The following is a 288,358-nucleotide window of genomic DNA, read 5'->3' on the forward strand; positions in this document are numbered from 1 at the left end:
CTGACGGTTTTCCTCCCCTGCTATTCTCTTTCCTCCCTCCCATTCAGTGTTGTTTCACGTTAGACCTTATTTACTTTTCCATGCTGCTGTCTTTGGATTCACTAAGAACAGCTTTGGTGAAATAGCAGATCTCAGTTTTCAAAAGTACAAGCTCTTATTTGTTTAATCTTTAAATTACCATGATAAAATGCTATACAAAATAATAGCAAGACACTGCAGCACTGTTAACGTATAGGTTGTTCTCCTCACATTTTAAGTTTTGGTGATAATTGTCTTCATATTTAAAGTGCTATTTAGATTTATTAAGTCCCATATTTACTTACTATTTTATCTACTATGTTTCACTTTAATAATGCCAACCACGACCGGGTAAGAATAGAATTATTAGAACACAGATTTGGTTTTGCACCAGCTGTACCTAAATCACTAATCCCATTGTACACAAAAGCATGCTGCCTAAGTATTACTAGTGGATGTGAGGTATTTTCCCCATCTAAAAATTTTATGTTCTTCTCAGAAACAAAAATTAAACTGATGCATTTGGAACATGCCCAGAACATCCACAAGACAGAGGATCAAAGGAAATGTGAGGAATGAACAGTTATTTTCCGTTATATTCCAGAGGAGTCAAATGCTGTATTTCAGAACAGCTTTTTTTTTTTTTGTTTGTTTTTTTCTGTACGCGGGCCTCTCACTGTTGTGGCCTCTCCTGTTGCAGAGCACAGGCTCCGGACGCGCAGGCTCAGCGGCCATGGCTCACGGGCCCAGCGCGGCATGTGGGATCTTCCCGGACTGGGGCACGAACCCGTGTCCCCTGCATCGGCAGGCGGACTCTCAACCACTGCGCCACCAGGGAAGCCCCAGAACAGCTTTTGATATTGATATGATTTCCTATTTGACCTTTTCCATGTTCCTCTTGATATCCAAAACACTTCAATTATTTAAGTGGATTTCTCCATTTTTAATACATAGTTTTATAAATTATTAGGAGAAAAAGACCTTGATGATTAAAAAAACATTGGCTCATTAAGTAAACATGTAGTTTTTTAAAGATCCTTTTTCCTAGTAGTGTCAATTCCTGAAGTAATCCTCACTCTAAGAAATTGTATAAGATAGTGTTTATTGTTTTAAGGTGTTAGGTTTGGTGTAACTTGTTATGTCACAATGGATAACATGTCACAATGGATAACTAATACATTTGTTAAGATTGAAGGGAAAAAGAAACATTTAGGGTTTTTTGAAGCCTTCAGTATTTTAAACCTATTACTGATATGCATCAGCATGTTTTCTGTTTTAAACTAAAATTGTAGGACGGTATTGAGGCTTATTATGCTGATTCCTATTCCTAAATACATAAGGAGCTTCCTTCTTTTCAAACAGGTTTTTTTTTTTAAGTCAGTTAATGTCCAAAAGCACAAGATGAATTTTACTTATATATTTATTGGATTATATAGTATTTTTTAGGAAAAGTATCTGCCACAAAAATGTCTATTTCAAAAGGGTGCACTGCTGGCGTGGATCACTGCTGCCAGTGCCCTGCTTTCCCTTGTAGAAGGTCATGTTTCGTACATTGTGAGGTTTGTATCAGGGCTATGTGGATATTCTATCAGGTGAGAGATGATTTGACTTCAAAGATGTTCTTTGTTTCACTAAGTTGTATAATGTCAAGAGATTCTGCTGTTACTAAAAGAGAACGTGTTTGATGCCAGATTGACGGCGTAATTTCATCAATATGACTTTCTGGTTTCCTAACTCCAGAAGATCTCCAATAAGATGGTGACTTCACTATCATTTCATCAGCAATGCTTCTCTAAGAATATCTAGTGGAGTCTTGGGGAGCCAGGCTAGCTGGATATTCTTACTAGGTAAACATTTTGTTCAAGGTTCAATTAATGGTGAAAAATCAAGGTGGAGGGAGGGTGTTGGAATATGTATAAGTTTGCTAGGGCTGCCATAATAAAGCACCACAGACAGGCTTAAACAACAGAAATTTATTTTCTCATTCTGGAGGCTAGAAGTGTCAGCATGATTGGTTTCTTCTGAGGGCCTCTCTCCTTGGCTTGTAGATAGCCATCTTCCTCTGTGTCTTCACATGGTCTCCCCTCTGTGCATGTCTGTGCCCTAATCTGCTTTTCTTATAAGAACACCAGTCATATTGGATGAGGGCCCACCCTAATGACCTCATTTTACTTCTTTAAAACCCTATCTCCAAATACAGTCATGTTCTCAGGTATGGAGTTAGGACTTCAATGTATGAATTTCAGGGACACATAATTCAGCTCATAAGAGAACTGAAATGTATTGTTTAGGAAAATAACTAACATATTACATAAATAAAATTGTTGGGAGTCTTAAGCAGAACAGAGTAAAAGATACGTGTTATAATAAAAGTGGTAATGAGTTCAGACTTATTGTAGGTGATAAGGCTCAGAAATTGTATAAGAAATAAGAGCAGAAGAGTTAATCATGGAGAATCTCTCCATGGAGACTGGAGGTGAGGATCATTGGGGGCATCTTGGAATGGGCTGCCACAGTGAGACAGAGAGAGAGAGAGAGAGAGAGAGAGAAAGTGTGTGTGTGTGTGAGTGTGTGTGTGTTACATCATCATGAAGTTGATAGCGTAAATTATATCATTAAATGAGGAAGGGTCAAAAGTTTCTCTCTGGACCATTTACATTCGTCAAGGTATAAATAGATAGATTATTTTTTTTAAGTATATTTGAGCATTGGTCTTTCTTAGAATTGCGTTGTTTGTATCAAAAGAGCATCACAAATATTTTATGCAGATGAAAGAAAAATTACAGTTAAAAAGCACATCAAAACTATGATTAAGGGCTTCCCTGGTGGCTCAGTGGTTGAGAGTCCACCTGCCGATGCATGGGACACGGGTTCGTGCCCCGGTCCGGGAGGATCCCACATGCCGCGGAGCGGCTGGGTCCGTGAGCCATAGCCACTGAGCCTGCGCGTCCGGAGCCTGTGCTCCGCAACGGGAGAAGCCACAACAGTGAGAGGCTCGCGTACCGCAAAAAAAAAAAAACCCAAAAAACTATGATTAAAAACATATATGCATGAAAGAAATCCAGAGTGAAAAAGTAATCAGAGCTAGGTATGGATGTAGTAAATAACATTTTTTAAAGTGAATTCACTGCTGCAATGTTAAACTTTAAGAAAAATCATTCTAAGACAAGTAAGCAAAGTTGTCACAGAGAAAAATATCAGATAGTATATTAATATAAGTAGTTCTTAGTTGATCTCCAGGAAAAATTTGAAAATAAAAACTAACAATTTCTTTCAAAAATTTTAGAACATACCAATGCAACAAAAGACTATGATGTGGTACCTTATTATGATTAGATATTAATCATGTTTATAAAAATTATATTCACTTGTTTGGGGTATTAGCCTAATAGGCATATTTGGTCATAAATTATTAAAGGTAATCCTTTTGTGGTGTTAATACAACAGAAAGCAAATTGAAATGTTTTATTTCTCCTTGGGTGGAAGAATTATAAGAAAGACACTCAAGGACTATTTGCCTATTGATTTGTATTAAAGGTTTTCAATACTATAATCCATTGTTATTTAATACTTTAGAGCAGGGGACAGCAATGTTTTCCTGTAAATGTAGTAAATATTTTCACCCTTTTTAGCCATGTGGTCTCTATCACATCTACTCCATTCCACAATTGTAGCATGAAAACAACCATCAAAAATACTAAACAAATAAACATGACTGTGTTCAATAAAACTTTAGGTGTGGAGACTGAATTTTGAATTTCAAATAATTCTCATGTGTCACAAAATGTCCTCTTTTTATTTTCTTTTTCAAGCCTTTATAAACATAAAAACCTTTCTTAGCTCATGCAAAAACAGAGTAACAGGCCAGATTTGATAAATGTCTATTTTAGAGCCATGCTGTTAGCTTGCTCACAGATTGACAAGATAGGCAAAGCACTAAATAAGCAGGAAAGCACCACTGAAAAGCACATAAAAAACATTAAGGCTCTCGAGCAGATTCCTAGATGGAAGCCCAGCTGCCTTCTGGGATACCTTAGTGCCAGATATCAAGCCACACCCAACTGGCTGATGTTGAGTTCATTGATTTTCTAACTGAAATATGCAGAGTGGCTGAACTGTTGGAAAATATATGTACTTTGTACACTCAGAGGTGATATAATTTTAGCAATAAATACATCACAGTTGGTTTTTCTGTGATAGTCCTATATCATTGTAATAGCTAACATATATAGAGTGCTTTCCACGAGAGGGAACTTGTCTAAGTACTTTAACTGCAGTCACATTTAATTCTCACCAAAAAAAACCTAACAGGTGGGTATAATTGTTGTTCTCATTTTACAGATTTTACCTTTCAAAATTCTTTCACTATTTATCTGGCTTATATTGTCATGTGTGTGTGTGTGTGTGTGTGTGTGTGTGTGTGTGTGTGTGTGTGTGTATTTGTCTAAACAAAAGAAAAAGCGTATTAGTAATTCACTGATATGATAGACCATGACCACTATTATCAAAATCCCAGACCCATTCTTCTTCTCACATCCACTTAAATGATCTGAAGTAAAAGAGAGAAAATGTAAATATTCTACCAACCTAATGAGTACACAATAGGTATGACAACTATGAGCATTACTCTCAGTGCCTGTGCCATGAGGTCTCAGAAAGCATCTGGTGCACTATCCTTCTCATATAACCTTCCAAACAGAGTTACTGTCAAGATAGGTCCAGACAGTGGCTTCCGGCTGCACAAGCGTCCGTCACTTGACACCTATTTAAAACACAGGGAAGTTGACTGAGAATAACTTTCAGTTATACAACCTCACAACATACTCTTAAAATTCAGTACAACTGGATGAAGAAACAGTAGAAATAATGGCCAGATTCTATTCCATCTGAAATATGTGAAATTGTACAGAGTATAAGAAAAATTGGAGCTATGGAATTGGCACTGATCCATTTATTATTGAAATGCCCATAATCTATATCTTATAATTTACTCTGAGAGAGCATCTGATGAGTTAATAAACATAAAACAATGGATCTGAGAATAAATAAGAGAGAAATCTTGTTCTCTCCGACAAGAAAAAGACTCCTCCGAAGGGTCAGGCAGGCTTGACTAAGGGGGTTATGGGCTGAGCCTCTATCATCCCTGACACTCACTCACCACCGCCTCCCTACCTGCCTATTGTCCGCAACTCCCCACAGCAACTGTTTGGAAGAGGAGAGGGGAATGAGAGCGGGACCTGCAGGAAAAGTCAGTAGGAGAATGTGGCTGGACAGAGCACTTGCACAGTAATAAATTATTTCTTGCATATTAACAGAAAAAAAAGGTTTTGCTTTCTTGCCAATTCAGCGACTGTCCAATTCTCTCTAAGCTTTTCCTTCTTTCCTTTTCTCTGATGGTCACACGGTGCCCTAGGCCATCCCTCCCCAGTGACACAAAGAGGCTTCCTCTGGTGGGACTGGTCCTGAAACTCTTCTTGAGTCTTCTTTCTACTTGACCGACCTCAAACCCCAGCCCACTCCCTGAAGTCCCCACAATAAGATATATTTCTTTATTCTCAAGAACGTGCTCATTTTTCTCTAAGGGAAATTTAGACAAGAGATCCCATGTCCTCAGTGTCCTTGGTGAGCCCTAAGGACAATTCTACCCTTTCCAAATGAAGGTTTTCATGATATCTGTAAGCACTTGGGCAGGTTTTCTACTCAAAAGATGCTTCTTCTTACATAAAATGAGTTGGCAATATTAAGCAAAAAATCGTACCTGAAATTCTCCAGGTGCAAGCTGAATTCCACTCAGCAACACCTCAGGAAAGACATACTGGGTTTCAAAAGTGCCACTGAGGGAGAACATTTCAAACCTGGTGGAAGCAGTTTCAACTGAATCACCACAAGTGTGTAAGTCCATTGTTTTACACTTCAACAGAGTACAAATCTAGGAACGTAAAAACAAAACAATAAGTCTTAGGAAAGCCAGTTGAACCATTCTCTTGACCTAGAAAAAAGTGCCTATGCCCCTTTGTTTATAATGTTTGTTATAGTATTACTTCCTCATTAGATTAATCTGGTTCGCTGCTGAATACTATTGCAACTAGTAATAAAAATAAAGGACTTCAGAACTACAGTGCTTTCTGTAGTTCACTGTAAACAGATTAAACCACGTAAAGAAATAATCAGATCCTTGGTCTACAGTCATGAACAATTATACCCTAATTGTTTTCAAGTTAGCCATGTTTTTAATAATCAAAAGTGTTTGATTATTTTTAAAAAGTTTAGACACTAGTTTAATTTCTACCTTAGTGCCTATTTCTAACAATGAAGGAAATTTAAATCTGTACTGAGTCCTAGAATTGATCTAGAGACAACTCTTGTGATCTGGAAAAGTCATATACCTTATACCTGAGCAGGATAATGATAACACCTCTTGTTATCCTACATAGTTATACTATACTACACAATACATAGCTATTTGCATGTAAATTTAAGTGTATGAATCACCTCACCATGCAGATGCAAAGTCCCCAAAAGGAAGATCCATCTTCATTTAACTCCATCTGTACTGCATCTTCAAAACTTTACTCCAAGCCACCTTTATTTCTTGCCTGACTAAAGCAATAGCCCTTAACTGGTCTCCCTGCTTCCACTTTTGAAGTTGGAGAGCAAGCGTTTTAGGGCAAGTGTGTCAAGATGGGAGACAAATAACTTTCAGATAAAGGTAGAATGAACACATGCTTCAGTTTTGTTCCCTTGCAATCCTACTAAATCCAACTTTATTATTATTTTTGGAAGATCTAAACCCACAAGGTTAGGAGAACAGGAGGATAGATTATGGCACAAGTTTAGAAGTTGGGGTGTTGATGCAAAAATGGTAACTGAGGAAGCAGCCCAAGTGCCCATCAACAGACTATTGGATTAAGAAGATGAGGTACAGGGCTTCCCTCGTGGTGCAGTGGTTGAGAATCTGCCTGCCAATGCAGAGGACATGGGTTCGAGCCCTGGTCTGGGAAGATCCCACATGCTGCGGAGCAACTAGGCCCATGAGCCACAACTACTGAGCCTGCGCGTCTGGAGCCTGTGCTCCGCAAAAAGAGAGGTCACGATAGTGAGAGGGCTGCATACCGCGATGAAGAGTGGCCCCCGCTTGCCACAACTAGAGAAAGCCCTCGCACAGAAATGAAGACCCAACACAGCCAAAAATAAATAAATTTAAAAAGAAAAAAAAAGATGAGGTACATATATACAATGGAATGTTACTAAGCCATAAAAAAGAATGAAATATTACCATTTGCAGCAACGTGGATGGACCTAGAGAATATTATACTTAGTGAAATAAGTCAGACAGAGAATGTGGAATCTAAAAAATGATACAGGGCTTCCCTGGTGGCGCAGTGGTTGAGAGTCCGCCTGCCGATGCAGGGGACACGGGAGGATCCCACATGCCGCAGAGCAGCTAGGCCCGTGAGCCATGGCCACTGAGCCTGCACGTCTGGAGCCTGTGCTCCGCAATGGGAGATGCCACAACAGTGAGAGGCCCGCATACCACACACACACAAAAAAAAAATGATACAAATGAATGTGTAAAAAAAAAAAAAACTGAAACAGACTCATAGATATAGAAAACAAACTTGTGGTTACCAAAGGGAAGAAGGACGGTTTGAGGGACAAATTAGGTTATGGGATTAACAGATACACGTTACTATACATAAAATAGATAAGCAACAAAGGTATACTGTATAGCACAGGGAATTACACCTATTATCTTGTAACAACCTATAATGGAATTTAATCTGCAAACATACTGAATCACTACGTCGTACATCTGAAACTAACACTATATTATAAATCAACTAAAGTTCAATTTAAAAAATGGTAACTGATTTAACAGACCTAAGAAAGCCAAGTTCTGAACTAGCTGTGGGGAAAGCTAAGAATCAACCTATCTAAACTTTTGAGACTACTCAAAAGTTTCCATCTCTGGAAGCACTAGGTACCTCAGGAGCTGGGAGTGAATTGGGTTGCTTGAAGAAAGGAAAATTTGTGGGAAGTTGTTAAGAATGCCTCAGTACTGAGTCCCCACCCATGGATGGGCAGCTACCCTTTCCCTGTTCCAGTAAAAGATGGAATACTTATTTCCAGAGAGGGTAAAGCAGACGATGTTTAGATGGAGGTTTTGAAAGACATATTTGAAGGGGATTCCTTGAATGAATCAAACTGAATGGCAAAACCATCTCCCTCCACCCTGCAAGGTCATTTCCCTCACTTGACTCTCTAAATGCTGTCAAAAAAGGCATTTATCCTTCAGGAATAGGGTTGCCAGATAAATTACAGGACAGGAGTCCCAGTTAAATCTGAAGTTCAGATAAACTAAAAAAACTAAACCCAGTTTTTAGTATAAATATGTCCCAACTATTGCATGGACATACTTATTTTTTTTTAAGTTGCTGTTTATCTGAACTCTGAATTTACCTGGGCATCCTGTGTTTTTATTTGTTAAATTATTCAGGAAGGGAAATAGAAGAATTTTTTTTTTTGCGGTACGCGGGCCTCTCACTGCTGTGGCCCCTCCCACCGCAGAGCACAGGCTCCGGACGCGCAGGCCCAGCAGCCATGGCTCACGGGCCCAGCTGCTCCACGGCACGTGGGATTCTACCGGTCCGGGACACGAACCCGTGTTCCCTGCATCGGCAGGCGTACTCTCAACCACTGCGCCACCAGGGAAGCCGGGAAATAGAAGAATTTTGAAACCTGGAAAACGTAATCATCACAAAGGGAAGTCTTTAAAGACACTTACCTCAGGGATTCCCCTAATCAAAAGCCCAGCTAGACCGTCCCTCTGTGAAGCTTAAAATTGGCAAGTATCACCCACAGGCTCAGAGCTTTTAGTCAGTTTTGGTAACCCTAAAAAGTCATCATATCCATGAAGAAAGCTTCTAAATTTAGAATTTTAAATTCGAAAACCTGTCTGGCACCAGTCGCTTAGCTAGGGGATCACTGTCCAGCAATAATAACAGAGGACTTCGTTTCACTTGACAGCACTAACCAACCTCCCAACACCAAGAAGAGACCTACCACCGATCCCCTCAAGTGGAACCAAGACTCTGGGGCAGGCAGAGAAGCAGACAAGACTGAGAGGGAAGGATGGAAAAGAGGGAGGAAGAGCTGAGAGACTGCTGTCTTGTGTTTTAACCAGCTTTTTAAACTTAAAACTAGATCACAAAATAATAAAAGAAAATAATCACAATTTTTTAATTTTAAAAATATATATTTTATATATAAAAATATATAATACCATATATATACCACGTATATAATGCAATATATGTCAATATGCTGCATAATATATGATAATATTTATATGGCAATAAATATTCTTCTACAACATAATTTTTTAAACTAATTTCCAATCATTGGACATTTTCTACCTGTGTTTTTTATACCATTTTTTTCACCTTTCTTCTAGCACCTCAGAGCACTGATAAGAAATATTGATTCCGCCGATATTTTCATCCTTTCCTTTCTTGTTGCTCTTTCCCTTAGGCCTATAAAGATAATCATGTTTCTCTCATCGATTGGGAGAACACAAAACAAAAAAAGCATGGGCCTCTCTGTCTAGCTTCTACCTTGTTTCCTTTCTTCCTGTATCAGACAAGACTTTCGCAGAAGAAATATTGACTCACTCTTTCAATATCTCACTTCCCTTTGACTTTTCAACCCACTGTAATCTGTCTTTCACTCTATCATTATGAGCCCAGGAGATTCCACCAAATTTATACTCATTCATTCAATAATGGTAAACATATTGCACAAATACACTTCAAAATTTCCTCCCTCTGAGAGTCTGCTTCCTTTCCTTCCATGAGAGTACTCTCTAAGTTCTCCTTTATTTCTCAAACATATTTACATGTTCCTATTCTTCTGTTTACTTCCTGCCCAAACACAGGAGTTTCAAAAGCTTCCACCTTTACCTCTTTGTTCACTGTTTTAGTCAGCTTTTGCAATTCACTCTTGTGGGTTTACCACCACCTTTTTCCTGCTGGTTTTCAAAACAATATTTCTAAATCTCATATCTCCCTAAAGTATCAGACCCATATATTCAACAGCCTATTGGATGGCTCCAACTGAATGTCCCCAAAGTAATTAAAAACCAGCACATCCAAAGCTGAATTGAACATCTTCCCCACTCCCATCCAATTTGCTCCTCCTCTTGAATCCTGATCTGTCAAAGCGTCACATTTCATCCAGCCACTCTTGCCAGAAACCTGGTACATTCTAGATCCTTCTTTCTGCTTTCCTGTTCCATGTCAAATTAGTTACTAAGTTTAGTTTTCTAAATATTTCTTGACTCCATACCCTGCTTTTATTGCTATGAACATAATCTTGGTTCAGGTCCTAATAGGACTATTTTCATAATCTAACTAGTCATTTTGTCCTATGTTCCATGATCCGTAGGGCAACCAGAACAATCTACTCAAAAACAGATGTGATCACATCATTCCCCTGCTGAACACCTTCCAACAGAAACCATCACTGATGGAATGAAGTCCACATCTTAGAAATGAGAGGTAAGATCCTGCAGGATGTGATCCTGCCTCTATGCTCATCTTCCACCCATCCTTGCTTCTTATGCTACATTTCAGTGACAGTCAGCTGCTTGCTTGTCCCAGCATACCCTGCTTTTTGACATACCCACCCCCCTGCTCAGGCTCTTAACCCCACCTAGAATTCCCTCCCACTTTTTTTCACCTGGATAAAATAGCATAAGTTCAAGCAGCATGTCTTCAGAAACTTCCCTGGATCCCCAAATTAGGCTAAGTGAAGCTCCTTAGTATTTCTATAGCAAAATATGCCTTTGTTCTATCACATGCCAACCTGTACTGAAATTATGTTCATCTGTCTTTCTTCCCTACTAAATTCCTCAAGAGGAGGGTCCATACTTATTCATCTTCATCACATTAGCACCAAATATAGGCCTGATATGTATTTGGCACTCGATAAATGTTTGCCAAAATGAACAAGCTTTGGTAGAGGTGCTTATCATACAGCAAACAAAATGCTACACAGTGGGCATGGTTTCAGCACTCAAAAGGCTTTCAGTCTCAAACAAGTATGTACATAATTTGACATGATATGTCTTTGAAAAAGTTAACCATAGGATATTTGGGAGTATATAAAGGAGTTACCTAACCCAGCTTGGGGAGTGAGAGTGTCAGAGAAGCCACCTTGGAGAAGATAACACCTGTAAAGCACTATGAGTGTTGAGTAGCTGGGGGCCATCCAAAAAACAACAACAAAAAAAATTGTTCAAACATCCGGAGGTTCTACAGATGCTGACACACTGTAGATGGGAAATGTCTCAATATGATAGAAGCCCAGGGTACATGGGGGTAGAAGTGACAGATGAGGACAGAGAGTAGGAAAAAGCACATGTTAAGACTTCCTGAGTCTTTTATGTTAAGGAATTTGATTTGCCAAGTAGAAAACAGTGAGGAATTTTAAGCAAGTGAGGGAAATAATCAGAAATGGTGTTCCATGATTTTTGTAATTATAGTGTAAAGAATGAACTGGATGGAACTGAAACTATCAATGGGAAGCCCTCTTAGGAGGATACTGCAATAATCTGGGTGAGATAGGATGGAGGCCAGATCAAGGGAAAGAAGAGCAGAATGAGAGAAACATGGAAGCAGCTTGTTCTTAAGGGTTCCACCTCAACTGGCTATAATAGCTCCCCCTTTATGTTGAGGGCTGTGAGATGTCTGAATCTTTGCAGCTGTTCTACTGTACATCACAGAGGTCAGCTCTATATGTCTCCGGGACATACTCAGTCTGAAGCTTCTTATAAAACAAGATAGGCATTAGTGACCGTAAATGGGAAATGCCTTGATAAGTTCAGGCAGGAAATATTAGACGTTAATTATTCATTAAAATTATCTGTAATTTGATTAATATATCATTTTAAACACTGGGACTGCAAGTGAATGTTCTGCCTTTTCCCAACCAGTTTAAAATTGGACTGACATCTAAGACTGCAAGTTTTAGCAAGTAAAAGTTCAGGATACCCAATAAATTGGAATTTCAAATAAACAACCAATTTTCAGTATATACATGTCCCCCAAAGTGGGACATACTTATAATAAAATTAATTCATTGTTTATCTGAAATTCAAATTTAACTGAGTGTCCTGTTTTATCCAGTAATTCCCCTGCCACCAAAAGAATCATTACCTGTAAATAATAGCTCCCTTCCACAGTATGTAGTCCATCAAATGCCCCTAGTACATAAACTTCATCTGATCTCTTCTCAGACATCTTGTAACTTAGATGACAGCAGAGATCTTTCTGACAAACTGTGTAATTTCCTGTGACTCCTTTGAGCTCCAAGAAGGTGAACTCGTCAAAAAAGATGATGCCCTTAAATTCCTGGTTTCCCTTTGAGGGGGCTTCTATACCACTTGCATAAGAAGTCCAATTCACTACTGCTGTGGGGTGTGGGTGGGAGGCCAGTTGTGAGAGGAGGAGTTTTCCCTCCTCTGTCTTCATATCATAATGAAATGCTCTTGGAGAATCAGGTGCGTAGATGCCACTTCCTGGAAATTGGAAATGACATTTAAAACAGTAAAGCAAAAAGGGGTTGCATAGTTGTTATTGTTATTCTAAACTCATGTTAACATTTTACTTTCTCTAAGCTATATATTTCATTAATTTCAGTAAAATATGTTGATAAGGACAGATAGGTGAGATGAAACCCAACAGAGTATGTCACCAAGAAGCCAAGAAGAGAGAGTTTCATGTAAGAAGTCGTAAATTTTGAAAAAAACAAAAAGAGTGTACATTCAAGTTGAATAAAACTAAATCAATTTATGAAACAATTTAGGTTGAGATTGATTCTACAGCGTGTCACCAGCTAGATGTGCAACCACTAAGAGTTGGAAAACATTGTATTGAGGAGTACATGTTAGCTAGAAAGAACATGATTTTTTTTTTCGTTTTTTGATTACACCAAAATCTTAAAGATGACACGTTACCTGTCATTTTCTTTGAGCGGTAATGTAAATTGGATGCAAGGAAGTTGACTCCCATGCCCATAGCCCAAGCTGAGTGGAATTCAATAGCTGACAAATGTGGCAAAACATTCATCCAAGCTGTTGGGAAGAGTATGGTGTCCACATGGAAATCTTTCACCAGAGTCACAGCAGGATCATGGAAGAGAATATCAAAGCACGTGAAAATGCCAAACTTTCCAAACGTGGTGTTGAAAGTCACGACCTCAGGTTCCTTGGGTGCATTGAACTGATCTTCACCCAAGAAAAGATTTTGCTGCAATAAACAGAAGATGATGGGGGGGAAATCTCTTTTAAGAAGTTGGCCTGGATATCACTGCATCTAAAAGAGTGCAAGCTCACATCTACTAAACAGTGCCAATCTCATCTACCACCACTGTCTCTGCAGGGAAAGAGTGTTAGAAAATCAAAGATCACTATGCTGATAGGATTACTATGCCTTTGGTTTAATTTCCACATCTGATAGATCTGTAGAAGGGAATCCTTATCTATTAAGACCTTCTCGAATATTAGAGACATAGGAGTGAAACAGATAACTTCTATTTGCCAAGAACACATAACAATTTTCTGCGGACAAAGAACTTTCTTTCCTCCTTTCTCTTTAAAACCAAGTCTCTCTGGTAAGGAGTTTTTCATTTTAGCTTTGACCCTTTGTCAGGGCATGTCATTAAAAGGACAAAGTCCAAAAGGCAACATTTTATTTCAAAACAGGTAGCTTCTACTGATTATCACATACTCCTAATGACACGTTCCTGTGTTCTTAAATGAACAGGACACCTCCCTTTTCTAGTACCTTACCACAAATAATCATTACTTTCTATGCTTTGTCTCTCCTCTGCTTTTAAAGTAAGCTTGTTATTATCAACAATGGTGATTTTTTCCCCTTCTTGTCCACTTTATTTTGGTAAGCAATTCAGTAGTTGAATTATCTGCAAATGAATTCTACCTTATGGTAGCGGGCCACCAATTTCCCCTCAGAATCAAACACCACATCAGTGTTGTATTGGTAACGACCATCAGGGGGACAGTGAGGGTCACTGGCATTGCATGGCTTCTTGTCTCCAATGTTTGCCACGACGTAGATGGAGTTGTCCTTGGCCAGACAGCTGAGCCTTTCTTGCACTGGGGTGCGACCAAATCTGATACGTGTTCATTGGAAGAGGAAAAAAAATCAAACTTAGCGTTTAATTAAATTCAGAATGATAGTTGCCTGCACTTACGTGATATATACAAAAATAAATTCTACATAGCATAGATAGAAGGGAAGGATTAAAACAAGAAGAAACTTCAGAGGAAGTCCATGCTTGTGGGAATTTGGTTCTAGGAAACTATTCTAGGATAAGACTCCAGGCCATGTATATTCTTATGACATTTATCATCATCTGTAATCATATATTCATTTATGTGCTCATCTTGTATGTCACATCTTATAGATATTTGGGGGCAAAGACACACATCTCCTGTTCACCGAACACATGTCTGAAAGAAAAGAGGTATTAAAAAATATTTTGAATGAAAGAACAACATTTTGGAAGTAGGATGATTGTGGAAAGATGGCAGAGTAGGAAGCGCCAGGAATCCATCTCTCTACCTAGATAAAACTTGCCCTACAGGAATATAGCTGACATAATTATTTTGGAAATCTGGAGTCTATTAAAAGACATGAAACTTCCAGGGAAATGCTTGGAAGATAAATTGCAGTCAGGTTGAGTCAATTTAAGCTCTTAGCTCAGCAGGGACTATCCATGCCCCAGCCCCTGCAACCCACCCCATTGCAGGCAGCCATGCAGGTGTTCTTGGAGCAGTTTGTAGGAGCAGGGTGGGCCATAAGGATCCTGTCTTCCAGATACCAAGGGTCTGGTTCTGATCACTGCTAACTGCTCTGTTCATGGAGGTACACACACAGAGACAGGCCATTATTACATATACTGTTGCAAGTACTTCCCCCACTGGCTGAAACGACTTCTAGGGGATTTAAAGCACCAGTACCTTCTTTTTTACCCCTTTTTGGAGCCAGGCATTAAAGGACTAGGACATGGAAAAGCAACAACTATACAGAATTCAGAAAATCACTGCATATGTCCAGGGAAAGTCACAGACTAAGAAAAGACCTGAGAAGACATTAAGCTTACTCCCAGCCCGGAGACAGCCTACAACAATCAAAACAAACAAACAAAAGACATAAAACCCTGGAAAAGGGGGAGAATTTGATTTCCAGAGTTATCACATTATAAGATTCAGATGCCCACTTATCAAGAAAAAATCGTAAGGCATACAAACAGGAAAATATGACCCATTCAAAGGGAAAAAATAAACCAATAAAAACTATCCTGGAGAAAGACCATATGGCATACCTGCTGGACAAAGACTTTAAGACAACTGTCTTAACGATGTTCAAAGAACTAAAGAAAGACATGGAGAAAGTCAAGATAATGATGTATGAACAAAATGGAAATATCAATAAAGAGATAGAAAACCCGCCCCCCACCCCAAATTCTGGGGCTGAAAATGACAGTAACTGAAACAGAAAATTTACAAAAGAGATTCAAAGACAGACTCAAACAGGCAATGATCTCTAAAAAGGATGAACTCAAAGAGACCCATATTAAGACACATTATAGTCAAACTTTCAAAAGACAAAGACAAAATCATAATTTTGAAAGGAGCAAGAGAGAAGTGATTTATAATGTACAAGGGATCTCCACTAAGATTATCAGCAGTTTTTAATCAGACAATTTGGAGACCAGGAAGCAATGGGCTGATATATTTAAAGTGTTGAAAGAATAGTGCAGTTACTAAAAACCTTGTCTCTGGTAAAACCATCCTTCAAAAGTGAGGGAGAAATTAAGATATTCTATGTTAATATTAGACCAGATAGACTTTAAATCAAAAAAAGTTATGAGAAACAAAGGACATTATATATTAATATCCAGAATACAAAGGGAACTCTTAAAAATCAACAACAGCAACACAAACCTGATTCAAAAATGGGCAAAAGACACAAAATAAAATTAATTAATTAATTAAAAAAAAGAAAAAGGGACTTCTCTGGTAGTCCAGTGGTAAAGAATCTGCCTTTCAATGCAGGGGATACAGGATCAATCCCTGGTTACCGCAACTAAGACCCAACGCAGCCAAAAAAATTAAATAAATAGGCAAAAGACTTGAACAAAATTTTCTCCAAAGAAGATACACAAATGGCCAATAAGCACATGAAAATATGCTCAACTTCATTAATTATAGGGAAATTCTAATCAAAACCATGACAAGATACCTCAAACCCATTAAGATAGCAACGATTAAAAAAAATAGAAGAATAGCTGCTGGTGAGGATTTGAAGAAACTGGAACACTTGAGCACTGTTGATGAGAATGTAAATGGTGCAGCCACTGTGGAACCTAGTCTAGCAGTTCCTCAAAAAATTAAAAATAGAACTACCATATGATCCAGCAATTACATGTTTGTGTATATATCCAAAAAGTTGAAAGCAGGGTCTCAAAGACATGTTTGTACACTCCCGTTTATAGCAGCATTATTCACAATAGCTAAAAGGTAGAAGAAACCCAAATATCCATTGATGGATAAATGGACAAGCAAAATGTTGTACTATATACATAAAATAGAGTATTATTCATACTCATATTCATACTTTCCTTAAAAGGAAAGGAAGTTCTGAACATGCTACATTGTAGATGAACCTTAAGAGCATTATGCTAAGTGAAATAAGCCAATCACAAAACGATAAATAAGGTACAATTCCACCTATATGAAGTAGCTAGAGTGGTTAATTATAGAGAAAGAAAGTCGAATGATGGCTGCCAAGGGCTGAAGGGAGGGGGAAGTCAGGAGTTATTGTGTTTTTTCCCCAGTTGCATTGAGATAGAAGTGGTATATAACACTGTATAAGTTTAAGACATAAAATGTGATGATTTGATACATGTATATATTGATAAGTGCTTACCACAATGTGATTATCCTTCACCTCACAGAATTACAATTTTATTGTTGTTATGGTGAGAACATTTAAAATCTACTCCCAAAGCAACTTTCAAATATACAATACGGTATTGTTAACTATAGTCACCATGCTGTACATTAGATCTGAGAACTTACTATAAGAAAATTCGGTGTCATCTGCTGGCAATCTAAGAAAAACCATAGCAATCATACACAAAACGTATCACTGAAAAAGACCAACAAGGATAGGAAACTGCATCTTAACAAATTATTATCTCAGTGCATTTATGTAAAAAAATGACCATTTGATAGTTTTGCCCCCTTGTGTGCTTCAAGTCATATCTGAAATGCAGATATAAATACAATACATTGGACCACTTGAAGTATATTTATCCCATGTCTTTTCAAATCACCTGAAGTGGTAGAATAGATACATGAAATAGAAGCTTACTGTTCTGGATTTCTAAAACAGTCCCGATTACATATTTTCCTCCTGTCTATATTAATCTTGAAAGTGCATCATGTATTTTAATACATTTCGATTTAAACTACATTTTTCAGACTGTTTGCTATACCCAGAAAAGTTCCAAAATTCTTTGTTAGATTTGGAGTTTAAAAAATGCGTTTTGCTTATGTGAGCCTGAAATCTGCTTCTCACTTAATCCTTAATATTTGCTGAGCCCTTAAGGTATGCAGAGCTCTGTCCTAGGGCTACTGGGAACAGAAAAAGGAGGTGAAACAGAAGAATTAAAATATATTTTCTAAGACTGCTTTCAAAGTGTTCAATCTCAAAATATAATACAAGCCATCAATTATTGAAGAAGACATTTATTAACCTTAAAAATGTTATGAAATATTCAAAAAATATTTGTTGGGTCCCAGCACTACACAAAGCACCATGTTAGATATGTAGGCATCTGGGGAAAGGACATTCTGGGCAGAGCTGTCCAAGTGCACAGTGTGGGAGATACAGTGTAAAATATGGCTGGTGCACTTCAAAATCCTCTAATCTTACTGGAGAAAATGTGTATGCACACAAAACCCTGAAACAACAGTACAAAATAATATGCAGTCAAGTATCAAAATGCTTTTTCATTCAAACTAGCTAATTAGGCAAGTTTTTTTTTAACTTATTGAACTAATGACTGACTCTTTAATCTGCAGGCCACATCACCTTTATCAGAGGTGCAGACATCCGCTGTATTAAAGGATGTCCCTTGTTCAAGAATTCCTACTCATTCTCACAGTGGAGTACCCAGTACATAGGAAATAGTCAAGGAAAAGAAAACTGAATAAGTAAATTCATCTTTGAGTTAGGCTCCTAGACACAGTTTGTCTCTCAAGAAATCTACAAGGTTTCCTCTGTGAGGCAATGAAAGCTTGTAAGTCATATTCTTCCTCTCAGCCTCCCAGGAACTCTCAGAACTGTATTGTATGTTCAACTGTAATTGTCAGCCCACTGCCATGCTGCCTTGTAACCACTACTTCCTCTACTTTATTCAGGTAGCTTCTACTTTGTTTTTACATCTAAACTGTTGTGTTTTTTAATTATATAAGATTTTGTAAGAAGCCTCAGATCTTTCTGGAAGCATGTGAAGTATAAATGCTAAATAAATAAATAAAATTAAAAAGAGAAATAACGAGGGTCTGTTCCCATAACACCCAGGCTAAGTGGTGATGCAGACCCCCTCCTCCAAAAGGTTGGTGACTTTGAGAAAAGAAAGTAATCAACTCTGGATATGTCAAACATACTCAACAAGGCATGATATCTGGTTTTATGCGAGGGGTAAAGGAGCTGGACTCCTCTCTTCATTTCTCATCCTACATTCAATCTTTGAGCAGAACCTGTCAGAGCTACCTTCAGACTTTATTCGGAATCTGGTCATTTCTTAATATCCAAACTTCTACCATCTTCATCCAAACACCATAATCCCTCTGCCTAGATTATCGCCATAGCTTTTTTTTTTTTTTTTTTTTTTTTTGTTATACGTGGGCTTCTCACTGTCATGGCCTCTCCCGTTGCGGTACACAGGCTCCGGATGCACAGGCTCAACGGACATGGCTCACGGGCCCAGCCACTCTGCGGCATGTGGGATCTTCCCCAACCGGGGCACGAACCCGCGTCCCCTGCCTCGGCAGGCGGACTCTCAACCACTGCGCCACCAGGTAAGCCCCAGGTGGATTCTTAACCACTGCACCACCAGGGAAGCCCCAATAGTGCTACTTTTATCAGACTTCATATTTCTTATTCTAGACTTGATGTAAAACACTTACACAGTTCTGCTATATCACCTCCTAGGTTATCACCTTAAGCTTTAAGAATTTCATATATTAAACTCATATATTATATATTAAACTCATCCAGCTACCTTATTAATGTGAAAGGAAAAATTTTAATCTTAAACTGACATGTGACTCTGTTTCACTATTTTCTCACTTAATTTTAAAAGTACAGACCTACATAGGGAAACAATTTTCTGTTCACTGGCAAGGAGTCAGAAGAGGTGAGTTTGGATATGGTTCTTCCTCTAGCCAACCACCCTGTGGCCCTAAGTAATGCTATCATCTCCAGATCATTCCCCCAGTGGAAATTCACATTGAATTTGATCATTTCTATGTTACGTTACAGCACTGACTTTTGTGATATCGTAATTCATATTCATTTTCCTAATACACATGTCTGTAGGAGATGAAAAATTATAAAACTATCTTGAAACTTAGAGTCAATAGTAAATCTTATACAGTGATCTTCTACAAAGGTTTCCCAGGTAAAGTAAGTTCATGTTCATGATTAAATTTTCCACAATATGTTTCTTTACCTGTCGGGATTATTACAAGGGATCCAGTTCACTTGAGGGTCTGGGATATCCTCCAAGTATGGGTAGATAGATTCCCTGTTGAAGTTAAAGCCGTAAATACCATCTTCTGGAGTCACAATAATATGTGCACCCTGTCAAAAATGGAGCTGAATCAAAATATTTCTCAAATAAGCAAACAGTCAAAAATGGGGCCTGCAAGAGGACCTGAGTGGCTGAAGAACAAACATTCAGGCTTTTTTTTTCCACCTTATTCTTTTGCTTTCTATATTTTTATAATTTATTTTCTTTGCTCAACCACTTTCATTTTCTAATCCCACAGTAATCATTTCTATGTAAATTTTTCATCCTTTCATGGCTGTTAATATTTTTCCAGGCTATTCTCAGGCTCAACCATTCACTGTGGTTGTTAACTATAAACCTAACTCTTCCCTGGATAAACCCTCTCCCTGACCTTTGGCCAATTATTTTGCCTGAGTGTGTCAGGATTGATTTATCACTCTCTCCTCCACCCAGCCTTTCCTGCCTCATACCCTGCAAATGTGATTCCTGCTTCTCAGAAGGGAGCTCTGACACAGTTACCTGAAGGGTGCCAGGCCTAGAGGTACAACGTGAGCTCCCCTGGGCACCTTCAGTAGGAGGACCATCCTGGAAGCTGCTGTGTGGCCTTTAAGGAAATAGTTGGACTAAGGTGAAAAAGAACCTCAGAATTCTTAATAACCTTCTAATTAATTAATTTATTTATTTGGTTGCGCTTGGTCTTAGTTGCGGCAGGCAGGCTCCTTAGCTGCAGCTTACCGGCTCCTTAGTTGTGGCATTCGAACTGTTATTTGCGGCATGCATGTGGGATCTAGTTCCCTGACCAGGGATTGAACCCAGATCCCTGCATTGGGAGCTCAGAGTCTTAACCACTGCACTACCAGGGAAGTCCCCTTAATAACCTTTTTAAATCTTTGCATGTAGAAGAATGTATGTTGATAGATATATGTCATATGTATATATCCATGACTTTCATCAGACTTTATATATCCCTTGTTTACCTGATCTACAAATAGCTTATTTCAACTATATTCGTCCAAACCACACACTTAAACTTAACCCTTCATTCAACTCAAGGACTTACTATGCATTAACATATGTACTTTTGTTGTCTTGTAATTAGAATGAAGTATATAATACACACTGTATATAATACACAATGCAATTTACTTTTAATTGTCTTGGTGTTATGAACTAACCTAAAAACCTACAAACTCTTAAGAGCACAAAAGTACACCAAGGCCACAAACACTCTAAGAATAGCAACTGATCCCTCCCCCATCTGTCCTTCACCCTCCATCTGTAGCAGAAATTCAAAATTGTTGAACAACAATTCAAAATTGTTGAATTTACAGCAAGTTCCTCAAAAGTTTGTTGCCACTTAATAACCAGCCGTTCTTTTCAAAATGTTGCTCTCACTACAAGGGAAGCATGTAATAGTGTCTTTGTTCTAATAACTAGGAGCAGGGAGGACTCCGTAAAAGAAGGACTTGGCTACCCTGACACATATGTCATTCAAAAGTGTAATTCACCCTGACAGTGATTCTGTCTCCTAAGACCCCACCCTTTTCTCTACATAGAAGCCAGCACACTTGAGAAATGGTACCTGCTTTGATGCTGATGCGATTGCTTCCTCCAAAAGATCCAGATTTTGGTTCATTAATAGCAAGGCCTCTTCATAGGACACCGGTATCAGGGTGGCATTAGGCAATATCACTGCATGCTCATATACAGCTGCAGTAAACGTATCCAGAGAGCTGGCTGTTAAGACACAGAGAAAGAAAATTGCCGCATAATCCAGCAACTGAGACATAGTCATGCTGGAGTCCAACGATTGCTGAAAAGCAGAGCAAGCCCTGATATTTACAGGGAGAAATCACGTGGTTCCCAGAACTTAGTGCTTTAAAAATAAATTACAAAAGCTAAGTTTAAGAAAGCCTTCTGGTTTTACATCATAGATGTAGATGTAATCAGGTTTTATGTAACAAATGACCTTTTTTTTGCAAGAGTTTTTGAGGATCAAATAAGAAAATGCGTATGTGTTTTCCTTCGCTAGGGTTGTCATAACAAAGTACCACACACTGGGTGGCTTAAACAACAGAAATGTATTCTCTGTCATTTCTGGAGGCTAGACATTTCAGAGGAAGGGGGTCAGCAGAATTGGTTCCTCCTGAGGGCTGTGAGGGAAAGATCTGTTCACGCCTCTTTCCCGTGTTTTGCTGTCTTCTCCCTGTGTGTCTTCACCCGGTATCCTCCCTGTGTGCATACCTGAGTCCCAGTTTCCTCTCTTTACAAGGACACGTGTTAATGGATTTAGTGCCCACCCTACTCCAGTAAGATGTCATCTTAACGAATTACATCTGATATGATATTATTTCCAAATAAGGTCACTTTCTGGGGTACAGCGTGTTAAGACTTAAACACATGGATTTTTGGAATTCATACATTTGAGAACTTCAGCACCTAGTAGTCTATGTAAATAATTTGAAAAACAACTTTTCAATTTTGAAATTATTATTAATATCATCATGTGAATATTTGAGCTTCATACTTTGTTCACTTTAGTTTGCACAAAATGGCAAAGAGTCAGAACAAAGGGGAATATAAAAGGGCTATTCATTGTCCATTCCTATGTAAGAGATCACCCTCCAAAAGTAGTGGCTTCTAACAGCAAGCATGTGTGATCTCACATTTTCTGTGGGTCAGGAATCCTGGGGCAGCTTGGCTGGGCTCCTCTGGCCCAGGGTCTCTTTCACAAGTCTGCAAAAGCTGCAGTTACCTCAAAACTTGACTGGGGAAAGATTCACTTCTCAGCTCCAGGCTCACACAGCTGATGGCAGGCATTGGGTCCTCACTGGTTATGGCCCAATAAGTTCTTTGCCACAAAGGCCTCAGGCCACACTAAAAGAACACTCACATTATGGCATGTAGGTTCCTTCAAAGCCAGAGAGCAAGAGAGCCCACCACCCAAGACAGAAGTCACAGTCTTTAGTATTGTCATCTGGGAAGTGACAGCCCATCATTTTTGTTGTATTGTATTCATTAAAAGCAAGTCAGTACACTTGTTGGGAGGGGACTACACAAGGGCATGAATGAGGCAGGGATCATTGGGGACCATCTTAGAGGCTGCATACCATACGAGTCATAGAGAGGGGAGTATAAAGAATGAGAGGGAGAATAAGAGGGAGACAGAGAGAGAGAGAAGAGAGGAAAATAATAGAAAATAGAAAAAGAGCTTATAGATTTTAGTATGGAATAAGTAGGCAAATTTTTTTTTTTTTTTTTTTTTTTTTTTTTTTTTTTTTGCGGTATGCGGGCCTCTCACTGTTGTGGCCTCTCCCGTTGCGGAGCACAGGCTCCAGATGCGCAGGCTCAGCGGCCATGGCTCACGGGCCCAGCCGCTTTGCAGCATGTGGGACCTTCCCGGACCGGGGCACGAACCAGCAACCCCTGCATCAACAGGCGGACTCTCAACCACTGCGCCACCAGGGAAGCCCGCAAATTTTGTTTTACTTGTGAATTAAGTATAACATTTTATATTTACAGAATTAGTGTTTGTTTGTTTTGTTTTTAGATTTCACTTTGGATGGTGTTTTTATAGTTCAATTTGCAGATGGGTATGTATTTTTTTTTTTTTTTTTTTACTTCAGTACTACAGTAAATTTATTCTTTGGCTGCCAAAGTAGCCAGGAGGCTGTGTTTGCCCGGTCTTCCTAAGTCTATAGCAAATACCAGCTCCCTCTGCTTGCTGACCTCCTTTGGGCTTTCCCTTCCCAGGTGGGTGGGTTACACAGACTTCACAAGGATGTTGACCCAAAACAGACTACCATATATTTCTCCAGCAAAGATGGGTTTATCCGGGATCTGCAGAGAACTACAACTCAGGATCTGCCACCACGGTGAGCCCCCGCACGGCAAGGGAAGGAGAATGCTTACATAGAGAGAAAAAAGAAGTTGAGAGGGCTAGAGTAATCAAAGAGTCCATGGCTTTTCCTTGGCTGAGTCCCTGCCAGGAAGAAGAGAAGTGGTCTTCTTCCTGTTTGGCTCTGCTATTGTCACGGGGCACGAGAACGCCCCCTCTGGTCTTCCAGCTCTACTTAATTGAGGTTTCTGTTTATTAATTTTTTACAAGGAGATTCAGTCATTCCATAAGAATTTATAAAGGAAGCTCTGAAATAAAAGTTAAAACTGGAATGAGTTACCAAGAGATTAAAAAAATTACTTCTTTGATCTTATTAGAATAAAATTATTAAATAAGAAGCTCCCATTGTGTTTCTAGTCTGATATAGAAAGAGCTTGCAAGTCATCTCTACCGTTTTCTCAGTAAGAAAAAGCTGAACAACTGAAAAGCAGCAACTTTTTTAGGTACATTAGAGAAGTGGACTCACAGGACAAATCACTGCCCCCAGAGTTAGAGAGACAGGCTTGCCCTAGCAGAAGTCCACTGCTGGAGCCAGTCCTGGTATGGTCACTCCAACTGTCTTTGACGCATGGCCAGAGGTTCAGCGTGGGCAGGCTCGAGAGATACAAATGGGGGATGAAGGTGGAGGAGGTTTCAGTGTTGGGGGGCCCTCACGCTTCTGTGACTTTCACTCCAGAAGCCCAACCAGGTTCTCTGGGCAAATAACAAGGAAATAAAACACCTTGTGCTTCTTCTAGGAGGAGGAAAAATACACCTACTTTGAAGTAATTCCGGAGCATTCTGTTCTCTTAACCAAAGCCTGCCTTCCATGGAAACAATTTACTAGAGCCTAACCTTCCTGGGGGACAGGGAAACCCCATCTCTAAACCCCCTCTAGCTTGCCTGTCCCAACTAAGGGGAAAGGAAACAGCTAAGAAATACTTGTGAAGGTCACAGCCCAGGAACACAAGCCCACTACAAGACAGAGATTTAATCACTGGGCTATAGAACCCTTCCCCTCCCCTGACATTTACTACCACATCAAGCTGGCATTTCTGGCCTACCTTGGCACATACCAGCTGGGAGAAGCCTTTAGGTGGACAATTGTGGTTCTTGCAGTAGAATGCCATCCATCAGCTTAAATTAGAACTGGTGGGACACCAAATAGCCTCCGCTATGATGCCTGAGCTGAATCTCCTGACCCCTAATGTTACCCCCAAACTGGGTTTGCCTCTTGCTGGGCCAAAAGATATAATCAAGCCAAAGAGCAGAAGGAAGGATTTTTTTACTTCCAACAATTAAGAAGAACACCGGGGATATTTCCCAATGCAGTGTCTCCCGAACAGCAAAATTGGGGAAGTTTTAAGCTGAGGGTACATTCATAGTCATGAAGGGGAAGAAGGTCACATCCTGCACAAGCGGAGGAGTCTAGGGCATAGGTAGCATCCTATCATCGAGTGTTGTAGCCCCTGGAGAGAGATTCCAGGTAAAATGGAAACAGAGAGACAAAGGGCATTTTCTGCTGCCCAGAATGTCTCTAGCTTCCTGGAACTGGATTGAATTAAACCGAGTAGAAATGAACACCTGAGAAAAGATTAGGAAAGCAGTTGTCATATCTTTTTTTTTTTTAATCTTTTTTTTTTTTTTTTTTGCAGTACGCGGGCCTCTCACTGTTGTGGCCTCTCCCGTTGTGGAGCACAGGCTCCGGACGTGCAGGCTCAGCGGCCATGGCTCACGGGCCCAGCCGCTCCACGGCATGTGGGATCTTCCCAGACCGGGGCACGAACCCGTGTCCCCCGCATCGGCAGGCGGACTCTCAACCACTGCGCCACCAGGGAAGCCCAGTTGTCATATCTTTTATGGGAAGGGAAAGGTGTCCCCAAACTCAGAGTCATCCTCAACCTCTCCCACACATCCTAGAGAGCACTGCTATTCTCATGTGTGTCTCTTCCCAGAGTTAATAAGTGACAAACCAGGGAAAGGACTCAGGGCGCCAGGGTCAAGGGAACAAAGGTAACTGGGAGAAAGGTAACAGGGTAGCCTTGTCTGAGGAAGTTCCTGTCTGGCACAGGCTGCAACAAATCCATGAGTATGAGGGGCTTTAACCAGGATTGGGTAAATTTTAGGAAGGAATAATTTCAGAAGGAAACAGCGTGTGGTCTGAAGGAGATCATTTATTCATTTATCTCTTTTTAAATTTCCCTTCACAAGTATCTAATTTCCATACAAATATTCCATAAAGGTAGAATAAAGAGATAATGGAACAATTTTAATTTGTTATAAAAGTCATTCATAATTACTTTAAAAGATACCCTTGTTTTTTAACTTCCTGTATCCTAAAGACTAGGACCAAATACCCTCTGCATTTTCAATGCTTACCCTGTGCATCTACAAATGAGAGACACAATATTTGCATACGTTAGAGAAGTTACCACAAAAGGACTCTTCTAGTCTCCCCTCCCATAAATACATGTTGCACTATACATAGCCATACTGACACATACTTAAGTGCACCCACACAGAAGATGCATGCAGCTCCCAGAAATGAATATGTAAAACGTGCACACACATCCAATCGCTTTTTAAATCTTCTTAAGTTTGTTGTTTCCGCAAAGTGATGACATCTCTTCTAAACAGACACTAAAGACTCTCTCTTTTCCCTCTCTCTTTGCCAGGCTAATCCTGAAAGGATGGCGGTGAAGGAGATCATGGCAGTTGCCCAGTTCCCTGCCCTAAGCGCAGAGGGTCCCTCTCAAACACTCTTCCATACAGGGCCAGAACCAAGAAAGGCAAAGGGGCTCCACCTCGGCTCTGCAGACGTCCATCTCCTGAAACCCGATCAAGGAAAGCAAAGGATTAACTTCAATGCAGAGTTGGTTCCAGCCCAGAAGCCTTCTCTGACAACATCACTCTAAAAGCAACATGAAATAGTCAAAAGCACACAAAATTTGGAGTCAGAAGACCCCTGTTTCAGCTCTACATGTCTAATAGTATCAGAGGGACTTTGGATGAACGTGTAGCAAATAAATCTATTGCCCTGGGGATTAAGTAAGATAATGTATAAAAACGAGGATTTTTTTTTTAATTCATGAAACACTATACAAGGTATCAATTATTACTATCATTATTATAACTATGTAGAATAATGCACCCATGAAATAAGTTATAGATGCATTATTTAATGTATTCAACTTGGACCTTCTCCACTATGCAAAAAAGGAAAACATTAGTTGCCGGCTATCATTGGCAATCAATATTTTTATTTTAATTTTTCCATAATCTCCTTGTTCCCTTGGATCTCAAAATCACATTTATGTAGAAAAATAAACCCCAAATTCTCCACCACAGCCTAAGGACAAGTCTAGAACCACAACTTGTCTTCCATATCATAGCTTTTTGTATAAGTTGCTTGAATAAGGTGAACGACAATGTTGCCATGTTGTCTCATTATTTCAACGAGTTTCATTATGCCAGTCTACTGCATCTGTTCAAAGGAATTTATCCCCCTGAAAATCTCCTACCTCATAATGTCTTTCAGGGGCAAGCTGACTCTCACTAAGAATGATCTGTGGGAAAACATAACTCGTTCCAAATGTGCCACTGAGGGAGAATTCTTCAAACTTGGTAAAAGCTGACCCCACAGCCTCTCCACAAGTTCTCAGGTCAGTGGTTTGACACTTCAGTAATGTGCATACCTGTGTAGGAAAAGAAAAGTGGTTGGAAATCTTGGAAATATTTTCTCAGCTAAAAATCCAATTTCAAAGAATAGAAGAATATTTGTTAGGCTGCCTCTTAAGTAGTTTTTTTTTCAATTGCAGCTCATAATCTATTAGTAAATCCTAAAATTAATTTAGTGAGTCAAGATTAGCCCTTTTTTCAATGAAGCAAAATGGAGTAGACTAGAATTTTCAAAATTAGAGTATGTTGGTTATAATTATAGCTATTTCTAATTCTGATTTGAATTATTATTATTATTTTTGTTTGTTTGTTTCGGTTCACGGGCCTCCTCTCACTGTTGTGGCCTCTCCCGTTGCAGAGCACAGGCTCCGGACGCGCAGGCCCAGCAGCCATGGCTCACGGGCCCAGCCACTCCGTGACATGTGGGATCTTCCCTGACCGGGGCACGAACCCGTGTCCCCTGCATCGGCAGCGGACTCTCAACCACTGCGCCACCAGGGAAGCTCTGATTTGAATTATTTTATAAAATGTTTGTTTCAATTAAATATCTCTTTTAACGCAGTCATACATCTTGACTGTACTTGTTTATGATGTGAAATGGACTTCTTGCTCTGGACTCTAGATGAAGACAGTTTGCAAAACACAGCTCTAACATAACCTGACAGAAAAAGAGAGTATATGCGGGTTGTAGCTTTTTAAACTTGAACCCAGTCTGCTGAGAACTAATCAATCTACTTCATGTTTTTACCTTGCAGCTCTAATTCTGTTCTCACTAAGACTGAACAAATAATGTGTTCTAGGGAGAAAAGTTCAGTGACAAATGTAACACCATTCCAATTAACTGAATCCAGCACAATTCTTAAAGAAATGCAATGATGACCTAGAAGACAAATCAGTAGAAGAGCCATTCTAACATATTTGAGTGTTTCTACCTGTAAGTAATACTGGCCTTCTACCATGTGCAGGTTGTCAAAGGCACCTAGTGCGTACACCTCACTGTTTCATTTCTCAGACATCTTGTAAGTTAAGTGACAACACAGGTCTTTCTGACAAACTGTGTAATTTCCTGTGTTTCTCTTAAGCTTGGTGAAGGTGAACGCATCAAAATAAATCATCCCTGGAAAATTCAACCGTTCAGATGAGAATGGCTTGACACCTCTGGCATAAGCACTCCAGTGAACAGCTGCAGAGTAACTGGGTTCTCTTCAAGGCCGGGACTTCAATTCTGAGAGCCTCAGCTGGCCACTCTCTGTTTCCATTTCATAGTAATACACCTTGACAGCCTCCGGTGAGCAGATTCCACTTTCTACGGGTGACATAAAGAAACACAAATATTGGTTTCAAATTTTGCATGGTGACAAACTAATAGAATGACTTCCATAAGAACTGAAATATAAAGTTATGAAAGCACAAGCATTTTCAGGATAAGGAGGGAGAGAGCTTTACATTGACCTAAATTCCAATTTGACTCTGAGTCCTCCGTATGGGACTGCTTACACTGAAACTATATGACTTAGATAGCTTTTTTTGGTTTTAACTTAAACTCCCCTTTCTTTAGTCAATTTAACAGTAAACCAGAAAATCTCTCAAACATGAAGAACAATTTTAGCTCTCCACTAACCTATCTAATTTATGTGTTTGAGATTCTTCACCTGGATCAATGAAGAACAAAGCTGCTTTACCTTGAAAGTGGAGGGGAGGCTGCTTTACCTTGAAAGTGGATACTATAAAGGATAAACTCTAAAAACCTGATTAAGTCTAAAGTGATTTTATCACCTCAACAGCAAGATTTATTTCAATATTACTCGTGGATGTTAGCTGCAGCGTTCTTTAGCTCTGGCTTTGCTTTTTTTTTGTAACTTGAATTCTAACTCTAATTTCCCCTCGCGTGAAACTGAGAATATAATGTTTGCCTCCTTCTTTACTCCCAGGAATAATGTTCCTTAAATAATGTTGGTATAGAAGCCCATGCTCTTATTAATTTTGGGACGTTGGAGTTGATAGAAGAATCTTTAAAGAAAAGCGTGGCTTGAAAATGAATGAAGGCTTCCCAAGACTGTGGCTGCCTGTTGGGGCAGAACCAGGGTGAGGTACGTGTCATGTGCATGCTCGTGTTGTGGGTATTGGTAGCAAGCAGGTTGACTCCCAGGGCTCGGGCTCATGCCGAGTGGAAGGGGACCGCCGAGAGGAGGGGCAGCGTGTTGTACCAGGCCGTGGGGTAGAGAATGCTGTCAACCTGAAACTCTTCCACCACCATCACAGCTGGGTCATGAGAAAAAATGTCAAAGCAAGTGAAAATGCCAAACTTCCCAAAGGGAGAGTCAAAAGGCACAAGTTCTGAGTCCTTGGGGAAATCAAATTGAATTTCAGGTGCAAAATGATTGTACTGTTAAGCGAAATGCAAAGAAGGGGAAGATTAGTAAGAAAACTGTCAAATAGAAGTGATCAGTATCTTCAAAATCTTTTCTCGCGCACATGTTGGTGTGCATACTTAAAACTGTTACACATAAATTAGTGTAAATTATACCCAGTATACCACTGTCTGTGAGTTTTCTCACTGTGACATTCATCAGAACACTTCATTTTCCCACAGCCTATGAATCAACCAATGAGTTCATATCTACAAATGATATTTATTTATTTATAATTAATTAATTAATTTATGGCTTCGTTGGGTCTTTGTTGCTGTGCACGGGCTTTCTCTAGTTGTGGCGAGCTGGGGCTACTCTCCGTTGCTGTGCGTGGGCTTCTTATTGAGGTGGCTTCTCTTGGTGCGGAGCACGGGCTCTAGGCGTGCGGGCTTCAGTAGTTGTGGCACGTGGGCTCAGTAGTTGTGGCTTGCGGGCTCAGTAGTTGTGGCTCGCAGGCTCTAGAGCGCAGGCTCAGTAGTTGTGGTGCATGGGCTTAGCTGCTCCGTGGTATGTAGGATCTTCCCGGACCAGGGATTGAACACGTGTCCCCTACATTGGCAGGCGGATGCTTAACCACTGTGGCACCAGGGAAGCCCCTACAAATGACATTTAAAAGGTGAATATTTGTCTTAAAATCACTTGAAATTTTGAACCTCACAAATTTCTGATGGTTTTCCACTCTATTCTTTAAATACCAACAGCACTGTCCATGTGAAGTCTAACACGGTAATAAAATAAACTTTGTCATGTCTCCCCATGGTACTGCTAGGTCTATATAAGTGAGGTGACGTAGATTGGAACTTAATTTAGACAATGTAATAGCTAAACCTTGTTAATTAGTAAACCATTAGAATTTTTTTTCCAGCCTGATTATTGCTACCAAACTCCAACTACCTTGGGCTCAGAACAGCCTTATGTTCTGCTCACGTTTCTATTTGGCCTGATGTGTGCATATGTGCTCAGGCAACACCCCACCCCCACCTGACCAGTGAGCATCCCAAGCTCCTCGGCCCTCGGCTCAGGGGGTAGCCCATCCTTCATCCCCAGGTGATCGACTTGAAGGCGGCATGTGGCTGATTTGGAGTCAAGGAAGGCTAAGGTTTTTGCAGGGTTTCTAGGAAAGAGGAATGCAGTCTTCCTCTGGATTTTGTTGCTATTAGGATATGTACTTTGTGATGAGCAGCCATGTGGCTTCTGAAAGGACAGTCATCCTGGGAAAAAGTTGTAACAAAGGAATAAGAGAGCTAGAGGGATGGATGACATCTTCTGGGCCTCTGAGGGACAGACTGCATCGGAAACTAGACCTACCCTTTCTATGATTTATATTTTCTCAGGTACCTAAGCAAGGAAATTCTGTGCTGTTGTTGTTTTTTTAAGCCAATTTCAGTTGGGGGAGTTTTCTATCATTGCAATCAAAAAAGTCCCAATGAAATGAATGACTACAGCTTAATACCAAGTGTTACAAAATTGGGTCAAAAAACTAACTCTAGTACTAAATCTTGTGATGAAACTGAGCATTTCTCCTTTCTCAGTGAATATTAAAATCCTCGTGCAGCTATCAGAACATCTGCTTTAATAGTCTGATAGATTTGGGCTTCCCTGGTGGCGCAGTGGTTGAGAATCTGCCTGCTAATGCAGGGGACACGGGTTCGAGCCCTGGTCTGGGAAGATCCCACATGCCGCGGAGCTACTAGGCCCGTGCACCACAGCTACTGAGCCTGCGCGTCTGGAGCCCGTGCTCCGCAACAAGAGAGGCCGCGATAGTGAAGAGGCATGCGCACCGCGTTGAAGAGTGACCCCGCTCTCCACAACTGGAGAAAGCCCTCGCACAGAAACGAAGACCCAACACAGCCAAAAATAAAATATATAAAAATAAATAAATAAATAGTCTGGTAGATTCTATTTTATGACTAATTCAAATTCAGAACGCTTATACGAAATCAAAGTAAGTTAAATCCCTTTTTCAACTAAAGGTAATAATTCAGAAACGCATTCACAACAGTTCCCTCACCAGCATTGACAGACAAATATACCTAGATATCACAAACAAAAGAAGTAAATCGAGGGGCTTCTCTGGTGGCGCAGTGGTTGAGTCCTCCTGCCGATGCAGGGGACACAGGTTCGTGCCCCGGTCCGGGAAAATCCCACGTGCCACGGAGCGGCTGGGCCCGTGAGCCATGGCCGCTGAGCCTGCACGTCCGGAACCTGTGCTCCGCAACGGGAGAGGCCACAACAGTGAGAGGCCCCGTACCGCAAAAAAAAAAAAGACAGAAGTAAATCGAGCTTAGCTAAGGCACAAGTAATTCTCGCCTTGTGGTAGGGCGCCACCAGCCTACCCTCAGAATCAAACACCACATCAGTGTTGTATTGGTAACGACCATCAGGGGGACACTGAGGGTCACTGGCATTTCATGGCTTCTCATCCCCAATATTTGCCACAATGTAGATAGAGTTGTCCTTGGCCAGACAGCTGAGCCTTTCTTGCACTGGGCTGCGGCCAAACCTAATTCAATAGATACTGCCTTGAACTCACTGTGTGTTAGTGATTTTGGAACTTCCAAAGTGATACTTCATTTGCCCGTTACCTATAACACACAACAGCTCTAGGTTAAGAATCAACAGTAAAGATTTAAAAACTCACATGTAATACAATCTTCTTCTTTATGAAAACTAACCTATTTTTTAACTGACAGATTCAGGATGGCAGTGCAAGACTGAAGCACAGAGAAAACTGAGGGGGAAGACGAGAAAGAAGAGAAGCAACACATTTTCTTATGATGTTCTTCTAGGAGCACAAATGAAGGGCTTGAAATTTAACACTTTTCTAATGGGGAGGACCTTTTCCATAATCCAAGCCACAGTCCTACTAGGAGGCAGTATAGAGTTGGGCCCAGGCAGATCATCTTCTACAGAGAACAAATGCAGCATTGGGTACCAGAAATATTTTTAAAAAGAAAAGAAAAGAAAAGGAAAAAAGAATTTCACTATGCAGCCTCAGTGTCCCCATTTGTCAATGCAACACAATAGCTTCCCTTCTATCTTAGAGGGCCCTTGAGTGAAACCCTGGGATAAATACAGACTATGAAATTGCTTTTCGGAGTAATGCCCAAACCACCCACCTTGGGGATATTTACCCTAGAAATAAGAAGGGAGTGAGGTGAGGAAATAGCTGGGATTATAGCTGGCTTCAAATAATTGAAAGATTCTAATTTGAAGAAGATGAGTCACGTATCTTAATATACGATAGGCGCAGTATGAACACCAAAGGAAGTTATAGATAGATGATTTCAGTGGAAAATAAGATTAAAATTTCTAGCAACCAGAACATGCTAAGAAGTGGATTCACTAGTCACTGGAAATTTCAAGTATAAGATGGTGCTTCCAGGCACTCAGAAGTCCATTCCGTTAGTGTGGCTCAGTGGAAATGGCTGTGCTTGAATTCCAGCCAGGCTAATTACCAATTGTGAAACCTTAAGCTCCCTTCTTTTCTTTTCTTTTTTTTTTTTTTTGGTGGTACACGGGCATCTCACTGTAGTGGCCTCTCCCGTTGCGGAGCACAGGCTCCAAACACACAGGCTCAGCAGCCATGGCTCACGGGCCCAGCCGCTCCGTGGCACGTGGGATCTTCCCAGACCGGGGCACGAACCCGTGTCCCCTGCATCGGCAGACGGACTCTCAACCACTGCGCCACCAGGGAAGCCCTTCCTTCTTTTCTTCATATTTAAAATGGGAATAGGGACTTCCCTGGTGGCGCAATGGTTAAGAATCCACCTACCAATCCAGGTTACACGGGTTCGAGTCCTGGTCCGGGAAGATCCCACATGCTGCAGAACAACTAAGCACGTGTGCCACAACTACTGAGCCAGCACCGGAGTGCTGGCTCAGGAGTTTCTGTTCTGTTTGGTAACATAACAGCATGCTCATACACTGCAGCGATAAGAGTGTCCAGTGCACCAACACTCAGGACAAAGACAGCTAAAATGGTACCACATTTTGGAAAATATCATATAATCATAGCTAAAACTTAGTGCGCTTAGATAGACTCAGATTCTTGTACTTTGTATCTCTGGAAAAACTTTTATGTTAAAGACCTTCCTGTCTGCTACCACCTATCTGTACTTTCTCGTGAATAGATTACACAGCACGGGGTTGAGAAAGAATATTGTGAAAGAAGTACATCATCAGATTGACTCAAGTGTGCGATGCTGTTGTTGGCATCGTTCAGAGGTCAACCCAACTCTAAAAGTGAAGTTAATGAGCCAGACAGATTAGTCCACCCCATTCCAAAACACACTGGCTGTTAAACTCTTTTCTTTTAATAAAATATATTTTCCTGGTAGTTCAATACTTCGATTAATAGGGCCAATATGGGATCACTGTAGTAAGAGCTATCGTAGCAACAATTTGTGAAAATGTACATATTTAGCTGTAGGAGACAGAACAGAGTGTTAGGCAAGCCCTGGTTTTAACAGAGCTCACAAAATGGCTCACAAAATATACATGCAAATGACTGAACTCAATGTTCATGACCAGTGACCATAAATGCTTGCATTTATAAGAAGCTATCAGCAGAAAACACAGGAAAGACTGCCTAATAATCTGAGATATTAGAACTTTACCTGAACACTGTGCAAAGCATAGATAGATGATAGTGTGGTCAATGATGGCAAGTGCCCAACAGGTTAAAACTCCGGACCTCTTGGGAACCCAGCTAATGCTGTGGAGTTCATGTGCAGAAAACATAACTCCAGGGAGCTAGGCTCTGGGATCATACAATTTCTTCATCTTTATAGAATATGCTCATTTTTCAAGTGAACCCCTTTTCCCTAAATACTTATACTAGCACATCGCTCAAAATCTAATTTTCAAGAGGTTGTTTCCTTATGCCTCGCCTGATGTAGGGAAACCGGTAGGTTTGGGATATTTGTGCCTTTGGTTGCTTCAGTTCTATAATTTTAAGCCCTTTAATTCTTTTTTTTTTTTTTTTTTTTTTTTGCGGTACGCGGGCCTCTCATTGTTGTGGCCTCTCCCGTTGCAGAGCACAGACTCCGGACGCGCAGGCTCAGCGATCTCGGCTCACGGGCCCAGCCGCTCCGCGGCACGTGGGATCCTCCCGGACCGGGGCACGAACCCGCATCCCCTGCATCGGCAGGCGGACTCTCAACCACTGCGCCACCAGGGAAGCCCTTAAGCCCTTTAATTCTAATAACTTTTTTTCATTATCTGAATATGCCTTTATTCTCCCAGACCCCCTGGTGAGTTTCCATGTGTCCTTATGAAATAATGTCCATCAGACACAAATTCATTTCAGAAAAAATTATTCGAGGACAAGATGAGACCTGTGTAAGACAGATAAATTGCTTTAGAATGAGAAGGAACTTATTTTCATATGTCAAGTTGAAATTCTACCTGTTGCTTCAGTTGACCTGACTTTCTGAATAGAAGCAAAAAGAAACAAAGGAATTTCCCTTCACTGTCCCTAATATAAGGAAGTATACCAACTTTTTATTATGTTGAAATCAATAGAAACTTGCATTAACTATTTCGATAGCAAGTGTCGTTAGTAATGCCTTTGCCTCATTTGTATATAAGGAATAGGGATTGTGGATGCAAATTATTTAAACGAGGTTTGAACATAAACATTCAAGTACATAATTTGAATGACAATTCAAAATTATTGTGGGATTAGGAAGTTTAGAGTCTAAAGTTTTGTATTAAAATAAATATAATTCTGCCTTTAAATATGTAAGGGACAAATTTTAAATGAGAGAAGGGCCCATAGAATAAAATCTCTAAGTTTGTTGGCTCTCCCCAGGTCGTTAGTTCCAATATCCATTATAAAACCTGCTTTCTATTTTTACCATCAGAGTCCTGACTCTGTGGCCAAGAGTTACTCTTACAGGCCCTCCATCAGCCCTTGTGATCTCACTCCTCCCAACCTAATCTTCAATCAATACTTCAAACTATTGAGTTCCCTTAACCCTTGCTCTCATTAAGTGAAATGCTTCCCATGTGTATATGAAATCAAGGCAGATAATCAGAGCCTTCTCCCACTCAGTCCCATTTTATCTTTCCTGTTCTTAGCTAAGACCACCCTTCTTATTATATTTTAATACACTTACTACTGCTCTGATCCTGGGCTGATTCCTCGCTAAATCCTGACCTTCCAACTCAAGTTTCTCACCTCTCACCTCTGTTGCTGTTCACTTCTCTGAACTCTGAATGCACTTATGGTCAGTAGCCACATTATTCATTACTTTTCGTTCTGTATTCTACCGTCTTGCCCCCATAGCAGATCCTTTTCTATCTCATACCTTTAACTACCCTCTATGAACTGAAAACTACTGTCTCTATCTTTAGCTCAAACTTCTCTCCTGAACTCCAGGATTGTTTATGCAACTAAATAGACTTCCACGAGCTCCTACAAAGCATCAGTCCACTTGGCAGCATCCATACCTATGAAGTCCACCTCCCCTCCTCTCAGTGTCAATGACTGCTCATGCCTCTCTATATGTCCTTTCCCTATCCTTGTCCACCAGATCCCAAAGACATTTGCTTTAGAAATTCTCTCTCTTCCTCCTTATCATCAATTTTTCTTTCTCTATTGGGTTAATTCCATCAGCATACAGACAGGATAACTGAGGAAAGCAACTCTTATAACTGATACCACTCCTTAAACACGTGAACAAAGGGAAGAGGACAGTGCGGGAGCTAGACGCTTTCCAGGGGGCCCTGTGGAGCTGAGGCTCAGAGCCCTAGGGAGAGGGTGCTCTTCAGCTGCTGCTGATAAGCCAGCACCTCAGAGGAGGGCCTCCACAGAGCTGGGACTCATCCCTTGAGGAGACACTGGTTGGTGCTGGTATTTTTTTTTTTTTTTTGCGGTACGCGGGCCTCTCACTGTTGTGGCCTCTCTCGTTGTGGAGCACAGGCTCCGGACGCGCATGCTCAGCGGCCATGGCTCAGGCGCCCAGCCGCTCCGCGGCAAGTGGGATCTTCCCGGACCGGGGCACGAACCCGCATCCCCTGCATCGGCAGGCGGACTCTCAACCATTGCGCCACCAGGGAAGCCCCGGTGCCGGTATTTTTGAGGGAGGGTAATGACGCTGGTTCTGAAAGTCTGGAAAAAACTGAAAACTAGAACCAAGTGCTACTGGAACAAACTACTGCTGTCAGGTACGGTACTGATGATGGGACGACACTGATAGGTGAGCAAACAGAAGTCTCTCCACTCCTCGTCCAATCTTCTGTTTCCCTCTAGCGTCCTCTATTGGCAGAACCTAACAGGGAGCCAGGTGACAAAGGAGAAATATGTTTGCCTAGTCCCAGCCTCATCATCACAAAGAAGAATACAGAAAGGTGGGTTTGGAGCTGAGAGACAATAGCTGAATAACTGGCACACTAAGGCAACTGTACAACGTACACTGTGAAAATGCATGAGGTAGGTTGATGCTTGTTTGCATAGATAAAGCTCAAAGTTTCTCTTGTAAAAATAAGAAATATGCAGAATGATATGTATAATTTGATGCCACGTATACAAAATCTTAAAAAATGCGAAATAGTACTAAGGTATTTATGTACATATGTAATAAACTACCAAGAAGTCATGGGAATGATCTAAAATAACCTTAGGATAATGACTTCCTCTAATAAAAGCAAACAGGGAAAGGAGAAGAATGCAATTGGAAGGAAATACAAAAGGAGCCCATTCTATTCATAACACCTTATTCCATAAACGGAGCAGAGGGTACATATTCTTTCATTTAATTTCTTGTACTATCACTTTATCATCTTTTCTAGTATATTTGGATTCCTTTCAAATTAGTTAGATGTTTAATCGATGAATAGGTTCCTAGCCATGAGGCGTGAGTTAGGACTTAATAGTAAGGCACATATTTGCCCTCCAACTACATACTTCGTACTTCTATTTTCATGTAGTCAAGAGCATGTTTATACTAGATGTCTCCCAGCAGGAATAAATTATAAGCAATTGCTTTTCCGTCATGTCCAAATGACAGTGCTCTCACAATTCACTGATATGTTCTATGAATTGCTAAGATACTTAAATCTAAATTCATATATGGTCATATTGGAAGCGTGATCTGGTCAGTGAAAGATTTATATCTTGTACAGTAGGATCTACAGAACCATCATGTCCTAAATACAAACAGACACCCATTCTGGGCACCCATTCTCTCTGTTCTTAGTAATTTTTTTTAGTTCATTCAGCAGCTTTGTTTCAGGCACTATGCCATACATTAGAAATACATCATGGTGAGTAAGCATGATTTCTGTCCCTGAGAAGTTCATTTCAGTGGTAAATATATCAAATGTGATGCTTTTTATAACATGAAGTGTTACTAGTACTTACCAATGCCATGAGGGTTGTAAGAATTTAAAATGGATGTAAAGTCTTGTAGGAATAATTTATTTTAGGCCTCACATTCTTTGCTTTAAAATCTACCATTTCTTATATTTTTAAATAAGTCTTAGATTTCTTTAGCTCTGGCTTTTCAATTCTAGCACATGGAACCTTACCTGTAATCTTGAAGTTGCTATGGTGGACCTCCTAATTACAGATAAGAGAAGGGCAGGCTAAATGCAGGTGGGTGGGGAATGAAAGTCAAACAAAAAAGCCACCTGAAGTGTCTGTGTAAGGTCTGATGCCCAAAACATTAAATTCCTGTCCTATCACTGGTAACCACATGAATGTCCTTGTAAAGTTGTCTATGAAAACCCCCATTTTAGCCTTCTGGAATTCAAATATTTTATATGTCTGCTATACCCGCTCTTCATTTATAAAGCCCTTCTGGCTCATTAGTCATCCTGGGTAACTGCATTTAAGTTTGCACTTCTGATTCTAGAAGATATATAAACGGCCATTTTTCTTTATCATAAAAAATGAGTATTGACCCTTTTTGCCTCTTTTCTCTTTGTTCATAAAAATCAGACTCTCTTAGGAAACTCATCTTCAAACAGTATAATGAAAAACTCAATATTAGCAATCTCCTAAAACATTTTCATTCTTTATTATTTATTTTATTAAAAAGATTGAAATTATAGTGTAAAATGACCTTAGCATAAGAATTCCTGAGTCTCCAGCTAATGGACTGAATTTTGAGAGTTCAACAGGAAGAAGTGAAGGGTAGCGTATCTTTCTAAAAATTAACATCTGGGATAAAAAGAAAAATGAAAAGTACATAAGAGGAGCAGGGAAACAAGGGCTCACAACTCTTATAACTGATCAAAGCTATCATCAGGGTTGTTCGATCCATATTTATATGAGGTGTCACAAGATATTTGAGGACAGGTAAATTAATATCATGCAGTTCACCCGTATTATTTTTCTCCTTTGACTTATCATCAAGTGACCTGGAAATTCTCTAGGAGATTGTTAAAATATCTTCTTTCCTCCTCCAAGTACTACTTCATGTCTCCACGTCCAGTAACTCAAGAAATCCTCTTCCCAGTTGTTACTGTTTTTATTCAGTACATCCAAATATCTTTTTAAGAATGCCTTTGTTAGAGGTATCTGTGTGTGGCTAAGTGCTTGAGTGTGTGTGTGTGTGTGTGTGTGTGTGTGTGTGTGTTATGACCATATTTACTTAAGCAGGCATCAGCCCTAAGATATTTTTAGAACATTATCATCTATGAGATACCTAAGAGAGATGGTCAGAATGGAGTTAAAGAATGTGAATGGAATTTAAGAGAGGTCAAAACTGAGAAAAAAATGCCACTGGAAATCACTTATGTAGATGAATATGCTAACACCATGTGGATGTGTCAAAATGCAAAGAAGGAATAAAAAAGTAGAAAGTAGAGGTAGTGATCCTTGTAGAGTAGGCTGCGAATATATCACAGAAATTACTGGACTAGATATGACAGGGGCAGTGTCACAGAATGAATGGTAAAAAGATCAAAGAGAATGCATAGACCATGTCCCAGTACCTAGTGCCTGGAACATAGTATGAAATCAACAAATGCTATGTGAATGAAAGAACAAAAGACAGAGAGTGAGCCCTGAGGGAAGGAAGCTGAAGGAGCAGCTTTGCAGTACAGGTGCCCGCAACTGGGAAGCTGTGACAGCGCATTTTCGGAAGAATCCTGGTGAAATTCAGGATAGGTGGAAACCAGCACCTTGTTTATTCCCTCCAGAACCACAGGACACTAGAGAACTAACAAATTTTAAGGTGAGACAGAAAGACGCTTATCACAGAAACTGGACTCTAACATCAGATTCGTTAGAAACTAAAGAGCTACTCCCTCAGGTGTATTTCCCTAAATCAATGCCAAATGAAACTACTTGAGTTGTTTGATAAAACACAGTGGGTGTGTGAAAACCACTGATGAGATATGGGTTAAAACATTGTGATGCAATTTTGCAATTAAGTACTCTTTATTTTCCTTGGGACTTGTGCAATTTTTTGTTTTGTTTTGTTTTTATTTTTAATGAGTTGAAGTACAGCTGACAGCTCTAAGTGTGAATGAAGGGAAGAACTGTCCCTTAGAATCTGTGAGGATATCCTTGCTTGTATCTTTCTCAAACCTGTGGGTTTAGTTTCAGCAGTCGACTGGAAGTGAAATACTGTTGCCCAAGAGTCACAGAACACATTGCAAAACCATTGCATAATGTCTAACTTCCTCAAGCGAAACCTGGCAAATCTGAAATGTTCTATATTTTATGAAGAGATAAAAGAACACACAATTTTGATGATTATATGATTTTGGACTATTTACATACATATACGTTCATCATCACTAAAAAAGCAGATACTCAATGTTGAAAATAGTGTTACCATTAACAGTCATGGTGGGGCTTCCCTGGTGGCACAGTGGTTAAGAATCCACCTGCCAATGCAGGGGACATGGGTTCGAGCCCAGATCCATGAAGATCCCACATGCTGCGGAGCAACTAAACCCGTATGCCACAACTACTGAGCCTGTGCTCTAGAGCCCGCGAACCACAACTACTGAGCCTGCAAGCCACAACTACTGAAGTCTTGTGCTCCGCAACAAGAGAAGCCACCGCAATGAGGAGCCCACGCGCCGCAGCAAAGAGTAACCGTCGCTCGCCACAGCTAGAGAAAGGCCGTGCGCAGCAACAAAGACTCAACACAGCCAAAAATAAATAAATAAATTAAATTAAAAACAAAAAACAAAAAACAGTCATGGTCTTTGTGTTATGGGATTTGTGCCTGTTAGATTACACCACAGCCTTTAGGCAGGACTGTTTGGAGCTATGAATACCCATTAACCTGGACTAGCTATTATTTCTTCTAGAACATCTCAAAACAACTTTCATTGTTAAGATAAACATCAACGTTGGAGTTTATGTTTCCAGTGAAACTCCAATGAGTTTATATTTCCATCTGATTAGAAAGCAAATCCTCCCCAGTCATTAGCACAGAAAACTAGATGAGTTCAAACTGTCTTTAATGTCAAAGGGAATTCAGTCATAAACGTCTCAATTCCCATCATTACTGTTCTCTCCCAAGGCTACCACTATATTTACAATGTCCCTGAAGCTCTTCACTCTGCTTATGCTCACACACACAGCTAATAGGGCTGGAGCCAGGATTAATCCTCATTTACATGACCCAAACCTCAATTATACCATTATACCATACTGTATTATTTCAGTGTAGCCAAAAAAGAGGCAAAATTACCATAACACTTAAATATAATCCTTGATGAGAAAAAATATATATTTGGAAATCCTTGGTCTATACTGGGGAGTGAGCCATTCGAAGTTTCTTAGTAAACTTGGGATGCAACAATGAATATGATAAAGCGATGTCCTACACCATCACAATATTTTGCAAAGCTATGATCATTAATAATGTGGATATTATCAGGTAAGTTGTTGCTGAGTTGCTGGTCCCGCCTGAGATGGAACGTACGTCTTTAGTGTACCATCTGCCAAACAGTGACACTGTTAGGATAGGCTCAGATGATCCATTCTTGTTTACCAAACGCCCATCTTTTAGTACCTAAAGAAAAAGTGGGAAAAGTATAGTCAACTTGATTAGAATATACATTACAAGCAGACTCATGATTTTGAAACCATCCTAGATATCTTGGAAGGTAAGGGGGCTAGGGCTGGGGTTGGGGGTTGGGGAACAGATGGGAAAGATAGGAAACAGCTATTTTATATGTAAGGAAGACTAGAGCCATTCTAGAGGGTTCAATAATTGAGTTTAAACAATCAGATGTAACCCTTAATGAAAAGTCAGAAATCATCAGTAGCAAAAATTTATTGAGTCCAATTATATGCAAGATAACCGGGAACCAGAGGAACACAAATAACACCCTTCCCTCAAGAAGCTTAAAAGTTAATGGTGAAACTGAGAAGATCCCACATATAAAGAGAGAAATCAGTATATTAGTATATTGCACAGAGAAACAGGTATGTGCTTAGGAGGTCTGAGAAGGAATAGCTGAACTGCTCTGCTTCCCAAGGTGGGATACAGTCTGCTACAAGGAGCAGTTAGGAATTTCTCCCTGGGGCTGTATGATGGAAGACTTTGTGCCAAGTGGAAATCAAGCAGCAAAGGCTCATTCTGAGACAGGAATGTATGTGACAGATCTAGGCAATGTGCTTTCTCACTCCAATATGGTTAGAACAAGTTGTGTGCTGGAGCCAGTGGTGTGTAAGCTCACAACAACAGACTGTTAAATCTCCAGGAACTTTGACAGCTGGTTGTTAAACATGGCTGTTCTTGAAATTGATGGTGGTGAGAATATTTACATCATGATAACTGGCAAATGCCACAAATCTGAACTTTTCTTTTTCTTCCTCAGAGAGTGGCTTGTTACAATTTACAGCACATCACTAGCTGGAGTTGAAGATTATTGAAGAGGAGACTAAGCCATATGGTCAAAGAGAACTGTAGGGATCGGATTTGTGAAAGCCATGAATGATCAGATCTATATCCTGAAGGCAAGAGGCTTCTCTGTAAGGGAGTAATGTATGCAAAGTAATGGAACAAGAATAGAAAAAAACACAAATAGACAACAGATAGAACAAGAATTAAAGAAAATGAGTTCATCATCAGTTGTGAGAAGGACAGTTTGGATGGGGAAGAGCTTAGAAGGTGAGAAATTAGATACTTTATAACTAGAAGTAGAAAATAACTAAATATCCTCAAAGATGATTATTGTGGTGACACATACACACAAATACATAGCTCACTGACAAGTCGTCAAACACACAACCTGTTGGTAATTAAATGAACAAATATAAAATGTTAAATGTTCATTGTTTATTGTGTTCATTGTTTCTAAATAGTCCCTTGTTTATTAAATTGTTCCTTAAAGAACAAAAATGAAATAACAGAGGTATATTTCAAATTACATTTGGGTGAAAGTTTGAAACAAGTTAAACACAAATATTTAGTTTTCTTGTGACTTTTCATCAATATAGTAAAATTGTGTCTATTTTGACCTTCTTGGAATTAATTGTTCCACATCGGTGATTGTCCCTTGGGTTCTAGTTAGAACTTAGCTTTTTACTGTTTTCTTGTTACAAATTTTCCTATACTATATAATAGTATAATAGTATACTATATAGCTGGCCTTCTAAGTTACACACTCAAGATAATTTGACCTTTTTGACTATTCCCTTAAACTGGTAGTTTTTACCCACCAAAATCACCTGTAGGACTATGAAAAATATAGGTCTCATCCTCAGAGATTCTGATTTACTGTATCTACAGTGGAACCTGGCCTCCTACTCCCCCACTCTGTCTGCACATTGATGTGTACTTCCATGATGTTCAGTACACATGGCCTAATTCTGGCAAGCTTTTCCTCCAGTTGTTGATGAACTTGGTTAACTAGGTAAACCTTTTGAGGTAAGTACCTAAAAATACATCCTGATGCTTGTATAATGCTTCACTGTTCACAAAGTGCTTTCACATGCATTACCAAATCAGTGAGGAAGATATTCTCCCCATTTTACAGGCAGGAAATACAGAGGTTAACTGACTTGCACAAACTTACATAACTAGTTAGTTGCAGAGGCCACACTTCTGATAATATACCAGAGTTAACCTACAATGTTAAAGCAAGATGTTTCCCACAGTTGTGGTGATGGTCAGTAACACTTCATGCTCTTAGCGTAGAACTAAGGATGGGGAAAAGATAGGCAATGAATATGTTGGAATCTCTGCAGAAGTGATCCTCAAAGATAACGTGTAAATATGTGTTGATGGAGAGTCCATTAGTCAAGGAAACTGGGGAAATACTCAGGAAGACATGGTCAGTGTGACTCATGTAAAAATCTTGTCATCTATGGCAGGGGTCCCCAACCCCCGGGCCACGGACTGGTACCAGTACCAGTCCGTGGCCTGTTAGGAACCGGGCGACACAGCAGGAGGTGAGTGGAGGGCAAGTGAGCGAAGCTTCATCTGTATTTACAGCCGCTCCCCATCACTCGTGTTACCGCCTGAGCTCCGCCTCCTCTGAGAATCTAATGCCGCCGCTGATCTATTTTTTAAAATCATACTCAGAAAATTAGATTGTGTGCTAAATGTAAATGGCAGGGCTTACAAGATATAGTGCACCCATACCTAAGCTTACCTGGGTGAACCGTACTTTCCCATCTCTGACTTCCTTGAATTGGCCCCTGAAACTTTCAGTTCATTTACACATATTTGTGCCACTCTAGCCAACTTTCAACTACTGGATTTGAGTTCCAGACCCCTTACTTCAGATCTGATCAAGATTTTCTGTAGTTGGCATTTAAGCTTTTATTCCAGCCTCAATTTGCTGATGAGATTCTGCCTAACTGGGTTCTATGGCAGCCAAGGATTCCCATTCTCTGGGTTTCCCAGCCTTAAGGCTGCACTGTATGTTGAACTGTTGGTATCACAGAATTAAATATTTTTATAAATATGACCAATTCCAATCTGATAAAACAGGCAGACACAGATATATGACCATAAGCAATCTGCAATTTTAAAGATTTCCTTGCTTGATGTTTTGGATTAATTAACTTACATCCTATTTTTTCTTTTATAAAAAAAAATGCAGTGATTTCACTTTAGGTTCTGAAACTCTGCCACTGTTTGTCACAGTTCAGTGAAGACATTAAGGGCCAAACTTGTAGAGTATGTGTATGTACATGTGTATATGTGCCATGTACTGACTAGAAGCTACAAACCTACAGAATCTTAATTTTAATTTGAGACTAGCTTAATTTGTGGATTAATTGGCTATGGTCACTATGGTTTATGAAATAAATATTTGATTTTCTGTTTGTCTCCACATGTGACAAAAAGAAACTAAAAATCTGTAAGTAAATATTCTGCAATGAATGTTGCCTCAGGCTCATAGGGTCTAGGTATCTTATGGTGTTATTCCAACAATGTGTCATCACTTTAGAATTAGTTGCTGTATGTTGCAAAAATGGTCACAAAAATTTCCCCTCCTTTATCCATACCCTTTGCAGTATGATTTTACAGCTCTTCCCATTGAGAGTTCTGCAGTATTTATTTCTCCACCCTTTGAATCTACCTTGGTCACGTGACTTGCTTTGGTAGATGAGATATTTGCAAACATGTTGCAAGTAGAGACTTGAAAAGAACTGGCCTATTGTGTTTTTCCCTATTTATGCTCTCGGATTCCTTAATCTAACGTGTGAACAAGACAAGGCTTTCTGGAAGATGAAGGACCACAGAGGGAGAGTGGCCCCAATCATCTCACCTCTCCAAGACTATGCCATCACAAATCAGCCAGCCCCAAACAACCCTCCTGCTAGCGGCAGATGCATGAATGAGCCCAACCAAGATCAACCGAGCCTCTTCTAGTCCAGAAGAACAGCCTAGCTACACCCAGTTCACATCACCAACCACAAAATCAGGGCTAAAGAAATAGTTATTGTGTAAAGCCATGAAACTTTGAGGAGTCTCTTACACAGCAAAAGTTAACAGATACAGTTGTCATAGACTGTTTTATTTGACTTCAGAAAACAGATAAAATGAAGACACTCTTAAAGTTATCCTACCTCAAATTTTCCAGGTGCCAGATTGATTTTAGTAAGTAGCACTTCAGGAAAAACATACTCCGTTCTAAATGTGCCACTTAGGGAGAACATTTCAAATCTTGTCAGAGCAGTGTCTACTGGCTGTCCACAAGTTGCCAGATTAGTAGATTTACATTTCACCATTGTGCATACCTGTGTAGAAAAGACACAAATAAAATGCAATGTCTTGCATCTAAGTTACTTGTACTAGAACTGTTGACTCAGTTTACAAACGTAGCAAAGTAAATATTTTCACCATTTGATAAAGGGATTTGGATCATATAATTACCTGCTTTATTGAAAATGGCAAATGATTAAGAACCAATTCCCACTTCCTGGGTAACTAGTGGGATTGAAAGAAAGAAGCCAGTTTAAAACTAGATTTGTAATAGGAAAGAACAAATCCACTCCATATTGGATCTGTTTCTTTTTATTTAAACCTTTGTAGTCTACTGCTTTTGCTACAAGTTAATCACTAAAGGCATGCTGCCTATAAGCTTTAAATTATACATAATGAACCATCTCTGAGAATCCTGCCTTTCATGTAATGAGCTAAAATACCTTTGTTTAGCTCACAGGAAACTTCCAGACCAGGCATACCTATGAATGGCTGCAGGAAGGAAAAAATAAACACATCCCCTCCAGAGTCTGAATGGAACTAGGATTTTACGCCCTCCCCATTTAGTGTAAAAGAAGCCTGAATTCTACCTCAGGGAAGATGGTTCTTTGGGACACTAGTCCACCATCTTCTCAGTCTGCTGGCTTTCCAAATAAAGTCACTATTCCTTGTCCCAACAACTCATCTTTCAATGTATTGGTCTGTCATACAGCAAGCAGTACAAGCTTGGACTTGGTAACAGATATAAACCATTAGTCTGGCATGTCAGATGATGGCATTTGGTCCAAGAAAGTAGAGGTATTTGGGAAACAGGAGTACAAAAGCCAAAAGGATGATTAAAACTTTGACCATCTCTCTTTTTTTTCATATCTTTTTCCTTAGGAGAAGGCAGTGAGGCACAGAGTAAAATAAGAAAAAACAAATGCATAGCCAACATTATATAAAAAGTTTAAAAAATTTGTCACTGGAAGGGCATTAAATGATCAGGACATTTGGTTACAAGAGAAGTTAAAATAAAAGTGGTATCCCTACTTATTGTTGGTTTTAAAAGTTAAAACAAGACTTTATATTCAGATGTGTCAGCAAAGCTACTTAGAGAAGCCTTCTTGAAGTTCATTTCAATATGTAAACTGGCTTCATTAGTCAAATAGAAAATCAGCATTGTCAGGCTAATGTATTCTTTTAATGTGCTCAAAGCAAACAATCAATGATACTTAGCCCCCCTGCAAATGTCACATGATTAATCCCAAAGTGTGTGTGTGTGTGTGTGTGTGTGTGTGTGTGTGTGACACTGGCAATGCATGCAGTCATGCCAAGGAAAAGCATTTGGTTCCCTGGGACAAATATGAAAACTTAACCCTGGAATTTACTGACATCTAAACATTCCCTTTCTCTTGAACTGAGATTACCTGCCAATACTCTCTTCTCCTTCTGCCATGAAGTCCAGCAAAAGCTCCTAGAACATACACTTCATTCTCTTTTCCTAACATTCTGTAGCTTAAATGACAGCACAGCTCTTTTTGACAGACTGTAAGGTTTCCTGCATTTTCAAAGAGTTCTGTGAAGTTGAACTCATCCCGGGAAATAAAGCCCCTAAAGGGATTTTTCTGTCCTGGGAATGGTTTGATGGTGGTGGCGTAGGCACTCCAATTCACAGCTGGTGGGTAGGTTGGAGAGTTTCGGGGATACGAATCCACCTCTGCAAAGAGGATCTTTCCCAACTCTGTTTCCATATCATAATGGTATGCTTTGGGAGAGTGTGGTGCATAGATACCACTGCCTGTGAATGGAAGACAAGTCTTTTAAAAACAAAAAGCAAACCCAACACCACCAGTTTCCCCATCAGAATTGAGCATGTGGTCATGTCACAATATCAGTCACCATGAGAAAGCACAAGGCACTGAACACCTAAGTATAATACTTCTCCTATTCTCTACTGGAGGAGATTAAACTACATGATCAGTGGTCTCATTTCAAATAAACTTTGAATATAATTTACTAGCATTATAGAAAATTAAGCCAAATATTAAAATCGTTGTACTCAGGCGTACCTGAGAGGTAGGGAAGTTAATGCAAAATTCCCTCCTGTTCTCCATTGTGGTGGTTTTCAAATATGTTCCAAAATTCTTCAACACTCCTTTCTCCAATGGGTGCATCTAATTCCCTTCACTTTGAGTGTGGGCTTGCCTTAGTGACATACTCCTAATCAACAGAACATGGTAGAAATGATGGTTTGTGACTAGTCATTAATGGCAATGCAGCTTTCCTCTTTCTCTCTCTCTCTCTCTCTCTCTCTCTCTCTCTCTTTATCTCCCTCTCTCTCTCCCTCTTTCTCCCATTACTTGTTCTGGAGGAAGCCAGCTGCTATGTCATAAGGATACATCACACAGCCCTATGGAGAGGCCCATGTGCAAGAAATGAAGGTCTCCTCTCAACACCCACTGAGAAAGAGAGGAACCCTACCAATAGCCATATGAGTGAGCCATCCTGGAAGCAGACCTGCCAGCCCCAATCAAGGCTTCAGATGACTTTTAGTCCAGCCAACAGTTTAATGTAGCCTGAAGAGATGGCCTGAGCCAGGACCACCCAGTTAAGCTACTCCCAAATTCCTGACCAACACAAAGTGTAAGATAATAAATGTTTATTGTTTTTAAGCCACTTTCACTTTTTACTTTTAAAGCAACTTGTTATACAGCAACACGTCAATAATACACTACTCTGCCTTGCCAGTTATAGAGCATATCTTGTTTAGTTCCCTGCTTTGCCCCCTACTATCTCGTGGCCTTTGGCAAGTTACTTGCATCTTTGTGTGTCTCAGTTTTCTAATCTGCAAAATTGGAATGCTAGTACTCAGTGCATACATAGAGTTGTTGTGAGGATAGATGAAATAATACATATAAAAGTCTTAACACAGCCATAGCTGTTATAATCAAGCAGTAGCTTTTGTTTTCTTCTTCCTTTTTTTTTTTTTAATAAAAGGATACAAACATAGTGAGAAGTCTCAACAAAGAACCAAAAAATTACAACAGGTCATATCTGAGGCACAAATTTCTCTGCATTTAGAAATATAATCAGCAAACCACATGTGGTCATGAATTACCTGTCATTTTTAGGCGGACATTATGTGTGTTGGCCACAAGAAGATTAACTCTCATTCCCATTGCCCAAGCTGAATGAAACTCAATAGCTGTCAAAAAGGGCAAAACATTCATCCAAGCTGTGGGAAACAATATAGTGTCCACGTGGAAATCTTTCACCAGGGTCACAGCAGGATCATGGAAGAGGATATCAAAGCATGTGAAAATGCCAAACTTCCCAAAGGAGGTGTTGAAAGTCACCAGCTCCGGCTTTTCGGGGACATCAAACTGAAGCTCAGAGTAGAGGTTGTACTATAACAAACACACAGGATGAAACCAGGAAAGGCTTTTTTATTGAAAAGGTGACACATGAAAACTCTCCAAGTTAGTAATTTTGAGATTTGGCAATGCTCAAGAGCAGGAAATCTATAGAAGGTGAATGACTCTGGTGAGTGGAAGTTAGTTTCCAAAGAAAAATACGAAGAAATATAGTCTCTCTCCCTCCCTCTCTCTCCTTATCTTCCTCCCTCTCTCAATGAGGAGCCAAATACCTCCCCATAAATCCTAAACACTATGTGCTTCATAAAAGCTGAAGACATACATCATTTTTCTTTGAGTCCCTGATAACTAGAAACATAATAGATGCACAATAAATATCTATTAATCAGATGAGGGAGGACCTCTCCCTCTTTACAGTGTCCCATCCAAAGTAATTTCAGGGACTCTTACCCAGCTTTCAAAATTGTTGTTAAAAATAAATATTTTATTTCATTCTCTCTGATTCCTTCCAAGTAAACTTGAGAAATGAACCTAGTCTAACTTAATAATCAGGGTCAACAGCTTAATAAAATGATTTGCAAAGTAGAAAAGACTGAGGGTTGGGAGCCAGACTATTAAAACTTCTCTCTAAATTTATTTTCTACCTAAAAAAAATTTTTAATTGAAATTTACTAGCATTTTAAGAATTGATTGAAAAAAGTACTCTTATCAGATCCATATGTCAGAGAGCGTGGGTCACAAACTGTTCCAAGGTACCCTGATGGAAGAGTGAGAGCTTCTCACTTTAGGATGACCCAGGTCCTCATTAGCTGTCCACATCCAGTGCTCTGTGCCATCCTGCCGTTTACTGGGCCTGGATAAATGGATTGACCAACTATGCTACCAGTTTAACTAGGTCAACACTTACAGAATGGAAGAGTAGCTGCAAAGAAAGAGCCTTTAAAAATGATACTCACAATGCAAACACAGTCTCTGAAACAAGGAAAATGGAAGTACTGACATTTCTATTTCCAGTCTGAGACACATTTTTGAGAACACAGAAGTTTAATTACATATAAAAACAAGTTGGGAAACCCACAAGTTTATGAAGAAAACTTTTTGAAAGTTTTGTGTTTTATTTATAAATATACAAATAAACACACAAGTAAACATAAATATATTTTATTTTGAGGACTCACGTTAAAATTTTTTTCCATATAGAGGTATATGATCAAAAACATTTGAAAGTCATTGGCTCAATATCACTCTTCTTGAGTAATTTTTATTTTTCACTAGGAGTTCCAGGAGATAATTTCTCCAGTCAGAAGATTTTGAAGCCACAATTAAGATGCTTAGAAAACATATGGGAGAGGAAAAGGAACATTCACACTGACCTGCACATCCCATAACCATTTAAAAGGTCAGCCTCTCTCCCGGTCCAATTTAGTACAAAATTATGACTTCAGGTTATTTTACTCTTTCAATTCAGATTTTAAAGTAAAAATCTTATGATTTGACCTTAAATCAACAAGAGGATAATTAAGTTAACTGGTATAGAAACTAAAAGAGAAAGATCATTTTTGTGACTTGATAGAAAGCAGGGAAATTAATTTCCATGTAACTGAGTCATACAATGTGGAAACATCTTTTATCATTTCAAAATTAAATGGTATCCAGACTACAGTCATCTCAGTATCTTTTATATCAATATTAAAATTACTTGTTTTATATATGCAAAAACTTTACCTCAATCCTGGACTATTACCAAACCTTTCTTAGAGGTCTCTGCCTACAATTTTTTCCGCGTTTCTAAAGTGTCATTTTCTTTATTGCTCGCTTTAAAAAAATCTTGGTAACATTGTGTTATAAGAGAATGAAGCTCTAACTCTTAAACACAGCATCCACCCCCTCATAGCAGGCTCCATATTACACACCCACCCCCTCTTACCTTATGGTAACGTGCCACCAGCTTTCCATTTGCATCATACACCACGTTGGTGTTGTATTGATAATGGCCATTAGGAGGACACGCGGAGTCACGGGAATGACATGGCTTTTTGTCCCCGATATTTGCCACGACATAGATAGAGTTGTCCTTGGCCAGGCAGCTGAGTCTTGCTTGTACTGGTGTATGACCAAATCTAAATCCAGTTTGAATTAAGACATTTCGGTAAGTCAGAGAGAGAAAGACAAATACTGTCTGATATAACTTATATGTGGAATTTTTAAAAGTCAAACTTGGAGAAACAGAAGATAGAATGGTGGTTACTATGGGCTGGATTGTGGGGAACTGGGGAGATGACGTTTAAGGGTACAAACTTGCAACGAATAGATAAATAAGTCCTGGAGACTGAATGTATAACATAGCACTTATAGTCAACAATCCTGCATGATAAACTTCAAAGTTGCTGTGAAACTGGATCTTAATTGTTCTCATACAAAAAAGAAATGATAATTATGTGATATGATAGAGATTATATGTAGAAGTCACAAATTGTGCCTAAACTTGATGAATTTTTTTCCACATTGTATCTATTGCTCCAGCAATTTATTATTCACTCTCCTGCACCAACGGTTGTCATCTCTCTACTAGTTCATTCCACCAGCATGCAAATATGCTCTAGTACCTCTCTTCTTTAATCAAAATAAAATAAAAAACCTCTCTTGACCCCCATGCCCCTCTACTTTATGCTCCATACCTTAGGTCCATCTTACAACAAAACTCCCTGGAAGAGCTGGACATTTTGCAATCCTCAGCCCATCTTCTCCTGTTCTCTTTAGAAGCGCTCAGATCAGCTTCCATCGCTATCATCCCACCCGACAACTCTCACTAATACTGAGGATGACATCCACATGATGTCATCTTCATGTGACATCTTGTGATCTTGTGCTACTTACCTGCAGCAGTTGACACAGTTACTTACACCCTCCTCCCGGAAACACTTCACCTTGCTCATTGGACCCCACGCTCTCATTCTCCTACTCACTGGGTGCTTGTCTCCATCTCCTTTTCTGGTTCCTCCTCATCTGCACTGAGTCTAAACACTGTAGTTTCTTATAGCACAAGCATTAGATCTCTTCTGTAACTCACTCCACAGGTGAACTCATCACGGTGTTAAAAATTGTTTTCTCCCTCTTAGCGGTAAGTTTCTTTTCTTTTTATAAAGGAAGTTTATTCTTTTATTATTTCCAAAAATAATCCAGCTCCTAAAGTCTTGAAGTTTAAGATGTATTTGGGAATTTGTTTCTTGGTAGTTAGGGAATAGCCAAATGAGCTTTCCTTCTGGTGTGAGGGCAGAGGTAGTGGTCTCAGTGTGTTAGTTGTGGTAATCCGAAATGCAGACGTATTACCTGGGTAGTGCAGGAATGGAACACCACTGGAACTCCCCTAGAAATGGTAGTGCTGTGAGCCATTAGACCAAGGCCAGCTCTGAGTGCCCTGAACTTTGGAAGCCCATACTCTGAAGATACCAAGATAACTGACAAATAAATAGCAGACTACAAGAGAAGGGACATTATTCTTACCTTTGTGACTTTCTTTTTAGCTGTAACTCTGTGGCCTTATGTTATGCAAAGCGGTCTATAATTCTTATCTTTGGAGATGAAAGGAGTACGAACAGAAATGTTTGCAGGTCTTATAGAAAATTTGACTACTGTGTCTTTACAATGAATTGAATAACTTTATATGATGAAACTAACTTTCCTACTATAGAAATACTTTTAAAAAGTTTATGTTTAAGGACATAAAAATGTGCTTGACAGTGAGTGCCTAGAACTGTGACCCTAAAGAAGGGAAATCCTATCTAAGAAGGTACATTTCTGTACCAGAGCTGTGTCGTAACCATCCTTTGGGCCCTCTGCTGGAAAAGTAGAATCAAGTCTCAAATAATATCTTTTTAATTATATCCTATAGCATTACAGATGTAGGACAGTACTGTATCATACCTCTGTGAATGTAAAACATCTTGTACTGCTTTATGATACATAGTAGTGACCATGCTTTATCAGATCTATTTATAATGATGTTATTCTAGAATGTCTTCTTTCCAGATGATGATTGAGAAGCTAATAAAGAAAATGGTGCCAGGTACCACAACAGTAACAGAACTTTGCTGTTTTCTGAGGTTTTGTTTTTTTACCTTTTTTTCTTGAATGGAGTGCGCTATATGTCTCTATAATTTTGTTCAGATGCCTGCAGAACCTGGAAACGCTGTTGCTGCTAGTGACGTATAAAATACTGCTCTTGGTCTTTGAATATAAATAAATATATATATATATATATATACACACATATATATGTATATACATAAAATTGGAATTTTTGGAAACTTTAGCTGTGCTGTCAACTTTGGAAAAAGTATCCCAGTTGTACTGTGTTGGGTTGGCACTGTACAGAAATTAACAGCTATATTGGTCTAGAAACGTTAACACATAATTTTTTCCATTTGTACAGGGGTAACACACTGTATTCAATATGTAAGGTCTCATCTACATGGGTTTGATTACAAAAACTAACAAAGTAATCTCTAAATAAAAATAAAAATTAAAATGTGCTTGAAAGGTCTCTATTTTTACCCTGAATAAAGAATATGTAGAGTGTTTTTTTATTTTTGTGGTTTCATCTGTGAATAGGTAACTCTTTGAGACATTTCTGCTTCCACTGAGGACCAAGATTCTTTGCTCTTTGACATTACTGACCAACGTGGAGGTGGCAATATACTTATTGATAAGTTATTAACCTTACTTGAGAATAGTCACACTACATGTGAAAGGAACAGAGTGAGGGCCATGTTAGGGTATCTTTTTAAAACTAAATATGATTATCAATATTTAAAAATGCAACTTTATTATTCTTGCATAGATGATAGATATTGTGTTTTATTTCCTAAAGCTTAATAGGTTTGAACATGGAGTTTATTTATAGAAGGCAAACAAGAGGAAATTTATAAACGTGAGTGTCTGAATAGAATGATGATAAACTTATCCATCCTATAAACTACATTATTACATTAGTTTCATTTTTAAGAGCAATGTGATTTGAAAAAAAGGCCTGTATTGGGCTTCCCTGGTGGCACAGTGGTTAGGAATCCGCCTGCCAATGTAAGGGCATGGGTTCGAGCCCTGGTCCGGGAAGATCCCACATGCCGCTGAGCAACTAAGCCCGTGTGCCACAACTACTGAGCCCGGGTGCCACAACTACTGAAGCCTGTGCACCTAGAGCCCGTGCTCCGCAGCAAGAGAAGCCACCGCAGTGAGAAGCCCGCGCACAGCAACGAAGAATAGCCCCCGCTCGCCGCAACCAGAGAAAGCCCACGTGCAGCAACAAAGACCCAACAGAACCAAAAATAAATAAATTTAAATAGATAAATTGATATTAAAAAAAAAGACCTGTATGTGAGAAGATTACTGTGGACCTAGATTTACTTAGGAGATATTTATAGATGATTCCTCATTTGAGCTGCCACTGCTAAAGCACATCCCCGACCTCACCAATGAGAATCTAGTAAGGTTCACCTTTGATTTTTACAGCACAATTATGTGTTTTGGAGCTTGCATTTAACAGGCAATCTGAATTCAAACCTCAGACGCTTCTTTATCATGACTGCACCTCCTGCTTCCTTACTGCAGCTCTTTATACATTTGCTGGTTACATGGGTTAATGCGTGAATGAATGCATGAAAAGGGATGGATTGATAGTTACTCTTATCCAGGTTAGTAAATCTGATTTAAAAATTTTTTCTCCCTGACTTTCTCCCTCCAACACTGACCTTGCCAGACTCTTTCATGCCAGACTCGAATATGCAACTGCCAGGGTTACATCTCCAGTTGGATATCTATTAAATCACAGCTCAAACTTCAGATGCACAAAACTGATTTCCTGAGTTCCATCCCAGACTTTCTATTCCTTCAGTGCTCCTGTAACCGAGAGGACCCTATGGGACCTTCCCAGGACAGACTCCCCCCAACCTCCATGCCCTCTACCTGCCTCTTTTTTTGTGGAAAAGCTTTAGTCTTCCAGGCCTCCCCTGAGTCACAAAAAACTGGCTCAAGAATTAATGATTGGAAGGATGTAAACACATAGTAAAAAAAAAAAAAGCAGTTGGGCGGGGAGAACTGGTAACAATTTAAATAATAGATTAGCTATACAGCAGAGTCACAGAATCTTTAGTTCCTCCCCAAAGAACATAAATAACAGAGTCTGACACACATTCCTCAATCGTTTTGCAGATACTAAAATCCCCACCAGATGGAAGAAGCTAATTGCATGATGACCATGAGCACATAACCCCCAGACTGGCTGGAGCCTGAGGATAGATGATGTTAACCCCTGTGACATCACCCTGTTACCTCACCATCAACCAATCAGAGAACTGCAAGAGCTGATCACACACCCTGCCACTATCTCCCTCACCTTGCCTTTAAAAACCCTTCCCTAAAATCCATCGGGCAGTTTCGGTCTTTTCAGCATGAGCTGCCTGTATGCCTTGCTTGGCCCTGCACTTTCCTTCACCACAACCCAGTGTCAGTAGATAGGCTTTGCTGTGCCTGGGCAAGTGGACCCAAGTTTCGTTCAGTAACACTCCCTATGTCTGTAAATGGCAATTCCACGCCTCCAACTGCTCAGGCCAAACACTTGGGAGTCCCTCTTTGTTTGTTTGTTTGTTTTCTTTTGTTTTCTGGTCGTGCCGAGTGGCCTATGGGATCTTGGTTCCCCGACCAGGGATTGAACCTGCCGCCCCTTCAGTGGAAGCATGGAGTCCTAACCACTGGACCGCCGGGGACGTCTCATTAGCAGTAATCTTTTGATGTTGGGCTACCTTGTCTGTTTTTTCCTTTGGGGGGGTTGTAAAAACTCCTATATATCTTGGCTCCTACCTTACCTCTTTGGAACTGTCCGAAGAGGTATCTGAGGGGCTGTATCCCAGGCTAAAGTCCTTGGTAAAGCCCCAAAGAAAACATAATTGTCAACTATTAGGTTGTGCTTTTTTTTTTCAGTCAGCATCCCTATTCTTATCTCCAAATGACATTCTATATAATAAATGTTTTTGTTTACATTTATCTTCTCCCACTAGAATATTCATAAGCCACAGGGAGGGCAAAGACTTTGTTTTAATAAGTGCTATATCTCCTATTCTTAATAGGATAACTCAAATACCTGTGTGGGTCTTGACATGGAATCCAATTCACCAGAGGATCTGGAATATCCTCCAGATAAGGGAAAATGGCTTCCCTGGTAAATTTCCATCCGTAAATTGCATCTTCCGGAGTCACAATGATCTGAGCACCCTGTTCAAAACAAGTTAAATCAAAATTATTTCCCTATGTATGTAGACAATTCAACACTCCAATCTTCACCAGCTCTCATGCCCCTCATAAATTATGATTAGCAGAAATAAAAGAATACCTGTTCAGCAGCCTGCTTAATTGCTCTCTCCAGAATATCTATATTCCTGTTCATGAGGAGCAAGGCATAATCCTGAGAAACGGGTGTTTCTGTGTCATTTGGCAATATGACAGCATGTTCATATACTGCAGCTTTGAAAGTAGCCAAAGCACTGACATGCAGAATAATTAGCGCAAAAACTGCCACGGAGGTTTGAAAAGAGGAAATGATCATGGTCAAGGTCTAGTGAGTTCTGCAAGTGAAAGTAACATTCATGTAGTATTTATAAAGGAAGGAACATTTAGGTAACATGACTGCCAGCTCTTATTTTACAATCTCATGAATATTATGCCTGATCATTTTGGAGGAAAAACATTTCAGTTCCCTGAATACAATCAAAAAGTATTACAAGGGGCTTCCCTGGTGGCGCAGTGGTTGAGAATCCGCCTGCCGATGCAGGGGACACGGGTTCGTGCCCCGGTCTGGGAAGATCCCACATGCCGCGGAGCGGCTGGGCCCGTGAGCCATGGCCGCTGAGTCTGCGCGTCCGGAGCCTGTGCTCCACACGGGAGAGGCCACAACAGTGGGAGGCCCGCGTACCGCAAAAAAAAAAAAAAAAAAAAAAAAAAAAGTATTACAAGGATTGTACATGTACTATTGATAAGATTTAATGTCAAATTTCAAAAAGACAAAATTCAAATGTAGTACAATTGTACCCTTTTATTAATAGAAAGAAAATAGTAACTAAATTAACTCTCATGTGAAAAACCGTAATACAATAAATCTCATTTATTAAATTACAAAAACTAGATAATAATTTTTTCTGTTCTGTTGACAGATCTACATCATGTTTATTTTTAGAAGAGAAGAAAAAATTTAAAAATATTTGCTACTAGGAAAATGCAATACAGGGCAATATTGGGAAGAAAATTCACCCAAGTCAACACTCTGACTTACCTAGTAAAGACTCTGAACTTGCACTCCATAAAAACAAGATTTTGTGTCCGGTTTGCTCACTGCTGCATCCTTAGTACCCAAAGAACTGATCCTCCGGGTGCTGGTCCCTGGTGTTTGGCCAGAGGAGAAATCAAGTACTTCTGCTAAGGGGGCCCTAGCCCTCCGGGGACTAAGCCTCCTTCCTCTCCCACTCCTTTCCGCCCCATCCCTCTCTCCTTCCTTCTTTCCTTTCTTCCCTCCTTCCCCCCTTCCTTCCTTTCTTTGGAGATAGATGGAAGGGAAGGGAAGCATCTCATTCCGGTTGGTGATTATAAAGATCATCTCTATTATAACCCAGATAAAATGTAATTTTCATTTTTGTTAGAGGCAAATAACCACATAAATGAACTTAAAAAAAAAAAACGCATATGTTATGTGACCTCTGATAACCTCCTAGGACATCCATATTCTCCCTTCCCCAGTCCCAATCCTATCACACAAGAGTTTAGTGGGGTTTTTCTGTTTTTGATTTTGTTTTTTAATCTGAGTCTCTTCATTCAAATGCTTTTAGACGGCATAGAAGAGTAGAAAGAAAGGAATAAAATTCTTTTATATTTTCTCTCATACTGAGATAAAAGTCTTGATATAGGTGAGATCTAAGGGCTATAAACGAGGTCTGCTCAAACTTTCTGCTTTGAATAGAAATTCTTAGTAAAGAAATAACTTCTTACCTCTATAGAATAGAAAACTGAAAATAATTTTTAGAAAAATGGTCAAGGCTTTTAGTGGATAGTGTGAAGGGAAAGAGATTCTTATAATCTAGTTTTATATAGTAGATTATGAGTGCCTTTAGAGTCTACAGAGCATGTAACGCAAATACCCACACTTTACAGGACAGGAACCTGAGGCATAGAGAGGCAGAGTGACTTAGAGCAGGGCGTAGGACTTTTCACTCCTGATTCCAGAATCTTCCCCGATACCCAAGACATCATGCGCGAGTCTGTACTCTGCTTTAATGTCTGCATCCAAGTGTCTGGACACTCACTTGCATCTTTTTTTTTTAATTTATTTTTTGCTGCATTGGGTCTTCGTTGCTGCACACTGGCTTTCTCTAGTTGTGGAGAAGGGGAGCTACTCTTCGTTGCGGTGTGCGGGCTTCTCATTGTGGTGACTTCTCTTGTTGTGGTTCGCGGGCTCTCGGGCACAGGCTCGGTAGTTGTGGTGCACGGGCTTAGTTGCTCCGCGGCATGTGGGATCTTCCCGGACCAGGGGTCGAACCTGCGTTCCCTGCACTGGCAGGAGGATTCTTAACCACTGCGCCACCAAGGAAGTCCCTCACTTGTATCTTTTAAGGAACCCCATTCAAAATGACCACCTTAGGAAGACCACAGATAAATCTAAATACTGAGTGAGTACTTGATGCAATTGAGAACTGTAAGCTCTTTCATTTCTACAAGTATCAATATAATTTGGATCATGATCTACTTCTTTGTGATTTAATCTCACCAATTAGTAATACTTCATTATCTCTTTTGCTCGTAAATAGTTAAGTAAGCTGGTGAAGATAAGCTAACATCTTTACTTTTGCAGGGTAAGAACAGAAACAATCATATATGTCTCTCGTATCTCAGTGTCCCCAAATTTCCTGGACATTTTTCTCTCTTTGTGGCTATAAACAAGAGAAATAGTGTCATGTTTATTCAGGTTTTTTGGCTGGAGGGCGAAAGGGGAAATGGTTTCTGATGCGAAGGCAAGATGATTAAGCTCTTTTTTTTCTCTGCAGCGTTTCGAAATTGTCATAAAAACTGAGAATCTGAGTAACAAAGACAATGGCATGGCAGAGTCAGAAGCTAGTAAATGAAACAATAATTTAAATATGGAAAAATCCATAAGACATAAGGAAAAAAGTGAATTTTTTTACATACATTTGTCATAGAAGCAGTTGATATTGTTTTAAATCTTCAGAGGTAAAAGACTAAATTCAGGACATAGAACTTTAAGAGTTTACATTTTTATGCTCATAAAGGTGGTTGATTAAGTAAGGCTTAATTAACTTCTTTAACTCTGTTATAAAATAATGTTACCTGGCCACAGGGTACATTGATTAAGTATTAGTCACTGCTAATAGGACCTATTTACTAATTTACCAATTTGTGATTAATGGACTTGATTACAAGGGTGAAAATTCCAATCAATTCAAAATTATATGGTCAAAGGGCCACTATAAAAAAAATAGACATAGTTCAAATATTTGTTTCTAACTGGGAATCTGATCATCTCTTAAAATAGTATTCAACTGGACTTCGTTTTCTAGCTGTAATAAGTAAGAAGAGTAGAAGTGTAGTTTCTGCTTTGCACTCCACTTCTCTGAAACCCTATTTCTCACCTAAAAGTTCAGGTAATCATACCTGCTCCATCACCTTCACAAAGTTATTCTGAGAGTCAAAGACATATGAAAGTCCTCTGCAAGATTATGATGGGATGACAATAATTAACAAAAAGGGGAGACAATTTAGTAATGTAATGATCCTGACTCCATAATTCATCGTTAGGTCCACAGAGCTACTATTGTTCAGCTGGACAAATCTGGTCTATCTGCGGCACTGTGCTGAGGATGGGATGGGGAACACAGCCCCTGGGCACTTACTCCTGGACCACGCCCAGCTGGGCCTGGCAGACGTACATCCTTGGCATGGCGAAGGCATCGTAAGAGCACCAAGGCCCCAGCAAGACACGGGGTGGCTCCCGGCTCTGATTCAGGCCTCAGGACTTCCTGGTCTGGCCCCTCTCCCAGGTGTGAAATGACATTAACAAAGAGTTGGAAATAGCATGTACAGTCACTGATGGCGTTTCCTCATAAGCAGTAAAGATGGCATCAAAAAATAAGTAAGCAAAAGAGAAAATCCAGGCCCTACATTTTTTTTTTTTTTTTTGCGGTACGCGGGCCTCTCACTGTTCTGGCCTCTCCTGTTGCGGAGCACAGGCTCCGGACGTGCAGGCCCAGCGGCCATGGTTCACGGGCCCAGCTGCTCCACAGCATGTGGGATCTTCCCGGACCGGGGCACGAACCCGTGTCCCCTGAATCGGCAGGCGGACTCTCAACCACTGCGCCACCAGGGAAGCCCCAGGCCCTACTTTTAAAACTATTTTCTCTTGATACTGTATACCAACTACAGGATGATACTGTACCCCTCTCCCCCCACAAAAGTACTTGGTGGTAAAGAACAATATTTCTGTCCCTGTCTGCATCGGAGACTTGCATTGGTCTTTAGCAAGCCTGTCTGAGTTAGCGTTTGAGAAAGGAAATGGCTGCTTGAGCAGAACCAGCCTGAGCTTTAACCATCTTTTGGGGCCACATCCCAGCCCAGGTGAGGTGCTCCTCCAGCTCTGGACTTGGATTGGTGTTCAGCTCTTCAGACAGTTGATGCAACTCAAACCAAGAGAGAATCTGAGAGTAATGATTCATCACAGACTGCTGCTCCCAAAACGGATGGAAAGGTTTGTGCCACAGGAAGTTGCTAATCGCCACCTGTTTTGGACCTGCGGCAACAGTGATTTCATGTGGTTCAAACTACCCTTCTACTTTCTGCTGTTAGAAGTTTAGGATCGTGGTTTGCCGGGCTGCAGAAGCCCCTTTGAACTGGCAGTGTGCTCCCCCATTGTCTGAAGGTCCCCACTTCCTCAAAAGAAAAATAGGAACAAGCTCTCTTCCTGATGATTTCACTTGCAAATCCTTTATTTTGTTCGGATCCAACTCTGCCAAAGTTCATTGACTTCACCAACAGGAACTTCTGAAATGCCTGTTAGTTGGTGTCATAAACTGACCGTTTGCGTCCACCCCCCCAACAAATTCATATAATGAAATCACATCCCCCGTGTGATGGTGTTAGCAGGTGAAGCCCTTGAGAGGTGATTAGATCCTCAGGGTGAAGCCCTCCTGAATGCGATTCCTGCCCGTAGAGAGAAGACCCCAGAGAGCCACCTGCCCCTTCCACCATGTGAGGACACAGGACCACCATCTATGAACCAGGAACTGGGTCCTACCAGATCTGAATCTGCGAACACCTTGTTCTTGGACTTCTCAACCTCCAGAACTGTGAGAAAGAAACTTCTGTGGTTTTTAAGCCACCCAGTTGATGGTATTCGGTTGTAGCAGCCTGAACTAAGATGATATTGGGTGATGGTTAGGGCTATGGACCCTGTAGCCAGAATGCCTGGGTTTGAAACACTTCCTATCTGTGTGGCCATGAGCAAGTTATATGTCCTCTCAGGGCTGCAGTTTCCCTCACCTGCAAAATGGTGCTAAAATGTGCTGGATAGTTTTGGCTGGTGTTATCATCTCACGCCCGCAAGGTGGAGGCCCTATTGTGAGGGCAACGCCCAGTGCAGTGCTGACCCACGTCTTTAAATCTCTCTGGTCAGATGCTCACCTGTTCTTGGCCACTAACTCACTAAAAGAATGTCAATTCGTTCACATTCTCTATTTTCTCATTGTTCTGTCGCTTTCCGCAAAGTCCTTCATGTTTCCTGTCTACTATGTCAATCTGACCTGAATGGCTTCTCCAGGGATTATCAACTTAAAGTCCATTTCTACGAGCTCATCTGGATGGCTTTTCCTCCAGCAGTCCCACAGGTTCGCCCTCTGATCAACAGCTCTCCCTATTTCACACATCATTCTATTTTTTTAAACCTCACACACACACACACCACACACACACACACACACACACACACACACACACACACACACACACACCACACACACACACACAAAATTTACCAAGAAACTGGGTTACTTCTGCGTTGCTGTTGGGAAGATTGTGAAATGATACAGCCACTCTGGAAACCAGCTTGGGAATTTCTATATGAGCTACTTCTTCAGGTTCTTATAAGCTGGGCCATTAACCAAAGTGACTATATTCAAAGACAGAGAAGAAAAGCCAAAGTCTGCGTTTGTCTGCTTTGACCACCCAGAATCCAAACCTTATGCTTTGCTAAATGGAATTTGTTCATATGGAAGATCAATTAATGTGCAGCATCTGTTTGGGACTTTTTTTTTTTTTTTTTTTTTTTTTTGCGGTACGCGGGCCTCTCACTGCTGTGGCCTCTCCCGTTGAGGAGCACAGGCTCCGGACGCACAGGCTCAGCGGCCATGGCTCACGGGCCCAGCCGCTCCGCGGCATGTGGGATCTTCCCGGACCGGGGCACGAACCCGTGTCCCCTGCATCGGCAGGCGGTCTCCCAACCACTGCGCCACCAGGGAAGCCCTGTTTGGGATTTCTTGCTCTTCTGAATCAACTAACCAAAGTCCTGAGAGCTGCATTAAGACACATTCACCAGGTACAGGAATGGAAAAGTGTGGGCAGATCTTCCTTTCTTATGCAGTTTTTCTTTCCAATTAATAATGCTGTTTCACCTCAAGAATATTTGCTCTTTCAGAGAGTTTTCAGTGACACGCATGAAATTAAATCCTGCAGCTTCCTTACTACCAGACGGCAGTGCCACTTAATGCACATCCCTCTCCTCACACTATTCGTGTTTCAGATCTAGAGGTTGGACCCAGCTCTTAGGAATGGACACATCGACAACCAGGAAACTCTGATCTTTATCAGATAAGTAAATAAAACAGGCAAAAGCAAACCAGTAACAGCAAGAGAAAAAAACAGAGGAAATGAATATAGCCATTCATTTCACTTAAGTTCTGAAAGTGAAAAGTATTAGTGTGATGTTTGCAAAAAATTAATAAACAGAAATCTCAATAAAGTTGGGAGACCAGAGAGGAAGCTCTCACACCCTGCGAGGATAGCAGAGCCCAACAGGGAAAAGAAAAATTCATCTTCTTTCCTGGCACGAACTCAACCAACGAAACACCATGGGCTGTTTTTTTGTTTTGTTTTTTGTTTTTTGTTTTTTACGTGGGCCTCTCACTGTTGTGCCCTCTCCCTTTGCGGAGCACAGGCTCCGGACGCGCAGGCTCAGCGGCCATGGCTCACCGGCCCAGCCGCTCCGCGGCACGTGGGATCCCCCCGGACCGGGGCACAAACCCGCGTCCCCTGCATCGGCAGGCGGACTCCCAACCACTGCGCCACCAGGGAAGCCCCATGGGCTGTTTTTTTTACCAGAGCCCTCCCAACTTCCTTTTTCCATCTATAAAAGTGTTCTCCTTCCCTTGCTGTGTGTGGGCACTTGTACAAACCCTGAATTGCAATTCTCTATTGATTCTAAATAAACCCATCTTTGTTGAAGAAATATCTGGCTGTCTATTTGTTTCAGGTCAATATGTTCAAATGAAATATATACCTACACTGGTTTTAATTCTCAAAAGAAAAAACCCTATTCATATTCATCCAACAACTGATTTCATGGCTGTCATTTTTTTTTTTTTTTTTAGCCTCAATGGTCAGCATGTGGGATCTTAGTTCCCCGACCAGGGATCGAACTGGTGCCCCTGCAGTGGAAGCGCAGAGTCTTAACCACTGGACAGCCAGGAAAGTCCCTCATGGCTGTCATTTCTGAAACATATAATAACATGACTTAACTGATTTGGTATTCAAATTTATCTTAAATGACAAAAACGTAAAAAATGATAATAATATACTGCTTTTTGTACTTGTGCTACTGTTGACCATGATCAACCAGAAATGCATTTGGCTTATTTTAGTACTGTTGATGCAATTGCACTAAACTATAAACCAGAAGTTATTACTGAACATCATGCTTTCTCAGATTGTCACCTATAAATAAACTGGGATTCGAAGTGGAGCTGCGGATTTTCTGAAAGAAACTAGTGCAAGTATTTTAAGAGTTGCTAGTTGTTCCTAATGAAAAACTGAATAAGTAGGCTTTTATTTCATTTGTTAGTACTTTGGATAACATTTTATTTTTTCTGTCTTAAGTATGTTGTTTCTTACTCTCCTGCGTGTTTATTTCACAAGTTGAGGACATATGACAGTGAGACCAAAGGAAAGCTAACTATCATAGTCTTTGGATCATTCCCTTTTGCTATGATCGTATATAAATAAAAGATATCGGTTTTACTTCTCACTTATTAATTGTACTTAATGAAAATTAGTTGGCTATGTCAGTATTTATTACCCACCTCTTTTGCCAGCTAGATATGAGAAGGTATGTTTAACATATTTAAATCTTGATAACTTAATAAACAATAGAATATTGCATTGATGTATGATATTTAATATTTATTGTCCAAATCAAATTTCCCTTGTAAAATATATGGGTTATTTGGGGAAAAAAACTAATCATGCAATTACGACACAACTCAGCAGTTGTATTCCTGGGCATTTATCCCAGAGAAATGAAGACATCTTCACACAAAAACCTGTACATGAATGTTCATAGCATCTTAATTTGTTTTACCCACAAACTGAAAACAATCCAGATGCACTTCAATGGATGAATAACCAAGCCGTGGAATACTACTCAGTAAGAAATGAACTATGGACACATGCAACAATGTGGGTGGATTTCAAGAGCATTCTGCTGAATGAAAAAGGCAATCCCCCAAAATAACATACAATAGATTCCATTCACGCAGGATTCTTGAAATGACAAAATTACAGAAATGGAGAACAGATTAGTGATGGCCAGAGAGTAAGGAGGGAGTGAGGGTGAGAGAAAAGTATGGGCATGGGCAACTGAAGACTGGGAATCTTTCTTTATCTCGACTCTACCAATATATCCTAGTTATAATATTGTACTGTTAAGTGTTGCAAGATGTTACCATTGGGGGAACCTGGGTAAAGAGGACAGATGATCTCTGGGTATTATTTCTTACAACTGCATGTGAATCAACAATTACCTCAAACATTTTTTAAAAGTTTTAATTGAAAAAACGATTTGTGATTTAAAAAAATTTGTCCTTTTTATTTTTCCTTGGGATTAGTCTGTATGTCATATATGTATAGGTTGCAACGTGACCTTAACATAAAAGATACTTTTTAATTTATTATATTCTACATTCAGTCTCATTTTTTTAAAAGTGCTTTTAAATTGGGCACTTTGTTACATTTAGATGAATATAAATATATATAAATATAAACACATACACAGGTTTCCTTTGATAATTTTGACCTACCTTTTGGTTTCAAAAGGTTCAAAGTTCTGCTATTGTTTCTCATATTTTTAACTTTTTTTTGTCATTTATCTTAATACTTCAAAATCATAAAATGAGGAAGGGGCAAAGTTGTTTTTGTACAAAGCGGCTTTAAATACACTGGTATCTACAGTAGGTACTGACAGCGGCATGTTGGGAGGGGGAACAAAAAGTTCTCTAGCCAGTAAGCCTGGAATCTTTGCGTTGACCTTGAACTAGTCTCAACAGTCAACAGCGCTGGTAACGGTAATAGGCTGACAGCCCTGAGTGACGCCGGGACGCCGGGTGGGAACGGTGCGAGCTCGGGCGCCGCGGCCCGGCTTTGAGCTGCGGGATCCCTGCGGTGCTTTAATAGCGGCCCCACGTGGTACAAATGGGAACTACAGGCACTCGGCGGCATCCTCGGCCACTGGGCGGACGAGGGGCGGCCCCGCATTAGCCTGCATCCTGCGCCCAAGGAAGGAAAGCCCTGGAGAGGGGCCAGGACGATTTAACCCGGGAGATCGAGGCCTGGCCCTTTCCGCAGTGCACACGAGTGCAGGGGGCTGGGGTCACACTCGTCCTGGTGCCGCTCCGGTAAGCGGGTGACAGGCCACTTGTGCTTGGCAGGCAAGGGACCAGCCTCTGGAGTTCTCAGGGCGAAGGGACTTGCGGGGAGGAGGAGAGTGAAGAGTTCATGGGAACTGTGAATATTCAGTTTGGGGAATTAATGCCAAACAGTCTTCCGAAACAGTCCGTGGTCCAGTTGCTGTCCATCTTCTCCAACCTGGGTATTGTGATCCTTTAAATTTTATTTATTTTTTCCTTATGGTGGTGTGAAAGGGCATGGTTTAATGTGCCTCTTCCAGATCTGTTTCTCTCCCATTCTTCCCCATTTCACTAAGAGGCACCAGTTGACCACCCATGCCCTCAAGCCAAATCCTAGGAGTCTTCCTGAATTTCTCTCCCCTTCTCTGTCCATTATCAGCAAACCCTGTTGGTTCTACTTCCAAACACATCCTTTTCTCTACTTCAGCACCACCTTCCTGATCCAAACCATTAATGTCTCTCTCAAAGCTTCCAAAGATTTCCCTCCACCCCTGGTAATCCGCATCCCCACTCACTTTGGCCCTGCAAACACAATGACCTTCCTGAAATATGAATCAAATTCTAGAATCCTCCATTCAAAAGCCGGCTCCTCTCCCCCGCCCAAATTCCTCTGTTTACTAGACTCCAGCCATGTGGGCCACGGCCTTCTCTTTGACCATGTCAAGCCGTTTTGCACATGCTAGGGAGGGCTCTCCCCTCAGAATGGCTGCCTCATTCTCATCCTTCAGAGCTCAGTTCAAGGCCTTACCTAAATGAGGATCCTCACACCTAATCAGCTCCAGCCAATTACTCTTTCATATCACCAGGTTTTTGTTTTTCATCATAGCATCTCTGCAAGATAACTAGAGATTCTGGTATTTATTTCTTGCTTGTCCCTTCCACTGGAATATTAGTTCCATAAAGACTAGACTCTGTTTATCTTGATCACAACTAAATCTGTAAAATCAAGTGCAATGTCAATTCAGAGAAGGCATTCAATAAATATTTTTGAATTAATAAACAGATAAAAAACATTTCTTTTACTAAAAAGGGGTGGGTGGGTAAATGGGGCTACTACAGCATGAAAATGGACCAGGAGGTATGAGAGTTGCACAGCAGAGATTCACTCACTTCAAACGACAGCATGGATTTTACCTGAAGTCAGAGGAACCCCTTCCCTAACATAGAACAAGCATTCCTGGGGGCTCACTTGCTCTGGGAATGGGATACAACTATTGGGAGTACTTTTTTTTTTTTAAATGATAGAACTAAAACAGAGACATTAAGGGAAATGAATAATATTATACAAAGCATTATTTATAAATCCAGATCCTAATTCACAGCATGTTACAAAATTGGAAGTGTTACGTAATATTATTCTTGTATCTTTCACACAAACAATAGTTTTAGAAGAGCTGATGGCCAGGGTATGCAATAGAGTTTTTCCATGGTAGGCTGGAATTTTGCCTTTTGAACAAAAACAAAAAAATCTTAGGACACAGAGAAAGCAAATATTTTAAAAACTGATTTCACAGTAATTATGATGTATATTTTGAGTTATCTTTATATTATTTTTAAGCATATCAAATCAATTCATTTCTTTCCCTGTTAATAAAAAGGGTACAGTCACAGAATCAGTGCCCTCAGAATAAAAAGTAAACAGAGGAAACAGGACACCTAGAGTCAGTAACATCCTCAGGGCCAAATCTGGTCACTCAAAACCAAAAACTTTTGTTGATTTTCAACAACTCTTTGCATACTTAAGGTTTCAAATACGGCTGGTTCAGCAGGCCCGCTCTTCAGGACAACAGTATGTGCAGCCCAACACAGGATCATCCAAAACTATGTTAACAATTTCAGGATGCTGGTGTGGAGTCCATGGAGTTTTGTGTGTAAAAATTAGGAAAATCCTTCCAGCGATGAAGTTCAAGGCCAGGAGCATCCATCTCCCAGCCCCGTATCAGTAGGGATCCCTAAGGTAAGGCTACGTTTCATCAGGCAAGAGAGCAGTCCGTTCCTCCTCTGTGCCGAGGCTATTTTGAAGTTTAGATCTACGTTGAAGGAAAGAAGAGGCCAACCTCAATATTTCTCACCTTAAAAAAAAAACTCAGTACCTACATCTCTATCCAACTATTTCTGTAAATGTGTCTATCAAGTGATGAGGCTCAGAGTGCCCAGAAATCTCCAGAGTGGAAGAATGGATGTAAAATGGTGCCTTTTTTCCACTCCCACAAGCCAACTTTTAAAGGGAGGAAAAAAACTCAAGAATTGACCATACCTCCTTCTTCTCCTTGAATGCTCCAATAGATAAAACAAGCCCATCACTAGTCCCTTGAACACAATGAAAGGTACTGGTTAATGTCAATTATCCAAGTCACATTTCTCCATAAACATAAGGAAAATGAAAGTAAAAGACTAATTACTCACACTTGTCAGAGCCCAGAGACCCTGCAGAGCAGCTGCCCATTCAAAACCAATTTTCTCATACAGAAATCCTCCCAGCGTTGGTCCTACAAAAGCACTAACAATGAAAAGAAGAAAGAGGATTATAGTGCGAAAAAAAAGTTACTCCTTATAGGCTGCATGACTGCTTCAATTCATTATATTGAAACTATAAACACTAACGAAAAAAGCCAATTCCTGGACAGAGCATTAGGTGTAAGAAAATAATTCTACCTGATAGTGATGATGTTTAAAATTTTTAAACAATCCTAAAATTATAACTGCTTCTGAAAAGTTGGTGCCTTATATGAAAATTTTTAAAAGATGATATGCATTCAAAAGAACCTTTATATTATTCTCTCTACTCTTCTAGCTATTTGTATTTAAAACAACTCAGTACATACTTAGTGATGATAGCTACATGGCCAGCATACAGTTATCCCTCTGGTATAATAGAGAGTTAAAAATAAATACACAAATGAATGAATACATTTTCAAAACTGAGACAGGATCCTGTTAAAGGAACTTTAAAATATCACTTAAATAAGACAAAGTATATGAGACCATTTTGATTATGTATTAAAACTGCTGGTATAACCATTGATCTTGAAGTCAGACAGCTGGATAAGAACTGTAGCTCTGCCCTAAATGAATTACGTGCCTTCTGGCAACTCATCTGACCTCTCGGTGTCTCAATTTCTTCATCTGTAAAATGGGGATAGCATTTTCCAACTTGCAGGTGTGAATGAAATTCAATAGCTACTCACCCAACTGACCACAGTGCACCAAAGAGACCTGACACAAGTCCCAAGGTACTTAATCCTTCTTCAAATCCATTTTCACTGCAAAGAGAAACGAGTGTGTCTGTGGTTAAAAGGGAAACCTGAGTGAAACAAAAGAATAGTGTATGGTATAAAAATAAACCAGGGATAATCTGGATAAACCCAACAGCAAGAATACTCCATTTCTAAAATAAAAAGCTAATCTCACTTGAAGATATTACTCTAGTAATATTTCCTCCAGGGTTTTCTAAAAATACTTCTACTGCATATATAGGATACAATATTAAGAATCGTGACCCACTTGCATTAAATGTTTATTAAAGTATATAATTAACTAAGAAATTCTTCAAATGAGATGAACAGGTAGAGAGAACGATGGGCAACCTTTAGAAAATACAGAGGCAGCTCCGCATTGCTTTGAGGCTTGTTGAACTGACAACAGCAGAGCCATCAGGGTTCTCCCTGCTCAAGTTCACTTTGTGTGCTTCATCTTTATGCCTATTAAACAAAAGACTGATGGCCAAGTGACAAAGATACATTTGGCCTTCTTCCCCATTTCTGGCACACAGCTCCTAAAACCCGTGGAATTTCTTAAGTGATGAAAGCCATAAAAAAAAATGTCTTTTGTTATGTCAACGAGATGACTTTGGGACTAGCACCCACGTTGCCTGGAGAACCAACATATGATTAGAGGGCTGGAACTTCAAGGCCCACACATCCCTCCCCCATAAAGAGAGGGGGTGGGGGTTGAATCAACCGCCAATGGCCAATGATTTAATCAGCCATGCATATGTAGTGATGCTTCCATAAAACCCCAAAAGGACTGAGTTCAGAAAGCTTCCAGCTTGGGAAGCCAGAATGCTTCCATGTGCCATTGTGCTGGGCCCTAAACTCCACAAGGACAGAGGCTCTGCTGCTTGGGACCTTATCGCCCTGTATATCTTGTCATCTGGCTGCTGGTCTGTATCCTTTAATATCCTTTGCAGTAAGCCAGTAGCTAGTGAGTGAACTGGGTTCCTGAGATCTATGAGCTGCTCTAGCAAATGAAGAGAACCCACGGCGGGGGTCGTTGGAACCTCTGGTTTACAGCCAGTCGGTCAGAAACATAGGTAACAACCTGCATTTGAAACTGGCATCTGAAGCAGAGGCACTCTTGTGGGACTGAGCCCTTAACCTGTGGGATCTGGTGTTATCTCCCGGTAAATAGTGTCAGAATTAGTTGAATTGCAGGACACCCAGCTTGGTGGTGTGAGGGAGGAAAAACCCACACATTGGAATTGCTACTAGAATCCATTTACCTGGTCACTCTGTGCCCTTGTGTGGACCTCCTCTATGAGAGGGAAATGATGCTGAGGGCTTCCCACTGTGCTTTGCCTTTATTTTTTTAATTTATTGAAGTATAGTTGATTTACAATGCTGTGCTAATTTCTACTGTACGGCAAAGTGCTTCAGTTATACATATATGTGCTCTGGCTTTTCAGAAGTATACCTATACCGAGGTATAAACTAAGCCAAGCCTCTAGCCACAACCCATTTTACCTATCATTGTATTAACATTACTATATATTATCATTTATATTATTGTACTTTTGCTCATACTATTTATATCACAATATTGCATGACACGAAATCATGAAGATTTAGTATTGTAAAAAAATATCCAACATCCTACAACATTGAGAAAGTCAAGGAAGCTTGTGATGTTTATTGCCAATCACGATACAGTTCTTCAAGCCATGGAAGTAACTTACTGTGCACAGCTGAGAATCTCTGGAAAAGTTGAAATTAAACTCATTCCAGCAGAGATACCATTTATGACTAATATCAGCACCAACAACCAGAGCTGACTGCAAGAGAGTTTGGGAGAAAAATTAACATTTAAAGAGACAGCAAAGCTTCACACCAAGGAGGGCGGGCAGGATCTCAGACAAGTTCGCTTCACGGATGACATGACTAGTCTGGTCCTTACCCCCATCTGATCCCATTTTGTTCAGTGAAAGCACCTTTTAACTCCTTACGTTTTTGAGGGGGGCCAACGATCAATTTCTCCTGCTATCCCAATATCTTTGGTCACACATGTCACATGCCCAGAGTCGACCTGCTTTCTTATCACCAGGTAAAAGCCTTTCAAAGTTGGTTAAAATGTCAATGTTGCTCCTTCAAGCACTTGGCTTTGAAATTCCACTGACTGAAAAATGGCAGAGACGGAAAATGGTAAAGGAAGTGACAGGAACCTGCTACGTGTTCCATGTCGGGCCCTACGTCAGTTACTTCATATCCATTATTCTACTGAATGCTTGCAGCAACCCTGCCATGTAAGTCTGTTAAAAATGATTAAGGAAGACAATCTAGGTGATACAAACAAACTTTATTTAACACTTCATGAAGTGGATGGTCTCATTTTGGAGAACTGAAAAATGGGATAGAAGGCAGGAAGCTTTGACAGGATAAGGAAAAAAAAAACAAGGAAGAGGGGCTTCCCTGGCGGCGCAGTGGTTGAGAGTCCGCCTGCCGATGCAGGGGACACGGGTTCGTGCCCCAGTCTGGGAAGATCCCACATGCCGCGGAGTGGCTGGGCCCGTGAGCCATGGCCGCTGAGCCTGCGCGTCCGGAGCCTGTGCTCCGCAACGGGGAGAGTCCACAACAGTGAGAGGCCCGTGTACCACACACACACAAAAAAAAAAACAAGGAAGAGAAAAACAGGTAATATCTGATTGTCTGGGGCTACGCAGTCCATCTTGTTTGGGGTGAGCGGCCCACAGTTGGTGGCTTGGCGTTTGGGGGTGACTGGGTGACGGGATAGGCTGCTTTTCTGGTCAAGAGGAGCATTTACAGGGACATGAAAGTTTTCTAAGTTTTGGTTTGCTGACATGGCACCCTGGGCTGCAGTCACTCTGTCTTGAGCCTAGAAAATTATTTCAACAGTACTATTATTGGCTTTTTTGGTGGATAAGAAAACTGAGGCTCTTGGAAGTTAAATTATTTGCTCAAGTTCACATACCAAGGAAGGGGCAAAGCCCAAATACAAACCCAAATCTGAAAGACTCTGAAATCATTCCTTTATCCATATCATGTTTTGTCCCAGAGGTACCTAAAAAGCTCTAAGTAGCTCATTTTATTTTAGAAAATAAATGATAATAAACAAGCTTGAGCTTCCCTGGTGGCGCAGTGGTTGAGAATCTGCCTGCTAATGCAGGGGACACGGGTTCGAGCCCTGGTCTGGGAAGATCCCACATGCCGTGGAGCAGCTAGGCCCGTGTGCCACAACGACTGAGGCTGTGCGTCTGGAGCCTGTGCTCCGCAACAAGAGAGGCCATGATAGTGAGAGGCCCGCGCACTGCGATAAAGAGTGGCCCTCGCTTGCCACAACTAGAGGAAGCCCTCACACAGAAACGAAGACCCAACACAGCAAAAATAAATTAATTAATTAATAAACTCCTACCCCCAACATCTTCGTTAAAAAAAATAAAAAATAAACAAGCTTTATTAAGTAGCTACCATATGCTAAGGATGATACAGAAACAAAAATGATCTAGTTCCCTCCTCAAGGGGCAAGAAGGAATAGAAAAAACAAAAGTATATTCTAAGAACTATCAGCTAAAGGTAGATAACAAATGCTACTTTTAAAATAAAGTACAGGACTTCCCTGGTGGAGCAGTGGGTAAGAATCCGCCTGCCAATGCAGGGGACACGGATTCGAGCCCTGGTCCAGGAAGATCCCACATGACGTGGAGAAACTAAGCCCGTGCGCCACAACTACTGAGGCTGAGCTCTAGAGCCCACGAGCCACAACTACTGAGCCCGTGTGCCACAACTACTGAAGCCCGTGCGTCTAGAGCCTGTGCTCCGCAACAAGAGAAGCCACCGCAAGGAGAAGCCCACACACCACAACAGAGAGTAGCCCATGCTCGCCACAACTAGAGAAAGCCCGCGTGCAGCAACAAAGACCCAACGCAGCCAAAAATAAATAATAAATTTTAAAAAAATTAACTAAAATAAAGTACAAATGTGCAATTGAAATACAAAGGGAGAATAAGCATTTTTATCATTTGATTCAGATTTTATGCATTCCTGTTTGCCTAGATCACTGCTAGCATCCAGTAATACTGTCAGTAAAACAAACAATTCAATATAGTCCTAAATCTGGTAATTATTTAAATAAGATTCAAAGATACTAAGCATATCAGTGTTACACCAAAAATTTTTAAAATAATTCCTAATGTTATTTTGCCACAAATTCAAAAGAAGAAAAAAAATTACCTCTTAATGTGCAAGAATGGGGCAGGTCCTAAGAGCATGTAGCACCCTGCTGTGATTAAGTTTCCAAAAACGAGAAGCCATTTCCTTAGATGCTGATAAAGAAAGACCACAGAAACTCTTAGAGGTAAAGATCTTCCATAGTTCAGGAAAATAACGAAATCATTGAAGAACACAAGTCATGATATTAAAAAATCCAAATACATTGGAGAAAACAAAATTTTACATGTAAGAGAAAACAGGTAGATGGTAAACACAAAAGCAAGTGCAATATACCCCAAGACAGGGGTTGAGCAAAGGACAAGTATTCCTTGGAAAGGGATTGTATTGTAGATTTTGCACATGATAAACTGTTCCAAATATAACAATTTAAAAAGCAGTCACCACAAGGAATGACCAAGTAGATGCACTATCTAGAAAATTCACATTATTAAAAAGTTCCAAATAAAATGTTTCCTTATAAACTACTCAAACACAGGCTAACAGTTATAGAGGTACGGTATCTGTTCAGTTATATTAGGCTATGCCTTAACACTAAGTTACAAACACTGTTTAAGACGCTTGTTTTTTTCCACCTGGATTACCAAGTAACCTCCATGTGATAAGTCTTCATAAGTATATACCCACATCTAATTAAGAGGGGAAACACAAAAATAAGCACTAAAGTCATAGAAGCTTGAGACCTGGCTAACAGTACTAGCTCTGTATACTAGTCATCTGGACTGAATGGTTTAGACCTAGTTAAAGGAGACTAGAAAGGATTTTCTGTCAGGATGGCTATGGGATAACTGAGGCATATTTACACGACCAATCCTTTCACTCCCACAGAAAAACTGAATTCTATCCTCTCAACTTGGTCAAGTCCTAACTACTTTTGGGGCTCTGCCCTACTTATTAAGGTCAAACCACTTTTTTGCATCAAGGGAACTTTTTCCTTTAGAAAGTCTAATCCAAGAGTTTTTCAACAGTTCTAGCATAAGACTCGTCCTCTTTTCCCAGATTAAGCAATTAAAAAGTGAACCTGTTCAGGGTGATGGCAGGTTGGCACATACTGAGACCTCACACTGAAACCTCTCCATCAGCTTAAAAAATTGAATATATTAAAATTTAAATGTTCTCACTGCTCTCCACCCCCCCCAAAAAAGGTAACTGTGGTGATGGATATGTTAATTAACCAGGTGGAGGGAATCCTTTCTCAGGGTGTATGTATACCAAATCACCATGATGTATACTTTAAATATCTTACAATTTTATTTGTCAACTATACCTCAATAAAGATAAAATTTTTTAAAAACTGAATATTTTAATTCTAATCAGTGGACCTCTAGAGTTCAGGAAGTACAGTTGGACAACCACCAGTCTAGACATACAAAAGTAACTCTTAAATATCGCTAAAGCATACATACTGGCATTTTATCACTGAGTAGGCCCACCAGTGGTGAAGAAATGGCGTAGGATAGTGCCAAACCCAGGAATACCAGTCCCACATATCCAGCTGGTAAATTAAACTGTAAAAGAAATCCTGTGTTAAAGTTACATGGTTAAGTCATTTTTTCAATAAATATCTATCTTTTCCTTCTACCATTTCTTCAGCTCTTACTATCTGCCATGAGGCTACTACTAACAGTCAGCAACCTTCCTAATTTTTGTCTTACTCTTTTTTTTTTTGCGGTACGCGGGCCTCTCACTGCTGTGGCCTCTCCCGCTGCGGAGCACAGGCCCCGGACGCGCAGGCTCAGCGGCCATGGCTCACGGGCCCAGCCGCTCCGCGGCAAGTGGGATCCTCCTGGACCGGGGCATGAACCCGCGTCCCCTGCATCGGCAGGTGGACTCCCAACCACTGCGCCACCAGGGAAGCCCTGTCTTACTCTTATAAACGGATTACATTTTTTCTATAGGGGAAAAAACCTAACCACAGGTCAGAAGTCCTGGATGTTTTTGATTTGTAGCATTTGACATTAAATATAGTATAATTATCCTTCTATGAATCATAGCATTTTTACATGTCAATCAGTGCTTTGCAAACGTTAGTATGCACAAAAAATTACCTAGAGAACTTGTGGGTTTTTTAAAAAATAAATTTATTTATTTATTTTTGGCTGCATTGGGTCTTCGTTGCTGTGCCCGAGCTTTCTCTAGTTGCTGCGAGCGGGGGCTACTCTTCCTTGAGGTGCGTGGGCTTCTCATTGTGGTGGCTTCTCTTGTTGTGGATCACAGGCTCTAGGTGTGTGGGCTTCAGTAGTTGTGGCACACGGGCTCAGTAGTTGTGGCTCGTAGGCTCTAGAGCACAGGCTCAGTAGTTGTGGCGCACGGGCTTAGTTGCTCCGAGGCATGTGGGATCTTCCCGGACTAGGGCTCAAACCCGTGTCCCCTGCATTGGCAGGCAGATGCTTAACCACTGCACCACAAGAGAAGTCCGGAGAACTTGTTATAAGAGGTTCTTGGACGCCAGCCCTAGAATTTCTGATTCAAAAAGTCTGGGATGAGGCCTGCGGATGTGCATTTCTAACAAAAATCCCAGGTGATGCTCACTGCCCACAGACTGAAGTGCACTGGTGTAAAAAACACTGACAAGAATATCTATTCTATCCATCTCAAAGAGATATAAATTTCTAATTAAAGAATTAGATGGTACGACACATTTTAAAAAGCTTCTAAAGTAGTAAGCTACCTCATAACTCTGCTACTGTTACTGTTACCAACATGATATAAATGCCTTTCCTGGTTATCTGAGTTGTTCTCATTTTCCTTAATTTCCTTAACTAATCCTTAATTAAGCCCATGAGATCTATTTATACATCAGTATATGTTTGAATAATTTTAATGACATAACTCAAGCTAAAAATCAGCCCTTTAAAGACAGTAGCAAGATACAAAAGTCAGAAATGTCCTTTTCTGATTTTACAACGGGGGAGACAGGGTGGAACCCTCCTTCCCTAAAAGGCTGAGCGACTGGACAGCAAACAGCCAATACAAAAAACTGTTAAGAAGGCAGAAGAAGGGCAACAGGAACAAAAATGTGATAGAAAAACCAGAAAGTACATTTCTAAGGATTTTTTAATAAGTTAGACACGAGCAACTTGGGTTTATGAGAGATTGGTTACAAATTTTTTTTTCATTGTTTGGACACACTTCTTAAAAGAACAGAAAAATGACTTAAAGAAACACGTTGTTGGGCTTCCCTGGTTGTTCAGTGCCTGCCAGTGCAGGGGACACAGGTTCAAGCCTTGGTCCAGGAAGATCCCACATATTGCAGAGCAACTAAGCCTGTGTGCCACAACTACTGAGCCTGTGCTCTAGAGCCCACGAGCCACAACTACTGAGCCCATGTGCCACAATTACTGAAGCCCACACAGCTAGAGCCTGAGCTCCGCAACAAGAGAAGCCACCGCAATGAGAAGCCCGCGCACCGCAATGAAGAGTAGCCCCCGCTCTCTGCAACTAGAGAAAGCTGCGTGCAGCAATGAACCCAATGCAGCCAAAAATAAATAAAAAAATAAATTTATATTAAAAAAAAAAGAGACACGTTGTTGATAATGTGAATGGAATGTGTCACCATAAATACAAAGTATTTTTCTTATGCATTACCTCATAGATGCTTACTTCTTAAGTGTGATATTATATTATTTTCCAAAACTTGGGTCCGGCACTAAAATAACAGTCCCCAAGTTTACCTGTGAAATACCCAAAACTGTCTTTACTGACTTGAAGGGGTTGTGTTTCTGGTAACAGTGCTTTTTTCATTCTAGGGCCTCAAATAAAGTGAGTATGGACTGCAGCTAGTAGATTTCTGTCTTTATAAACACAGATTAATTCTCCAGGATAATTAACTATCAGACTTAGTAATTTATTGCATTATTTATTAATAATCTTTTTTCAAAAATATCTAAGAACAAATTGCTATAACATCAAACTTTAAAATTCAGTATATAATTTTCAGCATTAAAAAGATGGAGGGCTTCCCTGGTGGCGCAGTGGTTGAGAGTCCACCTGCCGATGCAGGGGACGCGGGTTCGTGGCCCGGTCCAGGAGGACCCCACATGCCGCGGAGCAGCTGAGCCCGTGAGCCATGGCCGCTGAGCCTGCGCGTCCGGAGCCTGTGCTCCGCAGCGGGAGAGGCCACAACGGTGAGAGGCCCGCATACCAAAAAAAAAAAAAAGATGGAGAGAGATTCTTGGTTCCTTTCTCTCATCTCAGATTAATATAGCCCACAGTCTTTTGAATATGTATGCAATAGACTAAAAAGTAAATGGACCCAGAGGGGATCTGTTAGAAAAGAAGGGACACCTCACATTAAATGAGCCACTAAGTATCCCAAATGCCTCACTGGAATCAAAACAGAGGAAAGTATCCTTATTAAGCAGCCAGGATGTTGCCCAAGCCAGACCTATGATGACTCGAGCAAGGCCTTGGAAAAAGGAGACCAGATGAAAGGCTTCTTTCATTTACACCAAATCAGACCCCTAGTTATAGGGACATCACAGAGGGAAGGTACAGGCTGTCTTGGTGAGTAGCTGTCATTCTGCCTCCTTCTTGAAGCCACTCCTAGGATTTTCCATCAAGCAGGGCCCAAGAGCAAGCAATTATGTCCACCCGCTACAATGGGGAGGTCTGCATCACCAGCATACTCACCTTCTCCAAAACAAAGAGGGACAGCGTAGGATCAAGGAAGCCAAAACCTGAGCTGAGTGAGGTAATGACGAAGGATATAAAGGCAACCTTGGGTAAAATGATGAGTTTCCAGAATGAGTGTTTCCCTGGATCAGACTCTGTGGGGTAAAAATAAAAAAAGAAATTAAAGAAAATTGCTTAACTTTATCTTTCAATCTATTTTGAAAAGTAAAATTGGTAAGGTCACCTTTATCCAGTAATCAAAATAACCACACTTTTGAGTTTGCCTAAAATTTGCATATAAGTTATTCAAACCTAGAGGCCATTTCAGTGTTCTTAAAAATAATTTCTCTAATTCAAAAAGAATCAACTGGAATCAGAGTGTGAGAAGAAGCAGTCTTGGTTACGGGTCATAACCTAGAAGTCAGTGAGGCCTTCCCAGATGGGGTAGAGAATATGTAAAGTTTGATTTGGTGCATAGGAAAAGCCAGACGTTTTATCAGGGAACAATGTGTGTGTGCTGAGGAGGAATCTGAGTTAATCAAAAATACAAAACAACTTTTTTCTGCTCGTGAAAAAAAACACTGGATTGAAAGGGATGCTCGGGACTTCCTTGGCAGTCCAGTGGTTAGGACTCCCTGCTTCCACTGCAGGGGGCATGGGTTCGATCCCTGGTCAGGGAACTAAGATCCTGCATGCCGTGTGGTATGGCCAAAAAAAAATGAGATGCTACTGAATCATGTGTACATTCCATTTGGCAGTAAAGGTCAGTTGAACAGCAACCTCAAGTCCTGCCATTCCAACAGCAACACAACTTCTGCACCATCCCAAGCACCAGGTATGGTGTTCCCAAGCCGCCAATCATATCCTACAACTCCCTTCTTTTTCCCCTGCTAATTTTTCAAGTTCTATTCACTCTGTAAAGTCTGGCTGTGACCCTAATTACCCCACAAATTTTACTTCTGTTTCCTACTGCACTTCTAATCTATACCATGTAATTTAGCACTTAAACTGTATTTCATTTTACGTGGTTTACTACTGTTTGATGACTTTCCTATCTTCCAACTAATTTACTGAACAAAATCTATGCTGAGTCAGATACCATGCAAAATGCTGGGCAGACAAAGGCAAAGGAGACAAACCCAGACCCTGACCTCACAGAGAAGATACAGTAAGGTGTGGAGAGAGCTAGGATGGAGCTAGGAGGGTATGGATTGGAGCATATGAGAGGGTTGCCTTAAAAAAACAGGGAAAGCTGTTTAGGAAACTTTTCCAAAAGTAGTACTATCTAAGTTGCTGCCTAAAAGATGAGCTTGAGAGGAACAAGCAAAGAAGGAGGAAAGAATAATCCAGGCATATTATCCAGGAATGGCTCATTCCAAGACTCAGAAGTGAGGGAAAACTATTCTGTTTGAGGAAATGAAAGAGCAGAAGCAAAGGTGGAGGATGGAAATTGGAGGGTAGGGAAGAGAGATCACATTGGAGAAGGATGTAGTGATAAGATTATGCAGCACTTGTAAAATAGGCTAAGAAGCCCGGGAAATCACTAGACACTGCAAACAAAGACTGAGAATCAGATTTGTGGTTTAAAGAGACCCCTCTGTGGTCTCCTGGGAAATGCAGACAGGGGGACGAGTTAGGAGACTGTGCACTGAGCCAGGCCAGGAAGCTCTCTGAGGGCCAAATCAGCACTGACATATCCTCATTTCTCCAAAAGCACCCACCACAGTTCATTCCTCAATAAATTCTTGGTGAATAATGATCCAGTAGGGAGCAAAGTACCAGAAAAGCATAAAGTGTGGTTCAACTATTTTAAGTACTACACTTGGACTTTGTCAGGAGATGAGGGATAAAGTTAAACTGTGGTGTTAGTTTCTTAACTATTAGCCAAATATTCAATGATGAACCAATTGTGAGCCCAGCCTAGGATGTTTAACTACAGATTTGACTTAGAACAGGGATAGGCACCACCATGTGGCTCAGTGTGGCCGTGCCAGCAGGGAGACTTCATTGGGTATGGATTTTGGACTGTATATTACAGATGTTTATTAGTCACCTTTAAAATATAAATGATAAAAGATCAACTGTAATCAATTACATTTATTATGCATATAGAAGGTATTATGGATGTATGGTATAAGACAAATTATTATGGCATAAATGGTCCCTTTCTCTAAATCCAGTGGGAAAGGGGATTATCGCAATAAGAACATACAGGAACATACATGAAAATGAACACATAATGAGTTTAACTAAGCTGCTGATGAAGCCCAAGCAATGAAAACTTATGGTGATACCTACTTCCAGAGGCACGTGACAAAATCACCTGGGAAGCTTTTCCAAGCTACTCAGGTATTCTCTCTGCTTCCTCCAATTCTGATACATTCTTCTTGGAGGGACAGAACTCCATGGTTGACAATGCCTGCCACAGGAAACTGCTCTTAGAGATGAGGAAGTGGTGTGGCCCTCAGGTGTGAAGGGGCAGGAAAAATGCAGAGCACTGTGGCACTAGTGACTTAGCATTTAGATCATTGATTGAGAAGGTTCAGAAAAACTTCCCAGAAGAGATCATACAAATTAAGTTTTGAAGGATGAGTAGGAGTTAGGTAGAGTAGAAGTGGGAGATAGTTCAACTCACGTGACTCCCCTGCTGACACCTAACAACAGCTCCTAGTGGCTTTCAGGATAAAGCTCTCATTTCATGGATTTAGGGATTTTTATTAAGAGGATTGTCATGTACTTGACTGTGTTTTAAAAATATTTCTTTAGTGCAGTATGGAAGAGGTGACTTGGCGAGCAGATATAAAGGATGAGAGAGAGGGAGGGACCGAAGTTGACTCTTAGACACCCAAACCTAAAGCTACATTGTTCATGGGTCTAGAAGCAGTTAAATGAGTGAGGTGGAACCTATAGAACAAAATTCTGCCAATATCATCAAAATAAAAGGAAATTTAATTTTCTAGCTTCTATCTATAAGCTTTCCTAAAACATTAATATTTAAAGGTACTCAATGGGAACCCCTAAATCAATATTTATACCCTTAACATTATCAATTTTTGAGATTTAAAAAAAATACCAGATTTTTCCATTCAATCTAAAGAGAAGATCCTTCTTTAGATAAACAGAAAGTTTGCCAAACCATTTTAAATGGGCAAAAGACCTAAATAGACATTTCTCCAAAGAAGATATACAGATTGCCAACAAACACATGAAAGAATGCTCAACATCACTAATCATTAGAGAAATGCAAATCAAAACCACAGTGAGGAATTACCTCACACCAGTCAGAATAGGCATCATCAGAAAATCTACAAACAACAAATGCTAGAGAGGGTGTGGAGAAAAGGGAATCCTCTTGCACTACTGATGGGAATGTAAATAGATACAGCCACTATGGAGAACAGTATGGAGGTTCCTTAAAAAACTAAAAACAGAATTACCATATGACCCAGCAATCCCACTCCTGGGCATATACCCTGAGAAAACCATAATTCAAAATGAGTCATGTACCACAATGTTCATTGCAGCTCTATTTGCAATATCCAGGTCATGGAAGCAACCTAAGTGTCCATAGACAGGTGAATGGATAAAGAAGATGTGGTACATATATACAATGGAATATTACTCGGCCATAAAAAGGAAAGAAATTGGGTCATTTGTAGTGAGGTGGATGAACCTAGAGTCTGTCATACAGAGTGAAGTGAGTTAGAAAGAGAAAATACTGTATGCTAACACATATATATGGAATCTAAAAAAAAAAAAATGGTTCTGATGAACCTAGTGGCAGGACAGGAATAAAGATGCAGACGTAGAGAATGGACTTGAGGACACAGGGTGTGGGGAAGGGGAAGCTGGGACAAAGTGAGAGAGTGGCATGGACATATATACACTACCAAACGTAAAATAGATAGCTAGTGGGAAGCAGCCGCATAGCACAGGGAGATCAGCTCGGTGATTTGTGACCACCTGGAGGGGTGGGATAGGGAGGATGGGAGGGAAAGGCAAGAGGGAGGAGATATTGGTCTCCTACAAAAGCATAAAAATACTTAAATTTAAGGTTCTTAAAGTGAGTAATATATGAGGCCTTACCATAATTAGGTAAAATACACATGTTGAGGGGAACCATCAGCAGAACTATGCATCCCAGAAGAATGAAAGGCACCTCATAGCCAAAGGATTGATACAATAAGCCACCCAAAGGAGGCCCTAGTACTAGACCCAGTCCAGAAAAAGACTCAACACTTCCCTACAAATGGGAAAACGAAAGAAAATTGAGTTAATATGTTTTGTTTGAAAAATGAACAAAGATTTAATGGGCAGGATCTGAAAAAAATTCTATCCACTTTACAATTTATACACATACCACACACACACCCAAGATGGACCAAAAATTTAAACATACATATTAAAATCATATAAGTACTAGAAAAATTAAAAATGAGAGTTTTTTGTTTTCTAATCCTTATGGTGAGGTAAATTTTCTAATTATGACATAAAAACTTAGAAGACACAAAAGAAAAGACTGATAAATCTGATTACATGAAAGTATGAAAAACTATGAATGGCAAAAAAAAATCAAAAGACAAATGAAGAATGGGGAAAAAATATTGACAAAGAACTAATTTCCCAAATGCATCACAAGAGCAACTACTAATCAATGAGAAAAATCAACAATCCTATGGGAGGAACTTCCCTGGTGGTGCAGTGGTTAAGAATCTGCCTGCCAGGCTTCCCTGGTGGCACAGTGGTTGAGAGTCCGCCTGCCAATGCAGGGGACACGGGACATGCCCCGGTCCGGGAAGATCCCATGTGCCGTGGAGTGGCTGGGCCCGTGAGCCATGGCCGCTGAGCCTGCGCGTCCGGAGCCTGTGCTCCGCAGCGGGAGAGGCCACAGCAGTGAGAGGCCCGCGCACCGCAAAAAAAAAAAAAAAAAAAAAAAGAATCTGCCTGCCAATGCTGGGGACACGGATTGGATCCCTGGTCCGGGAAGATCCCACATGCCGTGGAGGAACTAAGCCCATACGCCACAACTACTGAGCCCACGAGCCACAACTACTGAGCCCGCATGCCACAACTACTGAAGCCCACGCACCTAGAGCCCATGCTCCGCAACAAGAGAAGCCACTGCAATGAGAAGCCCGTGTACCACAACAAGCAGTAGCCATTGCTTGCCGCAACTAGAGAAAGCCTGCGTGCAGCAACGAAGACCCAATGCAGCCAAATAAATAAATAAACATATTTTAAAAAATTTAGAGAAAAGAAAAAACACAATCCTATGGGAAAATGGGAAAATGTTGTAAATAGACTGTTGACACATAAAATGAAATACAACTAGCTCTAATGTGAACTGGCCATCTCTAAGTTGCAGGACAGCAAAGGCACACTCCAAACATGTTTAGCCACAAAACCTTGTCTTACAGAGCATGTCAATGGATTAGCATCCTTCTGAACCCTTCTTGAGAAATGTAAAGAGTACACCTGTTACAGTGGCCACCATTGCATGGCAAATGACTACAGAACCTAAAGTGAATCTATACAGATATATATACATACATATATATATATATACTTACATGGGTGTATAAATATATGTGTACATATATTTAATAAAAGTGTGAAGATTTATATTTATACAGCAAACAGTTTACCTGAGTGTCAAAACTTTCAAACTGCAGTATTAATATGGGTAAATGGGAGAATCCTTGGTACTGAGCTGATTAGACCCTGAGGTCTCTGAGGGTGGTGCCTGCTCTGTGATGCAAACCAGGAGTCCTTCGGGGATGTCTGGGTCCAGAGGAGTGAGCTATGGGAAAGGCTAGTTGGGATCAGGGAGACAGCAGCCAAGAGCTAGGACAGGAACCTGGTATGTCTCTAATACCTGGTGTCGAGGCGCGGAGGCAATATATGAGAATGTACGCCAATACGATGCTACCAGGCTCTGGATTTTTTTGGTAAAATAAGAGGGCGCTCCTCAGACTGACTGCACAGAAGCAGTTATGGACTTCAGAATGATCTCTAAGGTCCTTTCCGTGAACCTGGGAAAAGTGGAGGAAGGACTCTAGTATAAATCTGCTTCAGGCGGCCTAGCTACAATCTAGGCTATAGAGAGACAACAAAATACTATTAGAGAGGGTTTTTCATTTTTTAAGGGGTAAAAAGAACATTTGGTTTTGCCCATTCAGGGGCTTCTAAGCCCAGGAAGAGCACCTAAGTAGACTAAGGGTATATTTATTGACAGCTTGCTGCTACAGGCAGAAATTGGGGTAAAAGGTAACAAAAACAGAAAGTAGAAAAAAGGCAGGTCTAGAAGAATGGGCCCCAGGTTTAACTTGAAAGGCCAAATAAATATTTTAGCCTACACTAAAAGGAAAATAGGAAAAGTGTATAAAATACCTACCATTACTGTAGCCACGTTATTTGGAAAAGCCTTTGCAAGGATAGAAGAAGATGCGGTTATTGCTGCAGCAAAACTGATTGCGTCAATTATTCTCACTAGAAAACACATAGCAATAAACACGGGTCCTTCTGGAACTTGGTCCAATACACTAAAAAAAGAATAAGATGACTCTCAAGTGCCAAATTGATTTTGATTTTTTTTTTAACTGTACTCACTGAAAACAGTAGTACCTCAACCACAGTTATTAAAATAAATCTCTTCAGAATACAAATTTTTTAAGAGTTTCTTTGTTATATTTTTAGTAGGAAGAATCTGAGTCATAATGACAGCCTCATTGCGCTTTTTTACTGATATATTTGATGCCCTAAATAATAATCCTAAGTAGGCCTTTTGAAAAATGTAGAGCCACTCTGATAAGAACATACGTAGAAAGCCTTCTTAGTTTTAGGTCTCCCCCCAAACATAAAAAAAACACAGGAAGAGGAAAGCAAAACCAGGAACCTGAGAAAGATTTCTGATGACATTATCTTAACATTTGTATCCTTATGTTCTTCAGCTGATTCTTTAGGTAAGAAATTCACCTTTCTGCTTAAGCCAAAAAGTTTTTGTGACTCAGAAAAGGGAGTTAAGTTTCTGTCTCTCACGATCACAGGAGTCCTAAAGAACAGATTCAGCAGCCGGCTTAATGGTGATCCCCTAGAGGACTCCTTTCTTAAGATCAATGTCATTCATTCCATTCACTGTATCATTCAACTCCCTTCAACATTAGTCACATGGTATTGACTGATTTACATAAACCATTAACATTTTAAACTGAAGATAAATTATGAAATCTCTTCAAGATCCCAAACATATCAGAACATGACTTACCCAAAGAGAACTGTAACTCCTCCTGAGACAGACATTCCTGCTACAAACATAAATTTTGCTCCAATATGTACAAGCTATAATAAATGTCAAAGAAAAGTGTAAATTGATGACTGCTACAAGTCTATAGTGACATAAACAAATCCACTGTATCAGGAAACAAAAGATTTGGGGAAGATATGTACAGTTAACAAAACATTATAAGTCTTTAATGGAATGACAACATGCATTGCTTACAAACATGGAAGAAGTTAAAAATCAATCAACTTTAAGAATGGAACTGTCAACTGAAGCATGATTCATAAAATATAATGGTGGTTATTTCTGTATCAGTGGAAGTTCTAGACTAGTAAATTAGAATAACTCATTACACAATTTTAAAAAATTAATACTTACATATTTTCCAAATACCAAAGATGCCAGCAAGTTAAACAAAGCATAACATCCAAAGATCATACCAATAACTGTATTGCTGGCTCCCTTCTTTTCAGCCTTTAAAGAAACAGAAAAGAAAACAAAGTTTGAAAGGCAAATTAGCACCAATATAGAAAAATGGAGCTATTAGATCAGAGCATCATCTTCTTGTAACCTTTACCTGTAGAGTAATTTCAAAGATTATTATTTTAAAATAAACAGGGTGAGGAAGGAAAGGACACTATTAAACCTAGTCTCTGACATGAAAGTAATTCACTCACCAAGCCTATAAAAAATTGTTAGCTTTACGATCTTGAGAGAAAAAAGAACAAAGCTGGAGGAATCACACTTTTTGATTTCAAAAATAAGTTACAAAGGTACAGTAATTAAAACAGTGTGTTACTGGCATAAAGACAGACATATAGACCAATGGAACAAAATAGAAAGCTCAGAAATAAACCCACATAAATATGGTCAATTGATCTTCCACAAGTGTGCCAAGGACACACAATGGGGAAGAGATATTCTCTTCGACAAATGGTGTTGGGAAAACTGGATACCCACATGCAAAAGAATGAAATTGGACTCCTATCTTACACCACTCACAAAATAATCTCAAAGCAAATTAAACATATAATCTGAAACTGTTACACTTCTGGAAGAAAACAGGGGGTGAGGGCTTCTTGACATCGATCTTGGCAATGATTTCTTGGATTTGACACCAAAATCTTAGGCAACAAAACAAATCAGACAAATGGAACTACATCAAACTAAAAATCTTCACAGCAAAGGAAACAATCAACAGACTGAAAAGGCAACCTACAGAATGGAAGAAAGTATTTGTAAACCACCTCTATATAAGGGGTTAATATCCAAAATATGTAAGAATCTCCTACAACTCAATAGTCCAAAACACCACCACAAAGAACCTGATTTAAAAATGAGCAAAGAAGGTGAACAGACATTTCTATAAAAGAGATACAAATGGCCACCAGATATATGAAAAGCTGCTCAAGATCGCTAATCGTCAGGGAAATGCAGATTAAAATCATAATGAGATATCATCTCGAACCAGTTAGGATGACAACTATTGAAAAAAACAAAAGATAACAAGTGTTGATGAGGATGTGGAGAAATTGGAACCTTATACACTGTTGGTGGGAATGCAGAATAGTGCAGCCACTATGGAAAACAATATGGAGGATCCTGAAAACATTAAAAATAGAACTACCATATAATTCAGCAATCCCTCTTCTGAGTATATATCCAGAAGAATTGAAAGCAGGGTCTCAGATATATCTGCACCTCCCATGTTCACTGCAGTATTATTCGAAATAGCCAAGATGATATAGAAACAACACAAATGTCCATTGATTGATGAATAGATAAAGAAAATGTGGTATACACATAAAATGGAATATTATTCAGCCTCAAAAAGAAGGAAATTTTGGCATTTGCAACAACATGGATGAACCTTGAGGAAATTATGCTAAGCGGAGTAAGCCAGTCATAGAAGAACAAACGCTACATGATTCCATTTATATGAAGTATCTTGGGGCTTCCCTGGTGGCGCAGTGGTTGAGAATCTGCCTGCTAATGCAGGGGACACGGGTTCGAGCCCTGGTCTGGGATGATCCCACATGCCGTGGAGCAACTGGGCCCGTGAGCCACAACTACTGAGCCCGCGCGTCTGGAGCCTGTGCTCCGCAACAAGAGAGGCCGCGATAGTGAGAGGCCCGCGCACTGCGATGAAGAGTGGCCCCCGCTTGCCACAACTAGAGAAAGCCCTCACATAGAAACGAAGACCCAACACAGCAAAAATAAATAAATTAATAAACTCCTACCCCCAACATCTTCTAAAAAAAAAAAATGGGCAGAAGACCTAAATAGACATTTTTCCAAAGAAGACATACTGATGGCCAAGAAGCACATGAAAAGCTGCTCAACATCACTAATTATTAGAGAAAATGCAAATCAAAACTACAGTGAGGTATCACCTCACACCAGTTAGAATGGGCATCATTAGAAAATCTACAAACAACAAATGCTGGAGAGGGTGTGGAGAAAAGGGAACCCTCTTGCACTGTTGGTGGAAATGTAAATTGATTCAGCCACTATGGAGAACAGTATGGAGGTTCCTTAACTAAAACAGAATTATCGTATGATCCAGCAATCCCACTACTGGGCATATACCCAGAAAAAACGATAGTTCAAAAACACACATGCACCCCAATGTTCATTGCAGCAGTATTTACAATAGCCAGGTCATGAAAGCAACCTAAATGCCCACTGACAGATGAATATATAAAGCCATAAAATGGGATGAAATCAGCTCATTTGTAGAGATGTGGATGGACCTAGAGACTGTCATACAGAGAGAAGTAAGTCAGAAAGAGAAAAACAAATATCGTATATTAATGCATATATGTGGAATCTAGAAAAATGGTACAGATGAACCAGTTTGCAAGGCAGAAATAGAGACACAGATGTAGAGAACAAACGTATGGACACCAAGGGGGGAAAGTGGACGGGGGCATGAACTGTGAGATTGGGATTGACATATATACACTAATATGTATAAAATAGATAACTAATAAGAACCTGCTGTATAATAAATAAATAAAATTAAATTTTTTTAAAAAAGGAGAAACACACAGGAGGAAGGTTTGAGTGCAAATAAATTAAAAAATCACTTTGCTGGTCAAAAAAACTCAAGAACAGGAAGCTCCTTAAGCTGGCACATGAGTCATCCCAAAGACTGTTCAGTGTGGTTCTGTTTCTAACACCCACTCTCAACCACCTGACAGTTCAGAGAAGATGAAGTTTCCTTTCCTGACATCAATAACACAGATGAAAGAAGCTCCCCCAGCTCCCGACATTCTCTCTGTTCTCCTGAAACATTTGGAGTAGTTTATTGCCCATCAATGATCCCTATTAATATTTGTAGCCTATTCTATCAGTGAGCTCCTAAATTTGCTACAGATGATATAGTATTTATTCTAAATCTACTTCTTTTGAACTTCAAATGCTACTATTAGTTGTGATGTACAAATGAATAGACAAAAGGTTTGAAAACCTTTTTAAAACCCTGGAACTATGGTAGATCCTTAGATCAGGTTCTAGCTATAACCATGTAAGGGGTTAAAATATGAGTTTAATTTCTTAAAGATAAGATTGGCAACTTGGCATACCATGAAGCACTAAGCCTGAAACACACATCTGTCCTCTCAGGCAGTCAGGAATCATTTACCGAGCACCTTCTATGCATCACGCGTGGTACCCAGGAGCCAGCAGTGAATAGCTATGGTCAGAAGATCCGACTTAGATTCATCCTTCTGCCAGAGCTTCAGCTCTTCCACAAATCACTTTACTCTGAATACAGAAATGCATGTGCATACACACACTCCCTTTAAAATCCGTCCTCGACAACAGCCATAATTCTATTTCTTTACCTTTTCTCCCTAACTACAATTTTAAGATAAAAATTTACTTTATTGCTTCCCATATGAAGTTATGATCATCATTCAAACCTTGTCTTTTAAAGAAAATGTTCTTCTTATGTTATTATGTCTCTAAATAAACCCTACAGTTCTCAAAGCAGCATACCACAGGAAATCAGATAGGTGAACCCTACTTTTCATGGCTAAACTATAGGCAGGAAAGGTCCCCTCACTCTAGGAAGCACCCCCTACCCCTGAAGTGTGGTCCCTAAGTGCCTGGTGGTGGGAGACAGTGGAGAAGTTGAACCCAGAGCATTGTAGAAACTGCTTGGGCAGGATTTCAGCCCATAATTCTATGAGACTCAGGATTAGCCATTCCCCTTCCATTACTAATCATCACACGAGATAATGGTGTGGAGAAAAGAGAGATCTCACTATGAACGATGCCTTCATTGGTATCCTAGCAAAAGGTTACACTGTGTGTAGACAGGAACACAGAGTCCACATTTCTACTACACAAAGGTCAGGTGGTGTTACGGGGTTCATTGTGTCCCTCAAACTTCTTATGTTGATGTCCTAACTCTCAGTACCTCAGAACGTAACCTTATTTGGAGATATAGTTTTTGCAGGGGTAATCAGTTTAAATGAGGTCGTTAAGGGTGGAGTCTAATCCAATATTACTCATATCTTTGTAAAAAGGGGAAATTTCTTCACAGAGACACGTGTAGAGGGAAGATGGTATGAAAGGACACACGGAGAAGTTGGCCATCTACAAGCCAGAGAGAGAGGTCTGGGACAGATCTTCCCCTCACGGCCCTCAGAAGGAACCAGCCTTGCCAATGACACCTTGATTTTGGACTTCTAGCCACCAGAACTGTGAGACCATAAATTTCTGTTGTCCCCAGTCTGTGGTACTTTGTTACAACAGCCCTAGTAACATAAAACAGGTACCTTGAAGGGAAGGTATCAACAAAGGGGTGAATTAAGATGTACAAAGAACATTCATTGGTCAAGTCACATCCATGTTCTTTGCTTAATAGCTCTGAAAGGTATTTAATTCTAGAGCCTGGCAGAAAATATACAATAGTCACAGCAACTAACATTTATTGAACCCTCACTATGAGCCACGCTGTTCTATATGGTTTCTAACAACAATTAAATAAGGGATGTATTTTTAGCTGGCCCCATTTTACAGATGAGAACACAGACTTGCAAAAGTTACTTGTGTCATGGTCCCAGCAGTCATGTCAGCTTCCATCTTGCACGGGTTCCCACATTCTCTGTGGAAGCAGGATGGTGACTTAGGATGTCCTAGAATCACATACCACAGCAGTAACTGAATACCACTTTTGGCATGCGGATCCTGCTTCACATTAGGACAGCAAGAACAGCTATTAAAAGCAACTTCTAGTTCACTTATAATCCTCTGCCAAAGAAGGAGGGGGCCACAAAAAGGATGAGTAGAAATAAGAATCCTGTGCCAGAAATTAAGAAGAAGGGCCTTGGGCTTCCCTGGTGGCGCAGTGGTTGAGAGTCCGCCTGCCGATGCAGGGGACATGGGTTCGTGCCCCGGTCCGGGAAGATCCCACATGCCGTGGAGTGGCTGGGCCCGTGAGCCATGGCCGCTGAGCCTGTGCGTCCGGAGCCTGTGCTCCGCAACGGGTGAGGCCACAACAGTGAGAGGCCCGCGTACCGCAAAAAAAAAAAAAAAGAAGAAGGGCCTTGCTCTCCCTTGATCTAGTTGGCTCTAGCTAATAGGAAGGTTAACAGAATACGAAGGAGAAAGAGCAAGTTTTGACAGTGCATTTGTCAACCCTAAGGCTGTTATTAAAAATGAAAAAGAGCCCACTCTTCAAATCTACACCTATTAAAGTTAGAATGCTCTCTCCCCTGCCTCTTGGACGCAATAAACTAAATCAAAAACTTTGAGAAAGAAAAAACAAAAAAGGCACACAGCAACAGCCTCCTTTTCCTTTGTCTGTACTCCACTAAGAGGAATCTAACACTAGGTGCCCTTGCTGAGTTCCAGCTGAACAGGGAAATACCCTTCTAACTTGATGGCCCACTTACTCCCGTTCTTCTCCATCGTAATTCTACAGGCTCCATCCATCACTATTTTTTTCCAAAACCGGTATCTACTCAGTCTACTTACTCTGTCTTGCCCAAGCACCTCTGATGACTTCTTACTGACTACATCTTTGGCCTACATGGAAGGACCCTTGCATTCGAGCACCAACCTGCCTTCTCAGATCCTCTGCTCCCATCGGACCTAACTGAACCCCAGGCCTAAGCCCCACCTTCGTCCGTGCTTCCCTAAGAACACGCTATTTACTTTGCTAATCTCGTGACTATCCCCTGCGGGTTTCTAACCTAGAACACCTCTTTGACTCATCTTAGGGTTATGCCGCCAAGCCCCTTTCAGTATTACTCCTTCTCTCCCTCCCTTCCACACCAGCCAGCCTCTCCCGTGGCAAAATTAACCATTCCCTTCCCTAGAGTCTCCTAACATTTTGGACATCCTCTTCAAGGAGATCCAAATACTCTGCAACTTTTTTTTTTTTTTTGCGGTATGCGGGCCTCTCACTGTTGTGGCCTCTCCCGTTGCGGAGCACAGGCTCCGGACGCGCAGGCTCAGCGGTCATGGCTCACCGGCCCAGCCGCCCCGCAGCACGTGGGATCCTCCCGGACCAGGGCACGAACCCGTGTCCCCTGCATCAGCAGGCGGACTCTCAACCACTGCGCCACCTGGAAAGCCCCTCTGCAACTTTTTGTTGTCATACTTTTTCACTCCCAATGGACAGACGAGAGAGGGACATTTTCCTCATCTTTTTTCCAGCCCTAACACATCCAACGCCTAGCACACTCTAGGGTGGGAAGTCGTTAAATCTCCCATTCCCGTTCAGTAAACGGAATTGAACTGGGCCAGTCACTTAACCTCGGAATCTGTTTCTTCATTTGCAACATTATGAGATTCTGGCTATTCTGCCTATCTTATGGAGTTGCTATGGAAACCAAATGGGATAATGTGTGGGAAAGTACACTGAAAACTAAAAAGCACTTATGGCTACAGAGCTGTACTGCTCCTTTAGCAGAGAAGCCATGTTTCTCATCTTTTGTAGCACACAGAAGGAAGGACCACATGTTATCAAAGAAGTCAGAGGACTGGGAGGGGACCGTGCATCATGAGGCTTTGGCAAAGAGCATGAAGCAAAACACATGGGCAGGTTATCTCCACTCAGCCAAGTCAGTACCATTCCTTCCATACTATACCTCACCAACCTCCAGATTCCAGGTGGATTCTCTAGGGGTTATTCCTTCGAGTCTGTGCCATTATCCATAGACCCTAACACCACATAAAACACTATGATTAGAAGGACCTAATCAATACTAATCAGAATTCCTCCTTGGCACAAACACTGCCACTACATTCCATATGAAATTCAAGTCAGAAAAGGGCATTTAGTGGACCATGCCTTCCTAATTCCAAAATATTAATAAACCCAAACTCCAGGAAACACTGTCTTCACGTAGATCTTTTGCAATAACGTTAAAATCTCAGTTATTCAGTGCACTTCCTTTTTTTTTTTTTTTCAGTTGCAGAAACCAAACACATGAATCAGACTACATGGTAAGCAAAGTAATCCTCAGAAGGTCAATTATACTTAGGTGAATTACTTCCCAAGATGATGTTATTTTTACTGAATTTTTTTTTTCTGGTATCAAATATTCTCTAAGAAGTCTTCTGTTGGCTGAAGTTCTATACATCGTCTTTGCCATATGCAGATTTTTACATCCCCCAAATGAAATATTTCAAAGGCTTTTTAAAAGCACTAATAGTTCATAAGGATATAAAAATGTCTTACCTCTTTGGGGAAAAAAGGTCCAAGGATAGAATAGCACATCATGGAACCTAAGTTAATGGAAGCTGCTGATATCAGTACAAAAATCTGTTCTCTTGAAAGCTGCCTGGATGTCTCCCTTGCACCTCCTGGAGGGCCATCACCTTGAAGGCAAACATGCTGTAATTACAGACATGTAATTGGGGCTACTGATCAAAGTACAGAAATGTCACTTCTGTGCACAGAAATGCACTCAAGATAACATTTGCTGAGCTAAGGGCTATTTTGAATACAGCACATTTGATCAAATGTAACACAATCCCTGTATATCACTGCAATTTTCAAAATATATCACTTTCATTTACATACTATTCCCTATTAGGATTTCAGTGCACAATTTATCAAACCATCTGCTTTGTTTTGCCTTCACCATAAGGTCTATTTCTTTCACCTTTAATAGATTCCTTCAAGAAGGATGAGGCCACAGGGTGCTCTCCAGAGTACTGTTCTCTGAAGTATAGTGTGCTTTCTCAAGTTACTAGCTTCATATGCTACATGGACTCAATCACATTTTGAGCATGTCATGTTAGCGGTTTATTAAGAGGGTACTATTGAAGTCAAGTGAAGTGTAAGTAGGAGAAAATAAGCTAAATCATTCAACTGGAGAATTAATACTTACAATGGCAGCTCCTGGAAAGACAAGTGCCATGAATCTGTAAATCAGTGTTTTACAATAATTACAGGTCTTCTGCATCAATTAATTTAATACTTATTCCCAGGGCTAAATTTCCATTTAATTTAAAGACACGAGGTCATTTACTCAGTTCCAAACATCCAGTAAATCTATTTGCTATTTTTAAATTAAATGGTTTTGAGATAAAAGAAATTTAAGTAAGAAAAGTATATTTGAATTGCTCTGTTTTTTCAGAGGTTGCCATTGTTGTCTAGAAAAAGAAATCTGTGCAACAGGAGGAAGTCTTAAGACTTAAAAATTTTGGTAGTGGATGAGGAAGGGAACTGAGAGAAAGTTAAAGGGGCGAGAGGGACAACAGTGGGGCTCGTTTTCGTTTGTCGAACAGGCACACTTATTTGAATGCATTCTTAAACACATAGTACTTAAACGTAGAGCTACAGAGAGAAAGTCATTAGAGGCCACATCCGCACCACCCCAGTGCGCAAACTTTAACCCTTTCCAGAGAGAAAAAACACGCTGACCCGAGCCCCACTGCCAGGCCCCTCCTTTTCGAATCTCTCGCAAACAAAGCACGCTAAAGCTAATTGAATTGCTGTTAAAGAGACACGACCCAAGCCACAGAGGTACATCCGGCCTCGCTGCTCTCTGTAACCTCCTGGGGGGCGTGGGCCTTCGGGGTCCCCCGACGAGTCCATGGGCAGTGCGCGGACTCCTGCGCCGCAGCTCCCGGGTCCAAGCCCGCACCCTCGGACTCGACCTTGAACGAGCGGAAAGGCGGGCGGCGATTGCTCAGCCGGGCCCAGGCATCCCAGATTCCCTACGGGAAGCGCCCCCGGGAGTTCCACGCGGCCCTAGAGGATAGGGAGGTGCTCCGGGAGGGGGGGCGAGGGCGGGCGGAGGGCGGAGCAAGGAATTTTTTTTTAAGGCATAGGCTGTTTATGTCCACCACTTAGGATGTGCTGTACTTTTTCTCTCTGTATGAGAGGAAAAAAAAAAAAAAAAAAGGATGAGTCTATATTTCATATAGTTGAACCCCCTACCTTAAAATGAGTAAAATTTAGGAATACTAAGAGTAAGAAAGGAAGCTAGGTAGACACAGAAAAGATAGGGAACACCTAAACTTAAAAACACAAATGTGAATTAGAAAATTAGGTTCATAACGACCCCTTTTTTTTTTTTAAGTGAAAGCAAGTTTATTTAGAGAGATACACATTCCATAGGCAGAATGCAGTCCGTCTCAGAAGGCAAGAGCAGCCCAGATTTTTTATTTAAAGTGTGTTATTTTTCGTAGTGGGTAAACGATGTGGTGTTTGTAATCACTGAAGCCAGACATTAGTAACATGGCAATGAATTAACTGATGTGAAGTACCCGGATTAGAAAAATATTTGCAGGAATGCTGAAGACGCATGGCGGAGTGGCTGGGAGTATCCCCCCTGAGGCAGAGGCTCAGTTCAAGGCACTAGTCGGCCCTCTGTATCCTGCTTCTGCATTTCTCGAATTCAACCAAGGAGGGAGGGGACTGAAAATATATTTTTTAATTTTTTTGGAAATTTCCAAAAAACAAAATTTGAATTTGCCAAGCAGTAGCAACGATTTACATATCATTTAAATTCTGTTTACAACTATTTATACATCGTTTACACTGTATTGGGTATTATAAGTAATCTAGAAATGATTTAAAGCAAATGGAAGGGTGTGCTGTAAGATATATGCAAATTCTATGCCATTTTGTATAAGGGACTTGAGCATATGCACTGGGGAACCGATACCCTCTGATACCAAGGGATGACTGTACTAGCTGTATGTGACTTTGGACCACAGGTCAGTTTCTCCATCTGTGTGACTGGGATTATAATGCCTATCTTGTAAGATGGCTGTGAGCACTGGTGATAAACTATGTGAAGGGCTTGGCACTCGAACATGACGGCTGCTATGTTACTCTCACCCTCACAATTTTCTGGCACAAAAAAATAAGAGGCTTCACTTATCTTCAACTTATTTACTATTTGGGAAGGGTTAATGTTTGAAGACTGGGAAATTCTTAACTTGGGGCCAAGGTGAAATAAAGTAACTCAAGACCATTGAGTTACTACCTAGTGCCAAGCATTGCAAGTTCAAAGATAAGTGAGCCCCATCCAGCCTCTGCCCCTAAGCATACATACCTCCTTCTAGCAGATAAAACAGACACTGATTAACAATTTATTATAATGCAATGAGTTCTATAAGAGAAACATATTGGAAGAACTGTTTACTTTGGCTAAATGAGTCCAGGCTGGCTTCCTGAGGAAGTGATGTTACAGTGGGTCTTGAAGATTATGTAAAAATTCCTGGGTGAGCAGGCAGGTTAGAAGAGGTTTTAGAGCCATTCTAAACAGGATTAGCTCTAGCAAAGTTTCCTTGAAGCAGCCTCCAGAATCTTTATGATCTAATCCCTGCCTGTTTCCCCAATCTTATTTTATTCTGCATTCTCGCTCCAGTCTAACATCAAGTTATAGAGGAGAATTTTTTTGAATTACTTCTTTGATGACTACACCCCCCTTTTTTTTCTCTCTCTTTCTGGATTGCTCTTTATGTAGCTATTGGGTCGCTAGACTATTGGGTCCTCTTACTTATTACTCTTTTTCTCTTCTACTTTTCATCTCTTTCTCTCTTTGCTTCATCTTATTGGAAGTTTCCTTAACTTTATGTTCCAATCCTTCAACTGAATTTTTCATTTCTGTTGTCATGTATTTCCCTCTATCCTCATTCCCATTCCCTCCCCATCAGCAATCCTTCTTGCATGTTTAATACAAATTTTTTGTTTTTATATATTTTAATAAAATGCATGTTCTTGTTTTGCATCCATCTACTTTTTTTTTTTTTTTTTTTTTTTTTTTTTGCGGTATGCGGGCCTCTCACTGCTGTGGCCCCTCCCGTTGCGGAGCACAGGCTCCGGACGCGCATGCTCAGCGGCCGTGGCTCACGGGCCCAGCCGCTCCGTGGCATGTGGGATCCTCCTGGACCGGGGCACGAACCCGCATCCCCTGCATCGGCAGACGGACTCTCAACCACTGCGCCACCAGGAAAGCCCACATCCATCTACTTTTAATTTACAATAAGATTTTGTGGTACACATATTCATACTCCTATCTTCCTCTCACATCTAACCTCTCTTCCCATCCTCCTTCCAGATCCTTAGTGTTACGGTCGAAAATATTATCTCATTCGTCTTCTGTGGCTGCTATAACAAATAACCACAAATTTGGAGCTTAAAATAAGCTGCAGTTCTGCAAGCCAGCAGTTCAACATCAATTTCACTGAGCCAAAATCCAAAATGATCTCTTCATCTCAAGATCTTTAACTTAATCACCCTTTTTTCCAAATAAGGTAACATTTATAACTTGCAGGGATTAGGATACGGACATATCTTTGGGATCAATTATCAGCCTACCACAATCACCTATTCATATTTTTATATGTTCATGTAGACATATATACACATGTGAAACATTTTTTCTTTACAAACTAAAATGGAATAATATCGTCTCTGTTTAAATGTCACTTCCTCAGAGTTCATTCTTACCCCATATCAAAACACAGACCCATAACCTTTTTTTTAACATCTTTATTATAGTATAATTGCTTTACAATGTGTGTTAGTTTCTGCCATATAACAAAGTGAATCAGCTATTCATATACATACATATATCCCCATATCCCCTCCCCCTTGTGTCTCCCTCCCACCCTCCCAATCCCACCCTTCATTTTCTGCTTAAATGAGCAAAAGTTGTTTCTTTTAATAGCAACATAACCCTTTGTCCCTTAATCCTTCTTTATTTTTCTTCCTAGCATTTGTAGCAATCAGGGTTCCCTGTTGCTATTAAAAGAAACAACTTTTGCTCATTTAAGCAGACACTGAATGTATCACAGGTTATTAGGTAAGGCACAGGGTTATCAGGAGGATTATGCACACCACTTAGAGGCTACGTGCCTAAAATCACAGCACAGGAGCGGCCCAGTACCCAGACTGCGTCAGCACTGCTGGAGGTAGGCACCAGACACTACAGTCAGAATCTCATCCCTACTCCCCTGGAATGCTGCCCTCCCTGCACCGGGGGGATTTCAGGTGAGGCCATCTGCTTCCACTTACTTGCTTCCATCACGTGTCAAAATCTGGTATGTTTGAAGTCAGGGAGTGAAAATTCTCCAACTTTGCTCTTTTTCAAGAGCAGTCTAAATATTCTGGGTCCTTTGAATTTCAATAGAAATGTTAGAATCAGCTCTCAATTTCTCCAAAAAAACCTGGGGGGGATTCTTATTGGGATTTTGTTGACTCTATAGATCAATTTAGAGAGAACTGACATCCAATTAATATTGTTTTTTTATTCATGAACGTGATATATCTCTCCACTGACATCAATCTTCTTTAATTTCTTTCAGAAATGTTTTGCAGTTGTCATTGTAGAGGTATCTATGACATGCCTCACGTCAAGTTATTCCTAAATATTTTGGTTTTAGAAGTTATTAAAATGGATTGTTTTACATTAACTTTTCCAATCACTTGTTGATTATATATAAAAGTAAATTAATTTTTATATTAATTTTGTATCCTGCTAAATTTCCTCATTAGTTCAAACAGTTGTTTTATAGATTCTTTTAGATTTTCTGTATAATCATGTCATATATGAATGAGTTTTACTTCTTCCTTTCTGAAGTGTATGCTTTCATTTTTCACTTACTTTATTGCACTGACTAGGATTACCAGGAAAATGTTGAATAGAAGGGTTGAGAATGGAGATACTCACTTTGTTCCCAATCTTAGGAAGAAAACACTAGGTCTTCTACCATTAAGTATGAGGCTAGCTGTCGATTTTTCATATGTACATTTTATCAGATTGAGGAAATTCTCATATTTCTAATGTATTGAGGGACATTAACATGAATTGGTGTTGGATTTTTATCAGAAGTGTCTTTTGAATTTATTGTAAATAATTTTTCTTATTTATTTTTCTGATATGATAAACTGATCAATTTTCTACTGTTAATCCAACCTTGCATTCTTGGGATAAACCCAATTTAGGACATACAGTATTATCTTTTTTATATAAGGTGGGTTCAATTTGCTAAATTGGATAAGGATTTTTTACCTATGCTTATGAGTAATGTTGTCTTGTAATTTTCTTTTCTTTTGTCAGGTTTTGGTATCATGGTAATCCTGGACTTGTAAAACAAGATGGAAGTTTTGCCTACTCCCAATATTTTCTGGATGAGTTTGTATGAGATTAGTGTTATTTTTTCCTTAAATGTCTGATAGAATTCACCAGCGAAACCACTGCTTTCACTTTCTTTTGACTTATTTTGCCCTTATTTTTTATACTTTAGAAACATATCATTGATGTTAGCCCTTTCTTCTTTTCTAATATTAGCACAAAAGGTTTTAAATTTCTCTCTATGCACTACATCCTGCAAATTATCATATAATTTGAAATATTTTCTAATTTTCCTTATTTATTTATTTTTCCCATGGATTAATAAGAAGTGTGTTTCTAATTTTCAATTATTGGGGGATTTTCCAGATATCTTTATATTATTGATTTCTGATTTAATTTTATTGTGGAATATTTCTATCCTGGAAATTTCAATCTCTTAAAATTTATTGAAAGTTGTCTTATAGCATGGCATGCATCCATCTTTGTAAACCGTATCATGTGCACTTAAAAATAATAATATTCTACTGTTGTTGGATGTAGTATTTTATAAAAGTTATTAGGTCAGAGTGATAGATTTTTTCATACTTTCTATGATCTTACTTATTTTGTCTAATTTTTCTGTCAATTGCTAAGAGGGAGATGTTCAAATCTCCAACCATAATTTTGAGTTTGTTTCTCATACCATTTAATTTCTGCATATATATATATATATATATATATATATATATATTTGTTATGTCTCCCCAGTGAACTTGCTCATTTGTCATTTCTGATTGTGAAATACCTCTATCATTAGTAATAGTTTGGAAGTATATTTTATCTGATATTAACATAGTCACTACAGCCTTTTTGTTTATTGGTTGCATGGTATATCTTTTCTCATCCTTTTATTCTTAAACTATTTAAAAATGCATCTCTTCCAGTTTCAAGATTGGTTCAAGATGGCTGAATAGAAGGACATGTGCTCACTCCGTCTTGTGAGAGCACCGGAACCACAACTAACTGCTGAACAATCAACAACAGGAAGACACTGGAACTCACCAAAAAAGATACCCCACATCCAAAGACAAAGGAGAAGCCACAGTGAGACGGTAGGAGGAGTGCAATCACAATAAAATAAAATCCTATAACTGCTGGGTGGGTGACTTACAAACTGGAGAACACTTATACCACAGAAGTCTACCCACTGGAGTGAAGGTTCTGAGCCCCACATCTGGTTTCCCAACCTGGGGGTCCGGCAACGGGAGGAGGAATTCCTAGAGAATCAGATTTTGAAGTCTAGTGGGATTTCATTGCAGGACTTTGACAGGACTTGGGGAAACAGAGACTCCACTCTTGGAGGGCACACACAAAGTAGTGTGTGCATCGGGACCCAGGGGAAGGAGCAGTGACCCCGGGGGAGACTGAACCAGACCTACCTGCTAGTGTTGGAGGGTCTCCTGCAGAGGCGGGGGGTGGCTGTGGCTCACTGTGAGGACAAGGACATTGACAGCAGAAGCTCTGGGAAGTACACCTTGGCGTGAGCCCTCTCAGAGCCCACCATTAGCCCCACCAAAGAGCTGGGTAGGCTCCAGTGTTGGGTCGCCTCAGGCCAAACAACCAACAGGGAGGGAACCCAGCCCCACCCATCGGCTGACAAGTGGATTAAAGTTTTACTGAGCTCTGCCCACCAGATCAACACACAGCTCTACCCACCACCAGTCCTGCCCATCAGGAAGCTTGCACAAGCCTCTGAGATAGCCTCATCCACCAGAGGGCAGACAGCAAAAGCAAGAAGAACTATAATTCTGCAGCCTGTGGATCAAAAACCACATTCACAGGAAGACAGACAAGATGAAAAGGCAGAGGACTTTGTATCAGATGAAGGAACAAGATAAAAACCCAGAAAAACAACTAAATGAAGTGGAGATACGCAATCTTCCAGAAAAAGAATTCAGAATAATGATAGTGAAGATGATCCAGGACCTCGGAAAAAGAATGGAGGCAAAGATCGAGAAGATGCAAAAAATGTTTAACAAAGACCTAGAAGAATTAAAGAACAAACAAACAGAGATGAACAATACAATAACTGAAATGAAAAATACACTAGAAAGAATCAATAGCAGAATAACTGAGGCAGAAGAATGGATAAGTGATCTGGAAGACAGAACGGTGGAATTCACTGCTGCGGAACAGAATAAAGAAAAAAGAATGAAAAGAAATGAAGACAGCCTAAGAGACCTCTGGGACAACATTAAAGCAACAAGATTTGCATTAGAGGGGTCCCAGAAGGAGAAGAGAGAGAGAAAGGACCCGAGAAAATATTTGAAGAGATTATAGTGAAAAACTTCCCTAACATGGGAAAGGAAATAGCCACCCAAGTCCAGGAAGTGCAGAGAGTCCCTGGCAGGATAAACCCAAGGATAAACATGCCGAGACACATAGTAATCAAATTGACAAAAATTAAAGACAAAGAAAAAGTATTAAAAGCAACAAGGGACAAATGACAAATAACATACAAGGGAACTCCCATAGGGTTAACAGCTGATTTCTCAGCAGAAACTCTACAAGCCAGAAGGGAGTGGCACAATATACTTAAGGTGATGAAAGGGAAGAACCTACAACCAAGATTACTCTACCCGGCAAGGATCTCATTCAGATTCGATGGAGAAATCAAAAGCTTTACACAGAAGCAAAAGCTAAGAGAATTCTGCACCACCAAACCACCTCTACAACAAATGCTAAAGGAACTTCTCTAAGTGAGAAACACAAGAGAAGAAAAGGACCTGCAAAACAAACCTATAATTATTAAGAAAATGGTTATAGAAACATACATATTGATAATTACCTTAAATGTGAATGGATTAAATGCTCCAACCAAAAGACAGGCTCATTGAAAGGATACAAAAACAAGACCCATATATATGCTGTCTACAAGAGACCCACTTCAGACCTAGGGACACATACAGACTGAAAGTGAGAGGATGGAAAAAGATATTCCATGCAAATGGAAATCAAAAGAAAGCTGGAGTAGCAATAGTCATATCAGATAAAATAGACTTTAAAATAAAAAAGGTTACAGTTATAAATATATATGCACCCAACATAGGAGCACCTCAATACACAAGGCAAATGATAACAGCTATAAAAGAGGAAATCGACAGTAACACAATAATAGTGGGGGACTTTAACACCTCACTTACACCAATGGACAGATCATCCAGACAGAAAATTAATAAGGAAACACAAGCTTTAAATGACACAATAGACCAGATAGATTTAATTGATATTTATAGGACATTCCATCCAAAACCAGCAGATTACACTTTCTTTTCAAGTGCACACGGAACATTCTCCAGGATAGAACACATCTTGGGTCACAAACAAAGCCTCAGTAAATTTAGGAAAATTGAAATCATATCAAGCATCTGTTCTGACCACAACGCTATGAGATTAGAAATCAATTACAGGGAAAAAAGTGTAAAAAACACAAACATATGGAGGCTAAACAATATGTTACTAAATATCCAAGAGATCACTGAAGAAATCAAAAAGTAAATAAAAAAATACCTAGAGACAAATGACAAAGAAAACATGACAATCCAAACCTATGGGATGGAGCAAAAGCAGTTCTAAGAGGGAAGTTTATAGCAATACAGGCCTACCTCAAGAAACAAGAAAAATCTGAAATAAACAATCTAACCTTACACCTAAAGGAACTAGAGAAAGAAGAACAAACAAAACCCAAAGTTAGCAGAAGGAAAGAAATCATAAAGATCAGAGCAGACATAAATGAAATAGAAACAAAGAAAACAATAGCAAAGATCAATAAAACTAAAAGCTGGTTCTTTGAGAAGACAAACAAAATTGATAAACCTTTAGCCAGACTCAACAAGAAAAAGAGAGAAAGGACTCAAATCAGTAAGATTAGAAGTGAAAAAGGAGAAGTTACTGCGGACACCGCAGAAATACAAAGCATCCAAAGAGACTACTACAAGCAATTCTATGCCAATAAAATGGACAACCTGGAAGAAATGGACAAATTCTTAGAAAGATATAACCTTCCAAGACTGAACAAGGAAGAAATAGGGAATATGAACAGACCAATCACAAGTAATGAAATTGAAACTGTGATTAAAAATCTTCCAACAAACAAACACCCAGGACCAGATGGCTTCATAGGCGAATTCCATCAAACATGTAGAGAAGAGCTAACATCGATCCTTCTCAAACTCTTCCAAAAAACTGCAGAGGAAGGAACACTCCCAAACTCATTCTATGAGGTCACCATCACCCTGATACCAAAACATGATAAGGATACTACAAAAAAAAAGAAAATTACAAACGAATATCACTGAGGAGTATAGATGTAAAAATCCTCAACAAAATACTAGCAGACAGAATCCAACAACACACTAAAAGGATCATACACCATGATCAAGTAGGATTTATCCCAGGGATGCAAGGATTCTTCAATATACGCAAATCAATCAATGTGATACACCATATTAACAAATTGAAGGATAAAAACTATTTGATAATCTCAATAGATGCAGAGAAGTTTTTGAAAAAATTCCACACCCATTTATGATAAAAGCTCTCCAGAAAGTAGGCATAGAGGGAACCTACCTCAATATAATAAAGGCCATATATGACAAATCCACAGCCAACATCATTCTCAATGGAGAAAACCTGAAACCATTTCCACTAAGATCAGGAACAAGATAAGGTTGCCCACTCTCACCACTATTATTCAACATAGTTTTGGAAGGTTTAGACACAGCAATCAGAGAAGAAAAAGAAATAAAAGGAATCCAAATCAGAAAAGAAGAAGTACAGCTCTCACTGTTTGCAGATAACATGATACTATACACAGAGAATCCTAAAGAAGCCAGAAAACTACCAGAGCTAATCAATGAATTTGGTAAAGTTGCAGGATACAAAATTAATGCACAGATATCTCTTGCATTCCTATACACTAATAATAAAAAATCTGAAAGAGAAATTAAGGAAACACTCCCATTTACCATTGCAACAAAAAGAATAAAATACCTAGGAATAAACCTACCTAGGGAGACAAAAGACCTGTATGCAGAAAACTATAAGACACTGATGAAAGAAATTAAAGATGATACCAGCAGATGGAGAGATATACCGTGTTCTTGGATTGGAAGAATCAATATTGTGAAAATGACTATACTACCCAAAGCAATCTACAGAGTCAATGCAATCCCTATCAAATTACCAATGGCATTTTTTACAGAACTAGAACAAAATATCTTAACATTTGTATAGAGGCACAAAAGACCCCGAATAGCCAAAGCAGTCTTGAGGGAAAAAAATGGAGCTAGAGGAATCAGACTCCCTGACTTCAGACTATACTACAAAGCTACAGTAATCATGACAATATGGTACTGGCACAAAACCAGAAATATAGATCAATGGAACAGGATAGAAAGCCCAGAGATAAACCCACGCACCTATGGTCAAGTAATCTATGACAAAAGAGGCAAGGATATACAATGGAGAAAAGACAGTCTCTTCAATAAGTGGTGCTGGGAAAACTGGACAGCTACATGTAAAAGAATGAAATTAGAACATTCCCTAACACCATACACAAAAATAAACTCAAAGTAGATTAGAGACCTAAATGTAAGACCGGACACTATGAAACTCTTAGAGGAAACCATAGGAAAAACATTCTTTGACATAAATCACAGCAAGATCTTTTTTGATCTACCTCCTAGAGCAATGGAAATAAAAACAAAAATAAACAAATGGGACCTAATGAAACTTAAAAGCTTTTGCAAAGCAAAGGAAATTACAAACAAGGTGAAAAGAGAACCCTCAGAATGGGAGAAAATATTTGCAAACGAATCAACGGACAAAGGATTAATCTCCAAAATATATAAACAGTTCATGCAGCTCAATATTAAAGAAACAAACAACCCAATCCAAAAATGGGCAGAAGACCTAAATAGACATTTCTCCAAAGAAAACATACAGATGGCCAAGAAGCACATGAAAAGCTGCTCAACATCACTAATTATTAGAGAAATTCAAATCAAAACTACAATGAGGTATCACCTCACACCAGTTAGAATGGGCATCATCAGAAAATCTACAAACAACAAATGCTGGAGAGGGTGTGGAGAAAAGGGAACCCTCTTGCACTGTTGGTGGGAATGTAAATTGATACAGTCACTATGGAGAACAGTATGGAGGTTCCTTAGAAAACTAAAAACAGAATTACCATATGACCCAGGAATCCCACTCCTGGGCATATACCCTGAGAAAACCATAATTCAAAAAGACACATGCACCCCAATGTTCACTGCAGCACTACTCACAATAGCCAGGTCATGGAAGCAACCTAAATGTCCATCGACAGACGAATGGATAAAGAAGATGTGGTACATATATACAATGGAATATTACTCAGCCATAAAATGGAACAAAATTGTCATTTGTAGAGACGTGGATGGATCTAGAGACTGTCATACAGAATGAAGTAAGTCAGCAAGAGAAAAACAAATATCGTACAAATATTCCACACGTATATGTGGAATGTAGAAAAATGGTACAGATGAACTGGTTTGCAGCACAGAAATAGAGACACAGATGTAGAGAACAAACGTATGGACACCAAGGAGGGAAAGTGGTAGGATGAATTGGGAGATTGGGATTGACATACATATATATATACATACATATATACACTAATATGTATAAAATAGGTAACTAATAAGAACCTGCTGTATAAAAAAATTAAATTAAATTTTAAAAAATTGCATCTCTTCCAAAAGAAAAAAGGGAAAGTCCTGGCCATCTGCTTTCACTGCAAGGGCATGGGTTCAATCTTCAGTCCCTAGTCGGGGAACTTAGATCTCACAAGACTTGCGGCCAAATAAATAAATATGCATCTCTTATAGACAGAATATAGTTGATGTTTTAAAAATCCATTCTAATGATCTCTGTCTTTTAATTTGAGCAGATAGTCTATTTACATTTAAGATGAGTATTGACATGGTTGGATTTAAGTCTACTGTTTTATATCTCCCCATCTGTTATTTTTATTAATTTCTTCTTTCTTTTCTTTTTATTTAATTGAAAACAAGTTTTGGAATTACATTTTAATTTATCTGTTGTGTTTTTAGGTATGTCTCTTTGAATTATATTTTAGTGTTTGCTTAGGGTTTACAAAACACATTTCTAACGTTTCTGATCTATTTTGAGTTAATATTGTAGCACTTCATGCAAAACATAAGAACCTTACCCCCATATAGGTCCACTTATGCTGTGCCAGCTTCTAATCATTTATATTCTAGTTTTCATAAGCATTATATCTAGAAATGATATAAGTCCATAATAAAATGTTATAATTTTTGCTTTAAATGTTTACATGTATTTTTTAATTAATAAGAAAAATAATGTATCATGAATGATACATTGCAGAGACTCTGGATTCTCTTTTATTCTTTCAAAGAATATTGATTTTTTTTTTCTTTTTAAATTTCAGCAGAGGTAATCCACCTTGACTCAAACTTTATAATCTGTTTCTCCAGTGATGGGAAGTAGCTGAAATCTCTGTGTATTTTCTTTAGCTTTAATTGTGCTGCTTTGAGTTTACCCCATGCATGTGTAGCTTGGGGCCAGTCAGAGATTTAGCTGGGTCTATACACAGAATATCGGTCTGCCCCTCTCTGGCTCTCTCCTTTCTGGGATTTCCCCCCTGCCCTCCATTTTCAGCAGCTGCGATTGCTCTAAACTCTGTCCTCTGGTTTTCAGGGCAGTAAAACTGAGGACCTCTGACTATTAGTTGTTCCATGTGGCACTGGGGGCTCCCCTCATACTAAAAGCCATAAAAATGGGAATTCAGCCAGTGCCATTCCTTTTCCCCGCCCTCCAGTTCTGTCTGCTTTTGGTCACTCTCCAGTATCTTCAGGAAGTTGTTTCTAAAATGTTTAGGCTTACATTTATTATCTGCAAGAGGGTTAGTCTTGCAGAACCACTAGTAATTAATATTTATTGTATTTTATTAAATTATCTGTTACGGACTGGGTGAAAAATCTTCATTTAGTCAAACAGTTAGTCAGATAGTTTGAGAAGCACTAACTTAAGAGACTTTGTAAAAGTTCCTGTAACCAAGATCCCTGGAACTATCCTGTTTCTACCACTCCCTGAACCTGATTGCTCAGCAAACCCTTTTATTTCCTGAGCCACTTTTTTGTTTGTTTAATGTTGACCATAAGTTATTCTGTTCCATACATAAGGACTATAATTCATACAATATTGAAAATACAAGTTTTCTATAATGAACATGCTTACTTGTCCTAATATAAAAAAGCAACAGCTGGGACTTCCCTGGTGTCCAGTGGTTAAGACTCTGCCCTTCCACTGCAGGCGGTGCAGGTTCAATTCCTGGTCAGGGAACTAAGATCCCCATGATGCGCTCACAGCCAAAAAAAAAAAAGGAACAGCTGTACTTACAAATAAAGAAATCACCTATAACCTGGAGACACAGGAGGGAAGCTGGCATCAGCTACAGCTCAGTGTCTTGTGGCTGAAGTCATATGATATCAGAAAATGACTATGGCAGACCACACAGATGTTCAACATTTACTAAAAGTTAAAATTATTGTTTCAGGGCTTCCCTGGTGGCGCAGTAGTTGAGAATATGCCGCCAATGCAGGGGACACGGGTTCGAGCCCTGGTCTGGGATCCCACATGCCACGTAGCAACTAGGCCTGTGAGCCACAACTGCTGAGCCTGCGCGTCTGGAGCCCGTGCTCCGCAACAAGAGAGACTGAGATAGTGAGAGGCCTGCGCACCGCGATGAAAAGTGGCCCCCGCTCGCCGCAACTAGAGAAAGCCCACGCACAGAAACGAAGACCCAACACAGCCAAAAATAAATATATAAATTAATTAATTAAAAAGTTATTGTTTCAAAGTGGTGACACAGAATATCCAAACCAAAAGAGTGTTTAAAAGCATCTCATTCAATTCTCTACTTCATTTTACAGATGAAGCACTTGAGAGGCAGAGACTAGAAGTGTTTTGACCAGAACTACAGAGTCAGAAAACGGTAGAGGAGTGATTATGGAACTAGGACTTTTTTTTTTTCTTTAATATAGCTCTAGTTTTAAGCACAGCAGTGGTCCTGGCTTCATTTCAATGATTCTGCAATAAGAACTGCAATTGTCAAACACATGTTAGATCATAAGGACCCATTTTTCAAAAAAAAGTTACACAGATAACAGCAGAGCTGGTCTACAGGAAGTAGCATTGGGATCCGGAGTCCTGCACACCCAGGTTCTCCTTGTACCCCAAGTGAATAAATTTAATGTTAATTTAGGGTTTGCTCTATTAGCCACTATTTACTTCATTTATAAATTGCTTGTGTTGTTGGTTTATAATTAGTTTATTCATAAACTTTAAGTATTGCCTCTAATTATCTTCCTCGGTACGTTTTGTTCCTACACGTCCCGAATCAGCCCTGTAGTGAGCAGCCATGGTGCCCAGAGAGCTCTGCGTAGCATCCGGTAGCAAGAAAAACAAGGGCTGAGGAAACAATGTTAGTAATACTTAAGAACACTTAGGTGAGAATTACACAAAAACCTCAAAATATATAGGCTTCATACTTGGCAATACAATAAATTAGCCCCACTGTCCCGCACAACCTTTTTTTTTTCCTTTAATAAACTGGGTTTTCAATGGAAGGCTTTAAATAGTAATTTTCCAAACTACTACTTACAGCCTTTATTAATCTATTCCACTCTTATGCGTCTACTTTATTTATTTTTTATTCTCTTCCCTCTCACCAACTTTCTCCTTTTCCTTTGATTCATCTCTTGATATAATAGGATTCTTTTTTCTTTGGCCCAAACCTTTTTTCAGCTACAACTATTTTTCTTCACTATGTTTAAAACCATATGCTACATAAGCCAAGGCTAGACCTATATGTTCTGGAGCTGCAGCAGGATAATATTTTTGAGTTTTCTCATGTTTCTTAACTTCCATTTCCATCCATTATATTTATTTCTACCCCCAAAGGTAGGAACATTTTAAAAGTTTTCAAATGAAAAGTGGTTTTCTGGGATGCCCAAAGCCTCCAGCTAACTCACAACAGGCACTCATTTATGACAACAGTTGCCAACATGGTTTTATTGTTGGTGTGCCGACTACACAGATGCTTAATCTTATTTCATTCCATGAATTCATTCAGTACATGTTGGTTTAATGACTCCAATATGTAAGTCACTGTACTAAATGCTAGATGCTTTAGGACAGGAGGAAGGTAATATTAAGAATCTTTCCATATATTCTCATGTGAAGTTCTTTATAAGGTAAGTAACTACTTAACAGGCACAGTGGCAAACACTTTCAACAACTATCTCTTTTTACTCTTCACGATATTCTAGTATTATCACCACTTTACTGACTCGGAAAAATAAGTCATTTGCCAAAGGCCACAGAGAGGGCTGGAATTGGAACTCAGCTCAACTGGACCCCACCACCCCATGATATAAAATCTTTCGTGTGTACTGGTTTAGCTTCTGTTACCAGTGCTGGTCTTTCTTTCTTTCTTTTTTTTTTTAAGTTAGCTTTTATTGGAGTATAGTTGCTTTACAATGTTGTGTTAGTTTCAACTGTACAGCAAAATGAATCAGCTGTACATATACATCTATCCCCTCTTTTTTGGATTTCCTTCTCATCTAGGTCACCACAGTGCATTAAGTAGAGTTCCCTGTGTTATACAGTATGTTCTCATTAGTTATCTATTTTAGACATAGTATCAATAGTGTATATATGTCAATCCCAATCTCCCAATTCCTCCCACCCTCCTCTTCCCCCTTAGTATCCATACATTTGTCCTCTATGTCTATGTCTCTATTTCTGCTTTACAAATAAGTTCATCTATAACATTTTTCTAGATTCCACATATATGCATTAATATGCGGTATTTGTTTTTCTCTTTCTTACTTACTTCACTCTGTTTGACACTAAGTCCATCCACATCTCTACAAATGACCCAATCTCATTCCTTTTTATGGCTGAGTAATATTCCATTGTATATATGTACCACATCTTTATCCATTCCTCTGTTGATGGACATTTAGTTTGCTTCCATGACCTGGCTATTGCAAATAGTGCTGCAGTGAACATTGGGGTGCATGTGTCTTTTTGAATTATAGTTTTCTCAGGGTATATGCCCAACAGTGGGATTGCTGGGTCATATGGTAGTTCTATTTTTAGTTTTTTAAGGAATCTCCATACTGTTTTCCATAGTGCCAGCTCTAGTCTTTCAACTAAACTTTTTGCAGTTCAACTCAAAGATCTTTCCTATCATTTAATCTGTTCTACATCCCCTTCTTCTTTCACATCTGTCGTGGGTTGAATCGTGTCCCCCCAAAATACAAAGCTTAAAGTCCCAACCTCAGCACCCCATATCAAGACCTTATTTGGAAATAGAATTGTTCTAGACGTAATTAATTAAGATGAGGTCATACTGGCATAGGGTAAGCCCCTAATCTAGTATAATGGTATCCTTATAAAAAGGAAAAAATTTGCACACAGAGACAGATATGTACACAGGGAGAACATCCGGTGAAGATTGGAGTTACACTGCCACAAGCCAAGGAACACCAAGTTTGCTGGCAAACCTCAGAAAATAAAGAGGAAGGCATGGAACAGATTCCCCCTCACCGCCTTATAGGTAACCAATGCTGCAGATACCTTAATTTCAAACTTCCTGCCTTCAAAACTGTGAGAGGATAACTTTGTTGTTTACGCTACCAGTTTGTGATACTTTGTTACGGCAGCCCTAGCTAACTAATACATCTACACTTGGATGATTCAGAAACCCACATTTCTACTGCTCTCTCTTTTTCTAACACTCCAATATTCCCTTTCTCCAACTGCGTGACTTTTTAGCACAATAAGGTAGAACCAGTCATACCGTTGCCAAATGTGAGGTGCAAAGAGTTATCTTTGAAATCTACGATCTCCCTCCCACAGTTGGGCAATCATCCAAATGGCTGAAGGGTTAGAAGCATGAGCTTTGAAGTCCATTGGGCTCAAATATCAGTTTCCACATTTACTAGCTGTATGATCTTGGGCAACTCTGAGTTACCTTCCCTGTTAAAGGGGGCTAACACCACCACTATCACATGGAATTTCAATGATTAAGGGAGAAAATATATGATAATAATTTAGCACACAAACTGGCATGTAGAAAGTACTAAACAAAATTACTTATTATCATTATTGTTTCTAAAATAAACTTTAGAATTTATTTCTCATATGTATTTCAGATACACATTTGTGTACATTATGTAAGTATGATGATCTGCTGGTATGAGAGTGACTCTACCTATTATGTTCTATTTGGTTTGTCTTTCACCTTTGGCAATATCTAAAATGGAGAGGGCGTGACCTTAAAATAGTGAAGTAGGAGAATCTATATTAGAGAATCCTTGAATCACTAGTGTGTCCTTTAACTTTATCCCTGAGATTAGAACCAGTTATATAACTAGGACATCAAAACAAAAATGCAGCTCCAGTTCTAAGAAGGGAAGTTTCAAACTGATAGAAAAAGCATTTATTAAGGTGAAATATTAACGCCCATGATACCTGAGTCTAAAAGGTATTTAATCATTTTTCCCCTACATAAATACGTTGTTTGGCAATGATTATTTTCCCATGTCTTTACCAAATTCCGTGCCTCCTCCTTAAGATTTTTTTGGGGGTGGGTGGGTTAGAAATCTACTAATATGCTTAGCATATTAACTTTTATTAACTTTAGATGAAAAATTTGCTGAAACACTATCACATTTCCTTTCAAAAATACGTGTTGGGCTTCCCTGGTGGCGCAGTGGTTGAGAGTCCGCCTGCCGATGCAGGGGACACGGGTTCGTGCCCTGGTCCGGGAGGATCCAGCATGCCGCGGAGCGGCTGGGCCCGTGAGCCATGGCCGCTGAGCCTGCGTGTCCGGAGCCTGTACTCCACAACGGGAGAGGCCACAACAGTGAGAGGCCCGCGTACAGCAAAAAAAAAAAAAAAAAAAAAAAAATACGTGTTAAGGTAAAAAAGACAAGGGGGTATCCATGCCTTTGGCCTTACTCTTTTCTTCACTTAGAATAATTTCTTTCCTTCTACCCTTCCTGTTTGAAATCCTTTCTCTTTTTTTTGTTTCTTTCTTTTTTTTTTAGACAGTTTCTAACGCTGCCACAGCCTAAAGGCCTTCTTACCTTCCCACTTTGTACATCCCCTGAGGCCTTTACGTATCCTCATCTTTGGCTCAAATCTTAATCCCACCACAAACATGAGAGCAGCAGAAATAAACATTCTCATCTTCATAAACTCTGCAGTATTTTTTAAAATTTATTTATTTATTATCTTCGGCTGCGTTGGGTCTTTGTTGCTGCGCATGGGCTTTCTCTAGTTGCGGCAAGTGGGGACTACTCTTCGTTGTTGCGGTGCGCGGGCTTCTCATTGTGGTGGCTTCTCTTGTTGTGGAGCACGGGCTCTAGGTGCCCGGGCTTCATTAGTTGTGGCACGCAGGCTCAGTAGTTGTGGCTCATGGGCTGTAGAGCACAGGCTCAGTAGTTGTGGCGCACGGGCTGTAGAGCACAGGCTCAGTAGTTGTGGCGCACGGGCTTAGTTGCTCCGCGGCATGTGGGATCTTCCCGGACCAGGGCTCGAACCCGTGTCCCCTGCATTGGCAGGGGGATTCTTAACCACTGTGCCACCAGGGAAGCCCCTGCAGTACTTTTTTTTTTTAAAGCAAAAGTTCAATAGTTAAATGAATAAGTAAAGTGAACAACATTTTAGGATGAGTCATGGATGAAAAGCAGCAGTTTCAATTTTTAAAATGAAAACTTAATAGTTAAAAATGAACGATATTAATTTATTAAAATTCCAGTATATCACTATTCTGGCTAACTCTACCTCACACTCTTACCACGTTACTCATTTTTGCTTTCTTCACAGCACTCAAGAATCTAACGTTACCTGTTTGCTCTTCGCTGTTCACTGTATGCACAGTGCTGGCACCTAGGAACTGCTTAATTGCTGTCTTGGCGACTTGTCAGAAGAGGAAGACAAAACACTAGAAAAAGGACGGTACTGATTACATTTGGCTGTATTTCATGTATTTGCGTTGCAAGTGCTGGTAGGGGAATGGCCAATCAATGCAAAATTCAGAATGTTGCTTCCCGGGAAAATCAGAGTTAAAACTGACTTCTCAGATTGCACTAACTCCGTCAGTCCTGGAAGGCGAAATTAACGCCGGATTTCTCAAAGACTACGTTTTCATCTCTGTATTTCCAGACCCTGTCCCTGTCCCTACCTGAAACATTGCAGGTGTTTCAATGCACCTGTTAAATCCCGATTTGGACGGGGTTACGAATCCAGGGGACAATTTAGTGTTAAAAAGAAAAAGAAAACAAACAAACAAACCTTATTTTAGAACGAACTATATTAGGAAACTGTAACCAACCACCGGGCTGGCCAGAGGTTCCACTTAACTAACAGTCGCCGGGAAAGTGGAATTTGCAATGCGCTCAGAAGTAGCGAGCTTTCGTTTCATGAGAACAGAGAGACGCGCGCGCGGGCGAAGATCACCCACAGAATGAAAAATTCATGAACATTCAGAATGACTTAAAATTGAAGGGAGAGAGTGTGCAGCTCAGGGAGGCCCAGTTGGTGGGGTCGATAAGAAATTACAATTATAGTGTCAGAAGGGGTTAAAACTGGTGTTCCGACAGAGCCTGGGCTCCGCGGGACTTACAAGATCGCGCAGACAGGAGAGCTTGGCCCTTCTCGCGCTCCGTAGGACGAGTTCTCTGGGCCTCCGCGGGCGCCGGCTGGGAATGACGTTGGGAGGCTGCCCGCGTTAGTGCCTGTTGTGCTGTCCAATGACCGCCGAACAGAGTCATGACCGGTCCAGCTAGAAGGCTAGCAGGACCCCTGTCTCAGAACCGCCTCAGTCCGGAAACAGAAATTCTCGAGACCGGCACTGCCAGAGCCAGCTCTTGCACGGAAGGGAGTGCACATGCGCCTAGGGGTCCTGGGAAACCCTTAAATACCGTCTTGAGGGTACGTTCGTTCTCTTTCCCTGCCGCCGCGGAGCCGCGCGGAGGCGGAGGTGCGGGGTGAGTGGAGGAAAGCTAGGGTGGTGTTTACGAAGCGTGGCTCGCTGTTTTTTGCCAGGGATTGACGTTGAATATTTGCACCTAAGTTGAATCTATTAATCAACCACTTTTTTGCTTTTTGTATTGTAGTGCATTCAAGATTCGACTCCACCCGTAACCCACCGCCATGGCCGAGGAAGGGTGAGCCCAGGGCCCGGGGTGGTGGTGCGGCCCAGGCGTGGGCTTCGAGCCGGTAGTGCGGGCTCTGGGTCGGCCGTGGCGCCTTAAGCGCGTCTGACCTACCTCGCTGATGACTGCCAAGTGCAAGGCGTTAGATGGTGTGCGGGAACTTATTAATAGCTTAATTTTTTTGTCTTTCAGCATTGCTGCTGGAGGTGTAATGGACGTTAATACTGCTCTGCAAGAGGTGCTGAAGACCGCCCTCATCCACGATGGCCTAGCACGTGGAATTCGCGAAGCTGCCAAAGCCTTAGACAAGTACGTGTATCAGTCTCAATACGGTGGGGTGTTGGAACCGGAACAAAACTGCAGCCGAGGGAAGAAAGCGTGAAGTTCATGGTGTTAGCACAGAGGTTCTGAATGGCATCCGTTCTACAGGAAACCTAGGAAAAGGTATCAGAACTCAGATCTCTAATGACCCACTTAAAGTGTGTGGGTTTGGAATGGGGATGAGCACTTGATTCCTAAAGTGAAACTACAGTGTTTGAATGATGACTTAAATTGTCGGATACCCCTTCACTCCTTTTATGAGTGAAAACTAGCAGTCTGACAAACCTGTAGCTTTTGGGGCTAATTTCACTGTTATTTAGGGGATAGGTGGGAACTTTTATTTAGCACTTTGCAAATTAAAACCATTATATTAAAGTGGCAGAAACATCTGGTTTTGGTATGAACTTTGTACAGTAGCTGTGGAGACCAATGTGGGTGTGGGATAATTGTAAATTTACTCAGTGAGGTCTCTGGGTGGGTAACATTGGCAAAACAGCTGTTAACTATTAGAGCTGAAAAATGTTGTGAAAGGGTTATTAAGTTAGGTAAATTTAAGTTTATTCAATTTGGTGTAGGTTGGCCAGTTGAATCCAGTGAAGACAGCACTTGTTGGAAAGTTCCTGATACGAGTCTACTATTTGTACCTTGAAAATACTCTGCAATATTAAGGGTCTGGGCTAGTAACAGGTAACAACTTAGTAAACTAGTTCCTATATATAACATTTGAAGTTTTAAGAGTTACTGAAGACGGGGATTCTGTAGATGAAGTTAAGGAATATATGCCTGGTGGTAGCTACGTCAAACTAAAGTTGTATTCTTCAGTGGCTGCTTATGTTTTGCCAGTGTAGCCAGTGCAAAGATAACTCTTTTAAAGCACAGTAGTGGATTTAGATCTGAATTTTAACATCTGCTGTTGGATTTGCATTTCAGGCGCCAAGCCCATCTCTGTGTGCTTGCATCCAACTGTGATGAGCCTATGTATGTCAAGCTGGTGGAGGCCCTTTGTGCTGAGCACCAGATCAACCTGATTAAGGTAAGTTTCTCATTGAATTTGGTTTTTCTGAAAGCCAAAGTAGCTTAATGGAAACTGGGCCAGTTAGGGACATGTGTCCACATAAATGCTATCCATAATGATTTTTGTCATACCGGAGCAAATTTTGTAATGAGCTCTTTGTTTTCTGCAGCTGTGAAAAGCGTCACAAATCTGGCATTGTTGGCTATGATAAAACTAGTTCTAGAAACTTTTTTATTCCTGCAGAATTAAATGCTAATTTTATGCTGGTACAGAACAAAAGATAGGTAGGGTGTTGATGGGGGGGTCTTGGTGCTGTGCATGATGACAACTGGCTCCCTCTACTGAACTGAAATGAGGAAACTGCCATGTCACCCTCTCTGACTACAGCTCCCTTTCATATAATGTACTGTGTTACCAATAGCATTAAAGCCTTGGAGTGTGGTGATCTTTGTTTTTATTCCCCCCTGATAGGTTGATGACAACAAGAAACTAGGGGAATGGGTAGGCCTCTGTAAAATTGACAGAGAGGGGAAACCCCGTAAAGTGGTTGGCTGCAGCTGTGTGGTGGTTAAGGTAAGTCGGTACCGGTGTGCGGGGTGAAGGCTGCGCTGGGTAGATGCGCTTCACTGTGAGTTAAGTCAAGAATCTCTTCGAAGCAAAAACTGCGTAATCCTCAGCAAACTTAGAAAAAGCCTTCTGCCTTGCAGAAAAGGGAAATAAGACATAATTAAGCCAGCCAATGAATCTGCTTATCTGAATGTGTTTCTGCAGAAATTTAGAAAATGCTGGCAATAGGAAAGCCGTGTTACGAGCCTTAAAGACGTTGAAGTCTTTAAGGTCCCTGAAAATGGCTACAAGACATTTTAATGGTGGGAAGCGTTTTCACGAGACGTGCTGATATTTTTTAAAGCTTCATTATAACTAGTGCTAACAATTCAGTTGAGTTTCTAAATTTTAGTAAAATCACATATGTTTTTTTTAGGACTATGGCAAAGAGTCTCAGGCCAAGGATGTCATCGAGGAGTACTTCAAATGCAAGAAATGATCAAATAAAAAAACTAGGCTCTTGTTCCTCATCTCTGGTTTTTTATTTGGGGCAGAAAGTAAGGTCCCTGTTAATGAAGAACAAAAGATATTCATTGCAAAATAACTGGAAGCATGCTCTCTGTCGCCTGGTTCTAAGTGAAAGCCTTTTCTCCCAACCAGTAAGTAACTTCAGTGTTGGCAAGTAGAAGAGCCCAAGTGAAGATAGGCTTACAGTGAGATATTGGTGACAGGGTTTCTTGGGTGTGGACATTTATCACGACTATGACGAGGCCATCCTAGGACCAAGAGAAATGGGTTGAGGCTAGTCAAGTGTGGGTGTCAATAACTTAAAATCCTAAAGCTGGATTGGATTTAGGCTGTGGGACACTAGAAGGTACATGAAGTCCAGGTGCGCTTATGCACATGCCCAATAGGGAAGGTCAGAGTGTCTTATTTACCTAAATATTAGCCACAGAAACAAGATGTGTTTCTATGTATTTCTAGTCCCTCTAGAAACTCAGTAGGGAGAAGTAATGGTGACTCATGTACTTCAAGCCTGGATCAAGTTGGGTTTGTGTGAGTACGAAATGTTGAGCCAGGTAGGACTAATGGAAATCTTAAAATTGGAATCCCTCGTAAATTGCCAACTGGGGTACTTTTGAGTTTCTCTCCCCTGGTTTGCCTGTCCTACTATACAGTTATAGGGCACATGTGAAGGGAAAATGAATTTAGTTTGCTTTTAATTGTGATTTCTTTATATCACTGTCTGCTTAACATTTTGAGTCCCTATGCTGTATTTGGTGCTGTTTGAGTCTGTTGATGCAGTGGAAAAACCATATTTTTGTTTGATCCTTTATGGGAAATTGTATAATTCAGGCTAGGGAAAACTGTTGGATTACAGCATTTTCATATTCACCCCTTTTTGAAATTAAGTGTTGGGAAGACTTTTTGAAGCTAATCTGTTTGCTGAATGTTAACTCTGATTTGGGATTACATCAGCATTGGTTTTTCGATATTTCCATATTCGCTGTCAGCTGAGCTACAAAACACACTTAAAGAAATATTTCACCCTTGACCCTATTTTACTGTAGATAATACCTGGCTAAGTCCATTGTTGAAAATTAACTTTCAGTGTGTTTTCTGGCTTCTGTCTGCTAGAATGTTATGGTCACCAAGACACTTACGGTCAAACTAGCTTCTTAATGACCTTTTTCTTTTGCCCTCTTCCTGACTTTTTAGAAAATTTTATTTGTGGTGTACTTTGGCCTTTGCCATGCTGTACCTCAGTCCCTTGTTTCTCCCTCTGCCCACCCCTTCTATTGTAATAGTTCCAGAGTTCAGACTGGTCCTATTTACTTCTCTAAGGCCAGCCTGGGACAGTTTCCACTTGTTCGTCTTTGATCAGCACTACACTAATGGTGCGCACTAGACAGCACCCTGTGAAAACCTTCAAGTTTTGTGTGCCTCAGTGAATTTTATCTTCCCCTTAAGGTCAGTGCTTTTTGTGAGAGGAAGGGGAAGAGCTGTTGACCTGCTAATGTATGCCAAGCTCTGCACCAAGTGTTAACATTTTTTTGTGTTACTTCCTGTCGATTTCCCAAGCCAGAGCCCTCGGATGTCCTCTGCCCCACCTCTGCCTTTTATAGCCTGTAGACTCCAGGTGGCAATGACCCCAGTTTTTCATCCGCACTGCTCAGTTGCAGTGAAGTGATTATCCTTTTTCTCATGACTAAATCTATTAGGTCTTTCTGCCTTTGCCTGAAGTACCTTTCTTTTTTGTCTACCTGGCAGTCTTCAAAACCCAGCTCAAAGGAACATAGCTTTAGCCTTGAAATTGTGACTTGTCTATAGCTTCTATGGGATTCATGAGGGAGGCCATCCATGCAAAGGTGCCAGGGCAGAAGCAGATGTCTTCATTCTCTTACTGGGGAAAATAATAGTTAGAGGGCATCCCTCATGAGACTCCCCTTTCACTGGGTTGCAAGAAAACCTCCAAGCCAAATCCATTTTCTTTGTTCTTAACTCTTACACTTAAAAAATTTTTGCCTGGTCCTGATTTTATTAAAATTTCTATTATGTGTGTTTTTGGTAAACCACTTTAAATTCTTCGAAAAATAATCAGGACATCCATAGAAAAATTGTAAAAAGGCTGTATTAGGTAGGTGTCCATTAAAAACAAGAATTTATCTTAAACTGGGTTGTTGAGGCAATGAAAACATAGGCAGAGGTGTTATGAACCTAGAAATGTGGAAACATCTGTCTTACTGAAGACTAGCCCTTTAAATGGAGCTTGAATTTCTTTTTTCTTTATGGATGAGAGTGCAAAAAGTTGTGCTCAAGGAATATGTTAAGCACAGGCAAGCTTTGTGTCTTCCTGCCCTCTTCATAGAGGAGGAAGGAGAGATATTTAACCAAGGAGGGGAAGTAAGAACACAGCCTTCATTCCAGGCTGAGGGTGGGGCAGGGTGATGGCTCAGTGGGGTAGGGCATTGTCCTCCCAGCTGGGGTCCTCATAAAGCCCAATCCACAAGGCAATATGGAATTTCAGGAGTAATTTCTAGCAAGAGCAATGGAGGCATCATGGCTGGGCTATGCAGGTACCCAAGAGATGCCACCAGGCTTCCCCAGCCTCCCAGAGAGAAACTTGGATGAAGTTACGACTCGTTGCCGGTGGCCAGGTGCTGGGGGCAGAGGGGGATGGTCACAGTCAGAATTGAAGAATTGTACAGAGGGTGATCAGGTATTTAGGGCTTGGGCTACATAAATATTAACACATCAGTGTTCAGAAGGATTGGTGGTACTGGTGCTCCCCAGGCAGAAATCAGTCCTTTTTAAACAACAGCGGCTTACACTTCAAATGGCATAAGCACACCTAAATTAAAGCTTTATCATACCACAAGTGAGATGTCTCAGCCAGTTTTTTTACCCAAAACATAACAGGGCCGAGTCTGCTGATTGAAGTTGCATTACAACCTGGCTTTTGCTTGAAAAGGCTTAGAAATGAGGGAGGTGGGTGACCCTAGGAATTATTAAGACCTGCACTAAAGGGGCAATCTTTTAAGCTCTCTTATGAAACATGCCTTAAGAGTGTCGTTTGTTGACATTTCTTTTGCCCCTTTTTCACTGACCACTTTCATCACCGCATTCCTAATTTGTTTCCAGTGGCAAATTGGCTTTGGGAAGGGGATAAACAAGAGTAGAGAAGTGCTTTTATAGGTAGAAGCTGAGTCTGTGGTTTCCTCTTTGGGGACTAAACTCAGTTGTGAAACATGAAGGTGGAGACTGGTGGTTATTTTGTGGCCCTACCAACCCGGGAGGTTCTGTTAACCTTTCATTTTCTGGTAAAGGGTGAGAAAAATTATAAAGCATCAATTTAGTTAACCCATTCATTGACCAATTACAAATGAAAGAATGGTTATAGCTATAAGTATGCTTACTACAGAACTCTTGGTAGGACTTGTTGGTTGAAGGAGGGGAACAATTAGGTGAAATGTGATACATCTACATAATGGGGTATTATGGACAGAATGGAAGGGTATTTGTCAGTGTATTCTTAAAGCAATAGTTAAAACGTACAGTAAGACCACATTTTGTAAAAAAAAAAAAAAAAGGCACATGCCTTCAGAGAAAAAGTTTGGAAGGATATACATTAAGGTTTTAATGGTTACTTCTGGAAAGGTGGGTATTTTGGTTTTCCTTTTTTTTCTTTAATATGTATTGCTTTTGTAGTAAGAAAACATTCTTAAAGAAATGAAAGAATGGTACGAGATAGTCTTAGGATTAATTTTAAGTAGCATTAATATAAAACTAAAAATTTTTGTGTGTTTTGTGAACATGTGAATTTACTTGTCTGGTAAAATAGCACTTGGATAAGACAGGGCACTTTTAAGAGGGAGTTCAGACCTACCCAGCAGAGGGCAGTAAGAAGCTAGTGTCAGAGGGACCTATCAGTAAAAGAAGTGGAGATAAGCACAGACTGTACAGCAGGCTCCCCTTAGGAAAAGATTCTCCTCCCACTCCTTGAAAATTGTTGGGCTTCAGTTTACTATTTCTCGTTGCTCTTGCTCTTTGTCTTGATATTGTAGAATCCACACTCCCCAGCTGGTGAGGTCAATTCAACTTGTGCTTTGGGAGGTTGTCAGTAGAGGTGACTAGTTATTTTATATACAACTAAGAAATAGAGACTACAACATATTCCTAGAGGAAAAGGTTTTGCTCTGTGATAGTGGACTGTATGTTAGGCCCCTTTCTCTTCCACTAAATGAGAATTTGTCTGAAGCTACCTGAAGACTAAAAGGTTTCAGAGCAGGCGTATTCTGGAAAATGGGCATAATTTGGAGAGCATCAAGGCAACAGCCATACTCTGGAGATGATAATCCACAGTATAACTCCATGGAAGCACTGACATTGTTCTGTGCTGTAATCTCTGGTGCCTAGAGTAGTGCTTGGTGTAATAGGCACTCATAATCTGTTGGATGAATAGATTTGACCTGCCTATTTGTTTAGTCATTTAATTTGTGGGTTTCCTTCTCGGGCTTAAACTCCCCAGCCTCTTTTGACACTTTAATTTCTCATGTTCCTTTTTTTCTGGCAACAAAAGTGAATCTCAAGCTGGGCCTCTTCTAAACTAGAATGGTGCCAAGTTGTCTCAACTTCCCATCCCTCTAGCTCTACTCTAGGGAGCAGGGTAGAGAAACGTATCCTATCACAATATGGGGTACACACCTCTAAGAGTCTGAAAATTTAAAAGCCAGTATGAGGCTTGGGAACAGTAAAAAGCATGTGAATTCAGGGAAACTTTTTACACTGCAGTAATTTCTCTTTGAAGCTTGTTTATTGAGACACATGCCAACAGCACAGTATTGTATGAGTGATGTGAACTAAACCTTACACAAATGTAGTATTTGGCTTTTTATTTTTCCTTCTTTCAACTCAACTGCTCCCAACTAAAATTTACAAACATAAAAAATCCTGTTTGTACCTGGATGGCTTGTTAGAGAAATGTGGGGTAAAAGACCTGTGATATTTCACAGTGTTGCCACCAGGTTAAAAGGAGCAAAATGCACATAAATACGAGATCCGTAAGGGGAAAATGAAGTATTGACATACAGGATGCTGCAAATTAAACATTCTGTCTTCTCTTAGATTTGATGCTTGCATATACTTGGTGAGTTCCGGGGCTCAGCAGATGTTTTGCTACATAGGTGCATGTTGTGTCTTGCTGGGAGGTGTTTACCCACACATACGTCATAAAGTGTTGCAGTTACCCCAGTTTCAGGAGGGAGTACATGTATAGTTTTTAAGCAGAAATAAAACCTTTTCTATCCCCACCCACAAGCTAGGGTTTTGAAATTAAATTTTCCAGTTCAAACTTTTATATTCCAATTTTCTGTCACGTAAAGAGTCTAGAAATTTAATTTTCAAATAAACATGAAAATGATAATGTGGATGATATTAACATGCAAAAGCAAAGTTCAGAGCCCTACGTGGAGAGGAAACAGTTTATGTGAAATTTTTTACATTTTAAAATAACTTATCAAGGCATAAATATCCTTTATTGTTGCCTAGTGTTGTCCTGTGAAGTGAGGCTCATTCAAAGTGTCGCAGGTTGCACTGTTGCCATGTGGAGTCTCGGGTAATAGACTGCAGGGCAGATGGAGGTTTAGCTAACCTTCAGTTACAGTTTGAAACTTTCCTTTTGGGTGGTAGTAAAAATAAAGCAGGTAAGAAATGAGCTGCTCTTCAAAGAAACTTCTGTGTTTTGGTAAAACTGCTGAGGGTGTTTCTCCCGTCAGAGCCGTATAACAGTCAGAGCTGTATAACAGTGCGCAGCAAGTTTCTTCAATGAAGCAGAAACCTGCCTGCCTGATAAATCCCAGGACCGTCCAGGGCATAATGACCATTTGCAAGTAAGAGTACAGATTATTTGTGGGAAGTGAAGGCAACATTTTAAAAGCAAGCTGTGTTTCTGAGGGGTGGGGGAGAGGAGTGGGGGGAGGAGAGGGAGACAGGGAGAGATGGAAGGAGGGAGATGGGAGGGGAAGGGAGGGAGGGAGAGAAGACGTTCAGTTGCCTATAAACTAGTACAAAGGATTGATTTATTCTACACATTATTTTCTTCAGTTAAAAAAGAAAATGTGAACATTCACCTTTGATTTTGGAAGGTGAGCATTCACTTAACATTATAAATCAGTCGAAAATAAGTATAATTGAGTTGAATATTAGCTGACCAGTTATCTTTTATTGCATTGGGTAGAACCCCAGTAGTTATTTTCTTTGGTGAGTCTCAACTGAAATGGTATATTAATCAAGTGAAAGTGCTCGTAATCATTGCCAGTCCCCAGACTTGTACTTGTGTGTTGAAATTTTTTCTCAGCAGCAAAGTAAAATATTTTACCCTACCTATACAGTTTAACTCTTGTCTTCCTAGTAAGGCATTCACATTTAGAAATTAACAGCCAGTTTGGATAATAGATGCAAACTCTTATTTAAGGGAGAAGATATATTTAATAAGATTTATATTGCTTTATGTAGACTAGAAAATAAACAACCAAAGCAAAATCTCCCCAACATATAAACAATATGTAACAAAAACAGAACCCCTATGTAGCGTTGAGTGGAAGAGCATGTAAACTGTTCCTTTAACCCTATAATTCTGATTCCTTGATTTTTGCTTTGATACTTTGATAATGAAAGGTAAACAGTTGTGCAAAGAAATACAGCTGTTTCTTTTAACATTTTGCTCTCCTATGCGATTCCCAAACTGCTTCATGTTTTTGGTTTTGTTTTTGTCCGCACCACGGGGCATGGAGAACTTCCCTGACCAGGGATCGAACCCACGCCCCTGTCCCTCAACGTGCTTCGTGTTTTTTGTTTTCTGTTTTTTTAAAAAAATTAATTTTTGGCTGCGTTGGGTCTTTGTTGCTGTACACGGGCTTTCTCGTTGCAGTGAGTGTGGGCTTCTCATTGCGGTGGCTTCTGTTGCAGAGCACGGGCTCTAGGCGAGTGGGCTTCAGTAATTGTGGCTTGCAGGCTCTAGAACAGGTTCAGTAGTTGTGGCGCACGGGCTTAGTTGCTCCGTGGCATGTGGGATCTTCCCGGACCAGGGCTCGAGCCTGTGTCCCCTGCATTGGCAGGTGTATTCTTAATCACTGCGCTGCCAGGGAAGCCCAACCTGCTTCATGTTTGATTTTAGTCCTTTGAAGAGGCCCTACCAGGAAGGGGCTCTTATGTAATTCTGGGCTCTGTGTAAAAAAAAAAGTATGTTTCTATAATATCTACATGATTACCTCTCAAACTTAGTTTATTGCTAAATGATACAAAATTTAGGGAATTAAAACAAATGATTAGTCTTCTACTTAATAACACAAGTGATATTCTTTAATACTGTCATCTAAAGTAATCATTAATGATGATTGTGGTAAATTACTTTCTAGAGTTAGTAGTATCATTACTGGTTGTGTTATTTTCTAGAAGTAACTGTGGCCTGACCAAAATGTGGCCTTGCTACTTTCTTGCTGTATTTCTGGAGAAGATGCTCTCTCTTGCCCATAGAGAATTGGGCTGGGAGTTTAGGCCTGAAGTGATGAGTCTCGCATTGCAGACTCTACTTGCAGTTAGAATCTGAATTTTTCAGTTGGAAGGACCTGAAAAATGATCTCATTTGGTTCCCTCATTTTCCGGCTGAGAAGACAGAGCCTCCACATCCCAGGATATGCTCCAAGCAGACTTGGACATGTGGGTAAACTGATTATAGGATTTGTCATTTTGTTGAAGATTAAAATATTCTATCTTTAATATATGTGGAAGGAATAGACTTTGTAAATTGATATGGGTGTATTGGTGAAGAATATCAGGGATGAGGACTTAAACAAACGTACTATGAGTCCAGAAACACTTTTTTTTTTTGAGTTACGCGGGCCTCTCACAGCCGCGGCTCCTCCCGCTGCGGAGCACAGGCTCCGGACGCGCAGGCCCAGCGGCCATGGCTCACGGGCCCAGCCGCTCCGCGGCACCTGGGATCTTCCCGGACCGGACTGGGGCACGGACTCACACCCTCTGCATCGGCAGGCGGACCCCCACCAGGGAAGCCCCAGAGACACTTTTTAGTGCATGAAAAATAAGCTAACAAGGGCAATATATTGGCTTCCACAAGAGGTGTGTACAGATGTGGAAGAATGTTTATACAAAGCCAGAATACACAAGCATCATCTCCCACAGGTCATTTGCACTGTGCACTTTGAGTTTGTGCAGTGTTTCCTGATCTGTACTTGTCCCATTAATTTAGGCCACCAACAGTGATGTAGAGCGATGAAGTCTCCAGAACTAGGGATCTACCACGGAACCCTTGTTGGGCCCCTAATACACAGGTGAACTAGCAGATCCGAGGATGTGTCTTAAAAGAGAAGGGAAGACGAGGGGAGGCATTTGTCCATAAGAACGTGATTTGAAGAAAACCTGTCTCAAAGTGAATAATGAGTGCATTTTACAAAAGATTGCAGCTAGTTCTTTGCCTTGCCATTAAAGTTAATAAATTAATGTTAATTTTCAGAAGCAGTTATAAATAACTTTAAAGGAGTATCGTTATCTATAGTTGGTTGGTAGGGGAATTGGCCTTAAAAATAATCCTGGATTAGGTATCCATTCTATAGTGTTGGCAGAGAAGAACCTGCTTCTTAAAGATCTCTTTAAGATGAATGAGCATAAGATGCAGATTCTCATCCTAGACTACAGTGCAGTTCCTGTCCACAAAAATCTGGGGAGACAATTGCATTAACACGCCAGTGTTACTGATTTATAGTTGATTCTGAGAGCAGAAGGAAAACTACTTTTTGGAGATATGGAATTCTGGTGGGTGTGTTTTCAGATTCTGAAATTTAGAGATGAAAAGAACCTTTTGAAAACTTCCTTTATTTTCTTGTATGTGTGCTTCGGTAAAATTCCAAAGAAAGACTAATTTCTGTTGTTAGCTTTTCTCATCCACTTACTTGCTTTTTTAAAAAAAAAATTAACCAAATTTATTTTTGGCTGTGTTGGGTCTTCATTGGTGTGTGCGGGCTTTCTCTAGTTGCGGTGAACAGGGGCTACTCTTAATTGTTATGCCCAGGCTTCTCATTGTGGTGGCTTCTAGTTGCAGAGCACGGGCTCTAGGGCTCGCAGGCTTCAGTAGTTGTGGCGCGTGGGCTCAGTAGTTGTGCACGGGCTTAGTTGCTCTGCGGCATGTGGGATCTTCCCGGACCAGGGCTCGAATCCATGTCCCCTGCATTGGCAGGCGGATTCTTAACCACTGCGCCAACAGGGAAGCCCTTACTTGCTTCTTTTTGAGTGTTTCTAAATTTGGATTCATTGGAGAGAAATCGATTTCCTGAGAATTCTTTAGCTAATATTAAAATTTAACATATATGTTATTTTTAATGTTTTAAAATGTTTTATTTTTATATGTTTAAAATGTTTTATTTTAATGTTTTAAAATATTTTATTGTACAAGATAGATCATTACAATTTAGGTAATATGAAAACAATATTCAGAAAAGTCAACTACCAGTTTAATGTTTAAAGACTTCAGAAATTCTCTGGAATAGCTTCTATCTAAAACCAAATTTAAAATTACTATGGCATTGCCATCTTGACTAAAATTGGTTTTGATTTACTGGCTTAAAAAACCTTTATAATAAAGAGTGAACAATCTCTAGTTGTTAGTTTTATCCAACACCACTTTGCGTTCCTTTTGAGCATCATTTCAGTACATTCTGTGCAGTGAACAGGAGAGGGCAGCATAACCTCAGCTGTTGGAAAAGCAGTGCAAACCAGTCTTTCTGAACAGAGAAGGCTGGGAGCTGATGAAGAGCAGAGTTATAGCAGCAGGTGCTGCAGTGTGTCTATCAAGCAGGATACACAGGAAACAAATGTGAAGTAAAACTGTTTAATGCCTCTGAATGCTGCGGAGTTTTACGCGTATTTTCCAGAGTAATAGCCCCTTCCCTTGTAAAAATGAAATGGGTCAGATGTTGAGATTTTTATGGGATTTAGAAAGCTGTACATGCCTAACAAAGAACTTGGCTCTACAGCTGTGGGTTTTCTGATCTCTATTTTTTTTATGGAGTAGTAATTTTCTAATAATACTAGACACTCATCTTCCTTATTTCTTCTCAAATTTCTGAACCAATTTTAATAATAATACGTAACCAGATCTCAGGTCAGTAAAAGTACATATATGCACCTGAACTGCTACTGTCTGTTTTGTTGTAGTATTAGTGCAGGAGAGAAAAGGTTAGATTGGTAAATCCATGGATCTCAAGGTCTTAAGACCTCAGCTTCTGTTTAACATCCAGTTTGTACCTCTCCTTGAGGAGGCAGCCTCCAGGGAGTACAAACCTGCAGTGTGCAACCTGGATATATTTTGCTGGAATGTGTGTGTGTGTGTGTGTGTGTGTGTGTGTGTGTGTGTAAATAAATTTACGCATGTGTATAAAGAACTTGTATTCTTTCTTAGCTTCCTTCAGGAAATTTAACCAGCTATTGGAAAAGTTCCTGGAGAATCAACATGTATTGGCTTTAAGAAAAAAGAGGAGAAAATGAAGGCCTAAATATGAAAGTTTTCTTGCTGCTTATGTTATGTCTTTACCCTGGTTAGGAAAGAAAAGATTCAAAGGATTATTTTAAATTGACGAGTTGCATTCCAGCCTCAACTTTCACTTAAAAATTCTATATTCTTAGAAATCTCGTTTAGGAGATAATTTCCGAAAATCTGACCTCTAAAATATGGATCTCTGTTGCTCATTTGCATTAACTTTTGAGCTTTAATTTCCTCATGTCTGAATATAATCTGCTTTGGGCAATGCTTGCTGTTTCTTCCCACACCCCACCAATTTGAGAAAGCAACCCTTTTGTAATGGCATAAATTTGACTTTTGTGCACTGAACAGAACATTTTTAATATGCTCACTTTCCATTAAAATCCTTGGCTAACAAATGCATAATACAGCACTTATGGATTCAGCAGAGATCCAAAGGTGAACCTGAAATTTCATCTACCGCTTGGTGGCTTATATCCCTGGCAGGGTTACTACATCAGAAATAATGACTTGAGTGTGAATTTGAATGAGTGAAAACCATAGATGTTGAATCACAATGCAGTCAGAGGTTTATCCTGGCCTCCATACATAGTAGGGAGGGAATATCTAATGTTAAAACCCATTTCCCCTTTTTTCAGTATGCTGGGTCTCATTAAATAATTGTGAACAAAGACACTGGTACTAATTTTCATCCCTTTTGACATACTAAGGACTTCAAAATGGGATTTGACAGGTTTTTGGTGTGTCTGTAGGGCCGACTGCTGGGCATCAGATTGGTTACTAAAGGTTGTTATAGTGTCTGTACCAATCCCCTTGAAAAGGGGATGGCAGTGGTGCACACACGTGCGCGCGCGCACACACACACACACACACACAGAGACACATACGTTGTAGTGGTTGTTCAGCCCACACTGGCTTTATAGTCAGGTGAGTGGGTGGAGTCCTTGGGTGTGAATCCTGGCTTTGCCAGTTAGTGATTGTGAGACCCTAGAAAAGTCATTTAGCTTATTTATTTATTTTTGAATTTATTTTATTTATTTATTATTGGCTGCGTTGGGTCTTCGTTGCTGTGTGCGGGCTTTCTCTAGTTGCAGCGAGCGGGGGCTACTCTTTGTCGAGGTGCACAGGCTTCTCATTGCATTGGCTTCTCTTGTTGTGGAGCACAGGCTCTAGGCACACAGGCTTCAGTAGCTGTGGCACGTGGGTTCAGTAGTTGTGGCTTGTGGGCTCTAGAGCACAGGCTCAGTAGTTGTGGTGAACAGCTTAGTTGCTCCGTGGCATATGGGATCGTCCTGGACCAGGGCTTGAATCCATGTCCCCTGCATTGACAGGTGGATTCTTAACCATTGCGCCACCAGGGAAGCCCTATTTAGCTTATTTAAATCCCAATTCTTTTTCTCTAAAATAGGAATACTAATACCGTCTTAGAGTTTTCTTGTTTTTGTGAAGATTAACTGAGATAATGTGTAAAGTGCTTAGTCCACTGTCCAGAACATAAATGATGGTGGTTATTATGGTGATAATAGAATTAGCACAGCAGATTTAAATACATACAGCAAGTATAATCAGACTACTTTTTCCTTCCAAATCCCTAACCTACATAAAGATAGCTTTAAGATCTGTTAAAAACTCAGGTATCCCCTAAGGAATAGGTTATAACTTTTTGTTACACAGTGCTTGAGACAATATGTATGTGTAACCTTCTCAGAAAAGTTTTATAAATAGCTTTCATAGGCCATGGACTTTATTAGGGTCCCAATCCTACGGGATTCATCGAAGCTGGTCTAAAGATTATTTAGAAAGATTATAGAAAACTGTTCTGCCCAGTGGGAGTTTATGTCTGTTCAGACTCCTGTTCTTGGCTTCAGCTCTCAACTGTGGCTTTGTGCCTCCATAGATAGCATGTTCATTTAAGAGCATTGGTTGTGGCCGTTTGGAGCTTTTATCCTGAACAGTATTTCCCGAACAGGAAACTTTTGCACTATGCTAACATACTCTATGTTTAACACAATGTGTTCATTTTAATTCTGTTAGAATCTCTTTGTTGTTGTTTTTTACCTAAGAAACAAAATGAGTTTAAGTATTTTGAAAATATAGGTCTTCTTACTTGAAAGCTCTTTGATTTTGGGTCCTTTGTGCTTTCTTTCAACTACAATTTAGGTCTTGGAGCAACGAGGTCAGATAATCATTCTTTCCCTGCCCTTCATTCTGGTTGCCCATTTGCACTGCCCATGTTAGCTTATAGATTGCATACTTGAGTTTCTTGAAGGTAGGAAACACTCTTCTTATGTGCTTTCCCTAATGCCTAATAAGATGTTTTGTTCAAATAGTGCTTAAAAAATGAGGACGTGAATATGAACTGTATATTTTATGTATTAGGGATGTGAGCACCGCCAAGGATCCTGGAAAGATGACAACTGAATACTATGATAGGGAATATGTATGGTACAGATTAACAAACACAGTCTTTAATTTCAGCTAATTTAGAAAAGAAATTAAACAGCTACTTTACATATTGAGTAGATAACATGTTACTCCAAGAGGTGATATGGGCTGAAAAGAGTAAGTTTGGTTAAGTGTAGAGGCAAGATGTAGAAGGAATAGTTGAGGGAAGCTGTGGGTTTTAAGAAATCTGAACTTTAAAGCTAATGTGAGCTGCTGCCATCTTATGGCATTTCTGCCAAGATTGAGTCATTCTATTAAACTGGCAGGGCCCTGGCTTTGACAGTAGGACAGTTCTTATATTTTTAGGAATCAAAAATAATGTATCAGTTATAATTGTTTTGTTCTTGTCCCCAGCACTCTTCATTCTCCCCTAGCAAAACCCCAACCCTGGATAATACAATAGTTCTGGTCCATCCCTGCACCCACATAGCTAAACACCATCACAGAACAGCACACAACCAAACCAACTAGTTTCATATTGAATATGGATGCAGGTAGGAGGTTAGAAATTGTGGTGGCAACTTGGTGTAATTCTTCCTGATTGTTTCTGTTTTCTCTCATTGAAATAAGAAAGCAAAGTTACCAGCTAGAATCAGCATGAGGGGAGGCGGTGATGAAGATTTGAGGTGAGAGGAGAGTGACAGAGTGAATGGGCAAAAAGCATGTGATCCCACATCCCCTTCAGATACTGTCCCCATTTCTCAATTCCCATTTACAGCAAAACTACCCACAAGAGTTGTCTATACTCTCCGTCTTCAGTACTGCTTCCACAGTTCATCTTAAAACCACTCCAATCGGGTAATCACTCAAAATTCCCCTGAAATGTCTCTTGTCAAGGGCACTGGTGAATTACATGCTGTTAAACTTAATGGTCAATTCTCAGTCCTTAACTTTTTTTCAGTGACATTTGACAGTTGACCACTCCCTCCTCTGAAGTACTTTCTGGTCTTCTGTTTTTTGCTACTTCATTGGCTCTTCCTTCTTGGTCTGCATTACTAATTCTTCATCCTGTCTCTGACCCAGTCTTGGAGAACTCAGCTTTCATTCCCTGGATCTCTTCTTATCCACCCACTCTCTTGGTGGTCTCATCCATATAGATGTGGAGGGCTTCCAATTTATATCTCAGTCACAGACCTTTCCCTTGAACTCCAAAAGCATTTACCCAACTGCTCACTTGACATCTCTACTTGAATATGTAACAGGCTTCTTTAATCAAACTTCTGATATTTCCTCAAAAAACTTACTCTGCTCCTGATTCCTCCCCATTGCAGGAAATCACAACTTTATCCTCTTAATTGCTCAAGATAAAAGCTTGGGAGTCAAGCTTGCCTCCTCTCTCTCCTGTATACTCCACATTCGGTTCTGTCAGAGTATCCTGTTTTTACCTTCAAGATACAGTCAACATGTGGTCATCTCTTACCCCTTCACATAGAAAATAGAGCAGCCAGATGTCACATGGTCCAAATCCATGCTGATCATCACAAAGGTAGGAACAGGAATTAGGATACATTTTGGAGAAGTTGATAGACCGATGTTGCCTTTTTCTCAATATCAAGCTCCAGCCAGTCAAATGTTCACAGAAAGGTGATAATAACTCACTTTTTCTAGTTCTTTGGCATCTACGCTGTCCAACCTTAATATCTCCTTCATTGTTACATTTATTTAGCATGTCCTATGATTGCATGATATTGATTTGTAAATAGGAGTAACAAACAGGCCACCACCAGTTCACCTGTGTCAGAATAGCTCTAAAGGAGAAGCCATCTGCGGAGGATAAATGAGAGGCACTTACATGGCCAGAGGAACCTAAAATAAACAGAAGGGAAAAAAAAAAAAAAAAAACCTGAGATGCTGCAGAACTTGGGAAGCAATTTTATATCAGTTCTACAAAGTTAGAGGGAAATTCAGGAGAAAATCTCATATTCACCTGTGATAGGGACAGCAGCAGGCTGGGCACTTAGGGGATCAGTAGGTATAGTTTTTCAAATATGTGTGTGTTGGTCTTGTGTTTGTATTTGCGAGTATGCACAGTGCTCATAGACTGGACATAAAGAACAAATGGTTCTTTATTATGGAACTTTCCTGGTGGTCCAGTGATTTAAGACTCTTGGCTTCCACTGCAGGGGGCACGGGTTCAATCCCTGGTTGGGGAACTGAGATTTCGCATGCCATAAATAAGTACAAAAATTTTTTTTAAATTAAAAAGAACAAATTGTTCTTTATTATAATTTTAACTTAGTACAGCACCTAACAAAGGGCTTTGCATATTAAAAATGCAAGCACTAGTTGAATGAATAAAAATCTACTGAAAAATGAGCATAAACTACAGCATATTAATAAATTAACACTTGTTATCAGTGTAATGTTTTTCTTATTTAACTGCTGTCTTGATTGAATCTGTTAATTGAAAATAGTCAATTAATAGTCAATAATTTAACCTATCCAAGAGATACATTGAGATACATATCTGTTTTCTTAGCTAAAAGTTAATTGCTGTGATTTCAAACACCTTTTGGATCTATCCCTAAAGAAGTTACAGAAAAATCTATTCATTTGTTAATCGTTAATAATACAGCCATTGTGACTTAGGTGTATAAATATACAAACTAGATGCTCATGTTGTCAAGTTACTGCTTATTTATAATTTGGATCCTGAGTTTCCTTGGCCACTTCTAACCTGAGCAAAAGTATAGATGGCAGAGCAGTGAAAATCCAATGCCTCTATTGGATGAACGAGTAAAAGATGTGTCTCCAAATGGAGGATCAAGAACATCATTTTATGTATTTTTGAATTGGCATGTTAAAGAATTCAGTTTTAAATTGAATTGTTAGAACTTTATCATTGCCTCTGTGGTTGCTCCAAAAGCTGATTTTGAGCCATCTGAAGTCACTAGGTAAGAGGAAAATGAAAAAATGTATTTCATATGTTAAATTCATACGTAAATTGAGTGCAGTTGTAGGCTTCAGAAGAAACACTTGGCTCCCATAGATTTTTTACATAGTGTATAATAAAAGTCTGCAATATGATACCTCACACGTCCCCATTAACCTCTGACACGGAATTTGTTCTATTCTGATTGTTTTTTCATTGATACAAGTGTTTGGTGAGGAATTAAGGAGCTTTCCTTCACAAATGTTTTGTTTGATTTACAGCATTTTTGGCTGTGATAGTCCTGGTTAGAATACTTTACTGTTGAAATCTTAAAAAAAAAAAAAAAAAATTAGTTAAATTCCCAAAGGATAATGTGCATCAGTTCTATGTTAAGCTCTTTGTTCAGATTTATGATTTCAGCCTCCAAAATGTGTTTTCACTAACATTATAGCGTGATAGATGAAAAAGTGTGTGCACAGCTTAAAACATTTGGAAATGCTTCTATAAGTTACTTTTATGCTGGGCAGTTTACTTTTTCCATAAAGGTATTTATTCCATACTCTACTGTCGCACAGGTTTCTGAAAGGTGAACATGAGTTCCGTAGGAATTCTATTTTTGGACTTAAAAACTGGAGTTGTGTGGGAGACAGTTTTTACTCTTGTCTAATTGAATTGTCCAGCTTTTCCCCTTCTTGCGTACACAGACATCAGTTTTATTTGTTTTTCCTTGAATATTTATGTGTGCTTCCTTCACTTACAGTACAAAACCCTCCCAGTTAAAGAGTTAAGTGTCATATTCATCCTTCATTTTTCATGCTGTTTCATTCTCCTTTTTGACTTTTCTAATCACCTTCTTTCCTCCATCACTTAGTAGTTGTGAACCATCAAAGTATAGTACCATCACCAAGACAGCGTACATCGCTAAGATGAATACTGCTTTACACCCCGGATCTGTTCTTCCCAGTGTGGCTGCCGGTAGCCCTAGGTGGCTGTTGAGCACTGGCAGTGGGGCTGGTCCAAACTGAGATGCACTGAGTGTAAAACACACACTGGGTTTCAAAGACTTAGTACAAATAAAAAGGACGTAAAATATCTTATTAATAATTTTTATGTTGATTACATGTTGAATTATTTTGAGCTTATTGATTTAAATAAAATGTCTTAAGTTTTCTTTTTTAAATGAGGCTACTAGAAAATCCTTTGGAAAATGTAGCTACCAGAAAATGTGGCTTGCATTATATTTAGGTTAGACAGCACTGCTCAACATCAATCTTTCTCAAACCTGGTTACCCATCAGAAGCATCTAGGAAACTTAAAAAAACCCCACAGTTTCCTGGGTCCTACCCCAGACCTACGATTTCCAAATACTGGACATGGGTCTTAGGAATCTGTGCTTTTAGAAAGCTCTCCTGACAGTTTTGAGGATGCCAGTTAGTAGAGCAGCGCTTGTAAACTTCTATTCCAAATGCCCCTCTTTTGCTACCTCAGGGCAGCACTTCTTGGCCTGGATCTCATGTATTACAGGAAATGCTATTTTGTGTGACTGAATATGGTGTGGGTAAATCACAAAAACAAGTCCCTACCTACTTGCTGAAGTAGTTCCCTTTCCCTAATGTATTTAAATTTAGAACTCTGAAAAGCGGCTTAGTGAGTAAGGGTACTTGAATAATGATATATCTAAGTCAGTTGGGACCAGCAATGGTCATTTACTTTTCGTTTTTCTTTTTTTTTTAAGACTTTTATTTTTTTAAGAGTAGTTTTAGGTACACAGCAAAACTGAGAGGAAGGGACATAAATATCCCATATACTCCCTGCCCACACACATGCATCGCATCCCCCGCTTTCAGCATCCCTCACCAGAGTGATGCATTTGTTACAATTAATTGATGAACCTATAGTGACACATCATCATCACCCAAAGTCCATAGTTTACCTTAGAGTTCACTCTTGGTGTTGTATTGTTTGCTTTCAAAAATAGCAACTGGGTAGGGGGGGGAATGATATATTCATACACCAAACATTTTAACTTAAAAAATATGTACGGACATTCCATTGTCATCTTTTGATGTAGGGCCAGAGTGTTTTCTTGACATACTGGTCTGCTGATTAGAGCTCTCCAGTATCTTTCATAAGCAACATCCAAAATGCCTTCTTTACAATTTCCACTTGTATTTCTTTAAAATGTAGAATGATCTTAAATATACATATGAGGCAATCTACGTGCAGTACTTTCTAGATTATTGTGATCTTTTCCCCTAACCTTCTGTAGTTTTGTCACTTCATTTGGCAGAAATTGTTTTTCTACTTATCTTTCCAAAGCATTTCACTTAGCTTCCACAGAGATAACAACTCTTTGTTTTTGCTCTTAGGCTTTATAAGTTTACATAATATTTATTAAATTACAAAATTCCAATAACTATTACAATGGTCACAATCAAGTTTGGCAATAAGTTTATGTGGCTTTTGTTAAGCATAAAACTCAGTGTACAGGTTTCCGAGATGTAGGTTGCTGTCGAGAGCATTCAGAGTGCTGTGGACATCAGTCTTTATGCTTAACAGGAGGAATGGATAGTATGGTGAATTAATCTGGCAAATCAGTTAATGGAAGGTCATTGAGAGAAGTTCTATTATAAAAACAGTGGTATTAATAATAGTAATAGTAACTGATATGTATTGAACACTTACTGTGTGCCAGACATAAACACGTGTGTATATTATCATACCTCACTTTCACTCACAAACATCCTTTGAGGCATGATTTATAATTAGCCTCCTTTTACGCTGGAGGGAATTGAGACTTCCAGAGGTTAAGTCACTTAAGGTCATACAACTTTCAGTTTGGAGATAAAATTCAAACCCAAGTCAGCCTGATCCCAGAGTCAGGGACCAACTTTTAGCTTCAAAAGCCTAACCTTGGTGAGAGGGTTCATGCTGTCCCTTTCTGGAGATCTCACTTGGCCTGACATTGATCTATAGGACTGGATCAAGGGCAGAGACTCTGCAAAGCAAGCAGTCACCATAACAAATAACTTGCATGTGTGTCTTAGATCAGAGGACAACTCTATAAACCTTTTTTAGAATATGATGAAGCATCATGTAATTAATATATCTAATGTCTTAAACCAATGAGTAGATTTGGGTATTTTGAAGCAAATTTTGCTGAGAATATTATTTGAGCTAGAGCCCAGGCTTCAAGGAGATAAATTCTTATCCTCATTTCTGGACACACTATCCTGGGATCCCCAAACCAGGTATTTATCATGCTGTCTCCTTCGTGGTGCTTTTCTTTGGTGTGATAAATGTGGCTTCCTGGAAAGGCTGCTTTATGCCAGCCTTGAGGCAGAACACTTTTAGCTCAAAGAAAAATAAACTGGCTTCAGAAAAAAAAAATCATTGTCAACCTTTTAATCCTTCCTTTTCCATCTTCTTTTTCCTGACTGTGGTACCATGCATAGTTCAGTCTTCAGGGATCCATTGTTCATTTCTGGAAGAGCGTCAGGTGACCCACACGTGCACTTTGAGTGCCTTTTACATGCTTTGTCACACCCATATTTGTACGTGATAATCGTGCATGGATCAGTCAGCTACAACACTGCCCCAGGTTATCTCTGCCCCCACCACCATTTTCCTCCCCCAGGACAGCAGGGTGGATAGCTTTGCCAAGGTGTCATTTGGTAATAAAAGATTTTTCCAAGATGTTTTCTAGTGAGCTGTGGAGCACTTACAGCGGTCTGTACCTATTTTCTTGTCTTTGCAAGCGAGTAATAGCATTTACTTTCTTTGAAGTATAATTATGCCCGAAGAAGTCACTCTATTAATTTGGTGGCTCTAGATTTTCTGAGACTTTACTTTTGAACCTGCCCCACTGGAAATCCGTTTTTCTAATGATAATTTTGATCTGACCAAAAAAAACCCACCAAGCTGTGTAGCTTCTTTGTTGCACTGGTAAGAGTAATCAGAATTATTCTGTAAAGTTTTCAGTTCATAAAAACTTGCTAGGGAAGTGAGCAACTTTGTGCCTTAAACTCGGACATAGATTGGCCGTGCCGTGTCATTTGAAGTTAAAAATTTCTGAATGCCAGAAAATAAGCAGCTGCCACAAGTAGGTCCAAAGGGAATAAAAATACTGAAATTTCTCTTCTTTCAAGCCTGTCTCTGGGTGTCTGTGAGACAGTATTAAACATCAGTTTCATTTAACTTCAAAAACGTTAACTTTATGGTTAAATAGCTGTCACGATGAAAAGAAATTCTGTCATTGTTTTTCGCATTTCAGGGCTGCAAATCAAATTGAATATCAAGAGTGGATGGGAAGCTTGCACATAGCTTTGTAGATGGACAAACTCAAACAATTTGCAGAGGGCACCAGAATTTGGATAATGGCTTACATGTGTTTTGTAAAATAAATGCTGCTTGTGTAGTAGACCAGCAGCCCTCAAAACTGTGGTCCCTGAACCAGTGTATTAGCATCACCTTCATCTGAGGAAGGCAAATTCTCAAGCACCACCCAAATCATCTTACAGCAAAAACCCTGGGGAATTCCCTGGCAGTCCAGTGGTTAGGACTCGGTGCTTTTGCTGCCGGGGCCTGGTTCGATCCCCGGTGGGGGAACTAAGATCCCACAAGCTGTGCAGCGCAGCCAAAGAAAACAAACAAACAAAAAACCTCTGGGGGTGGAGTCTAGTGATCTGAGTTTAAACAATCCCTCCAAGTGATTCTGTATACTAATGTTTGAGAACCACCGCTGTACACAATTATTTTGTTTGGAAGGAAATTTTGGCATCCTCTCTCCAAACTCGTCATTTAATAGGTAAAGATTTAGGCTCAGAGAAGTTATATAGTTCATCTAAGGTGGTGTTTCAAGTTGCAAGAAACAAAGTCAAACAACGATTTAGTTAATGGACATTTTGTGTGGTGTCACTGATACCAAGTCTTAGAATCTATTGTGTGGACTCTGGCATCTTTTCCACTATCTCTGTTATTTCTAATACTTCTGACTAAAGAAGGACCTTCTCTCTTTCTACCTCATGGCTTCTGCTTACATCTTTTCTTGCCTAACTGCTTTTGCTTAATGCCTTTCCTTTCCATTGGTAGTTTCATTTTGTTTTGTCTTGTTTCTCAGGTTCTGCATAGTTCACGGCCTGTATCCCACTCCGTGTATTACTATTTAAAATCCCTAAGAGATGATCTGGTAGACATTATAGAGTTCTTCCATTAGGCAGAGCTCTAGTGCCAGACCATCTCATTCATTCATTCATTCATTCATTCAACAACTGTTTACTGAGATTTTGTGTCTGTCATTATTCTGGACTTTGGAAACACAACAAAGAAGATAAACAAAATATTCAGGTCTCCACAGCTCTTAAATCTGGACAGAAAATAGACAAAGGATAAATATTTACAAGTCCACAATCTTTTATCTGCAATTCTGAAATTCAAAAAGCTCTTCAAACTGAAAGGTATTTCCTAACTCAGTTGGCAGCAAAACCTGACCTGACTTGAACTTCTCTGGCAGCAGAACGTGACCTGGGGAAAGATGAAGCTATTTGTAGTCTTTGTTTATCCCTCTTGGTATGAATTCCCGTGAACTGCATTGAAGAAATGTTAATGTTTGCTTATGAGGAGCTGTCACAAAACTTGATGGGAGTATGCCATAAAGCCTTCCTAAAAATTCTAAAACAATTAAATTTGGAAGCATAGATGGTCCCAAAGGTTTTGGGTAAGGGATACAGATCTGTGGTCAGGGTTGCTAAGCGCTATGAAGAAAAATTATCAAGGGAAAAGGATGAGAGACAAACACGGAATGCTATGTAGATCATAAACATTAATGATTGCTGTTGTCCTCAGCATGCATCCAGCTCTGGGAGCGCTCACTAACGTGCAGGGAATGTAATCACCAGTACAAGACAGAGGGGCTTTTGCAAATAAGTTATGCAAAAAGAACATGCTAATTTTGAAACTTCTAATCCATTCCCACCAAGTAATTCCTTAAATACAGTGGAAAATATTATTAAAATTACGGCCTGATGTAGTAGGACATTAATGCTTTTAAAGCATGTGGAGTCCAAGGAGATGGATTTAAATGATGCCCTTCGATAGTGAGGGCATACATATGTTTAGATAAATGTTGACTAAGTGGATTAATTAGTGACATGGAGAAGAGATTATAAAGAGCAAGGGAATTTGAATTATCCCTCTGTGTGTGTGGTCCAATCTAAGCAAATTTGTGACCCTTTTTTATATGCAGAAATAGCATATGGAAATCTCCTATGCAATGTTAGTGATAGCATCAGTCTTGCCAACTTCAAATTCTGTGCCACTGTTTAAAATTTTTTCTCATTTTACACTGCATGCAATACAGTCTCCACCTGCTAGGAAGTATTGTTACTAAGCTGTTATCAACATGTTTCAAAATATAAGTGCTGTTGACTCTATTGCCTTTCCTTATTATTTTATCTTAAGTGTATAAGTTGTAACAGTATCTAATGTGCAGTGAACTGTATCATAAGCCCAGAATAAACTTAATGAATATTAAAGGATGGATATGCATCTTGTCATAGGCTGGATTTAAACTTTTAAGTGATTTCTGGCTTTTTAATCTCTAAAAATTTTAAATAAAAAGTTATGTTTGGCAAAGGATCATGCATTGAGATCTACGAAATCACAGTGCTGGGTGAAAAGTTAAGAATTTCTTCATCATCCCCCTTGGCACATGATCACACGATCTCTGCTTGGATGCTCGAAGTAGTAATACTCAGCCACCTCTATTTATTTTTTACCACTTCGTTTTTGCTCTATGTGGAGTAAAATATATTAGCAAAACTGCTCGGTTGCGTTCTCTGAAGTTACAGAGACTGGTCTACTCTTCCAATTTTTGATATATATCACCATAGTCTATCACCATCTTTTCTTTGCCAAGTTGTCACGAAAATTAGTTCGTGTAACTTTTCTTCATAGCTAATGGTTTCTAAACTGATTGGTCTCCAGTAGACACTTATTTTGTATTGTCTATTTAAAGATGTAACACCCAGATCCAGGCATTTAGTGTTGTTCTGATCCACATAGAATAGAATGACACTAAAAGTTTCCTACCTCTGGAACCATACTGTTACTTCACAGTCCTGTTATATATTTTCTTATTTATGTTCTTACTCGGAGCTGTTGTCTTTGGCACTTGCCTGGCACCTTGCTTGGGCTGCTCTGTATCTTAGAGTTTTTTACATCCTATCCTACAGATTCATGCTTGTTGGTATAAGCGGTAGGCAGAAATTAGCCAATTTACTAGTACGTTGGTAGGTTGATATGATGCTACATCCAGGAATAGTTCCAGATTAACTGGAAAAACTCTGATTACATTAATTGGAATTTTAAAAGCAGGATTTTCATTCTGTTTTAGATTTTGAGGGGTAATCCAATAGTTAACCGTGCTGTTCACAGTATTCTCATTACTGTGTACCCTACATTTATTGATTTCAGAAAGTGTTGGTGGGGATCCATGTTCAATATATTAAGCCCTGAACTAACAAGTAATAGCTTCAAGTAGTGTTGATGCATAAAAAGTTTTCCGAGAAAAAAAAAAAACACCTACCTTATCTTTGTATTTGTTTTCTAGAATTGACCATAAGGATGTTAGAGGGTCTGTTTTTTTTAACTTATGTGGTTAGAAGAATGAGTTACAGTGTTGATTACAGATCTTCATTGCAGACCCTCAGTTTATGAGGTTAGAGAGTGATTTATAATGTTGACTATAGGTCAGATTGTCTTTGAGAAAGCTGTGCTTTCAACACCACAGGATTAAAAGGAAGAACCGAAAGGAAAAACAGTATATTAAAAACGACTCTCCTCCCAGCTCCTATTCTCAAATCCCACTCTCCCCAATATCCTGGTTTATAAACCAGTGGAAAATTGATGCTGGTGACTGATGGTCTTTGCCTCCATGTGCTGACTGCCTTCCCTACCGTTTTACTTTTCCCAAGCTTCTCCGTCTGTGCTTATAACTTTCACTCATGCTGGTTCTATCAGGATTATTAAACTGGCTGGGTCCTGCTTTGTGGTCTCTTCGAAAGGAAACTCATAGCTACAGCCAAAGACTATGGAGGAAATGTCACTTTCCCGGTTTTAGCACCACGTTGCTAAGGGAGTTACACTGTGTCATGAAAAATGGGTTGGTTACCCGATTTCCAAGACCTCACTCATGGATGTAGCCCTTAGGAAATATCAATAAAGGCAAGAATCCAAGAAAGCCATATTCAACTCCCCGAAGGGAGTCATATTTTTAAGATAGTAAACTTTGAAATGTATTTTGTATGATCCTTTTAAACATTATAACTGATTTCCTGATTGTAGAGAGTGAAGTGGCCAAAAACACAAATAAAAATACAGAAGATAATAGTTTGGAGAAACTGCCATTTAAGTATTCATACTGACTGGCTGTGGCAATAATGTGTACTGCATACTTTTTCATAAATTAATTAGACATTTATTTTAGGTTTTAAATGGTCTTAACTTTTATTCTAACCTCTTCCCTCATCCCAGAGTTTTCAAATTGACAAAAACTTTCTTAATTGTATCTCTACCTAACATGGATAATTTAGAAATTAGAAATTCTAATTCATCTGGTATAGAACCAAGTTACCAACGTAAATGGGTGATATTATTTTTCAGAAAAATTATTCTCCTGGGAAAAACCTATTGACAATGATAAACTGCCCAGATTTTATTCTTATAGTAGGTAATATAATCAGAAGATTTGGGGGAGTCAAGTCCTTAAGAAATGTAAAATATTTCTTTGGAGGAGTCTAATTATTGACAAATTATAAGGATCTTCAAATGTGCCCCACTGTACAAATAGGCTGTATTTCCACTGAACTTGCCTAATGACCTTGTAAACGAAAAAATCCCCAAAGTCGAGTGGTTTTTCAGTGTCAGTAACACTAAGTAGATAAAACTTGAGTCACATAAGAACTCCTTAAGTGTGTATATGTTTTTCATTATAATAATTTGCTTTTTAAAAGGCATATCTGTATTAAATGTATATGTGAAACAGAATTGCCTTCTGGAAAGGGCTAACCAAATACTGAAGTGTAGGCCAGAGATGATCTTGAGGTGTGAGCTCTGGGTGGTAGAGGACATTGCAGGAAAGGCCAATCACCAGAGGGCTAGAGTGGCATTTGGAATTATTGTTGATTGTCCCTCCTACCAGTTTTTAGTTTCTCTGATTCATTAGGTAACAGAGTGAAAATTTTTATTTAGATCAGGGGATAAAAGATCTGTGGCAACTCAAACATGGGCTAGATGTCAGTTAATCTTTGCTCTATGAACAAGTAGCTCATTAAAAGCAGTGAACAGGATTATAATAGAAATGTGTGCTTTAGCATCAGACTAAAAATCTTGCAGCTATCGAAATGAATCTTTCTAGGTAGTCACCGTGTTACTTACAAGTCTTCCCTAGTCTTTTCATCCAACTGGAATTTTCCACTTAGAACTCAACACTTTCTCTCTTCCTACTTCTGAAAGCAATGCAACCCATTCGTAAAACCAAAACCAAAACCAAAACCAAAAAAAAAAAAACAAACAAACTTCTATAGTTTTGATACTTGCTTATGCCAGTGTAATGTACGAATTTTGTTTATTCCTAACATTCAAGTTCTCTATTTAGATCAGCTTTGCTCCTTTCCATCATTGCCTTAGATCCCAGTTCTGGGTGGCACAGGCACCAAAGCTTGGTGCAAGCAACAGTGAGGATTAGGGGTGGGCAGCGGTAGTGGGTAAGGGAGGCTCAGAAATGGGCCATTAGCCGGGAGCTAATAGACTCTCAGGTCAAAGTGACATTAAGGAAGTGAATCTTTTAACTCTTATGTCCCCAAATCTCCTCTCTTCCTAATTGTTTCCCCACTCTGGGAGAGGGCCAGTTATGAGACCAAATCCAAACAGGGACAAGATAATATAGTAGTCCAGGTCCCCTCCAGCCATGGAAAACAATGGAAACTCAGAGGACTAAGATGGGAGCTGTCCAGGATTAAGGTGAGGGGTACTCAGTGTTAGAGGCAGAGCTGGATCCTTCAAGCATTTCTTTTGGAAACTGAGCTTGGACAAAAAAAAAAAGAGAACAGGACCTAATCCCAAAGTTTTGTGACTTGGATAACAATGTGGGAACCATGAGGTATTTGGATGGGTAGGAAGGAATGTGGCTTCCCTGGGTAGCTGGAAGAACATACAATAACTTCTGAACATTGTCAAAACTCCTCATTCTGGTCCATGGTTAGTTCCTCTCCTTCCATGTCTCACTGCAACCCCAGAAGTCTACCAGATAATTCTTCTGTACACTGATTTCTGGATTTCTCCCTTGACATGGATGCCAAGATGCTGATTTTTATTAGAAGAATTACAGTCAAGAAATACTGCCGTATTTTCCTCAAATACCTGAATAATTTTAAGGTAGCAAGAGGCCACTAAGAGAACGGTTTTATTCTCATTACACGTTGAATTAGGGAAGGTAAGAAGGGTATGTATGCCCCCTCCCCAATTATTCGTAACTGAGGTCCTGTGTTGAACCTTTCTTTCAAAACTGCTGCAACACAAAAAAAGTGCTACCTCGCTTCATCCTCTTACCCATCTTACCTTCCCTAGGCCTTTGTCACCCTACCTGGATTTCTCCTCAATGGCTTCCCTGACTCCAGTTTTGCTACTCTCCAAGCCAAACTGCATTTCTGCTAGACAGGTAAATTTCCTAAACCTCTGTGATGACCTATATGGGAAAAGAATCTAAAAAAGAGTGGTTATATGTATATGTATAACTGATTCACTTTTCTCTACAGCAGAAACTAACATGACATTGTAAATTAGCTATACTCCAATAAAAATTAAAAAAAAAATAATCTGGGTTTTGGGGAGTGACCATCATAGTGCTCCACCCTGGGAGAAGAAACCGACTTTATACATTTGGAGAAAGCAACTCAGTGTCTTGGTTTTGTGTGATGAATCTGCATGACACAGCTAGTTTCATTACTGAGGCTTTGGGCTCCAGCTGGCTCCACTAACAGGCATTCTGAAAAGGTTTTTCTAAGAAATTAACTCCATGGAATATTGAGGCCTGTCACCTCTCTGTTGGTTCTAATCTTTCTGACATGATTTTACTTGCCAAGAGTATGCATGTCAGTTTTATATTCATCACTTTGGTTGAAAATGTTTGGAGCAGGAAAACCAATTCTATGGCCGGGGCTTTCTAGGTGCATGGATTTCAGTGGCCTCAGATGGTTGCCACACCATAATTCCTGCAAGCTCCCAAACTTCTTGTCCTTGAAGTTCTTTAAAAGCAAGCCTCAAAACCCTAGGAGATAATGTAAGCAATTGGTCAGGCTTCTACTGTCCCCTCTTCTTGATCCTGAACTAAATTAGCATGATCTCATTTATTCTCCAACTTTTTATTGACAGCCTATTATGTATCAGGTTTACCCCCATGGAGAACACAGGGTAGTGAGAAAGTCAAATAACCAGACTGACAATAAAATAAAGCCTCATACATACCATGACAGGTGCAGTGTAGGTTAGGGCTCTGGAGCCAGACTGCATTTGAACTCTAGCTCTGCCACTTACTGGCTGTGTAATGTTGGCCAGGTAACTTAACATCTCTGTGTCTCAGTTTTGCTATCTGTAAATGAAAATAATAATAGCACCGCCTTTCCACACTACCCAGACAGGGGTCCACATGGCTTGTTCTGCATTCTCATTGTAACTTAAAGGGAAGCTCTCACAATGTCCAGAGCCCTTGATGTCCTGAAAATGAAGCAGCAGGATGTCCTCATTCCTTGCAGCAGGAACCTACTTAGGTGGCACCAACCTTGACTCCCAAATGGAACAGTACATCTACAAAAGGAAAAGTGATGGCATCTACATCATAAATCTGAAGAGGACCTGGGAGAAGCTTCTGTTGGCAGCTCGTGCCACTGTTGCCATTGAAAACCCAGCTGATGTCAGTGTCGTATCCTCCAGGAATACTGGCCAGCGAGCTGGGCTGAAGTTTGCTGCTGTCACTGGAGCCACTTCTATTGCTGGCTCCTTCACTCCTGGAACCTTCACTAACCAGATCCAGGCAGCCTTCCGGGAGCCAAGACTTCCAGTGGTTACTGATCCCAGGGCTGCCCACCAGCCTCTCACAGAGGCCTCTTACGTTAACCTGCCTACCATTGCTCTGTGTAACACAGACTCTCCTCTGTGTTATGTGGACATTGCCATCCTGTGCAACAACAAGGGAGCTCACTCATTGGGTCTGATGTGGTGGATGCTTGCCCGGGAGGTTCTGTGCATGCGTGTGGCACCATCTCCCGTGAACACCCATGGGAGGTCATGCCTGATGTCTCCTTCTACAGAGATCCTGAAGAGGTTGAAAAGGAAGAGCAGGTGGCAGCTGAGAAGGCTGTGACCAAGGAGGAATTTCAGGGTGAATGGGCTGCTCCAGCTCCTAAGTTCACCGCTCCTCAGCCTGAGGCGGTGGACGGGTCCGAAGGTGTGCAGGTGCCCTCTGGGCCTATTCTGCAGTTCCCACTGGAGACTGCAGTGCTCAGCCCACCACTGCTCAGGCCACTGAATGGGCAGGAACAACCGCTGAGTGGTCTTAAGCTGCTCTTCCACAAACTCAAAATGGAAACAGGTTGATGGAAAATAAACAGTTTCTAAAGAAAGAAAATAATAATAGCACCTAATTTATAGGATTATCTTGAAAGTTAATTGAAATGATGTAAGAAAAGTGCTTAGAACAATACCTGGCACAAAGGAAGTACTCGGTAAGTATCAGCTAATATATTCCAGCCCAGAGGAAAGGTGGGGTGCAGTGAAACAGAGCATGGGCCAGCCGATTATTGTTGCTACAGACTAGTACATATGAGAGTCTGATAGCCAGAGTCCACTTTGACTGGTCATGGCATCTGTCCTGATTGGCCAGTACGTCCATTTTTTTTTTTTTTTTTTGCGGTACGCGGACCTCTCCCGTTGCGGAGCACAGGCTCTGGACGTGCAGGCTCAGCGGCCATGGCTCACGGGCCCAGCCGCTCCGCGGCATGTGGGATCTTCGCGGACTGGGGCAGGAACCCGTGTCCCCTGCATCGGCAGGCGGACTCTCAACCACTGCGCCACCAGGGAAGCCCAGTATGTCCATTTTGATTGGTGGAGAATTAATTGTGCTGTGTGGGTTGTTTATTATTATTTATATCATCCCAGAGTCTAAATCATTGGTCCTGAAACATTAATATGCACTAGAATAAGTGGAATGCTTGCTAAAAATGTGGTTTCTTGGACCCCAGCCCAGAGAGTTTGATTCAGTTAACATGGAGTGGACACAGAAATATTTTATACAACCACTGCAGGTCTGCTGTCTGAGAAACTCTGATTTGGAGGGTCAGGGAAGGTCATCTAGAAGAAGTAACATTTAAACCAAGATGTGAAATTCTAGTTCCTGTAGGCAAGGAGATGGAGAGAACAGAATGGAGTAGAAGATTATTCTTCTCAGAGGGAACATTGTGGGCAAAGGCACAGAAGTTAAGGGAGAGAAGTTCAGAACGGCTGCAGTACTGAGTACAAGGGTGGAAGCAACGGGAAAGGCTCTGGTCATAAAGGCGTTGTAAGCCATGGATTTTTATTTTATCTTTGGGACAATGAATAGGAAATCACATATTTTAAGGAAGGGTGACAGGATTGTATTCACACACCGGAAGAGCTCTGGTTTTGTGGAAAGGGGAGAAGTCCAGCAAGTCAGAAACAGGAGGCCAGCCAGTGGGTTCACTAGTGAAGACTGTTACCTTGACAGGTGGCCTGTCTTCTGTCCTCACTCTTGCAGTTGGCACTCTCCCTGACTCCTTCCTCTCTTGACCCCCTGGACCTCTCTTGACTTGCTTAGCCACTCAGGTCTTATTGGCTTTCTTCACATCAGGTGTGGCCTCCCTGCTCCTGTCTCTGGCAAGAAAGATGCACTGGTCTCAGTGCCTGGTCACATGGGTGCCTGAGGAAGAAGAGAAAGAGGAGGGAGAGGGTGGAGGTGACTCTAATGTAAGATGTGAGAGGGCAGGTCATGTCCATCTCTTTGTGGCTACAGAAGTGGCAACGTGTAGCAATAGCGTCTAGGGGAGTAGTATATAGTAGGTGCTCAGCAAATACTTGCTGAAAGAAGGAGAGCTCTGCCTGCAACAGTGGACCCATCCGTAAATACCCGAGGGTAATTCTAACTGCTACAACCTTGTCATTGTCAATTAGGAGTCATTTTAATTCATACTTTCTTCTCTTTTTTTCTCCTTATTCTTTGCATATTTCCTAACAGGGAAAGGCGGTTGGACATCATTTTTTCATTAGTTAGTCAACCTCAAAATATTGTTATTTTAGTGATGCATGTTATCCTGCTGTTGTATCTTGGGCTTTTTGGAATTACTTTGCCAAAGCAGAGAAAGTACAAATCCTAGAAACCTGTTACTCTCTAAACTCGCTTCATAAACCAATCCAGAGTCATTTTCCACAATGGGATTGAGAAAGAAAGAACAGTCAGTAAAGAAGCGTAGCACTTACTAGCTTACCCTTCAGATCCCATCCTTCAGCTAGCACTTTGGTGCAGGATCCCAGGAGGGCAAGAAGTAGAGAATGGGGGTTAAATAAACTTCAAAACTGCTATAATTTTCCAAGGGCCATGCTTTGAAACCCTGGGATTAGTCCCTGGAAAATCATTTATTCAATTATTAAGACAAAGTTATGGATAATGCTTTTTCCTCCACCTGACTGGATATTTGCTAAAGCTGAGTTGTACCCATTGACAATAGGGATTAGGAGGCTTTCGCTATTAAGTGCCAACTGTGTTTAATTGTTACTGCAAGAAAAATAGAATTTACTAGTAAACTGTGCAGAATTTGAAACAAAGTACCCTTTTTACTTTTGTAGGAATGTGGATGCTAACCAAATGTGTCCGCATGGTTTCAATTAAGTGGAGGAATGTTAAATGTAAAGCTAAATTGATGAAAATAACCAAACTTTCTGACAAACCTATAAATTGGAGTCTAGAACTCATTGCCCGTACTGTATGGCAGCCAGAGAAACGTTGCTAGATCATCAATTTTTACTTAATTTTTTGAGTTAGTTTATACTTGAAAAGAAAAAAGGAGTGCTAGGCAAGTAATTTAAATTCTTCCCAGCTATAAACAGAATATGCACATTGGATGTGGACTTTATTCTTCACTGTATGCAATTGAACTGATTGTTTATTCTTTTAGCAATTTCCTCAGAGAAATTTTCGGAAACCTAAGACAAAGATTTCAGGGAACTTTCATGTCAACATTTTGGCAAATGATCTGGCAAAATGCTAGTCACTGGACTATTTTTCTAAACTCCTCCGACTGCTCCATAGCAATCCTTAGTCTCTTAAAATAATGTTTTAATTTTCCTTCCCTCAAATTTTTTTACTCCTTCAAGTTGCTGTCATGGTGAGATGACAGTGTTCTCAAAAAATTATGAGTTTGGAGAAAATTCCAAATTTCTTGCTGAAGACAGGATAAAATTACACAGTCAGAATCTAACTCTGTGCACGTTTCTGCATATGTCAGAAATTTCTACTATAGAAATTTACCTCTGAATACATCTTTTTATTTTGTGGGAAATGGCAGGAAAGAAACTGTTTAAACAAAAAAAAAATGTGGAGGCTAGGGCCATCATCTTTACTGTTGTGATCTTCGTGTGATGTGAAATGGGCTCTCCTCGCTGAATCATGGCCCGGGAACACTGTCCCCACATCTTGGTCCCCATCGCCCTACAGATTCAGAGGCCTCCTGAGATCCTCTTGCTTAGGAAGTAGAACTGCCGCCAAATGTAGGGCGGAGTCTCTTGGTTTTCATGGCCCTGGCTCAGGTTCAGAGATTGCCAGATGGACCCTGTGTTCTAATTTGGTGCATTCCCAGCCAAGGGCCTATTCACAACCTATTTTATGCTGTAATTTTAACAATTTTTGTTTTTAATTAGATGATCATTCAGCACATGTTTTTTGTGACCACTCAATAAGTGTTATTTTTGCCAAATTACTTTTTGGGCACTGTCATGAAATGGCTCCTTTAAATGCTTTCAGATCAAGTTTTCAAACCTTTTTTTCAAACTCACCCAAAATTTTAAATCAGACATAATTAAATATATTACATATTTACATTAGACTCTATTTCAAATTTTCACTACCTATTTAAATGGCATCCAGAGGGGGGAAAATAAAATAATCTTGTTTGAGAGTAGGTAACACAGTTTTCCCTAAATTTACCTTTGGATCTAGTTGTTTCTAATGGTTCTGACTTTACTCAATTAATATTGCTGCCACCCCCATTAACTGCTATATTTAATATGTATTAAGATGCTCTATTGATAATAAAGTATTTGAGCATTTTATGTAATGATAACCATCCAAAAGTTGTATCATCTGCACATTTGACTAGCTTAAACCTCTAAGGTATTCATTCACATCACAGATAAAAACGTTGAGCATTTGAGTTCTGTGATGAGCCACTGAGCATCTCCCTCCAAGTTCAGCTGATCTGAAAATACTTATTGTGCATTCTCTGCTCTGCCTTGGGATGCAAAGATAAAGAATATTACATGGTCTCTGCCCTATTTAGAGTTCAATAGGGATGTTAGTAATGCGCTGATTGATAAATATATTCCAGCCAGCAATGAATCCATTTAGTGTTGTATTCCTTAGGTCACATTCCTGATTCTTTCAATTTATTAAGTGCCTTCTATATATCAGGCAATATGATAGGTCTTGGGAAAAAATAAAACATGGTCTGTGATCATTATTTCATCTACAGATTTATCCTGAAAGACTGTATCAAGGGTTTTGCTATAATCAATATCCACTATGCCAGTTGATTTAGGATAGTTTCCACCATGTGGCTTTACTAAATTCGGATAGCCATAGCTTGTAGAGAGCAAGCCTAACGCTCAAGTTTAGGATGGTACCTGAAGCTTTCTGATACTCTGTCTCCTTAGGCATCCCTTTGACTTTATCAAGCTCTTTTGTAGGTTTTATATTTTTCTTATTACTTTATTTTTAGAAAACTCCATCGTATATTTGTATTTCCTTTTTTAATATATACATTTATTTATTTAGTTTTGGCGGTGTTGGGTTCGTTGCTGCGCACGGGCTTTCTTTAGTTGCGGCGAGTGGGTCTACTTTTCGTTGTGGTGCGTGGGCTTCTTATTGTGGTGGTTTCTCGTTGCGGAGCATGGGCTCTGGTTACGCTGGCTTCAGTAGTCGTGGCACGCGGGCTCAGTAGTTGTGGCTTGAGGGCTCTAGAGCACAAGCTCAGCAGTTGTGGCACATGGGCTTAGCTGCTCTGCGGCATGTGGGTTCTTCCCGGACCAGGGCTCGAACCTGTGTCCCCTGCATTAGCAGGCGTATTCTTAACGACTGTGCCACCAGGGAAGTCCTGTATATTTGTATTTCTCATTCATCCTTTCTTCTCTAGTCTTTCAAAGCTCCCTGCTCTCCAGTTCTATCCAGGACTTCTCAATTTTCACACTAGTGTTCAACCTTAAGTCAATTTATCACCCATTCCAACATTAGTACTTTCAAGAGATATGTAAGGACATCTAATAAATGTGTTGGGCATGATATTTATCAGTTGTTGTACATTATCACTCTCATTATACATTTGCTTTAAATATACCTGAGATCACTTTTGTCTCTAGCCAAAAGAAGTTGTCATGTGTAATATGGGGTAAGAAATGTAACTCTTTACACCACAGAATCAAGGCCTGATAAATGCAAGATTATTATGAGGATGGTGGGGCAGTGTATTTCAAAGAGGGGTTTTCAGGAAGGTCTTAATGTAACATTCTGCACTAAAGAAATACCATTAAGCCCACTTCATCCAATTTGCCCTTCAAGGCCCATTTAGAGTACTTATGAACCTTCCTATCACAGCATAAAATTTAATACAGTTTAGAAGGTTTTCCACTTGCGGGATGGTCAACCTTTTTATAATCCTTTAATTACAATTCTGTGCTGTCATTTTGGTGCAGAAGTGATAACATTCGGATCCAACAATCATTTATTATTGAGGGCCTATTGAGTATAGGCGCTCTGATAGGCGCTTTCATAATAAATTGTTATTCTCTATTTCAACAAGTATATTATCTTGAGAACTTATTATGTGTCAAGTTTGTGTACTATATGGAAGATTTGATATTTTGTCTAAAATCTTGGGAGAATCCTGTTGAATGTAAAATATGAAGTTAAAGCCTCTAAGAAAGTTCTTTGTGTTTATTTTGCCAAAATAATTGTGTGAAAGTTTCTCATATTCCAGAATCTTAGATACAGAACAACAACAAAACAAAATGAGAAACTTTTATTCTAGGAATATTGTTAATATTTTTATTTGATTTTCTCAACAGAATAAAGCAAAGATCATGTATGAGAGGAAATATATACATTTTTCCTTTTTACATTTTTTCTTTTATTTTTGTCTTTTTTCTGCTTGAAAGTCACAATAATGTACAATGAATATAAATATACAACATATTTAATAATTTTGTATTTTATATGAATTTTAATGTCAAATTCAAACAATGGTTTGGATGAATCCAATATATATATGAATGACTCAATTTTGGTCACCAGGAAACTTGTGTAACTCACTTTTTGGTGGATTCCCTTATATTTGCCTTTCAAAAGTGCTGACTTGTCGGTGTTGGTTAAATTCTAAAAAGAGATCAGCATGGAACTCAGAATAGGCTCAGAACTCAGATAGAAAACCTTGTTCCTAGTTCTAATTTAGGCTGTAACATTAGCCGTATTCTTTTGCTTCTCCATATTTAGCATTGGTAAATTTCTATTGAATAACAATCTATAGGGATTCACTAAAAATAATTTTAATTTTAAGAAGTTTAAAATAATAATGATAATAAAAAACAACAACAGCAACATCAGTAATATTAGCTAATATTTATAAGGCTAATTGTTTTAAATATACCCTCTTTTTATCCTTAAAGCACTTTATGATTGTAGGTTATCAATATTATCTCCATTTTACAGCTGAAGAAACTGAGGTTTCAAGAGGTTAAGTATCTGCCATGTTCTTAATGCATATTTTATTGAGCCTCCTTTGGATTTTTTCTCTCCATTTTATTTGTCTTGTATGAATATTACAGTGATAACAGGTATACCTAAAAATCTAAAACCGGTTCTCAACACCATTGTTTGAAAGGTTTTGTGTAAATATATGTGTGTGTGTGTGTGTGTGTATTCATACAAATGCTTACCTAAATAGTGTATAAAATCTGATTTAACATATAAAAATACTAAAGAAATGCTAGATTTGAAATTTGAGACTAAAAATAATATTGTTCAATTGTTAGTAGCATCAAAGAAACATTTGAAAATAATATTATAGAAGGTTAAACAAATGGGAGAGGGGCTATAATCTCAGGCAGTTTTTGAGATTTAGTGAGAAACCAATAGGGTCCTTGGGACAACCTTTAGAAAATGCTTTTGCACAGGATGACCTCTTTTTTTTCCTTCGGGCTGTAACAAAGGGCATTTTGTTAATAGAGCAATTTATGTCAAATCCTTTTTTGAGCTCAGGAAGACCAGATTTTTGCTCCCAGGTTGTATTTCTCTCATCCTTCTAAGGCCAAGGTTTGAAAAAAATCTCTAAAAGCAAGATTCAATAAATACACGGGCTTGCTAGAAATATTTAGTCACTTGGTCTTGTGATTGCAGCAAATCATCCACTTGAGCAGAACCCAAAGGGCTTGTATTTCCCGTTATGGGAAATACAATCTGGGTAAGATGGACAAGGTTCTTGAAGGGGAGAAGTTTGTGGGTCACTTCAAAGTTACGCATGCTTACCTAGGGTTCTCTCCTTGAGGAAACTCTGTTAGCGTCAGCATCCGTATTTCTGTTTTTAGTTTAGAATGCTCATTTCTCCTCCCCACTCAGCCTTCCCTTCCTGTTTTTTTTGTTGTTGTTGTTTGTTTTTTTTGTTTTGTTTTTTTTTCTGATAGTTTTGCAGACTCAAAATGCCTCTCTCAGGACACAGTGCAGAGGTCTGGGATGTGATGCTGAACCACCAGCGGTGATTTAGAACAATCAAGACCCCCTGGATGTATTTTTATACTTTACCAGCAGTTTGATAACTAAGGACTATAAACTTTGAACGGTGATTCCAAGTCCCCATAGACTGTCAGGCTTACAATTCACCTTCCACACTATTTTATAGAGAATGACACTAGCTCCTGCCTTTTTAAAAAAAGTAACTTCTGGTTCATTAGAAAAATTGAAACATGATATGTTATAAATGTTGAAAAACTATGATGGTTGACAGTATTTTTATGTATAAATTCCTTTTTAGGATGGCCTTTCCTTATTTGTTACTTACAGTAGCAAATAATCAGCCCAAATAAGTTATTTGAATGTACATATCCATCACATAAAACCCATTAAAAAACTCATCATAGCTCTTTCCCTGCCGCCGCGGAGTCGTGCGGAGGCAGAGGCGCGGGTGCACTCAAGATTCAGCTCCACCTGTAACCCACCTCCATGGCCGAGGAAGGCATTGCTGCTGGGGGTGTAATGGACGTTAATACTGCTCTGGAAGAGGTGCTGAGGCCCGCTTTCATCCGCGATGGCCTAGCACATGCCCAGCTCTGTGTGCTTGCATCCAACTGTGATGAGCCTATGTATGTCGAGTTGGTGGAGGCCCTTTGTGCTGAGCACCAGATCAACCTGATTAAGGTTGATGACAAGAAACTAGGGGAATGGGTAGGCCTCTGTAAAACTGACAGAGAGGGAAAACCCCGTAAAGTGGTTGGTTGCAGTTGTGTGGTGGTTAAGGACAATGGCAAAGAGGCTCAGGCCAAGGATGTCACCGAGGAGTATGTCAAATGCAAGAAATGATCGAATAAACAAACTGGGCTCTTGTTCCTCAACAAACAAACACACATAAAAACTCGTCATATCCTTTTGGTATAGAGTGAGAATAGCTTTTCTCATGCAAAAAGAAAAATGGATTCTATTTTGATTTTTAAAATTTAACAAACATTCACTGAGAATTGGCTAAATGCCTTGTACTCTGCTAAGTGCTGGAGAGTAAAAAACAACAGCTCCTGTAGTCAAGAAGTTTCCAGGCTAGAATATTTCATTTCCACAAAAGTAGTGCTATGCGATTAAGATTACATTAAATATTATAACCAAAAAAAGACAGTGATTTTCAAGATACGTTCTTAGTGGAACTACTGTTTAAACTGCAGTGTATTAATAGGCAATACTGCAAGGAAGTGTTCTGCAGTCAAGTAAGTTTGGAGAATGCTGATTAGGCAAATTTAAATCGGATTCTTTTTGTGCCCCTCCTCCAGGAGGCGGGGTGGTGATCAGCCTCCCCAGTTTACCTGAGCTCAGAATTCTTAAACACCTCCAGGAGCAGGGTCTTGTGGAAAACAATTTTTAACAATGAAATATTCATTTTTAATAACTTTAAAACTTTTGTTAAAGGACACTTGCTGAACTAGAAAGTTCCAAGTGACAGTTCTCAGGGGACTGAAAGATCTGCTGCGTGACAGTTTGCTTTCATGGTTGGAGAGCGCCCTGAGCCTGTCAACTTTTTACCTGACATGCTACTCCTCAGAAGATCCCAGCTCCTGCCTTGCCTTGTTTCCTCAGCCATCCCATAGTCCTCCGATGATAAGAGATGGGAAAAATAGAAAGGGAGTAACCAGGAACGTCACAGAGCGGTGACAGGTGCACTGACACGAGGGCAAATTCCTTGGCTTGATTTGGAGAGCAGCTGGGTCAGGCATCACCCTATGAATCTCCTGGGGTAACTCAGCTCCATGACACTTTCATAAACCTGAGTATTTATTTTACCAAGTGAGATGTTTCTCTGAGGCTTTGTTTATATACAGGGATAGTGGAGGCAGCTGTGAGGGACGTGGCCAAGACATTCCAGGCACCAGCCCTGGCCCCTTGGATTTTCCTTGAACACAGACGCCTGTTTTAGGGGAGATTTCTAGTGGTGCTTTATAGCTTTCAAAGTGCTTTTACATAGTTCATTGCATTTGATCCTTTTATCAACCCCCTGAATTAACGTGGCAGGAATCCTTTCCACTTTAGAGATGAGCAATTTAGGTCTAGAGATGAAAGCACTTGCCTAGAGTTACATGCTAAGGAAATAACCAAATCAGCATTAGGACACAGGTGCACTGCTTCCCAAGAATCACCTTGAGATTTAGTAGGTCGACGATGTGGCCAGAGGTTCTGCCTTCCTAACAGTCTCCTAGGTGATTCTGATATGGCTGGTTCCTGCTCGACCATACTTTGAATAGCAAGGTTCTAACCTAATTGCCTTACATAAATAAAAATTAATTGAAAATGTATGGGCAATTTATTTCCAAAAAGCCATCTTACCAAGATGTCACTTGAGTAACTCTGACTCATGATGGCACTAGATGTGTCTCTGTGGTCACTTAGCTATGCTGCTCATTCTTTCAGCCATATCTGTCATTTCTTTGGCCAGGGATGCTCCTGCCCTATGCTTTGCATTGAACACTCTCTTTTCTATTTCATATTCTTTATTCACATCTGTGCATCTATCTCCCATGTTTAAATAGTTCGTCTCATCTTTCTACTAATTTGGATCCATCTAATTCATCAAAATTCAAAATATATCTTTACCAAGAATTTCCCCCAATTGAATTAAACCATCCAATCCATATCTCAGGGACTCAATTAATAAATCTCTACAAATATGATATGTATTAAATTTTTTTGGTAGCCTATAATATATTCTATGTAATACACACATTTGTATAGAGTAATATTTACTATAAGGAAATAATAGATTTTTAAAAATATCTTTATTGGAGTATAATTGCTTTACAATGTTGTGTTAGTTTCTGCTGTATAACAAAGTGAATCCGCTGTATGTATACATATATCCCCATATCACCTCCCTCTTGCACTCCCTCCTACCCTCCCTATCCCACCCCTCTAGAGGGGTCACAAAGCACCGAGCTGATCTCCCTGTGCTATGCGGCTGCTTCCCACTAGCTATCTCTTTTACATTTGGTAGTGTATATATGTCAATGCTACTCTCTCACTGCGTCCCAACTTACAATTCCCCCTCCTCGTGTCCTCAAGTCCATTCTCTACATCTGCTTCTTTATTCCTGTCCTACCCCTAGGTTCATCAGAACCATTTTTCTTTAGATTCCATATATATGTGTTAGCATACAGTATTTGTTTTTCTCTTTCTGACTTACTTCACTCTGTATGACAGACTCTATGTCCATCCACCTCACTACAAATAACTCAATTTCGTTTCTTTTTATGGCTGAGTAATTTTCCATTGTATATATGTGCCACATCTTCTTTATCCATTCATCTGTCGATGGACACTTAGGTTGATTCCATGTCCTGGCTATTGTAAATAGTGCTGCAATGAATATTGGGGTACATGTGTCTTTTTGAATTATGGTTTTCTCAGGGTATATGCCCAGTAGTGGGATTGCTGGGTCATATGATTGTTCTACTTTTAGTTTCTTTTTTTTTTTTTTTTTTTTTTTTTTACTTTTAGTTTCTTAAGGAACTTCCATACTGTTCTCCATAGTGGCTATATCAATTTACATTCCCATCAATAGTGCAAGAGGGTTCCCTTTTCTCCACACCCTCTCCAGCATTTATTGTTGGTAGATTTTTTGATGATGGCCATTCTGACCAGTGTGAGGTGACACTTCATTGTGGTTTTGATTTGCATTTCTCTAATGATTAGTGATGTTGAGCATCCTTTCATCTGTTTTTTGGCAATCTGCATGTCTTTGGAGAAATGTCTGTTTAGGTCTTCCGCCCGTTTTTGGATTGGGTTGTTTGTTTTTCTTGAGTTTTGTTTTGTTTTGTTTTGTTTTTCAGGAGGATAATGTAGTAATATATTTCATAAGGCAGAAAAAAACACATTCCTTGACCCAAAAATTCTATTATTTTTAAGGAAGTAATCAGTTATACAAATGACTTTTTTTCACACACACACACACTGTATTTTATTTTTACAAGAGATAAATAGACTGACACCAAGCATTGTAAATGGATGACCACAACAAAAGCAACAATGATTGCAATTACCAAACATGAAACACACTCATACTATGTCATAATATTGACATTCAGTCCAGTAATCCTCCACTGTAACAGCTCCTTTACTTTGCAGTGAAAATTGATTTGTATATTTTTTGCCTCTGAGTCCTTGTGGGAATTTTTTTTTATTCAAACAGAAAGTCACAAAAATTATAATCATCCTCATCAGTTCACTCAGTCCCATGTAATTAATTTTTTTTATCTTGATCTTTTGTTAGCACTTTTATTAATTTACCAGTTTTCCATTAGAGTTCTGAAAATGCTTATTCATTCAGTTCAGCAGTATAGTCAGTTACCAGAAACTTGTACTTGTCAGAGTCTTTTCCATGAATTCCTTGAAGATGAAACCCTTTTATGAACATTTTTGCAAAAGCATCAGAGTACACCCAGAACTGTCTGTAAATGACAAAAGACTTAAAAATGACCATGGTTAACGATTTGATGACAGTTCGTAATAATGCAATTGACAAGGAAATTTAATTATTTCTGAGATACACATTTTAGAGTAATAACTAGAATTATGACTTATAACATTATACCAGAACATATAAGATTTTTAGAAATTTCATGTAATGTCTGAAACGTTTATATTAACATATTTCCATACAAATAACCCAAAGAAAGTTTGTTATTAGTTGTTTTTTTGTTGTTGTTTGCTTGTTTATACTGCAGGTTCTTATTAGTCATCAATTTTATACACATCAGTGTATACATGTCAATCCCAATCGCCCAATTAAGCACACCACCATCCCCACCCCACCACGGTTTTACCCCATTGGTGACCATACGCTTGTTCTCTACATCTATGTCTCAACTTCTGCCCTGCAAACTGGTTCATCTGTACCATTTTTCTAGGTTCCACATACATGCATTAATATACGATATTTGTTTTTCTCTTTCTGACTTATTTCACTCTGTATAACAGTCTCTAGGTCCATCCACGTCTCAACAAATGACTCAATTTCGTTTCTTTTTATGGCTGAGCAATATTCCATTGTATATATGTACCGCAACTTCTTTTTTTTTTTTTTAACATCTTTATTGGGGTATAATTGCTTTACAATGGTGTGTTAGTTTCTGCTTTATAACAAAGTGAATCAGTTATACATATGTTCCCATATGTCTTCCCTCTTGCGTCTCCCTCCCTCCCACCCTCCCTATCCCACCCCTCCAGGCTGTCACAAAGCACCGAGCCAATATCCCTGTGCCATGCGGCTGCTTCCCACTAGCTATCTACCTTACTACGTTTGTTAGTGTGTATATGTCCATGACTCTCTCTCGCCCTGTCACAGCTCACCCTTCCGCCTCCCCATAACTTCAAGTCCGTTCTTTAGTAGGTCTGCGTCTTTATTCCTGCCTTACCCCTAGGTTCTTCATGACATTATTTTCCTTAAATTCCATATATATGTGTTAGCATACGGTATTTGTCTTTTTCTTTCTGACTTACTTCACTCTGTATGACAGACTCTAGGTCTATCCACCTCATTACAAATAGCTCAATTTCATTTCTTTTTATGGCTAAGTAATATTCCATTGTATATATGTGCCACATCTTCTTTATCCATTCATCTGATGATGGGCACTTAGGTTGTTTCCATCTCCGGGCTATTGTAAATAGAGCTGCAATGAACATTTTGGTACATGACTCTTTTTGAATTATGGTTTTCTCAGGGTATATGCCCAGTAGTGGGATTGCTGGGTCATATGGTAGTTCTATTTGTAGTTTTTTAAGGAACCTCCATACTGTTCTCCATAGTGGCTGTATCAATTTATATTCCCACCAACAGTGCAAGAACGTTCCCTTTTCTCCACACGCTCTCCAGCATTTGTTGTTTGTAGATTTTCTGATGATACCCATTCTAACAGGTGTGAGGTGATACCTCATTGTAGTTTTGATTTGCATTTCTCTAATAATTAGTGATGTTGAGCAGCTTTTCATGTGCTTCTTGGCCATCTCTATGTCTTCTTTGGAGAAATGTCTATTTAGGTCTTCTGCCCACTTTTGGATTGGGTTGTTTGTTTCTTTAATATTGAGCTGCATGGGCTGTTTATATATTTGGAGATTAATCCTTTGTCTATTGATTCATTTGCAAATATTTTCTCCCATTGTGAAGGTTGTCTTCTCGTCTTTTTTATGGTTTCCTTTGCTGTGCAAAAGCTTTTAAATTGCATTAGGTCCCATTTGTTTATTTTTGTTTTAATTTGTATTTCTCTAGGAGGTGCTTCAAAAAGGATCTTGCTGTGATTTATGTCATAGAGTGTTCTTCCTATGTTTTCCTCTAAGAGTTTTATAGTGTCTGGCTTTACATTTAGGTCTTTAATCCATTTTGAGTTTATTTTTTGTGTATGGTGTTAGGAAGTGTTCTAATTTCATTCTTTTAATATAGCTGTCCAGCTTTCCCAGCCTCACCTCTTGAAGAGGCTGTCTTTTCTCCATTGTATATTCTTGCCTCCTTTATCAAAGATAAGGTGACCATATGTACATGGGTTTATCTCTGGGCTTTCTATCCTGTTCCATTGATCTATATTTCTGTTTTTGTGCCTGTACCATACTGTCTTGATTACTGTAGTTTTGTAGTATAGTCTGAAGTCTGGGAACCTGATTCCTCCAGCTCCGTTTTTCTTTCTCAAGATTATGCTGGCTATTTGGGGTCTTTGGTGTTTCTAAATAAACTAAAATTTTTTGTTCTAGTTCTGTGAAAAATGCCATTGGTGGTTTGATAGGGATTAAATTGAATCTTTAGATTTCTTTGGGTAGTATATTCATTTTCACAGTATTGATTCTTCCAATCCAAAAACATGGTATATCTCTCCATCTGTTTGTATCATCTTTAATTTCTTTCATCACTGTCTTATACTTTTCTGCATACAGGTCTTTTGTCTCCTTAGGTAGGTTTATTCCTAGGTATTTTATTGTTTTTGTTTCAGTGGTAAATGGGAGTGTTTCCTTAATTTCTCTTTCATATTTTTCATCGTTAGTTTATAGGAATGTGAGCGATTTCTGTGCATTCATTTTCTATCCTGCAACTTTACCAAATTCATTTATTAGCTCTAGTAGTTTTCTGGTAGCATCTTTAGGATTCTCTATGTATGCTATCATGTCATCTGCCAACAGTGACAGTTTTACTTCTTTTCCCATTTGGATTCCTTTTATTTTTTTTTTCTTCTCTGATTGCTGTGGCTAAAACTTCCAAAACTATGTTGAATAATAGTGGTGAGAGTGAGCAACCTTGTCTTGTTCGTGATGTTAGAGAAAACGGTTTCAGTTTTTCACCATTGAAAACAATGTTGGCTCTGGGTTTGTCATATATGGCCTTTATTATGTTAAGGTAGGTTCCCTCTATGCCTACTTTCTGCAGGGTTTTTATCATAAATAGTGTTGAATTTTGTCAAAAGCTTTTTTTTGCATCGATTGAGATTATCATATGGTTTTTATCCTTAAATTTGTTAATATGGTGTGTCACATTGATTGATTTTCGTATATTGAAGAATCCTTGCATTCCTGGGATAAACCCCACTTGATCATGGTGCATGATCCTTTTAATATGCTGTTGGATTCTGTTTTCTAGCATTTTGTTGAGGATTTTTGCATCTATGTTCATCAGTGATATTGGCCTATAGTTTCTTTTATTTGTGACATCTTTGTCTGGTTTTGGTATCAGGGTGATGGTGGCTTCATAGATTGAGTTTGGGAGTGTTCCTCCCTCTGTAATATTTTGGAAGAGTTTGAGAAGGATAGGTGTTAGTTCTTTTGTAAATGTTTGATAGAATTCACATGTAAAGCCATCTGGTCCTGGACTTTTGTTTGTCGGAATATATATATATATATATATATATATATATATATATATATATATATATATATATATATATTGTCGGAATATTTTTAATCACAGTTTCAGGTTCAGTGCTTGTGATTGGTCTGTTCATATTTTCTATTTCTTCCTGGTTCAGTCTTGGAAGGTTGTACCTTTCTCAGAATTTGTCCATTTCTTCTAGGTTGTCCATTTTATTGGCATATAGTTGCTTGTAGTAATCTCTCATGATCCTTTGTATTTCTGCAGTGTCAGTTGTTAGTTCTCCTATTTCATTTCTAATTCTGTGGATTTGAATCTTCTCCCTTTTTTTCTTGATGAATCTGGATAGTGGTTTATCAATTTTGTTAGTCTTGTCAAAGAACCAGATTTAGTTTTATTGATCTTTGCAGTTGTTTCCTTCTTTTCTTTTTCATTTATTTCTGATCTGATCTTTATGATTTCTTTCCTTCTGCTAAATTTATTTTGTTGTTGTTCTTCTTCTTTCTCTAGTTGCTTGAGGTGTAAGGTTAGGTTGTTTATTTGCTATTTTTATTGTTCTTTGAGGTAGGATTGTATCGCTATAAACTTCCCTCTTAGAGCTGCTTTTGCTGCATCCCATATGTTTTGGGTTGTCATGTTTTCATTGTCATTTGTTTCTAGGTATTTTTTGATTTCCTCTTTGATTTTTTCAGTGATCTCTTGGTTATTTAGTAGCCTCCATGTGTTTCCATTTTTTACAGTTTTTTTTCCTGTAATTGATATCTAGTCTCATAGCATTGTGGTCAGAAAAGATGCTTGATATGATTTCAGTTTTCTTAAACTTACTGAGGCTTGTTTTGTGTCCCAAGATATGATTTATCTGGAGAAAGTTCCAAGAGCACTTGAGAAGAAAGTGTATTCTATTGTTTTTGGATGGAATGTCCTACAAATACTAACTAAGTCCATCTTGTTTAATGTGTCATTTAAAGCTTGTGTTCCCTTATTTATTTTCATTTTGGATGATCTGTCCATTGGTGAAAGTGGGGTGTTAAAGTCCCCTACTATTATTGTGTTACTATCGATTTCCCCTTTTGTGGCTGTTAGCATTTGCCTTATGTTTTGAGGTGTTCCTATGTTGGGTGCATAAATATTTACAATTGTTATATCCTCTGCTTGGATTGATCCCTTGATCACTATTTCTTTATCTCTTTAATAGTCTTTATTTTAAAGTCTATTTTGTCTGATATGAGAATTGCTACTCTAGCTTTCTTTTGATTTCCATTTGCATGGAATATCTTTTTCCATCCCCTCACTTCCAATCTGTATGTGTCCCTAGGTCTGAAGTGGGTCTCCTGTAGACAGCATATATATGGGTCTTGTTTTTGTATTTATTCAGCCAGTCTGTGTCTTTTGGTTGGAGCATTTAATCCATTCACATTTAAGGTAATTATCGATATGTATGTTCCTATTACAATTTTTTAAATTATTTTGGGTTTGTTTTTGTAGGTCCTTTTCATCTCTTGTGTTTCCCACTTAAAGAACGTCCTTTAGCATTTGTTGTAAAGCTGGTTTTGTGGTGCTGAATTCTCTTAGCTTTTGCTTGTCTGTAAAGCTTTTGATTTCTCTGTCAAATCTGAATGAGATCCTTGCTGGGTAGAGTAATCTTGGTTGTAGGATTTTCCCTTTCATCACATTAAATATGTCCTGCCACTCCCTTCTGGCTTGCAGAGTTTCTGCTGAAAGATCTGCTGGGGATTCCCTTGTATGTTATTTGCTGCTTTTCCCTTGCTGCTTTTAATAATTTTTCTTTGATTTGAATTTTTGATAGTTTGATTAATATGTGTCTTGTCATGTCTCTCCTTGGTTTTATCCTGTATGGGACCCTCTGTGCTTCCTGTATTTGACAGACTCTTTCCTTTCCCATATTAGGGAAGTTTTCAACTATAATCTCTTCAAATATATTCTCAGACACTTCCTTTTTCTCTTCTTCTTCTGTGACCCCCATTATTCAAATGTTGGTGCATTTAGTGTTGTCCCAGAGGTCTCTGAGACTGTCCTCAATTATTTTCATTCTTTTTTCTTTATTGTGCTCTGCGTCAGTTGTTTCCACTATTTTATCTTCCAGGTCACTTATCCTTTCTTCTGCTTCATCTGTCCTTTATTCTGCTATTGCTTCCTTCTAGAGAATTTTTAATTTCATTTATTGTGCTGTTCATCATTGTTTGTTTGCTGTTTAGTTCCTCTAGGTCCTTGTTAAATATTTCTTGTATTTTCTGCATTGTATTTCCAAGATTTTGGATCATCTTTACTCTGAATTATTTTTCAGGTAGACTGCCTATTTCCTCTTCATTTGTTTGGTCTGGTGGGTTTTTACCTTCCTCCTTCATCTGCATATTTCTCTGTCTTCTCATTTTGTTTAACTTACTGTGTTTGGGGTCTCCTTTTTGCAGGCTTCAAGTTCGTAGTTCCTGTTGTTTTTTGTGTCTGCTCTCAGTGGGTGAGGTTGGTTCAGTGGCTTGTGTAGGCTTCCTGTTGGACGGGACTGGTGCCTGTGTTCTGTTGGGTGGGGCTGGATCTTGTCTTTCTGGTGGGCAGGGCTGCATCCTGTGGTGTGTTTTGGGGTGTCTGTGAACTTAGTATGACTTTAGGCAGCCTCTCTGCTAATGGATGTGGTTGTGCTTCTGTCTTGCAAGCTGTTTGGCATGGGGCATCCAGTAGTGGAGCTTGCTGGCCATTGGGTGGAGCTCGATCTTAGATTTGAGACCGAGATCTCTGGTAGAGCTCTTGCCGATTGATATTACGTGGGGCTGGGAGGTCTCTGGTGGTCCAATGTACTGAACTTGGCTCTCCCTCCTCAGAGGCTCAGGCCTGACACCTGGCCGGAGCACCAAGACCCTGCCAGCAACACAGCTTGGAAGAAAAGGAAGAAAAAAAAACTGAAACAGATAGAACCTGAAACCAAATGGTAAAAGCATAACTAAACAGACAAAACCACACAAAGAAACATATGCACACACACTCATAAAAAGAAAACAAACAAACAAACAGCAACAACAAAAAATGAACCGTCAGAACCCTAGAAAAAATGGTAAAAACAAACCTAAACAGACGAAATCACACAAAGAAACACATATACACACTCAGAAAAAAAGAAAAAAGAAAAAGAAAGAAAGAAAGAAAGAAAGAAGAGAGCAACCAAACCAATAAACAAAGCCACCAATGATAACAAACACTAAAAACTAAACTGAGTTAAACATAAAAACCGGAAACAAATCAGACGCAGAAAGCAAATCCCAAGTCTCCAGTTGCTCCCAAAGTCCATTTCCTCAGCTTAGGGAACATTTGTTGTCTATTCAGGTATTCCACAGATGCGGGGTTCATCAAGTTGACTGTGTGGATTTAATCCACTGCTCCTAAGGCTGCGTGGAGAAGTTTATCTTTCTCTTCTTTATTCGCACAGATCCTGGAGTTCATCTTTGGTTTTGGTCCCACCTCTGCTTGTAGGCCGCCCTCAGGCGTCTGTTCCCTGCCCAGACAGGAGGGGGTTAAAGCAGCTGCTGATTAGGTTTCTCTTGCTCACTCAGGACTGGGAGAGGGAGGGGTACGGTAGTCATAACTGGAGTGTGGGCCAAGCTTTTGGCAGCTGAGGCTGGCGTGACACTGCAACAGCCTGAGGTGCTCCATGTGTTCTCCTGGGGAAGTTATCCCTGGATCACGGGACCCTGGCAGTGGTGGGCTGCACTGGCTTCCAGGGGGGTGTGGATAGTGACCTGTGCTTGCACACAGGATTCTTAGTGGCAGCGGCGGCAGTGTTAGCGTTTCATGCCTGTCTCTGGGGTCCGAGCTGATAGCCGTGGCTCGCGCCTCTCTCTGGAGCTCGCTTAGGCAGTGCTCTGCCTTCTGTGGGTGCACAGAGCAGGAATCCCCTCTCCTCGGGCACCCAGAATCAATGGTCTCTTCCCTCTTCAGCAGGTCCAGACTTTTTCCCAGACTCCCTCCCAGCTAGCTGTGGCACACTAACCCCCTTCAGGCTGTGTTCACACAGCCAACCCCAGTCCTCTCCCTGGGATCTGACCTCCAAAGCTCGAGCCTCAGCTCCCAGCCCTGCCTGCCCCGGCGGGTGAGCAGACAAGTCTCTCGGGCTGGTGAGTGCTGGTCGGTACCAATTCTCTGTGCGGGAATCTCTCTGCTTTGCCCTCTGCACCCCTGTTGCTGTGCTCTCCTCCATGGCTCTGAAGCTTCCCCCCGCCCCACCACCCACCCTCTGTCTCCACCACTAAAGGGCCTTCCTAGTGTGTGGAAACTTTTCCTCCTTCACAGCTCCCTCCCAGAGGTGCAGGTCCTGTCCCTATTCTATTGTCTCTGTTTTTTCTTTTTTTCTTTTTTTGCCCTACCCAGGTGCGTGGGGATTTTCTTGCCTTTTGGGAAGTCTGAGGTCTTCTGCCAGCGTTCAGTAGGTGTTCTGTAGGAGTTGTTCCACATGTAGATGTATTTTGATGTATTTGTGGGGAGGAAGGTGATCTCCACGTCTTACTCCTCTGCCATCTTGAAGGTCTCTTGGAAAGAATAGATTTTTAACTGTAGTTCTCTTGTGGCTACATTTTTTTCTAGGTAGGTGAAGTGTCTTGGAATTGTATCTTGATTTAGTAGATGTGTAAGGGGTACCATGGTACAGATAACAGTGTGAGGTAATGGTTTCTATCTGGCTTCTGGAATCACACAGGCTTGATTTGAATCCCAGAACTTCTATCTATGTGATCTGGGAAGTTTATCTAACTTCTTCTATACAACGAGAGTAAATGATAGTACTTATCTCTTAACATTAGATGTTTAATAAATGTTAGAACAACATTTTCTGTTTTACAGAGAATAATTGATGTATGCATGTTATTGTCAAAATATAATATGTTGAATTTCACTTTAATATCAATTTCATAAAATTGTACATGAGGATAAGGTGCTGAGTGAATAGATAAATGATTAATTGACAATTATATACCTTTGAGAGCTACAGTGTATGATCCTGGAGTCTTTGCTTTCTAAAGCTGTAAGATTTATTTTCTAATTAAAATAATTTAAGATTATTATGTATATTTAAAAATCCCCAAATAGAATTCTTGAGTTTTAAAAATAAATGTTTATTATTTTTTTTAAATTTGGAAGGTTCTTGTTAAAAAATTCAAAACAAAAATAATCTGTGACCTTTGTAATTATCAAGTTTGTTTTCAGTAAGGTATGAAATATCAAAAGAGGTAACTCATTGTCATAGTAAATTATAATTCTGAAACTTTCAAAATAATTCTGAAACTTTTTTAGGGGTCAGAAATCTAGAGAGAGTTTGAATGTACACCATATAGTAGAGAAGGGGGGACAGGTTCTAGGGGGAAACCATGTCCTTTTTAACCAACAACATGTCTCTTAACATTCATGCATACATTACTACTTCATGCAACCATAGTGTAAACATGACAATATTTATTATTGAATACATTTCAAAAAATAGTGATGAAAAGTTGAGCAAGATTACTTATTCTTGATAAATTAAATTTATATTGTGTGAGAAAATTGGCAGTCTTCTTAACAAATAAACTTCTAAATTTCAGTAAGAGCAGTGTAGGAATAATTATAAAAATCATGTAATATATTGAGAGATTATAATCATAAAAGCATGGATGTGGATGAACTTTCCACTCTTCTAAGACCATCTTCTTCACTATATTGCCCTCTTTATTTTGCAAAAAAAACTTCATCAATTCTTTGCTTTCTAATGAGTCATTCCTATCAACAGACAAACATGTTATTTCTTCAGTCTTAACCTGTTATGAAGAAAATCTTCCTCAGCCCCACTTTCTCTTTCAGGTTTTGCCCATTTTCTCTGCTTATAGAATAATTTCTCAAGAGTTGACTTGTTGCCTTTGATTCCTCTTTCCCCATGCCTCTTGAATCCACACTAATCAGCCTTTCACTCTTATCCTTTTACTCCACCAAAACAGCTCTGTTAAGGTCCCCAATGACCTCTACATTGTTGAATCCAATAGTAAATTCTCAGTCTTTATGTCATTCAGCCTCTCAGTAGCATTTGATGCACATGATCACTCCTGTGAAAAATGCTTTCTCCATGCCCCACACTGAACTCTTGATCTTTAAAACATGCTCCTCCCATAGTAAATGGCAACTCCATCTTTCCCATTACTTGGACCAAAATTCTTGGTGTTATCCTTGACTTCTTTCTTTCTCTTAAACCCCAAATCTGATCTGTTGTCCAATCCTATTGGCTCTATGATCAAAGTATATCCAGAAATCTGGGCACTTCTACTCTTGATGGAAGATACCATCATCTCCCACCTGGATTATTACAGATCTCCCAAATTGTCTCCCTCTTTCCACCCTGTCCTTTCCTATGGTCCATTCTCCATACAACAGCCAGGAATGCTTTCAAGAAGTTAAGACATATAATATCATTTCTTTATTCAAAATTCTCCAATGACTTACCACGTCATTCAGAGTAAAAGCTGATCTCCTCATGATGCCTATGAGTCCTGTATCATCTGGTGCCTGCTACTTCTATAATCCTGACACCCCGATAGCTTTGATACACACGTGTCAGGGATATTGAACTTGTTGTGTCCTTTGCTTGGATCTCCTTGTGGCTCACTCTCTCAATTTCTTTAAGAGTTTGTTCAAATTTCACCTTTTCAATGAAGCTTTCCTTGGCCTGCTTATTTAAAATTGTAAGTCCTAGCCCTTTATACTCCCAGACCTCTTCCATGCTTTATTTTTCATTACTGCACTTGCTACCATATAATGAAATATATATTTTATGTAAATGCCATCAGAGTAGGGATTTTTTTCCATTGCTGTATCCCAGCACCTAGAACTTGTTCTGGCACATTATATGTATAATTTGATCCATTCATATATATGAATGGATCAAATTAAAAATAAATTTAGCCTAATTTGGTTGAATAAAATTACTTGCATTCACCTTATATTGAACATCTGGAATTTTGTTCATATTGACTGTAGAGTATTTTAGATCCCAATCCAGTGATAATCCAATGATAAATTTCAAAGGTTGTTTAAGGGGCTTCCCTGGTGGCGCAGTGGTTGAGAGTCCACCTGCTGATGCAGGGGGCGTGGGTTCGTGCCCCGGTCCGGAAGGATCCCACGTGCCGCAGAGCAGCTGGACCTGTGAGCCATGGCTGCTGGGCCTGCACGTCCGGAGCCTGTGCTCCACAATGGGAGAGGCCACAACAGTGAGAGGCCCGCGTACCGCTAAAAATAATAATAATAAAAACATAAATAAATAAATAAAATATACTTGGGAGGTATGGTTGGTAACTTTAAAAAAAAAAGGTTGTTTAAGTATTTTAAGAAATATTGGTTTCAATGAGAACATTACTTTATGGGAAGTATTCTACATTTGTAGTAAATGCATCAAGGAACTAGTGTATGTGAGAAGGCCCTGGCATGGATTATCAGTGATTATCAGCTTCTCAACAGTGTTCACCTGGCTGTAAATATGGTTCTTTCCATAGTCAATGATTTAATGAGAACACTGTAGTCAAATGGAAAGAGCCTGAGATTTTAAGAAGCCTAAGCTACCCCTCATCTGTTGTGTGACCCTGGGTGAATTATTTAACCTCATTGGGTCTAAAAAAATGGTAACAACAGCAGGTTAATTGTGATGATTAAATGAAGTCTAAAAAATTCTTTGAGAGCAGGGACTTTGTTTTGTTCACTGTTATATTCTCAGTAAGTATGACATGTGAACAGTGTGTATCCAGTATTTATTCAATAAAATAAATACTTGTTAAATGAATGAATAATGTGTGTAAAATACATAGACCAGTCCATGCCACAGTGTAGACACTCAATAAATGGTATCTATATGATAGTTATTAGCAAATTAACTACATATCTTTAGTTACACAGAACACTTGGAGATTTAAGGGCATATAGTAGATTCTAACTGACTTTAGTTGTTGTTTTTTATTGGATAGAATTAAAGATGTTTGATTGAGTTTATAAATCAGAATTTTAAATGTAGAGTCAGAAAGTATTTTTATTTGCTTTACCCTTGATGACAAGAACCATTCAACACTGAAACTATAGCTGTGGTTAAAATAGAAGCTGCAGTACATTTTTGTTAACAGTAATGTCAAAATACAATTTCCTTTGGTTTTTCTATGAATTTGATGGTAGAACTACAAGTTAATGGTCCTGATGCTTTTAACTGAGTTGATAACCCACGGTCTCCTCACATAGTGCTACCACAGCAGAATCCAGATGTAGCAATTATCCAGTTACACCACCTTGTAGACAGATCTTTGCTGATGTGTTCAATGGTTACCAGCACAGTGTTGGCCATATTTACCTCTAGACACAGAAGAGTTAACAGGAGAGGAACTGGAATTGAAATATCTAAATTCCAGTCACAGGGCTACAGTAAGTAAACATATGATGTTAAATTATTTGACTCAGTTCCTGATCTATTAAAGGTGGATAGAAAGTACATGCTTTATCCATATTTTAATGTAATTTAGAAAGGACAAGTACTTATTTACCCAGGGATGCTTTGGTTTCAAGCAACAAAATAACATCTAAAGTTTGTTTAAATAAAGGGTGAGTTTTAATAAGATAACAGGCATATCTCATGAAACCAAAGATGAGATGTGTCACTAAGGTGTGAATGAGGTTTTGGAACAGAGAACTAGAAAGCCCTCAGAAACCATAGCTCCTTAATCAACTGCCTCTTCTCTGCACCACTTTTGTTCTTTATGTTGCTTTGTGTTTCTAATTCATTTTCTTGGTTTTCCCCATAGATTGGCTCTATTGTTTGGCTCTTTATCACACCAAGTCTTCAGTTCGTAGTCTTAGCCACTAATCTAGCAACTTGACAAGTAGAGTGCCCTCAGAAAATCAATTCAGTCTCTCTGTGTTTTACAGCAAATTCCCAGAAAAGAGAATCTCAGAGACCTTGCTTGGATTAGGTGTCCTCTCTGGTCCAATCAGCCATGGCTCAGATTTGGGTTACATTTCTTGCTGCTCATTCAGTGGGTTCTGAGGGAACTATGGGTAGACTGTTTAAAAGAGTGTCAGTGTGCAAACAAAATGATTAGCTTTTCCAGTTCATGTATAAACTTAATTGGAGATTAAAATTAAATATATGAAAAATTTAAATTGATTATCTGTGTGTTTTTCCCAGTATATTGACACTTGATGTAAAACATTTCTATTGTCAAGAAAATTGACTTGATTATCTACGACCTGAAAAGGTTAATTTACTCAGAGAAGTGTCTAATTTACAAGTATGGAGTTATAAAGTGGGGGGGGGCAGTGTTCAGAGTGCTTCATTTGAGGTTTTAACACCACAACTTCCTTCTCCCATCACCTCAGTGACACCCACTCACTTAACTTTCAACTCCTTTTATCTGATATTAAAGAGAATATGAAACAGAGCAAACTAGCAAACAAAAAACTCTGGGAAATATTTAGATCCTTATAAAAACACAGGAAGAAAGAGCTTGCTGGAAATGTTTTCAAAAAGTTATATCTCTGGGGTATATGATCTATCTCAAATAATTTGTTTTTATTTCATTTTATGTAAACATATCTATACACACTCACACTACCAAATTAATATTGACTGGACTCCAGTGTGCTTTTGGTTACCTGAGTACTCTGGAAAGTCTCTTTTCAAAGATTTCTAAATGAACTTTACTCATATCTCACTGCATATGTGGCTATAGAGAAAAGTTTGGGGCATATGGAATGGTATAAAAAATGGAAAAAAGCCAGAGATAATCACACTACTTATAGGCACCAATTGTTCATATTTTATCATACTTCAGTATTTTTTTCAATATTTTTTATGAATTTTTTTCAGACTGCTTATATGCCTTGGTACCCTGTTTTTTCCACTTACTATTTTATTATGTGATGCTTCTGTGTCATTAAATGCTTCATAAACACCTTTAATAGTGTCATAATGTTCTGCCAAATGGATGTGCCCTGTAGTAAAAAGTTTTGTTTACCTTTATCCTAACAGTGGACATTGAGGTTGTTTTCTATTTTACTTTATTAGAACTGCCATATGTGACAATTTTTTAGCATACAGTTTCCCAATTTTTGTTATTACCATAAGGAAAATTGCCAGAAAAGAATTGATTGATCAAAGTTTATACACTTTTTTCATGCTTCTGAAACCATTTCCGAATTTCTTTCCAGACTCTCTGTACCATTTTACAAATTCATCAACATTGAAAAGATGTCTTTCCTTGTACCCTTGTAGTATAAAGTATAATCATTAGAAACAAAACAAATAAAAAAACAAAACAACCCTCTGCTACTTTTATAGGGAAAAATAGTATTCTGTTTTCTTTGACAACTAACAAGGTTAACTTTTTTTTTTTTCACATCTAGTCACTTGAATTTCTTCTGAGGAGCATCTGTTTGTATCTTTTGCTCATTTTTTATTTTGAGGTCCTAATGTTTTCCTTAACAACTTTATGAACTTTCTATTTATTAAGTGTATAACCATTTGTCATATAATTTAGAAGTATCATGTTGTTTTACATACAGATGATTTACATTTTTAGTTCATTAAATCTATTACTCTTACTAGAAAATTTTCCTTCTGACTTTTTATTTAAAAAAATTCAAACTTACAGAAAAAAACAAAAGAATAATCCACTGAGCCCTGTATACTCTTCAGTTAGATTCACTAGCTGACAATGTTTTATCAATTTTTCTCTGCCACTCTTTCTATCTCATATATATGACACATACATACATATGTATGTGTGTGAATATATATTTTTGTGTGTGTGTATACACACACAATGAAAGATATTTATTTATTATTGTTGAACTATTTGAAAGTAAGCTTCAGACACTTGACTGCTAAGTTCTTCATTGTATCTCTCTTAAGAATAAGGGTGGGTTTCCCTGGTGGTGCAGTGGTTGAGAGTCCGCCTGCCGATTCAGGGGACACGGGTTCGTGCCCCGGTCCGGGAAGATCCCACACGCCACGGAGCGGCTGCACCCGTGAGCCATGGTCGCTGAGCCTGCGCGTCCGGAGCCTGGGCTCCGCAACGGGAGAGGCCACAACAGTGAGAGGCCCGCGTACCAAAAAACAAACAAACAAACAAACAAAACCAACCAAACAAACAAAAAACCCAAACAAACAAAAAGAATAAGGATATTTTTCAGCATAACTAGCTACTAACTACTACTAGCTACTAACATACTACTAATAATACAATTAAGATAATTAGCAATTCTGTAATATCTAATGTCCATTTCATATTTGAATTTTCCCTCTTATCTCGCCAATAAACCTTTTATATTCTTTTATTTTTTATCCAGAATCCAATCAAATTTCATATATTGTTTTATCATATGTCTCTTTAGTTTATTAAATACTTTAAAAAATTTAAGAAAGTCTTTTCCTAAAAAGAGATTAAACAGGTTTCACCTATATATTCTACTAGTTTTTTAATTCTTTTTTTTTAACAACAAATTTTCATATCCGATTGGAATTTATTTGGGTTACGGTGACTGCTGAATATCTCAGATTATTTTTTCTTTCTAAGTAGCTTATTTTCTCCTAGCAAAATTTATAAATGTTTCTTGAACTTCTCACTTATTTCTAAAATCTTATTTCTAAGATCTTAGCATTTATTAAGTTCATATACATATTAACTAGAATCTGTTTCAGATAATTTCTCTGCTCCATTGATCTTGTACCAGATCCATATGAATTTAACAATTGTAGACTTGTAACGGATTTTAATATATGATGACTCTAATCATCAGTGTTCTCATTTTCCATTGGCTTTAAAAAGTTATTACATAAGTTTTTTTCTTAAATAAGTGTTAGGATCTTTTTTCATTTCTACGTCCATTGTATAAAGAATACCACATTGATATTTTCATTGAGATTCTAATAATCCTTTAGAATTATCTTTTATTAAAGTTATATATTTCTCTTACTTGATAACTCTTGGTACTTATAGGAATGTTCATCTCTATATTAACACCACTCAATGGCCCCAAAAGCTTAGGTGAATGTGTATGGAATATTGCTTGAAATACATGTTGTTTACCCAGTCATAGATGTTCTAAATTCTAAGCCAAGATTAAGCCACAGAGGGCCACAGTTCTGTACAATATTTATTATTACCTCTCTCTTCTGCACAAATCCAGCCTCACTGTGCTTATGAAATTGTACCTTAGATGAGGCCATTAGCTTTGATTATTAAAAAGATGCCTCTATTAAATTTGTTGCTGTTTCAACATTAAGGATGCTGTTTGTGACATTATGTAGGGTCTTACTTGTGAGAATCTGTGGGAAACTTTTTTCTCTAGCCTCACTATAAGGAATGCTTTTCCCAAATAGATGCTGTGTTTTAATCTTATGGATACTGAATCTTATAGTTTACTATATTTGAATTTGTACTTTTGTTGTTTGAAATCATAGAGCCAAATTTGTGAATCCCATTCCTTCATTTATTCCTTCAGGTCCCCAATCATTAATGAATGATTTTTAAAAATTCCTAATTTCTTGACTTTTCTTCTATGAGTACATACTTGGATCCAAAGGGAGTTTCTGATACCTGTTTAAATTGCTGCCTTAAATGGTTTATTTGTGATTTTTTTGTCTTTCATTTTAACATATTTCACACTTACCTATAAACTGAAGGAATGGTTTCAGGGAGCAGTAAAAGAATGGAGAGAATACCCACTATGGTAATAATGAGCTTGAGTCTCATGTTTTAAAGAGACTGTAAGTTTCAGCTTTGCTCTGCCACTGGAGCAGGAGTGTTGTAAACACTTGAAAACCACTACATCCAGGGCTAAGCTGCCTTTGCTCCATTCATTCTATAAACCTTCACTCACGCCCTTCAAAATATGAGAGAATTGACCTCATTACTATTGATAGAGATTTTACTTCCACAAAAGCTCAAGGCTCTTCGGGGGCTCTTAGTATTACAGCACAGATTGCAAAGATTTAAATTAGTGCATTGTTATATATTCCAAAATGTTCTTTTAAAGAATGAGTGTACCACAGTCCCTCTTCCCCAATTCAAGGAAGAGAAAGAGTTCTGATCCCATATTTAAACAGCTGCCTGAAAGGAAAAGATATTCTAGTCACACTGGGCAAAGTCTCCTGACATGTCACAGACCATTCTGCCTTCAGACAGAATAAGGTGATGACAAGCTACACACATGTATCAGGAGAAAAGGCTGTATGCTCCTTTCCCCTTCCTGCAACTTTCTCTTTTGATGAATGGCTTTCTTTAAAAGCTAATAACCTCATTGTAATATAAGGTGCTATAAATATATGTATGTGAACATATGTACGTGTACCTCTTTTTCTCTTGGTATTTTGTAATAAGTCAAAAGTCATATTTATCGTGACATCCCTTCATGTAGAAGAAAGAACCTAGAAATTTTTTTTTAAACCTTGACTTGTGTAGTTTATTTATTTATTGGCCATGTGGCTTGTGGGATTTTAGAGATTGAACCTGGGTCCTCAGCAGTGAGAGTGCGGAGTCCTGACCACTGGACTGCCAGGGAATTCCCTAGGAAAAAAACATTTTGTTTTGTTAATAAGTAGTATTGCTAGAGGAAATAAGATTACCTTTTCACAAGCTGAAGTAATAGGCTGATAAATTCAGGACCAGAAGTCGTGGAGACAAATGTTTGGTTTTATTCCTAAAAGGGCAGAATAGGGTTATCAAACCTCACACCGTTGTGTAAGAGGTTAAGCCAATCCCTCTGAAGAGCAGGCGGACATTTTTCTTTTACACCTGGGGGTTAGGCCTCCATCTGGACTTTTTGTTCCTTGTGTGCTTTTTAGATTTTGTGTGCATGTAGCTAAGCTTTGAAGAAGTTCACTCAAAGTAATTATATCTCTGAAATTGTAGAGTGTTTTGGATTAAAGTCATAATTATTCAGTTGCCTAGTTTTTCTTCCAATAAAAATGGTAACCATCAAACTGACACGACTCAAGAATTTCCAAAAAGCACTTGGCTGTACTATTTGCAACTTTTAAATAAGGAAACCATTCATAGAAACATAAGAAGAAAGGTCTTTTTAGCAGACAAACTTTAGATATAGATGTTATTTTACTGTTTTGCTGTCAGTTTTGGGTTCCATAGCTAGGTCCTTGCTTTATTCTGAATAGGAATCGATATTTATTGGTTTAAGGTGATACTGTGTAGAAATTATGGATTCATTTCCTTGAAGAAACACCAAATATGAAGGGGTCAGGGTAGAATTTTCATTATACTTTAATATCAAAGAACTATATTTTATACTATTCAATAAAATTAAACTTTAACTTCATCATACATTTTTCACACTAACAGCCAAGTGTTGTTGCCTTTGGTGATCTCTGTAATGCCTGTTTCTGCCTTGTGATTGTTACCACGGTTAGTGGGAATTCTCCTTTAGCCACCTAGGGTACCTTATTGGATGACAACGCCAAATCTGGAAGTGCCTTCTATCCTTCAAAAAAAATGTGATGTGCATTTTGTACTTACTGAATGTTCCTGTAGCCCATATTTTTGAAAATGGGTAATATAAAAATAGTATGTGAATCACTGATAGCTTTCTTTTGATTTTGATTGATTATCATATGTTTATCATATGTACATTTTTGATTTGTTTGATTATCATATGTACATTTGATTATCATATGTACATTTCCCCAAATCTTCTGGGTAGGCATTTGCTGTAACTTTCTGGGAGTCATTTCCACATATGTGTCCATCCTTGACAAAGCAAAAGAAAGAACAGTGGCCAGATTTTTCTAAGCCAGTATCTGACCTGATTTCTTTCTCCCAAGGAATTATCTATCAATCAGGCTTAATTTGTAAGACATGCTTTGTTGTTTGAAGCATAACTATTCACTACTTTTAATAGAAAAATACAGGAGCTGAAAAATGCATTTTTTTAAATAGAGCCAGCCCATGTAACTTATGAGCATAATCTTTTTATAAAATATTACAAAAATCCTTCCTTCCAACTTTCACATTCCAATTGAGCCTAATCACTTTGCAGGTTTTGATGATCCAGCAGGTATGAAGCACTATACATTAAATGCAGTGTTGACAAAGGAAATTCACTAGCAAGGGTTTCATTAACTGGGGATTAAGCTAAAACCCTTTCCCAGAATTGCCAATAAATGAGACTCTAATCTAAAATTTCACATTAAGTTTAGTACAACTAAAATGTGTGTGTGCACATATGTGTGTGTGCTTGCTGAATGAGTGTGTATATGAGTAAGGGCAAATCCTAAAATGAGGTTTTTTTTAAAATTTTTTAGTTGGCTGGAAGAGTACAAATTTTTCTGGTTATTTTGTAAGTATAAGGTACTAAGCGAGAAAAAGTTTTACAACTTAAAGCATACTCTGTAAATTCGTCCAAGCAGATGCAGAAATACATAACTGAGAGATTTGAAAGATGAGCTCTTTACTATGTCATATGGGTGGATTAGGCCTGATTTGAAAAAATAGTTTTAATATTAATTTTATAGAATTCACTTTTTAAGAAGGATGTTTGTAAAGTTGATCCTGAAAATGCCATTCTGAAAGAATACTTTGCAATTTTTCTTGTATTTTCTATTATATTTGGACTTGGTTGTAATTATTAAACTACCCTAAAGTTAGAATGAAGATGTCTCAGATCTTATTGATTTTTTTTGAATACTGATTTAAGTAAAGATTTTTGAGACAAAATTGGTTGTAATTGCACATATCAATGGAAACCTAATTTTATGATTAAATTACAATAGTTGGCTATTTATTAACTGTATTTTTTAGTTAAGGGTATGAGCTTTACCAATTGTGGGTCTGAATAATATGAGCTAATACTGAATCCAATGGATAATGACTTATTAAATTCCAGTTTGTGCTGTTGTGATCTAATTTCAATCATGAAGGCTGTGATAAGTTTGGAGATGTTTATCAAATAATCGTCCTGAGAGCTTCAAATCAACTCCATGGACAATTTGGTTTAGTTTCCCTACTTTGAGGCTGGTACCTTTTATCCCGTCTCTGCAAATGAGTCAAAAAAAACTTTGAGAAGTTAAGTGACTTGCTTTTGGCCTTGCATCTTGTTTATATATTGTAAATGGGGGACTAGAATGCAGGTAGGTTTCCCATCATCCTGTTTAGAGTTTCCCTCATTGCATCACACTGCATTTTAATCAATTTATTAATTTTCACTTAAAAAGGTGAAGTAATTCCAAATATATTCAAAATTACAGAATAGTATAGAAACCTTCATATACTCAACATCCAGATTAAATAATTATCAACTCATAACCAGTCTTTTTTCCATCTACACCCCAATTTACTTTCCTTTTCCCATATTATTTTGAAGTAAACCCCAGATATTACATACAACACACACATGCACACATATACAAAAGATGAAATTTAAGTTTATACTGATGTTTCCACAGGACTACAGGATTTTATTCTCTCTGGTAAATGTGTATCTCTTTTCTCTCAGGCTGAAATTCCTGGTGCTCAAGAGTTTGTTAGAAGTAGAATATGATCTAATTTGCTAATGACTAATTTGCTTTTACATATTACCCACATAACAGCCTCAGAATAGCAATACCAACAATATCACTGACAATATTATTGCTGAGAATTTTTAAATTTATTGTGTGTTTTTGTGTGTATGGGTCAGTGTGTGGTTCTTTTTATCCTTGGGGTATAAATTATTTAATTTAATTCTTCTTCAGTTACTTGGAGATGGCAATAAACCACTACAAAAATAAAATTAGGGCATGTTCAAACATAGGAGAAAATTCTCTAGAGAGCCTCAGAAGTTTATATGGTTACAAAGTTAAGCACAATGTGAGGAACTGTGTAGGTAATGAAAAGCAATTCCTTTATATTTTGCATTGGTCCGTTGTGGTGAAATTATAACCAGAACACCATGCATACTCCCTAGTTCTTTTCTTTTTTTTTAATGTAAATTTATTACTATTATTTTTAATTAATAAATTGATGAATTAATTAATTTTTGGCTGCATTGGGTCTTCGTTGCTGTGCGTGGGCTTTCTCTAGTTGTGGCAAGCGGGGGCTGCTCTTTGTTGCGGTGCGTGGGCTTCTCATTGCAGTGGCTTCTCTTGTTGTGGAGCACAGACTCTTGGCGCGTGGGCTTCGGTAGCTGTGGAACATGGGCTCAGTAGTTGTGGCTCGTGGGCTCTAGAGCGCAGGCTCAGTAGTGTGGCACATGGGCTTAGGTGCTCTGTGGCATGTGGGATCTTCCTGGACCAGGGATCAAACCCATGTCTCCTGCATTGGCAGGCAGATTCTTAACCACTGCGCCACCAGGGAAGTCCCCTTAGTTCTTTTCTGGTGAGACAAATGAAACCATTACCAAAAATTTAAAAAGTATTCTTAGAGACTAGGAAAATACAAGTAGGAAGGACACAGGGGGGAAAAAAAAACACTGGAATTACTCAAAATGGAGAAGTGAATCTTAGGGGAATAATTGTGTCACAATCCTCAAGTATGAAATATTTCCTTCTCCACTAAGAATAGAAAGCTGATGAAAATTAAAATCAACCAACATTTTTGAGTATTTTTATAAACCCTGAACAGGGGTTTCTTTTCTAAGGGAGGCAAGAATATATGAAACCTAGTTTCTGGTTTTAGAGTTAATGCTATAATAGACATTCTTGGGTTATCTTCCCAGTTCCTCTTCTCTGGCACATGGTCTCAAAGCAGGTGTCCCTGGACATAGCTCATTTGTTCAGAGGTGGATATATGGACCTAAGCTGGGGTAGTCATATTGTCTCTTTCAGGAAATATCAACTGAGACTAATAAAAGAGTTAGGTCTCCATCTGAATAAGTCTCTTAAACACAGGAGGTGTATAAGTCTGGTATGTATGGTGTCATTTTTTGTTAGGTGGATAGAATTGCAACCAAAAGGAAAGAAGAATATAGAAGAAAGTAGGTGTACTGAGAGAAACAGTGAGAAGAGGTGGAAAGAGCAGTCCTCTGACTCCCAAGAGCCTCCCAGTTTCTACTTTGATTCCTTCTGGAGACTTAGCTATATTTCTGCTATTGGATTCTGTGAGACACTCCTGCACACTCTATTTGTGGTTATCTGTTTATTTTATCCTTTCTTTACTCACAACAATATGTGAAGAACATGTTACGGCTAATATTCTAGGATTCACATGGAATTATGACCAAACTGATTATACTTTGCAATTGTACAGTAACTTGGTAGGACTTCTTGAATTCCCTGTGTTGGTGTTTCACACTTTTCACCCAACAAAGGATAAGAATGGATGCTAAGAAGCAAAAGGCATGTATCGTGCTGGGTATCTTCTGTTTGCTACTCCACATCTATTCCCTACCCTTCCTTCTCTCCCATAGTGCTGACCTTTATGGATTCTAAATAGACATCAATGTTCTTATCATTGCACAGTTTTTTTCCTTTCAGATTTCATTATTTTGTTAACTTTTCCTTCCCTCATTCCTTTGGCCCAGGATGGTAAGCTCTGTTTTACTGGACTGTCTTTGTTGGTTCCCCTATAGCGACACACTTGTAAGCAGTATCAACTCTCCTTAAATTATGCTATGTCAAGTGTATCAGCAATTTCCTTGGGGACCCTAGCTAATGAAGATGGTGAGTAGTTTGGGATGTGTTGAATTGAGGTCTTGGAGATTTACATTGAGGGAAGTTCCAAAGAGAAGAGATGGGGAAAGATCTGAACTGGTGACATACTTTTGGAAATCAGTAGCAGATAAGTAGAAGATGAGATCACCCATGTGGAGCACCAGGTGGAAGATAGAATACTGGGAACACAGACATTGATGGGGCAGGCATAGAATGGGGATCTCACAATGGAGGGGGAAGATCCACAGGCATCACATTATTGAGAGAACCAGGAATGTGCAGCATAAGGGTAATAAATGGGGTGGAGGGTTTTAAAAAGGGCTGTCATTATCAGTGTCTATATGTGGCAAACAGAGCTAGTAAGATGATAGTTTAAAAAAGAAAACTCTATTTTATGTGGCAATTGCAAAGTAAAGATTGTGGAAGAAATTGAAAAGTCAGTATAGACCCAGTAAAGTTGTGGAGACAGAAGCTAGATTGAAGATGGTTGAGGAAGGGGTGGGAACTACGCCTTCCTCAAAAATAATAAGGGCTAAATATAAATACTGAGTATAGAATTGGCTAATTTGAAAACCCCAACCAGACATTTAAACAATGACCTGTAGGTGGGGGAAGATACAGTCAAACTTGAACCATTTTACCTAGTTACTAAATTGTTAATATGGAATAACTTGGGCTATACCAGATTAAATATATGAGAGTCATTATTGATCAGATGAAAGAAGGTGAAAATGCATTTGAAGAACATATTACATGGTGACACTTACATACTACTCTTGTTCAAAACTTTTGGAAATAAAATGACATTTAAATAAAGAGGAGGGAAATTTCCAAAATGTTTGAGTAGCAGATCCAGTCTGCTGCTGTATATAATTTGAAAAATCACACACTTTACTTGTTTATTGTATCTTCCTAGTTCTCAGTACAAGTTTCTCTTTTTAATGTTTGGTGGGAAAATGTTTGGTGAGTTTTTACTTTGACCTTTTTTCGATATAATCAGTGGAATCAAAACTCCTTGGGACCAAAAATATATAAAACAAGTGTACATGAACAGTACTTTAAAATGAACTCTCGTTCATTAGAGTCATATCCACCACTCTTATTTGTGTCAAATAGAAAGGTGAGATGGCTTAAAAAATAATAAACATGTTTTCTCTCAACAAAAACTCCATTTTCTACCTCAGATAAGGGTGGTCTCAAGTCATCAATAGCTGATCTGACAGAGTAAATCTCAAATTGCTGCCACGATAATCCTTCTTTGGTATGACAGACTGATCAGGAAAGAAATCACAAGTGTCTCAGAAATGAGCTTAGTTGGCGAACAATACTTTCATTATCATCTAATAAGGTGAATATAATCTCTTTTTTCTTTATACATTAAAATAAAGTATTTTTTAAGGAACAAGTATGTTTATCTGGATAAAATAAATGATCACCTAATTATCTTTAATAATTTTGAACCCGATAGGAATAATTTAAAATGAATACATTTTGTTTGTTCTTTCATTTATTTAAATTGCTTATGATCTCTGTATGAAATGTCATTAAATAAAATAATAGTCATGTGAAAGTCCAATAAGGCTTAATGTATAAGTCTACCAAACAAAGAAGTGTCATTGTTCAAATGTCTCTTGGGGTGAAAATGGAAAACAATTAAGTTTTAATGCCCAAGTTTGGTTCTCGTGCCTGATTTTGTACCTAATGATCATCCTACCTGCCCTCTAGAACCATGTTTTATATGACATTTCAGGGCTCCCATAATAATACCATGATTATTGACTAAATCACAGGTCTAGTTGTTGAGATACGTCAAAAGGCTTGATCTGGAGACTAGAACTAAAAGCCTTTTTTTTTTTTTCAATTACAAAAAGTCTTTATTTTAGTTGCTTATATTTGGACTTAATACTTTATTTAGTACATTTCATTTTGGTTGTCTCAACTCCAGACTTTTGACTAGCTCAAGAAATTATTCCAACTAGAGTTACAGAGGGACTGTTTCAGGTGGATTAAAATATGATACTTGTAATATATGCTAAATAGCTTATGAGACAACAGTATTTGATGCAATAAACAATTTTTTAAAAATATATGAGAAATGATTTAAATATGGATCAGATTTGAAAAGTACTATGTTAAAGCCTCAGAAACAAGTTTTTTTTTTTTAATTCTAGGATTTTAGAAAACTCTTCAATAGCAAGCAATTACAAAATATCAATTTTTCTGAGCAATTGATACCGGTAAAAATCCAAACGTACCAAAAAATGGTACTTAGATTTCCTTGCAGACCAATTCATGTTAAGTTTCAAATCTAGCAAGGAAGACCCAAGTGTGTTTTTTATTAAAGCTTAAACAACCAGCTAGTGTAATGTTCCTGAAGTTTCATCCATCATGTTACCAATTTCTTCATCCTAGAGAAACATTATATTCTCTTGTTATGTCTCAAAGACAAGAAATACGTTCAAGAAGTTTTGCAAGTAACGAATAATTGAGAGAACAAAAGTCATAGGCAGCATTGTGCTTGCTAGAAGGTGTTCAGAAGGCAGGGCAGAGATTTCCAAAGCATTTTACTGTAGTGTGAACCATGTCCAGTTGCTTTTAAGTGGTGAAATCTATGGACTTGCTTTTGCATTTTTCCTGGTCCCGCAGAATTCAGAGCTCATTCGACAGTTAGCAGTGGAAATAGCCCCAGAAATCACCATGTTTTAGGTAAGGAAAACATGTCATTATGGAGAAGGTGTAACACAATCGTAGACAATTAAGACAAAGTTTTTGTTAGAAATGATAGCATCATGTGAGTTTTGTAAGAGAGCTCATTGCTCTCATATTGTTGGCAGATTAAGAGTATTTGGATGTTCCTTAAAAATGAGGAAATATTTGAAAATTAAAAATCAGACAAATGCGGTGACTTTTGCTACTGAAGAAATTACTCATTCTTAGTTCAGTGGAAGCAGGCTGCTATTCCAGACACGTTCAAGAAAATTCACATGTTTCCCACTGTTGCTGGCCCTGCTCTGGATGTCTCATTATGTGAAGTAGAAAGTTTTGATCTCAATATTTTAAGACTGTACTACTCTGCCATTTTAACTCAGAAAAATAGTCTTGATAAGTAATTAATAAAAAATAAAATGAAGATCAAATCTGCACACAATTCTTTTCCTAACCCAAATTTAGATGTACAAAATGGGATCAAAGGACATTTTTCTTAGAGAAATAACAGTTACAGCATAATTTAAAAAAACCAAATACCCACAATGACTTAGGTAAAAATTGATATGGATAAAAATACCATAAATTAGCTAAATCTTCATTTATAATTTATATTGTAAAATTATTTTGAAAATAAGTTCAGTAAACAAAAAAATAACAAAAAATGGAATGGTTAACTGTGCCACTTTGAAAATTATCAGGGGATTAAACAGACAATAAATTTTGTAAAACAATCAGTGTATATAAATATTGATCACTAAAGGTAAAATCCTAATTAGAACGCTTATTTTCATAAACATGGATTTAGATAGCACTCAGATACAATATGGTAGATCCAAATGACCATAAATTGTAATATTCTATATTTAATTTTATGAATTATTATTCACTTACTGATACAATTTAATGCTAGTTTAACAATTACTTGTGAGGATAAGACCAACCAGTTATTTCTGTGTTTCACCCAAAAAAGTTACATTCTGTAAGTCACTCTCATCCAGTTTTGATTTGGTGAAGCATCATGATCGTTTTTCATAATCATGGCATTCTGCCATTGTTTATTTTTAAAGACAAGAATAATTTATGCCTAATCAATAGTCTATTTTGCTAGAGCTCATAATAAATCCAAAGAGAATTTCTGCATTTATTTGAGTGTTTAATTCAGAAAAAAATGGAACTGTAAAATTTAATTCCAGCAGTCCAGGACAAGCCCCATGTTTAATAACTAAATTCTTACTAATAAGTCCACTCAGTGTATAATATTTTTAGAATATTTAAGACTAGGATTTATTTCAGTTGGCTTTTCACCATTTTCATGGTTATTCAGGCTTGAAAATGTAGTCATCTTTATTTTCTCTCCCTTATTTTTAATATCCTCTATGTCATCAATCTCTTTATGTATGATTAATATCTATTTTCCTCCCTTTTCTCACAGCCACAGTCAGCCTGGGTTACTGATTGAAGAACACTTCATGCCTGGATTACTCTGATTTGCCTGCATTTAGCCTTTTCTCACTGCTCACTATCGTTTATATTGATTCCTTTCAGCCTGGATTTCCTTTAAGTAACTAAAAATGACTCCTTTTATATCAGACTCAAATTTCTGGTTCTAGTATACAAAATGTCCAACATCTGGCTCATTTTGCCATCCGATATTCTCTTCTCCACTTCAGCAATCTTCTTTAATCAGATCACTGCTCTCGGAATTCCCATGCAGGTGTCACATCCTCATTTTGTTCACACACTGTCTACCTCTCTCCAACTAGAATTCCTCAATCTTTTAAAATTAATCAATTAAGTTATTTATTTTGGCTGCATTGGGTCTTCGTTGCTGCACGCAGGCTTTCTCTAGTTGTGGCGAGCGGGGGTTACTCTTCGTTGTGGTGCTTGGGCTTCTCATTGCAGTGGCTTCTCTTGTGGAGCACAGGCTCTAGGCAAGCAGGCTTCAGTAGTTGTGATGCATGGGCTTAGTTGCTCCACAGCAAGTGGGATCTTCCCGGACCAGGGTTCGAACCCGTGTCCCCTGCATTGGCAGGCAGATTCTTAACCACTGTGCCACCAGGGAAGTCCTAGAATTCCACATTTCTTGTTATTACCACTCTATTATTTCACATCAACCCAGATTTGAATACATATTTCAATTTCTACCTCCCCCTTAGAGTATTTTGTGGACAACCCCAACTTATGCTGAAACTCTACATTCAATTGTCCCTCCACTACAGGATTAACCATGGAATTTTCTTGAATTGCTATTTTAAAATGAAATCTTTCTCCCCAGATTTTAAATTCCAAAAGGAAAGTTAACAATGCATCAGCCTATGCTGAGCAATGGAAATCATTAAGTCAGTGAGTAATAGATGGATTTGAAATGAAGTAGTGAGACCTAAAGAATCAAAATGGCTTAAAGCATACTCTATCAGTAATACCAAATATACGCTATGGTCAGGTTTTACAGACTTTAAATTAATAAACAAAAGAAAGGACTTAAAATGGAAACTTAAAGTTCAGAGATTCACATTTTCCTTTGTAATTACATAATATACAACACAAATAATTTAAATTTAAGATGGAAAAGAATTATTCAATAAATATGGCTTTTTCTACAAAGAAATTTATTTTATAAGAAAGTAATTAGAATTTAGATCAAAAAAGGACTTCATAGATTCCATATATATGTGTTAGCATACAGTATTTGTTTTTCTCTTTCTGACTTACTTCACTCTGTATGACAGACTCTAGGTCCATTCACCTCACTAAAAATAACTCAATTTCATTTCTTTGAAATTTCTTTCAATTTCAATTTCAATTTCATTTCATCCACGCGGCAAGGATCCTTTCAGATTTGACAGAGAAATCAAAAGCTTTACAGACAAGCAAAAGCTAAGAAAATTCAGCACCGCAAAACCAAGAACAAACAAAACCCAAAGTTAGTAGAAGGAAAGAAATCGTAAGGATCAGAGCACATATAAATGAAATAGAAACAAAGATCAATAAAACTAAAAGCTGGTTCTTTGAGAAGATAAACAAAACTGATAAACCTTTAGCCAGATTCATCAAGAAAAGAAGGAGAGGACTCAAATCAATAAAATTAGAAATGAAAAAGAAGAAGTTACAACAGACACCGCAGAAATACAAAGCATCATAAGAGACTACTACAAGCAACTCTATGCCAATAAAATGGACAACCTGGAAGAAATGCACAAATTCTTAGAAAGCTATAACATTCCAAGACTGAACCAGGAAGAAATAGAAAATATGAACAGACCAATATGAACAGACCAATCGCAAGTAATGAAATTGAAACTGTAATTGAAAATCTTCAAAGCCTAAGCCTCAGCTCCCAGCCCCCACACCCTGGTGGGTGAGCAAACAAGCCTCTCAGGCTGGTGAGTGCTGGTCGGCAGTGATCCTCTGTGTGGGAATCTCTCCACTTTGCCCTCTGCACCCCTGTTGCTGCGCCGTCTTCCGTGGCTCCGAAGCTTCCTCCCCACCCACTCCCTGTCTCCAACAGTGAAGGGGCTTCCTAGTGTGTGGAAACTTTTCCTCCTTCACAGCTCCATTCCAGACGTGCAGGTTCCATCTGTACTCTTTTGTCTCTGTTTTTTCTTTTGCCCTACCTATGTACGTGGGGATTTTCTTGTCTTTCGGGAATTCTGAGATCTTCTGCCAGTGTTCAGTGGGTGTTCTGTAGGAGCTGTTCCACATGTAGATGTATTTTTGATGTATTTGTAGGGAGGAAGGTGACCTCCCCATCTTACTCCTCTGCCATCTTGTAGGTTCCCACCACTACATACATTTTTGATCTGACCTTCTGCATGTGATGCAGAATGAAGAAAAGGTTCATCTGTGTTCACTAAAGAAAAATCAAGAGACAGGAAGTTTGGATGAGTTTACAAACCTTAGCCTGCATGAGATGTCCTTTATCTACCTTTATCTACCTTATCTACCTTTTCCATCACTGTTGGCAGCAGTATGTTTGCACAATTCATTTATTCAACTGTGTTTATTGGGTGGTTACTATTTGTTAACCCTCCATACACCATTAAGACATTTTCTAATGGTCATGTGATAATATTCAATTATTTCTAAGAAGTGTCAAAATTTTGACCTGTTACTCTCTGATTTAGCACTAATCTATTACCATTAAGTCCACTGAGCACAAATATGAAAAAACATTAGAAACAATAGTAGTATTATTGAACACTTAATAGTTTTAAACAAATATTATCATTATTCTCTTATATAGCAATCGTAAGAACAAAATGCAGATTAATCTCTACTTATTATTCTTTCCTCAGTGGCGTATAAAAACCAGGGTGGTGGGAGTAGTCTGCTTTGAGGGAAGGCAGACAGGGCTGTGCTGCCCTTAGAAAATTTAAAAATAATAATACAATCAACTTTTAGTCGATCTGGTTTTTATTGTCACCACTTGCTAGCAATCCTAAATAAAGTTAGCTATAAAGTACTCCTCAAAAAAAATCTTTTGTCTAAATTTAAACAATTGATACGGTTACTGTTCAGTTGTAATTACATACATGTGTGAGCTTCAAATTAGCACATTTTAATTACTTATTCTTTGATAAACATAATTTTCTACGTAAAAGTTCGTTTGGAAAACTTCCAGTTTTATAGTCCAGCCCGAAGACACAGAGAGTCAGCGCTTTGTGACCACCTGGAGGGGTGGGATAGGGAAGGTGGGAGGGAGGGAGACGCAAGAGGGAAGAGATATAGGAACATATGTATATGTATAACTGATTCACTTTGTTATAAAGCAGGAACTAACACACCATTGTAAAGCAATTATACTCCAATAAAGATGTAAAAAAAAAAACAAAACCACACATTCATTTTTAGAGCAATTTCTTAAGGGCTCCAAATCCTTCTAGCTCAGTTTGGGCACAGTTTGTGTTCACAATTCCTGTGATACTATGTACTCTTGTTTTTAAAGCACTGGATTAGAAATAAATGATGAGAGGATGGTGATGGCTAAGAGGAAGAAATAGAACTTGAATTACTTTAATTCTGTCATTCTGTGTATTCACTTAGAGTTTTTATTTATATTTAAAAATTTCAACCTGTGGAAACATATGAAAGCCTCTAAACCTGATTCCAAAGAAACAAAAGCAGAACTGCAGTTTCTGGAATTTATTGTGAATTGGGATTTTTATGATTCTTTGTCACACTTACCCTTATGGTTAAGAATTTTCCCTTTTGTATATTTGTTTCTTTATGTGAAAGACACTTTCCAAAGATAAAATTAATAAAATTGTTCTTTAATCAACTCCAAGCAAAGATAGATTAAAAAATCTAACTATGTTCCTTATGATTACTCAAAGGTCAATTCTGATACAATTATTTACAAGTTTACAGAAGTTAAGCTTCCAAAACAGAAAATGTGCTGTTTATTACTCACTATTGTAATTGACTAATATGCACTATTGTAATTGACTAATATTTTTCTTTTTCAAAAAAATACATTAGTTTATAAATATACAGTTAATGTATAAAAATTTTAATTCATTACATTTTCCCATATTTTGAAATTTAATATTTATTTTATTTTTAATTTTTTAAAATAGCATGAATACATATACAAATTTCAATAAAAGAAAAATTCACTACTTACATTTTTTCTCTGACCATATTTTTGTTTCATTACATGATTACAACTGGGGATAATTTTGTTGATGGGGGAGGTGTTAAAAATGATTTGCTCCAAGCATGTCACTGTCTCTTCATTAGTAGTTTAGATACCTAAAAGCAAATGAGAAAAATAAATGGTATATTTCAACATCACTCCAAAGGATGCCAGGGAACTGAGGAAGAAGCCCTACTCTTTTTTAAAAAGAGTTTAAACAAAACACATAGACTATCAAAAGTAGACATTTTTATTTTAAAAATTATTTTCTTGTTGACAGACAAGAAAGAACTAAGCAAAGAGTTCCATGTAGAGATAACTACCAACATTTGAATGGCTAATTATCATTAAAATAATTCCAGGAATTGTTAGGTATTGGTGCCACAAAAAATTTTCCCCGTCTTTAGGAGATGTCAGTAAAATGATTGGCTATGGAAATTTTTAAAGAATATTTCAAAATTGTGTTTAAAAATTTGTTTAACCCAGGTTAAAAAATCCAAAGCAGACACTAATAACATCTATTTTTCTTTAGTAGATTTTATGATCTAAAAAACAAAACAATCAGAAAACATTTTTTATTGAAGTATAGTTGATTTACAAAGTTGTGTTAATTTCTGCTATACAGCAAAGTGATTCAGTTATACATATATATACATTTTTGTTTATATAAGAAAACCTTTTTTGTCCAAACATGGTTTAGTTCCTTATTTTCGATTCCCCATTCCCTAACCACCTCCCCCAATCAGGGGACAAGACTAAACTAGATTAAATCTTTTTTGGGGGGTGGGGTTCTCTCTAAACCAGATTTTCTCTTTTACTCTGGTGAAGCTATTTGATATATGAGGAACTCAAAGCAACAGAGAAAACTGAGAGCTAATTGCAAGCGTTTGTACTGCAGGTGAGAGCCCAAGGCCAAGGCCTACAGCTTCCAAAGGCAGAGAGACCTGTCTTCAGGTTGATCATATTGTTGTTTCTATTTTTAAGCATGGACATCTTTCTTAAGTGATTAAATACCCATGTAACATATCCTGTCTCATCAAGACACACAGATTTCTTTTTTTTTAAGTTTGAATATCCCAGATAACACAGCCCATGCCACCAAGGTCATGAGGAAGACTTCAAGGTAAGAACAAGCCTAACTCCTTCCAAAATGCTTGGAATTTCTTTAATGAGAAGTAAAAACTTTCACTCTAGAATTAAAAGAAGGCTTAAAAATCAAGGGATAAGTAGTTTGCATCTACTTTCAGATGCTTTTTCTGAGTATAGTTTTTGCTAAGGAAAAAGTTACTAGCTGTACAAAGGGACATTAGATACATGATGGGACACATATGAAGGGGATGGCATGAAGGGAAGCAAATTTTATTTTTAAATAAATTAATTTTATTTATTTATTATTTTGGGGGGGGGCTCTGTTGGGTCTTCATTGCTGCATGTGGGCTTTCTCTAGTTGCAGCGAGTGGGGGCTACTCTTCGTTGTGGTGCGTGGGCTTCTCATTGCAGTGTCTTCTCTTGTGGAGCACAGGCTCTAGGCACACGGACTTCAGTAGTTGTGGCACATGGGCGCAGTAGTTGTGGCTTGTGAGCTCTAGAGCACAGGCTCAGTAGTTGTGGTGCATGGGCTTAGTTGCTCCGCAGCATGTGAGACCTTCCTGGACCAGGGCTCAAACCCGTGTCCCCTGCATTGGCAGGTGGATTCTTAACCACTAGGCCATGAGGGAAGTCTCTGGATCTGTTTTTCTGGCTCATTTCAAGCCCTAGAACACTCATGTCCTCCTCCTAAAATCAAATTGACTTCTGCATCTGATTACTCAAAGAAGGTCTTGAGGAATAAGAAATGACTAATCTGAGCAATGAATCTCTGCCACAGTGATGATTTCGGGGTATTACCCCATCCCAGCCATATGAGTCTGTGTATCCTGAAATTCTTAATACAGAGCCATTCCAGTGGGCAAGTAGGAAGAGAGTTTGTTTGGAGTAGGGACAAGTTCCTTAAACAATTCTGAATCAGCAACTTCTTACTCTGCCTATGGATGGGGCTGGCCCTGTGTCTAGATATTCTATAATAGTATGGAGAAATCTACACCAGACTCATGCCTTTTGCGGCCAAGATGAAGGCTTTCCCAATAAACAGGAGTCTTTGGTATGGATCTAGTAGTCTAGCATCTCAACAGAAACTTAGAACATTTTATTAGATCCACATGCTTTCATGGTAACTTAAATAAAAATAAATATCTAGGGTATCATAGGCATTGGTTTAAGTGTTTTACATGCATTAATTTTGCTAATCCTTACAATAATCTATTGTTATTATTCTATTATCCCTATTTCATAGATAAAGAAGCCATGGCAAGCAGAGGTTTGATGACTTGAACTGGAGTTGCTGGAATTTGAAGCCAGAGAGTAGCTTGTACCAAAATCCATGGTGTCAGACACCACTCTAAACATCCCTCTGCCCATGACCTAGGGAATGCTTCATTCACTGTTAAAGGAGATGAAACCTCAGGCAGGTATCCCCACAACACTGTTTATCTCTGTTATTACAGTTGCCACATCATTCTGTAAATTTAACATTTCTATCCCAATGGTGTAGGATCTTCTTGAAGACAGCTATTTTACTGTATTTATCCTTGTTTACTGTTCACATCATTTGTTTTGTGGCAGCCAACCAGCGGGACAGGTCAGAGTTACCTAAAAGATCTGACCTGTGTCTGAGGAGCCTATATATTGCTGTCACAGGACCCCTGGAGCTGTTTTGTAACTGGTTTCATAACCAAGTCTGAGCTGGGCTTTGCTCTCACAGTAATAAGACAAACATATAATGTACCTTTGAAGACCCAAGCATTTGATGTCTTGAAAAAACCTTCAAAGCACCAATCTTTAGCAAAATGAAAAAATCTAACCAGAGTATACCGAGTTCCTGAGTACAACCACCCAAACATGGGGGACAGAGGAACTTAAACCACCATAGACCTACAGTCAGCAATATCCAGCATATGAGACACTGGGCAGGACAAGTGACTGGGGCTCTCCAATAAATAAAATAAAGGGAAAAATAAAGCTAGAAGGAGAACCCATAGATTTTTATTTTATTTATTTATTTTTTCACTTTTATTTTTTAAATTTTATTTATTTATTTATTTTATACAGCAGGTACTTATTAGTTATATATTTTATACATATTAGTGTATATATGTCAATCCCATTCTCCCAATTCATCCGCCCACCCCCCCACCCCCCCCACCGCACTTTCCCCCTTGGTGTCCATATGCTTGTTCTCTACATCTGTGTCTCAATTTCTGCCTTGCAAACCGGTTCATCTGTACCATTTTTCTAGATTCCACATATATGCGTTAATATACCGATATTTGTTTTTCTCTTTCTGACTACTTCACTCTGTATGACAGTCTCTAGGTCCTTCCACGTCTCTATAAATGACCCAGTTTTTTTCCTTTTTATGACTGATTAATATTCCATTGTATATATATGTACCACATCTTCTTTACCCATTCATCTGTCAGTGGGCATTTAGGTTGCTTCCATGACCTGGCTATTGTAAATAGTGCTGCAATGAACATTGGGGTGCATGTCTCTTTTTGAATTATGGTTTTCTCTGGGTATATGCCCAGTAGTGGGATTGCTGGATCATATGGTAGTTCTATTTTTAGTTTTTTTGTTTGTTTGTTTGTTTTTTTGCGGTACGCGGACCTCTCAATGTTGTGGCCTCTCCCGTTGCGGAGCACAGGCTCCGGACGCACAGGCTCAGCGGCCATGGCTCACCGGCCCAGCCGCTCCGCGGCATGTGGGATCCTCCCGGACCGGGGCACGCACCCGTGTCCCCTGCATCGGCAGGCGGACTCCCAACCACTGTGCCACCAGGGAAGCCCTATTTTTAGTTTTTTAAGGAACCTCCATACTGTTCTCCATAGTGACTGTATCAATTTACATTCCCATCAACAGTGCAAGAGGGTTCCCTTTTCTCCACACCCTCTCCAGCATTTATCTGTAGATTTTCTGATGATGCCCATTCTGACCCATGTGAGGTAATACTTCATTGTAGTTTTGATTTGCATTTCTCTAACAATTAGTGATGCTGAGCAGCTTTTCATGTGCCTCTTGGCCATCTGTATGTCTTCTTTGGAGAAATGTCTATTTAGGTCTTCTGCCCATTTTTGGATTGGGTTGTTTGTGTTTTAATATTGAGCTGCATGAGCTGTTTATATATTCTGGAGGTTAATCCTTTGTCTGTTGATTCATTTGCAAATATTTTCTGCCATTCTGAGAGTTGTCTTCTCCTCTTGTTTATAGTTTCCTTTGCTGTACAAAAGCTTTTAAGTTGCATTAGGTCCCATTTGTTTATTTTTGTTTTTATTTCCATTACTTTAGGAGGTGGGTCAAAAGGATCTTGTGCTGATTTATGTCAAAGAGTGTTCTTCCTATGTTTTCCTCTAAGAGTTTTCTAGTGTCTGGTCTTACATTTAGGTCTTTAATCCATTTTGAGTTTATCTTTGTGTATGGTGTAAGGGAGTGTTCTAATTTCATTCTTTTACATGTAGCTGTCTAGTTTTCCCCACACCACTTATTGAAGAGACTATCTTTTCTCCATTGTATATCCTTGCCTCCTTTCTCATAGATTAGTTGACCATAGGTGCACCGGGTTTATCTCTGGGCTTTCTATCCTGTTCCATTGATCTATATGTCTGTTTTTGTGCCAGTACAATATTTTCTTGATTACTGTAGCTTTGTAGTATAATCTGAAGTCAGGGAGTCTGATTCCTCCAGCTTTGTTTTTTTCCCTTCAAGATTGCTTTGGCTGTTCAGGGTCGTTTGTGTCTTGAAACAAATTTTAAGATTTTTTGTTCTAGTTTTGTAAAAAATGCCATTGGTGACTTCATAAGGATTACATTGAATCTGTAGATTGCTTTGAGTAGAATAGTCATTTTCACAATATTGATTTTTCCAATGCAAGAATATGGTATATTTCTCCACCTGTTTGTGTCATCTTTGATTTCTTTCATCAGTATCTTATAGTTTTCTGAGTAGAGGTCTTTTACCTCCTGAGGTAGGTTTATTCCTAGGTATGTTATTCTTTCTGTTGCAGTGGTGAAGGGGATTGCTTTCTTAATTTCTCTTTCTGATCTTATGTTGTTAGTGTATAGGAATGCAAGAGATTTCTGTGCATTAATTTTGTATACTGGAAATTTACCAAATTCATTGATTAGCTCTAGTAGTTTTCTGGTGGCATCTTTAGGATTATCTATGTATAGTATCATGTCATCTGCAAACAGTGGCAGTTTTACTTCTTCTTTTCCAATTTGTATCCCTTTTATTTCTTTTTCTTCTCTGATTGTCATGACTAGGACTTCCAAAACTATGTTGAATAATAGTGGTGAGAGTGCACATCCTTGTCTTGATTCTGATCTTAGAGGGAATGCTTTCAGTTTTTCACCATTCAGAATGATGTTTCCTGTGGATATGTCATATATGGCCTTTATTATGCTGAGGTAGGTACCCTCTATGCCCATTCTCTGGAAAGTTTTTATCATAAATCGTTGTTGAATTTTGTCAAAAACTTTTTCTGCATCTATTGAGTTGATCATATGGTTTTTATCCTTCAATTTGTTAATATAGTTTATCACACTGATTGATTTGCGTACATGATTTGCATCCTTGGGATAAATCCCACTTGATCGTGGTGTATGATCTTTTTTTTTTTTTTTTTTTTTTTGCGGTACGCAGGCCTCTCACTGCTGTGACCTCTCCCGCCGTGGAGCACAGGCTCTGGATGCGCAGGCCCAGCGGCCATGGCTCACGGTCCCAGCCGCTCTGTGGCATGTGGGATCCTCTCGGACCGGGGCACGAACCCGTGTCCCTTGCATCGGCAGGTGGACTCTCAACCACTGCGCCACCAGGGAAGCCCATATGACCTTTTTAATGTGTTGTTGGATTCTGTTTGCTAGTATTTTGCTGTGGATTTTTGCATCTATATTCATCAGTGATATATGTCTGTAATTTTCTTTTTTTGTAGTGTCTTTGTCTGGTTTTGGTATCAGGGTGATGGTAGCCTTGTAGAATGAGTTTGAGAGTGTTCCTTCCTCTGCAACTTTTTGGAAGATTTTGAGAAGGATGGGTGTTAGCTCTTCTTTAAATGTTTGATAGAATTCACCTGTGAAGCCATCTGGTCCTGGACATTTGTTTGTTGAAGATTTTTATCACAGTTCCAATTTCGTTACTTGTGATTGGTCTGTTGGTACTTTCTTTTTGCTCCTGGTTCAGTCTTGAAAGGTTAAAACTTTCTAAGAAATTGTCCATTTCTTCCAGGTTGTCCATTTTATTGGCATAGAGTTGCTTGTAGTAGTCTCTTATGATACTTTGTATTTATGTGGTATCCGTTGTAACTACTCCTTTTTATTTCTAATTTTATTGATTTGAGTCCTCTCCTTTTTCTTGATGAGTCTGGCTAAAAGTTTATCAATTTTGTTTATCTTCTCAAAGAACCAGCTTTAGTTTTTTGATCTTTGCTATTGTTTTCTTTGTTTCTATTTCATTTATTTCTGCTCTGATCTTTATGATTTCTTTCCTTCTACTAACTTTGGGTTTTGTTTGTTCTTTTTTCTTTAGTTCCTTTAGGCGTAAGTTTAGACTGTTTATTTGAGATTTTTCTTGTTTCTTGAGGTAGGCTTGTATTGCTATAAACTTCTTTCTTAGAACTGCTTTTGGTGCATCCCCTAGGTTTTGGATCATCATGTTTTTGTTGTTATTTGTCTATAGGTATTTTTTGATTTCCTTTTTGATTTCTTCAATGATCTCTTGGTTATCTAGTAGTGTATTGTTTAGCTTCCATGTGTTTGTGTTTTTAACATTTTTTTCCCTCTAATTGATTTCTAATCTTCTAGTGCTGTGGTCGGAAAATATGCTTGATATGATTTCAGTTTTCTTAAATTTACTGAGGTTTGATTTGTGACCCAAGATGTGATCTATCCTGGAGAATGTTTTGTGTACACTTGAGAAGAAAGTGTATCTGCTGTTTTCAGATGGAATGTCCTATTAATATCAATTAAATCTATCTGGTCTATTGTGTCATTTAAAGTTTGTGTTTCCTTATGAAATTTCTGTCTGGATGATCTGTCCATTGGTGTAAGTGAGGTGTTAAAATCTCCCACTATTATTGTGTTACTGCCAATTTCCACTTTTATAGCTGTTAACATTTGCCTTATGTATTGAGATACCCCTATGATGGGTGCATATCTATTTATAATTGTTATATCTTCTTCTTGTATTGATCCCTTGATCATTATGTAGTGTCCTGCTTGTCTCTTGTAACATTATTTTAAAGTCTATTTTATCTGGTATGAGTATTGCTAATCCAGCTTTCTTTTGACTTCCATTTGCATGAATATTTTTTTCCATCCCCTCACTTTCAGTCTGTATGGGTCCCTTGTAGACAACATATATGGGTCTTGTTTTTGTATCCACTCAGCAAGTCTGTGTCTTTTAGTTGGAACATTTAATGCATTCACATTTAAGGTAATTATCAATATGTATGTTCCTATTACAATTTTCTTGAGTGTTTTGGGTTTGTTTTCGTAGGTCATTTTCATCTCTTGTATTTCCCACTTAAAAAAGGTCTTTTAGCATTTGTTGTAGAGCTGGTTTGGTGGTGCTGAATTCTCTTGCTCTTGCTTGTCTGTAAAGCTTTTGATTTCTCTGTCACGTCTGAAAGAGGTCCTTGCTGGGTAGAGTAATCTTGGTTGTAGGTTCTTCCCTTTCATCACCTTAAATATATTGTGCCACTCCCTTCTGGCTTGTAGAGTTTCTGCTGAGAGAGCAGCTGTTAACCTTATGGGAGTTCCCTTGTATGTTATTTGTCATTTGTCCCATGTTGCTTTTAATAATTTTTATTTGTCTTTAATTTTTGTCAGTTTGTTTACTATGTGTCTTGGCATGTTTCTCCTTGATTTTTTCCTGTATGGGACTCTCTGCACTTCCTGGACTTAAGTGGCTATTTCCTTTCCCATGTTAGGGAAGTTTTTGACTATAATCTCTTCAAATATTTTCTCAGGTCCTTTCTCTCTCTCTCTTCTCCTTCTGGGACCCTTATAATGTGAATGTTGGTCTGTTTATTGTTGTCCCAGAGGTCTCTTAAGCTGTCTTCATTTCTTTACATTCTTTTTTCTTTATTCTGTTCCATGGCAATGATTTCCACCATTCTGTCTTCTAGGTCACTTATCTGTTCTTCTGCCTCAGTTATTCTGCTATGATTCCTTCTAGTGTATTTTCCATTTCAGTTATTGTATTGTTCATCTCTGTTTGTTTGTTCTTTAATTTTTCTAGGTCTTTGTTAAACATTTCTTGCATCTTCTTGTTCTTTACTTCCATTCTTTTTCTGAGGTCCTGGATCATCTTCACTATATTAATTATTCTGAATTCTTTTTCTGGAAGGTTGTGTATCTCCACTTCATTTAGATGATTTTCTGGGGTATCTTGTTCCTTCATCTGGTTCATCATCCTCTGCCTTTTCATTTTGTCTATCTTTCTGTGAATGTGGTTTTCATTCCACAGGCTGGAAGATTGTACTTCTTCTTGCTTCTGCTATCTGCCCTCTGGTGGTTGAGGCTATCTAAGAGGCATGTGCAAGCTTCCTGATGGGAAGGACTGGTGGTGGGTAGAGATGTGTGTTGATCTGGTGGGCAGAGCTCAGTAAAACTTTAATCCACTTGTCTGCTGATGAGTGGGGCTGAGTTCCCTCCCTGTTGGTTGTTTGGCCTGTGGTGACCCAGCACTGAAGGCTACAGGCTCTTTGGTCAGGCTACTGGTGGACTCAGGGAGGGCTTACATCAAGGAGTACTTCCCAGAACTTCTGCTGTCAGTGCCCTTGTCCCCACGGTGAGCAATAGCCACCCCCCGCCTCTGCAGGAGACCTGCCAACACTAGCAGGGAGGTCTGGCTCAGTCTCGTATGGGATCACTGCTCCTCCCCACTGGGTCCTTATGTGCACAGTATTTTGTGTGTGCCTTCTAAAAGTGGAGTCTCTGTTTCCCCCAGTCCTGTCAAAGCCCTGCAATCAGTTTGATTCTCTGGGAATTTCTCCTCCTGTTGCCAGGCTTCCAGGTTGGGAAGCCTTATGTGGGGCTCAGAACCTTCACTCCAGTGGGTGGACTTCTGTGCTATATTTGTTCTCCAGTATGTGAGTCACCCACCCAGTGGTTATGGCTTTTGATTTTATCGTGATTGTGCCCCTCCTACCATCTCATTGTGGCTTCTCCTTTGTCTTTGGATGTGGGGTATCTTTTTTGGTGAGTTCCAGTGTCTTCCTGTTGATGATAGTTCAGCAGTTAGTTGTGATTCTGGTGCTCTCGTGAGAGGAAGTGAGCGCATGTCCTTCCACTCCACCGTCTTGAACCAATCTCCTGAACCTATAGATTTTTAAATGACACAAGTGATGAATCGAACTAAATCCTCTGTGTAGATCCTAAGAAACAAACTGAAACAAAAGAAAACACTTAAGTGACAATGGGGGAGGTTTGAATAGTGATAGGATATTTGGTAATATTAAGGAAATGTTAAAGATTATTGTGAATTTTTCTTTTAGATGTGAAAATGTATTGTCATGATTTAAAAAGAACTGCTGTCTTTTAGAGACACACTCTGAAGTATTTAAAAATGAAATGATATGTCTTGGATTTGCTTTAAAATTCATGGTGGATTTGACATGAGTTGATAATTATTTAAGCTGGGTCTTGGGTACATGCATGATAGATAGACTCATTTCTCTATTTTTGTATGATTTAGACTTTTCCATAATAAAAAAGTAAAAAAATAACTGTTTTTTTGTTTTGTTTTGTTTTTTAGCAAAATACCTAAATAGTCCAGTATGGTTTACTTATATGAAAGCTTGGTCTGGAATTGAGCACTTGTCATTCATTAGTCAATTATTTGCTCTATCAGTTACATATGCTCTTTCCCAAACCACTCTAAAACTTAGAGGCTTAAAATAACAACAGTCATTTATTTTGGTCCCCAATCTGCAATGTGGGCAAGGCTAGCAGGGACAGCTCTTCTTTGTTCCATGCAACATCTGATGGGGAAGTTAGCTGGGGTCTGAAAGATTTACTTTCAGGATGACTCATTCATATTGGCTGTGTTAAAGAAAAAACTATTCAGTGACATTTGTTAATGTTGGTAAGGCATAGTTTATTCAGGACTATCACCATAAGGATGGGAACTATTGCAGTGGGCTTTAACACTGGGGGAGAATGTTTGGGCTCAACTCTGAATACAGCACATGCAAGTGGAAATTTGTAGCCAAGGAGAAGGGTTGAGGGCAGTGGATGGAAATTTACTAAGAGGAAACATCAGTGGTAAGGGGGATACTGGCTAAACTAACCTAACAGGATTCCCACTGAAGACAGGCCAGGGTGATCAGACATCACCTGGGGAATGATGGCAGATGAGAAACTTGATCAGATATCAAGGGTGATCAGATATCAGGGGTAGAGGAGGTTCTGGTTAAACTGACTTAGCAGGGTCTTTCCTAAAACTAGATTTTACAAGGAAGTGCACAGACAGGCCCAGGAAAAAGTTCAGGAGCCTGACTAAAGTTTGTTCAAGCAAAAAATCTTTGTCAGCTGGCAAGATGGTGCTGGTTGTCAGTTTAGGAGTTCAGCCAGGGCTGTGAGCTGGGACCTTTAGTTCCTTTCTATATGAGCTACTTGAGCTTCCTAGGGGTATGGTGGCTATGTTCCAAGAGCAAGAGTCCCAAGAGACAGGAAGTAGAAATTGCCAGTTTCTTAAGGTCTGAGCACAAAAGCACAGCAGCATTTCCTCTGGCTGTGGGTCAGGCAATCACACAGACTAGATTCAAGAGACAGGAACATAGACCCACCTCTCAACAGGAGAATGTCAAGAATTTTGAGGCCATGTTTTAAAATTGACCTACCAGCCTTCTTTACAGTCAATCACAGAACCTCAGGACAGGTGTCAAACTATGGAACTGTCTTATGGAAATGACTAGAATGAATGTTACTGATGTTTGGGGCTGGAAATATAAGTGTCTCTCCTGATGGTAGGCCTGGCCTATGTGTACAGATGAGTGTAGTCTTCACATAGATAGTATTCAGGTTAAGGTAAGAAAGGGTGAAACGAATCACTGGAATTGTTTGGCATGGCTGGAAGTTAAATATGGAGCCAAGGAAGGTAATCTATTGCTGAAGCCCTGAAAGTAAGTGCCCTCCCAATATCCCAGCTGGGTCATAGAAATGTCCTCAACTGGCTGGGCCATCAGGAACTGGCCTCTCATTCCTTTTTTCTACTCTGGTTTTGTGATAGTGTCAAGTAGTCACTGCCACCCACTTTTGCCCATGAATGTGGATAGAAACGGGATTTGGAAGTAGGGTGAAAGGTTGACAATGGACACATTTTTGGACCAGATCAAAGACTAAAAAAGTGACTGGGGCAAGTGTGGGTAAAAGGTAAGGGGTAGTTGGTGTACTCCTTGGTTTATACCAGACAATGAAAAACTTAGATTTTCCACCACAAGTCTGAACACATTCATCCACCTAAAGTGTTCTCAAGGTTAGAACCACAAGTAAATAATGATTTGAAATATAAATTTTTCTTCTGAGACATTTTTAGGCTAATTTTTAACTATGTTTTGTGCCAACCGTATTTTCTGGGAATCTTTTTCCGTTTAACTGATTTCCATCCACCATTAAGGAATTATTTTAATTGATACATTTGCTTTGTTACCTGCTTCTGATGGAACTGTCATTTTAGACACCTCTAGATTCAGTTGTCCGTTAGACATACATTAAGTATATCCCATGAATTGTACTTGGCCTTAGAGATCCTGGCTATTGAGATTTTAAATGAAAAATATATTTCATGAGAGAGGTCCAACAATGCTGTGGGAACACAGTGAAGAGGAATAAGCTTTGCCTTGGGAAGTTGAGGAAAGCTGCATAGAGCAGGTGACATTTGAGCTGAATCCTGATGGATGGGTAGGAGCCCGCCAGTTGGAGAGAGAAGAAATAACATGTTCAAATGTCCAGAGTTGTGAAAAATTCATGGTATGTTGTGTGATAGAGAGAAGTTTGATGAACTGACTCAATGGGGAGCAATGTGATTGGTGAGGTGCTCTTTCTCTTGTCATTTTTTTTTCTGATCTAGACTGAGAAGAAAAAATTCCAGAGAAGTAATGCACTCTTCATCACAGACGAAAATCAGCCCCAGTAAGAATCCCCCATGCCTGTCTTGGGTACTGTAAAGAACCACATATGCTGTACCAAGGAGTTTGAACTTCCACTTACAGGCAAAGGAGTGGGTGACTTTAAGCAGGTGGATGAAATGATTGTATGTCTTGGACAAGGCAGTGGCTAGGAGGGGATGGGCTATATAGATGTGACAGAAATGGAGGAGGCAGAGTCAACATAATTTACTGTTTTATTGTTTAAGGAGGAGACTGAAAGAGAGAAAGGGAGGCATTGAGTTTGGACACTTGGTACTATGATGATGTCATTTGCGGACAAACAAGGGGGAGATTTTTGGAGGAGTGGGCAATGAAAGAGACGATGGGCTAGTGATGCCTGAGGAGTCTGAAGTACGTCCAGGTATTGTTATGGGTCAGATGCCCATGAGGTCACGATGAAGTTTGTGTGCATGTAGGGCAGTAACTGTTGAAGTCGTGGAAACAGGTATCTTTTAACATTCTTTTCTTTCCAAAATATTTTGAACTTAACTCCTTCATTCTATTTAAGATAATGCTTGTGTACTTTACGTATCTTTCTGGACTTTAAATTGAGTTTTAAATAGATTCTGTACAATTTGGTTGATTTGACAATATATCAGTACTTCTCAGAACCTTGCTTCCCGATAACTCTATTGAAGATGGTTTGGGGAAGTCACGTCCTTTTAATGGTTATATACTCTCCTTTTAATCTCCGGGTTCAATGGTGCTTCACCTGTTCTTACCTCATTCCCTTGACAAACATTTTTTTTTCTTTCAATTTTCTCTTTCTTTTCATTCTCTTGACTCTTACGAATGATTACCTTTAGTCTAAGGCTTTTCTCACTCTGTTGTATGTCTCAGAAACAAGTCATTCTTAGTCATCTTAAGATTTCTCTTTAAGAAATGCTTCTTTCCTTTTTCCATATTGGTGAGCTGTCCACAGGCCTCTAGTTACTATTACTTGTTTTGGAATTAAATGAGTTTACATTGTTGAAGAATCCTCTGCAACCTATCGCCATTATTCAGCTCCTTATAGAAATGCCAGTAGAAGTTATAGGAAAGTTGTAGCTATTATATGCTGTGCTCCACTGGGCATGTTGGTTTCAGTAGCAATAGCAGCAGTAAACAAAGACTTGTATATGTTCCAAGCACAACTTTAAGGGTGAGATATATATATACATCTATATAAAGTCACTTGATACTTACTGCAGTACCATCAGGTAGGTATTATTATTATTCCCACTTTACAGCTGAGGAAAGTAAGACACATCGAATATGATGTCCAAGGTATCCAAACTAGTGAACAGTCAACAACAAGATTCCTCTCTGTACACCAAACCTGCCTTTTGCTTCATCACCTTGGTACCCATAAGTTGTTCTTGTTCAATCATAGTGTCTTGCAAACGTGCAGCACTGTTTTTTAAGTACTGTGGGTGCTGGCACCTTTTCTAAAATCTAGATAATGTCACAATCACATAAATGCAGTAGGTAGTCTCATTTACCTAGGTCAAACTCACAAATACTACGGATGACTTGTCATAGGAAACAAGTCCTTGAATTTGACCTCTGTGAGCTCCATGTATGCTCATCACCTGTGGCTTTTTCTCCTAAAATCCCATGTGGCTGAGGAACTCTTATTGAAACCTCATTCGATGATTTAGAGGAAGTCAGTGAACACTTCCTGTTAACTCTACCTTCCCAGTGTCAAAAATATGCAAAAGCATAGATGAACATCGTGATGTTTGTTGTCTAAGACACTTTTCTGAAAGTATCTACAGAAACTACCCTTCTGAGTTATCCTGAGGATTTAATTCTATGGGTAGGCTATTATTGGTCATTCTGATTACAGCATAAATTACTATGACCACTAAGGCCTGATCAGTATTATGAAGATTATACTTCTTTTTGTTAGGTGGCCAAGGGCAATCTGTTTAAAATATATTCCCTGATGAATATTTCATATTCTAGCACCGTGCAGCCAAATGACACTTCTGTGTGAAAATTTGGAAATAGCAAATTTACTATTTTTTGGAGAGTCATGGTAATTAATAAACATGACTTTTTTTTTTGCAATGTGTCTATTATGCTTAACTATTTAAGAAAAATCTTTGCTTTTTAATGTCTTTTTTTAAAAAACGTCTACATACAAAAATAAACTTACTGTGCCAATATATTGCACTTGACCAATTCCAGTTACTGGTTATGAGAGAAACCATTTCAAGAGCAGTATCAAAATTCTATACATTCTATGAATTGTATTTCTGATGGTGGGAGTTGAAATGTGAATGGTCAGTAAAGATTTCTTCTATTTTCTGATTCTATCAGCTGCGTTAAAGGCAAAAGTCACGTGGTCCACTTTCTTAATATTATCGGAAACAAGATCATCTAGAATATTTTTCTCTCTCTTTTTTAAATCTTATGATTCTCCAAAGTATATCAATCACTGCATTACATCTTATTTTTCATTAAAAAAAAATTGCCAGGGGTTCTCTTTCAATTTTGGTCAAACAACTCTGTACTTGATTGCTTTAGGTCAAATCCACATAGAGTTTCTGAAGTGGGCTCCACGCTGTCTCCATACCTGAGAGAATACTAGATTTCCTGCTTCCTCATTTACATGAGTTCTCAAAGTCAGCATTTTGCTAATGACTTATAATGAAAACGATCCTTTTAAAAGGAATGTCTTGCTCTTGCTATGGGCAGGAGGTATTTTGGGTGACTGAACAGTTTAAGCCATCTTTCTATTTGAGAATAAATGATGAACGGGAATTTGAATGGGTTACCAAGTTATAAATTAATCTTGAGGTACTCAACTGATTGTAAACCACCTGAGCTTTCCTCTCAGCTTTTAAATCATATGATATCAATCTTTGCTCATTTTCCTCTGGGTAATTTGTTATTATGCTTATGGTAACCAACTCCACGAGACATTAACCGGCAATCCACATTACCAGTGAGTATACATTACAGTGCTAAAATAAAAATAAACTCATTGAAGAAATAGCTGGAGACCTCGACCATGCTTTTCCGTCTGCAAAATGGCATGACAGTTTGGGGATTTGTAACTGAAAATAAATTTAATTATGTCACTACCTTGCTGCTGCTAATTAGTGCGTGAGATGTGTATCAAGAGGGCAGCACAGACCCGAGGTGGAAAAGAGGGCTCATTACAAAGCAGGATGAAGAAGTGGGCTGCCTCTCTCACTCTTACTATCTGAAGGAACATTTAAATTAGATCCTGGAAATTCCCCTTTCTGTTTATATTAGCGAGATATTTTTCTCTTTTCTTTAGTGGAATAGGGAAACAGCTTTATAACATTTTGCATCGCCTGCATGAAATGTTTTGCATACCTGTAACCTTTCAATTAATGTTATTTATGTTTCAATAAACCGCCATGCTACTTTTCCAGATGTTCTAATCCTTCATGTAAATGAATTTATTAGATCCAGCCACCAGACTCAATGAAATCTGCCAAATTCACTGTCTGGGCCACATACCATGGCGTTTAAGCTATATTTGCATAAGCTTGTTCTGTAAGTGTAATCTTATGTATCATCTGCAGAGTTAAAGTTTCACTAATGTAAATCCCTGACAAATCAAATACAGATGTAGCTTTTTGCCCTAAGGGTTGAGCCTGTCAATTCTCTGCTCTCACATCGACCTCCTCCTCTTGGCTTGGGCACCCCATCCTCAACGTTTGTTTTTTTTTTTTTTTCAAGAAGACTAATCTTTTAAAATTGTTTATGTAAATACATTGCAGGTACTAAACATGGTAGTGAACAATGGTTGCCCTGATCTTGTTTTCGTCATTCTGCAGACCAAAATAAGTTTGGCAAGTCATTTGAGGGGAGGTGGCTGTACCACCTGGAAAAATTTGCCCTGCCAATCAGTGGATGGCAGACAGATTGTTTCAGTTTGCCTAGAGATGTTTTAGATAAGGAGGAGTCAAGCTCAATAAATGGATTAATGTCAGCCGGCAAATTCCATAACGTGGCCAAGGTAAATTCAATAATGGGCCAATAGGGAAGCGGGGGGGTTGGCTTGAAGAGGCTGGGGTGGGGTTGGGGGAAGGGTCCATCTATTCGTGCCCAGTCTTTTTGGTTATTGTCACAACCTCAGTGAAAGGCAGGCTTCTACTTTAGTTTCAGTGATTAGCTTCACAAACTCTTGACAGGTTTAAGCCCTGTATAAAAAGGGAAAATATGACTGCTGAATGTGGAAGGTGTTAGTGTTCTTTGGGTTTGTTTTTGATTATTTTAAAGTCTAAATATGTTTCCTCTGCTGGTGCCCAGTTGCTATTTATTTGGCTTTAGCCTTTGATCCCCCTTATGCTGGCACATCATAAAAAACATATTCCTGCTCAAGTCTTATATTATGTAGTTTGTTTCTGCTCAGGGTGCTCACCAGGCAGGGCTGTACCCACTGAATAAACCTCTCTTTGTTTTTGATAGACTCCAGGTGTTTATCGCTATAAGTTAGTAATGGAGTGAACCGCAAGAAGCTAACTGGAAAAAGAAGGAATTGAGGAAAATTCTGAGTTTGATAACTTAGGAGTCTGCCTTCTGGCAAAACCCTCAAGGGAATAAATAGTCTAAGAAAAGGGGGCCTTGCTTCTGCTTCCTAATCTAGTTGGATGAAATTGGGGTTTTAGTAGGCATAGATGTTCATTCATTTTATTTCTTCTGTGAGTTTCTCTGAAAGTGGCCCACAAGCCTTTTTTCCCCCGTGCATTTTCATCATGGTACTGAAATGAATAATAATGGTGATTCCAGAAGAGATTACTGATATGTGTATTCTTGATCTCAGCTAGAGGGATTAATGCCAGAAGCAATTTTCTACCTGTGGTAACTTTTTCTTTCCTCTTTTGAGGTGGGAGGACAGGGGACAGCAATAATATTGGCATGAATGTCTAATAACTAGTGAAAGTAATCAGAAGAGTTCCCCTCTTTTCCTTTCACTTTTCAATTGGAATTCTTATTTTTGCATTTCTTTTCTGTTCAAACAGGCATGCTTTTAGGGGGTTAGAGGGCAATTTAAGGGCATTTTGTGACTGTGAACAAGATTATTGAAAAGTTTGCCCATTTGGAAATGTCTACTTTCCTTTCTCTGTTTATACAAACATATATGGTTCCTTCTGTGTTAAGGATCAAAGCTATATTTTGGACACCTTCAGGACCCAAGAACTAAGGTCCAGTCCTCTGGGAAATGCAAATTTGCTATCAGTAAACTCAGACTCCTGATTTTTCATAAATTATTTTTTCATCTGGTCTAAGTATTACATTCTTAGGCATAATAAAAATTTGTGGGCAAATAAGAAGATTGTGGGGTTAAAAAAGCACTCAGACAAAGTGTATTAAAAAAAAGATACAGAGTCTAAGGAATATACATTCCATAAAGTACTACTATGATGAAGTAAGAAAGTACTACTTTAAGAAAATTTTGAGCACGTGCTAGACATTGTTCTAATATCTTTCCATGAGTTAAGACGTTTAATTCTCCCACTGACTGATCTATGAGGTAGTCACTAATATTATCTTTATCTATTGAGGAGGAAACTGAGGCATAAAGAACTCAACTCGTTTGCTCCAACAACAAGAGACTGGCATAGACAGGAATAAATCATAGGCAGTTTGGCTCTAAAGTTTGGGTTTTGTGCCAGGTTTGTGTAAGATGCAAATAAGAATGGGTTAAATTTCCTAACTTCCAGAAATGTATGCTGCTTAAACAGAATTTTTAGTTAACAATATTTTATTTGAAATGTTTATGAGAAATAAGCTTCATAAAATGGATAATTGAATGTTAAATGTTCTATTATCTTGCTTGATGTTTTTACCACACAATATATAGTGGGACTGACATGATACGTCAACTCAAAAGTTAACACGTTTGACTTTCTCTGCACAGAGTTTTATAATATCATTTAAAAACTCAATTTGGTGTCTACTTTCCATGTCTAAATAGTGTGAACAATAAATGTCTATATTTCATCTCAACCAAAAATAGTACTCATAGAAACACAATTTAAAGAGACAAAAATCTATTCTTACTTTGATCTTTCCAGAGCAATAAGTTGTTTGCCCTTTCTTTCTTTCTTTCCTTTTCTTTCTCTCTCTCTCTCTTTCTTTTTCTGGACTACAGTGTTAATCCAATTGAAAATCGTCAACCTCAAATTAGGTTTTTAAATTCCCCAGATAAAAAATTAAGAAATTCCTATTTCTTTATTATCTTAGAAAAAAAGGGTAGCTATTAAGTAGAAATTGGAAAGAAAATCAGACCCTAAAGAAACTCTTCAGTTAGCTGTCCCAAAGGAAAAGGAATATTTAAGACACCAGCAATCGGCTTGGGCATTTGAGTCCTCTGTTTATGTGCCAATAAAAGGACTAGGTTGGCATTCTTTTAAGTGAAGTTTTATTTTATTATTATTATTTTTCTGGCTGCACCACATGGCATCTTAGTTCCTGGACCAAGGATCGAACCCGTGGCCCCTGCAGTGGAAGCATGGAGTCCTAACCACTGGACTGCCAAGGAATTCCCTTGGTTGGCATTCTTAATAACCACACACCCCTACTTATTGAAAATACATTTTCCTGTTTGGAGCCATGTGGTTGAGAGGGAAGGATTGAGAAGGTAGCAAAAATTTTGTTTTTAGGATGTACTATTTGGAAGTACTGTGTTCTTGGGCCCTCTTCACAGACATTTCTGGATCCATTTATATTCTATTTACAAAGACACATAGTCCTTTTTGGACATGCTCCCACCTCTGTACTCCACAACACAAATTGTTTAAGAGTGTACATGAACAATGGCAGAATATGGCATTTCTTTCTTTCTTCTTTATGTTTCTCAGAATATATATGGTGGTATTTACATGTGTGTGGAGCAGGTCTTCAGGCATCTCTGTAAAGGTCAATACAAAGGGGTTGAAATTGCCCCTGGACAGTCCATTCAAGGTGCCCTTTTAGGTACCTTGCCGTTCATGAGTTTTACCTGGCTAAAGCTTTTCCCAGGAGTGGACCTGGGCTTAGCATGTAGGTCAACAGAAAATCCGCCATTTAATCAGCTGGAGCCCTATCCAGCAGGCTTTGAACTTAACAATTCTCCCATGGAGAGTACACACAGCTGGTGCCAAAAGACCAAGGGTGGCTCCAAACAAGGCCAGGGTTGCCTGCTCATTTGCACCGTGATGAAGAGTCGAGGAATAAATCACTTCTTCTCTCACTCCAAGCTGCCGCCTACTGCAACGCCTCCCACAACAGTGATAACAACACCCACCACCAGGGCAGCAGCACCAGCAGAAAGGTGCACACCCCTAGTCTCTCCTTGCGTTTATCGCTGCCTCCCCTTTTCCTCTCCAGCTGCCCAATTCTTATCATAGATTTTTGTCTCAAGAAACAATATTTGGAGACTAACACCCAAAGGATATGCATTTTATCCATGTCTTCAATTTTTCTAACATTTGCCAGTCTACCAGACAGTTGTATACTTTACCAAATTATTTTGTCACCCAGTGGAATTTACTGAACTGTATTTGGCATCATGCCCTCAGTAAGCACTGAGGCAGGTGAGGAGAAGCATTCATAAGAAATGATTGTAGTCTTCTTTTCTTTTAATTAAAATTTTTAAATTTTATTTTATCTTTGGCTGCGTTGAGTCTTTGTTGCTCTGCGTGGGCTTTCTCTGGTTGTGGTGAGTGGGGGCTACTCTTCGTTGTGATGCACAGGCTTCTCATTGCAGTGGCTTCTCTTGTCATGGAACACGGGCTCTAGGCATGAGGGCTTCAGTAGTTGTGGCACACAGGGTTAGTTGCTCCAAGGCATGTGGGATCTTCTCGGACCAGGGCTCGAACCCGTGTCCCCTGCATTGGCAGACTGATTCTTATCCATTGTGCCACCAGGGAGGTCCCTGTAGTCTTTATTGAATCAATGTTCTTAAGTGTGTTGTTTATCAGTGTCTTCTTTATGAATCCCCAAAGAGATATTTCTGTTAAGCCTAGGCCAGGGAAGGCTGTCCTCCTGAGCAGCTCGTATATTTCTATCTTACGGACAGGAGGCATCTTATGACTGCTAACTCAACAAATATTCAAGTAAACAAAATCTTAAGATCGTAGCAAGAATATGCAACTTTCATGTTGCTGCCAATTATTTTGTCAAACAAATGAGCTCCAATTCATTTGAAATAAAGCTGTTCTATCACTGATCATGAAACATGCCAAAGTCTTTAAATGCTGTGGGGAAAATTGTCTGGGTTTTGGCATTTCCATTCATGAGAGATATCTATGCTTCCAGGTAGATAAGAATGGTGATGATGATGTGTTTTTTTTTAGGAGATTTTGTTTTTTCCTTTTTTAATCTACTCATATGATTTCAAGGATTTTTGCTTTTGGTTAATTAGTAAGAAATTGGAGGTACTGAGGAGGTAAATGGTAATTTAGAAATTCTGTTGTGCTAAGGCAGAGAAATTTATCAAAGTAAAGAAAGAAAATAAGTCCCAGGGACTACCAGGCTCCAGAGATTCTACCATAGTATTGAAATTTTAATTGGCTGATTTACTTTATATCAATTTCATTTGAATCAAAAAGGCATAGGCTTTAAATTGGGAAAGACTGGACTTTGAAAAATAAAGAACAAAAGACTTGAAAAATTAGGGACAAAAATTAACCTCAGTACCCATGGAATAGTGGTCCTGGATCAGCAGCCTCAGCATCACCATCACCTATGGACTTGTAAGAAATGCAGATTCATCTAAGACAATACAAACTCTGGGAGAGGGGCCAATAATCTTCTTAGTAAGGCCTGCCGGTGATTCTGATGCTCGATATAAAAGTTGGAGAACCGCTGCCCTAGAACAAATCTAAAATTACCCTATGATGATGGTAATGAGTCAAACATTCTCTCACCCAGAATGATTATTCATAGGCCTGATCTCTCAGAAGGAATTGTTCCAGGCTATGGTATAAAAAAATACCACTTAGGGAAGTTTATAGCAATACAATCCTACCTCAAGAAACAAGAAAAATATCAAATAAACAACCGAAACTTACACCTAAGCAATTAGGGAAAGAAGAACAAAAAAACCCCAAAGTTAGCAGAAGGAAAGAAATCATAAAGATCAGATCAGAAACAAATGAAAAAGAAATGAAGGAAACAATAGCAAAGATCAATAAAACTAAAAGCTGGTTCTTTGAGAAGGTAAACAAAATTGATAAACCATTAGTCAGACTCATCAAGAAAAAAAAGGGAGAAGACTCAAATCAACAGAATTAGAAATGAAAAAGGAGAAGTAACAACTGACCCTGCAGAAATACAAAGAATCATGAGGGATTACTACAAGCAACTATATGCCAATAAAATGGACAACCTGGAAGAAATGGACACATTCTTAGAAAAGCACAACCTTCCGAGACTGAACCAGGAAGAAATAGAAAATATGAACAGGCCAATCACAAGTAACGAAATTGAAACTGTGATTAAAAATATTCCAACTAACAAAAGCCCAGGACCAGATGGCTTCACAGGTGAATTCTATGAAACATTTAGAGAAGAGCTAACACCTATCTTTCTCAAACTCTTCCAAAATATAACAGAGGGAGGAACACTCCCAAACTCATTCTACGAGGTCACCATCACTCTGATACCAAAACCAGACAAAGATGTCACAGGAAAAGAGAATGACAGGCTAATATCACCGTTGAACATAGATGCAAAAATCCTCAAAAAATATGAGCAAACAGAATCCTACAGCGTATTAAAAGGATCATACACCCTGATCAAGTGGGGTTTATCCCAGGAATGCAAGGCTTCTTCAATTTACACAAATCAATCAATGTGATACACCATATTAACAAACTGAAGGATAAAAACCATGGGATAATCTCAATAGATGCAGAAAAAGCTTTCGACAAAATTCAACACCAATTTATGATAAAAGCTCTCCAGAAAGTAGACATAGAGGGAACTTACCTCAACATAATGAAGGCCATATATGATAAACCCACAGCCAACATCATTCTCAATGGTGAAAAATTGAAACCATTTCCTCTAAAATCAGGAACAAGACATGGATGCCCACTCTCACCACCATTATTCAACATAGTTTTAGACCACAGCAATCAGAGAAGAAAAAGAAATAAAAGGAATCCAAATCTGAAAAGAAGCAAAACTGTCACTGTTTGCAGATGACATGATACTATACATAGAGAATCCTAAAGATGCTACCAGAAAACTACTAGAGTTAATAAATGAATTTGGTAAAGTAGCAGGATACAAAATTAATGCACAGAAATCTCTTGCATTCCTATACACTAATGATGAAAATTCTGAAAGAGAAATTAAGGAAACATTCCCATTTACCACTGCAACAAAAAGAATAAAATACTTAGGAGTAAACCTACCTAAGGAGACAAAAAACCTGTATGCAGAAAACTATAAGACACTGATTAAAGAAATTAAAGATGGTACAAACAGATGGAGAGATATACCATGTTCTTGGATTGAAAGAATTAACGTTGTGAAAATGACTATACTACCCAAAGCAATCTACAGATTCAATGCAATCCCTATCAAACTACCAATGACATTTTTCACAGAACTAGAACAAAAAAATTTCACAATTTGTATGGAAACATAAAAGACCTTGAATAGCCAAAGCAATTTTGAGAAAGAAAAATGGAGCTGGAGGAATCAGGCTCCCTGGCTTCAGACTATACTACAAAGCTACAGTAATCAAGACAGTATTATACTGGCACAAAAACAGAAATATAGATCAATGGAACAGGATAGAAAGCCCAGAGATAAACCCACACACATATGGTCACCTTATCTTTGATAAAGGAGGCAAAAATATACATTGGAGAAAAGACATCCTCTTCAATAAGTGGTGCTGGGAAAACTGGACAGCTACATGTAAAAGAATGAAATTAGAACACTTCCTAACACCATACACAAAAATAAACTCAAAATGGATTAAAGACCTAAATGTAAGGCCAGACAGTATAAAACTCTTAGAGGAAAAAATAGGCAGAATGCTCCATGACATAAACCACAGCAAGATCCTTTTTGCCCCACCTCCTAGAGAAATGGAAATAAAAACAAAAATAAACAAACAGGACCTAATGAAACTTAAAAGCTTTTGCACAGCAAAGGAAACCATAAACAATACAAAAAGACAGCCTTCAGAATGGGAGAAAATATTTGCCAACGAAGCAACTGACAAAGGATTAATCTCCAAAATACACAAGGAGCTCATGCAGCTCAATATCAAAAAAACAAACGACCCAATCCAAAAATGGCAAAAGACCTACACAGACATTTCTCCAAAGAAGATATACAGATTGCCAACAAACACATGAAAGAATGCTCAACATCACTAATCATTAGAGAAATGCAAATCAAAACTACAATGAGGTATCACCTCACACCGGTCAGAATGGCCATCATCAAAAACTCTACAAACAATAAATGCTGGAGAGGGTGTGGAGAAAAGGGAACTGTCTTGCACTCTTGGTGAGAATATAAATTGATACAGTCACTATGGAGAACAGTATGGAGGTTCCTTAAAAAACTAAAAATAGAACTACCATATGACACAGCAATTCCACTATTGGGCATATATCCTGAGAAAACCATAATTCAAAAAGACACATGTACCACAATGTTCATTGCAGCACTCTTTACAATAGCCAGGACATGGAAGCAACCTAAGTGTCCATCAACAGATGAATGGATAAAGAAGATGTGGCGCATATATACAATGGAATATTATTCAGCCATAAAAGGAAATGAAATTGAGTTATTTGTAGTGAGGTGGATGGACCTAGAGTCTGTCATACAGAATGAAGTAAGTCAGAAAGAGAAAAACAATTACCGTATGCTAACACATATATAGGGAATCTATAAAAAAATGGTTCTGATGAACCTAGCGGCAGGACAGGAATAAAGACGCAGATGTAGAGAATGGACTTGAGGATATGGGGAGGAGGAAGTGTAAGCTGGGATGAAGTGAGAGAGTGGCATAGACATATATACACTACCAAATGTAAAATAGATAGCTAGTGGGAAGTAGCTCCATAGCACAGGGAGATCAGCTTGGTGCTTTGTGACCCCCTAGAAGGGTGGGATAGGGAGGGTGGGAGGGAGTCGCAAGAGGGAGGGGGTATTGGGATATATGTATACATAGAGCTGATTCACTATGTTATACAGCAGAAACTAACACAACATAGTAAAGCAATTATACTCCAATCAGGATGTTAAAAAAAAAAATTACCACGGACTTCCCTGGTGGTCCAGTGGTTAAGACTTTGCTTTCCAATGCAGGGGGTGAGGCTCTATCCTTGGTCGGGGAGCTAAGACCCACATGCCTTATGGCCAAAAAACCAGAACATAAAACAGAAGCTGAATTGTAACAAATTTAATAAAGACTTTAAAAAATGGTCCACATCAAAAAAAATCTAAAATAATAAAAATAAACAAACAAAAAAAGCATGAAATCATTGTACAAATCTTCCAGCCTCCCCAGCCCCAAGGAAAATATTTCTCAGAGCATCTTCAGGGCAACTGAGCCCCAGTTTTCTACCGGGGTTATTTGACTATTTGCAAACTTCACTGACATTTCTCCCATCTCACGTCTCTGATTTTCTCATGTAAGTTTCCTGGCCTCACTTTCCCAAATAAACTAGCTGTACCCAAACCTGAGTCACAAGGTCTGCTTTTCAGGAAGTAAGCTGGAAATCAAAAAGGCAATGCTGGGCTTCCCTGGTGGTGCAGTGGTTGAGAGTCCGCCTGCCGATGCAAAGGACACGGGTTTGTGCCCCCGTCCGGGAGGATCCCACGTGCCACGGAGCGGCTGCGCCCGTGAGCCATGGCCGCTGAGCCTGCGCGTCCGGAGCCTGCGCTCTGCAATGGGAGACGCCACAACAGTGGCCCGCGTACCGCAAAAAAAAAAAAAAAAAAAAAAAAAGAATGCTGTAAACAACAAACACATTTAATGAGACATAAGTTAAAAAGAAATGTTAAAAAAAAATACTAGATGAAGGATCACTGATCAATTTATATATTCCCCTGCATTACAAGGTATTGATTCAAACAGAGAAGTTATACAAATTTTATGAATCATCAATACATTTATCTCCATATGGTACTTTTTCTTCAAAGAGGGAACAGTTTGCTATGATCTGGTGAGCTTTTCAGTGCGTATATATTAGCTGTGGCTGAACTGGCTGAACTGTCATGCCCAGAGGTCTCCTGGGGGAAAGGTCAGACCTTGTGATTTAGAATTGCTGAGCAGCACCTCTAGAAACATGGAGTATTCATAAAAATGGAAGTTAGTCATACAATACTTATTAATTCTGTCTTTTGCTAGTTTTTTTTTTTTTTTTTTTTTTTTTGCGATACGCGGGCCTCTCACTGTTGTGGCCTCTCCCATTGTGGAGCACAGGCTCCGGACGTGCAGGTTCAGCAGCCATGGCTCATGGGGCATAGCCGCTCTACGGCACGTGGGATCTTCCCGGACCGGGGCACGAACCCGTGTCCCCAGCAACGGCAGGCGGACTCTCAACCACTGCGCCACCAGGGAAGCCCTGTCTTTTGCTAGTTTTGAAATTATGAAAATCATAATGTTCATTCTATAAAATAAAAACAAACATTATAATATTTTTTCAAAGGAATATTAAAGCCTCTTATAGTTCCCATCACTTCTCGCCATCTTGCCAAAGTCCTGCTTACTTATTTATTCTTCAGAGGTAGTTACTGTGAAGTTTGGGGGTCTAGTAGCTTTCTAGAATTTTTCCAGCCTATGGAAATGTAAAAATATAACATTTTTTAGCACGAATTAAAATATATATCCTATTTTGCTACTTGTTTTTTTTCCATTAAATTATATTGTGGGACAAGTTTCTGTAGCTAGAATTTTCAGAAAATATAATTATGAAGAATCAATCAATGTACAAGGTACGGTAGCTCAAGTTGCTATGTTATGAGAGGATCAAATTATTTGCTCTCTGTAGGTCTATAGTGTGGTTAGGAAAAAAGCACTAATGTTAGTGAATCAGAACAATTAAGAGCTGAATTGCCAGGGATGACTTATGTGTGGTTTGGTAATGAAGACATGTGAGATATATCAGTTAGGCTTGATTGCCAAAAAGTTGTTTATATAAGAAGAGGCAGTCAAAATGCAAAGAATCAGGACAAGTAAAACAGAAGTGATGGTGGGATGGTCCTAAATGTTGCAACTTTTCACAAGCAGGAGCAAAGTCATAATAATAAGAATGGCAGAACTGAGCGAGGCATCTGGAAGGATAAATTAAAAGACTGGTCTGGGGCTTCCCTGGTGGCGCAGTGGTTGAGAGTCCGCCTGCCGATGCAGGGGACACGGGTTCGTGTCCCGGTCCGGGAAGATCCCACATGCCGCGGAGCGGCTGGGCCCGTGAGCCATGGCCACTGAGCCTGCGCGTCCGGAGCCTGTGCTCCGCTCTGCAACGGGAGAGGCCACGACAGTGAGAGGCCCGCGTACCACAAAAAAACAAAACAAAACAAAAGACTGGTCTGGAGGGAAGGCGATTGTTTGGGATTAGTGGGAAACCCATTGGATTAGTGGGAGAGTGGTAGTACATTTGACAAGAAGGCAGATGAATTTAGACTTGAATTTAAATGTTTAAATAAAATACTTAAATAAAAAGAAAAATGAAGACATTATGTAATATGGCCAAGAAGGAATATCTTTCCTTTTCACACTTATCTAATAGATACCTCAGCTTTTTGAAAAGCAAACACACATACACACACAGAGCCCTTCCTTTTCAAGCAGTTTCGTAAGAAGAGTAATTTTTAACAGTATCTAGTTTTGTAGGATGCATATTTCAGTAATTAATATTTAAATTTGAACTAGCATGATTTTATTATGTGATAATCGAGAAACTCAGCTATTGATTTGCATAAGAGTTAACCCCAGGGGACTAGATGTATGGATTTAGAAACTATTTCGGGTATGTGTTGAAGTATAATTTGTATCTATATTTTTTCTAATAAGATGGTTCATTCTGAACCACAATCAACTCACCACTTGTCACTCATTAACTACTGTTCATGGTAGTAGTTTTATTTTAAAAATATACAAATGGAATTAGGCATATGTTTGGTAATTTTCCAAGACGAAACTTTTTCTGGCAAAATTATATATGTATATATAGTTTTCCTTTGGCCCACAGGATTCCTGAACATTATGGCATCAAAGTATAATCATCGTTGTCTAAGATTCCAGCACTGGATAAGCAGTGTTAGCTGGTTTTGAAACTGACTGAACAGTTAGCAAGATTTGTTTACTTCTGCTTCTCAGATGAAGATCAAATGAACAAATTCCAAGCAAATGGTATAATAGAAGGAGACAAGGGAAAATGAGTAACAATATTCTGCTGCTGACCTTTCCCCCTGTATTAAGATGTGATGTTCAAGGATAAATATGATTTTCCCAAGGAAAGCAGCAGAATGTTATGGTGTTACAAATGTGTATTTTTATGCCCTTCAGCCTTGTATAATGTGGTTGATTATCTTCATAAGAGAAGACAGCACCACACTCTTCATAGGAGAAGACAGAACCTCTCCAGGCTTTATATAATAATAAAAGATGTTGGGTGTGTTTTGTTTATTCCCTTTCTAAGTACTATACAAGTTTAAATACGTGATTTGTTTAAAAAAATTCTGAAAGGATGAATTAAATCATTTTCAATAGGATGGAAACATCTTAAAGGCAGAAATTTGGAAAAAGCCAAAGATAGCCTCAATCTACACATACTGCCCAATCTACCTCAGCCTTGTTTTTCAAAATCCAGCTTGTATTTTAGGATTTAAAAGTATTATACCTAAAACTTTCCTCTCTCCCTCTTTCCCATGTTTCTTCCCTTTTTTTTTTTTTTTCAAGCTTTACGCTGTTGAGAATTTGGTCTACAAATCTGGGGCAGTTTATGGGCACCATTTGTTTTGGGCTACTAATCTTTCCCAGGCTCTCCCTATTTTTAAGACACATTCTAATTTGGAGTCACATGGATCACTTATAAGGAAATGCCTTTTTGTAATCCACTTGCCCCTGCATATATTTTTATTCGTAATATTTACACAGCTAATTTGACCAGAGGAGAAACTGCTCTTGGAACATGAGTGATTTCTGCACAGAGAACAAATTTAGTTCCAATCAAGATCTCCGTGATTAGGAACGGGTGTGCAGGGTAATTTGGAATTCAGGGCAGCTACCAAGGCAGCACACACATAGATTTTTAGAGGTAGTGGTGAACTGTTGAAAAGAAACTGGCTAAGATTTGAGCATCATTTGAAGTGGAAAAAGAAAAATAGCTTGTTTTCGGGCTTCCTGCCATTTTCTTCCTTTGGTAACTGAAGTTTTTTTTTTTTTTTTTTTTCTGTTTTGGGAAAAAAGTGAGGCACTGAGGACTCTAATCATAACAAAAAATTGTTCCTCTATAAGCAAGGGATATCTGTCCAGTACACCTCAGAAAAATCAGATATAGGAGATTATAGATGGACTCATTGCTAGGATTAGAATAAGATGAATAGAAGATTACAGTGTTCTCTAATCCAACATGTTTGATACTGGGTTGTTTAGAATTGTTTTGGCTGCAAGTAATACAAACCTGACATAAACTGGTTTCAGATAAAAGAAAATTATAATATTACATCCTAGAAATTCCAGAAGTAAGTGAGACTTCAGGTCTGGCTAGTTTAGTAACTTGGAGACGGCATTGGGACCAGAGTTCTTTGCACTGTCACACTCTGCCTGGGACCATCCAGGCTGTTTCCTCTCCTGGGTGTGAGAGAACAGCCAGGGGTAGTCAGAACTATCCCTTCCTGGGTCACTTCCAGTGGTAGAGAGACAAAAATAATCCTCTCTTTCAAACAGGGTAAGGATCTTTCCCTTCAGTCTGGCTACACTTCTGACTCCATAGGAACAGTCAGGAGAAAGTCACGTGCTCAGGGACTCAGAGTAGTTGAGATCTACCCTAGGAGCTGGGCCGAGTCTCAGCTCCTGTTTTGTTCATTGCAGTATGGAAATACTATTTGTTTGCTGCCATTTGTGGAAAATATTTTTGTGTGCCACAACTTAAATTTTATTCTTATTGGAGAGAATGAAGTTAGTACTTTTACAGTATAGGATTGGGAGCGGGGAACAAAGAATAAAAGTAATAGAACTATATGATATATAAATTGATTTGTGGGGTTCATCTGGGAAGCTAACCTCCTTTAAAAGTACCGCTTCTGTGGAATAATGCATTCTAAATTAAAAAAAAAATCAACTTCCAATTGAGTAGGCTGTGTTTATTCCCTATATTTAACACAGAGGCTGGCATGGGAATAGGTGATCAATAAATATATGTTGAAAACATGTATGACTTTAGGAATACAACCCATTTTTAAATTAAGAATGGCTGTCTGGGGGGCTTCCCTGGTGGCGCAGTGGTTGAGAGTCCGCCTGCTGCTGCAGGGGACACGGGTTCGTGCCCTGGTCCGGGAAGATCCCACATGCCGTGGAGCGGCTGGGCCCGTGAGCCATGGCCGCTGAGCCTGCGCGGCCAGAGCCTGTGCTCCGCAATGGGAGAGGCCTGCGTACCGCAAAAAAAAAAAAAAGAATGGCTGTCTGCAACTCAACCCCTCTTTCAAGGAACTTTCATTGGGAGGTACGGCATATATAAGAATGTATTAGTGATCAATAGAAGGAAGAGTATAATTAAACACTAAATCGAATACTACCAAGAACTCCAAGTATACAGTGTAGCCATTAAGATCTAAGAGCAACAAGGGACAAAGATAGAAATTATTGGCAGAATATGTATTTTTTGGAAGTTAAGTGAATGTTGGACCTGAAAAAAAATAAAAGGGACAATCAATATTTTATAGTATTTTAAAAACTATAACTTAATAAACTGAAATTTAGAAGAATTCTCACCCTATGTTTGGTAGTTAGGTTCTGTAGCTACAGGTGTATGCTAAAAGTATCAATAATAATTTCTTAAATCAAACTGGTATTGTTAACATGTGGTCAAATACTTTTTCAGCCATGTGATTGCAATATGTGTTAGAATTTCATCAGCATTAATTTTAAGAAAAATATTTTTCAGTTTGAAGAACTCACATCGTCAAGGACAATGTCCTAGATGTACTTTCTTTCTTTAGAGCATAGCAAGACCTCGTCATGTTGGAGTAGGTCATTGCCGTGGAGTAATGAATTGAGGAACCTAGGAAACCTCTCTTGCCTCAAAATATCTCTTCTATTCTACTGTCTCCCTAGCACAATGTCACCACCAAATAGTCATTCCTTTGAGTCAGCCTATGTGCTCTTTTGAAAAGCTAGTCATTCATCCCTTAATATAAAAATAGCCCTAATATATTCTTCCCTCTCTATAATTAAACCTGGTCACTGGGGGAATTCATTAACACATTACTGTTGATTGACACCTGCCATGAACTGGACATTATGTAAATCTCTTGGTTACAAAGATAGATGTAAGCAGTCTCTCTTTGCTTTTTTTTAGAAGCCCATCATTTAGTTAAAAGGCAAGCTTAAACACTGTGATGTGATGGGAGGTGTTGCAGGGACGGCAGTGCTGATACACATAATAGGGAGGAAGGAGTGACTGTTTTGTGAGGATTTGGAAGTGTAGCATAAGGCAGCTGACGAAAAGAAGGCTCTGAGTTTTGGTGGGATGAAATTTCTAGGATAAGGAATAGGGACTGATGTGGCAAGATGAAGTAAAGATAGCACAGGTCGTATCTTAATTATTTAAAAATAATTTTATACGTGAAACCTTTTATTAAAATCATCTCTTAAATTGAGACCTTCGTGTAACGTTTGTTTTAAATTTAGAATCAAGATTGTAGTCAAACGGGGGCCGGTCCTCGCGGATGGCGGCGGCGGCGGCGGTGATGACGGCGGCGGCCCGCTCCCTCTGCCGCTTCCGAGGCTGCCTGGCGGGCGCGCTGCTCGGGGACTGCGTGGGCGTGGGCGCCGTCGACGAGGCGCGCAACACCGCCGACCTGACTTCAGTCTCGCGTCAGGTCCAGGATCTGGAGCCGGACCCCGGCTTGTCGGGGAGCGCGCGGCCAGAAGCACTCTGCTACACCGACGACACGGCCGGCCGGGGCCGGGCGCTGGTGCAGTCTCTGCTGGCCAAGGGGGCCTTCGACGAGGTGGACACGGCTCACCGGTTTGCTCAGGAGTACAAGAAAGACCCTGACGGGGTTATGGTGCTGGAGTGATCACCGTCTTCAGGAAGCTCCTGAGCCCCGAGTGCCGTGATGGCTTTGAGCCGTCCCGGCCCAGTTTAATGGCAAAGGCTCCAACGGCAACGGGGGCGCCATGCGGGGGGCCGGCATCTCCCCGGCCTATAACAGCGTCCAGGATGTGCAGAAGTTTGCCCGGCTCTCGGCCCAGCTGACACACGCCTCCTCCCTGGGTTACAAGGGTGCCATCCTGCAGGCCCTGGCTGCGCACCTGGCTTTGCAGGGTGAGTCGTCCAGTGAGCACTTCCTTGAACAACTCCTGGCCCGTATGGAGGAGCTGGACAGTGACACCCAAGAAGTGTCAGGTGCCCGGGAGTTGGGCATGGAGGAGCTCGTACTCCAGCCGACTGAAGAAGATTGGGGAGCTTCTAGAGCAGAACGCAGTGACCAGAGAGGAGGTGGTGTCCAAGCTAGGGAGTGGCATCGCTGCCTTTGAATCTGTGCCCACCGCCATCTATTGCTTCCTGTGCTGCATGGAGCCTGACCCCGAGATCCCCTCTGCCTCCAGAGGACTCTCATCTATTCCATCTCACTTGGTGGGGACACAGACACCATTGCCACCATGGCCGGGGCCACTGCTGGTGCCTACTATGGCATGGAACAGGTGCCAGAGAGCTGGCAGCAAAGCTGTGAGGGCTATGAGGAGACTGATGTCCTGGCCCAGAGCCTGCACCGGGTCTTCCAGGAGAGTCTGTGAGGGCCACAGTTGCTGGGGCTCCGCCATACCCAGCAGGACCAACTACAGCTCCGATTGGAAACCCTGGGCTCCCTGCCTTGGTCTTCCTGCAGCGTGGCCGGAGTGCACCCTTGGGGCTGGGGACTCCTTTGGGGAGGTCACTGAACAGTGAGGGAGGGGCGGGTGCCTTCTGGTGCTGAGTTCCTGGCTTCTGCAGAGCCTCGGTGCTCCTGGCTCCTCTGTCAGACATAAGGGACCGGGGCCGGTTTTATTTTGGAGCAGTACTTGTGGCGTTTTCCTTTATTATCTAGGACATGGGATTTGGGGAGGTGGAAATGATCTGCAGCATCATTTCTCCTTGTTGGGATTTAACCAATTTGCCAGGAAGCCTGCCTTTGACTGCTCAGGGCCCCTGAGTGCCAGGTTTATATGCATCAGGAGGTGGACACGTGAATCTAGCTGATCTAGATGCACACCTGGCCCTTGGCTGTCATGGGTCTTGTTAACAGCTTCCAGACGAAGTCACAGAGCAATAAACAGTTTTTTAAATCCCACCCCCCCCCCAAAAAAAAAGATTGTAGTCAATTAATAACCCTTGACAACAGAATGTGTTAAGACAAATATTACAAGATATGTCTGAATATTGTGGTGATGTCACTCTTGTTCTCCTTCATCTCCCAAATACATAACAGATGAAGGTAAAGTGACAGACATGTACACAAATGATGGTAATAACTGTAGGAGTTGAAGTTACTCATGACTGACAAACCGTCAGAACATTCCTTGCTTTTTTTCCAAATACTCCTCCTCAAGTCAGCAACAATTTCCTGTGCAAAATACCAGAACAATTTCTCCCAAGACTCTGGCTCACAGTCATCACCCAGACATTATTTCTAAATTATTGTAAATATTAATTTAGACCGTAAGTTCTGATGGTAAGATACATGAATGTGTATGTTGATTGGTCAATAAACCTGATTCACAGCACTATCATCAATCATAGGTTACATTTATGTGATTGTCAACCCATAAGAAACCACCATCCATGTCTGAAGCCTGAGCTGTAAGACTTACATCTCAAAGCACTTGCAGGGTTCCCAGTCCTCCCTTTAAGTATGAATCATGGGATCACAAGGTTTCTCAATCTTGGTACTTATTAACATTTTGAGCCAGATAATTTTTTTGCGGGGGTGAAGGGGACTTCCCTTAGCAACATCCCTCGCCACTACCCACTAGATGCCAGAAGACCACCCTCCCCCTGACCCCACCAAGTTGTGGCAACCAAAAATGTCTTCTGACATTGCCAAATATCGTCTGGGGGGCAGAATTGTTTCTGGCTGAGAACCACTGGGTTACATACCATACCAATAGTCACTCTTCAGTAATGTAATTGATATTGTTTATAGATATATTTTATAGGGCCATAATGTGTTGAAAGGAAGTCTACATATGACTCATTGAGAAAGAATGGCAGACCAACCAGATCAACACCCATGGCCAATAATACATCAGAACTCACTTGACCACAGATGACGGTATAGAACTCAATCAGGAGGCAGTGAAGTGGGAGGTGAACCACGTGGTGTGATACAACAGATTTCTTTCTGTGTGTGACTTATTTTCTGCTTTTAAAAGTAACACATGAGTCCGTTTTAAAAAAAAAAAAAAACATATATAGGAGTATGAAGAAGAAAACAAAAATTAGCCCTATTATCACCACCAGGAGACAATGGTTATTGTGGTAAATTATATATTTTTTCTAACGTTCACTGCTTTCCCATGTGATGTGCAGGGTCTTCTCTGAGAGAGATTATTCCTCTGGCCTCAGTGAAGCCAATCTTGTCCCTGGGGTTTGCTTTGGCCGATGAAATATGAGCTACTTCTAGGTACAATCTTTAAAATCATCACATGGTTTCTCCTTGGCCCTTTTCTCTCTGCCATGAGAAAAACAAAGTACTAAAGAAGGGATGTTCTTTAAGAATAAATAGTAGGACAAAGAGGACACATGAAGGAGAGCTATACTGACTCTCTGCTGGCATGAAATTTAACCTTTACTGTTTAAAAAAAAAATTTTTTTTTTTAATGTGGACCTTTCTTTTAGTCTTTATTGAATTTGTTACAATATTGCTTCTGTTTTATGTTTTGGTTTTTTGGCTGCGAGGCATGTGGGATATTAGCTTCCTGACCAGTCATCGAATCTGCACCCCCTGCATTGGAAGGCTAAGTCTTAACCACTGGACCACCAGGGAAGTCCCACCTTTATTGTTACACCACTAAATTTTAGGATTATTTGTTACTGCAGCATAACCTCATAAAATCTAACTTATAGTATATTTTATTCTAGTCTTCTTATATACATATGTGTGAATAATGAATAAAATATAAATATATTATTTAAAATATGTACATTTCTACACAAATATATATTTATAATTGGGGTAATTTTTACTTTACATGTTTCTTTGTGATTTTTTTATCTCTTTGATAATTTTCAGGTATAATTATCCCTCTGTAACATGAATTTTGATAAATGCCTGGCATTCCATTGTACTAAGTCAACCCCCCCCTACGTTATTATACTTTTAGTTTATTTTCAATTAACACTTACATATAACATCCCCACACAGAAGTCTTTGGTGCATCTCTGATTATTTTCTTAGGATAAGTCAAGGAAGTGACATTGCTGGGTAAAGAGGGTGAACATTGGGAAGGCTTTTAGTAGAGATCAGAGTTGCTTACCATAATTATCACACTCATGGACTCCGTCCAGGGTGGATCAAGGTGTTATTTCTTCACATCCTCAGCAACACTGAAGATTGACATAAAATTCAAGAAGAAGAACTTTGAAAATGTCCGGGAGTAAAATACTATCTTTTTTTCAGTTTCTTTTCCTGACTTGCTAGTGAAATGATTTTTTTTTTTGCATGTCATTTTAAATGTTCTGCCCCTTATTTCCAAGGTCAATAGGAAATAAGTTTATAAAACCTGATTTTCCTACTCAAGTAGGATGACTAACATGGATAGGACCAAGGGTCCAAATCAATAATGCAATAACGAGCTCCAAGTAATTTGGAACAATAAAATACAGTGGAAATGTCAGTATAGAAAAAAAATCATGTAAAGATGATTTTAAGTGGGCTTGAAAGGAATGAAAAGGCTGAGAAGCAAAGCTATATGTCACTCATTCATCCATTAATTCATTCAACAAGTGGCTAGAAAGAGCCAGGGATTATACAGATGTTGAGGACATGGTGTTGCGCAAGATAGACAGGCTTCCTGCCCGTACACAGCTTGCAGCCTAATGGCCAAAGACAAACAATTATACCACCAACAGCCATTCAACTTGATAGCACCCTGATAGGATAAAGTCAGAACCAAGAGATTGGGTGGCAGGAGTTCCAAGAATGCCAGACGCCATCTTCAAAACGTTCCTGCGAGAGAACATGCCTTTTAGCAAGTGGCAGATTTAAGATTTGAATCCAAGTCTCCTTGATGCTCCAAGTCTGTATTTAGCCAAAGATTTGTACAGTATAAGTTAGGAGGGCAGTATATAAGATATGTAGAAAGAGCAAATATGTTGACAAAACAATATGACCTTACATTTCAGGTCCATATATGTGTATCTCTAGTCTAGAAAGTAGCATGTGTCTTAGTTCTTTACTGATACTGCTTTAACATTTCTCTATGATGGTTCTCTGTCATGATCATCACTTCCTCAATGATTTCCCATACGGGACATTGGGAAGTTGAGTTCTTTGACAAAAATTATAATTACCATATGTTTACATGCACAAATATATTTATTTCGTCTTCATGATTAAATGTTAGTTACCAAATCAGAAATGGATTTTTATAACAGGGATGGCTGTTCAGGTTTGTAAAGCAAGTTAAACCTGACAGTAAGGCATGTGCTTTAAATTTCCTTGGTTTGAGGCACTGTTTACTCTGGTGGCAGCGCTGTACGTAAGTCAAGCTTTCTTGCTTTCCCCCATAAACTGTTACATGGTAGAATGATTTCGGCCAACCCTGAAGGAAATATCTGAAAACAGCACATTTATTTTTGATTTAATACTGATGAGTTATGCCTCAAAGTTCCTCATTAGACTGTGTGGAAAAGCTTTCAAAATCTGGGAGAACATCGTAACCTGAGTCGCCAAAATTTAAACATTTTCTAGAGAGGAGACCATCATAATTTAAGTGTTACTTTGCAAAGTTGGCTCTTGTTTACCTAGCCCAGAGTCTCAATGTCTTCATTAGCTTATTTTAACTGTATCCTAAAGCAATGGTTCTCCAGATAATAAAAAATATATATTTTTATAATTTGTCACATTTTACATTTTAATTGATGGTGTTGATTAGTCTTGATGCTTGAGTCTTGGCTAAGCAGAAAAGGCATGTTTTATATGTATATATTTGTTTTCTTTATTTGTGTGTGGCTGTATGAGATAGCTCCTCAGTTAAACACAAACTTAGACAAGAAGGATCCTTTGAAAGATCAGATAACTTCTTGAACAAAATGAAGCCTTAATAGTTTTTCAAGCTCTTAGATAATTTTGGTGGGAGATGGGATTCTGCATGTCATTATGGAAGGAATGCTTTTCTTTTTATTGAAGTATACTTGATTTACAATGTTGTGTTCGTTTCTGGTATACAGTAAAGTGATCCATATATATATATATGGATCCATATATATATATATATATATATATATATGAACATATATATATTTTTTTCCAGGAATGACTTTTCTGCTTATATTTTCTAGACCCTGTTCAGTCCTTTAGTACCACTCTAGCTGGGTGCTTCCACTCATTTCCAGCCAGAGTCTCCACCAAACCAAGCATTTTCAGTTATTCATTTGTTCATGCATTTATTTGTTCAACAAGTGACTGTGGGCAATCTACTATATTCTAGTTCTTTGAGTTTCACTAAGGCTAGATAAAAACTACCAAAAACCATGCCTTTGATTCATAGCCTAGAAAATCATACTTACGTGTGTGATGCATTGTGGCTTACAGAAATATTCACTTGCGTTATGTCATTTGATTCACAACAACCCTGTGAGGTAGGGAAGACAGATATTGTTTGCATTTCACAAATTAGGTAGCTGATTGTTGTGTTTTTAAGTAGAATTTTATCTACTTAATATTAATCTAGCATCATGAATTGAAATTGTATCTATATGGTACCTACAAATGTTGACCTGGACAATAGCTGTCTCAGTGGAGTGGTGGGGAGGAAAGGATGATTGGCTGAGGAGACAGGAAAGTGAGTAAGTGGAGACAAAGACTACTTAGAGACCTCTTTTGAGGAAGTGGGGGAATAGGGAGACAACTGAAGGAGGACATGAAGTCCAGGGAGGTTTTTCTCAAGGGTTTTTGAAGAATGTTTCGCATGCTGATAAGAATAAGCCAATAACAGTAAGTGTATTCATGGTATAGGATAGAGAAAGGGGAAAATTGCAAGAAAAAAATCTCTGAAGAAGCTGGAAGAGGAAAAATCCAGGGTGAAAAATAGTCCTAGAAGAAAAAAAGGAGGAGTTAATTCAGTTTAACAGGAGGGAAGACAAAGAGGACGGGCATGGGTAAGTAGGTTGGTAAATTTGGTGGCTGTAAATGAGATAATTTTCTTGTCATTGGTTCTACTTTCTCTGTAAAATAAGAGAATAGTTAGCTAAGAGTGAGGAGCAAGCAAATGGTATTTGAATTATACGGAAAAAGGAAAGGTATAAGACAGTCATTACATATTCTGTTCTACTTTTTTTTTTTTTTTTTTTTTTTTTGCGGTACGCGGGCCTCTCACTGTTGTGGCCTCTCCCGTTGCGGGGCACAGGCTCCGGACGCGCAGGCTCAGCGGCCATGGCTCACGGGCCCAGCCGCTCCGCGGCATGTGGGATCTTCCCGGACCGGGGGCACGAACCCGTGTCCCCTGCATCGGCAGGCGGACTCTCAACCACTGTGCCACCAGGGTAGCCCTGTTTTACATTTTTAATCTAATAGTTTTTCCCTTCAATTTCCTGTATAAAGATAAAAAAAACACTGACTCCTAGAAATTTATATAATTGTAAAATCTTCACTATTGTCATTATTATTCATTTACTTTATATCCATCCATAGGAATGCTTTACCTTGATGTAGGATCATATAAACTACTTGAACATCTTGCCTATGGAACAAATTTACATTGCGGCACATGAAAAACAGTGCTTAACATGTCAAACATTTTATTGCTGATAATGACTACTTGCTGGTTTTGAGGTCAAAATATTTGTTGAATTAATAGTGGTTGTGTTTGTTGCTGAACTCTGCAATATGTTTTATAGAGTTGAGTGATAGTCCTTAAATATGTTTATATTTTTAAAGACTACATCAAGGGATGGGTATTGTTCAGGTCAACTCTCCATGGCATTAGTCCTTAAATATGTTTATATTTTCAAAGACTACATCAAGGGATGGGTATTGTTCAGGTCAACTCTCCATGGCATTTCTACAAGTCTTGTGACAGCTTTTGTTCCATACTATCTTTTCAAGGCAATTTGCCATGAACAAAGAGAGATCCTTTTGGAATAGAGAGCAGATTTGTTTTCTAACTAGGATAATAAAGATAAGAGCTCCCTCTAGAAAAGGTTGGGTAGATTTTTTAGCAACTCCTTATAAGACTGGGGTTTTCCTAAGCTTAGAATTCCTCAGTTGTGATACACGCTCACTATGCATGCAGCACCCACCTAGACCCACCTACATCACTCCCATGGGACTTAGGGCAAAAGGTGAACTAACATGAACACGAGATTCATGCTACCTGCTGTGCTCTGAGTAATGAAGTCTTTTGTCTTTGACCCAGGAGTCTCATGTCTTCTGACAGCATATATGAAACTGTGACCCGCTAGCCCGTTAACTTACAAGTAAACGTCTCAGACTTTTCACAATTCCTGACATTTCAAAAGGTGACATCGGCACAGCCATTTAATATCATTTAAGATACAAAGCACTCTTCATTTATTTTTTGGAATTCCACTTTTAACCCTAATCTTTTCCTTTTCCTATTTTCTCTTCTTTTTCTTTCTTTCATCATTTTTAGTTTGCAGGATGGAATTTAAGCACTTAATTATCTCATTCAACATTTAAGACATATAATATGTTTTAAAGTCCTTCAGTAATAATGTTTAAATGTTTGGCTTTTAAAAGTAACAACTTTTCCTAAATTTGTTTTTTTTTTTTTAAAGGATAGTTATTTCAGAAGAGTTTTCTTTTGGGTGGGAATAGTAATTGCTTCTGAGTCACAGTAAACAATGGATTGAATTTTAAACTCTGAAGATCACATTCCAGCCAAGATATTTCCCAAGGAATAGAAGCCCATGTACCTCCCTAAATATTAAGCCAATGACAGCAATAACTAATAGGGGATTGCTTTGAACCGATGATGGAGAGCACCTCACTGTGGTTTACCAAATTTCGACTTGGGAAAATGAAACCTAGTAGGTACAGGTACAGTGGACACCAGGATCAGTCAATGTGGCTGGTCAGGGAGGGCCCAGATGTATTCTTTCAAAGGACACAACCAAAGAGAGGGTCTTGGAAGCCATCAAACAGTGAGAGACATGAGCAGAATAAAATGCTCTGAGACGGCAAGAGAAAACTACATCCTGTGTTTTTAGACAGCAGGATGTGGGTTGACAGAGTCAAGCATGGAACTTTCCAACTCAAAATGAGTCAGGAGATAAGAGTGGTGATCAAAGGCAGGAAGTAAATAAAGGTCCCAATGCAGCTTGGACCCATGATGCACAGTGAAACCCAACTAATTGTTTCCCAACTGGTAAGAAAACATTGATGAAACAAGTGAGAGTGTGCCTAATTCTGGAAAACTTGGTGGGTCTTGGTTGGGCCCCCTGAATTGCCCAGGTTAACGCTTTACTAAGTATAATTAACTAATTATTTGAATAGGAAAATATTCATCTGTTTTAAAGAGTTTAATATAAATTTGAGGAATTAAAGTAATAGACCATTAAAACACTCTTATTGTAAGATGTACTAATTTAGTATTCACTGTGTTACATTTCTTCCTGAACTCATTAAAGTAAAAAAATATTCATAGAAAAGATAAGCTTTCATAAGTATTATTTTGGGGTGGTAAATAAAATGTCAAATAAAGCTATTTTATTGTGCTATTTCTACCTGTTTATAAAAGCACTTGGACTTGGACATCTATTTTGCATAATTCTAGATGCTAAGCCTTTTTAATTGAAAAAGAAGTCAGAATGGATCACTATTGTTTAAGTGGCTTTCCTTCATGCCAAATGAAAGGAAGCACAAGAAGAATCTTTATTAAATTTTTTAATCCTCATTTTTATATGATGTTGGCTACTCCACCAAAAGAGGTTCTTGAAGAAAAGGCAACCAAATAAATGCATGAGTCTGAAAGTGAGAAGTTGTATGAAGTTTGCTCCATCTGCTATTTATTTAATGAATGTTTAAGGCAAGACAGGAACCTATCTGTCTGTCCTTATGGAACTTACATTATGGCAGGGGGAGACTGACAACCCACAAATCAAATAATATGTCAGGCGGTGATAAGCGCCATGGAGGACAAAGGAATAGGAATGCTGGGAGTGAGATGGGGATGTTTTCAGTCAGATATTTTGAAAACACGTCTGATTTTTTTTTTAATTTATTTTTGGCTGCGTTGGGTCTTGGTTGCTGCACGTGGACTTTCTCTAGTTGCGGCGAGCGGGGGCTTCTCCTCATTGCGGTGTGCGGGCTTCTCACTGCGGTGGCTTCTTTTGTTGCGGAGCACGAGCTCTAGGCGCGCGGGCTTTAGTAGTTGTGGCTCGCGGGCTCTAAAGCACAGGCTCAGTAGTTGTGGCGCACGGGCTTAGTTACTCTGCGGCATGTGGGATCTTCCCGGACCAGGGCTCGAACCCGTGTCCCCTGCATTGGCAGGCGGATTCTTAACCGCTGCGCCACGAGGGAAGCCCCGGGAAGCCCCCAACACACCTGATTTTGATGTTGCTTTGTTCAAACCCTTCAAAGCCACGCCATTACCTTCAGCACCAAGATCGCACTTCCAAGCCTCATACACCACACCCTGTAAGGTTTGACCCTTGACAAACTCTCCATTCTCAACTCCTTCAATGCCACCAGAAACACTCTTCATTTTGGCCATATTTAATTACACAAATTCCCAGATTAGGTCGTGCTATCTCATGCTTCCATGTATCTCCTTTATGCACCTGAAAATACCTAACCCTTCCTCCCCAATTCTGTCTACCTAGTTAACTGCTTCTTATCCTTTGACTCAGATCTAGCATCATATCTTCTTAGAAGTGCTTTCTGATCCATTTTGTCTGCTATCACAAGTCAGTTTCAAGCCCCTCCTTTTTTCAGGGCCTTGTACAAAGACTCCCCCCAGCTATACAACCTGCTCACAGTTCCACAACAGTATACTCTGTGCTTCTCTCTGTCCTAGCACCTTTCACATTGTGTTGTTATATACAGAAGTTTGGAACTAGGGAACTAGGTGGGCATCAACAAATGATGTCCTCACTCACTTTTAATCGGATCTTCTCACCACAGTGTGAATTACTTGAGGAAGCGTGTGCATATATTTGCATTTATACTCCCTGCGTGATCACAGTCCCTGGTACACGGTGTACATCTCGCAATGTTTGTTTCATCAATGAGTTTTATACATCAGCTTTCTAATCAAGCTCTAGGTCTTGATTGATTTAGTGACAAAGATCCTTTATAGTATTTTTCTACACACTAGTATTAAGATATGGTTACATGGATATTTCTACCCCAATGTCTTTTTTTTTTTTTCTCTTTTGCTATTGTAGATGCCATGTCATATTCTGAGGACATAATAATATCTAACATTCATTGAATTCATACTATGGCCAAACACTGTTCTAAGAAGTTTACATCTAACAACTTATTTATTCCTCGTGACAACCCTAGAGATGGGTATTATCAATTTTCCCATCTTGCATGGGCACAAAAATGCTTAAATAATTTGTCCAAAGTCAGTCACATAACTAGGTTTCCAACCCCCAGTAGCCTGACTCCAATTTTTGTGTTTTTAAGCACTACGATACCATATTATCTAATTTTTATTAAGCTTCAGAAAGTTATGTTATTCATTTCCTAAGAGAGGGAAAAAGAAGCAGCTGAGAAATACTGGCAGAGAATTTGAACTACTGAAATTTTTAAGGGTTGTTGGGTTTGGTGTGGAGGGTGCAGAGTACCTTAGGAATTGTGCCAAAGCTTTGAACTTAAACCTCTAGGTACAGTAAATTAGACACATGATATTCTTGTCATCTGCTGTCTTCAATAATAATTCACTTAATCCAGTGAAGGATAGTAAATGCTTTGGAATAAATACAAGATGCTGTGGTTTCCATGGGTTGAGGTAAGAAGATATAAAACAAATACCCAACTCTTTGGGGCCTGCAAGTAGTTTTTCCACTATATACTATATGTCCTGTTGGTCTAGTAACAACAAACATTTGAAGGGCATACTCACACGCACTATTTCATTTGATTCCTTCCACAACTCTGGAAGGTAAGTAGCGCATAGATGATCCATGTCTTACAGATGCAGATTTAAAATGTACAAAGCATGAGTGAAGCATGTGAATTACATTACTTCTTTTTTTCCTCATCTTGATTTTTATAACTACATCAGATAAGAGTGTTTAATTGCAATGAATGCTATTTATCCAATATAAAATGAGATCAAAATTGGTAGAGTTTTTCATCATGATAAGAAAATGATTCATTGAGAAACCACTCCTGAAGTGGTAAAAATTAATATACAGACCATCTCTTAACTTTTAGGAGCTTTTAATTGCTGGTCTTACCTACCAGCGTTCCAGCTCTTCTATGCCCATCCTTGGAGTCTCCTGTCTCCTACATTCCTATCTGGGGAGAGAATGGAAAAACCAAGAATGGTGATTCTCAGAAATCTGTGTGAAGTTCTTAATGATGTTTTAGTGATCCACAATTTTCTGGAGAAAATAAAACCCTTCATATCTTTTAACACGTTGGATTATTATCACAACCCTCTGAAGTATGTATGTGTGGTAGATGTTAGTGTTCCAGGTTTACAGATGAAGAATTGGAACATAGCTGGGTAAGTGATTCCATGTTCTTTTCAAAGATTTCCCATTGGCCTCTCCGTATATGCTCTGTGAATTTAGGTCTGCTCTGAAGCGTGAGAAAAGGCTTTTCTTCGTAAACCTGCTCCTTCTCACTTTCCCCATCTAAATAAACAGCACCATCATCTACCAGTTGCTTGAGGAACCAACCTGGAAGGATTTCTCTCCTTTTCTTTTCCCCACATCAAATTCATTGGCAAGTCCTGATGACTTTATTTCTAAAACAACCGGAACCTGTCAACTTCTTTACAGTATAAACGTTTTGGTGATTTCATTTAGGGCTACATTCCTAGGGCCTAGGAGAGTATATGTTATTTCATAGGTGCTCAACAAATACTTGTAAAATGAGTGTTTCCATTCCTACACAAGCAGTTATATTCAAAATATTTAACAATATATATGGCAGGAGTTTGGACCGTTAACAGGAATACTGAAGTCTGTAAGTTCTCTGCTATGCCAGATCTCCATTCTTCCATTACTCCATCATGAGGCAATTTGGAGGTCCTGAGAGAGAGGATAGAAAGTTTGTGACAGGAAGGCGGCAGCATTCAGGGGACACAGGACAAAGGCTACTTATCAACCCGTAGGGAAATATTCCATATCTTAACAACCGCACATTGTATCATGACTTTATCTGTGTGTGACGGCCAAATACCAGCTGTCACTTAGTCTAAGCTACCATCATTGCTCCCAGGGCCTCTTAGTTTTCCACTATCTGCCTAATTTCTAGAGTGATGATTTAAATACAGTAATCAGATCATGTTATTCCGTTATTTGGAATGCCCCAAAGGAATTCCCATTACCCTTATAATAAACCCCCAAACTTTTCAGCCTTCCAGATCTTTTTGGATTCCTCGACTCAAAGTCTTTGAACTAGCTATTTCTTCTCGAATCCTCATGTGGTTGCTTTTTTCTTATCTTGGGGAAGAACTGAGCTGTCATCGCACTCCGTTGTAGAGGGCAACTCTTTTGACCGCTCAGCATTAAGGAGCTTTGCCAGCCATTCTCTCTCTCACCTCCCTGTTTTAATTCTCTGCCTGGAACTCCTTGCTACAAATTGTGTTTGTATTTTTAGCTTCTGTCTCACTCTTCCCACTTAAATTAAGAAGAACACTGGAGATTTATCTCCCTTATTCATGACAGTATTCCCAGGACCCTCTAGAACAGTGCCCAGCACACAGTAGGCTTTTAACAAATATTTATCTTTTGATTGAATGAATAAACCAGATAAGCATCATGAGTCAGAGTGTTATGATTCTTCACTTTGGTGTCACCATTTCTCAAGTGTTAGGAGATATTTAATTTCTCTCACTTTTTTTTTTTTTTTTTTTTTTTGGGCGCGCCACATAACATGTGGGATCTTTGTTCCCTGACCAGGGATTGAACCCACACCTCTTGCATTAGAAGCACAGAGTCTTAACAACTGGACCACCAGGGAAGTCTAGGAGGTATTTAATTTCTATCATTGTACTTATGCACATCACAACAGAAGTAGTATATGTACCTAGATTTGGGAGACGATCCCTTCATAATTCACTAAAATTGAAGTATTTAAAAAACTATAAAGATATTAGAGAAGAATGTAAAATACTTCTCTTATAACAGAAACAATTTTTTACCTGAATTATGCAGTTTGGGAAATGCTGCTGAAAACGTATCCTTTCTCCAAGAAAAGGAACTTGAGTACTTATCTCATTTTATAGAAAACAGTCTAGTAGCCAATATAATCACCTTGCAGCAATAACAAATGTATTTACCTAAATTATTCAATCATCATGAATACTCCCTAGATTACAAAAAGATATTTAGGGACAAAGATTAGGAATATAAAGTACTTTATTAAAATAAAGCAGAAAGAAGAAATATGGTAAACTTTTAATTCTATTTTAATTTTTACTTTGTTTTGTAAATTCTAAGTAGTATCAGACAAGAGTGCATTATTGCTTCATAATCCAGCAGCTCTGTGATTTGTAGACTATTTATTTACTACATCAATAAAAGACTGGACAAGCAAAAAACCCTGTGAATCCTGAATTCATATATGAATGTGAAAATATTACTACTTTGCTAGACTTAACTTGTCCTCAATTTCTCGGGAATAATCAGTTTGAGAGGGTCCACGGAGAGCTTTTCCTGTTGCGGACTTTCTTTGTCTGTTTCCGTCAGCTGTATCAGATAGGAGTTAGGTTAGAAGTGAAACATGACATTCTGACAGTGAATCCAGCAGACAGATTCTTGGCTGCATTCTCAGCTACACTTGAACTTCTGCTAAGTATGTGATGAAAGAGTGTTTTCAACTGCACCAGCTGTGGAGAGGTTAGTAAAACAAAAGAGGAGAAACAAAAGTGCTCACAGCAGAAAGCTTCTGGCTTTGCTGATTTTTCTGGTTACAAACAATATGTCAGAGAGCTGTAACTGCTGTATTGTTTTAGCCTTAAAATCGTTTGAAACGAGTTGAGCTTCTGAATTAAAAGTTGCAGAAAAATAAAGAAGTTCTACATCAGATGCCATTTCCATACTTTGGTCCTAGAAATGGAAAAGTCTTACCTTGCTGTAGACAACTGGAAAGTAGAAAAATTGTATTTATTTTACCGGTAAACTGGAGAGTTCCTCCCATCAATAAAAAACAATGCAAGCTTTCTGATTCTCAAGATATGCGGAAATCACGATGGTCTTAATGACCTGGAACCAGTGACTTGAGTTTTCTGTCCCTCTCCCTGTGTCCCACTGCTCCAGGACAGGACCATAGATATGGAGCCTTGCCTAGTCTGCGTCTCAGAAGGTGATTTCTCAATCCTGTTTTGTGTAGAGTAGGTCAATTGCTGACCCATGAACAATTGAAACTGGGAAGAGGAATTAAGCAATGCCCTAGGAGACCAACTGCAAAGGCCTTTCCCTAAAAGTTAGAGTGTAGACTGTGGGACAGGATAGCCATTCACTACCTTTCCTGTCTCCTCTCCCAGCCCTCTACTTCCCCACAGCTAACTTGCAGTGGTCAGTGTGCTGAAGTCAGCTCTGCTATCCTTGCATTCCTGGAAGCTGAGAAGGGTGGGATAAGGAGTCTTATCACCTCACACAGGCTTTTGCATCAGGAGCAGAGAAATAAAACCAACCTTTTACTGTCAACTTCACTACTGGCTGTCAAACTGGAGACCTGTTATATATACATGTTTGGGGGCATCATGAATGTGATTTACATACGTTATCTGGGAGACTCTGTGTTTATTGAGTTGAATGGGGCAGAAAAAAATTATGGATATCTAAAATTTGCAAAAATGGAAGCAACTTTATTATTTATTTATTTAGTTTAACATCTTTATTGGAGTATAATTGCTTTACAATGGTATGTTAGTTTCTGCTTTATAACAAAGTGAATCAGCTATACATATACATATGTTCCCATATCTCCTCCCTCTTGCGTCTCGCTCCCACCCTCCCTATCCCACCCCTCTAGGTGGTCACAAAGTACTGAGCTCATCTCCCTGTGCTATGCGGCTGCTTCCCACTAGCTATCTATCTTACATTTGGTAGTGTATACATGTCCATGCCACTCTCTCACTTCGTCCCAGCTTACCCTTCCCCCTCCCTGTGTCCTCAAGTCCATTCTCTACATCTGCATCTTTACTCCTGTCCTGCCCCTAGGTTGAAAGAAACTTTAAAGGTTATTTCTCACCCTAGTTTGTCTACTATCTATCTTCATTTCATCCACCGGTGACTTAGGAAACTCAGAGATTCAGAAATTTCGACTGAGATAAAATGGATGTGTTGGAGACTGTTTCTGAATAGCAGCAGGACTCTATCCAAGTCCTAACCCTGACTCCTTCCCCTTCTCCTCCTGACCCCCAGGCCTTCAGCTGCTCAAGCACTCCATCCTCTCCCTCTGCCTGTCTTCTCTTCACTTGGGCAGCTCCTCCAGGAGCCTTCTCCGTGGCTCCCGGTCTTTTCTTAATCTCTCAAGCACTGGAGCACGATGGAAGCAAACACATGTGCTCTGCACCAGAAGACAATCAATTGTACCAGCATCTTGATTTATTAGGTTTGTAAATTAGAGAATGCTTAATCAGAGTGCTGAGGAATCTGTCCTTTTAAGTTGTATTTGCTGCAGGATAATAAATGTGATTTGTTTCATACAAATGTAATCTGCAGGGAGGTCTGTCTCAGACTACTCTAAGTCAGGGGTCCCCAACTCCTGGGCCGTGGACCGATCAGGTCCACAGCCTGTTAGGAACCTGGCTGCACAGCAGGAGGTGAACAGTGGGCTAGCGAGTGAAGCTTCATCTGATGCCCTGCCTCGCTCCCCATTGCTTGCATTGCCGCCTGAACAATCCTCCTCGTCTGTGAAAAAATTGTCTTCCATGAAACCAGTCCCTCGTGCCAAAAATATTGGGGACCGCTGCTCTGAGTCACAGAGTGAGGTATACCTTGCATAAAGATAACTAGAAGAGAATATGGAAATAAATTTATATAGTAATAATTTTATAAATAAATTTGTAAATGACATAAAGAGAGCAGTTGAACAAAGGTGGGGAAGATATTGAGTTGGTGGGAACAGTACTTGAGATGCTCAGTTTCCCCTGAATTCCTTACGGTGGAACCATGAAACTATCAAATACTGATCTGCATACCAAGATAATGGTAATTTTCACTTCTCCTTTTTCACTCTGCAGCTAGCCTACGAAGAAGAAAGCAACACAGTAGTTTTCCATTCCCCACCTTTCCCTCAAGAACTCAGTTATCCAAATAACATGACCTTTACCTGTGTATCACTTATGAGAAGTCACTGGCAATTGAAGAAAAAGAACAAAAAAAGCAGTTTCAGGGTGAGACATCATCAAAGATCACATTTAAAACATCATTCTTAGCATCCAAGCAAAACTGTATTTTTAACATGAGTAACATTTTTCTGGACTTCCATTTTCATCTCTAAAATAAGACTAAGAGTGTCTGGCTAAATGTAAAGAAGAGAATTCAATATATGTGTAAAACCAAGATACCTAGCAGAGAATATGCAAATAAATTTAAGGTTCTGCATCTGTCCATATAAGAAACATAACACCTACTGAATTTGATAGCAGAGGTGAGTAAAATTAATTCCCATAATACAGTCTTTACAAACACGTGTAACGTAACAACCCAATAAAATTAGCTTTGAGACTCTATGACATAAATCACAACAAGATCCTTTTTGCCCCACCTCCTAGAGAAATGGAAATAAAAACAAAAATAAACAAATGGGACCTAATGAAACTTAAAAGCTTTTGCACAGCAAAACATAACAAGATGGAAAGACAACCTCAGAATGGGAGAAAATATTTGCAAACAAAGCAACTGACAAAGGATTAATCTCCAAAATATACAAGCAGCTCATGCAGCTCAATATCAAAAAAACAAACGACCCAATCCAAAAATGGGCGGAAGACCTAAATAGACATTTCTCCAAAGAAGATATACAGATTGCCAACAAACACATGAAAGAATGCTCAACATCACTAATCATTAGAGAAATGCAAATCAAAACCACAATGAGGTATCACCTCACATCTGTCAGAATGGCCATCATCAAAAAATCTACAAACAATAAATGCTGGAGAGGGTGTGGAGAAAAGGGAACCCTCTTGTACTCTTGGTGGGAATGTAAATTGATACAGTCACTATGGAGAACAATATGGAGGTTCCTTAAAAAACTAAAAATAGAACTACCCTATGACCCAGCAATCCCACTACTGGGCATATACCCTGAGAAAACCATAATTCAAAAAGAGTCACATACCACAATGTTCATTGCATCACTGTTTACAATAGCCAGGACATGGAACCAACCTAAGTGTCCATCGACAGATGAATGGATAAAGAAGATGTGGCACATATATACAATGGAATATTACTCAGCCATAAAAAGAAATGAAATTGAGTTATTTGTAGTGAGGTGGCTAGACCTAGAGTCTGTCACACAGACTGAAGTAAGTCAGAAAGAGAAAAACAAATACCATATGCTAACACATATATATGGAATCTAAAAAAATGGTTCTGAAGAAACTAGGGGCAGGACAGGAATAAATACGCAGACATAGGGAATGGACTTGAGGACACGGGGAGGGGGAAGGGTAAGCTGGGACAAAGTGAGAGAGTGGCATGGACATATATACACTACCAAACGTAAAATAGATAGCTAGTGGGAAGCAGCCACATAGCACAGGGAGAGCAGCTCGGTGCTTTGTGACCACCTAGAGGGGTGGGATAGGGAGGGTGGGAGGGAGATGCGACAGGGAGTGGATATGGGGATATATGTATACACATAGCTGATTCACTTTGTTATACAGCAGAAACTAACACAACATTGTAAAAGCAATTATACTCCAATAAAGATGTTAAAAAAAATTAGCTTTGAGGAGACATTTGACTTTTAATTCAGAGAAGACTTCATCTTTGCGTTTTCTTCAGAATTTCTGAATGTGTTCAGTGGGCAATAAGCAAATGGAAATTTCACATCATCTTCATCTTGGTTTGGAAGAGGTAGAAATAGCATAACCCTTGGCCACAGAGGCTCTGTGGCTTTCCCAAGAGATGAGATGTGCTGGGCGTGGAGCCTTAGATGTGAAGGAGAAAGATTACAGGGCTTGGAACAAAATATTATTCTACATGGCCCGACAAGGCATGTTATCAGATACTTAGTACTGGCTGCCTACCTGGGCAGCGCACCAAGAGAGAGAAGCGCGTGGGGTAGAGGAAATAATTATTTGGAGGCTGTTATTCAACACTTAAGACCCATGTGAACGAGCTAGAGTACAATGTCTCTACTGCAGTTTGTATTAAAATGTCCCCTACTTCCGGTTTTAGGGATATGTTGTTTGATTCGAATAATTATTCTAAAATTTTAAAATGAAAAAAATAGGATAATAGGAATAACAGCATTAAATTTAGCAAACAGAAGGGGTCATCTATTGTCCTTTTCAGTGTCAACCTTGGGGAGAGCCATTCTGAGTTGAATCAATGAGGGGCACAAAAGGGTCCCCATTTCCCAGCTGTGATTCCCTGGTCCCAGGGCCCTTCTCCCCTGGAAAGCGAGTAAAGCGTTGAACACATAGAGAGACGACTGGCTGCTGGCAAGGTTACCTTTGGCTTAGAACTAAACAAAATAAACAAAACAAGGCACCCATTGCAACAATGGAGAACTTTGCTTGATAACCAAAAATCTAAAAATGTTTTTCCGGATAGTTTCACCAGTTTGCTCTCCCACAAGAGCTTGCTATCCTGCTTGCCTTTGATTTTTTGCTTATTCTAAAATTGTCTCTGAGGATAAGCATTTCTCTGTATGGACCATAACACATAGAATATGTGCGTGTCTTTTCTTACCAGCGCTCAGATTCTCCCTGGAGTATCCGCTGTTTAAAATCGTGAAACAGATACAACATGGTAGAATGAAACTTGACAAATAACTTTCTGGAAAGTACATTGTGCAGTAAATTTCAAATGCTTCAAACTCTCTGCTTTATTTCCATTTACTTCAAATGGTGAACTATTAAAAAAGAGATTTTATGTTTTTTTAATCATGTAGTGCAAAATGAAAGACTTTGGGGAAAACATTTTAACAGACTAATGAATCCCTATAAAATTCCATAAATTGCTTTTTAAAATTATTTATTACATCAAGGCTGAATATACATATTTATAGATTTATCAGATTAGTGTCTGTGGGTCTTGTTTTAAGAGTAAAGTTTTTCTTTTCCCTTAGAAAACTTATTTAATGAAACACCAATCTCATTTCTAAATTGCTGTTACCCTTTACAATTTTCACAAACATTATTTTGTATTAGTTATACCTGCTATTAAGATTTACCCCAAAGTTTGGTTTTCTCCTCTTCCTCCTTTAATCAATGAGAGATCTCAGTAACGTCATCATCGTCATTGTCATCGTCATCAATCATCATATCACTCACTGGGAACCCATTATGGGCCAGGCACTTTGTGTATATTATTTTGTCAAAACAACCCTGCAGTGTTTACAGATGAGGCTCAGAAAGTTAAATGAAGCTTGAAGGACACAAGGCTAGTAAGTGATGACTCTAGTAGAATTTGAACTCAGCTTCGTCTCTTTCAAAATTCTTCACTGTCCCTAATTCTAAAATAGGTAAAATTATCAAAATCTAAAACACTGGCTAACTTTGCATGGTAAATAGTATATTTATAAGCATAATATATCCAGTGGAGCAAATCCTTTGCCTTTTAAGTGCCCGGTGTTTGTGTCAGAATCTCTGAGGATCTGAGACACCACCACACCATAAACACTACTGGTTTTTGTTCTGTTCTCAAAGCACTTAATTCTCTGCCAGAGAATAGTTCAAACATGTTGGAAGAATCAAGCTTCCAGAATTAGGAAACACATAGCTTGGCTTAAAACTGATATAACAATTGGAAATTCTACTTATCCACTGAATCCTATTGATTACACACTAGAGTCTTGTTTTTATCCTAACCACACTCATCCCATTTTTTTTTTTTTTTTTTTTTTTTGCGGTACGCGGGCCTCTCACTGTTGTGGCCTCTCCCGTTGTGGAGCACAGGCTCCAGACGCACAGGCTCAGCGGCCATGGCTCACGGGCCCAGCCGCTCCGCGGCATGTGGGATCATCCTGGACCGGGGCACGAACCCACATCCCCTGCATTGGCAGGCGGATTCCCAACCACTGCGCCACCAGGGAAGCCCTTTTTTTTTTAATCTACAGGATTCTCATAGTCTACAAAGCAAATTTCAAAACAGATATTCAAAAGGATGAAAGGGCTTAGGTAACTTGATAAAAATTATAAAGAGGAAATCAAATTCAAAGATAACTATAAGTATCTGGAATATACAAGAAGCATCCAAGTTCTTGATGATGAAGTCATGTTACTTTATATTTTCAGAAAATCAAAAGAGAAAAAAAAACTTAGAATAAAACAAAAGTAGAGATAGGTCTAAAAGTGGAAAGCAGTTATGGAGATAGAGTGAAAGACACACAGGAATGCTTAGAAAAATCAGAAAACAATGATCTGAAAGAGACAACCCTTGGGACAGAGAAACATACAAAGATAAACACTGATGGAAAATAATCAGAGCACAAAGTTATAATTCAAAGTAAATTTCCCAAATTGCATATCCTGTTTGAAATGTGTGTCTTGGAGTTTTACACGAGCCTGCTGCAGTGGGAAAGCACACTGGATTTAGAATCAGAAGTCCTCGTTTAGGTCTGGCTCAGACCTTTGTTATCTATGTTTTCTTGGATGAGCCACTCAAGGCCATGCTTTCTTATGTACAGATCAAAGAGATGCTATTAAATGCCTGCTATTGCTAAAGAACTCCATTTAGCAATGAGTAGAATTTAGAATGACGCCTTATTACATGGCAAGATATCGTTTTCTTACCATTTACTGATACTCTACAGATGACAAGCTGCATAAGACCCAATAGCATTCAGAGAACCTATTCTTTTAAATAGTTGCTTTACCCTGTCACTGTCATAACTATATTTTGCCAACATTATGCCAACATCTTCTCAGATTTTATTGTATACAGTGCATATTTGATCTTCCTTACTATGCAAATAAAAGGTTGATATTTTAAGGTCTGTTGCTGTTCCTGAGGTCTAGATTAAATCAATGTACAACTGGTCACTACTATAATTTGGGTCCTCTGTAGAATATACTTTAGTTTTTTTGCTTAAATTCTCCCTATAATTGCCAAAGCAGTAAACCCTTTAATTACAAATACACAATAATGCATAAAAGTATAGTGCTATAGTTAGAATAAATTTTAAGATGGCCTAATGGAATGCATGTTAGAAAAAGGGCAGGGTGAGTTTGACATTGTAATGTTCATATAGGCTTTAAGGTAACATGGATGGTTTTTTTTTCTTCTGGCAATAAAGAAAAAGAGATCTTTTTTTTTTTCCCCATCTCTTTTGGTGCTTTTTAAATGCAAATAACCATCCCTGCCTGTACACTTGAAAAGTATAAAAATAAGTTCCCTCTCCCTCTGTCTCTCTGTCTCTGTCACACACACGCACACACACACACACACACACACACCACACCCCTGAGCACATCAGTGGAAAGTACGGGCAATTCTCCTATGGGGGATGATCACTGAGGGTTGTGACTATTGAATTGGACTTCTTTATGCACTAAGAAGGCTGGTGTTAAATATGGGTTCATGCTGGAGTTTGAAAGGCTGGTTTGAGGGAAGGAAACAGAGAAGGGAATCAGTATTACTCTAAACAGCACTATACTTTGTCTTCTAGTACCATAAGTTTTAGCTATACAATCTTAGAAAAGCACAGTATCCTATTCTGTAATGGGAATATAAACATAGTAACTTTGTTACAGGAATATCAGTAATAAATGAAAATACGCACTTTCGTGCTCTGTAAGCTCTCAAAAAAGTAACCTGTTTATTCTGCTTTTGGAGGTGGGTGGGTCGACTGTTTTTTATCAAATGAAAATAAGGGAATATTCAAATGAATAAAAGTTAAAAAGGCAAATGGGAAACATTTATAAGGATTATAGGAGAGATTTTTGAATTCTAGATTAACAGATGTTTAGAATACAGGAATTAGTAAAAATCAAGTCATGAACAAATCAGATCCTTTTATCTTCATAAAGAAAAATGTAAATAATTAATTCTCCAGGAAGTATTTACACAGAAGTCAGAAAAAAATAACTTACCAATGAGGCTGAAACACATTTACAGAAGTGGGGCTAACAAAGACTGGTCCCTTTGTTCCCTCAGAGAGTTTACAAAATCAAAACTGTCCCCTAGAGCAGTGATATCTAGTTAAAACTATTCTTTTTTTGTCAGCTATCTTAACTGGGAAGAATTTCTTTCTTATTGGTTTACTCAGCCATCATTGCATGGGCAGATATTAAAAGTTCTCATGTCAGCTCATGTTAAAAGACTCAATAACTAGTCACAAAACCATCAGTAGGAGAAGGCAGAAGACAGTGAAGTAGAGGGAACCCATGTGCTTTATCTCCAAGGTGGGAGTCGTCATGGAGGGGAAGAACCTAGGTCAATGAAGACTCCTGTTTTCCACTCACTGCCATTACTCAAGCTTCAGCAATTTCAGGACCCAGGGTGGGTGAACAAGGCAGTGGTTCAGGATTAACGAACTTCCAGTGACAACGGGGAGTCTGGTCAGTCTCCAACTACAGAGGTACACAGAGAACAGGTACATGGCTTGCTTAAGGGTGATTGAAAAAGCGGAGATTCCACCATGACATAGATGACATGGGGCCATGAATAATAAAGAGTCTTTTCTACCATATCTCTCAGCTGTGGGATTCTTGAAAAATATCACGGCCCTGTATTTTTACTAATCTTTAATATTATTCTATTATAACTGAGGGTGTGAATTCATGTCCATTTACGTTTCTCATAAACTAAGCAGCCACTTTGATTAATTGAAATGTTGCATAATTAGAACCTTGTTTTATATAAAAATTATTTTTATATGGAAAATACGGTATGGGCAGAAAATCAGACAGTCTCTTAGAAATCAGGCTCTCGAGTATCTTACAACAGTGGAAAAATACAAGAAATTGATAGAAGTGTAAGTTTTATATTTATTTTTGGATACTTAAATATCATCTACCCTTTCAGTTTGCTTCTAGCGTGCTGATTAAATTAGTTTTGCTACATAATTTGAGACTTTTAAAAAGAGGTCTAAAGCTTATAAATATAAAATCTATATTCCTTCTATATTATGAATTGTAATTTCCACAAAATGAATATTATCCTTGCCTCTCTCTACAACATATAGAGGCAATTAGGGAACACAGACAAGAAAAGATGGTACGTTGGTTTATAAAACCCTCCTTTATTTGGACTTATTTAATGCATACCCGAAGCACACATTATAAAGGCAATTTATACATGTTGTGTATAAATAAAAAATAAAAGCAGACATATTGAAGGAACAAATAATAAAAAAGTTACAGCATTTACCAGATTTCAGAACTGTTGTTTGCATTTGTTTTGATAATATTTTAAAATATTTTCCAAAATGTACAGTATAAAATGTTTGACATTGTACTGAAGGGAATTTGCTTCAAGTAAATGCTTAAGATGCAAATGCTTAAGAAGCAGGAAACATCCTGTAGTTTGCTGTCACACCACAATAAAAATACTGTTATTTACCTAAAGCATAAATAAATACAGGTTTCCCCACTATTTGAAACTGTATCGTTGATTTGAAACCTTTCCTAAGCTGAAATGGTATAAAGCAAAGAAGCAATTGCTGCTACCAGGAACTTGCCTTGGGAACATCGATGTGGCTTTCCCAAGGTAAGTGAATTGGGTGCATCTTTATTTTCATACTATGGTCTCTCTTTCCTCTATAATATTTCTGTTTTTCTGTTTTCTGTGTGTGTTTCTTTCTTCCTTATTTTTTTTTTTTTCCACAAGGCTTCATTAGTTACAGTCATGAGAGAGGGAATTGATACCCACCAGAGGAAGGACTCTGAAGAGTTTTAAGGATAATAACTAACATTTTTTGAATGTTAGGTATCAAGTACTTCATTGAATCCTTCATCTGTAAAGGCACTCATTCTTTTCTCTATTGTTCAATGCCTTGGACAAAGAAGGAAGTTTTATCAAAATTCACAAGTGACGCAAAATTAGAAAGATTAGCTAAAGAGTTGGAAAACAAAAAGAACGAACCAAACGTATTTTATAAGGTAGAAAGATTGGTTGGAACGAAGAAATTGAAAGGTAACGGTACAAACAAAATAACCCCTTACATTTAGATTCAAATCATCAATTTCTTGTGTGGACAATGGTACAAATCATTTGCTAGTAAGTGTAAAAATATTTTAGGTTTTCATGAAAGTTCACATAACCCAAGAGTGTGGCTTTGTGCTAAACACCTAACTCAGTCGTATCCTCTATTCATTGCAACATAGCATCCACGTCAAGGTGACTATTAGTCTAACCTCCTTTGCTGCCAGTCGCACAGGAAGTGCTGTATGGAGTCCTGGACACCACATTTTAGGGGAGAAGTTGACAGCAAACTGGACTGTGTTCAAAGGAGGGATGGTGAAGGGTCTGGAAACTATATCACATAAGGAATAACTGGAGGAATGTGTTCATTTAACCCGAGAAAATGACAAGTTGTGTTAAAAATGTCAAAGGCTGTTCTACAGAAGATGAGGTCGATTTTTCTGCAGCGTTCCAGAACTAAAAATGAATGGGGGTAGTCACAGGGTGGTAAGTTTGAGCTCACAGAAGAAATTACTTTCCTGACAATTCAAATGATCACCCACAGGCTGTGACGATAACAACCAGGTGCTGGCTGCTGGGAGTGTGGGCAGCGTCAGTGTGCCCACCTGTCAGAGCAGTAAGAAAGACAGTCAGGGCTGCCAAGGCCTTTGGAGCAGAGGAAGAATCTAGGACGGTACTTTTGTTTACTTCCTCTAAGAAGCGTAGTCAGGGTCTCCCGCACAATTTTCTCCTTTAGTAATGAAGGCCCGTTTTCTTTTCAGTGATAACCCACTCAGGATACTTTTAGCGGTTCCCTAAAGGCGAGGCTCCTTCTGACACACACAGACACACAGACACACACCCACAAACACACGGAGACTCTACGCTTAGACTTTACATCTTTCCTCCTTGGCCGTCTCTTAGGTTTTACAAAGGGGGACAAAGTCGGTAGATGAGTAAACAGTAGGATACGTTTACATCAAAGTCATGTTCAGCAACTGTAGCAGAAATATGTTCCCCAGGTGTATTTCTGGTTCTAACTGCAATGGTTCACGATCCAGCGTGGCGCACATCAGGCAGGCTGTTGCCTCGTACTTTGTGTAGGAAAAGGGGTCCCGGAGACAGAGTAAGATGTAAACATGAACGTTTGTTCTAGAACGAAGTCATGAAGGTGTGACATTAAATTACAAAAAATAAAGTTGCAGATGTGTATCTTCTTGGGGATTGTAGGGTGGGAACAACATATGAAAAGACTAAAATGCACTTTTGTCAGCATCTGTCTTCACCCAGTTCTCTAAGGCTCTGGGGCCATGTGTAATAGTGCCTATTGTATTCTTAGTGTAAATCCTTCATGGACGCTTAATGGGAAGAGCAGGTCATGTATTGATGAATTGAGAAATAGACACGGTGGAGGTGAGATTTTCTCCTGGGTCGGCTCTCCCTCCCTCCCTCCCTCTCTCCTCCTCTTCCTCCAGCTCCTTCTCTTCTTTTTCTTCTTCTAACAAAGGGGCACAATTGTTTTTTGAGCGTCCGCCCCTTTCCCCCACTGGTCTTCGGTCTAGAGATTAAGAACGCTTTTGGGGGGTTTAGGTCTGGCCTTTTAACTTTTTCCTGTGCGTGGCTGTTTGCTGACTCCACAACTTTACGGTGTGTATCATTTTTTTCTTTTTATAAAGCAAACAGGACAGCGTAAACTATGGAGAAATTATTAATAAATTTCAAGAAGTCGGCTCAGCACGTGTTGAATAATGAATGCGGAATGTTTTTCCTATTGTTGTGTGGTTCCGCTGGGCAGCCCTGGCCAGAGGGGCTCAGCCCAGCTTGCGCTGTGCGGTTTGGGGCCTTTAACCACGGGGCAAGTCGTTTACCGGCAGGTGAAGCAGCAGCACATTGTTCTGTTATTTTCAAACCACAGCAGCCTCTGTGGAATGCAAGAGCCATAAAGACATAGGTCTGATGCTGCCTGACACAGGCATAATTCATGAACTCTGTAATTTAAAGGGATTTCAAGGCAATTGTAAAACGAATAAAAAATGAGATGCTTTGGGGGAACACTGGTAGTTTTTTTAATCATTTGATGTTACGCATTTAAAAATACCATCAGCCTGGTAGCTCTGTGTGTGTGTGTGTGTGTGTGTGTGTGTGTGAAGATAAGTCAGATTAAATCTGATGCCAATAGTTTCAAGTAAGTTCATAACATGGCTGTCGGACCCAAGAGGAAAAAAAAAAAAGAGAAAGAAAATCCCAGAACAATTTATGGCCTGTAGCCAGTAACAAAGTGTTTCTCCCTGTACCTTTTTATCATTTCCCCCTCAAATGTTGATTATGCCCAAGTTAAAAAAAAATTGAAGGGGGGGGTAACTTTCTATAAGGTTTAAATTTCAGTCTGGATTGTTAAAAAAAAGCCTCAAATGAAAGAGTCTCTTTAATCAGATAATTGACTAGTCAGTAATTTTAGCCCGTCTGTGACACACCAGTTGGCAGGTACAGAGGTATGCAGTCCTGAGCCTTCGCCTCCTTTCCCCCTTCCCTGCCCCCTGGGATGGTCACAGAGCTTCCCTGTCTTACTGCCGTGTCCCCAGAGACTGTCCCCAAACATTTTGATGTTCAGAAAAGGAGAGCCAGCTGTCAGAGGTGACCAGGCAGATGGCACAAAAGGGACTCCATTCCTCCATTACCCACCTGGGGAGAACGGAGAGCCCCGCCGGACAGCTGTCTTAGATCCACGGCACCCACATTTCCAGTTGATCCCTGGTTTCCTGAAATCCTGGTTCTGAAGTTGTTTGGGAGGCTTTGGTGGGCCTTTAAATACAAGCACATTACCTGCTCTATTTTAACTCCCCGCCATGAGTAATGGCAGCTCAGATATGCCCTCTATAATGTCACGTCACAAAAGGCTCAGAAAATTATCCTTTACCCCTATTGTCTGCCTGTTTTCTTTTATTCCTCCTCTACTCATCACGTTCCCTGGCAGCCATGAATGAAATGTAACATGCTAAATGACTGACAGCCATTAAAGCTCCTCGACAAACCCTGGACTGGGCTTTGAAAGGCCCTTGGAAGAAAAAGGATTGTGTGCTCTTTGAATCTTGGTCTGCTGAACGGCTGCCAGGTGAGGTCTGTTCCATTCAAAGGGCCGAGTGAATAAATGAGAATAACATCCTTGGGGACGTGCAGGATCGACTTACTCTGAAAATGCTCAGCTTCACAAAGGGTCAGAGTCACAAGGTAAATGAAAATGGCTAGGAGGGGGCTTTGATGGCCGAAACATGGTAACAGTAGAGGACTTGAAAGAAAACTTTATTTAAAAAAAATTAAAAAGAAGAAAAAGCAAGAACGGGGGTGGGGGAACTGCAGAACTGTGAAGTCAGTCGATGAGAGCAAACACTTTGACGACGACATCCAGGCATATTGGTTTGTAAGTTACACACAGGAGGTATACAAACAAGTATATATGCTTATAAAATTGGATAAACTCCCCATCCGTCCACATTTGCAAACATCATGAATTAATTTTATTTTACACGTGAATAAAAACTGGGTCAAAGCCTGTTAGCTCGATTTCTTGGTGAGCCGTGACCTGAGGACTTGAATTTTCCTCCTGGCTGCAAGTGATAAAATCTAGTGAGCCCCCAAACGTGCCATTTCTTTGGATCACTCCTTGTTTTTTTCTCTATACGCTATTTCTCAACTGGAATGATTTCTATTAGAGCACTTTAATGAAGGTGCCTTAGAAGCAGTTTCTAGACAAGGATGTTAGAAGAACCACGGGAATTCTTGACACGTTCCCACAGAGACCCTCCCTGGTACCTGTCATGGGGTTACTCCTAGGAAGGCTCTTTGGCCCCTGACTTGTTCAGATCATTTTTAGACAAGTAGGCTGTGGTGGCATAAAGAAATCTTACAGAATGAGTTACATCAGATGGTCTGTAGTGAAGGTGCAAACGGAGTTCTCTTCTCTCCTTTTATTCAGCAAATGACAATTTATGATGTAGGCCGAAGAGGATGAAGACTTGTGGAGACTGGCTGCCTTTCCAGTAGAGCTGAGATGTTATCCTACAAATTCAAGTTCAGGGGGTGCAGTGGATTGAATGGGCCTCCCACTGCCCAAGAAAGATATATCCACCCAGTGTCAGTGAATCTGAGCTTATTTGGGAAAAGGGTCTTTGCAGAAGTAATTAAGTGAAGGAATTCAAGATAAGATCATCATGGATTAGGGCACGCTCTAAAATCCAATGGCAGGTGTCCTTATAAGAGAAGAGGGGGGAGAAGGAAATTTAAAGGCAGAGCCAGAGATTGGAGCAATGTGTCTGTAAACCAAGGGATGCTGAGAGTTGCTGGCGGCCACCAGCAGCTAGGACAGAGGCATAGAACAGATTTGCTGCAGAGCCTCAGAAGGACTCAACTCGCTGACACCTTGATTTCAAACTCCTAGCCTCCAGAACTGTGAGAAAATAACGTTTTGTTGTTTTAAGCCACCAAGTTTGTGGTAATTTGTTATGGCAGCTCCAGGAAACTAAGACAGATGGCAATGGCCATGTGCTATCACAATCACAGAGCCGTCCAGCTTGGGCTTGCTGCTTTCCAGTAAGACGGAAATTACAATAGTGCCTGGTGAGGCAGCCCATTGAGTTATTGGGTCACTCGGCCCACGTTCTCCCATTAGCATTTTCCCAGAATGCTTCCTGGTTTTCAATAACAAAACATGCATATATCCTCAATACAACAGTATTTAGACGACGTTTGTAAAGGAAAAAAAAAATGTTCCCCCAAACTCATAAATGTGTGGGAGACGACTCATGTAATATTCCAAATATAATTGGTGTATAAAAGCTGCTGGGGTTAAGGAAGGCCATGGTACTCCACAAAGCAACTGTGTGTTAACAGCAAAATTAACTGCTCAGTAATTAAGAAGTGATGTTTTCAGCATATGATATTCTAACGTACTCGTTTGTTATTTATATATAGGGGTCAATGCCTTTTGATAATTTGGTTGGTGTTTGGGGGGTTATCATGTAGCATGTTTTAATTTTTTCCCTTTAAAATAATGGGAAATGGGCTTTTAGTTACTGTTTTCTTTCAGAATGTCTGATTCTCAAGAATGGACAATGCATGTTATACAAGAGAGATTGGTACTCCCTTTTATTTGTACATGTACACATTTTAAAGGAGCATGACTGTACCCTTGGAGAAAATCTTTTGTTAAAAGATGTGAGTTACTATATTTACCTAATTTTTGGATTCACAGCTTTAGAGAGTGACCAATTTAATTTAGATTTAGAATCCGTCAGTATTTTCAAATTCTGGTAAATTATTCTTTGGTTTTCATTTATGATACTGGCTAAAAGAAACTTTTGAATAAAAGTTAATTTATTTAAATAGACAGTTTTTAGGACATAAAAATGTTAAAAGAACACATTAATTAAGCTTGAGTTTTTGGGAAGTAGATTGATAGCCCCAAATGCTCTCTATTTATTATAAAAATTTCAAGGAATACAATATTTGAGAAAGAGTTTCAAAGATGACTAATTATCAACAAAAAGTTTTTAGGTTTCAGTGGCCTGAAAAAGTTAATCTGTTTTCCTACTTTAATAATTCCCAAGGAGTAAGATATTGGAAAAAGTGGCCAAAAGTGTAATTTATAAAGCAGGAGTTATAACCAACAGTAAATATGTAAATGCTTGGTTGTTTAAAATTTGTATGTGGAAGGAATCCTAGTTAAAAAAAAGGAAAAAAAAACACATAAATTATCCAGAGTGGATTTATCACAATTATGTGTTCTAAAAATCCTATCTTTTAAAAAAAATGCCAAAGAAGACGGACACATGGAATTCATTACAGTCTAGCTAATGGTTTCAATCAAATTTATAACAGAGCTGAGTAGGTAGGAAGCATTTCTGGACCTGTGTCTCCAATCACAGGGTACCCAGAGACACAGGCATTCACACACAGAGGAAGTTCAGTGCCCAGACTACTGAAGGCCTCTGACACCCACACTTTTTACTCCAGGGATAAAATAAGTTTTTATTTTTAAATTTGGGCTCTATGAAAGGCCAAAATAAAGAGTTGGTAGGATAATTTTTTTTTTAGCACGATAAGTTCATAGTAGAGTTGGTTAGAATGGAGGGAGAATATTACATTTCTTTTTTTGTGGCATGGCATGGTACGTTTTCAAAACTTGGTAGTTTATACATGGAGGAAATAACAAAGATTTATTGACACTGGTGGTGCAAATGTGTGTTCATTCTTTTTTTTTCATGCATTCAAATGTGATTTAACATTGACATTTATCTAGATAGACTTTGAATTCTAATTTTTATTCCGAGTATTTGGTGAATTCTTCATGTACTATTTAATATACTTTGTTAACTTGGACAAATGAACTATCCCTTTTACTTCCTTTGGGCTGTAAGGGTTGGCGAAGAGCAGAACTCTATGTGAGTGTTTTATTTTGTGTATTAATTTCTTTTCACACGGTTACTTTGAAAGGAATCAGCGTTTGAAACTTACAGTCAGCTATGGATTTTGTTGGTGGGATGGGGGAATTCTTTGCCTGTGTGTACAGTTTTGGCCTTCAGGGGGCAGCCAAGCGCAGAGAAGCTAACTGAAGTGGCATGCACTGCCCCGTTTTCATGCTACCTGAGTAACCCTAGTTCAAAAAAAAAAAAAAAAAAAAAGGCGCAGGAAAAGCCAAAGTAAGCACTCCTTCTCCATCTGTCACTGCGTGGAGGAGAGCTGAGGCAGCCATATTTAATCAACGCTGAAGTCTCCCCCTGGGTGATGTTCGTGCCCTTCTGCAATATTTTATTCTAAGCCATTTCCCAGACAACATTATTGATTCTTGTCATTATTCTCCCCCAAGCTCCGGGAGCTTGTGCAATGGGATACCAACTGCAGTTCTCCTCGTGAACACAACCTCAGACCAAAAAGTGAGGTGACTGCTTCCAACATTGAGGCTCGCCCAGATGGCATATTATGCGGTGTATCATAGACATTCTAAACTCTTACACTCTGACATTAACTGTTTATAATGCTTTTGCAAAAATCGAAAATTACCAAAGGGAAAAAAAAAGAGTTTGGCATTTGTTTCTTATTTCTGCTTTTTTACTTCTTTGACTTATGCTCATCGTGAGAAGATACTGTACTTTAGGTATTTTGCGTGGGTGGTTAGGATGAGAAACTCCCCTCCCCTGGAAGACTCATTAAAAATAATAATACATCTGATATTTATCTTGACTAGAGTTCTGAAATTCTCTCCTCTCTCTTCTGTCAGAGGCAAAGGAGGACGGTGAACATTTTCTTTTTTCTTAATAACAGATACTGGGTTGTAAGAGGAGGACCTGCTTGTTAAATGAATAGTGAGGGAAGGAAGGCAGAAAGCAAGATAGGAAGGGAGGAAACAAGGAAAATCCAGTCACTTTCATTATTCCCCAGATCTCTTCTTGCTCTCAGGAAATGGCTCATTGATCAGTTTTCTCAAAGCCATTTCAATTTTGAGTCCATCAGCATCCTTCAAGGTGTGCTTTTTTTTTTTTTTTTTTTTTTTGCGGTACGCGGGCCTCTCAGTGTTGCGGCCTCTCCTGTTGCGGGGCACAGGCTCCGGACGCACAGGCTCAGCGGCCATGGCTCACGGGCCCAGCCGCTCCGCGGCATGTGGGATCTTTCCGGACCGGGGCACGAACCCGTTTCCCGTGCATCGGCAGGCGGACTCTCAACCACTGCGCCACCAGGGAAGCCCCGATGTGCATACTTTTATTCGCCTTTTAGATGTGGTGTCCTAAAGAGTAGCAAACCTCCGCAGCATCCCTTATCTGTACCCCTATTCATGTATCCTGGCGAACAAGGTCTGTAAAGTACTACCTAGAGATTTGCAATGCATCACCAAGTTTTGATTTTGTCTTGGGCCCAATGGAGTAATGGAAGTTGAAATGCCCATTCTTTTCTTCCTCCACCAGCAATATTTTTCTAATTATTGTATAAAGAAACAGCCCCTGTAGTACTAACCCTGCATTTCTGGTTGTATGCACTTCAGGAATCTTTCGGTCTAGTTCAGTTTAAGTTTACTATTGGAATTTATTTCTGTACAATAGTCATTGTCAATCTAGCATTCTGCTTGCCACTTTCTAAAACATAAAGTTCTTATGGTAATAATTTGCCTGGATTCCATGGTAGAGAATAAGTCAAGATTACAGTAATCACAATACTACCAATTATGGAACATCTTCTCTGCTTCAGACACTGTATTAGGCAATTAATTTACATTAACACCCAACCCTCACAAAAACTATAAGAAGTAGGTATTACACCCAATTTGTATATGTTTAAACAGAAGCTCAGAGAGATTAAGTCATTACTATTGTTTTAACTATACCACTCAAGTTACTTCAAGGAAGGTAATTATTTTCGAAAGAATAATTATATAATAAAGGCAGGATGATTCTAAGAAAAAAGTAGTGCAAGACACTTACCTTAATAGGTATGAAACTATATGATAAAGACATAATCATTAAAAGTAAGTTTTTGGCACAGGAATAAGCAGATTGATAGGACTGAAAAGAAAATTCAGTAGTAAACACGAGAACAGCTAGTAACTATTTTTACTGAAACTTCCTTAATGACAGATGCCTGGATAAGTGTTCTGTATACTTTTTAATCACTTAATCTTCATGTGATCCTAGAAGGAATTATTATCTCCACATTTTAGAAAAGGAAACTGAAACTTAAACAGATAGATTTAGTAACCTGTCCAGAGTTATACAGTTAGTCAGTATGAACATAAGTCTTTATAATTCTAGCACCAAACGGCTTTACCCTTATGTGCACAGTTTCTCCAGTGCTTCATGGAATTTAGTATACGATAAAAAGTAGCATTTTAAGGCAGCCAGAGGAAAAACAAAACATTATTCAATAAGTGGTGCTAGGATAATTCTATCAGTTGAGCATTTAGTTTAATCACACCAAAATAAATTCCAGATGGATCAAATATATAAATAATGAATCCATAAATGTCCTAAATGAAAATTAAAATGAATACTTTTATATTCTTGTGAAGACTATTTTAACTATGACAAGAGAACCAGGAATCACAAAAGAACATGTTGATAACCTTGACTGTAAAATGTTTTAAACTTTTGACTGTAAATAATTTAAAAGGCAAACAACTTACTAGGAAAATATTTGCAACACATATGCTAAGTGAAGTATTAATGATCTTAATATGTAAAGGATTGTTCAAATCAATTTTAAAAATCAATAATTTAATAGCAAAGTGGGAAAAGTTTAAGAACAAATATCTCTCAAGAGGAGAAATACAAACAGCCAAAAAATGTCAGTAATAATCAAGGAAAAGCAAATTAAAACAGGAATGAGATAGGAAAAGATCAGTGCTTTCTGTTAACAATGGTTTGGGAAAAATTGGTATCTTACGAAATGTAATTTGTTAATACTACTACTGAATCAAAAATAAAACTATATACCATTGGTTCTAATGATTCCATTTTAAAAATCTTAAGTTAAAAAATACTTATATAATTAAATAAAAATATGTTACAAGATATTTAGAATGTTCAAGTAGATTTATTGCCATATTACTTATTATAGAGTATAATTGGAAACAATATAAATGTCTATCATGAAGGCATTTCTGTTAGAGTTTATGTTATATGGATACAGTGGAAAACTATGAGCCATTAGAAGTAATATTACAAAGTTATATTTATGAGCATGGAAATGTGTTCATGACATTTAAGTTGAAAAAATGCAAGCTACAAACCAGCCGTGAAAAATCATATGTGAATGCTTTTCATATGTGTAAAGAGAGGTCTAATAGCTATTCAACAAAACATTATTAATATTACTATAACTGTTTTTTTTAACTTTATCGTATTTAAATATTTTGTTTGCTTTACGACATCTTATTTTTACTGCTAGGAAAGCAGCAAAGCTATTTTCCTTTTGGGAAACTTGGGAGGATGTACATGGACTGGAGCTGAATGAAGTGGGATGGAAAGAAAGTGATTCTGAGACTCCTCAGGCTTCCCACAGGCTTTACAGCCTTATTGGAGCATCTCTACTTCTGCTGGGCAACCACTCTGTTCTCCCTTTTAATGCTAATGTGCTGTGCTCTGCCATTACTTTGGTTTGCCCGTGGCTTTGGTTAGTCATGACGCATGCCGTCATGGTGCCATTTCTGCATTTATGGTAACTGGTCTTACTGCTCTCTGGATATTTTCTTGTTAAGATCATGGAGAAAAGGAATCATTGACCCAAGTTATCTGTTCTTCGACCTAAATTCTGTCAAAATGTCATTGACAGGCTTGTGGCTTTGTTATCCTTGGATCAGGTGCTCACTCAGTACAATTACTGGGGCTGATTAGGGTATTTCAAGACACCCAGGCCACCCAGGCCAGTCCCTCAAATAGCTTGGAAGCAAGGCCATATCTTTTACAAGGGCATTCTGGTGGGCAGGCAGGGATCAGCCATTTGGCGATTAAAACTATAGTATAGTGACTCTTATTTACTTCCTATGACTATTCATTTAACAATTGGGGGAAGAACATATCAGAATGTCCCTTATATAACTGGGTAACCTTGGAAATCTGGAAAGAAGAGGCAACAGAACCACATTCAGCAGGGAAACTAGTTTTGCCTAGTTTAGGAAAGTTTGGCATTGAAGTAATCAGATGTCATTAGCAAATTTGACCTCAGGTGCAAAATACACAGATTATTTAACACTCTGGTATATATTTTTGAGAACCAGAAATTCTTCACAGTGTATATAATATGATAATTTTTTGCTTCAAGAAATGTAATAGGTAACTCTCTACAAAATTAAAAATCAAAAAAGATGGAAAAATAGCATTTAAGATGACAATTTAAATAGTGTTGTCTAAATCTCTTTAATAACAATTTATAGCAACATTAATTTGTCCACGTATCAATTAAAAATTTGAATTTCTTATAAATTCTAAATGACAACGATCTGTGTTGGCCAATTACTATGACTTATTGTCTCTAAATATCTTATTGCAAGTCACAAATCTTACTGATTCATAAACTGAGATAAGAAATTTAAGTAATGACTTTGTTCAATTCATATATTTAATTATTTGCTTGAACAAAACAAAATTGAATCTTGTGCAGGGGGCTAATTTGCATGGTCAATGTCAATAACACTGTGAAAATTTCCTAAGCAAATAGAATACATGTTGATATTACCTCATAAGGCCAGTGTTTCAGCCCAAATCTGAGGATTAGATTCCATAATAATACTTTTTCAGATTGTATTTATGAAAGGTTTTAATGCAAGTAAACATAATCCTTTTATTTTCTCATTCCATTATTTCAAAACCATGATTAAAATTCCCAATGTGTCTTGGAGTATGCTAGCACTAGGGCTAGAAATTTTTAAAGATACAACCCCTAATATAAAGGAACTTAAAGTTTAGTAGAGGAGAGAGACAAATAAAGAGATTACAGCATGTACTTTCCTAGAAAGTGCTCAGGATGTTACGGGAAGCCTAGACATTATTCCCTTCCTCATTCTGGTTGGGAGTCATTTATATGTTAATATTCTCATGAACATTCAAATGTTGCAATATCCGGGTGTTGAGTGTCTTTTCAGGGTAGAACCATAACACGGTTTTGGAGTTAATAGATAGTCTACACGTATGCACACAAGCCCTTAGGCATAATTTCTACTGATATGAAACATGACTTTAGATTTCTTGCCAAACAATACTTCTGTAGTGTTTTTTTACTCGATGAGAACTGTTGTATTGAGTTCTGACAGCAATAAAGGTGTTTCATCAATCCATCTCATGAGGTAGTGGTACCCATCTAATGCAACCAACCAAACACTTTATAAAGTTTAATATTCTCATTTCATTTCCAAACACTCACTAAATATACGGTAGATTTTTCTTTTAACAGACACATTGTTGATTTTCTATGTAGGGTAAAATGTAGGTGCCTTACTCAGGAATTGGTATTCAGTCTCCTACATTTACCTTATTTAAAATTCCTTCTTTTTCTTACTCTCTGTTATCAACTTACAAGTCACTTTGTAGTGCCCTAGGTCATCTTATTTTGTAGATAAAAATCACTTAATTCAAAAAGGAGAGAAAAGAAGGAAAAGGTGAATTGGTACATGAGCTAAACATTTCCTTTATGAGTAGTGCAAAAAACCTAAGGAGTTTCCTAGATGATCTATTTCATTTCCTAGTTATACAACTTAGAAAAAGATAACCTTCCAAAAAATCCACTGACAAAGTGCTCTTCTAACCTAACTTCTTCAATTAAAATAGGACTTTTCTCCACACAGTCTGAAATGAAGAATGAGACTGGGATCTCTCTTTCTCAGATAAGGCTGTGAGCCAGCAAGACGGCCATGAAGGGTAGAAAAATGGTTAGACTAAAATGCTGAATCTTCAGAAAATGTGTTACTACTCGTTGAGATAAATATCATGTAGGAGAAGAAAGATATGTTTTTCAAATATATAAAACTCAATTTACAGCCACTTGCTTCAGCCCAGCTAATAGAAACATAGACTACGGAAAATAAATATATGTTTTTTTCAGAGATCAAAATGCTAAAAGATATGTGAATTGTTAGAGAACTGAAAGCTAAATGGTCATGTTATATCCATATTTGGCTTGTGTAGTACTTAAAATTCTCCTGATTTGAATCATTTTTCTTTCTCCCTCTCTCCCTCCCTCCCTCCCTCCTTCTCTCCTTCCCTCCCTCCCTCCCTCCCTCCCTCTCTCCCTCTCTTCCTCCCTCCCTCCCTTCCTTCCTCTCTTTTTTCCTCTTGTTCCTCTTTCAATCTGTTGAGAGAGAAGAGAGTGGAGGCATGTTGTCACTTGTGCCCCATGTCTGCCTGTATTTATTTTATTTTTAAGCCTGGGACAATACCCACTTACCCACCTGGAGGTTCCTGTCTGAATTAAAATAGTATCATTGCTGAAGCTTCCTTTTAAAGAATTAGAGTAGTCCCTGTTATCTTTAAGTTTAATTAATTCTTATGTATGCTGATTGGAGACCTACTAAGGTAGAATAAAACTATCTTTGACCTACGTGTTCCTTTGAAACACTTTCAGTTGAATTGAGAGAAAATGTGACAATAAATGGAATGAGTAAAGAAGTTTTCTTACAAGGAATTTAAAAAGGTTTACCAAAGCTCCTGAGAGGATCCGTGGCCTGTTCCTAGACCCACAGCTCGCTTTTGCAGGAATCTGCCCTTGATCTCGACACTGGCAGGCTACGTGACACTTGCAGGCTACGTTTCCCAGGTGTTGGTTTTGGCCAGGTTCTGGCTGAGCTTGACCAGTGGGAGGCTCTGGTGGGAGACTGGAGGGCAAGAGAAGAGAGAAGCCAGGGTACTTCTCAGCCCATCTATCTGCCTCTGGTGGCATCTCCAGCAGTGACTGCTTTTCCTCCATAATTCCAGCTCCTACCAGACGTACCTGCCACCCCCGCAGCTTCTTCTGAGTAATTTTGTCCCCTGGCTTTTACAATAGGATCTTCTCCCTTTGTCTAACCAGCCTAGCGGTGGCAATGCATTCCTTTGATTACTAATCTCTGGGTTTCCTTATTGTCACCTATGTAACCAATTCCCTGCATTAAAATCACCTGAACTAATTTCTTTCTTCCTGGTTAGACCTTTCTTGATCGAATTTATTTTTGTAAGTCATTGTTGAATAGATTTTCAAACAGTTACAAATTTCAGGGGGAAAAAAGTCTAGGTTATGCCGATAATATTGGCTAAATATTGCAAAAGTTACAAAATAAGTCAATAGCTATTTTTTCTACGTGAGACCAAAGAGCTAGTTGAATAGATTTATTTTCTTCCATAATTGAGTACTTTTTTGGATTTCTGTTGGTGTAATTTTATCCCATAGTTGCTGTCTCCCCTGTGGTTACTTAGAGAAAAGCTACTCAAAGCATAAAATTTGGAATTGAATGTCCAATTGGCTGTCTACAGCTTCCTGGGGTCATTTTGGTCTCTCTCATTCCAATGGATATGTTGCAGACAAAATGGGTATTGGCTGTTGGAAAAATTTGAAATGGTCATATTTACCGTGAGTTTAGTTAAGAAAAGGAAGGAGAGAAGGTGAGAGGAGAATAAAGGAAGAGAAGAAAGACCTAACCCGAAATGCATGGGTGTTGTGAAGCCTGGCTCTGTCACAAACTGCTACTTCGGGCACATGATTTACCTCCTTTGAGCCTCAATTCAACAGAAGGGGCTTTGCATGAGTTCAGATGCCACTCCGTGAATAATAGAACAGTAAACTCATACAGTTTAAATTTTAAGGACTATTTATTATTGCAAATGACAAAAGTCCCCAGGTGGGGGCTTCCCTGGTGGCGCAGTGGTTGAGAGTCCGCCTGCCGATGCAGGGGACACGGGCTCGTGCCCCGGTCCGGGAAGATCCCACGTGCCGCAGAGCAGCTGGGCCCGTGAGCCATGGCCGCTGAGCCTGCGCGTCCGGAGCCTGTGCTCCGCAACGGGAGAGGCCACAACAGCGAGAGGCCCGCGTACCGCAAAAAAAAAAAAAAAAAAAGTCCCCAGGTGGAGCTGCTCCAAGTCATCCAGGTCTGGTAACTCGGGAGTTCACGGCATCCCCCCAGGGTGGGTTCCTTCCATTCTTCTCTCTGCCATCCTGGACTGCCCTGCGGTCACAAAGTTCAAGGCGGCACCTGCACAGGAGACAAAATCGAGCAGAAGAGATGCCTTCTCTTCTTTGAGTCTCTTTTTCAAGAATGAAAGACCCTTTCCCAGAAGGACCCCAGGTGACTTTTGAAGCTGGAACAAATCACTCTGAAATTTGGACACATTTTAGAAATAATTTTAACTGCTGTATTTTCTTATAAGTCTTAGGAAACAATAATCATATAAAAGTTTCTGATAAAAATCAGAATTTTTAGATGATGTAGCAAGAAAAACATATCTCTTATTTCTTATTTGCAAACATGTTTTAGGGTTGATACACAGAGAATGGTTTGGAATTTTCCTCTTTAGAAAAGAGTGATAATTACTAAAGTTTATTGAGCATTTACTATATGCCAGGAGATGGAGTAAGCACTTTAATCTCATTGCTCCTCACAAACACTCAGTGAAGTAGGTGCTATTAATATCACCCCATTTTACAGATAAGACATTGAGGTACAGAGAATTTAAATAATTTTCCCACTGTTCCTCTACTGGCAAATCTGGTAGAAAGCTAGGATTTGAACTCAAAGCTTTTAACAGCAGAATTCCTGTCTCCCAAAGCTATAGGGATGCCAACACACGTTTTATCCAGAATTAACCAAACAGAAATCTTGGGGCATTATGGATTTTGCAGCAGTTGTTTGAGGCTGCCTTGAAACATCATAATCATTGGAGGTTTTATCTAAAATGCTTTTGATTTTACCCTTTTAAAAAGTGAGTGTGGGGCTTCCCTGGTGGCGCAGTGGTTGAGAATCTGCCTGCTAATGCAGGGGACACAGGTTTGAGCCCTGGTCTGGGAGGATCCCATATGCCACGGAGCAACTAGGCCCGTGAGCCACAACTACTGAGCCTGAGTGTCTGGAGCCTGTGCTCCGCAACAAGAGAGGCCGCGATAGTCAGAGGCCCGCGCACCGCGAGGAAGAGTGGTCCCCGCTTGCCACAACTGGAGAAAGCCCTCGCACAGAAACGAAGACCCAACACAGCAAAAATAAATAAATAAATTACTAAACTCCTACGCCCAACATCTAAAAAAAAAAAAAAAGTGAGTGTGTATATACATCTTTGCCCCCTCCATTACATAATTTAGCATCCTCTCAAGTCATTCATTATCTCAGTGCTTCTCAAACTTTAATATGCCCAAGAGCCACCTGGGGATCTTGTTAAACGCAGATTCTGACTCAGGAGGAGGGGTGAGGTGGCGGCTACCTAGCTGATGCAGATGCCGCTGGACAGAAGGCCACAGTCAGAGTGGAAAAGTATTCAACGGCCATTCACAGGTGCTGGTGGACCGCAGCGTGCTGGAGCCAGCCTCTACCGGATCGTGAGAGCCAATTGTTCAGTTTTCAGAAATATTCAGAGCGGGTCGTTAAGCACAGTCATTATCAACAAATTATATAAATGTCCAGTTAAATAAATTGTAAACAGAGGCAATAAATACTCCTAACTCACATCTCACTAATCATCGAACGACATTTCTCAATTACTGATGTTCTTGACATTTTTATGTCGATTGTGGAATTATTCTACAACGGTACGACACCATTCATCTCTTCCCATCTCTGCATTCAGTGATGTCATGTGGAAAGCTTGAAATCAATCAGGATGAGGAAATTTACATCACAGAAACTGGAAAATACTACAAGTCAGGGCTTTTTCCCTCCAGAGAGCCTATTGTTAAAACATTTACCAGCAAACCAACTCTGGTAAATCTATGTTGCGTTTACACTTATGTTTACTGATTTAAAAAAGAAAAATCTGGTTGTCATTTCAAACCTAAAACTAGTTGACATGGAGCTATATTTGCTTGAGTTTACAGGTTGGGTGAGGGTTTGAGGGAGGGTCTTTTGGGTTCAAGCTGTAACTTAGCTGGACCATCGTTCCTGAGAGCACATATCTGTGTTCTTACTTTGGGGAGGGGTGGGCTCAGAGCTCACGCTGTACCTGCCCTTCAGGTGAGTTATTTATGAGAGGGAAGAGGGTACAAAAGGAGTGACATTGGACGTGTCCCATCTATGATCACGGAAGCTGCTACATATGTGAAATGTCAGCTCTCTGGATCGTTAGTAATAAGCATCCCGTCTTCACAGTCATTTGCTCTGCATGGTCCGGGCACAGATCCATACGTTTCCTTTGGCAGCTGAGAGCTATGATTGGGCCCTACAACATCTGTTTCAACAACAGCGGGTTCCTGGTCAGAAAAACTAATTAAAAGAGAAGTCCGAAACAAAACGTCATGACTTATATGTAGTACATCTACAGTAAACATGGTTACCGGTAAAAGAAAGAAGATCCTTTCATATGGCTGGAGTTATTTACAAAACTATGACAAGTGATGAAAGGCCTGAAAAGCTGTTTTTAAGTTGGAGGCTGCAGGAGAGGATGCTAACAAGCAGGATGCTTTGCAAAGGCTGTGCTAATCGGCAAGATCCTTCTCCAACGTGACCAACTGTACGAATGACAAAATGTAATGGGTCCCAAAACATTCGCTCAGTCCTCCTGGTTCATTCTTCGATCAAATTTTCACTCATCAAGAGTACAACGTGCTGGTGATTTCCTGGAAGGCTAACTAGTTTTTCCTAACCTGGCAGCAGCAAGAGCAGTGATGTTTACAGTGAGCTGATGAAATGCAAGTACTAGACAAAACATAGAGAGATGTGGAACCAGGAACCTGTAAAAATTCCATCATTTTTTCTTTGTTTGCTGCCTAAGAAATGATGGGAAAAACTCAGAATCTTTCCTTTTTCCTTTCACATCTATAGGAACATGCTTCCTACTCTTTTATGATGAACAGAGCCTCAGTGATGTTGAGAATGCTGTGTGTGTGTGTCCAGTTTGGAGAAGTACAAATTTCTTCCTAAGATTTTGAGCATTTAGAAGCAAACCAACGACTAGTTTTTCAAAACCAATCAATAAATGTCTCTTCTAGAAACATTTTCTTTCCTACAGGGGCTGAGGCAGGGTTGGGTCCTGCTTGCAATTGTGCTCAGTTGTATTTTAAGCCTCCTTAGACCCACAGAACAGCTGCACGAGTGTCGGGACCCCTGGGGAATACAACCCACCTGGTTCTGTTCTTTTCCTCCCACCCAGATGAAATTTTTAGTTTTTTGTAGTTGCTAACAGGGCAACTACCCATTTCCGCGGTGCACTGCCTTTAGCCTAGATAGTTTTGAAACTGGTGATGCTTTAATTAAGTGGTTGCTTCCTGCACTCATTTTGTGTTTAATGGTCTGTATCAGCATGACTCCAAGGCAGTGGTGCATGCAAGGCTGTCGACTACAGGTACGGCTAAACTAATGGGTTAGAATCCCTGTTCTGCCACTTACTAGCTGTGTGATTTTGGATAAAACATTGATTTTTGTTTGTTTGTTTCTAAACAATCGCTTATATGGAACGTCCTATATGTCAGCACTATTGAAGAAGTTTACAGATGTAAACTCATTTAAGTTTTACAACCTGGGCTGAGTACTTTCATTATTCTCCATTTTCCAGATGGGAACACTGAGGTAAGAAAAGCTAGTAGGCTCTGGAGTGGCCTTGCCTGAGTTTGGCTTCCAGATTTGCTGCTCTTTGGCTGTGTGTGACCTCAGGCAAAAAACCAATACATCTTACCTATCCCATCACCATAATTCTAGAGATTTTTTTTTTTAATACCAAGAGAATGGGAATGACACATATCAGAATAAATAACAAACTTGTAAGTAGAATACATTTAGTTTTTTAAACAAACTACTACGCTCTCCTAGCTTTTCTTACTTTGTAATGTACCAGTAACAATTTTAGCTTGATCTTGCACCAGTATGGACTGGTATTTGGGAACCTATCTCACTAGGGTATCTCTAGAGTATCACTGTTACTGTAATTATTACTATAGTATGTAGAGAGATAATCATTGCATTGTTATCATTATTGGCCCAATCTGCTAAAAAAAGAAAAGGCAATATCATTCAGACAAAGAAGCACAAAACCCACCTACTCTTACTTGGAAAGTAATAGTACATATTCCATAAGTTCCCTAATATATATGGAAAATTCTAAATTTAGTCATTCCAGAAAGTACATATTCACACCATAAATTCCACCTCCCTTAATTTCTGGATACCACAGAGCACGTCTTTGAGCAAACACAGTGTATCTGGGATTTGACGAGGTTCTGCTCTGCAGGTGTGTGGCAATCTGTAATGATCCGTGGCTGCATACACTGCGCCGTAAGAGCCCAGCTGTCAGCCAACCAGAAAGCCCCAGAGACTTCTCTGGACGTCTGAAAACACTGCTGTGAGGGGAGGCTCTGCCTGGCTGTTTGACTTTCTTCCTGGGAAATATGGCCAATTTATCGCTGTCTTGTTCTGAGGCCGCAGAAACGTGGTCATCTATTCTTCTTCTAATGGACGCTCCATAAAGTTTTTCACCAAGAATTACTAAATACTCTTGACCTTCATCAAAGAGTGGTCTTTTCCCTCAGACATCTTTCACCATCTGAAAACATGTCAAGATAGGATGGAGACCGTAGAGCTTTCGTTTTTCTTTTAGGAATTGACTGGGATGCGGGACTTATCTCCTGGGCAAACATTCTTAGCAATGGAACTGATCTGATAGATGTTGCATGTTAAGTAAGTGGCATTTTTATTGTCTTGTTTATAAATTGTGAAAAACAACAGGTCACTTATTGTTGTCATTCCTCTGTGTTTTTTAGTTTTTCTTAATTCACCCTTTTTGGAATTTCTTGGATTTTACATTTATTCGTAGAGCCCTTTTAACATATACATTGAAAGGAAATATGTGGGCGTACGTGGCTCTTAAATTCCCACTGTGGACATCAATGGACACTAAAAAGAATCCATTCATGCCTTGAGATTAATGGCAAAATCAGTGCTTTTCAAAACGATTTTATTTCCAAGATGTTTGCCTGCCAAAAACTGAATATGATTTAGTGTAGGTAATTCAGAGTTATGTGTAGAGGGAGTTGGGGTGAAAGGCTTATCAGACTCACACTCCTGTAGTCTGAAACCTTTGGTGTGTGTGCTGTGAAAATGGGTCGGCAAGCATCGTGGTCAGAAACCGTTATGGGCTCCATGCACTGGTACAGGCCACAGTTCATATCTTCCGTTTCTGTGGTGAGCGTAGAAGGTTGAGAGTCCAAGAGTCTTTTTAGACTCTTTTTAGTTTTTTACTTTTCCTACTATTCATGAACACTTTTGTTTCATTTCTTTATAAAACTCAATAAAGTGTATTCACACAGGAAGACATTCTGGATCTTCCTTTAAGATCTTAGGCCACGTTGGTACCAGTGACAGCCCATGTTGTGCGGCGTTGTCACTAGGGCTGTAGTTTTCTAAAATTCTAACAATTTAACTTCTATTATTCTCAGCAGAGAAAATTCTAATCAAGGAGCAAATTGGAGAAAGAGAAATAACTTTGATGGAATAATCTGAACCAAACACAAGGTAGTAAATCGACGTATGTTCATAATTCCCTTCATAATTTTTGGCACCAGGCATGTTTCAAGTTTAGAATTATATGACATCGTGGGGGAACTTAGAAACCAAACATTTCTGCAGCAGAACACACATTCATAAAAAGTGCGATCGATAAAAACGAATGCATTGATATTTCTGCAGCAAAACATGAATCTATACAAACTGGGATAAAGACCAAGACATCATGTTAGTTAAGATCCAGTTTGCTGCCCATGCTTATGACAAATTTTCTCTTCTCAGACTTTTTTTTTTGGTTTTTGGATTTCAGAATTATAGATAAGGGATTATGGGCCTATCTTAGAAAAGTAATTGGGGTACAGAGAGTGGAGATCAACATTAGTCTTATTTACAGGTTTTTATTGGTATTTTCACCAGGACATAAAATGGGAAATTAGGCATGATTTGTATCCACTTGATTTTATAAAACATCCTAAACCTTCAGATGAATTAAATATGGATGGCATCCACTGACTGCCTCCCCAAGTAGAATTGAGTACTCTCTCATTTCTTCTCCCGTTATGCTAAACAAATTCTTTCACTCAGTAGGTATCTATTGAGCTTGTACTGGGTGCCAAGTGCCTGAATTAGGTAATTAAGCAAATGGGGATATAAGAGTAAATATGCCACTTACTTATCACTGTCCTTATTGAACTCATCAGTGAAGTAAGGAAAAGGGGCGTTACGCAAGTGTTTGCAAATTAGCAGAGAGACTTAACCTAGTCTTGTGGTTCAAGGAAGAACCTCCTGAGAATAGACATTTAGGCTGAAATCTGAAGGCTGATGTGATGGCAGCCACATGAGGAGGGTAGGGGAGAGGCAGTGTTCCGGGACCTGAACATATGTAATGGACACAGATGGGAGGACTCTCCACAGTGAGCTCCCCAAATCTAGTAAGTTTGGAGCATAGAGAGAAAGATGGACAGTAGCTAGAGAGGTGGGTTAGGGGTCAGAGAGGAGAGGATCATAAGCCCTATTAAAGAGTTTGGACTTGTTGGCTACCATGTTGATCTTCTCTACAGATGAGCTGTTCTTTGGACCATATTCTATTCTTTGTATCCCGGAGCTCATCACAAAGACTAGCATGTGGTAAAAGAATATTTATTGAAGGAAGGAAGAAAGGAGAGAAGGAAGGAAGGAAGGAGAGAAAGAAGAAAGGAAGAAAGAAAGGAAAGGAGAAAAGGACAGGAATGAATTTAAGAATGGATGACTAAATATAAACATTGAAAAATACTTGAGGATGAGACATGGTGTTAACCATTTTTAAGAGTAGTGTTGGTGGTCTCTAGGCTAAGGGTTCAGAATCTGGATTTTTAAATAAATCTTTGACCTGTTCTATAGCTTCAGGCAAATATCTTTGCTCTCAGGATCTATTTCCTCTTCTGCAAACTGAGATATTTCATGTATCATCTCTAGCTTGGAAATTCAATAATTCTATAAAAAGAGATTTCAAATGAGTGTGGAGGCAGATTTCTGTCATTCAGGGCACAATTGGTTGCAAATTGCAGTGTGATTCTTGTGGATGCCACATCATGAGGACAGGATCATGGGAAGAGTCTGTTTTCAGGAAGGTATATGCCCACATACATAATCTAAACTTTCTGATTCATCTTTGACTGAATATTCATCCTACTTCTAACAATATAGTAGGAAGAGTTATTTTTCTTCAAATTTATATTCAGTAACGCCCTCAACATTTCTTAAATTACTAGTGTCAGTTGAGACAAGAACAAAACAAGAATGTTAAAAATACATTGTGTCTCTATGCCATTGCCACAAAAACTGAACAGCCAACTTGCCAGCAACGGCTTTCTTTTCAGGGAAGATAATTTGCATGTGGGGCTTCATTCAAGTACTTTGAAAATGTGTCCAAGGAAACGTAGCAATTGAAATGATTATCAGACACTGGTTGTATTTCATCCTAAATCACTTATTTCCAAGACACTTTGGGGAAGCTAGAGGACAATCAGGGGAGACTACTCGGAACCTACTCTTCTCCTCAAACATACACAAAACTTTTGATTATTCCGTAGTTTGGTCTATGGCAACTTGATCTATTTCGCCATTTTGCTCCTCCAGTGATTGCAGGTAAAATTCACATTATTAGGCTTAGAACTGAGAAGAACCTTTGTGGGTGTCTACATGGAAGGCAATGTTGGTATTCAGTAGACATTGTAGCTGATACTTTGGAGAACAAGTTTGGAAGTCTGTGGAGCCAGTGGGCTTGAACATAATTTTTTTGAACTGGTTTTTCCACAAGGGAGATGCAAGAAAAGAGGCCAGATCAGTGTCACTACAGGTGCAGACAAATCTCAGTATCTTAGCATTTATGATATGGTTGAAATAGTGAGCTGCTGAGGCAAGAATGGAGAGGTTGAAGTCCAATGTCATCTGCAAGGTCTTGATTGAAGTTGCATGACCCTGGGGAGTTTACTCCATCTCTCTGGGCCTAATTGTCCTCTTCTGTATGATGAATGAGTCAGACCACAGGAAGCCCAGGAAGTCTCAGTTCTAAGATGCTCAAGTCTTATTTCCTACAAACTCAGAAAGACGAATTTATTTACATACAACATTTTTACAGTAGCCTATTCTGCTTCTGAGGTAAAAATCTCAGAGAGTCAAGCTTATTCTAATAAAAAAATATTTACACCTTTTATTTAAGGAAAGACTGTCAATTTCAGTCAAAAGAGGTATAATAGCTTCTAGTTCATTAATTATCTTCTTACCTTGGGAGAAGTTTTGTTTACTTTCCCCAGTGAGTGTGCTTTTAATCCCAAAGCCCAAATGTGATGAATCAAACACTGTAATTACAAACATATTTGACTGTTTCCTCCACACACACACAATATGTATATATATGTATATACGTATAGTGTGTATATATATATATGTAATTATATTTACATATTTATATTTGGTTCACTATTTGAAATATATTTTTACTATTAAGAGCTTACAGTTAATTCATGGTTTAAGGAATAACGTTTTCAGGCACAAGCATGCACAACAATGTTATTAGTCTGTGACAAATGAAAGAGAGACACTGGTACAATCTGGAGTTTCTAGGAAATTTCCTCCAGGAGGTCAGCATTCCCTAGAGTAAACTTCCATCTGTCCACGTTAACACTTCACCAGAGACACAGGATCCAAGTCTGCTAGACTCAGCTCTAGAGGCTTCAACATATCATGACAGGATTAGTAGCAATGAATTATTGTTCGGATTTTGTTTGTTTGCTAGTTTCTACGCTGTACTCCTGGTATGACCTTTTGCTTCACATTGTACTACTCCAGAGTAGGTGCCTCGATTCCTCTTCTATAAAATGAGAGGAAAATGGGATTCTGCTCACAAAAGAAAGAGGCTGTAAGGAAAACATTTCCAAAGTATTCTTAATTCTCAGGGGAAGGCAATACAAAATATAACTTGTAATTAAAAGAACTGAATCTCCACTGATGACCAGAAAAGTTGATGTGGCTTATAGTAAAACACATAAGGGCAATAACATGGAAGAAGTATTAATACAAGAGCGAAAAGAACCCATCTGTAGGAGAGAAAAAAGCAGGAGTCTTTTGTTTGTTTTCAAAGTTGTTCTGTTCATTTTCTTCAAAGAACTGAAGATCAAACATTGAATTATTACTCTCAGGAATTTTTACGTACTGACAAAATTTGTGTCCCTGTGGGACAGTGCTGTTCGGTGGCATTACTACAGGATGTGAGAGTCTCTGTCTTGGAGGCTGCCGAGCCTGGCAAGTAGCGACTATCAGCAGTTACCATCTGACAGTTATTCTGTGGCTTAAGAAAAAATGGCTTGTGGTCACAGTCCAATCGCTGCTGGACAGGTATCCACATCATAAGAAACCACCACTAAATGTGGCACCGAGACGAACTATTATTGGCAGCAAAGAGAGAAGGGCCTGAATCAGCGTTCAGACTTGAGAGCCGTGACCATCTAACCTGGTCACTCCAGGTCAGGGCTGAGGGAAGCAGGTTTGTGGGGTAAAATGGGAACAGGAAAGAGCTCATTGCCCGAGAGCCTTTGACGGTCTGCGGACAAAAAATCATTCTGATTTCCAGGCTTTCTTATCTGACACATTTCATGTGCTTAGTTTCATAAAGAAAAGGAAATTCCCTCTTCCTTTATAAAGAATATGATTTTTAGCAGCCAATTTAAAACTACAGCAGACCCTACAGGCACTGTTACTATAGAGCAGTGTATCTAAGCACTCAGTGTTGTTTTCAGCACAGTCACTGCTGAGAGAGCTCACGTTTTTACAGAATAGCAAAGTGATGATGAAGAAAAGCAAAGAAATCTATGCCCAAAGTTCCCTCAGCCATGAAAGCGTGCCTCTCAGTGAGCTGGCAAGTTCATGGGCATTTCCTGCTGTACATCTCAAAGGCAACAGAAGACCTATGGTGGGTCTATCCAGAGAGCAGACTCCTCAGGACCTTTTTCTTTTAACATCTTTATTGGAGTATAATTGCTTTACAATGGTGTGTTAACAACACACCATTTATAACAAAGTGAACCAGCTATACATATACATATATCCCCATATCTCCTCCCTCTTGCATCTCCCTCCCACCCTCCCTATCTCATCCCTCTAGGTGGTCACAAAGCACCGAACTGATCTCCCTGTGCTATGAGGCTGCTTCCCACTAGCTATCGATTTTACATTTGGTAGTGTATATATGTCCATGCCACTCTCTTACTTAGGACCTTATTTTTTCTTAAACTTGATGTCCTCGTAGGCCCTGGTATCTACTGCAGAGAAGTATAAGTGACTTATTCTTCCAGTAGGAGCTCCCTTTGCTTCTTCCTCGTCTCTATATCTTGTTATTTTTAATCCACACACAGTTAAATACATCCCTGAATGGAGAGAGCATACTGATGGATCAAAGGGGTTCCAAGGGCATTGCCACCAATATGTCAACAGTGGAATTCATCTGGCCCAAGGGGCCCAACAGTCATTAAACATGGGAGCAGTCTGGGGCACCAGTGAGTTCCCTGACATAGTTAACGTTGACCCCAGTAAGGTGGGTGCACCTCCTGCTGGTCAATAAATGAGGTAAATTTAATGGCAGCCTTTGAGGTGAACCAATGTTTCATTTCTTGGCCAAGGCTGAAAACCGTGGCTGGCCGTAGGGAGCAGAGGGTGACATGTAGGGGTGTGGAGAGGCAGGCAAAATGCTCGAAAAGAGCTTGGAAAACACTTAGAAACATGCTTGAGAAGTGAGGAGGCATTGGAAACCAAAGCAGATATTCCAAACCAAATCTCTGAGATGCAATTATATTTTTCTTTTTTTCTTTTTTTTTTCTGGAGACAAGCTCTGGTTGAACTGTGTGGTACAACTGCTAACAGCCTTTTGCCAGAAGGAGTCAAGTAAACATGGCAAAAAATGTTTTTCTCCTTTAGGGAATATTGACTTTTCTCTTTCCTGTAACTGCTTTTTTTTTTTTTAACCCTACCTGGAAACAGTCATAGTTGTTATAATCATATCCAACTAAATGCATGGAAATGAATTAGCCTTGAAAGGACTTAGCATTAGTACATGGTGGAGTCAACACAGAATAATTAAAGGTTCGTGAGGTTTCTCCTTTTCCTTCACACTGTATTTGCCTAGTTTCTGTGGATAATTCTAACTTTGGGCATTTAAATTAAAGATGTATCGGCTTTCACACTAAATCAAAGAATTTTTTTACTACCTTTCAATACAGTTTCAAAGTGAAAGGAACAGAATACAGTTGTAAACAAAAGAACTAGGACTGACATGTTGTAGGTGAATATAATCTAATTGCTAGATTAAAGGTAAATTATCATGATCGAGGGTAGAATTTAATTCCCAATGGCCCACGATACTTAAAATATATTTACCTGTCTTTCCACAACAAAAAAATGATTTCCTTTACTTTTTCATCTTGCCTGACTTTTGACTCTCAGAGTTTTCCCTGTAAATGATTTTTAAACTGAAGGAAAGGTATGGGGAAAGCCTCAGTAAACTTCTAGTGCTTTGTTATAATCAAAATCTATATTTAGGAAACATCGGAGCATATATAATCTAATATTTCTGGTAATTTAAATTAGTCATGTGCAAAGGGAACTCTTGGCCTTTACTAAACGCTTAAATACTTCCAATTTTATCTATTTTCTCACAGTAATGAAAGTAGAAGTCCTTGCCTTTTTAAATCCTTCGACTTGAAGCAGGCTAGGAGTTGACAGTGTTTATGCCAATAAAGCATCTGATTAATGCTACTTCTTTTAAAAATCAGCATGCCCCCTTAAGCCTCAAAAAAGCAGTGTGTTAAAGCTATAATGCAACAACGGTGGGTGGATTGCTTTTCCCCCTGGTGAACAGCAGACAGGGCTCTAACGGGGAAAGTTCCCACAGTTAGCATTCTTACCTTCAAGGGCCACGTGGGAAAGCGAGTGTAAAAGCTCTAGCCACCACCAGGGGGCGCCAAAGAACAGCAACTGTTTGCATAATAGGCTAAAGGGCACTACAGAAAGAGAAGAAGAGAATTACCCCGAAGGGGAAAAAATTGGTAATTGGATCCACTTTGGGCCGTAGTGGAGAAGCTTCTTATGACTTGTGCAAAGATTCTTCAATCACTAAAGATAGATGGATCATTGAAATCATATGGCAAACCTTATTTTATAAAGGGGTCTACTGAGATCCAGAGATATTAAGGAACTTGTCCAAAGCTCCCACTGGGGGGCTGTGGCAGAACTGGGACCAATACTGGGATCAAAACTGAAGTCTCGGGCTTCCCTGGTGGTGCAGTGGTTGAGAGTCCGCCTGCCAATGCAGGGGACACGGGTGCCCCAGTCCGGGAAGATCCCACATGCCGCGGAGCGGGTAGGCCCGTGAGCCATGGCCGCTGAGCCTGCGCGTCCAGAGCCTGTGCTCCGCAACAGGAGAGGCCACAACAGTGAGAGGCCCGCGTACGGCAAAAAAAAAAAAAAAAAAAAAAAATTAAGTCTCTAGATTCTTCCTTCAGAATTTCTTCCGCTCCCCCAAGCTATCTCCTCACAGGAAAATGCCACAAGGGAAGTCCACACATTGCATTTGACCTGGTTCCATTGTTCTTTGTAACACTTTGGTGGATGGAAAATCATCTCCTTCCTGAACCTCCAGGTTTTAATGAAAAGATATTGAGAATTTTCCCTTCCTACCCCCTCCGTAGAGATTCTTATAGAAGGGAACAGAATTCACTCTGAGGACTTTGTGTTCTGTTTAGGGAAACCACATTCCTATTGGAGTGTATTCTAATTCTTTCCTCACTTTTTTATCTCTACTTTTCCAGTGAGGGCCAGCTGCAGAATCTTTCTTATTTCTATAGTCAGGACCCTGCTGGCCTCTTGTCAAAACTAACAAAATCACTCATGCCAAAAAATACATTAGGAACTAATATTTAAAAGTATATTAAAATGTCTGTGTTATAATGCATGCTAAAAACCCATTTTCAACTGATACAGATCCAAACTCTTCAGATAAAACCTATGTTCTTGCTTTATGATAGAGCCTCTGCTTTCTCCATAAACAACCGATTTCAGGCCCATATCATGGATCTAGGTGAAAAGCCCACCTCATAACATCATTTAGAATTGGAATCATAACTGAAACCTTTTAGAGTGTCTATCGATTTTAACATGCCTGGTCCATAGGCGACTTCAGTGAGTCCACTTCTTCCTAGTTTGACAGCTGCTTTGCTATGGCCAGAGCCTGGACTAATGAGGTTACAGCTGTCAGCGTTAATCAACAGATCCAAATATGAAGTAAGAATTGGGTAGCTGGTTTCAGTTAATTTGTGCAAATGTACAGATTGGGTGGGCAATATTTACACTGGTGACTCAAAACAAACTTTTAGGAATTGAGCCAAGTATGATCTCACCAGTTTTCAGTTCTACTCTGGGGAGATAAGGCACAAATTACAGAAACAGGAGACGGAATACAAAACAGTTCAGAACTCTGAACTACCCATGAAAAGCCCATTTATCTCCAGCATATTTTCCTCTTAATCGAGGATCTAATTTAATTTCCAATACTTGAGTCTGGTCATTCCTGAACAAGTTCTCAAACCGTCCTGATGATTCAGCTTGGGATTCGTGCATCTTTCACCCTTGCCATGGGGCTTTATGTAAGAGCTACCCCTCCCCCGATCTGCGCACTTATGAGAGCATCCAGAGAGAGTCCCTGATTGCTGCACATCCATTTTGTTATGAAAACATCATTCTATTAATATAAATACAGGCTGCATTTGCCAGGGCTAACTAGAACAGGTGCAAAGTCTTTAGATGCTTGCTGGTACTGAGAAATGAAAAGGGTGGACAAACAGTTTTCTGTGGTGGAACTGCTAGTGTCAATGTAACATTCATCTCTGTTGCATTCCTTGATGTTCATGGAAGGTAGCCCGGGAAACTCAATCCGACCAGCTTGTAGGGTGGAGAGGGAGGAAGGAGGAAGAGAAAGGTAGCGATGACACGGTCTCTAGGATTCTGTTTATGCAAATACTCTCCTCTTGATCTGGGGCTCACACGGGTTACGTATAGAGTGCCTTCTGTCAAATCTCCTGCTGCGAGTTACGGGATGCTGCCAACATAAATATTCTGCTGACGCTGAATTTAGAAAACAGCTTAAAGACTCCTGATGTTTCTGTGCTTCCTCTTTTTTTTTTTTTTTTTAATGTCATCCATGTGACTGGCACTGTGTTGCTGGTGGTTTCAAATTCACTTTGTAGTTTTCCAGGCAAGAGAAAGTCATCGCTGAAAAAGGCACATCTGGGGTCCTGTCCCTGTCATTAGACTTATCTCAAGATTTCACTTGGTTTCGCCTTAAATGCATATGCCGTTTGTGGAATAGTCTTAATAAACAAGCAAGAAATTCTCCATGTGATAGTTGTGGATCTGAAGTGTGGGATTTTACGCTTTTGGGGATCCTATCCTCAGAAGTGAGTCCTAAAGGGTATGAGTGTGTCATATATATACACACACACACACACACACACACACACACGCTCATATATAGTAGTTTGGGATTAATTGTTGACAACTCCGTCATGATAGTCTTTCCTACAGTGGTAGGCAGAATTCTAAGATGACTCCCAGGATTCCTGCTCCTCGGGGTACACAGCCTATAGAATCTCTTCTCCCTGAGTATGGCTAAGACCTGTGAATGTGATGGGATACATCCCTGAGATTATCTTGTGTTATATGGCAGAGGGGAAGGCACTTTAAAGATGTAATTAAGGTTCTTAATCAGTTGACTTTTAATTAATTAAAAGGGGGATTATTTCAGTGATCTGACCTAATGGAGTCCTTTAAAAGATGGACTGGGGCCTGCCCTGAGGTCAGAGATTCTCCGGCTGGCTTTCAAGGGATCAGCTACCATGTTGTGAGAGAGCCCATGCAAGGCCGAATGGCAAGAACTACTGGGACCCGCAGGAACTGAGACAGACCCTCAACTGCCATCCAGAAGGAAACAGGGACCTCAGTCCTACAGCAGCAAGGAACTGAATTCAGTCACAACCTTGTGAGCTTAGAAGAGGATCCTGAGCCCTAGATGGCATCACAGCCCTGACAGGCACCTTGATTTTGGCCTGGTGAGGCCTTGAGCAGAGAAACCAGTTGAGCTGTGAAATGCTAAATGAGTGTCACTTTAAGCAGCTAAGTTTATGGTAATTTGTTTCACAGTAATAGAAAACAAATAAACCCAAGTTCAGTACAAATTGCATCTCGGCTTTGAGTATCAACAGGACTGGCATTCTCAAGAAAGGGAAAAGTGTACCTGCACTGTGCATCCCACAAATTACCTGCTACAAAGAACATCCGGTTATAAATGGTGGCAGTGGTTGTTACATTCTTCTTTTTTTTTTTTTTAATTTTTATTTATTTATTTTTGGCTGTGTTGGGTCTTCGTTGATACGCGCAGGCTTTCTCTAGTTGCAGGTGAGCGGGGACTACTCTTTGTTGCGGTGTGCGGGCTTCTCATTGCAGTGGATTCTCTTGTTGTGGAGCACAGGCTCTAGGCACTCGGGCTTCAGTAGTTGTGGCGCAAGGGCTTCAGTAGTTGTGGCACGTGGGCTCTAGAGCACAGGCTCAGTAGTTTTGGTGCACGGGCTTAGTTGCTCCGCGGCATGTGGGATCTTCCCAGACCAGGGATCGAACCTGTGTCCCCTGCATTGGCAGGCAGATTCTTATCCACTGTGCCACCAGGGAAGCCCTACATTCTTCTTATCAAACGTCTCATTTTCTTCTCTGCCTTAGGGTTAGTAGCTACTCTTTCATTTCTCAGAAGGGAGAGGAGTTTGAATTCTGATTGAATGCTTCAAAACACAACATCATAATCAAGATGCATCATAGTTTTGTTATGGTATTAAATAATTATTCATGAGGATTCCCAGCTTTTTCTCTGTGCTGCCTTCCAAGAACAGTCTGGCTTGTCTCTAATCTTTTGGCTTTATAATAAAGGACTAGAGGGAAAGGGAGAGGAAAGGATGGCAGGAGACACACACACCAGGGTTGGATATTTTGCTTGGGGGAATTTGTCATGGCAGGGACCTTCCTGACCATGAAACCAGGAATCCCATACCACTGGTTCAAGGAGCATCGTCTAGGGTGTAGTTGGGATTAATAAACAATTTTTAATTAACTGCATTAAACAAAGACATAGATGGCAGACGAAAAGGGAGATTTTAAAGAGGCATTTTCTGCTTGGCAAATCCCCTTCATGGTATTAAAAACTGAAATAAATGACTGAAAAATTTTTGAAATGACTTTTGTGAACTGTTCTTTGAACTCTGACACTACTCGAAGTCTGGATCATGGGGATGAGAGATTTGTAAACATAAATTGGGCACAAAATCTTGAGTGCTTATGACATGCCTGGCATTGGGCCCTTATGGTCACCATGATGTATAAGATGCAGGTCCTGCCTTAGTGCTTCTGGTGTCGTGGGAGTTCATACCAGGAGATCCACCTTCACCTGTTTTTGCTAAAAGTAGCAGGAGAAGGGCCAACTCGGACAAACCCACAGGCGTCAGCACAGGCTTCTCCAGCCACACTGTGGATAGGATGTGCAGTAGGCCTGCAGCCTAGCCATGACCAACTGGTTCTCCTGAGCAGAAGTGAAACAGAAGAACCACCCAACTTTTTCTTTACTACAATGAATCGTTGATCTTCTCAGCCCTGATTTCATCCCACGATTTACAAATCCAATTTAATTACTACTATTCTGAACCACATACAGGAATGTAAAGCTTTAAGGAGAAAGGAGAAAGCATGGTTTATATCCGTAGTGATTTTTAAATAAATCACCAACATACAAAGCTTGGGTAGTGACATATGAAAATGGAAAGCTGCTCATTCTTTTTAGAATAAATGTTAGCAAACCACAGCCTGTGGGCCAAACCCAGCCAGTCCCCTGCTTTTGTAAGTAAAGTTTTATTGGAACCAAGCCATGTTCATTTGGTAACATCGTGCTGACAGCTGTCTTTTTTTTTTAATTGAAGTACAGTTGATTTACAATGTTGTGTTAGTTTCAGGTGTACAGCACAGTGATTCAGTTATACAAATAATATATCTATGTGTCTATATATATCTATATCTATGTATCTATATATCTCTATGTCTATCTACTTTTTCAGCTTCTTTCCCTTATAGGTTATTACAAGATATTGAGTACAGTTCTCTGTGCTATACAGTAGGTCACTGTTGGTTAACTATGTTATGCATAGTAGTACGTATATGTAAATCCCAAACTCCTAATTTATCCCTCCCCTGCTTCCCCTTTGGTAACCATAAGTTTGTTTTCTATGTCTGTGAGTCTATTTCTGTATTGTGAATAAGTTCATTTGTAACTTTTTTTTTTTTAGATTCCACACATAGGTGATATCAAATGATACTTGTCTTTCTCTGTCTGGCTTACTTCACTTAGTATGGTAATCTCTAGGTCCATCCATGTTGCTGCAAATGGCATTACTTCATTCTTTTTTTATGGCTGAGTAATATTCATGCTATAATGGCAGAGGTGAGTAGCTAAGACACAGACCACCCAGCAAAGCCTGAAGTATTTCTACTAGTTCCTTTAGAGGAAAGTTTGCTGACCCTTTTGGAAAGACTTCCCTTATTTTTGTTGTCATGGAAAACCATAGGAAAAAATCTTTGTGGCAGGAGAGTATGGTCATTTAGGAAGATTTAGGGAAAGAAGACATTTATGTGGATCAATTTGTAAAATGTCTAGCTCTCAAAAAATATTAGCAGTAACTGTGCTTTCTTATAACCAGGCTAAGTACTTTGTAAGCATTACTCTATTGATTCCCATAATAGCTCTATCAGGTCCTGTTATTCCCATTTTACTGATAAAAAAAGTCGAAGCTGAGGTGGGACAAGGAACTGGTAAAAGACAGTTGCATCTAGGATTCAAGCCCATGTATCCATGTCTGTTTGATTCCAGAGCCTGTGATCTGATTATCACGCTACCATAAGGTAAGGTGATAACTACTGGTATCTCCTACACGGGCAATGAAAAGAGAAGAAAATCTTCCTAATTTAAGCCAAATGCATATTTTGGGATTAAAAATGAGTAATATAAAAAACAGTGAGGAGTAAAAGATTTATTTCACCCGCTAACATGCCCTTAACAATATAGCAGCTTTTCGGTATGTCTTGCCTGAAACTTCCTATTTTTATTTCCTGTTTTTGAGGAATAAGAGCCATTCATTGACGTAGCAAACATTTACTGAGTAGTTACTGTGTCAAGGCACCCCACAGCCATGGAAGACAGTCCTTTTCTCCAGATGGAATTATGTTTACTCACATAAACTTTTATTTTCACCCTCAGGACAAGGAGAAGATGGTGCTTGCCAAACTGACACATTTGTTAGGCAAAAATTTCCAGCTACAAAAAGGCGGATACCTTTTTGAGGCCACTCTAGTAAGATCCATGTGTCAAGGAGTATCCCCCTTCATGTGTGTTAGTCTCCTCTGCCTAACCTAGGAGGTCAAGGGGAAACCCTCAGTAAATGGTCCTAGAATTGAATAGGATTGGCTAGCCTGCAAATAAAACAAGACTTTTGTTACTAAGGTTTGGAAAGTCTCTGAAGGCCACTGAAAACCAGGGATCATGGAATATCAATTGAAACTCATTTGTTTTTTTCGCATTACAAGATTGCAATTGCTCCCTGAAAATATGTTTAGAGCAGGCATTCTCAACTGGGGGTAAGGTGGGTGGTTTTACCTCTCAGGGGATGTTTGAAAATGTCTGCAGACATTGTCACAACCCCAGGGAGAGGGTTCCTGGCATCTAGTGTGTAGAGACCAGGGATGTTGCTAAATGTCCTACGATGCATAGGGCGGCTCTCAGCAAAGAATTATCCAACCCATAATGTTAATAGTGCAGAGGTTGAGAAACTGGGGCTTAGAGATTTTTTTAGCTTCTGAGGGCACTAGAACACTTCTCTTGCCTAGAGAGTCATGCAGGTAGGAGAAATCAAGCCCAGTTTGCTTGGGAAGAAGCTTATGTAACAGCAGAATATAACCCATAATTGTGTTACTACCACTGACTTGTTTGTTGGCATAGAACAAATTTTGAAATCCATTTTATTTTTTTAATATCCTGGTATTTATTATTAGAATTTATGTCCCTGTCTTAGGCCTGCTGTAACAAAGTACTACAAACTGGGTAGCTGAAACAACAGAAGTGTGTTGTCTTCGAGCTTCTGGTGGTGTGCTTGTCATCTTTGACTCCTCCCACACCATCCCGATCTCTGCCCTCACCTTCACATGGCATTTTCCCTGTGTGTGTGTGTGTGTGTGTGTGTGTGTGTGTGTCCACTTTCCCCTTTTTATAAGGACACTGGTCATACTGGATTAGAGCTCACCCTAATGACCTTATTTTAACTTGATGACTTCTGTAAAAGACTCTATCACCAAATAAGGTCACTTATTCTGAGGCACTGAGAGTTAGGACTGAGAGTTAGGACGCCAATCTCTTTTTTTTTTTTTTCGGTGGAGAGACCAATTCAACCTGTATAGCACCATAGGGCAATCCTATTTTAGAAATAGCCAGTTCAGTAGTTATGCATTTCCACAATTTACTGAGTGTCCGATTTACTGCTTTTCCTTTCGAAGAGACTGAGTAGGAGAGATTTAAATGAACGTTCCACGGCCAAATGGTAAAATTGATATGAAAACGAAGCAGCGTTCAGTTCATTCATGGCACATTTCTCTTCCACAATAAGTGATTTTAAAACTCCTTGTAAATATTCAGCAATGTCTAGCATACAAGCAATAAAGAAGAGGTTTGCTTGCAGAAAAGCTGCATTTCTCCTGAAACTGAATCTGAGCAATTTCATTTGGGCTTAAAGAGAGACAGAGTCGGGCAGACTTGCTCCGGTTATCGCCTACTTTCCTAAACGGTCTCCCCTCAGCTTGTGGTCCCCTTTGGTGGTCAGCGGGAGGCTTCAACAAAAGAGCCCAATGTGCTGGTCGCAATTCTGCCACCCTGAAGTGACCAGCCCAAATTACCTGTGACCTTTCCCAGGAGTGTGTGCAGAAAAGCTTTCTGGAAAGAAGGAGCGATAAAGAAACTTGGACTTCATTCTTTCATGGGTTTGCTCATAGGAATGTTTATGGGCGATACACTAAGAATAAACCCAGTTACTGAAGAGGGAGCTGGGAAGTTGACAAGCATGGCTAAACCCAGCAGAGAAATTTGATGAGGAAATTAGATGCTGTGTCGATGGTGTGTAGTGATTAGTCTTCTGAAAGCCAGGATTATTATATAAGTAAGTGGGGGAAGGGCAGCTTATTGTGTCCAACAGATCCTGTTTATACAGATATTCTTCCAGCTAATTAGACCCATCAGGCTGCATTTGTATATAAGTTTCTCACGAACCCTTTTCCATGGTGTACTTTAATGAGATGAAACACCAAAACAGCGGCATGTTCCCCTGAAAAGTAGATCTCAGCAAAAGGAATTAGGATTAATAAAAATGTTCAGCTAAAATCTATTCCTGTAATAGGGTAATCCAATGCATTTTAAACTTTATGTATTCATTATTAATTAAGCCAATGCATTTTAAACTTTGTATATTCATTATTAATTAAGGCAATGCATTTTACACTTTATATATTCATTAATATTTGGATTTGAGTGTACCTATGGCAATGAAAAATCCTGGTCCTACAAACATATAACACAGAGGAAAAGAGATGCATTAAAACCCTCCCCAAATGAGCCTTTAAAAATCTTATTCAGTGACTTCTATCCCAAGCAGCACAAACAGCTCATCTCTGCAACCTCCAATCCTCATATAATTGTTCATTCTGAAAGGCTTTTCTAATTTTGCTTTTATTCAATTGATCTAATGAGATAATAGGTAATGGGCTTACCTAGTACAGTACCTGGCACATAATAAGTGCTCAATAAAGTGGATTATCTTCTCCTCGTTTTAATTCCTGTCTTCACCCCAGCTCCCGCTCCCATGGTGACACTTGGTAAGCAAAGGTACCATGTGTTGGCAAGAAATGGTGTAAAAATTCGCATCTGGGCTGTGCACACCGTGTGACTGTGCCGGTGCTTTGCTCAGCACCCTCTGCACCGTCACATGCAGCCAGACCAGCTGCAGATTAAATGGCTTGTTTAAACTGCTGTAAACAAATTTTATATGTGGATTTCTTTGACAGCCATTATGACCCTTTTGTGGGAAAAACTCAACCTTAGCAAAGTAAAAATTCAAGTGAGTGCAAGTGCGGTCCATGTTTCCGATCGTACAGACCAATTTTTCTGTCCCAAGTTTTGAGATGCAGGGAGAAAGCATTTTCCTGCCTGATTTCAAGCATGCAACTAGCAAAACTATTTCTTGGGGTGTCTCCTCAAACAATTTAATCCTTGAGTTTTTTAAATTATGCACTTCATATGGCCTGTAGTCATTGCTTTAAACGAACTACAGCTGGCCCTCCGTATCTGTGGGTTCCTCAATTCGTGGATTCCACCAATGAATCAAATATTTGGGAAAAAATTCCAGAAAGTTCCAAAAAGGAAAACCTAAATTTGCCGCTTTCCAGGCAATTGTTTACATGACATTTACATTGTATTTACAATTATTTACTTAGCATTTACATTGTATTAGGTATTATAAGTAATCTACAGATGATTTAGATTATACTAGAGGAGATGCATAGGTTTATGCAAATACAATGTCATTTTATACAAGGGATTTGAGCACCTGTGGATTTTGGTAGATGTGGGTGTCCTGGAAACAGGGGATAACTGTATTTGTTTTTGCACGTTATTTTTTTTTTAAACGATATACCCACCAGGTTACCCAAAAGAGAAGGAATGTAGACTAGTAATGAATTAATTTTCTGGAGCTTAATTAGCTAATAAGGAAAATTATACCCAGAGACTTCCCCAATCTCTCTGTGTTGAAATTGCATACAATTGGCTTAGAGACCATCACTGGGTGACAGATGTCATCACCATCACAAATAGATTTTTCTCTTCTTTCCTAAATACAATCCAATATTTTGTATATACAGTGAGAAATGAGGCACCCCCCGCCAAAAAAAAAAAAAAACCACAGGAGTTTCTTACTAAGGCTGATGTGTTATTTAAATGAAGTTAGCTTGTTTAATGTGCAGTATACTTGATGTATGTTCTACAGATCTTATGAATGCATGCTGCTTGCAATAATAATAGCACTCAAATTGCACACATTGCAAAGAACTTCTTAGTTCTTTACATATCTTTACTCACTTTTTCTTTAACAATCTGATGGGCAGAAAATATTTTTAGTCCCATTTTACAGATTAGGAAACTGAGGACCAGAGAGCTTAAGTGATTTTCCTAAAATCACACAGCTAGCAAGTGGCAGAGCTCAGATTCAAACTCAGGCTCCAGATCTCATGTTCTTCAACACCATACTACCTCTTAATGAAAAAAAGAAAGAAAGAAAGAAAGAAAGAAAAAAAAAAAAGAAAGAAAAAGGACTTGTAATAGAAGAAAGATCTCAAAAGAAGAATAGTCCCAAATCAACTAAGCTTTCACTTTAAGAAATTAGAAAAAGAAGTGTATAATAAACCCCAAATGAAGAAAATAATTAAAAGAAAAGATCAGAAATCAATGAAAGTGGAAGGAGAAAACAACAGAGAAAATCAATAGAACAGCTTAGACATGAAACTAGACAAAAGAGTTTGGGTCTATTTATGCATTGCATTCAGATAATTGATTTTCTTTTTTAATTCATAAGGTAGAAAATTCATTTTTAGAATCTTCATATAATATTAGCCCTTGCACATCATATCGAGTCACTGTATTTATAAACTACTTAGAAGTTTATATTATAAGCTTGACTGTTATAATCAGAGTGTTTTTTAGCCCAACAATTTTATATTTAAATAAAAAGCCTGTATTTTGAATATGTATTAAAATTTTGTGCACACCCTTTCTCCATTTCACAGTGGTTTCACATATTGCTGAATTAATTGTTTTAGGCATAAAAATAATCAGCTTTCGCTGAAGTGAACATCTTGCCTTACAAAAGATGCGGAAGAAGTACAGCGCCATTGAATTAGTCACGAATGCTTGCTTTGTTTTTCTTGCAAACTCTGCCAAACCAAAAGTGTTTCAGGGGGTTATTTTACCTTTAAATGGAAGGACCAATTCCTCAGAGGGAAATTATATTTTGCACATTACTGTTAAAAATTATGTTTATTTTATTTTATTTTTGCATCAGAAGTATTGTGACAAAACAGTTTTCTCTTTGCAGTCATTATTTGCCAAGATAGCCTTGAAAATGTTGCTCATTTTCCTTTCTGAGGACTCTGTTATTTCAAGTATGTTTTCTCTCTCTCTCTTTTTTTTGCCAGCTGTGCAAATTTTCGTAAAACAGCTTCAATATGAATCTTTTATGACTGTTCTTCAGTCATCTGAGTTATACTAAGCACGAAAGACATAAGAGATATCCACTTTGGATACTGGCTCAGAGAGAGGAGAGCATGCTATCTACACAAAGGAAACTCAATCCTCTAACAGCTAATTAAAAAAGCATTACTTTCCACCAGGGCTGACCTCCAGCCATATAAAGGATAAAGATGGCTGTCTGTCAATCATGTTTACCTAACAAATTCTGGCACGGGATCATGATGAATGGACAGATCTAAAAAGGGATGATACTGCTCAGAACTCCTAGGTACTCTTAATACCACCTTTAAAGAGGCAGAAGACTTCATCAGTAATTTGAAACCCCTGCCTCAGTGCTAGGGATACACCAGGGCTAAATTTGCCGAGGACGGCAGATACCAGATACAAGAAAGTAGGAGAAACATATTTTCACATCTGCAAGGATTTTGATGTAAGGGTACTTAAGATACCATACTGAGTTCATGTACCTTAAAGTTTTTATTCAGATATGTTAAAAACTTTTCAATCACTTACTTAAGGGTAAACCAAAGACCTAACAGTAAACGAATTTGTTTTTCCCTGTAGTTATCGCAAAAGTAACCAGCAGGAAGGAGTACTTGAAATCATTTAGTTCATTCCCCTGTTTTCCTGCAGGCCAACAATATCCTCTTCTCCTTCCGTCATAAGAGTACTAGGAGAAGGTGGGTCCTTGATTTACTTTGCTGTACTACTATAGAGACTGTAGGTTTTTACAGCCCAGATATTTCTCCTAAGACTAAACTACCATTTTCTACCGTTTTCAAAGCAGCATTTCATTTTGCCCTTCATTTAAAAAAAAAAAAAAAAAAAGGCAGCAAATCTTTACCATCAGCCATAAAATATCCCTTCACAACTTTGCACTCTGGGGACCACTTTGAAGAGAGCCCTGAGAAAGAAAAAGTTCACGTGTGGGAACAGTAGGGCACCTGGATTCTCCCTATCAAGTGAAGGTATGGCTGTCTCCGCAGGCTTTCTGACTTGTGTGTTTCAGCACAGTCGTTACTTCATCCAAGCTGTCCTTGTCATTCTTGCTGAGCTTACCTTATCCTCCTTAATACTGACTTTGGACCTCAACAGGGAAAGTTGATTTTTTATCATTAATCATAATAATAGAAGTAACAATAATACTTCCAGACACAGTGCCTGGAGAATAGGAAATATAAATTTACTAGGTATTTGGATGGTTTTTACCTGCACTTTTGAGCTCCAGGTGCTGTATACCAAGATGGTACAATGGCAAAGAATAATCTGAACAAGTATGGTGGTAGGACATCTTTATGGTTCTGACCTCTTGGGGTTCTATTTATGCTTTTTTGATTTATTTTATTTGGTTGAGACTGTGATCTATCATATCTCTTTTTCTGTATCATCTTTGTGCAGATTATTATTAATTCATTTCTCTCATTTATATAACCTCTCAGTGCCTCAGTTTATCACAAGTAATACCATTGTAATAACGATACTTTCTCATAGGATTGTTGTGAAGATTGCAAAGACTGATGCAGTGCTTGGACAATTTCTAATACATAATAAGCACTGTAAATATAGTTATCAAGAGCTAACCACCCATTTAATGTTGTAATAATATCATTCGAAAGTCCAAACAGTTGATAAACATACAAAATTCTTTGAAGTTAATTTCTTTTTTTTTTTCACCATTTCATTTGTCATATGTGTGCCTCTTTTCCTCCCCTCTGAGTGACAGTCTAGTATAAGTAGTTATTCCTTGGTCAGGAACCCTCTCAGGTGTATGCTCCTTCGTAACCTGCAAAACTACATTATCCCAGTTCTTGCAATGCATTTATGGGACACATTCAAATAATTGTTTGTTAGAGTCAGCTTATCATACCTATTTTCTTCTGTTTGTTAGATTTGCAGTTCTTTGAAAAACATTATCAGGCTAATTTGTTTTATTGATCTCACTCATCACATTAAAATTTTACTTAATTCAATGGTTTTGATCCTTGTAAATAAATTTTAGGTAATGAGTTTTAATATATTTCCAACCTTTGGTTTATAATTTTAAAGGCCATGACTTGTTACATGTCCATTCTCCTTTAACTGGAGAATGTATCAGTGGTCTTTTTTCCAATTGCTAATAAAAGATTATGTTGTAATTACCTAAATATTCTGATTGATGAGATTATAGCTCTTTTTAAAAATTCTTGCATGTCCGCAAACCCATTCTTTTAGTGTGCAAGGAAATGAAGATATTGGGGAATTCTACTTAGTGACATGAATTCAGTGTCATCTTGGGACTCTGTGTGTGTGAGATTTCCTTGCTGCTTCTAAGAAGGGAAAGAAATTTTCTATAATTTATGACATATTAATGATGCCTCATTGAAATACATCTGTAACTTGTAATATTTAATAGTGGTGAGAAAGTTTAATTTGCCCTTTCTTTTACTCATATTATAAAAAAGAAGAATATTTGAGTTGAGAGAAACTGAAATGCTAAGCAGGGAATATTATGTGGCTCCTTCTTTTTATTTGCTTTCCACGAGCTTTACCCTAAAATTCCTCTAAATGTCTGTCTTCATAACAGCTTTTGGCACTGTTATTTTTGGGTGACCTAATAAAGAATGCAACACAAGAAAAAAAGGGTAAGGGCTTTGGGCCCTGTGGACAAATATCTGCAATCAATCATGAAATTTACAACAGATACTAAAAGGAGAAGCGATTTTACAGAGAAACGATCTAGAATGGCATAATGTCATCATAGGAAAAGACTCTAAATGGCATTTAATTCCAGTGTACTCCAGAAGTGCAACTGATATTCCTTAAATCATCTGCATGTAATTTAAAATGAAGTCACTCCTTTGAGAATGGTGAGAAACAAAGCTGTCTCCTACACAAAACTTCATGATAGAACTTGTTTAACCTCAGAAAGGCCATGGTAGAAGACATTTTGAAGTGTTCAATCAGTGGCTTGTAGACTTCAAAATCAGAGAGTTTCTTTCCATTACATGCAGCTCTTACATGATATGACCATCAAACACCATATTGGAGGGGGTCGGGGAAAGAGTAGGCCAGTTGTCCAGGTTAAACTTCCAGGACGGGGATATACAGTATGGCAGAAAGTGGACTGGCTATCAGACAACCCATAAGTTGGCCATATAGACATATGTAATGCATTATATGAAAAATGTTAAATGAATATTTCAGTTGAGGCCTCAAGACAGTGCCACAGTTCAAAGAGAGCTGTGAGAACATGAAGCAGCATTTTCCCTTTTTAGTTCCAAGGAAAATTCCCACCAGATACTGACAGAAGTTGATAGACTAGTATAACGGATCCTTAGTATCTATCACTTGGCTTCAACACAGGACCAGTCTTGCTTCATCTCTAACTTCATTCTTTTTTTTTTTTTTCTTTGCGGTATGCGGGTGCTCCCGTTGCGGAGCACAGGCTCCGGACACGCAGGCTCAGCGGCCATGGCTCACGGGCCCAGCCGCTCCACGGCATGCGGGATCTTCCCGGACTGGGGCACGAACCCGTGTCCTCTGCATCGGCAGGCGGACTCTCAACCACTGCGCCACCAGGGAAGCCCTCTAACTTCATTCTTGGAACCAACTCCAGACATCATAGCACTTCATCTTTAAATACAAGGACTATTTGATGTTTGACATTGCCACAATACCACTATCCCTCTGAAAATTTTAACTTTATTTCCTTAATATCATCAAATATCCAGCCGGTGCTTACATTTCCCTAATTGTCTCATAAGCTTTTTTTTTTTGTAGATAGCATGTTTGAAATAGGATTCAAAGTCCATGAATCAAAGTTGGTTGATATGTCTCCTTGTCTCTTTCAATTTATAGCACCCCCGTTCTTATTTTCCCCTTTTGTAAGTATTTGTTGAAAAAACTGAGGTATTTTTCCTGTAGTTTCCCACATTCTGGATTTTGCTGATTTTGTTCCTGTTCAATAATTACTCTGTTCTCCCATAAACTGACAATAAGTTTTAATGGCTTGAGTAACACCACATTTTCAAAGAAGATGGCCCCAAACTAGCCCTCTTAACCCTTCACTCACAAAGAGGGTCGAAAGAGTAAGGGTTAGAAGTGGGAGATGATGGTCGAAAAGAGGAGTTGGTATGCTATGAGTCCTTTTCACCTTAAATCAAGAGAAAAGGGCCTTCAGGAGACCACTCTTAAAGCTTAATATAAGCCCCCTGCAGGGACTTCCCTGGCAGTCCAGTAGTTAGGACTCCGTGCATTCACTGCCGTGGGCCCAGGTTCATCCCTGGTCTGGGAACTAAGATCCCGCGAGACAAAAAAGTAAAATAAAATTAAAAAATTATCATCCTGGATTTAGTCAGTGTTGAGTCAAGGAGAGCTGTCTGCATTGAGATTAGCACTCCAGAAGTTTGTCAGACTAGAGGATGTGTGAGGTCATCTTGTGGACCGTAAGTGTGAAAGGGTGGCATAGGATTAATTTAGATTCTAACAAGAAGGCTACCAGAAAGAAGGCACTGGATGCCCGTGGACAGGAGGAGCGAGAGACTGAACAGAATACAGATGGATTTGCCCTTGGTAACAGAACGTGAAGGAGACATCTGAAGGCTTTGATGTGCTGTGGATTTTAGGTTTTTAGTTCTCCCAAGAACCAAAGAAAGTTCCTAGGAGTACGAGTCAGATCCTGCCTTCTGTCTATTTCACTGTCCAGAGAAGCAGAGTTGAATCTTTGTGGTTGGAGCACATAGGAAGAAAGACAAAAGTTACAAGAAATGGACTCATTGCTTAAATGCCTTCAGTACAACCCCAAATCATGACGATGGTCTACAAGACTGTCAACATTTTCACCTCAGCTTCCTCCAGTCCTCATGGCTATTACAATGGCTTTTGCTCCATTTTCTTTTTTAAAATACTTAGGTTGCTCAAAGCTCAGAACGTTGGCACTTATTGTTGGCTTGTTAATAAACATTTTCTAAAGATCTTTGCATGGCTATTTACTTCTAAACACTTGGGGGAGAGCTCTGCTCAAAAGTCATGTTTTTTAGAAAGGCCTTACAATAGCAATCTACAGCAGCCCCTTCCTCCCTTCCCCAGTCAGCATCTATCACGTTATCGTACATTGCTTTCTTTATAGCACTTATCAATACCTGAATTGAATGCTTGTTCTTTGGTTCACTCCACCCCAGTTGTAACTAGAGGAGGTCCATTATGGACAGGAACTCTTGCCTACATCACCAGCAGCTATTACAACATGCCTGACATGAATAGTTGCTCGAGAAATATTTGTTAACTACTTTACTCATACTTTAATCATGTCTGAATTAAATCTTAATTATTTGTATCACTTCAGAAGTGCTTTGCAAAATTTATATAATGACCATCAAATTGATCTCTTATGCATTCTTTGGAAGGAAAGAATATACAAATTGCTTAAGTTTAATTTACTCTAAGACATAGCTCTTAGAATTTCAAAATTTGAGGAGAAAATCAACCTTCTTACTTTACAAATGAAAGAACTGAGAGACGATAAGTGTCTTATCCAAAGGCATAGAAGATCCATTAGAATATAGTTTTATAAATCAAATGAACTATCTACCATTTCTTTTATTTGAATTAAATGTGTTTTATTAATTAGATTGTAAACTTGTTGTTGATTCACTGTTTTATACTTCTACCACTTTTTCTATCCTATTGCTGGGCACATATGATGTCTTCAAAAAATACAAGTTGCTCAGTTGATTTATTGAAATATCAGAATACCTCTGAATATCAAGATAAATTACATTACAAAAAATGTGATTTTTATCCAAGTCTCTCCTTCCGACATTTAAATATTATTACAATGATAATTATTTTAAGTAAAATATTTTATATTCAGAACTGTCTTTACATGAGTGTGTAAAGCCAAGGTATTCAAGAAAACATTTACCCAGAGATCTGTTTTTGCTATTTGAGCCATGGTTTTCCCATTGGGAGAAATAAAGGAAAATAAAGAAAAAACTTGTTTAGAAAATTATTTTTATTATGACATATAAAACATCAAAAGTTCTGAATAATTCTTCACTAATGATGAATTTAATTTAATGAAATTAGTGTCAGTTTCAGGGTTGATTTGTAGACCTGATCTATCATGAACTAGCTGTGTAATACTGGGCTTAAGGCAGCCTATGTGCTTTTAATTTCTCATCCCTACTATTCCTATGCAGAGCTGAGTGGGTAAAATAAGATAATAAAAGTAAAAACAAGTTTGAAATGATAAAAGTGTGTTGATACAGAAGGTTCTATGTGGCTACATGAATTTCTCTACTTAACAGCAGAAAAGAAAAAGTCATGCTCCAGCAACTATCAACTATTTGGAATCATACCTCTCAAAAGGAAAAGAACATTCAAAGTGTCTCTGTATGCTCAAGTGTCTTTTACAACAAGTTTCCTAGAGTTGAAATGTATACCTGGTGATACTTGAGGTGCCTTTAGGTGGTA

At 39.1% G+C, this 288,358-nt stretch overlaps 5 protein-coding genes and 2 pseudogenes across 13 annotated transcripts; 4 read left to right on the top strand and 3 right to left on the bottom strand.

Moving 5' to 3' along the window:
• Positions 1-3,671: 3,671 nt before the first annotated feature.
• VNN1 (vanin 1) lies at positions 3,672-21,928 on the bottom strand. The gene is made up of 7 exons (XM_079939234.1): positions 21,488-21,928; positions 19,846-19,976; positions 14,016-14,208; positions 13,034-13,325; positions 12,234-12,595; positions 5,777-5,947; positions 3,672-4,780 (listed from the first exon to the last, which is right to left on the bottom strand). The coding sequence occupies exons 1-7, from the start codon at positions 21,698-21,700 to the stop codon at positions 4,670-4,672; spliced, it is 1,473 nt and encodes a 490-aa protein (XP_079795360.1). The 5' UTR covers positions 21,701-21,928; the 3' UTR covers positions 3,672-4,669.
• Positions 21,929-41,666: 19,738 nt separating this feature from the next.
• On the bottom strand, positions 41,667-56,963 carry VNN2 (vanin 2; the record flags this gene model as incomplete). The annotated part of the gene is made up of 7 exons (XM_079939235.1): positions 41,667-41,858; positions 45,875-46,045; positions 47,420-47,790; positions 49,111-49,399; positions 51,294-51,486; positions 56,502-56,632; positions 56,751-56,963. 7 exons carry the CDS (start codon positions 56,961-56,963, stop codon positions 41,667-41,669), a joined length of 1,560 nt encoding a protein of 519 aa, XP_079795361.1.
• A 9,411-nt stretch (positions 56,964-66,374) lies between these two features.
• On the bottom strand, positions 66,375-114,093 carry SLC18B1 (solute carrier family 18 member B1). Of its 7 annotated transcripts, none has more exons than XM_079939259.1 (15): positions 114,049-114,093; positions 113,271-113,367; positions 93,419-93,558; positions 86,098-86,193; positions 85,705-85,778; positions 84,835-84,982; positions 82,527-82,683; positions 78,459-78,595; positions 75,233-75,334; positions 73,830-73,921; positions 71,321-71,416; positions 69,555-69,629; positions 68,773-68,866; positions 68,624-68,676; positions 66,375-68,396 (listed from the first exon to the last, which is right to left on the bottom strand). In XM_079939259.1, exons 3-15 carry the CDS (start codon positions 93,458-93,460, stop codon positions 68,330-68,332), a joined length of 1,233 nt encoding a protein of 410 aa, XP_079795385.1. In that variant the 5' UTR covers positions 93,461-93,558; positions 113,271-113,367; positions 114,049-114,093; the 3' UTR covers positions 66,375-68,329. The 7 variants fall into 7 exon arrangements, with proteins under 7 accessions (XP_079795385.1, XP_079795386.1, XP_079795388.1 ...); XM_079939260.1 differs by lacking the exon at positions 114,049-114,093 and adding an exon at positions 113,718-113,996; XM_079939262.1 differs by lacking the exon at positions 93,419-93,558.
• A 238-nt stretch (positions 114,094-114,331) lies between these two features.
• LOC307195651 (small ribosomal subunit protein eS12) lies at positions 114,332-122,888 on the top strand. Its single transcript, XM_079939952.1, has 6 exons — positions 114,332-114,412; positions 114,542-114,592; positions 114,773-114,889; positions 115,832-115,934; positions 116,388-116,489; positions 116,899-122,888. The coding sequence occupies exons 2-6, from the start codon at positions 114,579-114,581 to the stop codon at positions 116,959-116,961; spliced, it is 399 nt and encodes a 132-aa protein (XP_079796078.1). The 5' UTR covers positions 114,332-114,412; positions 114,542-114,578; the 3' UTR covers positions 116,962-122,888.
• LOC307195650 (ADP-ribosylhydrolase ARH3-like) lies at positions 116,987-220,208 on the top strand (annotated as a pseudogene). Its single transcript, XR_013831774.1, has 2 exons — positions 116,987-117,121; positions 218,831-220,208. The product of XR_013831774.1 is annotated as an ADP-ribosylhydrolase ARH3-like (transcript).
• Positions 142,621-149,559, top strand: LOC307195382 (small ribosomal subunit protein uS2-like; annotated as a pseudogene). The gene has a single exon. The product of its transcript is annotated as a small ribosomal subunit protein uS2-like (transcript).
• On the top strand, positions 151,333-154,595 carry LOC307195652 (small ribosomal subunit protein eS12-like). The gene has a single exon (XM_079939953.1). The coding sequence runs from the start codon at positions 153,381-153,383 to the stop codon at positions 153,735-153,737; it is 357 nt and encodes a 118-aa protein (XP_079796079.1). The 5' UTR covers positions 151,333-153,380; the 3' UTR covers positions 153,738-154,595.
• Positions 220,209-288,358: the final 68,150 nt, after the last annotated feature.

This window comes from Stenella coeruleoalba (genome assembly GCF_951394435.1).
Source record: "Stenella coeruleoalba genome assembly, chromosome: 12".
NCBI lineage: Eukaryota > Metazoa > Chordata > Mammalia > Artiodactyla > Delphinidae > Stenella > Stenella coeruleoalba.

What these genes read in the sequence shown, in the direction of transcription:
- LOC307195651 (XM_079939952.1), top strand. An exon ending in GCTGCCAAAGCCTTAGACAA is followed by an intron (nt 114,890 to 115,831) that starts GTACGTGTATCA and finishes TTTGCATTTCAG; the next exon opens with GCGCCAAGCCCATCTCTGTG. An exon ending in GCAGCTGTGTGGTGGTTAAG is followed by an intron (nt 116,490 to 116,898) that starts GTAAGTCGGTAC and finishes TGTTTTTTTTAG; the next exon opens with GACTATGGCAAAGAGTCTCA.
- SLC18B1 (XM_079939256.1), bottom strand. Translation starts at nt 94,783, where the DNA reads ATGGACTCGTCGGGGGACCCCGAAGGCCCACGCCCCCCAGGAG. An exon ending in CTTTGGTATTTGGAAAATAT is followed by an intron (nt 85,779 to 86,097) that starts GTAAGTATTAAT and finishes CATTTATTATAG; the next exon opens with CTTGTACATATTGGAGCAAA. An exon ending in GGTGCACTGTGGTCAGTTGG is followed by an intron (nt 68,867 to 69,554) that starts GTGAGTAGCTAT and finishes TTTCATTGTTAG; the next exon opens with TGCTTTTGTAGGACCAACGC.
- VNN1 (XM_079939234.1), bottom strand. Translation starts at nt 21,700, where the DNA reads ATGACTATGTCTCAGTTGCTGGATTATGCGGCAATTTTCTTTCTCTGT. An exon ending in TCGCATCAGCATCAAAGCAG is followed by an intron (nt 19,977 to 21,487) that starts GTACCATTTCTC and finishes CATTTTTGACAG; the next exon opens with GGTGCACATATTATTGTGAC. An exon ending in TTGCACCTGGAGAATTTCAG is followed by an intron (nt 4,781 to 5,776) that starts GTACGATTTTTT and finishes TGTTTTAAATAG; the next exon opens with GTGTCAAGTGACGGACGCTT.
- LOC307195652 (XM_079939953.1), top strand. Translation starts at nt 153,381, where the DNA reads ATGGCCGAGGAAGGCATTGCTGCTGGGGGTGTAATGGACGTTAATACT.